At 37.9% G+C, this 265747-nt stretch overlaps 1 protein-coding gene, 2 long non-coding RNA genes and 1 pseudogene across 4 annotated transcripts; 2 read left to right on the top strand and 2 right to left on the bottom strand.

The window, feature by feature from the left end:
* Window positions 1-19728: 19728 nt before the first annotated feature.
* On the top strand, window positions 19729-22935 carry LOC122142230. 2 transcript variants are annotated; one of them, XR_006158460.1, is made up of 3 exons: window positions 19729-19879; window positions 20669-20733; window positions 21720-22935. It is a non-coding gene; the product is annotated as an uncharacterized LOC122142230 (long non-coding RNA). The 2 variants fall into 2 exon arrangements; XR_006158461.1 differs by having other exon boundaries at window positions 20672-20733.
* A 141-nt stretch (window positions 22936-23076) lies between these two features.
* LOC109092630 lies at window positions 23077-26663 on the bottom strand. The gene is made up of 3 exons (XR_006158467.1): window positions 26278-26663; window positions 25857-26114; window positions 23077-23631 (listed from the first exon to the last, which is right to left on the bottom strand). It is a non-coding gene; the product is annotated as an uncharacterized LOC109092630 (long non-coding RNA).
* A 14459-nt stretch (window positions 26664-41122) lies between these two features.
* On the top strand, window positions 41123-44911 carry LOC109092629 (annotated as a pseudogene).
* A 74-nt stretch (window positions 44912-44985) lies between these two features.
* LOC109049688 (dipeptidyl aminopeptidase-like protein 6) lies at window positions 44986-234885 on the bottom strand (the record flags this gene model as incomplete). The annotated part of the gene is given in 29 exon segments (XM_042752330.1): window positions 44986-47505; window positions 50229-50302; window positions 50387-50459; window positions 50537-50595; window positions 53537-53636; window positions 54227-54281; window positions 54507-54701; window positions 58518-58587; window positions 58681-58779; window positions 65294-65341; window positions 67349-67467; window positions 67575-67622; window positions 76145-76229; window positions 77226-77232; window positions 78914-79021; window positions 79601-79639; window positions 86436-86559; window positions 90525-90622; window positions 90704-90858; window positions 104337-104467; window positions 115358-115416; window positions 115418-115439; window positions 116567-116583; window positions 116585-116657; window positions 119403-119443; window positions 122021-122115; window positions 157307-157405; window positions 169581-169695; window positions 234817-234885. Coding segments are annotated over 29 exon segments (2427 nt in total), but the record flags the coding sequence as incomplete, so codon positions are not given.
* Between the last annotated feature and the right edge of the window lie 30862 nt (window positions 234886-265747).

The following is a 265747-nucleotide window of genomic DNA, read 5'->3' on the forward strand; positions in this document are numbered from 1 at the left end:
TGGACAGAGTATTTGTGCTGCATTAGCACATATTGATTTTCACTGCATATGGTAATGTACTGTGCTGTATAGTGTCAATATGAATAAAAGCATCAGGACTAACTAATTGTACAGACACTTCAATACAGAAAACATGATTTGCATGTTGCCCAGTCCATGTATTGTTAGTTACAGTAAGCACTCAAACTGCAACAAGTTTTTCTACTTGTAACAGATCGTTTTTTTTGTTGTTGTTTGTTTGTTGTTGTTGTTTTTTTTTCACTTAAATGCAAGATTTTTAGCCGATACACCGATTAGATACTACTCATTCGCATAAAGTTAAACTCAACTGCTCAACTTTGTTTTTCTAACAGTGAATGAGGCTTATTTTGCCACAAATCTCATTGAAACTAAATGACATGCAGACTGCCCCCCCCCCCAGTAGAACAAAACAGCATCTCTAATCATGTTTAATAAAAAAAAAAAAACGGTTTCCACAGTTTTACTTATTTGTATATTACGGGTTGTTGAGCAGTTTCTTTACACATATTAAGCACACACCTGCTCAACTGCTGCATTAGAAACCAGCTGCACTGCACATAACTTTAGTTCTTTGAACCCGATTCAGAAAGGAAATGACACATAAAGCGGGCCTGCAAAAATCAGTCATATGTGAAGTGACCTCTATACAGTGTCAAATACTGGCAACCAAACTAAAGTGTCTTAGCCAAAAGCTCTACTGCAGCTGATCTGGAGGCTTTAGGATACATTTTCATGTCAATGGATGCAATTGTGTGGTTCTGAATTCCTCTTTATCACAGCAGCAGAGGCGCTTCTATCACTATCACTCTTCCCAGGAATCAGGGTGAAATAAACGGATAGAGAATTCTCTCCTGGGAGTGGGTGGAGTGAAATTATGTCAGAAAATGTTAGTTATCTATGGACAATCTGCCTTTGATACGTTAATCTCTCTCATGTCTCTTCCTCAAACAGATTTCTATCAGTTGTTGCTGAGTGGACACTTCTAGAAGGCTTTCCGGTTTTCCCATCACAGATCAAGTTAAAGTTGCAGCTGCTCCACAATAACTTTGAAATCAAAGAATATTAGGTGTCTCAAACAAAACTGAGAGAAACTTTCAAAGATTGAGTGCTATGAACCTACAAAGCTGCAAACTTTACTTAATCCAGTGACTAACTCTTCTTTGGAAATGCCCATGGGTAGCAGCCTGAAAATGTATAGTTAGATAAGCACCAATACCCATTATACCAGTCTCATAGGCTGCATTTACACTGCAGGTCTTGATACCCAAATCCGATTTTTCTGACTATATCCGATTTTTTTTTGACGACCTGCTTACATCATCTTTTAAAAGTGACCCGTATCCGATTTTTGCATTTACACTATACACTGCTGAAACTACCAAATGTAGATGTTCTGACCCGGAAAAGGAAGTAAAACAGCACGTAATTCAATAGATGCAGATGCAAATAAAATTATACAGTGTTTTGCTTTCCACAATATTTTGAAAAGTCAACAAAAAAAAAAAAAAAAAAAAAAAAAAAAAAAATCAACAAAACATCTCGTACGGCGGAGAAAAAAGCGCTTAAACCGTGCCTCCCCATATCTCGTGAAATGTCTTCAAACACGGATTTATTTCTGTAACAACCCTGCATTTTTGCCTGCACTGTCTCTTCGCCCCAAAGACTTAAAAGACATGAAACCTCCGCATTGCTCCACTGTATCCTTCTTCCTCCATCGCGCCTATAATAAGTCATGTGATCTCAGTTGGTGGTCTCCACCTGAGTTAACGTCACTTTTTTAATGACGTACGACTCGCATTTACTGGGGAATATCCGATTTGTCTGCTTACATGGCACACGCAAATGCACGTATCCGATTCATATCCGATTTATTACCACGTATGAATGAGGCCTGAATCCGATCTGAGAAAATCGGAATCCATGCGGTTTTTTCCTGCTTACACGGTCACCGGTCATATCCGATCTGTGCCACATGAGCGGGTAAAATAGTAGTTGTTGGGCTTGTTGAATGATGTGTTGTATGTGGGGATATTGCACTCATAAAATGCACCGATACTAAACTGATACTGGGCAGCATGAGCCAATTCACTGCAAAAACAAATCATACAAAATATATTGAAAGCATGCAACCTTACAACAGAAGGTACAAAGTACACTAGGCCTCATTCATGTTTCAATTTCTGTTTAAATTATACGTAAAACCATTCTTTTTTAACTGTTATATTTTATTGAATTCATCATTTTACCTAAACATAGTCTTCAATTATACTAACATAATTTTAACAGATTTTTTTTATGCTTAATTTAATATTATGTAAAATTACTGTAAAAATTGAACCACTATAAAAATTACCAATCTAAATTACAATCTGAATGAATCAATTCATTAAAATTAATCTAATTTCCAATGCATTGTTTAAGTGAGTGAGCAATTTAAATTTGCATCCACAACTGCATACTGATGAGGAACAAACTTTCCAATTATATAATATGAATATTTGTAAAATGAATTTAATCAAGATGTATTACATCTGCCATGTTGTCACTGTCATGTGACACACAGGAGTCAGTTGTGTCCCTTCACTGCCATTCACAAATCTCTACAATAGCCTCATGGGATAGCAAAGTGTCATCAGATGTGCTCTTCAGAAACTCGCCAGAAGTAGTAGGTCATTTGGGTACTTTCTGTCTATTTTTTTATTTTTTTATTTTTTTATGAATAATATTAATTTGGACATACTACTCATTTCATGAACTGTTTTACTATATAGTAGGGAAGTAGGCATATTCAGATGCAGCATAGCTAAGTGTGTTTGATTATAACCTCAGTCCACTCTGCTAAAAAAAACTGAGTGCAATACAGTATTATAAAAACAGCAGCGTACAGTCTACAGTCACACTACTGTGAAATGCAGTTAAGTTAGTAGCATTGCTATTCTTAGTTAGTTACTCCCTAGTACCACATGCAATGTGTATCAGACAGTCTGTGAATGGGAGAGAAGCCAGAAGCAAGACTGATCTCAAAAGTACAAAAGGTGAAGCCCACAGGCAGTATCATTAGTACAGACATACAGCCCCAGTGAAAGTAAACTAGCTCAGTCTGGAGTCTTTCTCTAATGCTTTAATTCCCTTCAGATCCTCTTCACATGCTCTATACATTTCTCCAGGGTGTATTATCAGGGCGGGTGTGATGTGAGCGTGAGCTGGGGCCACAGTCACACAAAGAGCCGGAGCCCCTCACCCTCAGCGGAGCAGGTGGGCCAATTAGAATCCCCTGGGTGTCCACAGATGCTCCCAAAGACCAATATAATTGGGATCTTCTCTGCTGGGCGGCTATGAATTATTAATACGCTTTATGAGGGATACGATCGGTCGTCGTAATGATGAGACTAGCAGACATGCTCATTTAACCACGATGAACTGAGTTAAGACAAAAACAACACAATGGGACAATCTTCTAACAGATTTTGGCCCTTCTGGAAGGTTAAGGATTTACCCAGCGTGGGACGGTCATTTTTCCACCAGATGACCAGGTGCTGGAGTGTGAATACTGAATATCATACCACAGGCTATAGCACAAAGACTGTGTTCACGGCTCCAAACAGAGGCCCGTCAGTCCTGCATGCTTGCAAACCGTTTCAGCAGAGCTAAAATTAAATTAGTTCAAGGGGCAAAGCAAGAAGGCACTGCTGAGTAAGAGCCGACACAGCATGACCCCCGTCTCAGATCACACAAAAAGACAGAGCTGGACAATGATTACAGTCTCTCACTTGTCTGTCTATGAGTTGCGTGCCAAATGAACTTTGAAAAGAAGCCAGAGATATATGCACACACACACACACACACACACACACACACACACACACACACACACACACACACACACACACACACACACAAGAAAGCTGCACCAGCTGTGTGCTAGGGTTTTTCATTTTACTAGTGCCGAAGAAGGGACTGAAGTATAAAATGTGTACTATAACAAGCATTTATGCTATAGGTAAGTAATGAATGATAATGTGCTGCTTTTTTGGAGTGTAAAAAGCATTGCTATCGATTATAATTACTAAGATAATACATTAAGTGTTACATAAACTTACACTTACAGCAGAAAAGTGCATGCAAGGACCGTATAAAATGACACATTTTATATTAAGAAGCTCATACTACTAAGCTATTGTTATATGATGTGCAAATATATTATGCAGGTTTTTATATTAGTCTTCTAGTTTAATATGCATTAAGTCATGCAATGTTAAAACAGTTGTACCCCTTTTATCAACATCAAACTATAAATGTGGTCTTTTTAACTCACTTTATACAAAATATCATTCAATATTATAAACAAACAAAATACAAGAGTCCCAGAGTAGGGCATGTGTTATGCTCTGACTCATTAATGAAAAAAATCTAAAACAGTACGCACTTTATACAGATTGCTGATTTTCTTTTTTTTTAAAGTAACTGAAAAATACACCGATGACAGCCATTTTATCAGCAGTCTTAACATTTCAGTGAAAATATCTGAATTCTGAATTTTTTTATACATTGAGCTAAACCTACCAAGTGCACATGATAAAACATTCACCTGAATGGAAAATTAAAAGAGCAAAAATAAAATGCTTTTTTTTTTTCTATTTTTTTTTTTAATCTACAAAACACCAGGGATCAGTCACGAGTGCTCTGTGAAATCAGACATCCCCATGCAACCAGTTCTGCATTCCCACACTGCAGGAATACACCAAGTTATTCTTGGTATCAGACAAGCATTTCCATGAGATAAGACATAGAGAGGGCTGCCAGGGTCAGAACAAGGAACTATGAATATCTGCAGAACAATATGACTCTTTGACACGAGATACTGGGCATTTTAAAAAGACATGCACGCTAAAATTTATTTCATGCACACTGCAGTAGAGATGGAGAAAAGCTGCACAGACCTGACTATTAAACGCACAGTAAAGGTCACATATCCGACTCCATTTGTGGCTGACCATGCAATCCAGAACTCTTAGATGAGCCATGTCATTAGTCCTGACTCAGACGGTACCCCTGTGTCCACCTGTGCCCCAAGATCTTTTATCACCGGGCTCTCCGGTTGATCCCTTGGAGCCTGCTCCTGGCAAAAAGGTGATGGGGGCGTGAGGAAGTGAGAGCGTCGCGTCTGAGCCCATCTGTGTGCCCAGCAGGCACTCCATCAGCTAACCGCATCCTTTCCACAGCTCATTAGTGCTGGATTAATAATGCATACGAACACCAAAACACAAGAAATCCACCAAGATATCTGCAACTCCAAAGAGAGATCTCCAAATAAGAGGAAGGTGATAACACCAGGAAAGAGGCTTGTTTCCCCTCTGGTGCTAGGTATTTAAGAGTAATCAGTCTCTCTCTCTTCTCCCTCTACGACTCGATCGCTCCATCTGTTCGTCTTCTTGCAGTGCTGAGTCAGGTAGCACTGCTGCAGCAGGCTTAACCCCTGGATGGGAGAGACGGGACTGCAAAAGACAAATCACATCTTGGGGAACTCTAAATTCCCTACTGCTTTAAAGAAACACTGCAATCCTCTAACGCATTGCAGAAACAGAAGAATGGGGTTGAAACAAAACAGGAGATTTGCTTCATGGAACATGTCACGGGATTACGGCAAGTGTGTGAAGATGCTTTCAGGATGGAGTGGGCTGAACTGCGTACAACATGTGCGACTTGAGCAATTTTAATATTGGTGTTTGCGAATGTTTGCTAAAGCAAGCATTACTATAATTAATGTCCAAACAGTACTTGGGGTTAGGGATAAGAACATATCCCAGAAGAAAAAAAAAACTTTTAGATTTAGAAGGAGAGATCCAATTCTTTGCTTGCGGGGAATTTGGTCGGTAAATCTACACATCTACACATCTGACAGATATGCAATGATACTGTAAACATTATATCTGTTATATCTGAAGTACTGGTATAGCAAAGCAGTCCCAAGGTGAATCTGGCTGGATTTTGCAGATCTTGGCTCAGCGATGCACCGACCACAAAAGGAATCCAACTGTCAGCAGATCGGTTCCACACATGCAATTTTAATAATATCCAAATGCCAACTGTCACTCAGACAGAGAGAGTTGGCAGCCAGAACCACATTAGAGTCTGAATCGAAATGAAGAGTGCTGATAAGATGCTGTTTAGAAGGACAGGTTCAGTAGACAGGCACTACCATGGAGAGGGCTTTTTTTTCATAGAAGCTTTGGGATACTAGGTCAAACCTGAGCTAGTTAAACCAGAGCAATGCACCAGAGACCGACAACTGTGTTAGGTTATTCTTGGCTCTGCATAACATTTATGCTGGACTGCAATAAAAGGCTGCAGCAACATGAAATTCAAAGTGTAGATGGGGAAGATTACATGAAGATGTGGAGCAGACTGATGAAGCCACACATGAAGGAACTCAGGGCAGGTCAGGGCTATATACACACTCGTGTTGTGCAGGTCAGTTGGGCCAAACTCCCAATGTGCAGACTTGGAATGCCAGGGCCTCATCCGTAGTGCTGTATAAACACATACTGGAGAAACACATAGTTCTAGTACACTCAAAAACCTCCATCCCTTGGGTACGGTGTTTCCTCTAGGCACTGCGAGAACCAGCACAAACATTGAAACATACCCCAAAGTGTTGCAACCTTCTTGGAGGTGATATAACAGGCAGAGGAACAATCAAGTAACTAAACACAGTCAATTCCAATCTCATTGTATTGCAAATCATTGCCAGATCCTTAAAAAGACCAACTGATCGACCATTGCAGTTCTTTCATTAATAAACTGTGAATATCCCCCTTTACAGTAAATGGATAAGTCCAGGGTCCACAACCTCATATTCTGACCCATTCCAACCAGCCCAGGGGCCAATCAGATGAAATCAATACCAGTAGTGAAGCTCTTGCTCTGTCACTGCACACATCAAAAGAACAAATCAATGGTGGGCTGCTAAATCTCCAGATAAAAAGAACACACATGACGTGCGGGTGGGGCATCCAGGCACTGACTGATGCGACACAAACTTATTACATGACTCTTGAGTTCAAATGGAAAACAATTCAGCTGATGAGATACAGCTATTCATGTGTCCTGAGAAGACATACAAACTGAGGTCCTACAAACACTATGCCACACTGGCTGAACTGGAGTCAGCAGTTCCCAGCATGGAACATTACTTTGGGAAATTCTGGTTATCTGCAGTAGGTGATTGTGACACATTTCTTGATCAAATTCTTTTGTTGGTACTGGCACAATATTTCTGTCAAACAAACAGTACTAAGCTTAACCCCCAAGACTTTTGTTTATATGTTTGGTTCACTTTTTAGCATATTTTTTCCAAATCCAGCCACTTAGAATGGAAAAGATCTGGCAGACTTCAGCAAATCCACTGCCCAATCAAATTTTGGTCCAGCCTAGAATCTTTATACACAGTTTTCCTTTCCAGGTAGACTGCTTCAGCTGACTCACAAAGACTGCGCAGAAACCAGCCAATCAGATTGCAACCATGCAGTGTTTTCAACTAGCTGTTGCCCTTTTGGAAGCATATATGCTCCCAACACTATGTGAACAAACTGTGGGCATGCATTCTGATGCCAAGACTACAGCCAAAGCATTAAAATTAGTTCAAGCCTGACCCCAGCCCTAATTCAAACCAAATCAAATGGTTGAATGTAATCTTGCTCCAGCAACATATACTTCCTGGCAAAATCACAGTCAAATTTCATTAAACCAACAGGAAAGACTGAGATTTCCTACTTCAAATCTGAAAGTGTCCGTGCAGATGTAGATACAAACACAAAAAACTGAGTCATTGAAATAACAAAATAATCTGATAATCATTCTGACAAAAACTGTGTGAACCGTGCACAGGCGAACAATTCTAATGTACGGTGACGGCTGTGGTCAGGACATGAATGCTAAAGCTATGCAGAGCATTCAGATGCTATCACGATTAAATTCAGCTGGCCAAATGAAAACTCATGAAAATGAAAGTGACAGGAAGTGGCAGGAAGTCAGTGCAACAGACAGCATTCCATAGATTTTGTGTAGGGAAAAAAAAATTGCTAACAAGATATTGCTATTCATTCATCGAGTGTTGGTTAAGTTACCTCTACCTACTGAAGAGAAAGAAGATATAATTACTGAATTACACACTTCAAACCTATTTCTTATGCTGATGCATTGTAAAAATTGAATGTACTCAGTAAACACTTTACAGTATACCATAATGATTACTACGGTTATTGTTCCTATTGTAAAACAATAAAATTTAAAAAAAAGAAGATCTAATACATTAAAATGAGACCTCCTTCAAACAGTATAAAATGCTGTTTATTAATAAATTAATTTAGTTAGTTATTTAATACTTTTAACAATATCTATACTAAATAGTTTGACTTTTTTTTTTTTTTTTTTTACTGTAAGAGTCACAGTTTGTGTGACAGTGTGAGCGCCTTCCATGTGTTTGACCCACTGCAGATAGAGCAGGTGGCAGCATCTTAACACAGATGTGCTCTGGGCATGTGTAACATAGATCAACACTACCTCAAGAACACTATTCCCACTGAGAAACATGCTCACTCTGCCCATCCACCCAGTGTTAATGAGAAAGAGGGGCGATTTAGACTGGAGTAATTTATACCAGATTATCAGTCTCCTTTCTCAAAGAAAGGCTGGAGCTCTGAGAGCTTTATAGAGAGAAATGTCCATCTCTAGAGTGGTTTCAGGTCAGGAACTGGAACACTTGGTTTACGGAAATCTATTGGATTAGAGATTTCAGATCTTACTGCACTTTCCCTAAATCCCTGCTAAATGAACCAGACTGGACCAGCAAGACATTTCCATACTGGTCCAGGATGCAGACGTGAAGCCAGTTGACCAATGAAGCCTTTGCAGAGAAACCAGTATCCAAACTACAATGGCAGAAAAGACTCTGCTCTGTGCATACTGTGCTCTGCAGTGATTTTATGGGTGTTTATGGCATTGCCTAATTTGCATAATTCCTTCAACCAGGATCTAAAACAAAAAGTAAGGCAAATCAATTAGTCAATCCATATATCAGTGTCAAACCATTTTGTGCAGAGCATCGAACAGTGCATTTCCCGAATATGTTAGAATGGAGGGCAAGCCAAAGGCAAGCACATAGACAGAAACACATTCACATGAGAGGGAGAGACTATAGAGTGAAAACAGGGGTGAATCCACAAACATGCACAAAATGAGAGCCAGCATCTAAGGCTCTGTCCGCCTGTTTTTCTGATCAGACAACAGAAATCAATACATATGGAAACTGAATGAGCGGGTGGAGGGCTGAAGATGCTCTGGTCCGAGATGGCACACAGAAACAGCCCTGTCAACACTGGATTATGGTTTGGTCCATTGGATTCAATGAGACAACGGTCAGATCTAAAAGGAGAGTTTGTTAAGGGCGTCTCCACAACATCTACAAAAGCATGAACCTCAATCGCTTAATGATTTGAGCAAACAATTCACAGATAAACATTAAAGGCAAGTCTATAATAGGATGTACTGTATTTCTGAATGAAACAGGATATTGAAAATGTAGAAAATGTAGGGCGGAGATTGGTTTTATTCATTAGAAACTGATTGAATCATGAAACACGAGTGATACAGTAAATTGGTGACTTTAGCCGAGAAGAAAAAAAAAAAAATTACAAATTAATATATATATATATATATATATATATATATATATATATATATATATATATATATATATATATATATATATACACTGTATATATTACAGATGGTGCAAGTTATTCCACTGTACAGTGGTCGATTGATATGTAATTTTTGTAGTGGCCAATGCCGGGTAGATGATGGCCAACATACTGCTGATACTATATAAGCTACTGAAACATTGAAATTAATCAAGTGCTACAGTTATTAGCTAATGAAGATAATCACAATATGACCAAATAATGATCAATTTATTTGGCTTCTGATTAAATACTGCTCAAAAGTTTGGGGTCAGTAAGATTTTTTTGTTGTTGCTGCAAGAAATTATAGGGGCCATATGATGCAATTTAAATTTTTCCTTTCTCTTTGGAGTGTTACACGCTCTTGGTGCATAAAGAAGATCTGTAAAGTTGCAAAGACTAAAGTCTTAAATCCAAAGAGAAATTCTTTATAAAAGATAAGTCAACAACACCCCCCTAAAACGGCTCGTTCTAACACGCCCCCACATCTCTACGTCACTATGTGGGAAGATTTGCATAACGCCGCCCAAATGTTCACGCAAAGAAAGAAGGCGTAACTTTTATTCTCTCTGTTGCTGCCATGTTGTGGAGTTGCTGTGTGTTTCGTTGTGAAAGCGAAACTACTTTGTTTGGCCTTCCAAAAGAGGACACGGTTAGAAATCAGTGGTTAAGTTGTATTTACATCACTGTTCCAGAACATTTCAACCAAAATAGTCAGATGTGTGCAGCGCATTTTATGGAGGATGAAGACTGTTTCCTGAACCAGTAGCCTGCAAAGCGTCTGTGGCACAACGCTTCTGACTCACAGCCTGTAAGTACGTTTTTTTATATTTAAGAATTTGTCAATGATGATTCAAATGCGAGTTTTGAGCAGTGCAGAGTAGCACTTGTTGTTTATTGTTTCTCAGATCACAAATGCAGACATGGCTTTATGTTTACGCAGCGCGATACGCAACACGTAAAAAGACAGTATAAGTCATTATAATCAGTAATTATGTCAAATGCAATCAACAAATGCCTTGTTTTATGTTACAATAATGTTGTATTAATTAAATTAAGTTCTTTTAAACTTTCTATTCATCAAAGAGACACAGAATTCAAAGCTTCCAAAAGGTGACCTCATCTGGGGAACACCAGAATATATGTGTGTGAGTGAGAGAGTGGAGGTGTAAAAGCAAAGAGCAGCAGGGAGTTAATTACCCTACATGGCACTGGCGTCCTCACAGGGGGCAGGGTGACAGAGGAAGGGAGACACAAAGAGAGAGAGAGAGACAGGGAGAGACGCCCTCATTAGACATGGAGACCTAGATGGAACAGAATAACAGGCCCACCTGAGACCACCGAGCACAATAAACCCCTGGGGGCATCTAATAAGTGTCAAGAGAGACCGGAGCAGGTACAGTCCTGCACCTGTTCATGCTCTACAAAGAAGGACTTTGAAGAACTGATGCATATTACTATACATACCCTATATCTTTATGTGTCTTGGGAGTGATGTTATTGAAGTAGAACACTGGTTTCACTCATGTTAAACAGCAAGCGGAGGACTCCAGGGTGATAATGATTTAAACAAGCTTCATCACAGGCGTGAACACAATTGGACCCCACAATTAATCATGAGGGACACCAAATGTGTGGATAATGGATCACATCGCTCTTTCATGCATATAAACAATGCAATTACACACTGTAATGTTTAGGTTTGCCAGTGGCACTATATAGAATGACTAGACAGACATAATGCCACTGCATTTCATTTTCTCCTAGTAGGTTGCCTACCAAGACCGAATTTAAAAAAAACATGTTGCCAATGGGAAGCTGAAAAGGTATGAAACATAATTTTGCTTCCTTTTAAGACAAAATATTACTCATTCACAATTAGTTTTTCATATCTAGTTTTTCCATGCAAGATGGTTAGGAAGTTGACACAGAAGAAAGATGGCTATGTAGGCAGCTCACCAGGTTTTGATGCAGAGCTACTGTCTGTATAACACATTAATATAACAAATATTACTGTACTGAACTATAAAAGTAAATCACAGTGTTTAAACTGTAATCTTAAAACTATAAAGTGTACTGATAGTAGTGCAATGAAGCTTTCTGGAGCTCAAACGCTGTTAACTCAAGAAGGCATTATTTAATGGTGTGGATAAAAGCTTTTTTATGAGTCTGCTGGGGACTTTTCACGCAGCTGCTGAGAACTTCAGTTACTGTTTAACTTTATAACTAGGGAGCAGTAAGGCGCACTGGACTGAGACAACCAAGGCCCCAAAACTGTACCACAGCATCACGATTAGTGATTCTGAGGGAAGTGTTTTCTGCATTTAAAAACATGACCCACAAGGCAGTGGAATGAAAAACACAAGGTATAGAAATGCAAATAAATAATTGTAACTTAAGCACCACGTTTCTTGAATACCAAGAAAGCACAATGGTCAAACGCCTCCATCTAGCATACCCTGTATCCTTATACAAAAATAATAGAAATGCATCACAGTTGAATGCAAGAACACGTTCTGTGTGAACATCACCTTAATGTTGTTAAGAGTTTCAGAAGACATTATTCAAACGAGCCTATTGCTTTAAACTTCAGACCTTATCAGTGATGTTTTTATCAAACAGCTGAATCCACACAAAATCTAACATGCAAAAAAAAGCACTGTTCTTTTAAAGTAATGCACATTCCTTCAAAACAATGCACTGTTACTTCCAAATAATGCATTGCACTTTTGAAGAAATGCACTGATCCTTCAAAGTAACGTTCTGTTCCTTCACAGTAAACAATTTCTTTCGAGAACTGGCTACGTTCAAGAAATAAACATAGAATTGCAATACTGAATCCCTCTGGACGCATAATAAGTGATCTGTTGATGTGTTTGCAACTGCTGTGCCCACCAACCATTTGCACCCACAGACCCTGAGCCTACTATGGAGATTACACACACACACACAAACAAACTGGTATTGCCATTACTGATAGGTTAGTCCAAGCATGCGTTATGTTCTCAGCGATGATGTAACACCACATGTCAAAGTGAACACACACAATCCAATGCTGCTCTAGTATTCTGAAGAGTGACATTATGCACTGGCAGCCTTACAACATTACTGAGATTAGATAAGTAAGGGCTGTACTTGCCAAATAAAATAAATAGGCTACTTCATTTAATGATTGCTGTCTCAGTGTAAACAGTCACCAGCTGCTTCTAGCAAGATAATACTATGCCATGTGTTCTCCATCTCTAATATTATATATATATATATATATATATATATATATATATATATATATATTATATATATATATATATATATATATATATCAGTTCCAACCCTGCTCCAGCACACCTGTCTGTAATTATCAAGTAGCCCTGAACACCCTGATTAGCTGCTTCAGGTGGGTTTGATTGGGGTTGGAGCTGAAATCTGCAGGACAGTAGCTCTCCAGGAGCAGGGTTGGAGACCCCTGAAATAGACCAATCGAAACAATATCAACATGCACAAAAATAGAAAAAATAAAAATCAGTACAAGTTCTAATCATCCTGTTGAGTTAATTGACATCCTGCCTGCACTACAAGAGTGTCTGACTGAAGCACTTGTCCTGTCATGAGCTGTAGATGGTGCAGGCCTTAATGTCCTTTTAATTGCGCTTTCACAGTTCTCTTAAAGAAACTAAATGATTTACCTCGAAAACTGATGTCCCGGCTGGATTTTTCTTCTCATCTTGGTGCTTTGATGCAGCCCAATGCGTTGCCATTATTTCATTTCAGAGCACAAAGGCAAAGGTCCTCTGGAGCCCAACATTGAGATGAGAGAAATTGAAGCGATATATTCCCAATGATCTAATCCACACCATCCAATCTCTTCATGCCCGTCCACTGTAAGATCCTGCAACCAAAGAAAGGTTACTGAAGAGGGCACAATGTAGGACAGAAATAAAGATAAGTGACACTGTCCCCTGTGAGAGAGGAGATCTACCCCAGTCAATCGTTACCAACAGGCCCATTAGTAAAGTATGGAACTGTAGAATAGAGTTCAACACTTTTTTATTATTATTCAGAATAATGGCATAACAATGAATTTTTAGAGTAGAGAGTAGAGAACGATAGAACAGAGTAAGAGATTTGAATGTTTACTTTTATTCCTTTAGCAAACACTCTTCAAAGCTTTTCCCATGTTTACTAATAAGTAAAATACAGATAAATATAGACTGGAGTTTAGAATAAGGTAAACTATAGAGTAGAATAGTACAACAAAATATGAAAATGTACAGTAAAGAATGGTAACGTATACTACAGCATAGTAAAACAGCAGGATAGGAAACAAAACTTAGGTTAAACTTACGCAATATTCGGATATTCAGGTAATGCCAGACTATATTATTGAGATAATTAATCAGAATTATTATTTGATCTGCTTAAAACGCCTCAGTGTACCGACGCAAGCTTGTGATCTGACATGCTGCACTACCATTTTTCATTTCGAGTCCAGTTCTCTGCACACCATGTGTTTCTATGGCGCGATCTGTGGTATTTGAGAGACATTTCTAAACCAGTGGAGAGCCAGTCCCGATTTAACATCATGCGCTGTCATGAGCTGAAAATCTGCCCTTTGAATACATGCAGGATGTTTAATAACAAGGAGTGTTTACTAGCAGTGTTTATTACTGAGGAGGGTAAACAATCATAAAAGCATCATCTCGATCTGAATGTCCTCCGCTCATCTAACCATCATCTTCACTTCCCTGTATGTTTCTCCTTTATTTCTGACATGGCAACAATATCTAACAATAGTATGACAGAGAGGGTCAGTAAAACACCTACCTGATCCAGTTATTAAATGACCATGAATTATAATGCATCGTTTCTCTGCCAAACACCCGATTAATATCCAAATATCCGATGCGTTGCAATCGATTTTCAATCTATCGACCAAAGATAATTTACAGTATTCCATAGCCAAATGAGCAGCTTCATAATGAAAGAAAACCCCACAGAAATCACAGATTCTAGCTCATACTGACTCGAAGAATGACTAGCGTTTAAAACGCAGCGCACGTACGTATCAACGATTTGTACGCGAACAGTTTGATCTCGGTTACTTCCAGTTGGCGGCGCGACAGATACTAGTGTTGTCCGATTCGCGAACGAGTCATTATTTTGAATCGGTTCTTTCATTTGATTCATTTGAACCGATTTTTAAAGCGTTCAGAAATAACTTCACAATTCACTTCACTGTAGAATCTTGGAAAGAAGCTGAAGATAGGTACCTGGCTCTCACAAAACTTTACCATGGTAACCATAGTCTCCGCCAAAATAGTTAAATATCAACAATAAAAAAAAATAAATAAACATCCTGTTTGAGGATGTCATATATTGTGATTTTACAGCAGTAGCCTAACAATGAATGTAACAATTGATGAAATCTATATTTTCCAAAGTAAATCTTCCAGGGGTTGACATGAACAACACAGTAGCCTACACAACCTTAACCTTGTAAATAGCATAGTGACAATCACTAGTATTACCTAACTAAAAGTCTACTTAATACAGAAGCAATAATAAAAAATAAATAAATAAATAAATAAAAAGAATAATTTAAAAAAGTCTCTCGGAGACGTTGGTAAATTGGTGAATCGGTTCCTTTGAATTAGCTCACGAATCATTCAAACGAACCGACTCGCTTAAAGACTCGGATTTCCCAAAGCAAAATACGTTTGCTACATTGACTGGCGTTCGGTCACTCTGAAGCCCCTCCCCTTCTGACTGCCCGCCGGCCTGTTGTCCAATAGGATGCGAGAATCTGATATGCTTGTCGACTTCAACCAACAAGATTTCTTCTTACATAAGAGGCACATGCGTATGTATTCTCTGCTCAATTACTTACTGTCACTGTGTATTAATGCGGATCGTGAGTGCTTGTGTAATTCACTAGTGGCTCAGAAACCTGCTTTTAAAGCCTGATTTTACACTCTGTTGATGTTCTACCGCCAGCAGTAAATGTTTTAGAGATATTATCAAGATCATGCTGTAAACATTTTGTTCTCTTGAAAACTTTTTTTGGAAGTAATTGACATTTCCGATCAGTCAATTTATCTTTTTTTCTGTTGGGTTTAATTAAAATAATCAGATCGTCTTCCAAGAGTTTATTCCAAATGCTAGTTCTTGGCAGTATTTTATGTAATCATGATTAAACAAATCCAGTACTTCAAAGCAGCGGCGGTAGTATTACCAGCTAGAATGTTTTCAGAAGTCACAAGTTGAGCACATTTGAAAACCTGACGTTATAATACCTGAATTTACCTGAAATTAAACTATTATGCAGTTTTAGTAATATTCTAAGCTTTGTATGCTCATAGTGTACACACTTCCTTCCAAAATAAATCTCACATGTTTGCCATAACCAGCTGGACATGCATCTTTTCAGAGAAAATGTCAGCTCACGATACCACAACAATATTTCTAACATCCCAATGTAATCTTTTTGGGTTTAAAGAACATTTCCAGTCTCAAACTCCATTATAGTGACACAGAGCATGGATGCAGCGTGAAGCTTTAGGACAAAAGCAATGGAAGGCAGTGTTTTGTTTGCCTCTTTCCACCACAATGCATCAGGAACAATAGGACAACTCTTGTGACCCATTCTGAAATAAAAGGCTGCTGAATCTCAAAGAGCAGCTTTTCTCCTATTGTTTTGAAGGCCTGGTGCACTATTGACCAACACAATATAAGGTTTACTAGCATTTGGTTAGATATCCTAGTTGATAAAACAACAACAGCAACAATACTATTACTCTTATATTAATAATGTGAATAATAAAAATGTTCATTTGTTGCTCTCCACGCTTGACCGGCAGTAATTCGATTAGCTGCATTCAGCATGTTACTTGCCAGTTTTTCATTTCTTTCAGCATACATTTAATGCTGAGATCAATTAAAAAGGATATTTTTAATGAGAGGACTAAGAAAGATGTTTTTTTTTGTTGTTGTTGTTGTTGTTGTTTTAAATTTAATAAAATTTAACATAAATAAAATTAAAACAAACCTTTTGCAACCACGTGCAAACAACTGCCCACAACACCAGATCATTGCAGCACAAGCTCACTAAATATATATATATATATATATATATATATATATATATATATATATATACACACATACACACACACACACTACTGTGCAAAAGTCTTAGGCACGTTAGTATTTTCACCCCAAAAAATGGTGTTCGGCCAGTTATTTCTATCTTTTGCTGCATTGTGTCTGTAGAAAATATCAGTTTACACTTCCAAACATTCATTTTGCCATTCATTTTAATAATAATCTATTGAGATTTTTGAATGCAAAAGCAGTCTGACAACAGCCGGTGCTCCACATGGAGATCTGATCTCACCATCATCGAATCTGTCTGTGATTACATGAAGAAACAGATGAAACTGAGACAAACTAAATCCAGAAGAACTGTGGTCGTATCTCCAAGACACTTGAAGAAACCTTCCTGCAAAGCTACCTGAAAAACAATGTGCAGGTGTACCTGGAAAAAAAAATGTTTTAAATGCAAAGGTTGGTCACACCAAATATTGATTTGATTTAGTTAATAGAAGTTAATTGATAAATAAAATCCATTTATGACAATATTTTTGAAAGCATCCTTATTTTACAGCATATTTACACAAGTGCCTAAAACTTCTCACAGTAGCTTTGGAGGCAGGTTTCTTAAAATGTCTTGAAGACGTTGCTACAGTTCTTCTGGATTTAGTTTGTCTCAGTTCCTTCATGTAATCACAGACAGATTTGATGATGGTGAGATCAGATCTACATTTGGAGCACCGACTGTTGCATTCAAAAATCTCACTACTTGTTGATTATTATTAAAATTAATGGCAAAATTAATGTTTGGAAGTGTAAACTGATATTTTCTACTGAAGCAAAATATATAAATAACTGGATAAAACCACTGATCTATAATAACAAGTGTTTATTCCTGCCTTGCAAATGCATTTATATTTATAATTTTTTTAATAACGACATCTCTTAATCTTCGGCAGAAAAGTGAATTGCACTGACTCTCTCAAGAAGTGAATCCAAATTATGCTTTGCTGATGCTTATCACACGTTCCCTGTGATTGGCTGTTTGCTGCACATGTCACACGTTCAGGAGCACGCGCTCCAGAGTTAATCACAAAATCTGGTTTAAACTCTGAGTTGGGAGAGAAGGTTTATATCGAGCTTTTTGAGCTCAGTGAACCTGATCTTAACCAGGTTGGCTTTATAGGGTTTTGTCAGCTCAAAACTTACTTTGCAACTCTGAGTTTGTTCATCTCGCTTCGTGCTACAGACCACTGGTGACAATTTCAAGTCAACAGTACCTTTAGAAATAAATTTACTCAGAAAAATGGTGACGTGTTCAATACTTATTTTACCCGCTGTATATATACAGTGTGTGTGTATATATATTTGTATGTATATGTTTATATATATATATATATATATATATATATATATATATATATATATATGTACAGTACAGGTCAAAAGTTTGGAAACATTACTATTTTTAATGTTTTTGAAAAAAGTTTCTTCTGCTCATCAAGCCTGCATTTATTTGATCAAAAATACAGAAAAAACAGTAATATTGTGAAATATTATTACAACTTAAAATAATAGATTTCTATTTGAATATACTTAAAAAAAAAAAATAAATTATTAAACATATATAATTTTGAATTTTCAGCATCATTACTCCAGCCTTCAGTGTCACATGTAACATCCAGTCTATCACATGATCATTTAGAAATCATTCTAATATTCTGATTTATTATGAGTGTTGGAAACAGTTCTGCTGTCTAATATATTTGATGAATAAAAGGTTAAAAAGAACTGCATTTATTCAAAATAAAAAATATTTTTTTTTTATAATATATATTCTAATAATATATTTTCTTTACTATCACTTTTTATCAATTTAACACATCCTTGCTGAATAAAAGTATTGATTTTATTTAAAAGAAGAAAGAAAAAAATTACTGACCCCAAATTACTGTCCAGTAGTGTATATTGTTATTACAAAATATTTATATTTTAAAAACATAGCTTCTTTTTTTTTTTTTTTTTTTTTTTTTTTTACTTTTTATTCATCCAAAGTATCCTAAAAAAAGTATCACATGTTCTGAAAAAAATATAAGCAGCAGAACTGTTTCCAACTTTGATAATGAATCATCATATTAGAATGATTTCTAAAGGATCATGTGATAATGATCCTGGAAAAAAATTCAGCTTTGCATCACAGAAATAAATGATAATTTAAAGTATAATAAATTTAAAAACAATTATTTTAAATTGTAATAAAATATCACAATATAAAAAAAATTTTCTGCATTTTTGATCAAATAAATGCAGGCTTGATGAGCAGAAGAAACTTCTTTCAAAAACATTAAAAATAGTAATGTTTCCAAACTTTTGACCTGTACTGTATATATAAATATATATATATAGATTTTGTGTGTGTGTGTGTGTGTATGTGTGTGTGTGTGTGTGTGTGTGTGTGTGTGTGTGTGTGTGTGTGTGTATATATAAATGGCACAGTCTGATAGATCTAACTCAATCTGATCTATATATATTTTTTTTTTTCCCAACATTTTATGTAACAGCTTCATTCCAAAATGGATTAAATTAATTATTTTCCTCAAACAATAACAAACAATAACCCATAATGACAATGTGAAAGAAGTTTGTTTGAAATCTTTGCAAATGAAAAAAAAAAAAAAAAAAAAAAAAACGATTCACATGTACATAAGTATTCACAGCCTTTACCATGACACTCAAAATTGAGCTCAGGTGCATCCTGTTTCCACTGATCATCCTTGAGATGTGTCTACAACTTTACCTGTGGTAAATTCAGTTGATTGGACATGATTTATAAAGGCACACACCTGTCTATATAAGGTCCCACAGTTAACAGTGCATGTCAGAGCAAAAATCCAAGCCATGAGGTTCAAGGAATTGTCTGTAGACCACCATTACAGGATTGTATCGAGGCACAGATCTGGGGAAGGAAGTGAATACTTTCCGGATGCACTGTATAGTCACTGTAGTCAAATTATCATTCAAACTAAATGGTGAAGCGATGATTTTCTTTTAGTTCACTGATAGAAAGTTTTGCTTAATGGGATAGTTCACCCAAAAATGAAAATTCTGTCATTACTTACTCAAATTACTCACCCTCATGTTATTTCAAAACTGTAAGACCTTTATTCATCTTTGTAACACAAATTAAGATATTTTTGATGAAATCCAAGAGCTTTCTCACCCTCCATAAACAGCAAGAATCCTACCATGTTCAAGGTACCAAGAATATTGACAAATTAGTGCATGTGACTTTAGTGGTTCAACCGTACTTATAGGAAGCTACAAGAATAGATTTTGTGTGGGGGAAAAAAAAAACTAAAATAACAACTTTACTCAACTAATAATGAGCAAAGGTGTTACAGGTTTTGAATGACATGAGGTTGAATAATTAATGACAGAATTTTCATTTTTAGGTGAACTATCCCTTTAATGACATTTCAGTAGTTAAATTAATTGTATAGTTCAAATGACAAAACTGTGATATGTATTCATCAATAATTGTTTATTCCCCCAATTACTGACTTTCACAAAAAGTTAGAATGTAAGTTTATGAAATATAGCCTCAACACAAATCATTTAGTTCAACCCACAAATCCAGGCCATTGGCACCTACTGAGAAGTGAAATTGTATCCTCTGTCCCATAGCATACATGTGAAGGTGCAGTGTTTCATTATTGTGTCTTTTGTATGTAGTCTTTTTCTTACCATGCTCCTCTGGTGATGTTGTACCTCAGAGACCCAGCATGAGACACTCACCCATCTCTTTGTCTGTCATTCAGCAGATCTTGTTTTAGGCTGCTGGGAGAGAGGTTCCCACAGAGGTGTGTAGCGTTTTATCAGCTAGGTAAGTTAACCAACCGTTCCTAAGTGCTGATGTTTGATAAGAGCAAGCGAGTCACAGCCAAGCCAACAAAGAGTGACTTTGTCAGTTCTGTCACATAGACCCAAAATGCCATTTTATTCAGGGGGACAAGAGGTGGATTTTCCTCCTCTGTAATCTGTAGCCATACATCGGATACTCGAGCTGGAACTAAGAGTGCTCTGTTAGTCCTTCACTTACATAAGGGGCATTAAGCCCATAACACCTATACTGAGGCCTGTAATGTTACTGTATAGAAAAGCAACATGATACATTGTACATTGTGAACTTGAGATTTGACTTTGCCTTTTCCTTCTATCTTTTGTAGCTGCACAAAGCTGCATGTTAAACCTTTTGAAAATTACAAACCAGTCGCAGCTTACTGTGTCTATGAGGGAACTCATACAGCACTTTTCTCTGGACTGCTTTTTCATGTTTTCCTACAGACTTAGCTTTCAGCCCATATAGAAAATGGAAAATATATCTAGAAAAAGAAAATATATTCCTTATATATTAATGATCAATATATTAAATTATTTAATGTATATTAAATATACAGAATAATATATTGTGCTAATAATATATTACAATATATTGAGTAATACATGGGGAATTTGCTGCTTTTCAGATCTTGAAAAATATGCAAGTAATATATTTACTTATATTCAATAATGCACTTTTTATATAGATGTTCATGTGATAAAATATAGTACTGTGTTTTGTTGTATGTGCAATATGTGCACAGTTGTGAGGAAACGATAGATAGATAGATAGATAGATAGATAGATAGATAGATAGATAGATAGATAGATAGATAGATAGATAGATAGATAGATAGATAGATAGATAGTCAGACCATTTAATCTTTAAACAGAAATAAGCCTCACAGTCTGTAAGATAATAATGCACTTATCTACATGCATTATGTCCCACTAACTGATCTAATGAAATAAAACCTTTTGTGTCTCCAGTGCAGCACTGCATTCTCTAGTCATGAGGTGCAGTAACTGATGGCAGATGGTGGCTGTTGGCATTTGTACCCGGCTGGCGCACAGACTGAGTAACGGAAAGCTCGGTGTGAGGCACAAACAGCTCTCACTCGACACTTTAAACCAACCATGTAGGACAATATCATAACCAGACTCAAAAAATTATTTTTTGACAGTGGATTAGTCCATATAGTTTCAGATATAATGTCACATATAAGAAGAATCATTGTAAGATCACCTTGGGTTGTGTTATCTAATGCCCTTGAAGGTGTTAGCATCCGTTTTGCTTACTTACTGAATTCAAGAGCCAGACTTTTCAAGCGGATTTCCTGTAGGACAGAAGATCTAAAGCAGATGAGCAGAAATTATTTTTTTCAGGGTTCTCAGGGAACATCAGCTTTGAGTTCTGCATTAGCGCAGTAAATTTCCAGTGAATTCATTGAGACGTGAGATAACCACAGCAGGTTGTAAAGTAAATCAAACCCTGATGTTGGTTTTGTCTGGTTGTACATTGACAGAGGTCAAACACCAGGCAAAACACTGGGAAAACAGCACCATCCAAAGTTTCAACAGAAATTTCTAATAAATCATCTTTATTCAGGGCTTTTCAGATGTTCTTTATTTAACGCCAGTTTGTAGTGTGCAAATACATCTTTCTGGAACCCAACAAAAAAGCTGAAGGCATGTGTTATTTATTTTGTTTGTCGTCATATTGTTTTGAACATAAGATATACATGATTTTTAGTGTCCTTTGTAGAAGACATAAGTACTCAGTTACAAAGAAAATAAGGCATTGTTTTCTTAATTAATATTCTTCAATAGCATTACCTGTAACACTCCTCTGTTTCTTTCTTTTTTTTCCTTCTTTTTTTGCAAAGATAAGGTTTAATCAATTTTATCCACTGACCAGCTACAACATTAAAACCACTTATATTGTGTAAGTTTCTTTCGTGCTTCTAAAACAACTTTGATGTGTCAAGGCATGGACTCCACAAGACCTCCGAATTTGTCCTGTTTCTAGCACCATTAGCAGCAGATCCTTTAAATTCTGTAAGTTGTGAGTTAAATCTTTTGTAGCCTCTAAAAGGTGGTTCAAAAAAAAATATTATAGATATTTTGGCAAAATAAGAAATAATAAGAAAAATGTACACATCTCCATTCTGTTCAAAAGTTTTCACCCCCCAGCTCTTAATGCATGGTTTTTCCTTCTGGAGCATCAATGAGCATTTGGACATTCTGTAATAGTTGCATATGAGTCCCTCAGTGTGAAAAGATGGATCTCAAAATCATACAGTCATTGTTGGAAGGGTTCAAATACACAAAAATGCTGGAAAACCAAATAATTTTCGGGACCTGAAGGATTTTTCTGAAGAACAGCAGGCAGTTTAACTGTTCAGGACAAACAAGGGACTTATGAACAACTATCACATTCAGGTAAGAACACATTAATAAGAATCAAGGAGATGTCAACTTTTGAACGGAGTCATTTTTATAAATTCAGCTATTATTGTCTCTTGTACTACATGTAAACATCTTTTATGTGAAATAGTGCCATGGATGGTCTGTCAAACAAATATCTTCTAAATAGGACAAAAATGAACAGCTTGGCTTTTATACAGCATATAAAATGGCACACAGTAAGTCTGTTTTCCACATCATATCACGTTAGTACTGCGATGTGTGACTTTACCCAATTCATGCAAAATATATTACATTTCAAACATAATTCGGCATGTCAGTTACAGATATCAGATTTGAGAGATCAGATTTATCTCTGATTTGAGATCACAGTAATCTTGCAAAACGAGTTTTTCATCTGTTATGGTAATGTAAATGTCCATTCCTCTTGAAAGAGGAGCTTCTGTTTCCCCATCTCACTGATGACACAGATGTGCTGTGAAGGGGAAGAAATCGCTTACGTGAGTCGAGCAATAAATATAGCAGAAAATAAAACTGTAGAAATAACGCAACAAAATGTTTTTTTCTTCTTGTTTTCTGCTTTTTGTGAGAGATGTTTTTTATATCATTTTTAGATGTGGGGGGGGGTTTTTTTCATGTTGTGTGAGGCTGATTAGAGTTTTCTAGGAAAGATGAATGCTGTGCTGCATGCCAGATTTCATTTGGATGTTCACCAAGTCCTGCTCAACACTCAGCAATGACATTCAGGCTACAGGTTTAGATGACTGTGAGATTCATGTCTTATATAATGTTGTAAGCTTTGATGTTGGTAGGCCTTTTTATGCAGCCTTAAACCTTTCCTTTTTTTACTGGCAATAATTTCAGATTTTTGGTTGTGCTGTGCTTTGATGTATTTGAAATAAGACAACTTTAAAAGGTGATTTTTCTCAATATTTAGATTTTTTTGCACCCTCAGATTCCAGATTTTCAAATAGTTGTATCTCAGACAAATATTGTCCAAAACATACATCAAAGGAAAGCTTATTTATTCAGCTTTCAGATGATGTATAAATCTCAGTTTCGAAAAATTTACACTTAAGACTGGTTTTGTGGTCCAGGGTCATATTTTACGAGGAAGCGATATTGTACAAATTCATACAATCTGATGGTACTGAAATGATTTGTACAAAGGAGTGTCTATTTACACTATTTAACTTGTTGGCAGAGGCTGTTTAAACTAACTCCACCCACCAACTTGTGGTGTAACAAATGTAACAACATTACAAAAAAGGCCTGCTGATGGAACAGTTCCAGTGGTACGTGGTAAATCACTGAGCAGTGACTTTTTGACGCGATCAACCTGAGTTAAAATCTGCCTTTTACTCCTCGTCCTCCCTTTTCACAACACATATCAAACTGGAAAGGCATTTATTTTCAATAAAATGAATGAAGAAAACAAAGTGCCTCATGGGTGTTTATCAGTTAGGGCTTGGGGTTAGGTGTAGGGATGGCTTTATTGTCCCAAGAAGAGACAATAAAAATGTAATAATTTTAATAAAAATTATTATTTAGACTCAATACATTGTTATTGCATTATATTGTTTTATAATGTACTACAATACTGAGATGAAAATATCTGCGAGTTGCACTAAGTAGTATAAATAGCATCTAACTAATTTTATTGCAAAGAAAATGCTACAAGTTTTTTTTTTTTTTTTTTTTTTTTTTTTTTTTTTGACACTTAGTGTAAATAGTGTCTATTGCCACTGCTTTTGTACAAAAAGTAAGCATCAAGTTCCATGCCTTAACCTATAATGGGGCTTAAGATGATGATAGTATGAAATAAATGACACTAATTCATACAAATTAGCCATCAATTTGCCAAACTGTAAAATAATTACGAATTGCTAAGTGAGTGAGTTGCATTTTCCTGTGGCTCCAGATATAAGTGTCATGTTATACTGTACCTGTTTAAAGGTCTGTCCACACCAAGAATAAATATAAAGATACATATAACAAAAATTATGTTAGCATCCACACCAACGCCAATATTGTTCTGTTTAATATAAGTGTGCACTGCCGTTTTGACTCCTGCTGCTTTAAGTTTTAAAGCGTTTCAAAGTTGTGTGGATTCTGATTGCTGTCAGTGTTTTTATTTTTATTTTTGAAATTTTTTTTGTGATTGATTTGGTTTATTTCATTTGTTTGTTTATTTAGTTCTGTTATGTGGACTTCCCTATCCTTACAGAACTGGAACAATAATTACAACTTTATAGTTGTTGTTGTTAAAGCTACTGTCCTTGGTAAAAATGGGTCTTGAGACTTTTATTTTGAAAGATATTTATGTTTCATTGTTTCTGTTCTCTCTGCCTGTGTTTTCTTCCCGTGTTTGAGTTAGCTTCCATAGTTACTATTATATTTTCATGATTTCTGATTATGTTCACCTGTGTCTTGTTTAGTTCCTCATTTACTTCTGAAAATATCTAGCCTTGTGTTTCTCTTCAGTTTTCTGGTTATTGTCTTAGTTTTGTAAAACTGTTTGGTTGCTGTTTTCATATTGAATTATCTTCTTGATTTAAATAAAATACTGCAGTATAAATCTTCAAACTCCTTCCTACAATGTTACAAACAGAGTTCTGGATTTAAAAAATTAGGTACCACGATACCCTGTCCAAAAAACAACAACTGTACTGTTTTGGTACTTCATAGACATGAACTTACATTGAGGTCTCTCATTGTAGTCCAGAGCATAACCCACCATGACACGATTAGGAATAACAAAACCATCATCTGCAGAGAAACATAAATAACCAGATCACAGTAATCGCAGTCATGTTCAGATAATCTCTCTATCCCCTGCGTGATATTGTGATTCATTATGGCCCATTTCTGCAGGCCAGAAGTAGTGTTTGAGCACCCTCGATCACTCACAGTCTGGGAGCTCCACTGCCCCGTGAGGAACCCTCTTAAACCAGCAGCCTGAGTGAGGAGACAGCAACACATTAACATCACTAACGAAACCCTCAACCTCCATTAGATCTCATTCAGAATGATGAAAATGTCACAATCTGCCTCTCTAGATTTGTTCTCAGGCTGTGCATCCTCTTACAGTGTTTTAAAGTAATTCCCCCTCTGATCTCACCCTTCAGCTTTCACCATTTGGGCTGGAAAGTCTCCATGTGCTGTAGAAGGGCTCTCATGGTCTTTCCTGTGTCCACTATTGCCTGTGAGGAAATGAATACATATACAGTTACACTGGAATGGATATATGGTGATACATGAGACAAAAGCTCTGTTCTAATAAACTGGCTATTTGATTTCTGTCTTCCTGTGGAGTTCTGCAGGTGCAGATTCCATGTGGGTTTGCTCATACTGTAAGTGATTACTTGTACTCCACATAAAGAGCAATTTTGCAAGCCATAAAAAATATCATTCTTCACATGAAGCACACAAGAAAAATTCACAATTGACCTCAAAAGAGTTTGACGTTTTGAAGCTAACAATGCATGCATTCTGACAGCTTCATGTCTTTAGTGCAGCTATAATATGATGCTTTTTATAACAGAGCTATTTTTTCAGAGTAAGAGAAAACAAGTGTTTAACTTATAAATGAACCACACAGTAAATAAAATAAGAATGGAAATTGGCACACAACTCATAATGACAGTTTATAACAATTAACAAAACAGACCCAAAGCTTACGGGAAAAAAGATCAACAGCACTGTTTGCCTTTAATGCAACAGCTCATGTGATAGAGTGATCTACACGGGTGATTTCAGACTGGTAAATGTCTGATATGAAATCAGATCTGAAAGGAAAATACCTTTCTACTCTATTGTTTTCCAGACACAAGACAGACTCCCCTGCACATGTGCAATTTTTCATTCATTATTCATAACAACCTCTGTTTGCTTCTCTCTTGTACTTACATTTCAGCTGGCTTATCATGTGTTTTTATGATTGTTTTCAGTTTTTTTCACCTTAAATATAATTACAATTCATGATAACAATTAATAACATATCTGCATACTTTTTAAACATGCAATAATTAAACATGCAATTACCATCTCAAACTCACATAAATTATGACATTCTCAATGGCATGTGGAGAGAGAGAGAGAGAAGAGGAGAGAGACGAGAGAGAGAGAGAGAACATGTCAGAATTTATGAAAGAAGCAAACCACATTGTAAACAACATCAAAAAAAGAAATACGGATATCATCAGGAAATTACCTAGAAGACGTCTACATTTCATGATTAATATATATGCCATGTTTTAAATTGAGGACTTTTTGGTTAAATTGATTCATATTTTAATCCCTTTTTTTTTTTGTTGTCATATCATAAAGAAGATTGCCAGGGTCCCATCTTGCTCTTGTTTTTATCCTTTTTTCATATCATAAGAACTTCATGGGTCACATATTGTCTTGTGATCATTATTGTATCTGTTTAAGGTATGTTTTGTATAACACTCTTTGTTTGATATGTTATGATATCACTGTTGCTGTGGTGGTGATGAAGAGTATTTTTTTTTGTTATTGTATGTTATAATTATGTATTGCTTATTATTACACAGAGGCAGATTTGTAATAATTAAGCAATTTATAATAATTAAATGTTTTTCTTTTAACTGTTTGACAGTCTATGATGTCATGATTATGCTACAATATGTGTTCTACACAGGTTAGAACTACTCTTGAACAGAAACCCTTTTTTTCCTGGTCATTTTATGATTATCAGTTTACAGCAAATATTGGATCTAAAGATCCTGTCCACTTCAGATTCTTACAGTATGTCTTTGTAGTAATATTGTGAAATAGCATTAAAATTTACCACTTATGAATACTGTAAATGTAATAAATGTATTCCTGTGATCATTACTCCAGAATCTTCAGTGGCATATGATCCTTCAGAAATCATTCTAATATGCTGATTTACTGCTTATGAAACATTTACATTTACACATTTAGCAGACGCTTTTATCCAAAGCGACTTACAGTGCATTCGGGCTATACATCTTTTTTTTTTTTTACCAGTACATGTGTTCCCTGGGAATCAAACCCAAAACCTTTTGCGCTGCTAATGCAATGCTCTACCACTGAGCCACAGGAACAAACACTTATTATTATAAATGTTTAGAACAACTGTGGTTTTAATATTGCTGTGGATACTATGATAAGTTTTTATTCCTGGGTAGTTCAGAAATGTATCAACTTTACAAGGTCTCAGAATTCTTCTGAAGGGAAAAATGATGTGGTTTTGTTGTTGAAAAAAAAAAAAATTTCAGCCTACTTTAGAAGCTGTAACTTTCTCACTAAACACACCACTAACCACGTTTTTAACAGTCTGCTGTTCTAAGACAACCCCTGATCCACTGTGATCTGCTCCATACAGATTCAATAACACAACACAATCTATTCATCAGATCCCCCCTTGGCCCTGATACAGTGTAATCATGAAAAATCACACACCAAACTGCTACAGGGAAAAATTATTACACAACTAGGTTTGAATGGTCCTAGGTGTGTGTGTGTGTTGTTTGTTCTGGAAATTTTATAACATTGAACTTGTTGCAACAGATTAAGGCTGGCTTCACACTTTGTACTGAGAGCTGGTGTACTATTAAAACAAAACAATTTAATTTCTTTGCATTTATAGATAAGTTGAATGGAATCTTAACAAGGAATGTACAGTTTTTCAGTGTATGCAAAGGAAGTTGCTAGGGCATTCTGAGTAGTAGGATGTTGCTTGGTGATATGGATATTAGAGTGTTCTAATTGGTTGTTTACTGGACATGGTAAAGGGTCCATCTCTAAGTCCTCTCTGTCTCTGATATTTTAAGGGGCTTTTGCTCTGGGGGTGGTTATAGGTAACTCAGTTACAGGAACTAGCCACCAGCGCAAAGTTCCCCAGGTACTAATTTGGTTGCATGTTGCACCAGCAGTAGGTGACTCTGACTGTCATAAGCCGGGGCAACAGCAATGCATTTATGTGTGGCAATTCAGTATCGTCAACAAATGGAGGAAGGAGGACGGACGGAAAGTGACTGGACATTGGTGTCTCAGTCCATCTATTTTAATTTATGATTGTAAGGTGTTTGTATTGAAATTAAATTGATTTTATTGCCAAACAATGAAGTACCTTTACATTTAAGAAAAGACCTGAGGCAAACCAAGCAACTTTCTGTCTGAAAGCAGGAGTTTGCAAAATATGTTCTGAATTAGTTTGCGATTCAGTTTGATTCATTCTGCAGTTCAATTATTGAATTGAATATGTTTGACAGGTGGTTTTTTTACATGCACAAAGGAAACACAATTTGACAATGACAATTTAGAAATGCCCAAAGTGATATCGCCAACTACTGGCTTGTCTGTGCAGTAGTGTTTTTTTTTTTTGAAGGCTGAGTCCATTCAGTAGGTTGTTTAATTGGAGGCCGAGTCTGCGCAGTAATGGTTCATTTGGAAGCCGAGTTTGTTCAGTAGTGTGTCAATTTGAGCCAGGGTTTGCACAGTAGTGATTCATTGGGATGCTGAGATTCTGTTCAGAGTGGTTTCATTTGGAGGCTGAGTCTGTGCAGTAGTGGGATTCATTTTGAAGCCATGGGTCTGCACAGTAGTGATTCAATTGGAGGGCCGAGTCTGCTACAGTTTAATGGTTCATTTGGAGACAGGAGTCTGTGCAGTAGTGTGGTCACATTTGGAGCCAGAACTGACCACGTAAATGGTCATTTGGAAGCCGAGTCTGGTTCAGCTAGTGGTTCATTTTGGCCACCATGGTCTGCACAGTATTGGTTCATTTGGGACACTGATCCTGTCGTCAGTAGTCGTTCATTTGGAGCCAGAGTATCTGCAGTAAGTGATTTCATTTGGAGCCGAGAGTCTGTTCGTAGTGGTTTCCAGTTTGGAGGCCAGAATCTGCACAGTAAGGTGGTTCAACTGGAGGGGTAGTTCTGCCACCAGTAATGGTTCATTTGGAGGCTGGAGTCTGTTTCAGTAGTGGTTTTCATTTGGAGCCAGAGTCTGCCACAGTATTGGTGCATTTGGGACGCTGAGTCTGTTTCAGTAGTGATTTATTTGGAGCCAGAGTCTTCCACAGTAATTGAGTCCATATTTGGTAGCCAGAGTCCTGCCCACAGTAGTGGTTCATTTGGAGTCCAGAGGCTGACACAAGTTAATGGTTCATTGGAGGATAAGTCTTTGCAGTAATGTGTTCATTTGGAGCCAGGGTCTGTTCAGTAGCTGGCTTCATTTTGAGCCAGGGTCCTGCACAGTAGTTGGTTCATTTGGACGCTGAGTCTGGTCAGTATGATTCATTTTGAGCCAGAGTCTGCCAACAGTAGTGGTTCATTTTGAAGCTGAGTCTGTTCAGTAGTGGGGGGGGGGGGGTGTTTTCATTTGAAGCCAGAGGTCTGAGACAGTAATGGTTTCATTTGAAGCCAGAGTCTGCCGCAGTACTTGTTTCATTTTGCGGGCCAAGTCTGTTCAGTAGTGGTTCATTTGTGAGCCAAAGGTCTGCACCAGTAATGATTAATCTTGGACACGGAGTTGCTGACGCAGTAGTGATTCATTTTGGAGCCAGGAGTCTGTACAAGTAGTGGTCCATTGGAGGCCGAGTCTGTTCAGTAGTGGTTAAATTGGAGGCAAAGAGTCCTGTTCAGTAGTGGTTCAGTGGAGCCAGAGTTCGCACAGGTAGTGGTTCATTTGGAGGCCGAGTATTGAGCAGTAGTGAGTGCATTTGGAGGGCCGAGTCTGTGCAGTAGTTGTTCATTTGGAGCCAGAGTTCTGCGCCAGTAGTGAATTCATTTGGACCCATATAGTATGTTGCAGTAGTATTCATTTGGAGCCAGAGGTCTATGTGCAGTAGTGATCATTTGCGACCCAGAGTATGGTGGCAGTAGTGATTCTTTGGAGCTCGAGTATGTCGCAGTAGTGAATTTCTTTGGAGGCCAGAAACTGCACAGTATTGATTCATTTTGGAGCCAAGTATTGCCACAGTTAGGGATGTCATTTGGAGGCCTGAGTCTGTGCAGTAGTTGTTCATGTGGAAGCCAGAGTCTGCGCCAAGTAGTGATTCATTGGACCCATGAGTATGTGCAGTAAGTGATTCATTGTGGAGCCAGAGTATGTGCAGTAGTGATTTTCATTTGTGGACCCAGGTATGTGCAGTAGTGATTCTTTGGAGCTCGAGTATGCGCAGTATTGATTCATTTGGAAGCCCAGGAAAACTGCACAGTAGGTGATTCATTTGGAGTTCAGGTCTGCACAAAAAAGGGTTGTGATTCATGAAGATGTAGCCGCTGTGTCATAAGGTTCCTCCCAAACTCACGCAGACAAATCGTAAGTTAAATCAGGACACCAGACCCTGTTCTATTAGCATCAACAAAAAGTAAACATTTTCCAAACATACGCAACTTTAACTATCATCAGCATGATAGAATACCTAAAAAAATGTGTGAAAAATAATATTTGATATTTGAAACGGGTTAAAAGGGTCATTTTTTCTTTGGCTACATTCCATGGATGATTTAAATGGAGAGGGTGGAGTTTTGGACCTGTACTGGGGTTTTGTACTGCCTGGGTTTCGTGTTTTCGTGCACAGGGATCAATTTGACAAGCGTTGTCATCTAATCTCTGAAACTTTTCACAAAGGCAAAATGAAGAACTTTTACCATTACATTTTAAGTACAATTTATTTATTTATGTAAAAGTACCTACCCTAAGAGAAAGTAATCCAAACTCTGTATTCAAAAACCCACAATCCTGATTTGAAGGTATCATTCCTGGCACATATCATTGGTTACGTTGAATAGAGGGTTGTTCAATAGCGCTATCTCTAAATGCTGCATGAGAGCAATGGTTGCATTAATCACTGGTAATAAAGCTCATTTTTATTGCTTTCTTAGTACCCAAAAACCCAACTACATTCTATCAAACCAAACCACATGCTGGTACACAATTTACTTCCCTGTTCAGCATGGAAGAGGTCATCTCTGGTCCAATACATGGCATAGTCTCACTGGACGATCTCTGGTCCTCGAGTGCGTGTCAGCGTTGAGTGTGATGTCAAAACACCAGGATGGAAAAATACAGAGATGGACGTTAAAACGGTCCTACGTGGACTCCTGTCAGCACATAGAGATCTCTACCAGTCTCATATAGACATGAGCACCGCGGACACAAATCGACCTTAGCCTGTATGCGACAGCAGAAGCGCTTTTGAGTGTTGAGATGGGACAATTGGGTGCGTCCTCTGCTCAGGGGCAAGTTGATCCTTCTGTGAAGGGGAAGTGGCTCTTCTGTGCTGAGATGAATGTTTCCTGGGTCGGTTGGGTCAGACAGGAAGTGGAGCAACTGGTGATGGGACTGGAGGCTCATCGGGGGACCATGAGTACTCACCACGACTTTGAAGACCAACCCAGCCCAGAGAAGAAACAAAATTTGACCTTACTGTATCCTCAGATGGGATTCTCTGTGTATTTCCAGTTGTAGATCGACACTGCCTTTGATAATATGTACTAAAAGACAAGTTTGATTATATATGGTGTTATTTGCCTTTAAAGACACACACCCGCAACAGCAGTTCATCATCAGTGCAGTTAGCTGGGATGAAAAACTATTTAAAAGAATGGTTTCTAATAATTAATGTGAAACTATGAGCAAGGGTTTGGAAATGTGAGGAATATTGGGCGCAAACGTTGTGACGGGGCGGGAAATTAGATGCAAAAAACATTCAATATTAATAACCTTATAGAAATATGTGATAAAAACAGTAGCAGTTTAATAAAAAATTGTACTACAAAATGACATTTGAATGGGTGAGTCAGTTCGTTTTGACCCAGTTCATTATACGGGATCAATTTATAACAGTTCAGATGAAAGATTTTATTCACAATGGTTTATTAGAAGGAATGTTTCTAGTTTTATCTTTTATATTGGTGTGGCGGTGCTTTTTTTACGGATTCTGATTTTAATGTTAAGCATAACAATATGTAACTTTTTCTGTGTTCAAAATTTGCAAAACTATATATAAATTGTGCGAGTTACATCATAAATCATCTACCAAACCACGCCTTTTTGTTCTTCATCCCAATCACTATGGGGGGTGCATTTTCATAATTCAATCAAAAGTGATTCTTTGGAACATTAGCCTATTCGGGTTCATGTGGGACTGTAAGCGTAAAGTAACACATACCTGCGTGAATCGACCATAGACATAAAACTTGGGAGAAGGTAGCTCCGGTTGAATGTTCTTTCCGCGGGATGCGTGCAGTTCTGTTTATTAACCGCTAGGAAGCGACCAAATTGTTACATAGACATAGTGTTGCTTTAACGTTTTAAAACTATTTTGTGTTGTGTTTGTTTTGCCATTTTTTATTAGTTTTTAATTGTTTTTAAATGATTTTTTTTTTTTTATCTATTATTATGAGACTTTAGTTTCAGTCTTAGTTATTTAAGTAATAGCTTCATCAAATTAAACTGCATGAATATTAGACAATACTGTATCGGAACTATAAAAAAAAAATTTTTTTTTTTTTTTTTTTTTTTTTTTTTTTTTCAAACCCGACCTTATATTGGGCACAGAGCATCATTCTCAATTTCAATTTGCATGAATATTAGCTCACAGCATACTAATTTTTTACATTTAATCAAATTATGTGTAAATGTTACCCTTCAAGTTACCAATGCTTTACTTTGTCTTTCTGATGGCGATGTTACTGACTTGACTCCTCACACACTGTAATGAATGACTGGACCGAATCAGGAATACATCATAGTCTATAGTTCTAAAGTAGAGTTTTGGCAAATGTAGAAATGTAGTACATTGGTGTATATTTGGGCATTTTTCATCTTGGGCAAACGTTCCACTCCTGTGCACAAATATAAATCTTGCAGTACAGCAGAATAATACAGTAGCATAGCTAGAAATACTGTATTCTTAGCACAATACTTTTCTTGATAACATGCAACGCAGGAGCGCCATTCTGCTGATTTCCAGACAATGATGGCCCACTTTAACTCTGAGACATTTACAAAATGGGTTAGTTTGCAGTGTATTAGTATTAGTTAATAATCATTAGTACTTAAATTTATTTTTCCAGTTTGGGTTCATTTCTGGGGACTTTTGAGGGGTGTGTTTTTTTTTTATCTGAAAACTAAACTATCTGAACAACGTTTAATACTGATGGGTTGTAGTAAACATTAGAAACAAGACTCTTGCTATCAAACAGAAATAAGGTTGCTATTATGCTTATGATTTCATTCGGTGTTTACCCTCACCAGATAGCTATTGAAGCAGATGAAACTCTACTCTGGTGGTCATAGTCTTCTGTTGGACGCTGGTGCTGCTGAGCTTTAATTGACCGACACCAGGTCAGAACACACAGAATACCATCAGATCATGATGTCCGAATGTCCTTCAAGGATGTCTCTGGCCAGACACTCAATCCTACAAATCACATTAGATCACAATGTCACCAAACTGTGTGAGGATGGTTCATGTGATTGCAGAAATTAGATTTAAGGGTCACATGAAATCTAATACGGGCGGAGTTGTAAATCAACCCAACTTTCTTTGGAATGTGATTGTGGAGCTTGGAAAGGCACAAGGACCCTAAACAATGATGATTCCAATGAATAGTTTCAGAATATTAAACTTTCTTTTTTTTTGTTTCCGTACAAAGGAAAGCACAACAACATTTAATGGCCATTGTAGTAATTTTTTTTTATAGGTTTTCAATACCAAAATGACTTAGAGTAACATAAGATATTTAGTAGTTAGAAAAATCACAATGAGATCTTATTAATATCGTAACTGTTTTCTCAAAACATTTTGCTTAGTACTCTGCTCCTCAGATTTCTCTCCTATAAGAAAGATCCCTTTAAAAACTCTATTCGTAGAACTGGAAAATAACTACATTGGAATGAACAAATCAATAAGCATGAGGGCGAATGTATGTGCCAGTTTATAATCCTTGCCTTCTATTTTTGATGTACAGCGAGTGTTGGTGGAGGAGGTATCTGGTCTATCAGTGTGCTTACCTGTTCTAATGACTCCATGAGGGAACTGTACACACAACTCCATATCACCTGCGGGACAATGCTCGATATTAAACGCTCCAAACGTGTAACCTGCCCAGCGGTCTCGATCTAAACCCAACAACCAAAGACAGAATAGAAAATTAAACAGTTCATAGTAGGGTGTAGTCTAAGTAAGACAAAATGCAAAAAGAAAATCACCAAGTTAGAATGCAATTTAGCATGCTTTTAGGTGCAATTGTAATGAACAAAATCTAACATGTTAGGCATATTTACCACAATGCCTGGCGCGTTTCCTCTGGTCCAGCTGTACATGTCGGTGCTCAATGTGTGAGAGTGAACTAAACTGTGATACTTACTGAGAGAGGACCAGACGTTTTGTGCACCCCCCAGTTTTACTCATAACAAGTGGGAGTGTTTAGAATGTTTTCTTATCAAAATACTTCCTTTTATAGGAAAATTTTTTTTTTTTTTTTTTTTTTTTTTTAATGGCTTTATAAATACTGTTTTGTTCTTTCACATTAAGATATGTAACTGAAGTCATACGGCTCATTACTGAGTACAGATTCTAAGATCTCTTCATGAAGACGCGCTTATGCTCGGAGTTTTTCTGAATACTCGTGAATTTGAATGCAAACACAGTAATCTAGTGTTATAATGTTTGTCCGCACAAGAGTATAACATAGATTGTATAAAAACCACTACTAATAACAACCAATCTCTTTCCTGACAATTACAATATCAGCGAGAGAGAGGGAAGAGAGAGATAGAGAGTGCAAAGTAATTCAACAAACAAGTTACACTCTGACAACTTTGTAGATTTTATTTTGTTTATTATTAAATTCATGATAAATAAATGCAGCCTTGGTGATAAATGGAATAAAACATACACATATATATATATATATATATATAATATATATATATAATATATATATCTGTGTGTGTGTGTGTGTGTGTGTGTGTGTGTGTGTGTGTGTGTGTGTGGTGTGCGTGCTGTGTGTGTGTTCTAAACTCACTGATGAATCATGAACAAGACCAAAACAGTGAAACATGGTTCATTTTGAATTTCATGTTAGTATAAATCGGATGAAATCGCTCAGAGACTATTGTGAATTGAATCTAAAGCGTTTCTTTATTTGCACTCAGAATCTTTTTGGCCCTCCTATTGATGCCTATGTGTTGTGTAGTTTTAAATCTAGTTAGGTGAGGGTAAGTAGGGTAACAGTGGACTTAACTTGCCGCCACATCTTGGTTAGATAGTCAACCGATACTAGTGAAAATGAGTAGATTGAGGTTGTCATAGTCGTTAATGTGCCCCCAGGCAACGTGTATTGTGACACCCACGTCAATTCAGATGCAAGTGGTAAAATGAACAATCAGTAACATGTCCATATAGACTTACAGATCCCAGCATGATGAAGACCTGCATGAATTAAAGAGAGTGCAAAATTTAAATACTTTCATTTCCTACAGGAAACTTATATAATGTTTTCTTTTTTAACATATAAAGAAGACATTTTAAACGTCCTAAGGGGGAAAATTTGAAGAATATTTGAATGTAAAGAAAACTGTACTATATAAAAATTGGAGTACAGATACTTAAGAATCTCAGTTCATGAAGACTGACCCCCTCGCTTATTGCTCTGAGTTTTCTGAAATACTCTGAAATTACAAATGCAAAGATGCAGTAAATCTAAGTGTTTATAATGTTTTGTCCTCACAAGAGTTAACCATTACATTGTAATAAAACCACTACCTAATCACACCAATCATATTTTCCTGACAATTTACAATAATCAAACGAGAGAGAGGAGAAGAGGAGAGAGAGAGCGAGAGAGAGAGGGGAGAGAGAGAGAGAGAGATGAAAAGTAGGTTCAACAAACCATTTTTACCACTTCTGATCAAAACTTTGTCCAGATTTTTATTTGTTTATTGTATATTCAGTTCATGATCAACTAAATGTAGCCTTGGTGATAAATGTAATAAAACATTAAGACACACACATATATATATATATATATACAAACTTGCTATTACTTGCACTACTGTCTGTTCATCCAGGAACACTGAATACAATCATTGCAGCACTGAATAGTTTTCTATGCACTTTACTTTCCCATTGGCAATATTTGTAATTGTTCATATGTTCCATAGTTCTGCCTATAGAGTAACATAGCTACTTCACATATCAAGCTGTATAATATGTTCCTAGTACACCTATTCTGTATATCCTGCCTGATCAGTATTTAAAATCTGTAATTTTGTCCCAATAATACGTATCTGTATAGTTATTGTACATATTGTAGACCTTGTATATATTTCTGTACTTTTATACTTGCTTATGCACTTCTGGTTAGATTGCTAACTGCATTTTCGCTGCCTTGTTACCTTACATGTGCATTGACAATACAGTGAATCTAATCTAATCCTACTATCTAATATGTGTGTGGGTTTGTGTGTGTGTGTGTGTGTGTGTGTGTGTGTGTTTGTGTTTGTGTGGTGTGTGTGGTGTGTGTGTGTGTGTGTGTGTTGTGTGTATGTGTGTATAATATTCACAATGATGAATCATTAACAAGACCAGAAACATTGAAACATGGTTCATTTGGATTTTCATGTTAAGTTTAATGGATGAAATCACTCAGAGACTACTGAATTGATCTAAAGCGTTCTTTATTGCACTCCAGACGTACTGTTGTAAAGTACCATAAGAGAGGACAAGCAAAGACACTGTGACAATTTTGCCGGTTCTCAAATGTTGTTCTTGGATGTTTGCTGAATTCAGGGGCCGACTAGCTAACATCATGCTCAGTTACTAGCCATGTAGATGGGTTTTGTGGCGCGTCTCAATCAGGCTCCATATCTTTCTCCAGCTGCTTTCATTTTCCTGCTACCAGACACGCTCCTTCCTATATTTTTTTTGGAGCTGTGTCGGGACAACAGAGAGGCCTTGGTACTTGGTGATGAAGCTCGTCCCAGTTCTTCTTCAGAAGCCTGACCAAAATCAAGTCATCAGACACTGCTTGTAAATAAAAAAGTAGGCTATTGATAGATTCTTATACACTACCATTCAAAAGTTTTGAGGTCAAGTGAGATTTATTTATTTGGTGTTTTTAATTCAGCAAGAATTGCATTAAATTGTTTGAAATGGGGTGTTAACACATAAAGATTTATTTTCATTCTTTCTTCTTTTTTTAATGCTTCTCTTTCTATTTTGATAAAAAGGTAAACAGTTTCCACAGAAATATTATGCAGCAGCTGTTTCTTGAACATCAAATCAGCATTTAGAATGATTTCTGAAGCATCATGTGACTCTGAAGACTCACTGGAAATCCAGAAGATTTCCATCACAAGAATAAATGACATTTTAAAATATCACTTAAAGCTCTGAAAAAGTAAAATTTTTTATTGTAATGCCATTTTTTTTTTTTTTCACAATATTAATGTTTTTGAAAAACTGTATTTTTTTAATAAATGCCGCCTTTGTGAGTATAAATTACATACAGTATTCGATATAAAAAAAAACCATTATTATTATCAGAGTGTTTTATACAAGAAATACTGTTTTCAGGAGACTCGCATCTACTTTTGTACTATTCAAATTTCACAGTTACTTGGCCATTTTCTTTGAAACTGTTTGGGAAATTGGCTAGCATTCTAAGTTATATTTAGTGTATACAAGTTTCTTCTTTATTTTATTTTTAACATCAAATTTTTTAAAACAAAGGTCAGTGCCCCATATTTATTTCATACTTAACATTGATTCATTACATTTATCGAAGGAACAAACTACAAAGACAAGCAATTTCTCATCAGGAGATTAATGCCTTGCAAGATCCCTGCAATAACACAAGCCTCTAGAGAACACAGGCTAAACACAGTTTAGAAAAACTGTTCGTCATAGTTTATTTGGTATTTGATTTACCCTGCAGGATATTGTGTGCGTTCTTCAACCTGAAAGCTGTTTTCATGGCCCCGTTCTCCTCATATCGCTCCTTGACATAGTTGTCCAGAGTCTTCTTGTGCTTTCGCTCACTTCCTCTCTGCGCTGGAGCAGGTACTCTGGAGGTTTGGCCATAGTCGCTGAGAACATGCATGAAAAAAAAAAAACTCGCACCAATTGTTTATTCCTTAACTCATTTTTGCTCTATTAAGTTATGGTTTGTATGCATGGAATACGAGAGCATCTGAAACCATAAAGCGCCAACATTCACCTCTCTCTTCTCCACCTTTCTTCTTTATATGTATTTGGGGATGAGACCCGAGTTCTCCCAACAGTTAGTTTGTCTCCCTTCTTGGTATATCATACACAGCTGCGGTTTCCTCCTGGACTGCCATGACTTTCTCCACAAGCGTTGGTCCTTAATAAAGTCCTTGTATTGCTGTGGAGACCCCATGAGCGGCTTTGCGTCTGTTCTGGCCGGTATTGGTGGGTTATACTCATGGCAGGCTCATCGTCTTCAATATTTAAATGTTTCTGTTTCTCTGAAAAATTAAATGATACAAGCAAAATTAGGATAAGTAAAGGGCATATCTTCATTGTCTCAACACCTCGCACGTGAACCTGGCATGTAAGATTGCAATGAAACGGTATTCATCTGTATTAAAAAGGTCAATATTATTATATTAAATTATTAAGAATGGTTCAACACACCAAATGCAGGACCATGTACTCTCAGGGAGTTTGGGCTCCTTGGAGCGTGTTTCCGTATATTTATCTGTGGCGCTGGCACATCCACTTTGCTGGTCCCCCTATGTTTTACCAGGGGGGGGGGGGGACTGTGTCTTATTGTCACCACCTCTTTCCGCCATCCAGTCTTCACCCTGCTCTCGGAACTTTGACATGTACCTGAAAAATATATAATATAATATAATATAATATAATATCATATAATATAATATAATATAATACAACACTTTATGGGAATTAAACAACGTCAAATGCATTGTTCTGGACAAATCTACTTCCCAATTTGTAAAACATATTCAATGTAACTATCATTTTTTGCATTATGTTAATGAGAACTGTAGAATTGCACTTAATTGTAAAACAGCACATTATGTTTTCTCACGTTTCAAAACTGATAAAATAGTGTTACCATGACTAAAACCAAATAAATAAAACTGAATACTAAATACCAACAGAACTGTTGATATTTTATAGTATAAATCATCATTTCTAACGCAGTTTGGAACTGGACCTTGGGTGCTTTCATGGCTTTCCCTCTTCCTCTCTGGGAATAATGTTATAGATGCTCTCTGGAGGATAGCATCGTGTCGCTCATGATGGCTGATAGAGACAAAAATGTCCAGAAAACAAGAGAAAACCTCCCGCGCTTGCAGACAGAAGTGGGGTATTTTTTTTTTTTTCGCAATGGCCGATGGAATCGGTGTTGTTGAACAACTGTCTCTAGGGCAACCACTACCAAGCAACATTAACGACTTTTCCTCTTGTTTTATTTCGTCCGCATTAGTTTTTATGATTTCAGTACTATTTCATTTTAAGTTTGAATGGCTAGCATTAAACAAAAAAAAAACAAAAAAAAAACTAGCATATTTCCTCACGCAATTCTAAATATTTATTTTATTTATATTATTTGAAGGTGACCGTATTGGCCAATGAGAGCCGGATACTGCTCAGTACGTAAAACGGGAAATGTCCGTTTCGGCGGTTCGCGGTTCCCGTACTGACGGCGGTTTTGTTTAACATGGCACTACACACGCCAACGCATGACATGAGCGCATGCGAGAGTGAAGTTTTCTAAGTAGTCAGATAAACGCAGGCGTGTTTTTGGTAACCGCACTTTTGAAACTCTACAATGTTTGCTAAATATTGTGTTCATCTAGCTTATTAACTAAAATCCTGGTCCGAAAAACATTAACGTTCAACCTGTTATTCTGATGTTCTCCCTGGTGATTAGACAGACTGTTAGATCGCCAGAACTGTAGGTCAATAATTGGAATCATTTTTCTTCTTTGCATTTTAAGGTAAATGTCATTTTCGAATATATAGTCTAATTGTTTAATTGACATACAGCTAAATGAAACATTTTATTCAAAATTCCCTTGTTTTATTCTGGTGAATACATGGCATTCAATTTACATTACGATTTGAAAACTGACAAAAACTAGCTCTTGGTAAATGCTAATTTTAACTTTTTTCGAAAAAGCATATTTTTTATTTGCCCAATGAATTCATCCATGCATATGTTTTCCTGCATCTCCAGAATTCAATGAGTGGAACCAACTCTCTGTCCTACAGTTTCCATAATTTGTTACACTCTAAATGTACATCACAATGCTGAAAAAAAGACTCAGAATGGCCTTTCATGCACATGTCAGTAAAGCCCACAAGGCCGCAAGGCAGGGGGTCTCCACCCTGCTCCTGGAGATCTACCCTTCTGCAGACATTAGTTCCAACCCTGCTTCAACATACCTGTCTAAAATACTAAGTAACCATATGGACCTTGATAAACTGGTTCAGGTGTTTGATTGGGGTTGGAGACTCCTGTTGTCATTTTAGGGTTGAGAAATGGCTCTCGAGCGCAGCACCATTTGCGGCTTCAGTGCACACCTTTGTGGCACTCCCACAGCCTCCCCAACATTCAAAACAGCATGAATAAATAAAATCACAAATTTGTGGACTTGGAGGAAGACTGTGAAAGCTCAGTGTGCTAATTGTTGTAGGGCCTAAGTGTTTTTTTAAAACAAATCAGTCATACTAAATAGATTAATCAACAGAATACAGAAATAGATCTGTACTTTTTTTTTATTGTAGCAAATGCTTTATAATCTAACTATTAGATCTACTGGCATGTTTTAATTCTGCGACATATTTCTGCCTCACAGATCATATGATCTTTTTTCCAAGATGATCCGTGCAACTTTCGGCCAGCTGTTTGCTAAAGTGAGAAAGCTGAGGACCCAACCTGTTATTTTCTCAGTTTGGTTCTTCATACTTCACTTCAGCATGGCTATCAAAATCAAATCTCTAAACCTCGTGTGAGAGAAACATCCTCTTGATGGGTCCTCCAGGAGCAGGGAAAAACTGTGTTTGGACGGATTGTGGGAACAGAGACTAGGGATGCCTGTTATTGATATAGATGACGATGTTCTCGGAAGGACATGGGGAATGATGTGTGGCAGAACAAGCTATCTGAGATCGGTGGAGATGGTTTCATTGAAGAAGAAGGTAAAGCGGTATGTAACTTCACTGCTACAGGAAGTGTTATCTCACTAACCGGCTCCAATCCACTGCATCCAGATTCCATGCAGCATTTGAAGCGATCTGGACTGGTCTTGTTTCTGGATGTGGACACAGAAGATATCATTCAGAGACTCTCACGAATGAAGGTGAATAGGATTGTAGGTCAGGATGCTGGTGTTTCTATGAGAGAGATATTACAGTACAGGAAACAGTTTTATGAGAAATGGCTGGATGCACGAGTCCTTTGTGGGACGGGAGACTCCGTGGAGGATGTGGCTGATAAAGTCCTGAGGACTCTTGGTAGATATGAGGGTTCCGAATCAGAGATGTTCATTTCAACAAGGAGCCAGATGTCAAGTGACCCCAAGTTCTTCAGTGATGTTGTCATAGAGGGTCTTGCACCAGATGGAGGGCTTTATGTACCGAAGAAAGGATTCCCCAAACTGAACCTTCTGAATGGTTGAGAATATCCAGCATGCCATATGCAATGAGAGCTGTGGCCATACTGGAAAACTGTATCCATCCTATGGATGTGTCTCCTGTAGAATTGGCCACAATGGTGCATCGCGCTTATGGCCAGAACTTTGCTAATCAATTGGTTGTACCTCTAAAAGCCCCTTACTGATCACCAGTACATTCTAGAACTCTTTCACGGCCCCACTGCATCTTTTAAAGACCTACTGCAGTTAATGCCTCAGCTGTTTGCCCACTGCCTTCCACAGATGTGCAACTACCTGATTCTAGTGGCCACATCTGGAGATACAGGAAGCGCGGTGCTAAACGGTTTCTCCAGTCTTAAAGACAGTGACCGTAGGAGGATTGGCGTGCTTATATTCTTCCCTGAGAAAGGAGTGAGTCAGATTCAGAAGCTACAAATGACAGGATTTTCAGAGGGAATGCCAAGTCCATTAGTGTCCTGTCTGACTTTGACTTCTGCCCAAAAAGCATTAAACAAATGTTTGGGGACCCAAGCTTGATGGGACATTTAGCTGTGGAATATGCCACAGTTCTCAGCACCGCAAACTCGATAAACTGGGCTCGACTGCTTCCTCAGGTTGTCTATCACTGCTCAGCATACTTGGACCTGCTTAGAAATCGCACGTTGACATTTGGAGACCCCATTGATGTGTGCATCCCTACTGGAAACTTTGGCAACGCCATGTCAGCCCTGTATGCCAAACAAATGGGAATCCCCATACGGAAGGTGATCTGTGCGTCTAATCATAACTGCGTCATATCCGACTTTATCGCTAGTGGAGCATATGATCTCCGCAAAAGGAAGCTGCTGGTTTCAAACTCTCCTGCCATTGATATCTTGAAATCCTCTAACCTTGAGAGGTTCATCCATCATGCATCCGGCGGGGATGGGAGTCTGGTCAGAGATCTGTTTTTGAATCTAGAAAGAGATTGTTTTTTTAAAGTATCAGAGACTTTACGTCAGAAGATAAATCTGGAAGTTCAAGCTGGTTGGTGCTCAGAAGATGATTGTTTGAGGGCCATACATGAGGTGCACGTGACAAGAGGCTACATAATGGACACTCACACAGCGGTTGGTAAAGTAGTCGCCGATCGTATACATGACAAAACCTGCCCGCTTGTTATATGCTCCACTGCACACCATGGCAAGTTTGCTCCGGCTGTTTTAAAAGCCCTACAGTGTCCAAAATATCCCACAAGACCCTGTTGACCAACTGGATAAACTCTGCCCATTGGAGGCAGAGAGCAGATGCATGAAGCTCTGATGAAGTGCATGAAAGACAGTGGAGATGATCCATATGTAGTATGTGAGGCTGACTTCAGCAAGCTTGTAGATGAAGTAGAAACTATGATACAAGACTCATTCCTGAGAGTGCAGTGACCTGAAATAGCTGATAATGTCCAGTAGATGGTGACATCTGTCAAGAAACCCCAAACATTATGACTCATGAATCATATTTTTGTCAATTTGAACACAAGGTGGCAGTAATGTAATGTAATATAGTTTCAATCCATTTCATGTTAGGAACTAGCCTTATGTTTTACGTTTTCCCAGTCTTTGAAACGTTTTATCACAAAATGTTTTATTTTATACTGATTATATACAAAATTACAAAACAGTCTACAGTTACACAGTGAAATATTACTCGGTAGAATAATTATTTTGAATATTACTAATAAATATTGCAATTTATTGATTATTGCTCTTATATAGTGTTTGCTGTTGTTGCTAAGTATGACTTATTTAAACATTTAAATCCAAATTAATAAAACCCACAAGGAAAAATTTTTTAAATCCTCTTAAAGGTACAGTTCATATTTGAGTAATAATTCTGTCATTATTTACTCACCTTAATGTAATTCAAACGTGTACGACATTTCCTCTGTCAAACATAAATCTCTTTTTTCTTCAATAAAATGGAGTCAACTGTTTGCTTAACATTCTTCACAATATTTTATGTTGAACTAAAGAAAGTAAGCCATAAAGGTTTGAAATGACATAAGGATGAGTAAATGATGATAGAATTTTCTTTTCTTTTTTTAGGTGAACTATCCTTTTAATTTGTAAAACATATATATGTACACTGAAGAAGCTGACAGATACAGTGATGAATCGAGAACAGGCAAAAATGTAGATATGCTGATTGGGTTTTATTTAAACCATTTATGACCTTTCCCAGATAGAACAAAACACCTTCTAAGATGTTTACAGAACCTTAGAGGTTGTCGTCTTAAGGTCATGCATGTAAATGCAATCATTTACTTAATTCACAAGAAAGCGGCACATCAACACTGAAGGCTTTCAGTTTATTTTGGTTACTTACATATTCATCTTTTTTTCTACAAGTGAGGAAAACAAATCATATCAAAGGTGAAGATAAAATAGTTTGTATTCTGAGGGTGTCAAAATATGCCCTGTTCTTGCTGAGTCAGTAAAACAGCAATCCCATCATTCTCTTGGTCCCATGTGATTTTTCATTGCTCATTTCAGAATCGTAGTAGCCATGACTTCCGGAGCTCTGCTCGACACGGGAGAACAAAATACCTTCAAATGCTTTATGTACAAGAAACACTCACATATTCAGAGACTTAAATGAGATTTGAGTAACATTTATACATCAAGCAGACAAGACTGAGATCTCACTCACAAAACTACCGGAAATGAAATGCAGCTCAGAACATTCAAGCTGTCAAAAATACTATGCAGATATTTGACTGTTTTTAAAAAATAGCTTTTGAGTTGCAAATGGTTTTTTGACATGCACTATGAATGCATCAAGATCAAACGTGAACATTTCATTCAAACAAAATAAAAGTTAATCTTTAAGAGCTTTTATAGGCAAAAGTTACAACCAATAACTGTTAATATACAGCACTGTGCAAGCATACATACATAGCATATGTGAATTAAATAATGAAAATGCCACCGCTGTAATTTTAAACATTTGCACAGTACTGTATTTAATGAGCATTAAAGGGACCGTATTCTGCCAACATATACTCAAACCTCACTGCAAACCTGGAAAAACCTACTGTACGTTCTTCAATGAAACACTTAGGAATTGTTTCCATTCAACGACTCCATTGACGTTCTTTGTATTGAAAGAACAGCATGAGCATTCTGCTAAACATCTCTTTCTTCTTCTCCAAAACAAAAAAGAAGAAAAGTCGGTCATACAGGTTTGGAATGCCACAAGGGTTGAGTCAATGTCAGAGTTGTTGTTTTTGTGTGAACTATCCCTTTAACACAGAAGTGTTTCCTACCCTACTTAATATACTTTTTATGTACAGATTTGTTTTGGGCATGAATTAACAAATGTTCTACAAAGTGTCTGTAAAGCCTCAGAGGGGCTTTAGTTTAATACTGAGGTAATGTTGAAATCATACATTTTAATTTCATGCTCCATTACTCGATCCTTAAAGTGGATGGAAAACCGCTATTAGCAAAATGCGAGCAAGTTTGTTTTTGTTGATGCTAAAACAACACTGGCTCACACGCGTGCAAACGAAAATAACAGCGTTTTCGCAATGCTATTACAGTCAATAATGTATACAGTGATGTCATTGACAATGTAACAAGAGCGTTTTAGATACAGGATTTTAGTCAATCCAACGTAAGCCTTGAATGTGTGATGATATTCACAAGGAGGCTCCTCGAAAACGATAGTTCGCTCCGTAATAAGGCACAGTGACTAAATCAACATAGAGTGCTTTCTTCAGCACTGACAGACCATCACTTCAAGGAAACGCACGCTGAGAAGTGGGATCAACAGTCTTGTACAACTGTCATGGTCTGTGAGAATAATGAGGATCGTTTTTTGCTCCCCTTCTGCTTGATGAAGTTTCTGCAATGAATAAACACCATCTAAATACACACTTTGAGGCTACAAGATTTCCAAGACTCGGACACGCTTGAACACTGAAAACAAGTTTTAATCGATATCCAAGTGAATGGTTTTCATGTGCGACTTTACATTTCAACACCAGACACGAGCACAATTGGACATGATGAAGACCTTTTGAACCACAAATGACACATTTTTGCCGACAACAACCCCTTTTTTCCAAAACACCAAATACCTATTTGAATCAAACATCGAATGACCCCTCAGTCTAGCTGCTGTCTCACAGCTCTTAGGGATTCAAAGGCCTTCGCGCTTGGCGGTCATTTAATATCACAGCATCTCATTCGTCAACGTGATGGACAGACCAGAGACTCCTAACACCTTCAGAAGCTCATAACTGGCCTGCAGGGGAGAGCGAGACGATGTGGCGCCAGCCAGATGCCACGCCACGCTGCACAGTTGCAGTCTGTCGAGGGTTGATGGATAGTAAGGAGCACCTGAAGGGGAGCTGAGGCAGGAACACGAGGCAGGGCAGTCTCAGAGTCAGCATGCGACACTGGGAGGGAACTGAAAACTGGAATGTTCAAATCTATGGGTTGCATATCAGGTGGCAAAAGGAGCTGGCTTTGTGGTTGGACATCATGGAACGGGTGAACTAACCCTCCTCTTCGCTCTCCTCCTCTAGCGCCTCCTCGAACACTCGGTCCGGGAGCCGGAAACACTCCTCGAAGAAGTTGACCAGCGATTGACTGAGGTGCTGCCGCGTTCCCTCATTGTGAATGAAGTGTCCTTCGTCTGGGTAGATCTAATGAAGGACACAAGACATGGTATTGAGCCCAAAATCACAGAACTCTAGAACAGCCAGATTCCACTTTTGCCCTGCTTCTTCTGGGGTGAACAAAAGTCAGTTTGACATCAAAGGTTGGTGAAATCATCAGTATCTATGATTTGTTTACCATTTTTAGAGGTTTATCTATTATATGTAAGAAATGTATCAGTGCTTTCATTGCAGGATAGTTCCAGGGGTCTCAGTGGTTGATTTTATTAAAACAAACATTTAAATTTTTCCTTTCTTCTTCTATTTCTTCTCATCCTTATTTTGTTTTGGAAACTGTTTTCCCCCATGCCTTCATGTTTTATTTTTACTACTTTTTTTTCCAAGTATTTTAATACTGAAACTTAATAACTTAATACTTAAAACAGTTTATTACTTTTGCTAAATTTCTTTTAATACTTTTTAGATTACCTTGTTTTACCCTGAACTACAATAAGACTTTAAAAAATATTGATGGAAATCCACTAAAATATGAACATTTGTATGCTTAATCTAAACAAAGTGAGTCACACACACACACACACACACACACACACACACACACACACACACACACACACACACACACACACACACACACACACACACACACACACACACACAATAAAAGTATGAATATATCCAACACTTCACTGCTAAAATTATGTAAAATTACACAAAATGTGTGAAAATACTATCTAATTGTATTTTTTTTTTTTTGATATATAAAATGTTAATTGTGAAATTAGCCTTATTTTATTCCAAAAAGCTTTTTAAATATAATTTATACCACAGAAAATGACTGTTGAATGACAAAGAGGTAAAACATGTTCATCACCTTAAAAAAATATGTATAAATAAAGAACTAAATAAAATAAAAACAGAAGAATTTTCCTGTAATGCATGCATGTCCACTTTTAGACACTGTTAGTAAACAAATGAAATTGGTGAGAAAGTGAAATTGTGTTTAAAATCCATATAGGACCAGCATTAGTAAATAATTAATTTGTTACTGACATACTTTCTGGACATCTCAGTTCATCTCAGTGAATATTTATATTTTCAGAAGTGTTGTTAGATATGAGATGAGCTGTGGTGCAAATGTGTACTGAACCATGGGTTTGAACCAAACGATCAAACCAAGTGTGTAAACATCTACTGCAATGATACAAACTTTCCTTGTGTGCATGGCAGCCCTGACACTTCCTAATAGATCATAATTTGAGAAGAACAGCTTGACACAGTGATGATCACACACATCCTGATGAATATCTGTCCTAATTAATTCCTCAGTCATTCAACAGCCAGTAATTAATAGCAAATCTATAAGGGAGCAGAAAGCAAAGAGCAAATCTCGTAGTGAGGGAATATAATGGGATGATTCAGCGTGTGGCTCATGAGAGTGTCCTGTATAATCTGTTTTAAATGAGCTGCATGCATTGAGTGTGTCTAATCCCACTGCTGGCAGCAGCCGCTCAGAGGCTCAGTATCCAGTCACCCCAGACCTCACACACATTTGACAAATCTTGTCACGCTCACAGATGGATGCAGGTTGTACAGTTAAACCCCCATTCATTGACTCCATAGAGAAAGTCCAATTAGAGAAGTCAGTGTTACCATGGAATGTTATTCATAGCAAAAGTGCACATGGAGCACTGTGAGTAATATAATTTGATTGACTGATTGATTGATTGATTGATTGATTGATTGATTGATTGATTGATTGATTGATTGACTGATTGATTGATTGATTGATGATTCTCTGTACATTTTACAAAAAATCAAAACATTCTTCATTATTCTAAACTTTCCGAATTATAATAGTTGTTGATTACATCATCATACAAATTCATTATATACTAAATATAGTTATTTTTTAACATGTTGTTTTGAATACATTGTAGAATTCTTTAAATGATGATGATTTTTTTATGTTTGTTAAAAATAAACTAATCTTTGACTGAAACGCCATGCTTGCCTCATCTTGAATATCTCTTATATTCATGTATTAGGCCTTCTTTTAATGGTGGCACACTCTGGCCTACACTGATAAAAAAAAGCTGTTTCAAGAGATGCAAATTCAAAAATATCGGAAACAAATATGTAAAACTTAGCATGTTTCCTAAATATTATGGTCTTAATATGCTTTAGCACAGTCAAAAAATGCATATAGCACCTAAAACAAAAACCATGAAACATGTTATTATAAATTATTAATTATAAATGTGTATTTTATATAATTAAATAAAAACCTACATTTTAGTTTGGTTTAACTTGATGTACAAAAATACTTAAAACTAAAATAAAAATGTATAAAACTTTAAATGAAAGATTATTAGAAATGGAATATTTTTTTTTTGATTTATTAAAAATAAAAAAAGTAATGCATTAATAAAAACTATAATAGTCTCTCGATGATATTAAAATAACACTGTGGCCTAAAAACATAATAAAATAGTGTAAAATAGTGTATGCTGAGAACAAACTGCTTAACCAGGAGCTGGTTCAACCGACTGTATGCAAATAAAACTTAATCGTAGTTTAAATTTACCTTTTAAGTACACAATTTATTATATTTTTAAAAATGAATGGAAATTTAGATAAAATAAAGATGCATGCATCTCACATTTTAAACACAAAAACACGTTCTGTGTGAATGGCCTCTAAAATGAACGAAACTAAGAAATTCTCTTAAACTTCTCAAGATCTCTTACCTGCAGAGTGTAATTTGCTCTCTCGCTGATTAGCCTGGAGATGAATTTGGCTGTGTGCTGAAAATGAACTTGTTCTAAAAGGTAAATGAGACGCATGTTAGTTGACAGTGTTCTTTCTTTTTTATAAAGACATTTTAAGAATTGGAAAGGAAATGTACCATCTGCTGTTGGATGAATGATTAAAAACTTCTTATCCATGAACTGAGACGCTCTGTATGCAAGGTTGGCTATCTGTGGAGATATTATGAGTACACCATAAGTGTTGTACGGTGACTACAAAATACAGATTATGAAACAGGAAAATGTACCTCGTATGCCCTTCGATCTGGCTTGGGAGGGCCTAGATATCTCTCTGAGAAAGCTGAAGCTGAAAGCAGGAAAGAAGAATAGTATCAGTCAACGGTGACATTTGTCACAGGCAGAGTTAATTTCCGAGCATTTCCTTTGATAAAAATCACTGCATGGCCATTTCACAATACACGCTGATGCACCGGCTGACTTATGAGCAGATTTCTGTGCTGTTGCTGCTGTGAGAGGTGAAGTATTGTTTATGATGAACACACACATGCTTCATTTTTCATCCCTCTGTTCCTTTGGAGTGCTTCGGTCCTCCTGCCTGCTCTCAGAATACTGATGGGATCCACTGCCATACACAGACAGGAAGCCACAGAAATGGATGATGAATCGGACTCTCCTCCTCCTCCTCTGAGACATTCGCACAGGATTCATTATTGCGCCTGTACTGTTTTTTTAATTGTCGGTTCAGTTGTTGGTGACATCTTGCATCACATCTCACTGTTTTTTCAGCATCTAGCACTATTTCCAAGATATTGCATCAAGTTTAAAATAGAGCATCTGTCACCTCAGTGCATAAATGCCAGTTTTACAGCAACGTAGAAGTAATCAGAAGAAGCTGGGGGTGGAAAATTTGATGATATCACACATATGCATGAATTTTGCAAGGTGAAATATTTTGTAGGGTACTTTATCTTCCACAAAACATTTGTGAATCGTTCCCTGCTGATGTTAAAAGGACATTCAGCAGATGTTTTGATTTAGAATGCATGAGAATCTGCTCTTTTTTATAGTCGTTTGTACATAATAATAAGCTCAAATCCTTTCAACAGATGTCTTGTGCTTACTGAGATATTCATACCATATCTACATCTGAGGATCAGATGCACCCAAACTGATCTCTGTTCTCCTCTCTCTGGAGCTGTAGTCCACTCTAATATTTAACATTGATGCTGCTCTGTTTGTTGTCAGGAAGACAAAAAGTTTTAAAAGTTGCTCCACCTCAGCGGTCTAACAGCTCAAGAAGGTGGGCTGTTAACAGACTGTTAACTGTGGACTGTTAACCAGCACATCGCTTCAGTTTTTAACAGTGCAAGAGCGTGAGGTAAGATGCAAGTAGCTAAATACAGTATTTAATATTTGACATGTTTTATGCAAGGAATATCAAACAACCAATTATTATATCCTGTGATGTAAACTCTTATAATAATTTCCAATATTTCAACCCAGAATTGTTTTAAAGGACCATTTTTTTTACATATGTAAGAGCAAATTTTAGAATTACGTTATTGATTGTATTTGTCTTTAATGTCAAATGCATAAATGTAACATTTTTTTCAATCAATCAGAATACTTTGTAATTGCAAAAAATAAAAACAATTAAATAAAAAAAATTAAAATAAATAAGAAAATAAAATAAGTGAATAAAAAAAATAACAGGTGAGTATAGCTGCAATATCACAACAAAAATGTTTTTGTTTGTGGGGAAATGTCACATTATATTATAAACAAACTTGTCAGTCAGTTAGTAATCACTGAAGTTGTGAAATGAATCTCTTATTTACATTGTATCTGCAATTTGTTGTTTATGATTAGAGAATTCGCAAGCGTGCAGAATTCACTCAGTGAGAACGCAATCAAAACTTGCTGACTAATCATAACACCTGTGATGAGCCATATCTAGAGAAACGTGTTTGAATGTTTATAAAGCTCAATGCTGCTGCTGCAAAAAACAAAAACATCAGCAATCTGATTCAGTAATTCCACGAATTGACACTTTTCATTAATTTTCACATTTTATTTTAATCATGACGGCCATAATAGATTTAGTTTAATTGTGCAGGGCCAATTTTTGCCTCTTTATTTTGAATTTGTGGGGCATTTTTGTTTATTTAGGTGGCATTTTGGTTAAAAACAGTTCACGAGACATGTCAATCATGAAAACAAATCACTTCGCAACCGCAAAAAGAGTACATTTCATATAGTATGAATGTGTGTAGTATGAATTTAATCTGAATGCATTAAATTTGCCATGCTGTTATTGTCATGTGATCTACCAATGACAGTTGCATTGAGTCTCTGCTATTCATAAATCCTCTCATCTGGAATCATGGGACAGTGAAGTGTCCATCGTATGCATACGTCAGAATCACGCTGGAAGTACCTGTAGTAGGTCATCCGGGTACTTTTTGCCTATTCTTTAATGAGTACTTGAGTGTCTAATCCTGTTCCTGAAGGGCAACCAGACTTTAGGTCTAGCTCTAATTAAACAACTCAAACAGCTAATCAAGGGTCAAGCCAATCACTAGAAACTTCCAGACATGTGTTGGAGCCAGTGATGAGGAGTAACTAATTACATGTAACGGAATCACATAATTTAATTACAAAATAGATTTAATTGATTTTTTTTCTTCGTTTCTTTTTTTTTTTTTACAGATATGATTACCTTTTTTTTTTTTTTTTTTTTCAAAGTCATTGTTAGATACCAGTGTTTCCTGTCATAGCTATGCAAAGATTTGATTTCAAAAACAGTATAGCTATTAAACGGTTTCTTGTTATGATTTTTAAAACTGTATTTAACCTCAGAATGATCTCAAAGTAAAAAGAGGTGCTGAAGTCATGAAGTCTAAAGATTCTGGGGTGACTGTGCTTTAAAATGAAATTATTATAAAGTTAATTCAAGTGAAGAAGTATTTTGAAAGTCTGACAGTAATCAGTGTTGAGTCCTACTGTAAGGATAACTCCACCTGCTTTAAATGTTTCAGTTGACAGTTGAAAACATTCATTAGAAATGTAGAAAAGTAATTAAAAAGCAATCTAATGTAATCAGTTACATTACTTTAATAAAGTAACTGAAATAGCTAAACTACTTATTACATTTTAAATGAGGTAACTTGTAATCTGTAACCTAGTACATTTCTAAAGTAACCTTCCCAACACTGTTCGTAGGTAAAGTCTGCAGGACAGTGACCCTCCATTTGTCTTAATAAGAGAAACACGCACACAAAACATACCATATAGTGCAAAGTCTGTGATGGGTGAGAGCACTGCTGCACACTTGAGTATGGAGTCCTCCGAGCTGAGCAGAAGGCTGGTGATGTAACCTCCATACACCTGAAACACAACATACTCAACTCAAGACCTCTGAGATAGCACAGCTCTCATTACTAGTTACTGAAGTTTCTGATACGGTCTGTGCTCATTAAAGTGAGGCAGGAATTCAGCCTTTGAACATGCATTCATTAATCCTTTGAAAAATCTTTCGAGGAAAAAAATAGGCATGGGCAAAAACGAACATGTAGCCAGAAATGTAGATGGTCTCAATTAAGTTTTTCTTACTGCATGAAACCAATTTGTTCAGGACTGAAGTTAGCGAGAGAGGAAGAGTTTAACTGACGTGCCAAAAATACATACTCTCTCATCATCAGAAATGCTGCTGGATGGGTCTCACTGACAGTGTAGCAGAGTAGCGTTATTTTATAGCATTTCCGAAGCGTTATTTTTTGTATATATCGTTCAAATCAGTCACAAATCAGTCAAGTTTCATTTCGGTTACAATGCAATTTACAAGGATTTGGAACAGATCTTTAATGCACTTTCTGTGTTCCTGTGAATATGAGAGAGGCAAAGAAACATCTGTGTACATTAATTACAAGCTATCTTGTCTGGACAAGTAATAACAGTAAAATACAACAAGTATTTACCTGCCCAAAAGCTCCAATTCTAGTCTTGTCAATATATGGCTCCTGCATCAAAATACTGCAAGACACAAAGACAAAATGTTAAATGGTCTGACACTTGCTGGACCTTCTCACATGCAGAATAATCAGTGTCGGTCATATCACTGAGTTTCAATAAAGTCAGGTGTATCTAAATCTGCCATGCTGTTAAGGAGATGCAGCACATATGTGTCTGTGCGTGCAGCTGTGTGTTGGCACTGATGGATGTTCACTGTGTGTTGGACGCAGATGGCTCCTCAACTACCTGAGGGCATCCAGCTGGTCTTTCTCCTCGAACATTCCCAGCCTGCGCTGCACCTTATGGAGTAAGTTAGTCCCCTGGAAGCCACTTCCACGGCCGTCAAAGCGCACTGCAATCACCCCAAAACTGCTGACCAGCACTGACGCCCAGTCAATGTGGAACTGCTCTGAGACCGACTGACTGCCTGGAGTCCCATCTCTGAGAGAAAGAGTACGAGAGAGAGTTTTCTTTAGAAAACAAGCATTTAAATTTAAGACTGTCTTGAAATTTAGTAAGCTGCTGCCTAAACATTTCTGGCAACATTTCTCTGAGATATCATGTTCCAAGTCAGACTAGCTGAATTTAACGTGTCTGCGATGTCCAAAAATGCTGTCTACCCTTGTGAAAAAGAAGTCTGCTTAACTGTATTAAGTATTGGTAGTGTACTATGATGTCTTGTTAAGTGAAAAGCTGAGTTTGTAATAAACTTATCTGTCATTAAGGTATTTTAACTGGTCAAAATACAAATCCATAACCCATAATAATACTTTCTCTGGTGAAAAATTCCATCTTCTATTGTCCTCTCACATCAAAATCAAGCAATATATTCGTTTAAAGCTGTTTTGGGCTGTTTTCACTTTTAAAGGGTGCTTGATCCGTGCATATTTCTCTCTTGATTCAGATTAGCTGACTCTTTAGAGGACCCATATTTAAAGGTGCTGTATGTAGGATAGAAACCAAGTGGTTGAACTAGGCATTGCAATCCGAATTCAAAATACTGGAGAGGGTTTTTTCACCCAGCCCCTCCTCCTCATAGAGTGACGCACACACAGGTTGCCAGATTGACGAAACCAACAGGAACGAGCGCACTTGATGATGAATGAAATGAAATACACTGTGTTTTCCGCCAGCTGGCAACCCAGGGTGCAAGAATTACAATTGGGTAAACTGGCAGTGGGATGGTTTCACAAACCAAAACAGAGACCAACATTCCGGAACGCACATTGTAGCATTGTTTTTCAGATAAACAAGTATGTTAACTTAGCATGTTTCTTAAATGTGACCCTGGACCACAAAACCAGTCATAAGTAGCACAGGTATATTTGTAGCAATAGCCAAAAATACATTGCATGGGTCAAAATTATAGATGTTTCTTTTATTTCAAAAATCATTAGGATATTGAGTAAAGATCATGTTCCATGAAGATATTTTGTAAATATCCTACCGTAAATATATCAAAACTTTATTTTTGATTAGCAGTGTTGGGCAAGTTACTGTGAAAATGTAATCAAATTACTGATTACTCCTTTTAAAAGTAATCATGTTACTAGTTATGTTACTTTTTTTCTCCATTAAATTTTATGAAATCCCAGCATACACACTACCGATAAGTATTTGTTATTAAACAACAACATTCACAGAACACTGTTATTTTTAACTAAAGCAAGCGGCTGCTGCGTGCATGGTTTGGCAGAATGCCAGCAAAGAGCGCTGCATTTATAATCTCTAAAAGACATCTTAGTTCATTGCAATCTCACAAATCTCTGTTATAACACAATATATATATGCATAAAGAATCATAATGTCTACAATTTGTGTGTTTTAATGAGAGGATTCGTGAGCACACAAATTTCAGCACTGCATTGCGCAACGCTGCAAACATGTTATAGCCTAAAATTAGAAACTCTGCATACGGTTGCACTTGTTAATCGTATATTTTTTATATTAGTTCATGTTGCTTTTGGGCAATAGATCAATAACAATTTATTTGTTTTAGATATTTTATGTTTAGATATTTCTGTTTTGCAGGAGTCGCATAATCATTTTATTCTCTCACCTCCCACACGTACACGAGTGTCTACCCGCTCGCACCAGCATCTTGTCCAGAGCCGCACTCTGTTGCGTCGGGTCTCGCGGGAGTAGGTCTCTAATCCACTGCCACTTTACTCTACAGTGTGTATGCTACATCTTTTTTACAATCTCTAGATTATAAAACACTGCATTCTGTCAGCAATGCAACGCGGCAGTAACGTATAGAGACCTTGGCTCTCTAATTACTATTTTTGAAAATTATAACGTTTTAGATTACTCCGATACTAAAAAAGTCATCAAATTACTGTAACGCGTTACTAAGTAATGCGTTACTGCCCAACACTGTTGATTAGTAATATGCATTGCCAAGAACTTCAATTGGACAACTTTAAAGGTGATTTTCTCAATATTAAGATTTTTTGCACCCTCAGAATCCAATATTTTCAAATATGCTAACTTAGCAAGTTTTTTTTTTAAATATCTGCAAACATAGTATGGTATTTTTATGCTTTAGTGGAGTCAAAAACTTACATACAGCACCTTTAAGCCAAAAACAAAAAAAAAAGTAGTAAAACAAAAGTAAAAAAAAAAAAAAAAAAAAAAAGCAACATTTAAAAACATAAGCTTTTCACTTCACAAGATGTTAGTTGAATAGAAAATGGAATTTTGTGGATTACTTGTGGATTATTGTGATGTTTTTATCAGCTGTTGGACTCTCAGTCTCACGGCACCCATTCACTGCAGATGATCCATTGGTGAGCAAGTGATGTAATGCTAAGTTTCTCCAAATCTGTTCTGATGAAGAAACAAACTCATCTACATTCTGAATAGCCTGATATTGCGTACATTTTTAGCTAATTTTTATTATTTGTTGAACTATTCTTTTAAATTTTAAATTCATACAGTATTTATTTCACACTTAACTGTATTATTTTATACTATATTAAAGTATATATTGCTTTAAAGTATTTTTAATGTATATTATTTATAAATAGCAATAGTATTATTTTCATAAGGTATGCTAACGTGTACTTCTTTTTTACAGAGGTCGGTATGCAGCTCACTGGGTTTTGAGACAGCCCCTATATATTCCTAACACACACAATATAGACTCATTGTGCTGCCAGCTCTATAGAGAACACAGGTGATTGTCTGCTGCGGTGTGTATGATGTCTTCAGTGGGTTAATTGAAGGCGGGCTGCAGGTGAACTCATTTGTGGTGTAATTACAGTGGCTGAGAGTGTATGGCAGAAGAGAGAAGATTAATAGCACTGACTAAAAGTCCATTTCAGAGTTACACTCTTACTCTTGATGAGACCTGAAGTGCAGCGCAGGAACAGACAGTAGGAAAGGAACTGCTGCTTGTGTGTTAATAGGATGACCTGCAGCACTCGCTTTAAAGGGCCTATATCATGGAAAACAGGATTTGCTCTTTGATATAATAGAGCTCAATGTTCTACAGGCAAACTCTAAAGTTCGTGATTCAAAGCTTCCTCCCTGGACCATTTATTCAAAGTTAATTGCAAAAATGACTAGAAATTGTCTCAACGATGAGCATGATAACATCTGACTGCCCCTATTTAAATATTAATGCCACCTATTTGGTATTCAGCAGCTTGGCACTACATTGCCCATTATGGGTTTTATTGGCCTGTTCAGATATAATACATAATTTGTTAATTATTGTTTTCTTAAAACGTGAACTTAAACATTTTAATTAAACAAACAAACAAACAACAACAACAAAAAATTTACTTTTATATTTATATCGCATTGATTTAATTAATATTTACAACAAAAAAGGACTAATCTTAATTTATCAATCTGGCACAGTTCTATTCTAAAAATAGCCAAATACTGGTGTATATATTGGCAATCATGCAAGATTAATTTGCTTGTATAAATCTATCAGCAGCAAAAAATGTGAGAAAGTGGAAAAAAGAGTAAATTAACAACTAAATTAGGTTTTGGGTTCAAGAAACCTTGACTAACATTATAAGTAGGACTTAATAATAACATGCAAGAGAAGTGTAGATTATTCCACTTTTTAATGAGTGATCCAACTCAGATGGTGATTCTTGAGGGAATTCTGAGAAACTATTTGGAACACTGACATATTTTTGCATAAAAAGGTTTGTTGGTGGTTGTATGTGTTGTTGTGTAGAAAAGCAAAGGGCCTGTAAGGAAATGAAGAAAATGTTGCAGAAATTGATATGTACTCACACGAGGAGCAGAAGTGGGTAGTGTAAGGTGTCTATGAAGCCTGCAGGTTTCAGTATCTGCATGCTGAGGCCTGTGTATGACAATCAAAGACATTCATCTGCAACTCTATTATATTAATATCCTTCTTAAACACCAACACTTAAACACAATTTAGATAACATACTGTAATCCTCTATGTTTATCTCTCTGTATTCCACTTTCGGCATCTGCATTGAGTTCACCGTTCTCCTCAAGTTCAGATTCAACTCAATGTCACGCACCTCTGCCGAAAGAAAGAAACCAGTCAATGTGTGATTAAAAAACAGTTCCTCAAATTAACAGTTTACCCCAAAAATGAAAAGTTCCAAGCCACAAAGAAAAGTTGTCTAGCTTAATGTTCATGCTGCTCACACTCCAAAATCTTGCCCTCCATTATAGCTCTTAAATCTCTTTTTAAACATTGCACCAACATTTGGAGTCACTGATATGGCCTGTGTCTATATACTGTATGTATGCAACACTTGTGATATAATGGTGATTATGTGATTGTGCATGCAATAATCTGTTTTACAGTGAGGCACTTACCATGGTAGTAAATAAGGCATATTTATATACCAGTAATTTATAAAATACTTACTGTTACAACAGCATTGTTATGACTATTTTTGTTCTAAGACTTTTATTCTGATAATAATTTCATTCCATTGTTTCTTTGTTAGCAGCGTAATTGTCAAATATATATCTATGTTGCCATGACATTACACCTAAAATCTAAAAACGGATGTAAATGACAAGAACAAATTTACAGCTGATGTTTTTAACATAAGAATGAATGTAAATGCTTTTATAAAATTATAAGCTTCAAGTTTATTTCTCAATCACTTCTTTTAAAGAAAAGGAGATGCAAGCCACACATATTGTTGATTGAGCTTAACTTGTATTAAATATGAAATATTCCTTTAGGTTTAATTTTTTTTTTTAGGTGGGATATCCAAGGTTAGTGTATGTTTTAAAAAGAAAGAGCAGCGTGAACATTCTGCTAAACATTTCCTTATAGAAGAACCTTACAGAAACTTACACAGATGTGGAAGGAGGGTGAATAATTATTGAATTATTGACTAAATCATGTCACAAATGTTATTTTTGGGAGCTATTCCCAAGCTATTAACCAAGTCAATGCAAAATGCATTGTTTATCTCAAACTAAGCATCTGCAAGCACTCACAAAACCTTCTCAATGAGTAGCTAATTGCTCTGGGACATAAATGAGAAACAGGAATTGCAGGAATTACAGTTGTTCAGATGTTCAGAGGTTGTGAGAGACCAGTGAGCAGCTGGCTTTCCTGATAGAGAGTGACTAAATAGAGCAGATATCACGTCTGCTGCTGTAAACATGGAGACCTTCCATTCTGAGCAGCAGCGATAGAGTCTTGGAAGTGCACGTAACAATTAAGAGCACAGTGCGGTTGAGGGTTTCGTTTTAAGACAGGCTTATCAGTGCCTGCTCAGACTCAAGCCTCACAAAGCACACTTGCTCCCATTGCACCAATGCTATAGACATATCCGCACATTTGAAAAACAGCAACAATTTTTTTGTCAATATAGAGAAGGATCCGTATGAACATCGTGTAAGTCATCTGAATTTGACCTTGGTGGCACATTTAGCATTTACTTAATGGACCTGGCAGAGAAGGGAATGGATGGGAAAAACATCTAAAATGACAGGCTAAGAACTCTAGATTAAATTGTAAACAAACAATTGATAAACATTCTACACACACACAGAGATGTGAGCTCTGTGAGATGACTTCTGTGACAGACCGTCGCACTAAATCACTCTCTCGTTGTGATATCATTGGGCTTACAGGATATTATATACATAACACAATTACCAGCCTCTTACACAGAGAGGTCACATTTCTATGGATGTCATGGCACGTCTGGCAATAATCCAATCATCTGTAAGTGCTCTCACTGTGCAAGCAGGCATGTGTAGGTCTATTCAATCACACAGTCTATGGTAGGCCTGGAAGCAGCTCTAATCGTCAATTGACATGCTGTGGGTATATAATGCAATGAAATAAGTATGCGAGTGTGTGTGAGTGTCTGTGAGAGAGAGAGTCTGTGTGTGCCTGTGTGTGTGACTGTGACTGTGTGTAACGTGGAGGTTGGTAATGAGAGCATCCTCCTAAATTTGTCACTATTCATTTGAGTGCTTAATTCTAAGCAGTTTGGTTATTAATGTGACTGACAACCAAGGATGTTATGATATCCAACAAAATGTTAAATTTAAAGACCCCCTGTGGTGAAAATCAAGTTTTTAATGTTGTTTACATATCTGCCTGGTTTCTTAATATGCTACACACATGCCACAAGACAAACCACATGCAAATTCATCAGTTAACAATATTGCTGAGCATTTTCTCCTAAAAACTGCAGTGCACTAAAGATGTGGTCCTGTTTCCTACCATCACAAGCATGTAATCAGTGCTTTTTATAATTCTGTCTTCACATAGGTTCCTATTTGCAATGTATTTTTGCAGCATTTAACAATGTAGCCAATCACAGGCATATCTGCTGATTTCATGAAATGCAATTGGTGTTTAAGTTAGAATTAGGGTGGCCATATGCACCGTTCATACGGGACACGTCCCAGCCAGAATTTTAATATTGCCTAAAACATCCAAAGCAGTTAGACCAATAACATGCAGGTATTGTACATAATCCACCAATCATGGGGCTGCACGTGAGAAGGTGAGATCTACAGGGAATGATCAAAGCGATTCAAATACACGCCCATGGTTGTTCGTTCATTTGACTTGAAGCGTCGCTGCACACCGATTAAAAATTTCACACAACGATCGACCTGCACAGTGCAAACAGCCAAATCCTGGATATTTTAGGCAATACTGAAATCTTGGCCAGGACGTGTCCCGTATAAACGGTGCATATGGCCACCCTAGTTAGAATCCACTCACCAGTCAAAACACCAGAGTTTGTGCAGTCAGTGCAGAACTTCACTGATTATAACAAAACTTTGTGAGATTGTGTTGAACTAAGATAAGTGACTTTTTAGTGATTATAAGAGGAGCACGCTTTGCATGCTTTGTAGGCTATAATCTATTCAGTATTTGAATAGATTTACTCACAGATTCACTATCTGATAACCATTTATTCAGTATTGCCACTTGATATTGTGTAGCATTTGCTACTTCAGTCTGAGTTGGTGTTATTGAGTGGAGGCAGGGGCTAGTTATCATGGATCCATGTATACTAAATGAGGTAAAGGTGTAAGCCATATTCAAGACACATAGAGATTATTTTTATGGGGTGGAAAAATGTCATTATGGTAATCAAAGATGAGTTTTAAGGGATTAAATTATTGACTGCAGGGGGACTTCAACCAAACTAACTGTTATCTTTATTTAAAATCAGGGTCATTCCTACAGTTTAGTGAATTTTGGACTGAGCAGGTTTGCTGAAAAAAAAAAAAAAAAAAAAACTATTTATCTGAAAAACACACTAGTCAAGCTCAGGGTAGTATAACACAATCCTAATCAAATATTTTGCATGTGGTCTAGGATATTTATTACTTTGCAATGTGTAACGGTGGATATTTGAAGGGAAGTTTACATGACAACAATGTAGTAAAAACAAAAACAGTATTTCCTTTGTACTTTTTAAAAGTTTCTTATACAGACAAAAACATTGTCATAACAATCCACATTCACACTGATCTGTGAAAATGACTAAAAACACTATATAATGCATCAGGGCTCCAGACTAACATTTGAGAGCAGTGGCACCAGTGCCACTAAGTTCTACCGATTGTAGCGCTAGGAGGAGATTTGGTAGAGCTGGGGGTGGTGTGTGGGGGTATTCAAAATAAAGATCATTTAATCATAAAATTACTATTGTTTTGCATTAATAAGCACTGTTACTAATAATATTTAATGTTCATTTCAAAATATAGAGAAAAAGTAGAAATGAATGACTTTTAAGCCAATAAGTGCTCCTCTGCTGCTAGCTACTGGTTATAATTGTGATTTGATGTATTTTTTTTTTTAAATTTTACATAAGTGATTTTGTTTACCACAAAGTATATTTTGTTCATCCCATTAAAAATAACATTCAAACTGGATCATTTTAGAGCATTAAAGTGCTGGAAACAGTGAAATGCTTGAAAGTCACTGAAAAGTGCTTGAATTTCTCTCTCAAACGGTTGTACAAACCCTGAAATGAATGATGTAATGCATTCGACTATTTCTATCACAACACCATGGTTACAGTTAGCGTTACAGCTTCTGGTTTCCTGACGTATGTCAGCGCTGTTTATAACAGAGATTTCTGTGCAGAATTTGAATGATTCTCAGTAAATCTTGCAGCAACCTTATTGTGCGGCAAATTCAAATTCTTCTCACTGGATCTCGCAGCTCTGTTGCATCTGTGAAGTAACAGTATCGCGAAATCAACTTCCCAGTAAAGCTGTTCTGAGCTTGGACAAGTTTGTTGAGTCGAGATCCGAGCTGATAAACAATCCAGGATGCGCAGATTGAAATGTAGCGCGGTTTAGTTTCACTTTCGTTTCGTCTGCCGTTTGATGTTTCTCAAATGTAACAGAAATGTCAGAGTTTATGATTTGGGTAACGCGGTGGTCGCACCAGTCGCAACGGCAGAAAAAATGGTTGCAAAATGTGACCATTTGGTCGCAGTCTGGAGCCCTGTGCATGCCAGGCCAGTAATTGGCCGTGTCATAAAAATAAAAAATAAAAATAATATTTACACACTCACAACACACACTGGCCCAGCTAACCAATCACAGCACATCTCGTATTCCAGAAGGCGGGCCTTAATTTGATACAGGAATTATTCGAGCTTTTCATGCCAGACTGGGGAGAGAGGTGTTGTAATAATGTCAAATATGTGAAAAATAATGTGCTTTCGAACAACCTAGTATGAGAGCCTGTTCTAGTACACCCCCGAAACAAAATACAAACTTTGTAAAAGAGCATAATAGGACCCCTTTAATACACATGTGCATTATATTAATTTTTTTCACAATTTGGTAGTTTGCACAAAGACAATAACGGCAATAAAGACAATAACACACTTGCAATGTGAAACCTGTTTTCTGCTGTAGTGTAAATGAACGGCAAAAACGCAAACAAAGTTTTCTGTTTTTAGTTAAAAAGGGTGTCATATAACCCCCCCCCCCCATTCAAGTCATGCAATTTAGGGCATGAGCTTAATATTTTAAATGGCACTAATGTAACAGAGTAAACTGGAGTTTGAGGGACATAAAGTAATTAAATGGTTTTACTCATTAAAATATTACAATAAATTGTACTTTGTCAAGTAAATTTATACACTCAAAACTGCTAATTTAAGTATATATAATTAAGTATATATAAAAGTATATATGTAAGTATAAAAAAAGTATATATGTAACTATATATATAACCTTTATTTCAATGTGAACTTGAGAAAACGGCTGGGACATGGGAATTTGTCTATACAAATTATTCTAAGGTACTAATCAATTTGTGTCAACACCTACTGTATGCATGGAAAATCATGTGGCATGAAAACTAATTAACATTTTATGTAAAAAATGCAGTATTGCTTCATGGAGTCCAAATTCACTAAACTGTAGAAATGACCCAGCAATGAAATATGACTCTATTACTGTATAAAATGAATGAATTTTGATAATTAAACAGCTTTGAGGAGTAGGCAATCGAGGCAGTTGCCCGGGGCAGTGTTCTCTGCACCAGGTGCTCACTCCATATTCTGGCAGTTTCGCAGAATTGCGCCCACTCGTTCTCACTGACAATGAATTGTGGCCTTGTGGGACACCTTTTCGAGCAGTTCCCTACACTCTGAAACCTTCCTTTTCACGTTTGGATGCACCACAAATATAGGATAAATGATAAAATCACATACAAAGTAGGGTGGCCATATGTGCCGTTCATACGGGACACGTCCCAGCCAGAATTTTAATACTGCCTAAAATATCCAGGTTTTGGCTGTTTGCTCTGCAGGTCGATCGTTGTGTGACATTCACGAGAGCTATAGAGAGCAGAGCAGACGGCTCCTTATGCTTTCGAATCGCTCTCGCACCTACTTTGGTGTCTTTTTTTGATCGGTGTGATGCTTCGATTTGATTGTTCCCTGTAGATCTCACCTTCTCACGTGCAGCTCCATCATTGGTCGATTATGAACAATACCTGCATGTTATTGGTCAAACTGCTTTGGATGATTTAGGCAATATTAAAATCCTGGCCCGGGACGTGTCCTGTATGAGGGGCGCATATGGCCACCCTAATACAAAGAGTCTCTTTGTATGGGGGGTGGGGGGTTGGATGGGGGGTAATGTCACAGATGAGATTGAGGTTAATTAAGTTACAAAATAAAATGTGCCCTGCATCTATTACACATCCACTTACTTACTCTACAATGCTATTTTACTTTCTTTCTATTGATAGCCTATAATTTACATTTACAATTACATTTTTGGATAAGTCTCTTATGCTCATCAAAGCTGCATTTATTTTAGTTAGTCAGTTTAAAAACAGAAGCTTCAAAAAAAAAAAAAAAGGTGGGGTGGGTGAGTGATGTGAAACTTTTAAATCTTTGACCTCTTTGTGAGTGTATTGTAAGTGTGTGTGAGTTTGTGTGTGCATGCTACTCAGTCGTAAGCAGTCAGATGACGGGAGTAAGACCCAGCAGATCATCCAGAACTCAAACACACACACACACAATCACACAATATAGAGAGGAAGAAAGCTGGATACTCACTCTGTCTGTCATGAGTGCTGTAAACGGTCACATACGGAACATCAGGACCTGACAATATACCAACATAATCATCAATAATTAATGACATAAGACATTCATTGGTTTTCATAGTTTGAACAAATGCTTTGCAAAATGATGACAGAATGCATGTTATTTTTGTTTGCTAATCAGTAATTCTCACAGCTAGCAATTGTGTCTCACAGAATGCATATTTCCTGTCCTAATCTTTTATATAAATTCTTCATGCATGATACTGATGAAATAAAATTTCACATACTCACATGACCTGTTGCAGCAACTGAATCAAATAAATTTTTGCACTTGAACTTTGATGACCAATTTGGAATTATTATCAGTGTTTACTAAGTCACTACTACAATAACTAATACATAAGGTTAAAGGGATAGTTCACCCAAAAATAAAAATTTGCTGACCCTCAGGCTATTAATTAATTTTAGCTTTTAATGGTCCTTGGTGATTCATAAAAGTCCACAGCTTTCACTTTGAGAGTCAAAAAAGCATATACAGGCAACACAACAATAATACTGTGACCCTTTATGATATATTGAGGCCTTATGAAGCGAAATGATCAGTCTGTGCAAGAAACTAAACATTATTACCTGTAATCCATAGCCTCAGGCAAACAGCCCTGAACACCTTCATATGATTCAGAAGTGCAAGATTTCTGTTCTGTTGCACAGACTTATCATTTTGCTTCATAAAACTTCAATAAATTGTCAGGAGGCAAGGGTATTCATTTTGTGTTGCCTATATATGTTTTTGGCTCTCAAAGTGACAGTAAAAAAACAGACTTGCAGTTTATGAATCACCAAGGACCATGGTGTCAAATCTTTACTGTTCCACTGAAGAAAAAACCCACCTACTGTACATCTCAGATGGCCTGAAATTTGCTAAACAACTGTAAATATCAAAGAACCTTTACACTTCTGTATGTAACACAGCCTGCATCATTTGTGCTACATGATACTTCAAATCAACATTCTTCTTACATTCCTCTACCCACATTTTCTTGTTAAAAATCTAGTTTGGATCATCACACAGTCTCTCATATAGTGTTTGAACAATTTGCAGTGTTATGCTAAAAGCAAGATATGATAATTAAGAAAAATAATGTAATAGCTATTTATGTCAGATCAAATCTATTCGAAAATAACTTAAAAACAAACATACAAACAACTATTTTTATAACTACATTTATGCATTAAGCAGATGCTTTTATCCAAAGTTAATAACCACAGTATAAATAAAGGTATGTAATTGTTATAAGTGTTATAAATTATAAGTAATAGTTTATGTTTCAGCTGTACACGTCAGCAACACTCAAGAGCAGTTTATCCAGTCATTTTACAAGTTCTCTAAAGTTTATTTTATAAACAGCCTGCCACTAAACTGAAAAAGGTGCTTAAAAGCTTTTGTTAATGAGCGTCTGCAGTGAAACTTTAACGAGTGGCACAACAGCGCTGATCGTAAACACAACAGTCATTTCTCCAGGGGTTCTGTCACAACGGTTCAGTGAATACAAGCATTAAAGCCTTTAGAACACATCAGCTGCTGTAGAAACAACCCCTACAAATAATCAGTGCACTTTGCAGAATGAAAACTTCACTGTTGAACAATAACAACATGCTCTTTGACAATGCGTCTGCTCATGCTGTCTCCATCCCTTTCTCTATACTTCTAGCTTAACACTAAACTCATCATTTACATATAAAGCTTGTCAGGAGACAATATAAAAGTAAAGGTTCATGGGCTCTAAATCGACATTCACCGCAGTGTCAACTCCCAAGCGTTTATTAAAAATGTGTCAGGGTTATGGGTGAGTTCAGAGACTCATTTTAATTCTCAGCTTTACAGCCAAACCAAGACTTTACGCAAGTATTTCTTGACCTTTCATTTCTTTAGTTTTTAACAAAAAAGTAAAATTCTAATTACTTCTACAAATCATACAGTGTATGTTCATATATTATGTTATCTTGTTCGCACATATACCCGTGGTAGTAAGAACAAGCAGAATAGAAACAAAGAGATGTCTACCTTTACAAATGAGCAGAAAATAGTCCATGCTGGGACAGAAGAAGCCACTGACGTACCCGCAGCTGTCAGTGAAATCGCAGGATAGACAGCGGCGGTTGAAGGTGCCCACTGTGTCTGCGCTGGAACAACCACAGATACATTAACACTGTCAGCGAGAACAAGCCTGTGACAGCACAAGCCAAACTTCACATGGCACAAAACATGAATATGTATGTGCTTTATGTACCTGTAGAGATGTCTTCTTTTAGGGTCATCCTCAGTGCTGAGGAAATATCTGTTCATACAAAAAATACAATACTCCATACAAACATACTCCATATAACAATAGCTATACAAAGGTGAAAAAGAAGTACACTTCAGCATAAGTTTAGTTATTACATAATTTATATGCTTCAAAAATGTACTTAAGTCAGAACTGAACATTGTCAGACACTAAGTGCCTGTCAATTCAAACTAAATGAAAATGTATTAAAGTTTAAATTTAAACAATCTACATCTTTTATGCCATTTCATAACCAATATTGGTTTAAAATACAGTTAACGTGTACTGACATGCATTTATGATAAACTACAATACACTTTAAAGCAATAGTTCACCCAAAAATTAAAATTTGAAATTTATCTGCTTACCCCCAGGGCATCCAAGATGTAGGTGACTTTGTTTCTTCAGTAGAACACAAATTATGATTTTTAGCTTCAGGTGTTGCAGTCTCTCAGCAGTACAGTGCTTGGCAATGGTCACAGTATCTATGAGAGAAACAAAAAAACATGCACAGAAAAATCCAAATTAAACCCTGCGGCTCGTGACGATACAATGACGTGTAAAGACACAAAACGATCGGTCTGTGCAAGAAACTGAACAGTATTTATATCATTTTTTTTTTTTTTTACCTCTGATTCAGGCAATGTCCGAACTGTTAGAACTCTTGTGAACGCGCTTCACTGCAGCTTAAGTTCTAACAGTTCAGACATTGCGTGAATCCTAGGCAAAAAAACTATATAAATACTGTTCAGTTTCTTGACCAATCATTTTGTGTCTTTACACATTAAAGTATCGTCACAAGCCGCAGGGTTTAATTTGGATTTTTCTGTGCATTTTTTTTTTTTCTCTCTCATAGATACTGTGACCATTGCCAAGCACTGTACTGCTGAGAGACTGCAACACCTGAAGCTAAAAATCATAATTTGTGTTCTACTGAAGAAACAAAGTCACCTACATCCTGGATGCCCTGGGGGTAAGCAGATAAACATCAAATTTTTCTTTTTTGGGTGAACTATCCCCTTTAATGTAATTTCTATTAAAACCTGTATGCCATGAATTATATATATATATATATATATATATATATATATATATATATATATATATATATATATATATATATATATACATACAGTGCCCTCCATAAGTATTGGAACAGTAAAGGCAAAAGTGCTCTGTTTGCTGTGGAAATCTGTAAATATGATTAAAAGATGAATATGAGACAAAAATACAGAATGTCACATTTTATTATTGGGTTGTTTCAACACATAAATGTTTTAACAGCTAAGAAGATCAGCACTTGTAGAGTTTCATCCCACCATCTGATAGGGCTGAACGATTAATTGCATTTGCGATAATATCGCAATATGAAAAAATTAAAAAAATTATATCGCAGAGGCTGCGATTACACTCTGTCATGTGACACACAAGAGTAAAGAGGTGTGTTCGACTGGACTTGAAGATCGATCGATGTATGACATCAAAGTACGGCGAGAGAGAGCATAAGGAGACGTCCGCTCTCTTATAGCTCTCACAGTACTTAGATGACACACACAGATCGGTCTAATCAGCGCTGCTTAAAGTTGTACACATCTAAGCACAGTCTTCAGAGGAAGCATCAAGTCTGAACGCTACAGTGTTGCCAAGTCCATGGTTTGGGGAACCCCTCCATAAAACGTGTAATTTAACCCCTTGAATACCGGTGGACCCCCCTCGAAACGCGATTAGGCTAGTTTTGAGTAGCAATTGGGTGGGTTTTGTTGTGAAAAATGGCAACCCTGGCACGCTATACCGGAAATGTTTGAAAGCGCATATAATATGAACGTACTTTAAAATGGCATATTGAAATTACTCAAGCAGTAACAGTGTTATGGTGCATTTCATTACTGAAGACTTTGAACTTAAAATAATATATATATATATATATATATATATATTCTTATTTATTTATTTAAAGTCTTTCTAAAGCAGTGGTTCTCAAAGTGTGGGGTGTACTGGCCATCAGCAGAAAAGGAAAATAAATAAAACAGTAAACATCCAAAGGACGTAACTTAGAATGGGAGATGGATCGGTTTGTGAAAAGGAAGAGAAAAGCCATAGATGATGTCGCACAGACCCAGGCAGGTGCTGGTCATTCAAAAGCTAAATGCAGAAAATATGATGAGGCATGTCTTGCTCTCGGCTTCACTCACTGTGTCTATACTGGACGCTAGAGTTGTCGTGTCGTGCCGCAATAGCTCTACTGTACAGGTGCATCTCAATAAATTAGAATGTTGTGGAAAAGTACATTTATTTCAGTAATTCAACTCAAATTGTGAAACTTGTGTATTAAATAAATTCAATGCACACAGATTGAAGTAGTCTTTGGATCTTTTAATTATGATGATTTTGGCTCACATTTAACAAAAACCCACCAATTCACTATCTCAACAAATTAGAATATGGTAACATGCCAATCAGCTAATCAACTCAAAACACCTGCAAAGGTTTCCTGAGCCTTCAAAATGGTCTCTCAGTTTGGTTCACTAGGCTACACAATCATGGGGAAGACTGCTGATCTGACATTTGTCCAGAAAGACAATCATTGACACCCTCCACAAGGAGGGTAAGCCACAAACATTCATTGCCAAAGAAGCTGGCTGTTCAAAGAGTGCTGTATCCAGCATGTTAACAGAAAGTTGAGTGGAAGGAAAAAGTGTGGAAGAAAAAGATGCACAACCAACGAGAGAACCGCAGCCTTATGAGGATTGTCAAGCAAAATAGATTAAAAAATTTGAGTGAACTTCACAAGGAATGGACTGAGAGAGCCACCACACACAGACGTGTCAAGGTATTTGGCTACAGTTGTCGTATTCCTCTTGTTAAGCCACTCCTGAACCACAGACAACATCAGAGGCGTCTTACCTGGGCTAAGGAGAAGAAGAACTGGACTGTTGTCCAGTGGTCCAAAGTCCTGTTTTCAGATGAGATCAAGTTTTGTATTTCATTTGGAAACCAAGGTCCTAGATTCTGCAGGAAGGGTGGAGAAGCTCATAGCCCAATTTGCTTGAACTCCAGTGTTAAGTTTCCACAGTCTGTGATGATTTGGGGTACAATGTCATCTGCTGGTGTTGTTCCATTGTGTTTTTTGAAAACCAAAGTCACTGCACCCGTTTACCAAGAATTTTTGGAGCATGAAACCTGGGCTTCCATACCACCTTAGCAATGCCACAAACTGATCACCTCCATGCCACGCCGAATTGAGGCAGTAATTAAAGCAAAAGGAGCCCCTACCAAGTATTGAGTACATGTACAGTAAATGAACATACTTTCCAGAAGGACAACAATTAAAAAAAAATGTTTTTTTTTTTTTTTTGGTCTTATGAAGCATTCTAATTTGTTGAGATAGTGAATTGGTGGGTTTTTGTTAAATGTGAGCCAAAGTCATCACAATTAAAAGAACCAAAGACTTAAACTACTTCAGTCTGTGTGCACTGAATTTATTTTAATACACGAGTTTCACAATTTGAGTTGAATTACTGAAATAAAGGAACTTTTCCACGACATTCAAATTTATTGAGATGCACCTGTACACTGGATGCAACCGCATCATTTTAACTTTGTGCCAGTCCATCATAAATAGAAGAAGGCTTCAGTTTAATGTCGGGTTTTGTCGCGCCACATCCAGTGTAGACAGCATCACTGGGTTCTACTGTATTTTGCTGCGGCTCGTGTCCGGTGTAGACACGTTGTTTAATGTCGTTGATGAGGAGGAAAGCCTGCGTGTGTCCTATGCCTTAGCGGACAGCATGAAACCCAAAATAAGTAAATAACAGACAGAATAATAACAAATAATAACAGTTTTTCTCTCTATGCTATTTTTCAATGTTTCAAGTGATGCAGGTGTTTTTTTTCCCTGTAGGGTTTTTTAAATAAATAAATGAAAAAAAAAACTTTTATTTTTCTAAATGTTTAGTGAAATTATTTGGCGCGACCACTGAGAACCACTGGTCTAAAGTTAACATGCAGTGTTTAAAAAGTGCAGTCCACAAGTTTACATATCTTTATTACAGTGACTTTGAATTACCTAAAGTAGTGTGGTATAGCTACAGATTTTTTTTTTATATTTCTGCAATCTACTTTAGTTTGTGTGATTTGTATATTAATGTTTACACCAGGCTTATTTGTCAGTGATTTATGTTGTCATAATTATTACATGCTTACAAGGTTGGAAGTTCAACAAATAAGTCAATATACTACTGTGATTGTAGTTGTTTAATAAAAATGTTATTCATATCAATTCATGCATCACCTAATTTCATTGTAGCACAGGCCTGGCCTACAGAAAAGAACATTTCTGTTTAATCTATATAATATTGTGTTGGTCATACTATACAATGATTTTAAGCTTGTCTTTGTTGAATAATAGAACATAAAGAGCTTTAAAAATTAATCGCATATTAATCACAATCGTAATATTGTAAAAAATAAATAAATAAATAAAATTTGCAATTACATTATTTCCAAAATTGTTCAGCCCTACCATCTGATGTGAGCATAAGTATTGGAACAGTTGGCTCACAGGTCTTTCTAAGTGATTAGCTGTATTCTTCAGATATTAAAAGCAGGGAATGTGTCGTATCAGTTATATCCATTGCTTCTGCATTCTGAGTCTTGCATTCGATGACGACACACAAAAACCAGAATGAAGACGAGTGGGCTGACTTAAAGATAAAAGCAAGCAATTTGGTTGATAAAAGAAAAGAGGTCAATTAGAACTATAGCAAAAAACAAAGGCCATGAAGAAATCAAGAGTTTGGAAACCATCGGCGACATCAGCAACCAACAAAAACCTGATCAGTTGAGAAAAACAACAGCAGTTGATGACAGGCAAATAATAAAAGCTTTGAAAATTAACCCTAAAATATTGGTCTGTAAAATCACCAACAACCTCTAAAAGCTAGGGGGATGCTCTGACAATCTACTGTCTGCAGGACACATTGACACAGTATTACAGAAGCTACACAGCAAGATGCAAACCTCTGACAAGCACCAAAAAATAGAAAGGCAAGATTTAGAGTATGCAAAAGCCAGTAGAGTTTATGGACAGATGAGACAAAGATTAACCTTTATCTAAGTGATTGGAAAGCAAAAGTGTGGAGAAAAAAGGGAACTCCAAATGATCCTAAGCATACAGCCTTATCTGTAAAGCATGGTGGAGTTGGTGTCATGGCATGGGCATGCATGGCTGTCTCTGGAACAGCCCCCGCTCAATTTTAATGATGACTTAATATTTCATGACAGTAGCAGGATGAATTTGGAAGGGTACAAAACCATCTTGGCTACCAATATTCAAGAAAATGCCACCAGACTCATCAGAAAGCACTACATATTGCATCAGGACAATGACCCAAAACACCCTGCCAGTTCAGTCAAGGACTTTAATAAAAGGGCAAAAAAAGTAAAGTCTTAGACTGAACATGAATTTCACCAGCTAAAGAGAAAACAAAATGCAGTTACACACCAAAACAAGCAACAGTTGTTATTGGCTGCATTAAAGGCTGGGAAAAGCATTTAAAGGATAATACCAAGAGTCTGGTGATGTCTATGGGTTGCAGACTCACTGCTCTGATTGCACGCAAGGGATCTAATCTTTTACATCTGCTTTAAGTTCAACTGTTCCAATACTTATGCTCACACCAGATGATGGGATGAACTCTAAAAGTGCTGTCGTTTTTAATTGGTAAAACATCTATGTGTTGAAACAGCTAATAAAAAATGTGACATTCTGTAGATTTGACTCATATTCATATTTTAATCCTATTTACAAATGTCTTGAATCCACAGCAAACAGAGCAATTTTGTCTTTATTTTATTTTTTTTAAGATAGACATTTGTAATAATGAATTTGCAATTTAGTACATTTAAAATAAATTAAGGTTACACTTTCTTTTAAGGTGTCCTTGTTACAGTGTAATAATACATTTAAGTACTGAGTAAGTAAGGTATAATCAATGGTTTACCGTGCATTAAAGGATTTTAAATGCACAACGTGGAGGCAAAGAATCGCCCGGCGCGAAGTGCATTTAAAATCCTTTAATGCATGGCAAACCGTTGATTATCCCATTTATTACATGGTTATTTGCCAAGATTTAGACAAGTTAAAACTAGTATTGCTCTTTGCTGCGCAATATTTGACCGAATGGGTAAAAATTATGTTATTTTTATCAATTACAGCTCATTAGCTCGAGCATTATACCTCCTTCAAATCAGACACAGAGATGAAATAGTGCGTTAAGATCACATTTATTTGAATGAATTATAGTATTTATTTCAATTAATTATAGATCGAGAGAGAGAGAGAGAGAGAGAGAGAGAAATGACCCGTTGTGTGTGCTGCGCCTGCGTGTCTCTCTCTACAAACAATTACATTAATTAGGCTACTTCAAAAACAGCGATTTTACACCTCATTGCTGAGTAATATAAAGTAGCGATCCAGTATCTAGGCTATTTTATTAATACAAATCGCGGAAAATCATTGACAAGTTATGTGCGATCTGCGATCTTCGACTCTCTCTCTCTGTGTGTGTGCGAGTGATGTGTGTGGGTTTGTGTGCAACAATTAAAGCAGCGCATTAATATAGAATTGTGATTAAACTGACCCTAGAACTACCTGCGCATTAAGTAAGGAATAAATGATCCCAAATGGAACACTTCACGTGCACTTGCAGTCTTACAGACTTACAATGTTTGCGTGTCCGTTAAGTCCACGAGACTGTAGGTTGTCCCATTTGTCATTTTAGCATTCAGAAGACTGCTTGCGAGCACCCCCTTTGCGGCCATTATGCGCCCTTGATCTGCACTTCTGCTGAGCCCACAATGGGGCGAGCTCTGCAGCAGACTTCTACTTGACAGTTAAAGCGGCATTACATCACGAAAGTGCGGACTCTGAGGTTTAGGGTGCCATTTGGGACAGGGCCATTGACGATGGGCCATTGAATTATTAGAAAAATAATGGAGTGAAGTGAAGTAGCCATTACACCTCGGGTGTGTGCATTATTTTTCTAATAATTCAACGGCCTGGAGTCAATTATTCCGCTTATACTACCACACCTCAAGACATTGATCAGATGATATATTTAAAAGGATTCGTCCAGTTTTTGTACTTCAATCGCTATTGTGAGTAAGATTATTTCTTCCGCATCTCATCTAACTCCCTCTTTTGCTAGTTCCAAAACGTCGTTTTAAAGCTGGTAATGGAGGCTTGAGCCGTTGATGGCATTCTAATGCAGTTATTAATGAAGTTATTAGAAAGAAAGCGAGAGAGACAGAGACACACAGAGAAAGAGAAAGAAAGAGAGAGAGCGAGAGCTTGTGTGAATTAGGCTACCTCTGTGCGTCCCTCAACAGAGTTCTGTGGCAGCGTCTCTAAACAGCACTGTTATTACCTTGCTAGTGAGAAAGGTCATGTGTATTTACTTTTAGAAAATCATCTGTCATGTTGTTGTTTTTGTTAGTCCTTTGTACTCTATAGGTACTGTATGCTAATTTCCGTTATTACAGTTAACTATGCGAAGTGATATGGAACTGTAATGCGGTCAAGAGAGCTGCCTGGGACCTATGTTTGCAGTGCGTTACCCTGAAAATAATTGCACACCTCAGAACGTTTGTCAGCATATCAGATTCAAGCATTCAACGGCCCGTAGAATAAACTGTTTTACTACATACCTGCCAGCCAATCAGAATCCAGTATTCAGACAGACCATGGAATAATACTAATTAACTACAAATACTTACTATATGGTTAGGGTTAGGATAAGGGTTTGTCTTAGGGTTACTTGCATTTAATTATGCATAATTAATTTGTTACTATAATAGTAAGTACATGTAATGTGTAACAAGGACACCTTTGGACAAAGTGTTACCTATTTTAACTTTATATGCATTAAAATAAACAGTACAAGATAAAATTATATTGAAGTACTTTACATCTTTTTCTAGTATGCTACTATTAAATGTGCTATAAGTGTGGTATAAGTGTCATAAAAGTGTACGTTCTTTAAGTACACTTAAGTGGCCTTTTATTTAATTAATATTTCCATTATCTGAATAAACTTTATTTTTTCTTTTTTTTAAATATACTTTAAAGATTTTAAGTATAAATGTTTCTTTCTGAAGACACAAGAAGATATTTTGAAGACTATTGGTAACTAAACAGTCGAACGGTACATTTACTTACACACTATTGAAAAAAATACTAAGTTAATGGCTACCGTAAAACTGTTTGGTTACCAACATATACCATGGCACTGAAAGATCAAGAGAACAAAAGCAGGTGGGTTGTAGTGGTAAGGGTCAAAAAATAAGAGACCTTGATAACACAGGCGAAAACTATTTGGGATAATGTGCACCAAAGATATATTAAGATTAAGGCTGACAATAATGTGAATTGACAAAGTAATTTTGGTCAGCTGTGATTTCATACTATCTTTAAAAAAAGGCAATTTTTAATGAATCATTGAAGTTCAGTTGGAGGTGTTTGGTGGATGGCTCACATTAACTGACTGTCCTCATCATACGCAAGAACCTGCGTGACGTCCCAGTCTCCTGATGTGATGGACTGCAGAGTATCTGTGCTGGCTGTTGGGCTTTATGAAGAAAACATTAAACAGACATCAGTCATAATGAATGGAACACAGTGTTGTGAATAATAGAATAGTATGCTCATCAATACAAATATTTAAAAACAAATATAAAAGAATGTGTGTCATTTTACAAATAGAGAAGGTAGAGCATGTCACAGTCTTCAGCTGATATTCCCAGGATGGCCACCAGAGGACACTGTTTGGTTGTAAGCACATGGCTTCTGTTTTGTTTGTTTGGTGCCATGTGCTTTCTCCTGTCTATTGTCTGTCCCCTCCCATCTTGTCACTTTGTTATTGTTTCAGTGGGTGCACCTGTGTCTCCCTCATTACCCTCATTTGCTCCCTATTTATTCTACTTGTGTTTGCAGTCCTGTGCTTCTTTGTTTTCGTATGTGGTCTAATGTGTATGTTTGCTCCTTGTTTAAGTATGTACTGCCTGTTCCTGTGTGGCCTTCCCTCGCCTTGCCAAGCTGTACCCTGTTCAGGCCTTTCTGTTGGTTTTTCCCACTTGGGGTAGCTTTTGTTAGTTTTATTTATTTTCATTATTAATAAAGAGCTTGATTACTGCATCCTCGATTCCTCTCCTCATCTCGCCACATAGACCATGACAGAACAAAGAAGCCAAGATGAGGACTCAGCAGAAGAGAGGCTCATACCATCCACCAGCCTCTAATGTCTACAGCCCTCTTTACCAACGTATGCTCCAGCTCGAAGCCTTAATCTCCCTCCGTCAACAAGGAACTGATCTTGGAGGTGATTTTGGAGTGGTTTAGGGGTGCTTGGGTGGGGTTTGTCTGCTATGAATGAGTTATTTAAGTATTATTTTGATATGCCCTTTATTCACTGGAGGATGTTAGGTTCTGAACATTTGTCTTTTGACGGGTTTGTGGAGTACCTCGTCTGTAGTGGGAGGCAGTCAGCACTGCAAAGAGAGCAGCCTTCTCATGGGGAGCCTCTTCATGAGATGGCCACCAGCCCAGAGCCTCTCCACAAAATGGCTGCCAGTCCGGAACCTCTTCAACGGGTGGGCCCAAGGCTTTTGAATCTGGCTTCCACTTTGGCGGATCAACCGTTGATCTCAGCCAGAGCAGCTGGCATTTCTCCGGTGGTCCCAAGTCCAGTGGTCCTGGAGGACCTGACTCTGGTGGTCCCAAGTCTGGTGGCTCTGGAGGACCGGACTCTGGTGGTCTCAAGTCCGGTGGTCCTGGAGGACCTGACTCCGGTGGTCTCAGAGGTCACCACAGAGCTGCCCGATTTCACTGCTGCTGCCATAATCAAGAAGGCCGTCTTTGCCTTTCACCTCATGGCTGATCTGCTGGCATGGGTTGCTTCAAAGTCCGTCTGGGAGCCTTCAGAGTCCACTCATGAACCCACTCCCTTCTGGGAACCTTCAGAGTCCACTCCAGAGCCCACTCCAGTTCCTCCTGAGGCGGCGGCGGCATCTGCTTCAGTTCCTCTTAGGGTGGTGTGCCCACTTCTGAACTCTTTGTTTGACCTGTAACAACCAAGGATGCTGTCTCTGAACTGTTTGCCTGTCCTGTTTGGACTGCAACGACCCCCTGTGAATACTGGCCTGTCTTGTTCCAGCCACAAAGTTGTTTACCTCTCTGTGCTCTCTATTACAGTACTGCCTGATTCACAGTGGTGGTTCTCTTCTCCATCTGCTCTGCTGTGTGGTGGTCTTCTGCTCTGACATTGTGGTCTTCAGCTTCGCCAGCTCTGCCTTGGCCCCCCGCTCTACAGGCCCCACCTTGGCTTCCTGCTCTGCCGGCTCTGCCCTGGTCACTTGCTCTGCTACAGTCTCCAGGCCCTCCTCCACTCCACGGGCCTGGCCCACAGACCGTGACAGAGCATGTTTGAAGAAATGACTAAAGTGAAGGCTTAAAACTAATCAATTAAATGCTGTTCAACTGTAGACACGTGATTAGTTATCAAAAAATAAATTGGCTTTGGAAAATGAAGGAACTTGTTTGAATTAATCATATTTGTTAGTAAAATTAATCTATTTGCTTTGGAGTATTTGGAGATGTGCTACATCTAAATATTGCCATTTAAATAATGTTACTGATAGAAAATCTTTCACTATGAACTAGTGTTATATGAAAAAGCTACAAAATTCTCAATTCGTATTTTACCAAAAAATGACAACATACTGGTTAAAAGCAACATGCAGGTAACCATATTCATGAAATAAAATTTATTTTATTCTGGCAGACATAGTTTTAATTTCTCTTAAGGTTTATACATCTAAAATATTGTAATGTAATGGTGGGTAGTAAAAAAAACAATATTTTGAAGATTTTTTTTTTTGTATGTTTTGACTGGGTTATTTCTGTTATCTCTGACTTTTATTTTGATGTTTGTTTTTTTTCCATTTTGTTTCTGTGTTCATTTTTCCTGTTTAAATTTATGTTTTTGTTTCCAAGGATGTTCTCATTAGTTTCACATTAGTTAATCATTTATTCAACCATTTCTAGTCTAGTTCTAGTTCTCAAGACCTGTGTTTAACAGTAGTTCAGTGTTTGTCCTTTCTTGTCTTGTTTTTTGGAATTGTGCAATAAAGATACTGCTCAAACTCACCTGTCATGAACCCCATCCATGACAATTCAATATATATAAAAATACATATTTGCCTTCTATCAAAAAGTTTAAAAAACACCCAATTGCTGAAGCTTGTACCTGTGAGATGGACATGGAGATGTGGAAGAACTTTCCTCTTCCTCCCTGTGGGATTGCTCTGGTGAAGAACAGCCTCAGACCGTCTTTAGAGAACAGCGGCTCTTCATTCTGTTTGAAAAATGTAACTCCTAACGATCATTACGCCACACCAGCAACATCATTACTATCAACATCGTGAGGTTCTCCTTCCATGGCAGTGTTTCATCATTTGGTTTGCTCTGCAGAGTTTTATAATTACTGAATTATAAGACCTGCGGGAGCACTAGAGAATGTGTTCGCACCACAGAGCGGTCGTATTTCTCCAAGCAACACCAAAAATATTAAAACCATAACAACACATATATTAGAATGTGAATATTATGATAATGCAACGCATATGTAATAGTGAGTCTGAGCCCTGAGGCTTATTTCTGCAGGAGCTGTACGATCCTTTATTCATGTTATTGCAAAACATTTCATACGGCCACTTCCTCCCTCTGGCAAAAAAACAGACATGAAAAACTAATCAGGAAAAACAATATCAGCTCAAGCACAGTACTGTGGGGAATGTGATAAGACAAACAACATCAAACGTCCTCGATTATTCAAAGCTGTTACTGTTGACAAACACTGACATGGCACATCTCATCATTTTTTTTTTTTTTTGGTATTTTTGCCCTTGCCTGGGCAGAGAAAGTTAATGCTCACCTGTCTGTGCAGCCACCCCTCACTTTCATCCTCATGTTTCTGAAAAAAAAAGAGAGTGCAAAATCAATTTTTTGGCTCATTTTAGTCCAATTTACTGAAAACTGAGAGCGGCTTCTACTCTCTGCACACACCTAGGCAATATATGATTTCACAAAATCAGCTTATCTTGAAAATGGCACAGCTTTTTACTAAGATACATTCATATGTGATATGATCTGAAAGCAAGAAAATTACACTTACAATTAGCATTTTTATTTATTGTAGAACCTTAGTAATTAGAACTAAAATGTGGTAACTATGTATATGAAAAAAAAATGAATGACTGCATATTTGGCATACTGACAAAACTTAGGGCTGGTCTTAGTGCTTAATACATTGTTGGTCATTTAGTGTTTCTGTTTAAAAAATACTCAAAAATAAAAAAATTAAAGGGGTGGTTAATTGGGATTTCACTTTTTTACTGTTATTTAGTGTGTAATGTTGCTGTTTGAGCATAAACAATATTTGCAAATGTACAATGCTGAAAGTTCAATGGAAACGGAGATACCGTCTTTTAAAATTATGGCAGTTAATGCCTATAAAAACGGTTCGTAGAGACTACAATGAGTTACTTCCCGGGTTTGTGACGTTACAAACCCAGATAAACCCCACCCCCGGGAACATGCAGCAAAGTGGGTGAGGCCATGTTGTGTTGCTTTAGAGAAGAGGAAAACTAGGGGTGCACATAAAAATCTACTCATATATAAATCGCGATTCTGTCTTCTAACAATTCTAATGGATTCACAAGTTTCAAAATCAATGTTCTAAAGCAGCGGTTCTCAATCCTGTTCCTCACATCGCCCTGCTCTGCACACGCTCTGCATCTCTCTCTCTCTCTCTCATTCAGAACTGTTCCATTTATACACTTATTTTCACATAGCTATGAGAAGCGTTAAACAGCATGTGGTTGCCATACTGTATTAAATCTTCAACTCTTTCCCCGCCAGCATTTCTGAAAAAAAATTCCCAGCCACCGCCAGCGATTTTGATGATTTTCATTAAAATTTGATGGCCTACAGTATATTTTTTCTGTATAATTATTTTAATATGCAATACACCAAATTAAAGATCAAAGCTTCAAATTTTCTAGCTTAAAACATTCTTTTTTTTTTTTCAATCAACACTTGGATATAGGTAGGTTTCATAAAAAGTTAACACTTTATTTTAGGGTCTCTTAACTAGCTGCTTATTAGCATGCATATTACTAGAATATTAGCCATTTATTAGTACTTATTAAGCACATATTAATGCCTTATTCTGCATGGCCTTATTATACATCCCTAATCCTACCCATTACCTAAACTTAACTACTACCTTACTAACTATTAATAAGCAGCAAATTAGGAATTTATTGAGGGAAAAGTCGTAAGTGTTCCCTATTCTAAAGTGTTACCCATAAAAATTTATAATTTTGAGCAAAAAGGTGAGAAAATCCTCTTTTTATCAAAAACTACATCTGGATAACATTCAGTAAGATTATCAAAGCATGAATCTAGTAAATCGCTTCCATCAACAACTCTAAAGCTTGCACAGCCATATACCACTTCCTGGCTCATCATTTTACTCCATAACATTATGCAGTTTTCATTTATATGCTGTCTATTGCTGATGATCGCATTATTTATCATATGCATCTGTTTACATAAGAGATTGCTAAATTTTCAATCCTGTGCACGTGTGTTTTTTGTTTGGGAGGTTTTGTACTCATTCAGAAGATATGTAATAGTGCCCCCGAGTGTATAACAGTGAAAACATGAAAAGCCATAAAAACTTGCCAATGGCGGGTAAGTCTAAAAGTATGAGACAACAACAAACAAAAAATATACCATTAAGAGCCATTCTTTGCACAGGTTCTGCGCGATCCTCTTCACTAATATTCTTTGGGTCTCAAACTGATAAGCAACCATAGACAATGCCATTGTTTACAATACAACCGGAGCGCATGTGCTGGGCTGAGGGGGAAAAATGCACTAGAGGCGGGTTTAGCCAATCACAACACACTGGACCAGCTAACCAATCTGAGCCCATTGCGTATTTCTGTGGGAGGGGCTTCATAAAAGCAGGAAATGATCAGCACATTAGTGTGAGAAGGGACAGAGCAGTGTGGAATAAAGGTAAAATTATGTGAAAAAAATAATTAACACATGTAAGACTGCACCCCATAAACACAATCAAGCCTAAAAAAAACACCCCATTAATATACTGATAAGACAGTACTACTACTAATTCTACAACTAATAAAATATTAAAATCTGATGAGCTGCTGAGTAATGAATATTTAATTATGCTTTCTTCATTCACTCTAACTTATATGGTGAAATCAAAGGGTAATAGGTGGGCGATAGCCAATAAGATCGCTGCTTGTGCATTAGCTCCGCCACTACTGAAGGAACTAGCAAAGGAACATCTCTAGGTTACACATGTTACCCTGGTTCACTGAGGGAACAAGACATGCATAACCTAGAGACATTCCCCTTCAGGAACCCGATATTAGAAAGTCTAGTTTTAAAAGTGGGATTTCTTGACATAGAGAACTCACGTAAAATGAAATCTAAATGTATAAACTGACTGGATATTGTGATTGGTATATAGTTGTGATGCTTAATATTTTTTAATTACACACACACACACACACACACATCCATGCAGGCATATCATTATGACCACTGACAGGTGAATGAATAACACTGATTATCTCTTCATCACGGCACCTGTTAGTGGGTGGGATATATTAGGCAGCGAGTGAACATTTTGACCTCAAAGTTGATGTGTTAGAAGCAGGAAAAATGGACAAGTGTAAGCATTTGAGCGAGTCTATCAAGGGCCAAATTGTGATGGCTAGACAACTGGGTCAGAGCATCTCCAAAACTACAGCTCCTGTGGTCTTCCCGGTCTGCAGTGGTCAGTATCTATCAAAAGTGGTACAAGGAAGGCACAGTGGTGAACCGGCGATAGGGTCATGGCTGGCCAAGACTCACTGATGTACGTGGGGAGAGAAGGCTGGCCCATGTGGTCTGATCCAACAGATGAGCTATGGGAATGATTCTACCCACGCCGCCAGACTTACAAATCCCTGCCTAGTGTAGAAGAGCACAGCTAGGGCAAGAGAACAGGAGAGACCAGAGTGGCTCGCATATCGAGGCCATAGAACCTGACGAACGCTAGGGGCGTGGACCAACCAACCGCATTGCAGATGTCGTGCATAGAGACACCTGACAGAAAGGCCTTGGAGATCGAGACACTTCTAGTAGAGTGAGCCTTGACCCCAAGGGCGAGAGGAAATCAGAGGATTCATAAGCAATGCAAATGGCATCCACAGTCCAACGACTGAGGGTCTGTTTAGTAGCAGGAAAACCTCTCTTAGGGGGACTATAGCACACACTGGACATATACAGTTTAAGCTTCTGCTGGTCAGGCTCCTGAAAGGGAGGAGGTCAGAAGGACTGGGGTACGACAGGCAATGGTGTAGAGGAGGGAACTTTAGGTACATAGCCCGCTCGCGGGTAGAGAAATGCTTTGGCCAGATCGGGCGCAAAGTCTAGGTAAGAAGGGGCCACTGAGAGGGCCTGCAAATCCCCAACTCTCTTTCCGGGCAGGGATGAACTATGGTGGCCCCCGCTTGAGAGAGGAGGTCCCTCCTGACGGGAATCTTCCACAGAGAGCCATTCGAGAAGGGACACCAGGTCCAAGAACCATATTCAGCCCGGCCAGAACAGGATCACTAGCAGTAGACGGGACCCCGTCCCAGTGTACTCTCTCCAGAATTCCCAGAAGCAGAGCGTTTCCCAGTGGAACTGGGAAAGAACCAGAGGGGAGAGTGTGATGTCTCCTGAGTTGCAAACAGGTTCACCTGAGCCTGGCCAAAAACTCTCCATATCTGCTTCACCACCTCGGGGTGAAGCCTCCATTCCCCGGGTCTTGGCCCCTGCTTCAACAGAATGTCTGCTCCCATATTGAGATGCCCAAGGATGTTAACTGCTCTCAGCGAGAGGAGTTTCCCCTGGGACCACGCAATGATCTGGTGCGCCAGTCTGTAAAGGAGGCACAAACATAGACCTCCCTGGTGGTTGATGTAAGAGACCACTGCTGTGTTGTCGGTGCGCACCAATACATGGTGATCTCTTAGGTCTGGGAGGAAGTGTTTCAATGCTAGAAACACGGCCGTCATCTCCGGGCAGTGCCACTTGAGATGGTGACCACTCCACAGACCACGGGCCAAGCGGCCACTCATGACCGTTCCCCAACCAGTGTAGGAATTGGTGTGTCACTGAGTTGGGGAGCGATAAGTATATCGCAGCACCAGGCCCTGAGACAAGAACCAAGGTTTCCTCCACATGTCTAAGGCACGAAGGTATCACTGCGTGACCTTAAGCATGCGGAGCAGGTTTCACCTTGGGGAAAACCCCTTGGTCTTGAGCCACCACTGTAGGGGTCTCATGTACAGCAGGCCAAAAGGTATCACGTTGGACGCAGCTGCCATCAGACCCAGCAGTTTTTGAAACTTCTTGACAGTGAGTGTCAACCAGCCTTCTCAATCTGCCTTCTCTCACTCTCGTGACTGCAGTGAGGATCGATTCGATCCGAACAGGAGACAGATGGCCTGCATCGTGGTCAAATCCCACAAAACACCCAGATAAGTGGTTCTCTGTAGTGGAGAAAGCACAATTTTCTTGGCGTTTAGCCTTAATTCCAGCTCTTTCATGTGAGCAAGAATGATATCTCGATGCCGAACCAGCATCTGCTCTGATTGAGCTAATATCAACCAATCGTCGATGTAGTTGAGTATGCGGAGGCCCTGGAGAAGAAGCCAGAGCAGCATCCACACACTTGGTGAAAATGTGGGGTGAGAGTGCAAGGCCGAAGGAAAGAACTCGATACTGGTAAGCTTTGCCCCCAAAAGCAAACCTCAGGAATTTCCTGTGTTGGGGAAGGATGGAGATATGAAAGTATGTGTCTTTTAGATCAATAGTGACATAGTGACAAAAGTCCTCTGACCTGATCTGAGACACAACTTGCTTGATTGTGAGCATCCTAAACTTAAGTCGCATGACTGAACGGTTCAATTGACGCAGATCTAAAATAGGACGCAATCCTCCATCCTTCTTTGGAATGATGAAGTACCGTCTGTAGAACCCAGACTCTCTTTAAAGAGCAGGGACCACCTCGATGGCCTCCTTCCTCAGGAAAGTGTTTACTTCTTGTTTCGTTACCAGAGCCTGCTCTGGGCCCACCTGTCAGTGGGAATGATCCTGTTGAAACGAGGCGAAGGAGAACCAAACTGAATGCGGTAGCCTCTTTCTACAGTGTGCATGACCCATTGAGACACATTTGGGCAGAAGTTTCCATCCAACGCCGCCAAATAGTCTACTAAGGGAATCAGTCTCTCAAGACTGATCTCTGCTGTAATTAGAGCGGCTAGCTCAGTGCTCTGAAGTGGCAGACCGGCGGGGGACAGTCGAACCAGCTGCTCTAGAGACCTCCGAAGAGGTAGCGAGCCTCCCAGTACCGCTACATTTCCGGGCAGAGACTAAGAGAAGCGCTCGCCGGAGACCGCTACACCCTGAAGCACCGTGGGTGGCAGGGTTGGCAGACCAATCTCTGAGGGCACTGTAGAGAGGTGTACACCGCTTTTCCCCAGAGGGGCCTGCCCTCAGAAGTCCTGAGCCACAAGCGTCAGGACTTCTTGGCCGAGGTCTTCTTAGATGTAAGAACGTTCCGCAGATCCGGTTTCGTCTTAGAAGACCTGACCTAAAGCGTCGCTGGGGCTCAGAATTGATGGCGTCGCCGAACAGACCAGAAGGTGCAAGGGGGGCGTCCATGAGGTGCCATAGACTGGCCGATGGCACGGGCAGTCTCTTTGGTGGCACGGAGAGACAGATCAGCGGTTCGTCTGAGATCTGTGATATCCTCAGAATTAATCTCCTCGCCCCCATCCAGCTTCTTCAGCAGATTGGCTTGGTAGGCCTGCAACACTGCCATGGTGTGCAAACAAGCGCCAACCTGACCTGCTGTGGTGTACCCCCTGCTCACCAGCACTGAGGTGGTCCGCAGCAGCTTGGATGGTAATGCCGGCAACTTCAAGGATGATGACGCACCAGGGCACAGATAGCATGCAAGCATCTGCTCAACCTGGGGCATCGCCCTGTAACCGTGATCACTCAGCCCCGCCATGTTGGCATAATGACTGGATGCAGGACTGAAGAGGGTCTAGCCCATGACCTCGACACCTCAGTATGGAGGTCGGGGAAGAAAGACAGGCTCATGCGTGGAGGTGGTGGCTTACTCTGAAGAAAGCGTTCATCTAGCTTGCTTGGAGGAAGACAAGCGGAGCATAACAATGATGAGTCAAGTGCCTAAACACTAGAGTTTGGAGTGTGTCGGAATATGCTGCGCATCCACACTTTAAAGACAGAGAAAAAATTAAAAAACACTCTGTCAGAGTGTTCAAGTGATCTGTAAAACTTTTAAATCTAACAATTTATTGGCAAATGGTTAATGATAGTGATTTACTTGTTTATGTGATTGAATTGCATTTTAGGGTGTTGGTCTTTTTTAATTAAACAAAACAGTAACACCACAGTGGAGTAAGCAATCAACAATACTGTGACCTGGCAACCTCCATCGATTAAAGCACTGTTCATGTGAATGCACATCATTGGTTTTTTAAAAAAGGAAAATAATAAACCTATGCTGGAAAATGGTCGCTTCATTGTATCACACATTTCCACCTTCCTTGTGGTGTGTAAAATGCCCTTTACAGTGCACTATGGAATATTCTTCTCAAATCCAGGCATACCTTAGTGCAGACACCCGTTGTGGCCACACAGAGGGTCAGGATGGAGATATTCTGGGCTCGGTTCAACCAGTTTACAGCCAGTTTCGTGCTTGTGGCCCACTTCACCATCGTCACATAGTACTCACTGTAATATAGAGAAGAAATTAGCAGAAATGTCTTCTGGCAGAATCATTATATCCAATCACTAGGTTTGGAATGAATCTTTAAAATGTCTTTGAAAACTTTAAATGCCCATGTGACAAATTAGGTATATATTTATAATATTTTCTGGCAGATTTGATGTTATGTTCAGGTAGGGATACGTAATATATCAGTACCATATAAGTTACAGGCTGATATTTTTGTCATATCGGGTGATAATGGATATTCAACTGTACACTCTAGTATACTTCAATTTCTAAACTTAAATTACCTTTGTTGTATCTTGCAGCTTATGTTTTAAAGACACAATTTAAAAATATGTATAAACTATTATAAATAAATTATTTAAAATATAATAATAATAATACATTATTTACTTAATTTTCAGCAAATCTCTAAATTAATATAAATTCCCGCCAAAAAAATCACTGCCCCTAAGAGGATATGGTGATCCAAAAAAAGTTTCATTCCCATAAGAAACTTTAAAAGACTAAAAAGAGACGATGATGAGATGACAAGGTCAATAAACAATAACTGTAAACATATCAACATGCAATATCGTTGGTAATAAAAGACATGTCTAAAATGTATTTTAAAAAATAAAAACTATACCAAAATCTCTTATTTTCATCAAAAGAAAGGAGACAAAATATTATTGCAGACTGCTGTACAAGCCTCTACTACACAAGCTTTGATGAGTGCAGTTGCCAGATTTGTTACCAAAACCATGTGTATGAGTTGACATTCTATTGATTTGTGTTTATTGGTGAAAGTGCAATCCCTGTGAATCCCTAAAAATAAATTTCTCACATGAAAAAAAAAAACAAAAAAAAAAAGGCATCATAATTTTGAGCAAAAAAAAAAAAGTTTTTTCTCACCAAGGTTGATCAAAAATACAATAATATTTATATATATGTATGTATATATATATATATATATATATATATAACAATCACTTTAGCCATTCTACAGCATGATGTAAATGTGACTGTTTTCATTAAAACTAGACAAAAATGCTCAGATATTTATGGCCAGATTTATTAACAGCTTGAGCTAGTACAAACTGTCTTTTGCCAATTAAATATTATTGTCAGGCCTTGTGCTAGATTTTATTAGACAGAGACATGGTCGTAACAGGCATGGGTCAAACACTGGCAAACAGGTATATAGAGGGCAAAAGACAAAGAATATTCCTAGGGCAAGCGTGGGTCTTTGAGCAAACAATATCCAGAGAACTAAGCAAGAAAGGTAATCCAGTATCCAGAGGAAAAGGGTCAAAACACGAGTAACATGGCAAGGTAAGGAAAAGACTAAACTAAGAAAACTAGAAACAGAGACAAGACTAAGAAAACTAGAAACCGAGACAAGAATATGAAGAAAAGGAACTGAAACAAGACTATGAAAACTAGAAACTAACACAGAAAGGCTTACATATCGCAGCTATCACTAGGAGAGGAATATGTACAGAACAATACTCAGCAATTTGAAAGTGATCTAAGTGAGTGTTATATAGTGAATGTGTGATGGGTTACAGCTGTGTGCAATCAGTGCATGCAGCTGTGTGTGTGTAATCAGTGCCTTCAGCTGTATGTGTGTAATTAGTGAAATGGATGATGGGAACTGTAGTCCGGGGTGACGTGCAACAGTTAGTGTGGTGCAAGAGTCCATGTAGTGAGCAGGTGACCTCTGGTGGTGAGTAAATGGACGTTCATAGACCAGATCATGACAGCTTGTCAAATTACTGGTATTTGCGCCATTATTTAACACCCAAAAAAAGCATACTTAAAGCAGGCTGTAATTTGTGCTGCTCTTTGTATTTTGCGATGGTCATTTTGGAAAATATCTGGCTGTGTCTGTTTTCTTTAATATGAGCATTGTAAGTAAATCACCCACATAATTTTCCCCTCCCCTTGGCGCTTTCATGGAATTACACTCTAACGCTAATTTGCCCTGTTTAGTAAATCGGGCCCCTGAGTCGACTAAAACTAAGCTGAACAAAAACAGGACAAGGTTGACTAACAAAAAAGTACATTTGACACAGGACTAAGACTAGGGACCCTATTTTAACGATCTAAGCGCATGGTCTGAAGTGCAAGGCACAGGTGAACTTAGTCTGAATCAACTTAGTTTAACGACGGGAAAAACAGTCAGCACGCCTGGCACTGGATCTAAATGGGTTGTCCCTATTCTGTTAAACCTCTAATGAACACATTGTGATAGACCTATAGAAAAAAAAAATATTTGACTCTTTTCCTTTTTAAGAATGGCTTAACTTGAAGTGCTGTTAAAAAAATATATTATTTTAAGTTACTTTATGATATGTTGCCATACGGCAACAGCATACAATAGTGGATCTGACTTAGAATAAGTGTAAGTTTACTTATAGTTAATATTTTTCCTAAGAAATGTTGTTTGTGTTGATTCAACTGGTGCTATTATAAGCTTTAACACAGTACTTATAATTAACACCTTATACATACTTTCCAACAACTTTTTTGTTGAATAATGAATTTTTTAAATTTCATAAAATTTTTCATGAATAATATTATTAAAATTGCAAATGTATATAGTTAAAACAAATATAATACTGTATATCATGTATCATAAAACATGAAAACCAAAAACATCGCAGTTCATGAAAATTCAGCATTACATAAATCTTATGAGAGGAAGACTATGAACATGAGCCCCCCAAAAATTTGATCATATCCATAATACAAATTCCATTAACATACGACTAATCAACATTATATCACTAGTGTTAATGTTGTTATTGTTACAGCTTAACAGATTGCAGCTGACCTTGCTAGCTAGCTAAACTATTGGAATAATGTCAGTCCACTATTGCACAGTGTTGCCGCTTGGCAACACATACATTTGAACAATTTACCAAAAACGTATTTTATAAAAACTTTTTTGAGAGGTGAATATGTTATCATAACATCATAACAGTGATGTTTCAGATTTTTTTTTGTGGAAGTGACATGGACTGGTCCTTGTTTGTTACTGGCGTTTTACTTTGCTTTCAGCAACTACCGTCAAGAGACTGCAGGCTGTCAGAAATCTCGTCACAGAAAAAAACTTTATATCATGTGACTTAACCAAAGAACATCATTGGCTAAACTAAGGTCTTCTCTTTCCAAAAAAAAAAAAAAAAAAAAAAAAAACGAGAATTGTTGAATGTTGCCATGTGACCACACCATGCAGTAGAGGGCTTTAATGAATAATGGGTATATTTTGGGCATAACGTGCAATAAACCATCTCCCATTCCTTTTAAGAAGCGCAAGCGCAACTGGCAGATTCGCTATTTACACGGTGGAATTTGCAAGTGCAAAGAATGAACGTGTCTCCAGAGAGGAAACGGAGCTGCTCGTGCGCAAGCTAATAACTGATACATGCAATAGCTATCCATTATGACATGTACACAATAATAATCTTTTAAATTGTAATCCTTTAAATTTTAATATTTGGCATGTTTGTTTGCTGCTGTGTGTCCCTGTGTGTGTAATACATGTACACGTGTTGTGGACCAGCCTATAGGTGCATATTACTAACGCGCTCTTTAAATAACAAAAAAATATTGCACCATTGACTTTAGACGAGGTTTTAGCTGGTCAATGATGCAGTCTATTTAAGTTGCCTCAATATAGCACCGTGCCAACAATGCGCCTGAACACACCTCGTTTTCAGGCCAGCACACCCATGAGTGCACAAATGGGCGCAAATGCTATATTGCTATTTAAACAACGTGGCGCAGGACGTGAAAATGATGAAAATGAACTGTGTCTGGCTGAAAATAGAAAAAAACAGTTGCACCGTGCATGGCACTGCATTGCGCCGGATGTATGATAGGGCCCTATGACTAATTTAAAAGACTAAAACTAAATTAATAATGGCTGACAAAAAAAAATAAATTAAATAAAATAACACTGGTACAGTCAGCCCACCCTATTCTTTGGTCCTCCGGTCTTCTCATCTCAACGGTGTGCAGAGGGCCATTGAGATTCACCACATAAAGAGAGATGATGGGGTTTTCCTCTCCTGCCTGGAAGAAAAACGTTCAAGCATAACATATTATCATCTTCAGCACTATATCCTCATGTTTACAGCTGTGCATAATCTTTACCTTGGGGTAATGGTATTGTCTTGCTGTAGGGTAGACGGAGCCGGTGAACATGGGGATCTCCATTTTGGGTACCAGCGTGTCATTGATGGTCGCATATGCCAGCCTGGCCCCATCCGGAGACCACCAGTGTGCGATGTGGGACTTAAAGATCTCCGCTGTGCAAGAAAGATTCAGGAGTTTCTCTCAGTCATATTTCACAGTGGTTCAATCACTCGAATAATTGCAGGAATAGTAAAAAGTAATCATCCATAACACAGGGTCTCTCAGGTCTCATTCCAGCTACATCCACACACACACACACACACACTCCCACACACACACACTCTCAGATTCCCATCTTCATTCGGATACAGCCGATGCACCTGGCCGCAGTTAAGAGCATTTCTCCGTAACCACCTGTTTCTGTATGAATCTTTGCTTCTCTCACACAGAGGCAGCGTGGAAGGTTCTGGCCCATAAATCACAGAGTGGACTGTAATCTCAGCGGGACCGGCGAGAGTGAGTGCCGGCCCTCTCTATCAAGTTCCCCTTCTCTTCTCAGGGAAAAAAAGCAATTTCTGGATGCCACCAAAGTCTGCGGAAATAGGCTCTGACCTCTCTTCCTGTGCTCAACTGGGCAGGAAGTCGCATGTTCAGCAGAGTTCTGCTCACTTCATCACAGAGAGAGTGAGTGAACGAATGTGCTCAGAGAACTTATTTTGACATTTATTAATAGTTGTTAGACAATGTTTATATAAACTATATTTCACAATATCACTGTTTTTTTTTATCAAAAAAATGCAGCCTTTGTGAGCATAAAACTTCCTTCAAAAATATTATAAAATCTTAAGGAGGCTAGTAGTGTTTATTAATTAACACAAATTAATATAAAATAATGTATCTTATATTGATATATAATGCAATAACACTGATAATTTCAAATTTGTGGTTGTGAATAACACTGTTTTCTACATGTTTGCCAATTTGAATGAAAATTAAAGATGAAAATGTTAACCTGAAATGAGTGTATACACTTTAGTATAGGGACCAGTTCTCACTCTGTTAACCAGTTGCTTATTAGCATGCCTATTATTAACATATCGGCTGTTTATTAATACTTTAGCACAAATTCTGCATGACCATAATCTACATCCTTAATTCTTCCCAATATCTAAACTTAAAGGGATACTCCACCCCAAAATGAAAATTTGGTCATTAATCACTTAACCCCATGTCGTTCCAAACCCCTAAAAAGCTTAGTTCATCTTTGGAACTCAATTTAAGATTTTTTGGATGAAAACAGGGAGGCTTGTGACTGTCCCATAGACTGCCAAATAAATTACGCTGTCAAGGTCCAGAAAAGTATGAAAGACATCTCCAGAATAGTCCATCTGCCATCAGTGGTTCAATCTGTTCAATAATTCTCGTTGCTTCATAAAATTCAGACTGAACCACTGATGGCAGATGGCCTATTCTGGAGATGTCTTTCATACTTTTCTGGACCTTGACAGTGTAATTTACTAGGCAGTCAATAGGACAGTAACCAGCCTCCCGGTTTTCATCCAAAATATCTTAAATTGTGTTCCAAAGACGAACGAAGCTTTTACAGGTTTGAAACGATATGGGGGTAAGTGATTGACAAATTTTTCATTTCGGGGTGGAGTAATCCTTTAACAACTACCTTACTATCTATTAATAAGCAGCAAATTAGGAGTATATTGAGACAAAAAAGTCATAGTCAATGGTTTGTTAATGGTGAGAATTGGACCTTAAAATAAAGTGTGACCACTTTTAAGTCAGTAAGAAGGCTTTTTAGAAGTAACAAGACATAACAACACAAAACTGGATCTTTGTTTGCTTAACATCTTGCCTAAAGAGATGCCTGCATTTGGTTAACATCTAGATGTATACCTCACTGCCAATGTTATCCAACAATCCTGTTATTGGTCCATATACTGTAGCTTTGAAAACATTTTTGAGTGCGCTAGTCATTTAATGTCACTGAGGACAATAACTGCATCAGAATGCAGCACAGATGTATCCTTCACTGCCAATGATTTCCCACAGTCCTGAGCATTTTGAGTCACAGGTCCATATGCAAAAGCTTTAAAAACATTTGGTTCATATTTTTTAGTTGAACTAGCTCCTTAATACCATTGAGGACAATCACTGCATCAGCAGCTGAGAGTTTCAATAATGTATTTTAATGCCTAGAGAGCATGATGTGGATATTTTAGAGAAAATGCTTGTGACTATCATGGGAGCTTTTCAGTGAATCTGATCATTACAGAGATGCTGACTCGTGGATGAACCAAACCAAGCCTGTCGCTGACATCTCTGTTATAAACAGCAAAAATGGCTCTCATTAGGCGCAAGATGTCAGAAACCCTGCAAACACATGTCTCTCTCATTGCTGTTTTCTGTGTCTTTCTGTGCCCTTTCTTCTGCCAAACACACACTCACACTCAGTAGTGAGCCAGGAAGCTTGTTGGGCTGTTGATTGCTCACACAGGGCAGAGCTGAATGACGGATGAAACAGGAGTGTGCGTTTTGAGAGCTGGGGGACAGCAAAGCTGTGTCTAGCACACAAACAGTCCTCTCACACTTGTCCTTCTTTAATCAGAGGACAGAGCTGTAGAATAGGGGAAAATGAGCTGATAGTTTAAGCCATAAAAATTTACTGTTTAGACCGAGCATTTCTATCATCCATTTTGCCTCCCATTATCCAAAACAAAAACATCTACCTAACCTTGTAAACGTTTTAGGACTGCAGTGAATGTGAATGCAGTAACACATTTTGACTTTATTTCTTGAAATTTTTTTCTAAGAATTGCATGTTTATAACATAGAATTCAGTCACACTTTATTTTAAGGTGCAATTCTTGCTATCAACAAACCATTAACTATGACTTTGCCTCATTAAACTCCTAACTTGCTGCTTATTAATAGTTAGCAAGGTAGTTGTTAAGTTTAGGTATTTTTTAGGATTAAGGATGTAGAATACAGTATGGTCATGCAGAATATGTGCTTTATAAGCACTAGTAAACAGCCAATATGTTAATAAGAGGCATGCTAATAAGCAACTCGGTAATAGTGAGAATTGGTCCCTATAATAAAGTGTTAGAATTCTGATGGTATTTCTCACAATTACAAATCTTGCAAAAGTTAGCATCCTACAATTCCAACTATATTTTCTCAAAATTGCAAATTTACATCTCACAATTCATCTTTCTCAAAATTGTGTGCTTATATCTAACTATTTTGAGTTAACTTCTCACAATTCTGATTACTTTATATACAAGTTTACATCTCACAATTTGGACTTTCTCAGAATTGTGAGTTTATAAAGAGTTTCTATGCACTTCTGAGTTCTAAAGTTTTCTGTGTTCTTGCACTTCTGTGAACATCAAGTATATAAAACACAGTTCTGACAATTTTTCCTGGTGCCATATTGGAGAGGATCCACTGAACATAAACAGCGTATGCTGATTTGGTGCCAGGATGACGCGGAGGAGACGAATTGTTGAATAAAGTCATTATTTATGTTTTCTTTGCACACAAAAAGTATTCTCCTAAGCTTTGAAAAATTACGGTTGAACCACTGATGTCACATGGATTATTTTAATGATGCCCTTACTACATTTCTGGACCTTGATCGTGGTAGGCTCCGTGATGTTTATGGTAGGGTCAGAGAGCTCTCGGATTTCATCAAAAAAAAAATTGTGTTCTGAAGAGGAACAAAGGTCCTACAGGTTTGGAACGACATGAGGGTGAGTCGTGGCCTAGTGGTTAGAGAGTTTGACTCCTAACCCTAAGGTTGTGGGTCCCAGTCTCGGGCCAGCAATACCACAACTGAGGTGCCCTTGAGTATGGGTCACCATACTTGGCTGTATGTTACGTCACGTCACTATTTTTATTTTTTTTCACTTTAAAAATTAATGACAGAATTTTCAATTTTGGGTGAACTATCCCTTTAAATATTCACTTATTCATAATACACCAATTCACTTTTCTTTCTCTTTTTTTCCTCCCTGGGTGTGAATGTCTCTTAGATTGCAAAAGCTATTGTATTGCCCTTTTCCCCTGGACACACGCTTCAGTTAAATATACTCAGACAATCTACAGACAGAGTACATATGTCCTCTTTAGAGTCTGCTGAGTTCTGCTTTACATTGATCATACTGCACCAATGAGAGATCAGTCAAACAGGTCCATTGTTCACGTTCCACACGTCAGCACACGTCTTTCTATGTCTGTAAGCAGCACATTTCCAAGATTCTCATTTAAATTCAAAAGAGTCCTAACAAACATGACTTTAGCGTTGTTCATCACCTTCATTGGATTCATCAGGGTAATAACAGGCTTCTAACAAACCATTAGCAACTTAATTAGCTGGAGTTCATTGAGAAGATAATTCAATGAGGGTGAAGGCCTGTGGAGGTCTGAGCAGCTCCACTAGCGCATGTGAACACAATCACTCAACTAAAGCCATTTGTCATTTCAAACGCAACTACATGTTAGTGCAGCATTTCTGGTTTGGCTTAAAAAAGAAATAACCAATGTTGTTACTATTTTTTTTTGTAGAGCTCCAGCTGTGTTACACTTCAGAACCGCTGCCAGTGAGAAATCTCAAAGCGCTCCTGCTGCTGCAATCACACAGGAGAAATTATACTGTGAACCAGACGACTAGTCGACCGTCCTGACCATCCCTATAGTGGGATGAGAGCACACTGTTCAATTTTAGCTTGAGAACAGCATTAATTAACACTTCTTTTGGGAGGTGTGCAGGATATGAATATAGTATATCTGCAAAGTGGAGGGTGTTGAAAGAGGGCTAGTCATTTTTGTGGACTGCTAAAACTATGCGATTATTCTCTCCTGTGATACAGAGGTGTGTAAAAAACATTGACCTCATTAGCAGCTAATCTAAAGGACTGTTTTACACTCTGTATGACACAGAGACAGTGCATTTCTCTAACAGGTCTGTTTGCAGCAGTGAGAGGAGTGACTTAATCAAAGTTGCAATGATAATACCATTGCTACAATTATTTATTTATTTATTTATTTATTTATTTATTGTACTATGACAGCAGAACTGTTTTCAAATTAGTGCACATTTTCCAGTAACAAGACTAATTTTAGGATTAGTACATATCATGGCAATAACTGATTTTAATACATTTTGCGACTAAATATTTAGTTAAATCCTGCTGTTAATCATTAGGGTAAATTAAAGTGTTTTATAGTTTTATCAGTGGTAATATTAATATTTAGTATTATATTTACTGTTAATAAATGCGATTCATGCTGTGATCATGATTCACAAGAAATAAATATAATCTGATACTTGTACTTTAGAGTTGTAAAGTTTAAGGTTTATATATATATATATATATATATATATTATTATTATTATTATTTTTAAGAAGCCTATGTTCACCAAAGCAGCGTTTATTTGATATAAAAATTATATAATATGATAATAAAAAAAAAAGTTTGATCAATACAGTAACACACTTATATTGCAAACTATTATTACAATTTAAAATAAATGTTTATTATTTGAATATATCTTTAAATGTGATGGCAAAGCTGAAATTTCAGCAGCTACTATCTAGTTTTTAGCGTCACATGGTCCTTCCTGAAATCATTTTATAATTTGAATATATCTTTAAATGTGATGGCAAAGCTGAAATTTCAGCAGGTTTTTTCTTGATGAAACTAGTAAGTATTATTAACTTCTGCAACATTATAAAATGTCTTATTACTGTCACATTTGATCAATAACTATCACTATTGATAAAAAAAAACCACACATTTCTTTTTTAAAACCAACAAACAAACAAATGATCACTATTGATCAATAACTATCACTACTGATAAATAAAACCACACATTTAAACCACAAAGTGTGGTGTATATTTAAAAGGTAATTCAGTTTGGGTATAGTAGAGAGCCTTAGTAAGAGATTGCATTCTAAACGCTGTATTGACACCTCAGGATATGACTGCACACAAACCAAACACACGCTTTAATCAGATTAATGATATCCAGTTATCAGAAAAAACAAGAAGCTGTCCGCATATGATCGTGTGTTCTCAAAACCAGCCTCTGAGATTACTGAATAATGGGATGCAAGTCAGATGACAAAAGAGAGATGATATTAAAGTTAATGTATCTTTAATAAAAATTGCTTAATTTTAGCTACAGGGATCGCAGACAGTTCCAACCAAAACATAAGGACATATGAAGACAGCCAACTGCAACGAGTACTGAGAGCGAAACCATTTAGTGGATGGTGAAGTTTGGCTTTCTTAACATACATGTTCACTGCCACAGAATGGGAGCTGAATGGCAGGCTTGTACGAGGGATTGTGGGATTGACAGTAGTGCAAAGCAAGTTGTGAGAGAGTCAAAACATCGGAAACTGCTGAACTTTATGCAAATGAAAGGCGAGATATGCTGGGCAGCACCATACTGCTGTGAGGTGAAGGGAGGTCTGTCATAAACGTTTCAAAATCTGTCTGGAGTGCTAGAGGTTCTGCTAGATTTAGTGCTTAAAGGAATGGTTCACCCAAAAAGGAAAATTTGCTGAAAATGTACTCACCCTCAGGCTATGCAAGGTGAATTTAAGTTTATTTTGTTTATTTTTTTTGTTTTTGTGAAAATTATTTGTTGAATCTTTTGATTGCATTTGTTTCTTTTCGATTTGATTGTTTGCTAGTGAGTGTGATGATTTCAGAATGTGATGAAAAACATCATAATAATCCACAAGTAACCCATACCGCTCCAATCCATCATTTAAGTGTGAAGTGAAAAGCTGCTTGTTTGTATGAAACAAATACATTATTAAGTCATTTTTAACTTTACGTTGTTTGTGGCTACAAGTGCTATCTATTATTTTCTCTAGTTGTCTTATCTGAATCAGGAGAGAAATATGCACAGATCAAGCACTGTTTACAAGGGAAAACAGTCCTAAACAAATATGTTGGTGGATTTTAATGTGAGAGGGCATCAGGGAATGGCCTTCTTCACTAGAGGAAGCGTTATTATGCATTATAGCCAGAAACAATGGTTTAAAAATAAAATGCCTTGATGGATTTGTTTCTTACAAATGCACAGCTTTCACTTCACAAGACATTGATGGATTGGAGTCATGTGAATTACTTGTGGATTATTGTGAAGTTTTTATCAGCTGTTTGGACTCTCATTCTGATGGCACCCATTCACTGCAGAGGATCCATTGGTGAGCAAGTGATGTATTACTAGATTTCTCCAAATCTGTTCCAACGAAAAAACAAACTCATCTACATATTGTAAATTTTCAGGATTTTTTTTTTTTGTTGTTGTTGTTGTTTTTTTTTTTTTTGTTGGTTCGTTTAATTTTAATTAATTATTTATAAGTAACCCTAAGCCCACCTATAAATTTTACATGTTTCTGCTAGATATCTGAAAAGTTCTCCTATAAGATACATATTAAGGAGCTAAATCTACTAAACACTCCGGTTCATAAACTGACAAAATTAGGAGGTTCATGTATACTTAGTTTAGTGGGCATATTAGAGACTGCTTTGTTCCTTAAAAATTCACTTGAGAAATACATTTTCTGGATTATAATTACAAACAGAAGTTTAGCTATAGTTTTGTCTTAATTGCTTTTATTTAATGTGGTTGGCGACCATAGTGTCATGCACTAGCTGCAAAAACATACAATATCCATCCTTTCAAATACAGGACAATTAAAATAAGAACAAGTCATATTAATTTTGCATTTGATTTATTAATCTTCTTACTGTAAAAATTATATTAAAAATAAAAACTCCACCAGCTCATCACTGGATTCTTGAAAAATAGTTCTAGGGGAGTGTCTTTTTGATTGCGAATAACTCTAGAATTAAATATCTGAATAGGCTCCAAAACATTCTTAGTATTTTTTATATTTCAATTTGAATTGGATCAGAAACATTCTTAATATTTTATGAATAGGCTCCAAAACATTCTTAATATTTTTTATATTTCATGTGAACAAATTTCAGAATCATGAAATGGCAAACGGGACATCCTATGATCTTGCAAACACACAGAAGCGGATGCTGCAAGGATGCAAGAAGTGCGCCTTACTGCGAGCTTCTTGCAGTTCATTTCATGATCTTCATTAGAGCAGACGTGCTCTGCCACAGCAAGAACTACATGCGGTTCACTGATTATCCAGGGGTAATTAAAACTCAGCATTGATTATGGAGACTGATTGAGGTAATTAATATCCTCTTGGCAAAGTGATGAACTATTCTAAGAAAGCATACTCACAACAATGCAACAATCTACATTCTTGATCTCCAAATTACAGAGAGGGGAATGTGTAGGAGTGAAGTTGATTAGAACACTTTCCTTATAATAACTTTCAGCCACTTTCAAATCACAATAAGTAAATGAACACTGTGGATCATTCGCCTTTAATGCAACTCCATACAGCTGGAGGAATTAAACTGCTCTTATAATGATGGATAGCTAGTTGTTTTAGCTTTTTTGGTTGGCATGGGTAATCTGAATTAACATACATTAACCTTTCCCAAAGCACAACAGGGAACTCCATATCCAGAAGGGTCCAGCAGGCATAAACTCCATCGTCAATGAATGCATGGCCACCTGTTCTCCTCCAAACACAGAACAGACTCTGGATTTGTATTCAACAGCCTCAGACTGCACAAAGCTTGACGATTCAGTAATCATTCAGAGGATCTGCGGGTGAACTCAATGGCTGTGAGCCATTCACATGAACAATGACTGACCTTAACACCCATGAACAGGAAGTCAAGGACAGTTCAGAGAGGCTTCATGGGGCACATGTATACTTGAACCAACAGGTTGGATGACTATGTGGGCAGCACAGACTGGAAAAAGAGATCTGAGATTTGGAGTCCTGGGGCTGTATTACAGAAACTAACTCAGTATCCTATCCTATCTTTTTAATAACCATAGTAGCTTCAGTTATTCAAATCTTAAATCCAGAATCAAGATAGCAAGTTTCTAACTTCAGTTATTCAAATCTTAAATCCAGAATCAAGATAGCAACAGAAAAAAAAGAAAACATATTTTAAAGGGGTCCTTTTATGCTTTTTTACAAAGTCTTGATTTTGTTTTGGGGGTGTACTAGAACATGGTCTCATGCTTGGTTGTTTCGAAAAATGCATTATATTTCACATAATTTTGATGAAGGCCTGCCTTCCGAAAAATGAAATGTGTTGTGATTGGTAAGCTGTCCCAGTGCATTGTGATTGACAAACAGATTAGACAGTGTTTCAGTACTGCCAAGCCCCTTGCTCCGTAAAGTACCATAAAAGCTTGATTTTGTTCTAGTACACCCCCAAAACAAAATCAAGCTTTTTGGTGAAACCGGCACTGTACTCCCTCATGTTGTAGAAGCTGTCCTCAGTAAAGCCTGTGTTATACTCTCCGTGTGCGCGAGTCCGCTAGTGTCCGCTATGGTATGCGTGATGTAAAAATCGTCATCAGAGAGTGTGCGTGGAGGCTCTGCATGGACATCCTCATGCCTCCCATTTTTTGTAACCACGTGGACAAGTAAGCACAATCAGTAGGCTTCAAAAGCACCAATTGTACATGCGCAAGCTGCGTGAAGAAGCTCGTTGCTACTCAAACCTGTACAATCCGTCAATAAAACTATATAAAGACAGCCAGATGTGCATTAATTCTGGGCAATTATTTGTACACATTTGTTGCGGAGCGGACTATCAGCGTACGCTTTTGGTAGTGTAAATACAAGTAGTCCGCGTCTGCGATGTCCAGTGTACGCATCCGTAATGCTCATGCGGAAAGTATAACACAGGCTTAAAATGCGCAGCACACAATAACAAATTGGGGTTATAATGCTCAGGAACAGAGTTAAAAATAAATTGCAACCACTGTTTCCTGACATCATCTGCTTTTAGAACCCCAAACAAAGACGTTTGGGCATGGGGGTGAAAAAAAAAACAGTGTTTCTTAAGGCGGTCACACACTGGATGAGAAGTGCAGCATCGCATCGCGCCATGTCTTTAAAATTCAAACACATTATTTTCTATGAGTGTACGCACACCGGTGGTACCGTTCGGCATCTGTCCGTGGCACCCAGCTACATCGTGTTGTACTTGTTGGAAGAATTGATCTAAACGCAGCACTGTGCCTCTCGTCCGGTGTGCGACCGACTTTACACATGCCGAAAACTTGATGCTACAGCAGCTCTTCTTCTTCTTTGTTTTCTCTGATGCACTAACTCTGCAGCAGCATTTCTTCTTCATCGTCGTCTTGTCTGATGCACTCAACCAAGTGTTCTAACCATGACCTCGCCCCTCCCCGCCCACCAACCATTCAAATTTCTGTAGGTGGGAATTATTTTCATGATATTCTAATGGGCCACTTTGTGACATAACAATACCCCGGAAAACAACACTGTAGTCAAAACGAGCCAATCGTTGTAGTTATTGAAATGGGATTTTTAAAAAAACAAAATATCTCCCTTTGGAGTGGACTTTGAGATTTGTAACTTTGTAGATCTTTTTTAGGCCCATACATACAAACCCAATTCCAAAAAAGTTGGGACACTGTACAAATTGTGAATAAAAACAGAATGCAATGATGTGGAAGTCTCAAAATCAATATTTTGTTCAGAATACAACATAGATGACATATCAAATGTTTTTTAAACTGAGAAAATGTATAATTTTAAGGGAAAAATAAGTTGATTTTCAATTTCATGGCATCAGCACATCTCAAAAAAGTTGGGATAAGGCCATGTTTACCACTGTGTGGCATCCCCTCTTCTTTTTATAACAGTCTGCAAACGTCTGGGGACTGAGGAGACAAGTTGCTCAAGTTTAGGAATACGAATGTGGTCCCATTCTTGTCTAATACAGGCCTTTTAGTTGCTCAACTGTCTTAGGTCTTCTTTGTCGCATCTTCCTCTTTATGATGCGCCAAGTGTTTTCTATGGGTGAAAGATCTGGACTGCAGGCTGGCCATTTCCGTACCCAGATCCTTCTTCTATGCAGCCATGATGTTGTAATTGATGCAGTATGTGGTCTGGCATTGTCATGTTGGAAAATGCAAGGTCTTCCCTGAAAGAGACGACATCTAGATAGGAGCATATGTTGTTCTAGAACTTAAAATATACCTTTCAGCTGCCCGTGCCACATGCACTCATGCAACCCCATACCATCAGAGATGCAGGTTTCTGAACGGAGCACTGATAACAACTTGGGTTGTTCTTGTCCTCTTTAGTCTGGATGACATTGCATCCCAGTTTTCCAAAAAGAACTTCAAATTTTGATTCGTCTGACCACAGAACAGTTTTCCACTTTGCCACAGTCCATTTTAAATGAGCATTGGCCCAGAGAAAATGCCTGCGCTTCTGGATCATGTTTAGATTTGCCTTTTTTTTTTGACCTATAGAGTTTTAGCTGGCAATGGCGAATGGCACGGTGGATTGTGTTCAGCGAAAATGTTTTCTGGAAGTATTTCTGAGCCCATGTTGTGATTTCCATTAGAGTAGCATTCCTGTATGTGATGCAGTGCCGTCTAAGGGCCCAAAGATCACGGGCATCCAGTATGGTTTTCCGGCCTTGACCCTTACGCACAGAGATTGTTCCAGATTCTCTGAATCTTTGGATGATATTATGCACTGTAGATGACGATAACTTCATACTCTTTGCAATTTTTCTCTAAGAAACTCCTTTCTGATATTGCTCCACTATTTTTCGCCGCAGCATTGGGGGAATTGGTGATCCTCTGCCCATCTTGACTTCTGAGAGACACTGCCACTCTGAAAGGCTCTTTTTATACCCAATCATGTTGCCAATTGACCTAATAAGTTGCAGATTGGTCCTCCAGCTGTTCCTTATATGTACATTTAACTCTTATTGCTACCTGTCCCAACTTTTTTGGAATGTGTAGCTCTCATGAAAACCAAAATGAGCCAATATTTGGCATGACATTTCAAAATGCCTCATTTTTTTACACAGGGCCATGTAGTTTTGGATTTTGTTGTCCTTTAATAATAAAAACCTTCATTTAAAAAAATGCATGTTGTGTTCACTTGTGTTATTTTTCACTAATACTTAAATTTGTTTGAAGATCTGAAACATTAAAGTTTGACAAACATGCAAAAAATAAGAAATCAGGAAGTGGGCCAACACTTTTTCACACCACTGTATATTCTATTGTGAATAAAATATAAGTTTATGAGATTTGTAAATTATTCCATTCCTTTTTTACTCACAATTTGTACAGTGTCCCAATTTTTTTTTGAATCGGGTTTGTACACTGACTAAAATTAAAAAAGTGAAAAAGCAAAATAGGACCCCTTTAAGGTTACTTAAAGTAAATTAGTACTTTACTTAGTAAATTGGCTGAGTAAACCTGAATACTTGGATATATTGAGCAACTTTTAAAAAAAATTTCTGAGGCAATAAGATTTTTTTAGTAAAATTACATATCATATAATAAGATTTTATATCTATATATATAGTAACATATACATATATATATATATATATATATATATATATATATATATATATTATAGTCTCTTCCGGCCCTGGATTTCACTTGCTCTGGATTACCCCCGTCAGCATGTCCTGTTTTGATTATGTATGCTTCTCGCCTGGATTCTAGCCTGTTTTGGATTACCCCTTTGCTCTGCCCTTTGGATAACGTTTGCCGATGTTTTGACCCACGTCTGTGTTAAGAATACTCTTTTGTCTAGCCCTGTTCAACCTTGTTTGCCAGTGTCAATCTTAGCCTGTTATGACCATGTCTCTGTTTAATGAAAGCTTGCATAGTGATCCACACGCTTCCTCTGTTTTTCCGTAACATGGTCTGTTTAAGGTTACCAAGAAACTTGGCGCATTAATATATAATTCTAATGACATCACAGGTGTGTGATTAATAGCTGTTTTACAGTGGCTTTGAATGTGGGTCATCCAATCAGAATCGCTGAGCCAAAACTACCCCAATCAATATGAAAAAAACAAAACAAAACAAAGAATGCAAATATGGCGTATGACTAATAGAAAGATAAATCATACATACTGAAAACTGAAGCAAAGAGACTGAGATCAGGAGCATCAGAAATAGGTCAGGATGAGTCTCTGCTCTCTTTAATACATTCATCCCCTTCAATAAATAATAAGTGTCAAATTTGAGACCTTCGGCGCCTCATAAACTCATGCCAAGGGTCAGTCTCCTCAATATGAGCCCAGATTAAAGTTTAAATGGGAGACTCACAGCACACTAAGCTAAAATCCACAACCGCTGAGTCTTGTCAAAGGCAGTGGTGCATTCTGGGAGATGCTGGGATATTGATTTTTCTTGCTTTGATTCTTTGACAATGCACAAAATCTATCACCATCATATCTGCCTCTTTAACAATATCTATCACCATCAAAATCTGCCTCTTCTACATCAGAAGCAACTTGTTTCATGTAGATTACAGTACATTGTACTCTTTAAAGATGCATACTTGCTTTTGATTTGTTGAATGTTCACCTTAGCTCTCAGGTCTCGATAAAGACTTTTTTCTGGCCAATACTTGTCTTGACAAAACCTCATTTAACTTTGCAAGGCATTAAAACAAATGTCCATGTTTTTAAATCTTTCATACCTTCATAGAGCCAGTCGCTCAGACCGTTGAATATCACACCTTCCTTCCCAGTGGAAACAAGACGGATGGATCTGTTGTCCACAGTAGCCCGATAGTAGATGTTATTCTCAAAGTGAAAGTGAAGTGACGTGACATTCAGCCAAGTATGGTGACCCATACTCAGAATTAGTGCTCTGCATTTAACCCATCCGAAGTGCACACACACAGAGCAGTGAACACACACACACACTTTGAAAACACACACCCGGAGCCAGTGGGCAGCCATTTATGCTGCGGCGCCCGGGAGCAGTTGGGTGTTCGGTGCCTTGCTCAAGGGCACCAGTCATGGTATTGAAGGTGGAGAGAGAACTGACATGCCAATTCCTTCCGGCTCGAGACTCGAACTCATTGGTCCTTCGATTTGTTTCCGACTTCAACCATTAGGCCACGACTTCCCCGTAATATTCCTCAAATATAAAAATCTCAAATATAAAAATCTAGAGAAATGGATAGAAACACAAACATGCTGCAATCAAACTTTGATGGATAGGCCAGGAGGGGTTTACTGGGGAAGACATTTACAGTGTGCATGGAAAACTTTAAAGAAGACATATCATACAGTTTTTATTATCAGATTTTTTTTTTCACCCTGAGGTCCATTTAAAATATTAGTAAGTTGTTTTTGTTTTCACTCTCTCTCCGACCCTTAGAAACATTCAGGGTTTTTGCTGCTGTGGCTTTAAGAAATGCCCCTTTGCAGGTGTAACAGTTCTTTGGTCCATGGTTTCTGTCAAATATAGTTGTTAAAGCAACAGTTCACCCAAAAATGAAAATTTGTTCAAAAATTTAAAGATTTGGAGAAATTTAGCATCACATCAATTGCTCACTAATGGATTCTCTGCAGTGAATGGGTGCCGTCAGAATGAGAGTTCCAAACAGCTGATTACAAAACATCACAACAATCAATCCAAACAACTCTTGGATTGTGAAGTGAAAAGCTGCATGTTTGTAAGAAACAAGTCCATCATTAACTGATGTAATGATGTCTAATGTAACTGATGCTTCTGGCCAAGATACAAATCCATAATCTATAATAACGCTTAGTGAAAAAGTCAACCCCGCAGTTGTCCTCTCACATCAAAATCCACTGATATATTGGTTTAGAAATGATTTGGACTGTATTCGCTTAAAAACAGTATTTCATCTGTGCATATTTATCTCCTGATTAAGACAAGACAACTTAGAAAGCAATATTTTGGATATAGGGTTTGTCTGAAGTTTAAAAACACTGTTATGATGAGTTTGTTTATTAGTAACATGTAGTTTTTGCATAGAAGACATTAATTGATGAACTGGAGTCATGTGGATTACTTGTGAATTATTGTGATGTTTTTGTCAACTGTTAGGACTCTGACGGCACCCATTCACTTATCCATTGGTGAGCAAGTGATGTAGTACTACTGTACATTTCTCCAAATCTGTTCCAATAAACAAACAAGCTCTAAATCTTGGATAGCCTGTACATTTTCAGCATTTTTTTTTTAATTTTGGGTGATTCAGTTGAGGTCAGACAGAAATAATCAGGCATCTTGTTTGAAATGAACTTCACCCTTTAGTTTATAACATCAAGATTCTTCACAAGGATCTAAAGGCAGCCGCTGATACACAAAAACAGCACAAGGTTTGGTTAACCTTTACACATTTAAATGTAAGTTCTTTTGCTTTTTGGGATTAATCATATTTATCTTGCTTTCACCTTGAGTTGACAAGTCTATTTTCTGATTTATGTTTGTCAGAAAGTTTTGTGAGTCATTTTTGCATTTTAGTTTAAATAAATGGTATTTATTTATTTGTTTGTTTGTATGTTTGTTTGTTTAGGACTGGGTAGGTTGTCAGTTCTGAAAGTTTCTTAGTACGTCAAGGACAGTTTGGCTAAAAGAGCTCATACAGATTTAAAGATGTCTTTTCATTTAACTCAGGCCTTTACACAAACTGTCCTTTTTTATTTATGTGTTTATTTATTTATTTATTTTTGCTGAAGTGAGTGTCAGTATTCAAGCCAAGATCACCTCTAAACATTCCGAAGAGTCACCTGGTGGCTTCATTTATAAAACAACTTACGTAGCACCATATTTAAAAGAACCTCTGCACTCAGAAACGAAAGGGAACACTCTCTATGCTTAAGATCACAGAAAAAGGTCCTGCATGGGGAAGATTACAGGAAATTTTCATTTTTAAAAGGAAAACTTTCTAAAAGAGAACTTGATCAGACCAAAACCAAGAGCCGTAAAACAAGTTTAAAAATGTATGCCAACAGCTAGAATGATTACAATTATTTATTCAGTTTAAAGTTTCAAATATTTACAACATTGGAACATGATTCAATATTTTTTAACCAAAAAATCTGAATAAATGAATAATGCTCCTGACGAAAGCTCATTTTACTTTTTTTTTTATTTTTACTTTTTTTTTTTTGTTTTTTTTTTACTTCAATTGATTGATAGACAGATAGATTGATCTCTTTAAATTTCAAACAGGATCAGTTTTCCCTAAAGGGGTCAGGTAAATTTGTCATTCAGACATACTAACCTTGTCTGAATCAAACATGTCAGTGTTCTGCTTGCACAACCTCTGTAAAAATTAAAGAGCGAATTGCCCAATGTTTTTCAGCTATCCAGGCAGTCCTCTGAGAAATCTATTTTCCCAGATAGGAATGTCTGTGTTTGCAGTATTGTATTTTCCCCCATTGCTTCTCATTTACTTTGACCTTCGTTAAATACTGTAGTTAAAGCTCATTTTTTGTTGTGCTTCCTGTTGCAACTTCATTACATATTTAAAGATATTTGCCAACATTGCAAGTAAAATAACCCCTTAATGATATAAATATACACTATCTGTCAAAAGTCTGGAAAAATAATGATCTAATGTTTGTAAAAATAGTCTCTTATTTATTTGACTAAAAACACAGTTAAACAGTAATATTGTGAAACATTACTACAATTTAAAGGAACTTGTTTATTTATTTATTGGGGGGGGGGTATATTAAAATTTAATTTAGGGAACACTTTAGGGATCAATTCTTACTATAAACTAGTTGCTTATTATTAACATGCATATTACTAGTATATTGGCTAGTTATAACTCAACCAATATATTTCAATTATTCATATATTATTGTGCACAACCATATTCTAGATCTATTAATCCTACCCCATACCTAAACTTAACAATTACCTTATTTACTATTAATAAGCAGCTAATTTTTATTAAGGCAAAAAACATAGCTAATAGTTAATTAATAGTAAGAATTGGTCCCCAAACTAAAGTGTGACCATAATTTATTCCTGTAATAGAAAAGGTGAATTTTTTAACAACAATTATTCCAGTCTTCAGGGTCACATGATCCTTCAGAAATCATGTTTCAATATAAACTGATCAAAAGTGACCATATAGAAGTTTTTTATGTTGTTAGATACTTTTTATTTTTGTTGTTCTTTTTTGAACTTTATTTTTATAATATTTCTTTATGTATTTATTAAGAAAAAAAATGTTTTTTAAATTTTTATTATTAATAACAGTTATTAATAACTGAGCATCAATCAGTATATTAGAATGATTGTGTGACACTAAATTTAGCTTTGCCATCACCTGAATAAATTACATTTTAAGTTATTTTAAAATATAAAACAGTTATTTTAAATTGTAATAATATATGTACAATATTATTGGCAAGCATGTTGTTACAAGTGAGGCCCCCGTATTGCCTCTCTTGCACCAGCAGAGGGAACCTTCACTTGAGTTTTGATTCGGACTTAAATTTCCATCAGCCTTCATTCCTAGGACTGATTGCACTATACCTGCATCCAATCATTCACTCACTCATACATGCATTTAAGCACTGCTCACTCTCACTCTCATTGCGAAGTCTTGATTTGCTATGGTGGTCATTTCTGACCTTCTCTGTGTTTGAACCTGGACTGTATTCTAATGTTTGACCCTTGCCGCCTGCCTCGACCCTCTGCCTGTTACCTGGACTGTGATTGTTTATCTGCCTGTCTCAACCTCACGCCCGTTCTCTGGTTTGTGAATGTTAATCTGCCTGTCCCGATCTCTCGCCTTTTATCTGGACTGTGAATTCTCTGCCTCTTCTGAGCTGTTGCCTCTGTAATATATTTATCATTGTGATAATAAAGCTGCAGATGGATCTTCACTCCTCTGTCTCGTCATTACAGATGTGTTCTTTCAAAAAACTTTACAAAATCTTTATTATGTTTCATACTTTTTTGACCGGTATCATAGTTACATACCAACAGTATTTGGTTACCAGTTTTTTTTTGTTGTGTTGTTTTTTTTTTTGTGTACAACAGAAGAAAGAAATTAATACAGGTTTGGAAGAACATGAGGGTGAGTAAATGATGACAGAACTTACATTTTATGGTAAACTGTCCTTTTAATGTTTGGTTTATTTCAATGTGTTTAATTATGAATCACTGACACAAAAGTTTTAGGTATTTTGGGGTTACAACTGCTAAGAGACTACAAAGAAAGTGTAATGTGCGATTTGAGAAGCAGTTCCACTATTATTATAAACCTAATAAAAGTTTTTATTTAGGGCTCATGAAGTAATCTGAAAAGAGAAGATGGCTGGAGTGGCCAGAAAATCTGGCCCCTGGACCAGCTAGTCAGTACTTCTGAGTTTATTCCACTGTCATCAGTATGTGTGGTTGTGCTTGTAAACACACCGTTGGCTGTAGAAAGGGGTCTATAAAATTTTTAAATGTTATGAATCTATTTTTTTTTACATTCCTGTTTGTGAAAATATATACTGTTGCAAGCTGACCCCTTTCAAATCAAGGGAAACACACAGGCCTTATGGTCCAATTTCATCATGAACATCTTGATGCTGTTGTTATGTGATGTTTTTCTTGGAGCTCATGCTCTGCACTGAATGTGAGGTGTGTCCAATAACATATTAAAAAGACTATTGACAGTGGACTGGCTCAGGAGAAGCACTGATTTGAAATCTCTCTTAAACACACCACAGCCACTTCACAGCACACTGGATGACACACACTGATTTATTCAGCCATGGCTGAGGAACGGTAAATAAAGCAAATTCACAGTATCTGCATAAGGGAACAAAAAATTAAGGCGTTTTTAAGTTTTTTTTTTTTTATTATTAATTTTTTTTAAACATACTCTAAAACCAAATACCAGTAACTGATTATTGACTTTCATACACAAATTATGAAAGACAAAGCCGACTGACCCGAATTGACCCTGTGAAAAAAAAGTGTGCTTAATTGTATTGAATGTGTGCTTGAAATATACTTTATATAAACAAACCTGTGCTAGCAGATAATATAATATTAATGAGAAAAAAAACAAAAAAAAAATTAATGTAATTTAAGAGAATACATTTCAAAACTGCTTCTGTTAATAAAGTGCACTTTGTAAAAGTTTTATTTTCAAGTTATTTTTTTTTTTTTTTTTTTTTCTTTGTTGTGCTTTAAAGTAGTACACTGATGTGTAGCTAATATTACCCTACAGCACATGTAAAGTTCTGATTGCAAGTTTAACTGTAAGGTAAAGTTAATATATTTCATATGTACTAAATTGCAACTTCATCATTATAAATTGGTGTAATTACAAATATATTTAAATACATTACTTTTTATGAATAGAAATTCTCATTGAAGTACATTTTTGTTTACCATGAAGTGGTCGTCAGCACATTCTGCAGTGCACTTTATTCATATTTCAAAGACAATGAAAATAATAATGAATTGAATATCAAAAGATTAGTACAAAAACTCTAAAAGTCATCTAAATGCAGTTGTGTTCAAAAACATTACATTCAGCTCGCACTTAAGTATTTTCTTTTAAAGTATTCTATTTCTGTAATAAGTACTCTTTTTAAATGCATGCTAATGTGTACTTTTCACAAGGGGAACAGCACCGTTTGACAACAACCCCTTAAAAGAAGCATCTTCAAATGACATTTAAGACTTTTATCCATTCTGTTTGTTTAGAAAAAAATAAATGTGACAGTTTTGATGATTAAATGAATTAAGGTGAGATGAAAAACATGATCTATCTCTTAGCATTTTCAATTATCCCAACGGTGGTTCTGCAGATGGCACACGACCAAGATACATGGCTAAACTTTAATGGCTGTCAATAAAAAAAATATGCTTTTTCAGGGCCAGATGGTGTAGTTACAGCATATGGAGGAGGTCAAGCTACACAAGCACAGCTCATTTATACGGCTGAAACATGTATGAATATAAACAATGGGTTTTTAATGCTGTGTTCAAAACCCTAAAGTGGAGTTGTATGCGAGTTGTAAAAAGTCGCAACACTAACTTTAAAAAGTATGTTGCTTTGTTATGTATTCTAAAAGCAAGCAATCTCCAGAAACATCTGATTACTTTAAATTACTTTTGTTCTGTATTTTTCTCCATGAAATGTTTCTGCCGTCAAATCGGAGAGAATGGCTGTTCGAGATATCGACTATAAAAAAACAGAATAAAAACATCTGAAGAAATTTCTGAAATACCTTTCTTCCAGGCCAATAAAATAGTAAAGCCCATGAATATATGAATGAGCTGAATTATTCTGAAATTCCATTTCAGTTCAAGCTGTTCTGAACTTGACAGCGCTCATCTTGTACTTGAAAAAAGTTGAGATTCTTGTATCTGAGGGGAGAGTTTTATGCCTGCGTACATTTAAATATGCATGTTGAGATGTGTGCAATACCATGTTTGGCATAGACACATCTAGGACACATGACAGGATGTGTCCTGGTCGACAGGATGTCCTTATTACTAATATCACACACTAATAAAGTCTCTGAGATGAGTTGTGCTGGTTGAGCTAGTTGAGCTTCCTACAATGTGAAATCATAAATTCAGTCCGGAGTCTTTTGTGTGCCTGTGCCACAAACCACTGTGATTATTTCCAGGAACAGAAGGAGAGAGGAGGAGGCACAGTCGTGTGATTCAAATCTGCAATTGGATTTTTTTTATTTTTACATCTTTTCGGGGATATAAAGTGGTTAAAGTGGCTGGCAGATTGCGGGTTGTGTCACATACCAAGATTTTAATAGTTGATACTAATATCAGAGCAATTTCACATTACTCAGTATCAATTTAAATACCACAACGATATCTAAGCACTTAAAGTTGGGCCATAAACTGCTTTCATTTGGTCAGGCTATATTTCCTAAGACAGTGGCATATTTATGATCTTTACTTACTTGCAAATTGTACAATTAGCTGATCCAATTACGTGAATGTATCATTTTTCAATGTGTGATTTTTTTTTTCAATTTGTATTAACTCTTTCCCTGCCAGCATTTTTGAAAAAAGTTGCCAGCCACTGCCAACGATTTTGATGATTTTCACTCAAGATTGGAGATTTGCCACAGTTAGTTTGTGGTCGTATGAATCATTGAATATGCATAGTATATATAGATAGATATATATCATATATTATATATATATATAGAATATAATATAATATATATATATATATATATATATAAAATATTTTAAACACAACTAATAATAAATGAGGCTCAATCATCTATTAACAAATGTGCTTGTTTATTTTAGCACTTCCGTCAGATGAAATACGCAGCCTGCAAAAACACTAAACTAAATATCAAATAAATAATACAGTTGAAACAAGAAGGATAGCCTAGAATAAGAAATTTAAATACACACCCGTGAGCATATGAGCGCACAAGCCACAAAATACTATAGAATTCATTATAATCAGTCCGATCGTGATGCTACACTGATTTGCAGCACTACACAGACATGGACAAATCTCTGACAGTAAACTACCTCGTCCTATTTATGAGGTACTGACACAGAGTTCAAATGCCCTGGGTAGACATTAGACAAACCTGTTGTGACGCGGTGTCACGTCCGGTGTAGACACGGTTCACTGAAAAAAGCCTTGTCCGATTGGGAAGGTGCGTGCACAGTCAGTGGAGGCTCGTGAAGCGGAGACAGGCGAAAGTATAAATCCCGTGGGCGCATTAATAACTCCTCGTCCGTGCATGCACTCTTCTTTGACAAAGGAATCGTGCCACACTTTCTTGTTAACATCTTTCTTTTTATCACCATCTCAGGAAACGCTGTATATGGTGATTTGAGGTCATTTGTAAATTATCATAGACTTAAAGTCTAAATAAAACAATTTGCAACTAGTTACTGTTATTACACTTGTATACCAAACAAGTTGTGTGTAGTGCGTGACAGTCACGTGCACTACCGCCGGATGTCAGTAGACAACCGTGGTGGTGTTGTGGTTGTCACGGCCACACGTCACAAGCCCTAATATTTCAGTTATGATTATCAAAGCATAATTCCAGTAAATCGCTTTCCATCAACACCTCCCAAAGCTTTGCACAGACATATATACCACTTCCTGGATCATTATTTTACTCCGTAACGTTATGCAGTTTTCATTTATATGCTGTGTATTGGCTGATGATCGATTATTTATCAATATGCATCTGTTTACATAAGAGAATCGACGCTAGTTTTTCGTCCTGTTCATGTTGTGGATTTTTGTTCGGGATGTGTAATAGTGCCCCCGAGTGTATAAACAGTGAAAACATGAAAAGCTGTAAAAACTCGACTTTGCGGGGGAAGCACTGTCTTCTAATGAGGAAATACTCGTCAATGGCGGGGAAAGAGTTAAAATGTTATTTACAACAAATACACAACGGCTCAAATGTTTGGGGTCGGTTAAGATTTTTTATTTAAAAAATCTATTTATCAAGGATGTGAGTAAGTGACAGTAAGACAATCAGCATTTTTAAATGATTTTCTAAAATCATTCTGAAATAGAATCATGCTAAAAATTCCAGCTTGCCATAACAGGAATAAATTATATTTTAAAATGTGTTCAAAGCGATAACAAATTATTTGAAATTTTAATAATATTTCACAATTGGTGTTTCTTGCTGTGATGTTTGTCACAACTTTGTGAACATACTAAATTTATTTTAAAAATCATTAAAAATTCTTAACTGTCACAAAACTTTTGAGAGCTTGTGTATAAGATGGTAAATATTGCCTGTGGCATTATTGTCCCTGTTTTGTTCTAATTGTGTCACGCAAAGGAAAAATGACCTAAATATCGTTTTTCCTTGATTTTTGGTGAGAACCGTGGAAAACATTCACATGAAAAGTTTTAACCTAGATGCTGGTAAAATGCTTTGATTCTTTAAAGATGAAACATTTTTTATCCACTTGGCAGTAACTGTTTGATTGAATATGGTTTCACTATATTAATCAAAAACAAATCAAATATATTTTTGCTATATCCCTCATCCTTAAAAATCAACAAATAAAAAAATGTAATTAAAACAATGACATGAACATTCAAGAATTTATTGACAAAGTAAACAAATAATTATTCAAATACATAAACAGTTGAACATGGAATTTCATGCAGAGCAGTGAGTGATTTTCTCTTTTTGTTTGGTCAAATATTGTTGGTTTGTTATTAGAGTTCACACCATAACAGACAGCAGGGTTAGGTCTATCAGGCTGCATTGATACAGTGTTACCAATCTGATCAATTTTGACCACAACACTGACTTACCATGTTTCATACCGCAATGTTTTCACCGATTCACTGAAGACAACCTGACCTGTGTTTACCACCAGTACCCTTGCCAAGATGAGAAAATTAACAAAGAAGTGCATCGAACAGCTTACAGTGCAGTGTGCATTACCGTGAGGCGCAGCGCTTCTTTACAGAGGCACACATGAAAATACACATGTGAGCGCTCACCTGCAGCTGCCTGTCAGTGCAACGCATCAAAAATTGAGTCGACACTTGTAGATATTTTTGTTTTTTTTTTTTTTTTTTTTACTTACCTTGGTACATAAATATGAGTGACTTTTGGCAATCCGTCCCTACTGATCATGTAGTCGGTCGCCATACACCTATGATAATGGCCATATTTGCTCATGGCTGGTTTGTGTATATTACTTTCAAGGATCACAATGCAAATACCCTAGATGTACCTCACTTGTTTTACTTGCTTGGTCAATGTCAAATAATCTACTGCTAATGGTTAGCTTAACCCCCTGTATAGTCTTGTGTCACATGAAAATCATGATTTCTATGATGTTAATTTGTGCATTATACACATATATCATTCTACCTTTTCCTGGCCAATCATCAAAATACCCAAAATGGGGTGCATTTCCACCAGCCGAGAATACATGGAAAAGCAATGAATCAAAAGCGTTTTGCTAAGGCTGCGTGAAATATTAAAACCATTATTACATAATTATAATATAAAGCATAGTGCTATTGTGAATTCACAAAGGACTGGCAAATTTAATTAAATAAATATATATGCGTTGCCAGGCTTAATATGCACTGTATTTAATAGTTGTATGTAACGTGCATCTCAGAGCACTTCCGTGTTACAGCAACTGCTGCTCCACACAAACAGGTATCATGTACATGCGTGGCACCCATCTCAAACCCATATTTTTGCATATGCGGTGAGTCTGAATTGCTATCAACGTTCATGGCTGGGAATTTCATAACGGTAAATCATTTATAAACCTACACCAACACAGGAAAATTGATCACTCTATTTTTTTAAGATCCTAACTGTTCATTGTGGACCTTCAAAATGAAAAGTTGAAAACCCGTCGGCTCTTAGTTTGTATGTCCACATGTCCTTTGTTCATGAAATGACAGTGGGCTGTAGCATTTCTATCATAAGTTTATTATAGATTAAATGGACATTTGAATTTAATGTTGTTATAACTCAATATTAAACAAGCATTAGATCACATTGTGTAAGAATGTAAAAACAATTGTCAGGCCTGTTGACTTTTCATTTGCTATAATACATAATGTATTAATACATAAAGTGGGTAGGTTGTGAATATTAACATTACACTGTACAACGTTAATAAAATATACTGTAAATTTAGGTTTTTTACTGCAATTTTTGTTTACAGTGTGGGAAATGTTGTCTTTACCAGCTGCTGGCCCTCGCAGGTCCCCCCATCAAATTGCCTGCATACTGTAGATGAGCGTTTCGAACTTCTGGAAGGGTTCAGAATCATGTTTTCCCTGTAAAAGAGAAGCAAAGACATCACTACTCAACCTAGTTGGATACTGCATTGACAAGTAGACTATTGAACGCAAGTCGTGGGGCAAGTTCGTTGGCCCTAATGGTTAGAGATAGCCAATTCCGCCGGTTCACGTTCACCCGAAGAGTCGATTACACGGGTGTGTGGAGTTGTCTGAGCTTTGAGGCCTGCAGGAAAGTGTGGGTGTGCGGGGAGTGCATGTCCAGTTTTCTCGCTCCCACCTTCAATACCGATCGCTTAGGTTGCCCTTTGAGCAAAGGGCACGAACCTCGCTCCAACTGCTTCTCCTCGGCGCCGCACATAAAAATGGGCTGCCCACTGCCTCCGGGGTGTGTGTTCACAGTTGTGGAGTGGTGTGGGTCACTGCTCTGGGTGTGCCTACCGTACAGCGCGATGGGTCTAAAGTATGTGCAAGCACAAATGCTAGTATGTGCGTCACCTAGATACCTTGGCTGAATGTCACGTCACTTTCACTTTCACCCATCCTGACCCAGACAGACAGACAGACAATGCAAGCAGTCAAACAGTCAGTGGTCTTCAAAGGGCCTAACAGCAACACACTTCCTCTATGTATGGTGCGAGTGGATCGCGGATTCCCACAGATATTGAATTCCGGCACGGTGCTACAACACAACCCCAACACCAACAGCACGGTGAATAAACCACCTGCTTAGGAATTTCTTTGCGGACAGGAAATCTTAACAGTTGGATAGTATAAGCCCAGTGCACATGTTAAATCCGCCGTTGCTAGTGGGCCCAGCGCTGGTGTTGTCATCCTCTTTCCCCCTGTGCCTGTGTCCGTCTGGCAGAGCTCATAAATATAGATGCTTATTTCTGCTGCCGTGTACAATGGGGCATGTGCACTGCAGAAAATTTACAGGTGACCACAAGCTCTACATCTCTGTGCTAATCATTGGACAGTACAGGCTGCGGAATTCACCTGGTAGGACCACATGATATCAGCATGGAAAGATTTCAGTCTCTGAATGGCTTTGACCATGCGACCGGGAGTCAGTGAAATGCTGCATCAATGTTTCCTTGGTTTATAATTACAAATGGACTTTGGTAAAACTTAATGCGACTGTGTAGACGAGCTCAGTGACTTACGGAGTTTCCAGACTGTCAAATGATGTAGTCCGCAGTGAAGGAGTGCTCGTAAACAACCTGAGAGTTTGAACAACACAGAGACAAACATAGACAGAGAGAGAAATTAAATGTGGAAGAAGCACAGCAGTTACTGCCAATACAAGGCACCCACAAAAGCTCTATTAGCAATAACGTTTGAGAGGCTATTGCATTACAGTGACCGACGTAGAGTTTTTTTAGCCACAATGTGAAAAGGGCGATTTTTGCCATGGTAAAATAATACAGTACGCACCCCATCTTAAATGGCTTTTTTTGGATTTTGTTTCATACCAAAAAGTAAATGTAAAAGACAACCATGTTTAATAATTACCACAAAATTCAGTATAATTACAGTAAAAAAACAGTGGGCATCAATCCATTCACACTTAGTCAGATTATTTTAAATTTATTAAATTTAAATTTAAATTTTAAATTATAAATATCAAAAGTGACTTCCAACAGTGAAGTAAAATGAATTTGTCAGGAGCCAACAATTTTGTAATAATACACTGACAGGTTTCATTAGACAAGTAGATTACGAAGCTAAACTAGATTGAAAGGATCCCCACAAAGAAAGTGTTTTATTCATTGTTTTGTGTATATTATACCTGAATACACCCCCCATAGAATATTTTAATTAATAGTTTACACTCATTTGTAATAAAGTAGTATTTTTGAAATTTATGTATATTAATAATTAAATTTTGTTTAAACAAAATCTCACCTTGAAACATAGATTTTATGATATTTTTAGCATTCATCTGGTTTATTTTACATACAGTATTTGAAAATAAGATTAAGTCATTAATAATGAATATTTATTTTTTACATGATTGTTACACACTATGACCATACTAATCATTTAAGTTAGCAAAACCTTAATTAAATTTAGTTTATGTATTTATGTTTAACGTGTACTATAAAACATGATGTATATTTGTATATTTTTCCCACATTTATTTATTTTTAAATAACAAATATAAAGGTTAGATTTTGTAATTATTTTTCCAAAGATTTAAAAAAATCAATAAATACAATTAGCCTTTCGTAGTAGGCTGCCTCTTAATATAGAATTCAACTAATGTGTGGTCACATGTGTGCTCTTCCAAATATGACATGTACAATCAGATTTTGGAGGCAGAACTAACTCATTTTAGAAAATCCTAATCCCAGCGACTGCGATGCAGAAGGCAGGAGTGCTGTTGTATCACTCTGAGGCACGAGTGTCAAAGCTGTCCATGGGCAGAGGGCTGACCGCAGCAATAATGCTAACAGCTGACATGCTTGACAACTTGTGCTGTCTATGTGCCCAGAGCTGTTAATACTGTCAAAGATTTACCAGCTCAGACACCTGTACTTTTCACCACCATCCTTTGTCTACAGATGCAGAGAGATTGGAGAGCTCCGTTTGGTGAAGGGACAAGCAGCACCATGACAGAGTTTGAGAAGAGGGGCATTATGAGATTGGGTGTGTGTGTTGTTTGGTGTGTGTGTTTGTGCGCTTGCGCCGAGCATAGGCAATGACAGCTGGGGACTAGGAGGGTGTCATCCATCAGGTGTGTTGGTCGTGGCACTGAATACCAACTATAGTCAGTGCTCACAGTCTCTTCTTATGGCTCACTCCTTTGCTTGTCATGTGTGTGTGAAATGCTCTGGTGTCACGGTCCCCAGCGCTTATGACCCCTTCTCATGACAGCTTGGCCTGATCAGAACAACTCGTCACCTGTGGTGTCCACTCTATAGCGTCAGTCAGAGCAGGTTGCGGTTCCAACAAGTAAAAGACAAGAAAAGACAAAGAAAAGAAAGAAAAGAAAAGAAAAGAAAATAAAAGAAAAGCAAAAAGACAAAGATAAATGATTTCTGTCAGTTACTACTTCAGATGTTCAGTAACATCTTTGACACGATAATGTAAAGTTCATATCCATAAGTATTCACAGCGCATTCACTTTTTCCACATTTTGTTATGATTTCAACCTTATCCAAAATGTGAATAAATTAATTATTTTCCCCTCCTCAAAATTCTATACAAATAATACCCCATAAGGACCACGATTAAAGAAGTTTGTTTTGAAATCGTTGCAAGTACAAAACCGAATAAAAACAATAAACAAATAAAAATAAAAAAAATAAATTATAAACAAAAATCATCACATGCACCTAGTATTTCACATCGTTGCTCATGTTTTCAACTGTGAATTTTTCATCTGAATTGGATAACGGATCATTTAGTTTCCTACACACTAGTTGAAATACAACGGATTAACTACTTTAAACTGAAGATTTTCCTGTACATCTTTAAAACTTTACAGTTTCAATTTCAAGTCTGGACAATCACACTTTAAAATTCCCCTGTTATTCCAGGCTTTCTATTCCTGTGAACTCTGGTTTAGTTGGGTGTGTGTACTTACCGGTATGGTCCTGCGGACTATGTAATTTGGTACGGAGCTAGCAACACCTGCGCTATTCTTACAATCATGCAGACACCCTGTGGTTCGAGCCATACTGTATAACACAATAGGCAAGAAGATGGTGGTTAGGTGGGAATACGAAGCGTTTCAGACCAACCAATCAAACCAAATGTTGACAACAGCCTTTCATCCTCTCTCTGGACGGCATGGTGTGTGTGGTGTGATTTCTGGGTTTCTGTCACTCCAGGGGTGTATTTTTGTTCTGGTAAGGCAGTGGAGTGACAGCCCTTTCACATTGTGCCATGATTAACTTTCATCTCAACACACACATAACAACACCTGGGCCAAACACAGGCCTCAATTAGGCTGCACAAGGTTGTAGGCCAGCAGAACGTGAGTTTTACTCATATTCTGGGGAGACCCGGCACATTTGTTGGCTTTTGTACATTTCCTGAAAAAACAAAACAAAAAACAAAAAAAACAGAGAAAAGGTAAATGAGACTTATATATAAAGCATGGTTTCCATTACTGTATTCCTTAAAACAGCTAGTTGGAGATCAGTGGAGGAGCCGTTGAGCATTAATCAGGAGCTTGCCATCTTTGTTCTCACAAACACCATGTTTTGTGTCCTTGCCTCCACTGTTTTGCATCCCACGAGGCCCGCTACAACGATCTGAAGTCTACTAAGACGTTACTATGTCAGAAATTGCCAAATGTATGCGTTTCAGCTCTATTAATAAACCAATAGACCTCTGACGGTCCTGGTGATGTGCTGTTCATACGGTGAGTAAGTTAATACGTACGGCATGCGGATTGGAGAAGGCACACATTACTGCTTGCATGTGCTGAAGGCAAACTGAGACATTCCAATGCATTTATCCTTCATAATTTGACAAATTCATGAGGAAAATAATACAGGTAGGAAGAGTGAGTTTATCCATCGCATTTGAGTGGTACTATTGTGTCTTGCGGCGTGTTGTTTGATGAACTTCTTCTGATCACGATGCAATTGTATATTGGTACATTCGATGTGGGTACGGGGAAGTTTAGTTGCGATGTGTTCATCGAAATCACAGCATATGAAAAAATTTAACCCATATTACACCATAATGCTTTACAAGGACTTTAAAGTGAAACCATAACTTGACATATTATTAAAAAGACACATTCCTAGAAACAGCCCTGACAATGTTACTCTTAAAGCACAGTACATTTGTCATAAATATTATATTATTTGCAGTTTCAGTTACCGTTTTTGTTTATTTATATATACTTTTGGAGATTTTGAAGGCACACTACAAGCGCACATTTAATACGAGTAGTGCACGTCTTGTTCACAAGACCGGCCCTCAATAGCAGGGACGATTGTTATAAATACAATTGGGGAAGTCTACTATCAGTGGCTATATGTGTAAATGCCTCTAATGAAGGAAGACATTGACTTACACCTTAAACGTTAAATGTTATGATCTTATACTGTTTACTAATATTTCCCCCGCATGCGGGTGCCTTGATTATGACAAAAGTTATTTAAGGTACATTTGTGAAGATTAAGATGTGTGTGTACCTAACCATGGTGACTCTTAAAAATATCTTAACTTAAAAATGGTATAAACAAACATATTCAAAACAAGTGTCATTTATTCTAAAGAATAAAGCACAAATACATTTCCAGACAAATTCTTTCACAAAAATAAAGTATTAAATAAGAGAAACAAAGATTCCCCGACATTTTAAAGGCATGGCACTTTCTAGTGTCAGATGTGTGGATCATGGTTGATAGTTAATGAGGATTTTCTACACCTGTGAGTCTCTGCTAGGACCCCTTAAAATCATCAAAACACCAGAGGATTAGAAGAGTAATGACCAAAAATGATGGAAGGAAATTAGCTAGTGAAAGAGAAAATACATTTTAAGTGTGACTTAATACTTTTTGGAATCACTTTTTGGAACAGATAAATACATTCACAAAATAGTAGCAATTTTATTTTGCTTATGTCCTTCATAGGAATATTCCCAGGTGAAAAAAGTGCACTCCATAATGTACTTAAAGTTCTCTATTTTCATACATAATTTTTGTGTTTAATATACTAAAAATTATTCTTTAGTTACTTTAGGTCATGTAAAGAATATCAAGTGTACTCAACTGAGCCTCATTTGACTGTTCGCGTTGAGACACCATGATATGAAAAAAAAATGTGCTTTACGATACTATCGTCTGTATTAAAAAGTTTATTTACCACGTGTAGTACATTGAGTGTTCTAGTGTATAAAAGATGGGTACTTAAAGTGGTAAAATACAGTTTTTCATAAAAATTGCATGATGTAAATGAGTTTGCTTCTTCATCAAAACAGAACTGGAGAAATTTAGCATTACATAACTTGCTAATCCACAAGTAATCCACATGACTATAGTCCATCAATTAATGTCTTGTAAAGTGAAAAGCTGCATGTTTGCAAGAAACAAATCCATCATTAAGACTTTTTAACTCTGAAACAGTTGCACCATTCTGGACCAAAATAGGCGTTTAGAAGTTTTCACTTTAAAACAGTTTCATGATCAGTGCGTTTCTCTCCTGATTCAGATGACGACTACTTGTTATTTCACTGGCCGAGCAAAGTTAGATTATGGATAGAGGATTCATATTTTAGTAGGCGGTTTGAAGATGAAAAAACATCTTGATGGATTATATTATATAACATGCGATGTTTTTGTTTCACACAGTGTTGATTGATGGACTGGCATTGCGGGTATACTATTACTTGTGGATTATTGCCATGTTTTTATCAGCTGTTGGAACTCGTATTCTGACGGCACCATTCACTGCAGAGGATCCAGTGTGTGAGCAAGTGATGTAATGCTAAATTTCTCCAAATCTCTGCTGAGGAAAAAACTAACTCATCATCTACATCTTACATGACCTGTGGGTGAGTAAATGCTCAGCACATTTTCATTTTGGGGTGAACTTTCCTTTAAAGGGGTTTCACAATTTTATGTGGAAGAAAGAGTTGGAGCAAAAACACTTACAAACTTCCTGTTTGTGACCAGGATTGTACTCTCAGTGGTCTCCATGTTAAAGCGGACCACATCACCTTCACGGGTACGATAGAGGAGCTCATTACCTAAAAAGAGAGGATCAGAGGATGAGAGTTAGTGGAATAAAAAGTCAAGGAGAAATTAGTGAGTGACTGTCTCCCACTTGCTCTCTGTCAATAATCTAGTCATGAATGTGCCCTCAACGCTCTCTAGCTGTACCAGGGGGGATGACAGTTGAAAAGGAATGATAAAACTTTTCATTTTTTGGTTTTCCACATGTGACGATGACTTTGGCAAGGACATCAGTAAAAAAGCTCTTGAGAGATCTGGAATGCAGCACAGGCAGCCCTTGGTGAGAAGAACGCAAAAGACCCCCCATTGCTGCTTTTTTTAATTGCGGATTAATCGGGGACGATGGTATGCAAAGGCCTTTTTATCTTGCTTGCAGATAACTAATCGGTGATAAGAGGTGACACAATTACCATCACAATCACATTAAAGCTAAAGTGGAAGGCACTGAAAGCGCTTGCAGTTCTAATGGGTCAGATCGCTGAGGTCATACGGAATGCAATTAGTATTTTTTTGCTGTAAGATACAATAAATGTATGTAACTATGAAGTAAATAATCTGAGATGGATATAAAACATGAGTGTTTAATGCACTGCATGATGAATAATAATGGCATAAAGTGTGTTTTTTTCCTTTAATGGTTGTTGTAATGCTCTGAATGTTAAATGTGCTCATTTATGCTGATTGTTGGAAGAAAGGTGCCCTTCACTCTGGTATTTCCATGGCTGAAACTGAGTGGCGAGCTGATAAGATGCCAGAACCATCATCATTGTCGACTTGACAAATTCCTCCTTTCTTGCTCTTCCTCTGACCTTATGTCGGGCCGTACGTTTCAGATCAGAACCTCATCAAGCGTCTTCTTCCCCTCTGCTCTCATTCATCTCTCACACTCTATCCATCACACATTAAGGCAGGTGTGTTCTAAACACACTTCTCCACATATCATTCATTCTCCGGGACTCCTCTGAGCTCATCCAAGGCTTCTAACTGTCCTCTGTTTGAAATGCCCTCTCAGTCCTGCCACTAGCTCACGTTTTGTCATGTGATTATGCTCCAGATGTGATCTTCTCAATGTACTTCCTTTGGTTCATGTGTCATTTTTATTTTATTTTATTTTTTGGTTGTTGTATTGTCAGGTGCGGACCTCAGTTCTGTCTCGTCATTGGTTCACTGTCTGATTACGTTTCTGGTTTATCTTAGCTTATTAGTTCATGTGAATATTTAAAGTTTAAAGGTAAATTGCATTACACTACATTTTAGTGTATAGATGCTTGTCAGTGGGTTACATTAAGTCGTGGCCTAATGGTTAGAGGAGGGAAGTCGTGTGGCCTAATGGTTAGAGAGTCGGACTCCCAAATCGAAGGGCTGTGAGTTCGAGTCTCGGGCCGGCAGGAATTGTGGGTGGGGGGGGAGTGCATGTACAGTTCTCTCTCCACCTTCAATACCATGACTTAGGTGCCCTTGAGCAAGGCATCGAACCCCAACTGCTCTCCCGGGCGCCGCCGCAGCATTAAAATGGCGGCCCACTGCTCCGGGTTGTGTGTTCACAGTGTGTGTGTGTGTTCACTGCTCTGAGTGTGTGCACTTCGGATGGGTTAAATGCAGAGCACGAATTCTGAGTATGGGTCACCATACTTGGCTGAATGTCATGTCACTTAAGCAGGGTTTTAAAAAAATAATAATTATGAAATTGCATACAAACGTGTACTTAAGTCATATTAAAGTGGGTCACAAAACCACTAATGTTTAACTAACTGAATTTAATAACAAATTAAACTATTATACATTTTAATTTAATCATGCAATTAACATGCACTTTAAGTATTCAAAACATTCATTTTGCTAAAATGTGTATTATTTTACATACTGTATTATATATTTTAAAAGTATATTATTTCTCTTTATCAAAAGAATGACAAAGTCAAATTCACTTTTCAGAAAAAAAAATAAAGCTTTAATTACAAATAAGTATTAATAAGTCTTAATTACACTGAGTGTATTTAGAGTGTATTATACATGTATTAAAGTAAAAAAAGTAGTTTTTTACATTTTAAAAGTTTCATTTTGATTACAGCAAACTAGATTCAAATATTATATTATGATATATAATTCAAACTATGTATATATATATATGTGTGTGTGTGTGTGTGTTAATATATACTGTATATGTGTGTTAACTCCAATAACCGCTGTAGCTCATGCACCACACATAAGGAACTGTACAAGAGACTTGAGTAATGACTCAAATACTCTAAGCATGAGAACACATAAAATACAAATATTACATGAAGTGGTGTATTTTTAACTAGAATCATTGCTAGAAGTTTTGGCACCTTGCTGAATCTAAAGACTGGAATAGTGCTACACACACACACACACACACAAAAAAAAATCAAATATATATATATATATATATATATATATATATATATATTATATATATATGTATATATATATATATAAAACTGACCATAATTTAAAACACTGGGCATCCGACATATGCTTCCTGACCTGTAAATGGTTATAAAGGAAAAACTGGGTATCATGCAATAAACAACTGAATATCATATACAGATCATCATTCCAAATCATTCCAAACACAACAAACATGTGCCTCATTGCCAGAAGATGCCAGATGAAAACAAACATGTATAGGAGCCTGCATTAGCTGGCTCTGTCAAACAAAGCCAGTTATGGGTGGGTAGACATGGTCACGTGCCTGTACAGATTGCAGTAGGGTATATGTTCTAAAAGTGGCTCAAAAATATTAAAACATGTTTGTTTTCAGCCTAGGTCGTTTGCAATCTTCAGATTTGATGATATCATAATCTGAAGCTAGAAACATAGGAGTCTGTGCTCATCATGCACTATGCTGTCCACTGCCCAAGATCTGTACACTGTCTCTGATTTTCAGTAACTAGCATTGACTTGTCCCAGACTAACAAATCATGGGCAAAAATCAAAGTGTATCCTTAACCTACAGTAATGTAACATGTCATGACATAGTAATGAAATTGTAATAACATGGTAATAATGTAATAACTAACTTTTGCATACTGAATTGTGATCAGTGCTCTTTCTTGCATTTGTTTGCACACTGAATTGTTACTGATCATTGCTTACAATTTTTTTCTAGTGCTGCAACCAGGCCACACACATGCCAATGGCCAGTTACTTCCTAAAATTGATTATTTTTTTTTTTATTATTTTTTTTACTGGCCATGAAACCATATGTGCAGTATTCATGAAAAAAAAACAAACAAAAAAAAACAACAACAACTGGGGAACCACATCTAATTGCATAATAATAATAATAATAATAATGATAATAATAATAATATTTTTTTTTTTTTGTTAGATATATATATTAATTAATTAATTATTTAATATTATTGTATTGCAAAGTATTTAATAAATAAATAAATAAATAAATAAATAAATAAATAAATAAAATAAATAAATAAATAAAATAGAACAATATTTCACATATCTTATATTTTTGTTTATATAACAAAAGTTACCAACCAATGGCAAGTAAAATGGTTCTATATATTCGCTAAGGTTGGTTTTTACTTGCATTTTATCACTTGGCGAGTGTAAATTTTAAGCCCTAGCTGCAACAGTCAACTTTTTTTTAGCCCTAAATCTCACCTAAAACTTCAACAATATTATTTTGCTACCTTGCTAACACTGATATTTTCCTTTGGGAAAATGTAAATCAAGTTGAAACTGATATTTCTTGTGACTTTGTCTTGTCATAGATGAAACTTTTCACTGATCTTTTTTTCAGATTTTGCCTTATACATAAAATGATACAAGCAACACTGCCTTCAATTTTGGGTAAAAAAACAAAGTAACTCTTATTATAAGGCAGCATTATTTGGTTCCTGCTGTTTGGAACAGCTGTCACGAGTGCATACCTAAACACGTTGCCTAGGTGGGTGGTTTTCATGTCATTTCATATGCTCTCTGTTTCCTCTGGTTTTTGCTATAAAGAACTTTCTCTTCACCTCATTCCTGTCAGTAAAAATTGTGATCTCTGAGTCTCATGGCCCCTGCAAACCCAGCATCTCTCCTGTGCTCTCTCCGTATTTTGATGGAGCAGAGCAGCAGGAACTGGCACGCAGCACTTCCTGCAGTGGAGCCCGGGGTCACTCACTCAAACACAACACTCACCTTCTCTCTGCTTCTTTGTTCTTCGGGGCATAACTCACTCACCTTGACTTTCTTCCTATCTTTCGTTTCCCCTCTTGTCCTCTTTTACACTCCCCTAAGCATGATTCTTTTCATCCTTCTTTACCCCTGCTCTTTCTCTATCAGTCCTTTCTGTCTCAATTTGTTCTAGGACAAGCTTCTTTCTCTGATCTTATTCTTCCGCATTGTCTCCATCTGACAGCAGGTCTTTATTTCTGTCCTCTGTGCCTGAGCATGTTGTTCATGTACACTCCTAGGAAAGTATTAGGAGTGACAACCGCATTTTTTTGTGGATGTGAATCCCCCTAATTTATCATTCTGTGAGTACAAGATAAAAAAGTCACTCCTTTTGGCCGCAAACATCTGTATAAGCCCACATTCATACATTTCAAATACATACACCTGCATTTTGGTTAAATTAATTAACAAATTGGACAACCCTGTGACAAGAAGTGTTTAACTGTAATGAATGGAAATTTGTAATGTACTTAAAATCATATTTTTAACATAAACTGTATTGCAGATAGTATAATATAAATGAAATAAAAGGCTACTTAAGTGTACTGAAAGAGAGTATAATTTTAAGAACTACTACTACTGTTTTAGAGCTATGCTACTGTTTAACACACTTATGTACACTTAAAATGTTAAATTTTTTATAATGTCAATTTAACAGTTTTTATTTTATTTTTCAAATTTAACATAAAATTAACATGACAATCTTTTGTCATGCTTTATAGAGGTACTCTTATTTTGATGTTTTGATAAAATTATTTAATGCACTTGATCATAATTTTAACTGTTATTATTTGATATTACATATAAATTTGATATATTTTTAATATACTAAATTGCAACTTCATTACAAATGTGCAATTACAATAGAAATCAAATTGAAGTTAAAAACATGTCATACACTAAACTTAACTTTGCGATTAAGTGTCCCAGAATATAACTACCCATTCAGTTTGCGCTTAAGTATATTCTTTAGTACTATTTTAAATAGCTGTCACTATTTGATATGGTACGGGAACATGGAGCGAGGAACGAGGGAGACCAGGAGTACTCTAACACCAAGGAACTCTGGAGTTCCCTCAGGACAGACATAGGACAATGGCCTTCAGAGCGGAACCCGTTTCGGGGCGCCATGGCGGGGGCTGAAACTTGGGGCCTGGAGCCCTCCTTGGGCTCAACGGGGAATCAGGGAGCCCTCCATGGGTTTTTAACGGGGAATCAGGAGCCCTAACAGGAAACTAACTAAATATGGGCAAAGGAAACACTTGGGGAGCAAAAACATACACAAAACATGGAAAACAGAGTCTGACAATAGCATGCTACAGCATATTTTTGTGTTTTTCACAGAGTAGATTATAATTACAGTAAGTAATAACCAGTCAAAGTCCAATGTAACATTTATTTATTTATGTGCAATGTGCAAATTAATTTAATAAGATACAATGTTTACATACCACATGAGCTATAAATGTAATACAAATTTAAATGACAATAAATGTGCATTTGCTGTGGAACCAATAATTTACCTTATCTTTTCTGTATATTTTATAATTCAAATTAAAATGGTTTAGGACACTGCACAGTTTGGTTTTGTGCATATGTGAAATTCAGGAAAAATCACTTTTGATTTATTTAGATGTAAATTTGATTGTTAAAATGAGATAAAACTCCTGGTATATAAACTGGAAATGTTTAGGAAAGCTCAGAAGAGCACTGTATTTAGCTGCAGTGCACAAGGGTGTTCTGACGTCACTGAATAAAGATGCTAGTGAGAGAATTCTACAGAGCTTGTTGAAGCCCATGATGTCACACTTCAGCTTGTGGATTGTTGATTCCTTCTTAGCCTCATACAATGCTCATCACAAACTCGTCGTCTGAATCACAGTTAATTATTTCCCTTTGCTCGCTCTCTCTAAACAAGTTTTATTTTCAAAGGGCAGGAGAGCAGCAGTGCTATTGAAGTGCTGCTTCTATAAATAATGAAGGCATATTAATGATTATAACCTCTAAGTACATATGTACTTTACTCAGACAGGTCAAAATAATAAATCAAAAATTGAACAGGGTTTTAAAAACAAGAACTCAGTTCAATTTTAGTAGTGAACATGTTTCAGTCCACTTTCCATTCACACCATGTGACCAAACCGTCTATATGTAAGGGATAATGCACGGCCAAGAACCAACCAACGCGAAGAGTAAAAATGGAGGATATTTTCATCATTTACGTCTCATTAGCGCTAGCATTCTGCCCACTTCAAATCAGACACAGAGATGAAATAATGTGGTAAGATCACATTTATTTAAATTAATTATAGCATTTTTTTAAATTAGTTATTGAATGTTCGCAAGAGAGACAGAGAGAAATAGAGAGAGAGAGAGAGAGAGAGAGAGAGAGAGAGAGAGAGAGAGAGAGAGAGAGATTATGGGATTTAGCTGTAGGTAATCACAGTGTGTGTGTGTTCATGGAGTGTGTGTGCACTTGGATGGGTTAAATGCAGAGCACCAATTCCGAGTATGGGTTACCATACTCGGAATTTTTCACTTTTTTTTTCACTTTCACTTTCATAACAGTTCGATGGCATGAGTGTGTATATAATTAATAAGAAACAATGATGTGTCTTTATTTAAAATTTTTTTTTTTCTTCTGTGGTTGATAAAATAAGTTTGGTTTGATTTTTTAGCTGATGAGAAGAATCTGTTTTTGTTAAAAAATGTCACTTTGTTTAGTTTTGGTATAGTAGGGAAGTTGAATTGATTTATTTATATTTTATTTTATTGCTGTATTAAAAGCTCACTCTTCAGCACAGCATCATTCTTCATCTCAATCTCATATTCACAATAAAACATTTGTTTGAATGTCCACTGAGGAAAATGATATCTTTGTTATGGGCTATTATATTTTTTTATCTTTTAGGGTTGTTTTGATGTGATTAATTGTTTGTTCATTTTTTTTCTGCTTCTTTTAAAGGGTGGTTTGTTTTAAATTATAAATTTCTTTTTTTTTTACATTGTTTGTTTCATTTTTTTTATTATTGATTTTTTTGCTGAATCAGTATGACTAAGAAAAGTAGTTTATTGATTTAATTAATGGAAGAATGTTGTTAATATAACCATCATGAACACACACCGTTTCCCAATACTAAGTACTATAATTAAAGGGGTCATATGATGCTGCTAAAAAAACATTATTTTGTGTATTTGGTGTAATGAAATGTGTTTATGTGGTTTAAGGTTGAAAAAAACACATTATTTTCCACATACTGTACATTATTGCTTCTCCTCTATTGAGATTGGAGAGTTGTGATTGGCCGAATGCCTTAAGCGTGTGACGGAAATGTTACGCCTCTTAACATATTGTGATGCCCTGTCCGGCCGGAGCGACGAGACATAAACATAAAACCCATTATAAACGTGATATAAACATGATTTGTAGTTGTGTTTTCTTTTGGAAGGCAAAAACAAAGTAGTTTCGCTTTCTCAACGAAACAGCGTAACACACCGCAGCCTTGAGTGAGCAGAGGCCGGAGGCCTAGAGTGAGCTGAGGTCTCGGTGTGGGGTGAGGCGGGGTTGGGTTGGGATGAGGAGGGGGGGTTGGGTTGGGTTATATTCTATGAAGGAGCGTACCTTGTGCGCGTGGCAACCACATGTGACGACCCCGGGCTGGACTCCGCTTCGTCCACGGTGAAAGCCCATTCTGCAATCCACAGTGCAAAGTTCATGTATTTCCTCAGCGACCAGCACGGATCAGCCCCTGGCATGACGACGCGGATATCTTCCTCTTTTGGAAGGCCAAACAAAGTAGTTTAGCTTTCACAGTGAAACACACAGTGTCTATACGACATGGCGGGGGCGGCAACAACAATACTACCATGGGAATAAAAGGTACGCCTTCTTTCTTTGCGTGAACATCTGGGCGACGTTAAGCAAAATTGTCCCACATAATGATGTAGATATGTGGGGGTGTGTTAGAACGAGCCATTTCAGGGGGGCGTAGACGAGTCTCAACTTTTATAAAGAATATCTCTTTGGATTTGAGACTTTAGTCTTTGCAACTTTACATATATTCTTTATTCACCTAGAGCTTGTAACACTGCAAAGAGAAAGGAAAATTTGAAATCGCATCATATGACCTTTAACCTACCGGAGTCGATTCACGCGTATATGCGTGTTGAGGCATCTTCTCCTGATAAACCCGAAAAGAACTTAAATTACACTTTCAGTTTTGATCGTACAGATAAGAGCAATATATCAATCGAATCTGTAAAGGGTCTACTTTTATTTGTATACACACATAATAACAACAAAATTTTGTGCATTTACAAAATAAAGAAAACAAACAAGGTGCGCTGTCTGCAGCCTTGGTTATAATGTTCCACGTGAAGTCAAGGTCAAGGTCAAGGCCGGAAAACCATACTGGATGCCCATGATCTTCGGGCCCTTAGACGGCACTGGATCACATACAGGAATGCTACTGTAATGGAAATCACAACATGGGCTCAGGAATACTTCCAGAAAACATTGTTGGTGAACACAATCGACTGTGCCATTCACCGTTGCCGGCTAAAACTCTATAGGTCAAAAAAGAAGCCATATCTAAACATGATCCAGAAGCGCAGGCGTTTTCTCTGAGCCAAGGCTCATTTAAAATGGACTGTGGCAAAGTGGAAACCTGTTCTGTGGTCAGACGAATCAAAATTTGACGTTCTTTTTGGAAAACTGGGACACCATGTCATCCCGACTAAAGAGGACAAGGACAACCCAAGTTGTTATCAGCACTCAGTTCAGAAGCCTGCATCTCTGATGGTATGGGGTTGCATGAGTGCGTGTGGCATGGGCAGCTAACACATCTGGAAAGGCACCATCAATGCTGAAAGGTATATCCAAGTTCAAGAACAACATATGCTCCCATACAGACGTCATCTCTTTCAGGGAAGACCTTGCATTTTCCAACATGGCAATGCCAGACCACATACTGCATAAATAACAACATCATGGCTGCGTAGAAGAAGGTTCCGGGTACTGAAAAGGCCAGCCTGCAGTCCAGATCTTTTACCCATAGAAAACATTTGGCGCATCGTAAAGAGGAAGATGCGACAAAGAAGACCTAAGACTAGAAGCCTGTATTAGACGAGAATGGGACAACATTCCTATTCCCAAACTTGTCAACTTGCAACTTGTCTCCTCAGTCCCCAGACGTTTGCAGACTGTCATAAAAAGAAGAGGGGATGCCACACAGTGGTAAACATGGCCTTTTTTTGAGATGTGAAATTTAAAATCACCTTATTTTTCCCTTAAAATGATAAATTTTCTCAGTTTAAACATTTGATATGTCATCTATGTTGTATTCTGAATAAAATATTGCTTTTTGTGATTTATTCATGATTGCATTCTGTTTTTATTCACAATTTGTACAGTGTCCCAACTTTTTTGGAATCAGGTTTGTATATATAAAATATTCTCACTGTTCACTAACTATTAACTATATGACTTTTGCCTCTATAAACTCCCAATTTTCCAGTCAGTAATGTAGTTGGGGATCTAAAATATGGAAATGCAGAATAAGGCATCAATATGTGCTTTATAAGTATTAAAAACAGCCAATATACTAGTTATTTGCATGCTAATAGTGAGAAATGATCTTTTATAAAGTGTTAAGGGAAAATTGTATTTTACAATTCATTGGTTCGGCATGGATTTTTCTGGACCATGAGTTATGCTATAAAACCTGCCAACCATTCTCAGACCCCTGAAATTAACAAAGTTGGACCCATGTTCAACATTAAACTGACAGCATCTTTGTGGAAAAATGACTGCTTGTCAAAGTTGTGCAGACTTTGCAGCACCTAGTAATTTTCCTGAAACACATTGGTAGGAGATTTCTTACACAAATCAGTTCCGACATAGAATGCATGTGAGCGTCAGTACATACTTGGTACTCTTACCATCTGTGCTGTGCTAAAAGACACTTCACGCAGAGCAGGGAACAAATTCAGATGATTACGTAACGTGACTTTTTCTTTCGGCTCCAGCTCCTACTTAATTGCTCCTGATTAAATTGATTTCTTCTTCTTGTACAGGTAATTTGCTGCAAGAGGTGTCTGCTAGGGCTGAAGAAACAAAGTGAGCCACAGAGGAATGGAAATTTGCTGTACTGTAAATCCACCTTAAACCACAGCTACCCTCCGGCTCAGGACAGACATAAAAAGAAATGCAGTTATAAATTATTCAGAATGCTTTCAATTTAAAGTTGATCCACCTATCCTAGTGTCGGATAACACAGAATTGAGATTGATGTCAATTTCAGCCAATAGCATTTTCATTGCTTTTTGAACATATACCATGGTAAAACAAAAGTAGTAAATAGTAAGCAATAGTAGCTATTTGCTTTTGGTTTCAGTTAGTACAATAGCATGACTCTGCATCCTTAATAGTTTCTTGTCACTTTTAACTGTTTTGTCTAATAATAAAAAAGCAACTAGTGAGAAAATGTCCTTTGTCAATATGCAGACATGCAGACAAACTGACTGTGCACTGTATGTGGAAGAAGCTTGATCTGGTTTTGTGAGAAAACACGATTGTTAATAGATACATATTATGGTTAATAAACAATTGTGTGTTCTATTGTTGTTTACTTGTCCAATTTATTAATAATGCTTTTCATGTAATAATTTGGACGACTAAACAAAAGCATGGGAAAGTTACCATCTACTGTCTAAAATTTACTTTTTTAGACAATTGAGGTCAAAACTGATTATATATGTTAAATGTTAATAAATATTTTTATCAATTTTATAAACATGGCATTTAGAATCATCATATAGGTTCTGGTTCGGCATCATCCCTGAAAGCCACAGCACAGCCCTCCAAGTCGCTGTTTATGACATCTTGCTTGGTGGGCAAAGGGTACATGGCAGCGGGTCGGGCTGGTGCGTGTTTGCACACTATGGCAGTGTTACAAGCGCACCAAGCCGACCTGCTGAAGGACCCTAGACGAGGTTGAGAAGATTAAGTCGGAGGATATCACCGAACTCCGCTGAACCACTGATTTGTGTATCTGCGCCACCAAAGAGACTGTCCACACCATCAGCAGATCTATGGTAACCACAGTGGCCGCGGAGAGGCATTTGTGGTTGAAATCCTGTCCGAGATCACAGAGAAGGACAGGGTCTTCCTCATGGACACCTTACTGTGCCTTCTGGTCTGTTCAGTGACACCGTCAAAGTCTTCGAAAGGTTCCAGGAGGCCCGTAAACAAGTGGTGGCATTCCAGCAGTTCCTCCTTCACTGCTCTCTAGCTTCTGGGGCTGCTGGGCAGGAGCAGCCCCACTTGTGTACCGGCCCCTCATACAGGGAACAACAAAAACAGAGCGTCACCTCTCGTGCTCCTTCGCAGCAGGACCGAGAGCAGTGGCACTCTAGTACTTTGAAGTCTAAGTCGAGCAGGCTTTGGTAATGGAGCAAAAAGTAAATTCTCTCTTGGGGGAGGAGGCCATTGACGTGGTCCCTTCTCTCGACAGAGAGTCCGGGTTCTACAGCCAGTTCTTCATCTGTTCCAAAGAAGGATGGAGGGTTGCATCCCATTTTAGATCTGTGTCAATTGAACTGCTCAGTCATGCGAATGAAGTCAGGATGCCACAATCAAACAAGTCTTGTCTCAGATCAGGTACGATGACTGCTTTGTCACGATTGATCTAAAAGGCGCATACTTCTATGTCTCCATCCTTCCCCAACACTAGGGCTGGGGCGATATGGGCCTAAAAAAAAAAATCCACGATTTTTTTAACAAAAAATCTGATTTACGATTTAAACCGATTTTTTTTTCCCCCTACTTAAAATCAATATTCAGATGACAAAAAGAAATTGTTCAAAACAAGTTTTAACTTTATTTTGTTTTGATTTTACCTTCTGGGATTTGATCTGGATTCCCCCTTCAGGTTAAATTGCAATCAGAAACAACAAGCCAAAAAGACAAGATGGCAGGTCCTGCCATTGTAAACCGTGAAAACGTTACATAAAATAAAATGTAACATAACATTCTTATCATACTGGTTACAGTCTGGAAGACTGTCAAAGGTCTTTACTATTTATTTATTTTTTTCATGGGAGCTGCACTGATAGGGGCAGAGTCAATCAGAGAGCCACTTTTACCGCAAAGTATCAAAAGCTAAATCTAGTCAGAAAAAGCATGTCTTTTATCAATCTGTCATCCCTGATATGCAATGCAATGCGATACAAAGGGGCTATCATTCTTTATCATTTACCAGTTTAAATTTGTAACTGAGACAAGATGATTTAAAAAAAAAAAAAAAAAAAAAAAAAAAAAAAAAAAAAAAACACCTTAATGCTGGAAAGATTATACTAGCCCATCATGCATCTAACCATCCATGTGCACACTCGGTGTTAAGAGCTGTTAAGATTAAAACTGCCAACTCCGCAGTGAGTCAGTGTCATGGACGTAGGACCTTAGGACAGAGCAAGTGTAAATATATTTTCTAGTCTATATCTCCATCTTGTTGTAAATAGAGCAGACAGTGTCTAACTGTGTCTACACCGTTAGATAACAAGAATAACAACGGCAGCTAATTTCATGAAAATCAAATACACTTCTTCAGTTTTTGAATTTTAGGTAGGCTATGTTTACTAAGTTTAGATTAATATATTAAATACATTTTAATTAGCCTAATACAGTTAATAAAATTAAGAAGAATGTAAGAATTTCGTTTTGAAAAATTGCCATTTATATGCATGCATAATTTTAGACAATTATCCAAGAATTTCGGTACAAACAGTAAACATTAGGCCTGCTAGAGACATTTTATGTCGGAGCGGGATCTGAGCGGGAATTGGTTTATGGCGAAGGTTAGCGGAATATTAACGGGGCGCTTGCTTGGTGCGGCTGAGCGACTGAGTGGAGCGCACGTCCATACAGCGGGAAACGTGGCGGAGCTTCATACCATGGGCGGAGCGGGGGGTGGCTAATTGGGCTTAAGCCCCGAATGTTTTGTCAAAAGCCCCGAATCTTTTTTTAAAATAACTTTGTTTAATTTCCTCTCAATCTTTCAGGACTGGGGCGGCAAAAAAGCTCTATTACCGTGCGTGGTGGCGAACGGTAATGCATCGCGCATCACTCAGCTTGTATGCCAACTGCCCAATAAAAACTAACGAAGAAGAATATAAATCTTCTTCTTCGTCGTTGTCATCAGGGGCTGGCAGGCTTTTTTAATTTCACCAGCGTCATAGCGAGCTCACTGGCTAACCGGCTGAAATGAACATTATGGACATAACAACATTTTTTAAAAGGATCACTAACAGTAAACCTCACCGGCCGGACAGAGATTCAGAAGCAGCGTCAGAGGAACCGTGGACAAGTGTTACAAATGTAAACCCCCCCTCCCCCCCACAAAAACCTAAACACACAGCTTGTATCAAATGCTTAAGCCCATTCTGAACTACGGGAGCCCTGAGTGGAGCGCCGGCGGATGTTAAAAAGAAAACCGATTTTCATTCAAACAAATCGATGTAAACTACACATTCGAGTTAATCGATAAAATCGATTTATCGCCCAGCCCTACCCAACACAGGAAGTTCCTAAGGTTTGCTTTTGGGCCATTATCTGGTTCTTCCGTTCGGCCTTGCACTCTCACCCTGCACTTCCACAAAGTGTGTGGATGCTGCTCTGGTTCTACTGCAACTCCAGGGCATCCGCATACTGAATAATATTGACGCTTGGTTGATATTAGCTCAATCGGAGCTGATGGCGGTTTGGCATCAAGATTTTCTCGCTCACATGAAAGAGCCGAGGTTAAGACTAAATGGCAAAAAAAGTGTGCTTTCTCCACTACAGAGGACCACTTATCTGGGCATGGTGTGGGATTTGACCACGATGTAGGCATGTCTGTCTCATGCTCAGAACGAGTCGATCCTCACTGCAGTTGCAAGAGTAAGAGAAGGCCAGTGACTCACTGTCAAGTAGTTTCAAAGACTGCAGGGTCTGATGGCAGCTGCATCCAACATGATAACTTTTGGTCTACTGTACATGAGACCCCTACAGTGGTGGCTCAAGACCAAGGAGTTTTCACCAAAGGGGAATCTGCTTTGCATGCTCAAGGTCATGCAGCGATGCCTACATGCCTTAGACATGTGGAGAAAACCTTGGTTCTTCTCTCAGGGCACGGTGCTGGGAGCTACTTGTCGTTGAGTAAGGCTAACGGGGGACACGTCCCCCACTGGTTAGGGTGAGGTTATGTGTGGCCACCCTGTCCGCGGTCTGTGGAGCGGTCACCATCTTTTGTGGCACATCAACTGCCTGGAGATGTTTGCCAGGTTTCGAACACTGAAACACTTCCTCCAGGGCCTAAGAGGCCACCATGTGTTGGTGTGAACCGACAACACAGCGGTGGTCTCTTACATCAACCACCAGGGAGGTCTGAGTTCGTGCCCACTTTACAGGCTGGTGCACCAGATCCTTGTGTGGGCCCAATGGAAACTCCTCTCGCTGAGAGCAGTACACATCCCCCTCTCAATCAGGGAGTAGACATCCGAGGCTCAGGGAATGTAGACTCCACCCAGACGTAGTGGATCAGATTTGAATACTGTTTGGCCAAGCAGAGGTGGACCTGTTTGCGACTCAGGAGACATCGCACTGTCCCCTCTGGGTCTCTCTGACTCATCCAGCTCCTCTAGGACTGGATGTAATGGTACAGAATTGGCCAAGGATTCATCTGTATGCCTTTCCCCTGATTGCTCTGCTCCCGGAAGTTCTGGATAGAGTGCGCCGGGACAGGGTCCATCTATTCCTAGTTGCCCCGTTCTGGCCGGTCCGAGTATGGTTCTCTGACCAGATTTCCCTTCTTGATGGCTCTCCATGGGAGATTCCCATCAGGAGAGATCTCCTCTCACCTCTCTCCGGAGTTGTGGAAGCTGTGGGTGTGGCCCCTAAGGGGGCACAGCTCATAGCTTCCGGTCTCTCAACTTAGGTTGTTGAGACCATTTTCCAGTCCAGAGCTCCCTCTACGAGGAAACTGTACACCTTGAAGTGGAAGCTTCAGTTAACTGCCTGGTTGGTTCAGTGCTGGAGTTCCTGCAGGCCAGATTCTCCACAGGGTTGACCCACCCCACCTTGAAGGTCTATGTGGCGGACATAGCGGCCTACCCCGCCCCTCTCTGTGGTCAGTCTGTGGGAAAGAACCCCCTATTTACAAGTTTCCTCCATGGTGCGCTGAAGCTGAGGCCTCCGGTACAATCACATGTCCCCCCATGGGTCCTGGCTGTGGTGCTAGAAGCTCTCTGTAAGCCTCCTTTTGAGCCCATTGAAGAGATTTCTGATTGTTTCCTCTCTATAAAGACTACCTTCCTTCTTGCTATCTCTTCTATCAAGAGAGTTGGTGACCTTCAGTCCCTTTCCGTGGCCCCCTCTTTTCTAGACTTTGTGCCCGGATTGGCAGTGCATCAGTGCCGGGGTACGTCTCTAAGGTCATACTCCAGGCCTTCTGTCCTCCTCGCTTTCAGGAGCCTGACCAGTAGAAGTTTCATTGTATGAAAAATGCAGCAAACATATGTGCATGTAAAATATTATATAAATATGAAACATTACTCTTTATTAAATATTTTATCAGTTAAAATGACATAAAACTACTGTTTTTTGTTGTTGTTGTTTTTTCTACATAAATATATACATATAGAGTCAGTGGATTCATGAACCTCTGTTCCATTGATTTAGATATCTGTTCCACTGGAGCAAAAACTGATCCTCATTGGAAAACAACCTTAAAACACATAATTTTGGGTCCCGTCCAGATGCCATGCTTCACTGGCCTGGTTCCTCACTATCATCAGCATCATTGATGCTCTTTGCAAAGGAAAAATTATGGGCAGCATTTAATTTAATTGCTACATTTAATTTAGGATTTAGGTAATCTTGTTATTGCCTTCTGAAATGAGTAAATATTACAAAAATACAGACCCAAGTCTGTATTATTATTATCATCATCATTATTATTAAATGTTATTGTTGTCTGAGGTTTTTCTTTGAAAAAACATGCACTGATGAATGATGAATTAAAATAAGATAAGAAAATATTTAAGAATGTGTCAATTTTGATTTCATGTCAACATTCGGCTTCATTTTTTCCCCCTTTATTTATTTATTTTTTTGGTCATTTATCAAATGTTCAAGTGAAAAACCAGCAATGAGGTGATTGAAATGAACCAAAACTGACTCCAACATCTGACCTCACTAAGGCATTACCCCATGCATAACTGAATCAGTGTAAATTATATCCTGAGCCTCTTAATCGAAACAATGTCTCTTCACATATCCTGATCAGTGATGTGTATCCTTCGGGAAGACCTGCCACGTTCCCTTCCTTCTCTAAAGTAGACACGCTGTAATATGACAGAACAACCCAATGCCTCCTGCCTGCTTTGAGTGGCTGTTTTCTCTGTGATTTATAGTTATCAGCAATGCTGATCAAGGTCGACCGTGTGGCTCATTTTTCACCACCTGCTGTCAGAACCCAGAGCGTGAGTCGGCTAGCCACAGGAAAGCCTGCCCCAAGCAGCCACATTAAAGAACATGATGCTTTATTATACAGCCATGGCTGTCCATCATAAAGCTGAAAACACACATATTGTATACACACTGTTCAGATACACAAGATCTTCCACACGGACACTTACAAAGTCAGAGTAAATTTTGACTGAATCTATCTATCTATCTATCTATCTATCTATCTATCTATCTATCTATCTATCTATCTATCTATCTATCTATCTATCTATCTATCACAAGTTATTTCTATTCATTATTTAAAAAGAAAAAAGAAAAAAAACCTTAGTCTACCGAGTTAGGACTTGTCATAGCACTAACATATTTTTGCTCTTTTGTTGGATTGATTATTTCTATTGTACTCATTTGTAAGTTGCTTTGCATAAAAGGATCTGCTAAATGATTAAATGTAAACGTAAACTCAAGTACAACTTAAAATGAGAAATACATTTTCCTACTGACCATGAAAACATATTTTGCATTGTATTTATGTATCTATTACAAGTATTACATTAAAAAAAGCAATCTTTTCTTGGAAATCTGAATTCAGAAATTACAATTCTGAGAAGAACCAATTGTAAATATTTTTGATTCAAACTGATAAGCAATGTTCATATAATGATTACATTATAATAAAAGCATATTATGCTGCAGTTTTGTGGTTGCAGGACAACTGGCAAGTATTTTTATATCCTCATCAAATTCTTTTTTTTTTTAACATTGATTATGTTAATTTTGGACTGTCAAAAAATACTGTCAAAGAGCAACAATGTTCAGATATCTTATAGAATGCACTGAAAATGATTACACACATTAACTCTCTGTTAATCAGTCCCAAGTCACACACGCATATTTCCCTTCAGTCTTCAAGGCACTCAACCATGGTTCACTGGATGCATAAACCTCATAGGTATTTGAGCAGGGCTTCTTTCTCAACCTACCGATACAATTAACAACCCCCATAATTCTCATCCAGCCAATACAGTGAAACTCCATGTTTTACAAGTCAATCACTCTGCGCAGTCTCGTAAAGCTGTTCAAATATTAGGCAGGTGCCTACTGAATTAATCTTTTACAGAAGTCTAGCTTGTCTTTTGAAACAGGATAATTGTTGCACAGAAGAATAAACAAATCCCATGTTTATTGATGTGCATGCATCAACTGCATGTGATATGGCTGAAACAGAGGGTGCAAGAGTTAATCTAATTAAGAGCTGATTGAGAGCAGAGGTCACCTCCCACAGACAACACACAAGGAGAAAAAGAGAGTTATTATGAAAATACATGCTGGCAGCTGCATCACACACTACAGATGAATATAACCCTACATCTTACCACATCATCTCTTTGCTATCTGTTTTTCTGTTTATCTGTCACCCTGCCCACACGGGGCGCATCCGTTGATGTGACACCAATGGTCATGTTTACATGCTATCTTTTTGTTGTTTTAGACTCTTTTTTTTTTTTTTTTTTACATTATTCTTCAAATTGTCAATAATTGTCATATTTATTTATTTATTTATTTTAAATTTTGCTTAAACTAAAATGACATCTAAATCAGTCAACAAAAATTGTCATTTTAATTGACAAGAACGTTCAAAATTAAATAAATATTTAGGGATGTAACGATTCAGTCAACTCACGATTCGGTTCGATTCACGATTTTGATTTCGTGATTTTGAATTGAACAAAATAATATTTAAGACAAATTATGAATTAAATATGTCCTTTTATTATTGCTTGTACAAAATGCTGTGCATTTCTTTGTGAAATTGAAATTTAACTATAATAATATACTAATATAGCACTTGCGTATTATTGCTCTTTTGTTGGTTTTGATTGCTTCTATTGTCCTCATCTGTAAGTCGCTTTGGATAAAAGCGTCTGCTGAATGCCAAAATTTAAATAGAATGTAAATGTAAATAACAAAACTAAATTGAAATGTTAAAACAAGCCCCAAATCAAATAAATAAGTAACACAAACAAAATAAATCTCTTCACATAAACAAAATAAGGCTTTGTCTGTGCTCTTTCCATTTAAAATGAGAGGCAATCACTGCATTTATTCATGATCCAAACAAAGATGTTGCATATATGCAACATGAGCAGTTTTTAATTTAAATTAGATTGTTTAATTTAGACATTTTGAAGCAGAAACAGAATGGTTTGACTTCAGTTTTGTGAAACTATACATAAAAATATCTGCATATAACATGAGCTGAATGAGATTCAGATTCACTTTTTGCCAGCAGGTGGCACTTAAAGCCTTTCCTTGGTTTCTGCTGTAAACGAAGCAGTGCTGCACTTATGAATTTTAATGCATTTATACAGAGGCAAAAACTTCAGTTTTGTGAACTATACTAAAATAATTCTGCATATAAACGATGCTGAATGAGAGATTCACTTTTTGCCAGCAGGTGGCACTTAAAGCCTTTCCTTGGTTTCTGCTGTAAACGAAGCAGTGCTGCACTTATGAATTTTAATATGCATTATACAGAGGCAAGATGAAAAAAAAAAAAAAAACTTCTACATTTTTCTAACTACAGTAAGTTCCCCTCAGACATACATTCATATAAACTCCTACCTCTAAATGAATCGCGATTTGGTTAGCATCTCAACGGATTTGAATCGTCACATATTTGAATTGATTTTTAACCGGCTCGCGGTTAATCATTACATCCCTATAAATATTCCAACATTTTATACATTATTTAACACAAACATGGTTTGAAATAACATAATTGGCACACTATAGCAATACAATATTATAAATTATTTATGCTTTAGATAGTCATTGTCTGTGTTTTAGTGAAACATATAGGAATTTTCTGTATTGATTTTCACTGGTGTTTTACCTGTATTTTTAATTACATATTTGGATTACATTTACATTTGTGCATTTTGCAGATGCTTTTATCCTAAACGACTTGCATTGCAAGTTATACATTTGATCAGTTCATGCATTCCCTAGGAATTGAACCCATGGTCTTAGTGTTGCTAGCACCATACTCTACTGTTTGAGCTACAGGAATGCATTGTTTTGTGAACACATTGAATTGTTTTGTTTTTAAGGGCTAAAAGAAAGTGTTTCTAAACTTAATGGATAATGTGCTGGCAGAAAATTACCAGTATATTTTCCATACAGGTTTGCGACATTTTGAGTAGAAAGTTGTAATATTACATTTATGTTGTGTATTTATGTAAATGAAGTCAATGAGTCAATGAGTCAGTGAAGCCACTAACAAAATGCTTCAGTTTTATGAGTGTTCATTCATTGTTTGACTTCAGCTCAGGCAGCTCAAATAGGTCATTTAACAATTCAGTCACACTTTAGTTTGGGGATCAGTTCTTACTATTAACTAACTATTATCTGAGACTTTTGCCTCAATAAACTCCTAATTTGCTGCTTATAATTAGTTAGTAAGGTAGTTGTTAAGTTTAAGTATGGGGTGGATTAAAAGATCTAAAATAAGGCCATGCAGAATAAGGCATTAATATGTGCTTTACAAGTACTAATAAACAGCCAACATGCTAGTAACACACATTCTAATAAGCTACACTAGTTAATAGTGAGAATTGGACCTGAAATTAAAATATTAGTAACAGTTCAAATAGCCATTGACATTAACATGATGCTAACCTCAAATAGGCATTGACATTAACATGATGCTACCCAATAAAAAAACAATTTTTAATTGAATACTAATTAAAACAAGAAGAAGCATAAAAACACCCATAAAACCCAATAAATATTGGGTAAATTCAGAAATAGCAGGATTGTATTGCATTTTTCCAGTGAAAATAACACCTTTTGGAACAGTATTTATGACAGTAGTGTACCCATGAAAATACTGTCAATGTAGGCAGCTCACTAGGTTTTGGAACAGCTTATATATGCACTCTCTTATCTTAATAACAGATAAAATAAATATTTTTGCTCTCTAGTCAGGTCTTTGGTGGGTTTATTCATGCTGATAAATATGTTTGTAATCAGGGATTAGAATACAACTGTAATGCAAATTACAGTTATTACAATGCAAATGATTAAACCTATAGCATCATTAGAATTCTGTACACACCCCTCAGCACATGGCGGTTGTTTTTGCTCAATGAACTCTGATGGCACTGAGAGTTTTGACACTGAGGGGTGCTGGTCTGCTTGAGCTTGCTGCTAACTTTGATGACTCCCATCAAGGTTAAAAGACATATACTGCACCAATCATCCTCTTGTTTGCTTAACAGCATTCAGTTTGTACACACTCACCGACGTCAGGCTCCGCGTGGCTGCTTAGGCTAAGGACACAGGGGTGGGCCATTAAAATGGAACCAGATGGTTTAGGCCACAGCAGGCATTAGCTCAGTTTAATTTCTTGTTGCGAGTGTTGAGTAATGTCGATGATGTATCTGTTTGATTTAGACTCCTAGCTAGAGAGGCAGATCAATGGGCTCCACTAATTATGCAATTATATAGCTGTTTTAGTACAATCATAATGGGGGCAGGCAGACAGAATCAAAATGAGAGAGTCTATTACAGCCAAAGGGAGATAGAGGACAGAACAGTGGGATGAGGACAGCCGCTAAATGACAGCCGCTTACAGCAAGATGACTTGGCAAAAGATGATTCATGATGGTAAAGATGATTCAAGGCAGTTATTAAAGGGTTAGTTCACACAAAAATGAAAATTCTGTCATCATTTGCTCACCCTTGTGTCACTTCAAACCCATAAGATTTCTGTTCTCAGAACACAATATTCAGAACACAAATGACAGTATTTTTTAATATTTCCCCACCATTTGTGTCCATTCATTTTCAAAAAGTATAATTATTGCTGTATAATATTATAATCATAGCTGTTAATAGTGTTCATCGTCTGTTTGATTACATCATTAACTGAATTTTCCGGTACATTTCTGCCATCTGTACAACAATTTGACAGTCACCACTGACAAGCTACTACTAAATATACTGTATAAACATAATTTTCTGTAAAGCTGCTTTGCAGCGATTTGTATCATGAAAAGCGCTATACAAATAAAGGTGAACTGAATTGAAAAGACATCATAAAAATAATCCATATGATATTAAAGTAATCGAGCAGTTTAATCTAAGTCTTCTTCAGAGAAATTATCACTTTATATGATGAACAGATTTAATTTAGGCTTTTATTCGCATAATTGATCAACGCACATACATAGCGAATATCAAATATGGTCAATGGAAGCTCAAACTTGATGCTTGCTTGATGCACTGGAACATGTCAAGCATGTACGTTTAAGCTTCCTTTGATCATTTTCAATGGATGGACAAAAAATTAGGAGAGAATATTAAACATAATTTCATTTGCATTCTGAAGATGAATGAATGGGTTTGGAACAACATAAGGGTGAGTAAATGGTAAGAGAATTCTCATTTTTAGAAAAACTAACCCTATCAGAGGGACGTCACAAGCTTTTATTTCCTGGATTAAATTTGATCTTATTTCTTCATAATAGTCTATGTTTCCTTGAAGGCAATGAAGAAATCCAAGTGTTCTATTTGTTTTCCTTTGTCAGAGTTTTACTACCAGAGCACTTCTGAAAACACTAGATTTCTGTGATGGAAGCAAGTGGTCGATGGACGGAGAAGCCCGAGGGAGAGAAAGGCTTTGCCTGTGTAAATAAATCACCTGTATCATTGATTCATTTATAGATTAATTCAATATGAGCTGCATCAGCTGTGACGGTCTGACTTTGATTGATGAGTTGTGGAAAGTTCTTTTGGGAAAAAAAATAAACCAACTCAGTATTAAAAAATTCTATTTCTGGCCTGTCTTTGGAAATCAAGTAATAGCTAATGTTCCAAATAGGAACTATGGGCCCTGCTTTCTGTGGATCTGCCCAACTAAGTGCTTCTGACACTTTAACAAAGATCAAATAATCAGCCAATGATGGCCAGAGCAGTGCTCTTTCCTTTCTCTAATTGACTGTGGCAGGGCCAAAGTCTTTACATACATTTATGATTTCACCACAGGTGAGTCATGGGGGAGCCACATAATCATATTAAAATGGTGACAAACTGTGTCATATACCATATTTCCTACTGTTCAGGTTTCTCTTCATAAGGTTTTTAATCCCATGGCACATGATCAAAAAAAAATATGGATTGCCTCATTTATTTTTGTAAGTTGCCAAAAATATATGATCAGTCTACCCAAAATGGACATGGAAATTACAAAATTGAAAATGTATATTCTTGCCCAGTTGAAGAAATTTGTCTAAATATATTTCAATATATTATTTATTATTACATAAATATATAATGCACATTTATTTTTGCTCTAAGGACTACTATACAGTATTTAGTTATTATATAGAGGAACGTGTTAGGCTACTTCTTTTTCCCCCTCTGTTAGCTGGTTGAGACTCTTTCTCTTTCAGAATGAGAAATGAGAACTTCTGAAGTGTTTGTTTGCTTGACACAGTCTGCATTCGATGAATAAACCCCTGTGTAGATATCACACAGTTTGCAGCATGAACAGCTTCATTTATTGATAGGAAGTATGTAGTTTTTCCACACTCCATCACTGTAACTCGCTGTCTACATGCCTATTTTATGAGCAGAGAAAGGTTTTCAATTGTATTTGTGCACCCACTTTATATTAGGTTTATTTATTTAATTCATTATACAATGAAAAGTGCTGATTATCGCATTATTATGGGGAAGTCATGGCCTAATGGTTAGAGAGTTTGCCTCCTAACCCTAAGGTTGTGGTTTCAAGTCTCGGGCCGGCAATACCACGACTGAGGTGCCCTTGAGCAAGGCACCGAACCCCCAACTGCTCCCCGGGCGCCGCAGCATAAATGGCTGCCCACTGCCCCGGGTGTGTGTTCGCGGTGTGTGTATGTTCACTGCTGTGTGTGTGCACTTTGGATGGGTTAAATGCAGAGCACAAATTCTGAGTATGGGTCACCATACTTGGCTGTATGTCACGTCACTCACTTCACTCACTAACTTATTATATTTAGAACTACTCTCTTGGCATTGTAGCGAAGATCTCACGAAAACTTTCATCATAACTAACAGTGAAATCAAAATGTTAATAAGAGACTTGTTTAGCAGTGTAAAGTGTGTAATTGATTATAATGGGAGTTTTTACGAAAATTCAAAAATCAGATCACCGAAGGACAGATCAATGGTGATGATTTTGAAAAAGGTACTATTCTTCATTGTTAGCTTATAATGTGAATAAATAAGGTTAACATTCTTTACATTAAATACTTATTATCATTGTTTTTGCCTTTAATTTGATAGGACAGTGTAGAGAGGACAGGAAGTGAAATGAGACTGGGAAAGATCAGCAAGCCAGGACTCGATCTCAGGATGACCGAAGCGTGACCAAAACGCAACCGCGCCGCATGTTGCCACAAGGCTATTGGCAGCAATAACATTCCTTATATCAATACCTTTTTAACTTAAATGTTTAAAGTAATGTATTACAGGGCTCCAAACTGCGACTAAAACAGTCGCATTTGCGAGCATAAATATTAATTTGCGACTGACGTTTTTATCAATACCTTTTTAACTTAAATGTTTAAACGACTCCCCGCCGAAAGCTCCTCAGGATTTAACCGCTAAAAAGTTATGATTTGCTTCATTCTAGCAGCGCCCCGTCTGTGATAAAACGAACTCGGGCCGAAGGTTAATACACACAACTACACCGAGTGATCGGCCCATAGAGAAAAAGCCGTCTTTCAGCCAGAAGTGTTTTGTAGAGTCGGTGCGGCTCTGGTCCATTATCTTCTCACCGATGCCGAGACTGAACTGACAGAGAAGCATTTCAGCCAGAATCAGCCCGAGTGTTATTGCTATCTGGGTATATATTTACATGTTATAACTTAAAAATTTGAATGTAATGCCTTTTTTCCTAATTGTTTTGCGATCAAATCTTTTGTTATGTTCACATATTAAACTGAGACGATGCGCATCAAAGTTTTAGTGGAAAAAGAGAGTTTCAGACAGTCCTCTTCTCTGCCGCACATTAATGCTGACGCACACAGCCTGATAAACGCAGCTCCGCTGTGCAGCGAGAGAGAAATGACGGAGACGTAAGAAGGGAAAGTGCAGAAAATACAGCGTCTGTTTCGTGCACAACTTGAACAAACTAGAACAGGTAAAGCTGTCAGCTGTGTGAATATTGGCAATATCGTTAACAATTCTCGTTTATAATAATTACTCACAGTTATCACAAAAAAAACTCTGTGCTTTGTAACTTTTTAATAAAAAGTACCAGCTTTAAAATTATTCCGAATTTATAACGAAATTCAAACAATGCAGTTTTGGCGCTCCTTAATGGGGCGGCGCGGTCGCTTTAGCGCCTCAGTTCAAAGGGCAAGTGAACCCATTTAATCTTTCTCTTTACTAATATAGTATATAATGAACATGAATTAACATCAAAAGGTAGGCTATTTTATAAGAGAGCCTACAGTACAACTTACTGAAATGTCTCATGTGTGTGGAGCCCAAGCTACACTCAGTGGCCAAGTGATTCTTTTATGCTCCATGATACGGGTACAGACTCTGTGTAATGAACAATTCTTTGTGACTGTAGATTTCAAGCTGGAAAAGACATTTAGTTCCCACTTTAGTGAACCTTAGTTCCCCAGGTCATCTACAAGATGGATTTAAATGCTGATAAAGTCAAGAAAAGATGAGACCTAAACACATGACAGTATGATTGAAAATGTTGAAATGTAAATAAATAAATAATAATAATAATCGTAAATAAATAAAACACGTTTATTTCTGTGGCACCTAAAAAAAATTATTTGGCTCCTAAGTTTTTTTCTTATAGGAGCCAATGGCTCCTTACTCGATTTTTTTGTTTGGAGCCCTGTATTAGTATACATAGAAAGAAACATTTCACAAGATTAATAAATGCTGTAAAAGTATTGCTATTTTTAATTTATGTTAACTATTTTGTCAGATTTTTTTATATTACCAGTTGAATAAAAAAAAGTAAAGAAAACAGTTAAATAAAATGGTGTAAACTCAAAAAGTACATTACTCATAGTGATTCTAAAAACAACACAACAAACATTTAATACAAAAAGGCAAATGTGGAAATTAAAATAAATAAAAAAAAAAAACAGTATTTGAAATGGTAAAACTCATTATTGAAGCAGAGAGGCAGAGGTTTCTCATCACCTTTCAGTTCATTACTTTCCGACAGATCTGTTTACCTTTGCTGGACTGACGTGAACGATAACGAGCTAAAATGATGTTGTGAAAAATGGGCAGAGCATCAATCAATACGAGAGCAGAGACATTGTGCCATAATTTCCAGCTAAATTACTCCACCCGCTTGGTAGGCGGTGAACTGCGCTTTGTTATGCTATGAATCAAAGCCAGATGAGATGAATGACTGTGAGCACTGAGTTAATGTTCCTGTGTGAGAGTGATGAGGGTCTGCTGATGCCTCCATATAGCTGCAATGCAGGAACATGAACAAAATTGTAATAAGCTAAATGATCATCACTGTGCTTTAAATGCGTCACAACATCTACAAACTGAGTGACATAGATTTTGTTGACTTGCAGGTCAGATATAGTCTCAAGTCTCAATTTATTTATAAAGCACAATTAAAAACAACTACAGTTGACCAATGTACTGTACAATGTTGTAAAAGACTTATAAAAACATGTATACAAACCAAGCAAACATCAGACAACAAACAACATCACAAGTCATAGGCTATAGTGAAGAGATACGTTTTTAACTTTGATTTAAAAATATGCAATGTTGGTGCAGTTCTAATATAGATCAGTAACATGTTCCAAAGTTTAGGTGCGCCTATGGCAAAAGCTCGATCACTCCTGACTTTGGAGCAGTTAACAAACTCTGGATGGCAGACCTAAGAGTTCTTTCTGGATGATATTCACACAACAGGTCAGAAAGGTAAAGGGGAGCAAGGCCATTTAAACATTTAAAAAGGCAAAAGCACTTTAAAATCAAATCTAATGTGTACTGGGAGCCACTGTAAAGACATTAGCACAGGAGTAATATGTTCATATTTACGAACACCAGTTAAAAGACGTGCAGCCGCATTTTGGGACATTTGTTATCTAGATATTGAAGAACTGTTTATTCTCAGATACAGGGAATTACAGTAATCAATTCTAAAAGAAATAAAAGCATGAATTGCAGTTTCAAAGTGCTTAAAAGAAAGGAAGGTCTTCACTTTAGCCAATGTTCTTAACTGGTAAAAACTTGATTTGACAAATACATTTATTTGCCTATCAAATTTAAGTGCAATTTCGAAAAAGACGCCTAAGTTTTTTACACATGATTTAACTGAAGAAGATAAAATACCCGTATTTACATGACAAATGTTTGGGACTTTAGAAGAGCCCAACAAAATTATATCTGCTTTACTCTCATTTATATTTAAAAAAATCAAAGACATCCAGCAGTGATAGTTACAAGCCATGCTTTTCAAAAATAGAGGGTAAAGGAAGCATATATAAAGAAAACAATAAAGGGGCCAAAATAGAGCCTTGGGGGACACCACAAGTCAGGGGGACCGCCCCAGAAAAATATCATCCAATATTGATTGAGAAGGTTCTATTTGATATATTCTATAAAAAATACAAATAAAAATTCTATTTGGTTCTACATAATTTCTATATAACTGCTGTCTTGGTTGGCTTGCATACAATGATTATACTGTAGCCAAAGTAATGTTTGAAAAGGATTGTGACATCATTAACATTCCCAAATCCAAGATTTTTTTTTTTTTTTATAATTCTTCTCCCTGATCGCCGGTGGTCGCTTCCTGTTTCTCACACAAAGCTACTGCATAACATCAGACTTGGAATGTAGTACACAAAATGTATAGATCACTTGAAACTTTAATGGTGCTTTTGTGTTAATTTTTGGGGTAAAACTATCCCTTTACAAGCAAGAAGTTTATCATTTCATCAGACATTTGATTAAAAATCACAATTGTTTAGGTAAAAAAAAAAAAAAAAAATCTATATGCATACATGAAATTCATGAATTCACAGTAAGATCAATAACGCATTTAGAAACAGCTAAATGTGAATTTTCATTTCATGCTGACTTTAAAAGGTAAGTAAATCTGAAATTGATGCTACCACAACAATTGGCAATAATTAAGCGACATAAATAAATAAACAACTTTAGTGAGTTTTTGCCATTTTTGTGTGCAATATGTGTTTAATTGTCTCTGAAGCGTTTGTGGCTGAGACTAGAGCATGAAGAGAGCTTCCATATCTGCACAGCCTTAAGCAGCTGATTAGAGGAGACAGCTCAATGAAGCTCAAACCAAATCAGACTGCTTGATTAATCTATCCGCTGATAAACGCCTCCCTCCGTTCACATCAAGTCAACCGTCTGCATGAGTAAAAGACATCACAATCCAGACACATGTCCACAAAGAATTAATCGCCCTCATTCTGTCTTAATTCAGTATTGTAGAGTTGCCCCAAAAACAATTTGGAAACCTTCAGACCCACTTAAACAAGTCTGAAGTCTGAAGTCTGGTTATTTCATAAGAAATCATATCAAAGCAGGTCATCTGCACTTTTGCATAACTTTTCTGAGCAGTTTTTGCAAAGGATTAACATGTTTTTGAGATTTTTTTTTTTTCACTAGATTTATTTATTTATTTATTTATTTTACTTAATTGCAATGAATGTGACTTGTATAATGACTTGTATAAATTTTCAGTATAATGACATTAAATGATTAAATGATACCATTGTGCTTTTTTCAGTTGCTTATAAATATGTTCATGGCTAAAGTCTGAAAACACTGTATTCAGTACAAACTGGGCTACAATAATATATAAATAGCATGCATGTACATGATTTTTTTTTTGAGAAAACAACGTTTATGCGTGGTTAGTGAAAAACTAAAATTTTGAAGTCACTGAAATAAGGTCATAAAACACATACAGAACATTTGTTTACAAGAATGTCAAACCTGGAGCTTGTAGCCTAGAATTTTTACTTCAAAGTGATGTGAAAATCATCTTGTTTACTCACTCACAGAAAACAATAGATTTAAATTTTCTAAGACACTTTTTGTTTGTAAAAGTCATATGCGAGTAGGCGTCAACTATCATGATATTATTGTGATTCACACCTAAGAAGAAAAAGACCCGCATAATGAGCTGCATAATGAGCCTTTCAGTCAGGTGTGTGACTGAGAGGGAAGACTTACAAAAAAGAATGTGAGGACAAAATGTATATAATTTTATGTTTGTAGTTTATTTTGAATATATTTAATTAACCCACAAAATAATTTGAGATTCACTTTCGAGTGCAGTTAAACAGTTTATTAGGAACAATCAAAGCTGACTTTCAAAGCTGAATTTTCTACTCAAAAAAAAAGTTTCCGTTTTTTTTTTTTTTTTTTTTTTTTGATAAATTGAAAGAACAACAATGTAACATTTATCGTATTAATTGTTTTTATTTATCATCATGTGTGTGCTAAATAAAAGTTTTAATTTCTATATATACTGACTCCCAGCTTTTGAATGGTATAGTGTATATTGTTAAACTTGGAGTAAGAGTGGAGTAATGATGCTGAAAATTTAGCTTTGATCACAGGAATAAGTTAAACTGTAAAATATATTCAAATAGAAAGCAGTTATTAAAATAGTAAAAATACTTTATTGCTTAAAGTTAAAAATAAAATACTGCTTTAGCAAACTGGTATTGACTGGTATTGTGTAATGTTGAAATATATAAATGAACATCACATAACTAGCATTTCCAAAGTGTATAATTGTTTATGTGCTCTCAAATAAACTAAATAATAAACTACATTATTAACATTATTGTGATGGTCACTGATACTAGTAGTACAGTAGAACATTTAGGTTATGTGAATGAAACTTCATAATGTTTCACTTGATTATACATTTAGTCAGGAATTATAGTTTGGAAAAAGTCCAACTAGTTAAATGTGTACTCGTTATGTGAAACTAAGCGCTTCATTCTTTTTTCTGAGGAAATCCAAAACTCATATCCTGAGGTAATCCTCAGCGTATCTTCTTGGGGTGAATTATGTCTTATTCCTCTCTTACTCTTACAACTTGAACAGTCTCGCTGCTTTGTTTTCTGTGGTATGGGCATATACAAGACGCAAGCTTCAAGTGAAACATTATAATCTCAATACCATGTTTAGCGCGTGGGCATGGTCGCATTAGATATAATGAAGGGAGACGTGAAAGACGGACATCGTGTTGTTTTCATATGGATTACTTTATCACAGAATATTTGTTTTCGGTAGCACTTGCTTGGTTTAAAAGTAGACATGTCAAGCTTTCTATAGATATACAGTACAGACCAAAATTTGGAAACATTACTATTTTTAATGTTTTTGAAAGAAGTTTCTTCTGCTCATCAAGCCTGCATTTATTTGATCAAAAATACAGAAAAAACAGTAATATTGTGAAATATTATTACAACTTAAAATAATAGTTTTCTATTTGAATATACTTTAAAAAAATAATTTATTCCTGTGATGCAAGGCTGAATTTTCAGCATCATTACTCCAGCCTTCAGTGTCACATGTAACATCCAGTCTATCACATGATCATTTAGAAATCATTCTAATATTCTGATTTATTATGAGTGTTGGAAACAGTTCTGCTGTCTAATATATTTGATGAATAAAAGGTTAAAAAGAACTGCATTTATTCAAAATAAAAAAAATTCTAATAATATATATTCAAATAATATATTTTCTTTACTATCACTTTTTATCAATTTAACACATCCTTGCTGAATAAAAGTATTGATTTTATTAAAAAAAAAAGAATGGAAAAAAAAATTACTGACCCCAAATTACTGACCAGTAGTGTATATTGTTATTACAAAATATTTATATTTTAAAAACATAGCTTCTTTAATTTTTTTTTTTTTTTTTTAACTTTTTTATTCATCAAAGTATCCTAAAAAAAAGTATCACATGTTCTGAAAAAATATTAAGCAGCAGAACTGTTTCCAACTTTGATAATGAATCATCATATTAGAATGATTTCTAAAGGATCATGTGATAATGATCCTAAAAATTCAGCTTTGCATCACAGAAATAAATGATAATTTAAAGTATAATAAATGTAAAAACAATTATTTTAAATTGTACTAATATATCACAATATTAAATTTTTTTCTGTATTTTTGATCAAATAAATGCAGGCTTGATGAGCAGAAGAAACTTCTTTCAAAACATTAAAAATAGTAATGTTTCCAAACTTTTGATCTGTACTGTATTTCTCATGTCTCTTCATTGAGTATTCACTGAGTTACAGTTCATTTTAATGACGTGTTTCTAAATGAAGATCACCGCAGACCAAGGCTGCAGACAGCGCACCTTGTTTGTTTTCTTTATTTTATAAATGCACAAAGTTTTGTTGTTATTATGTGTGGATACAAATAAAAGTAGACCCTTTACAGATTTGATTGATGTATTGCTCTTATCTGTACGTTCAAAACTGAAAGTGTAATTTAAGTTCTTTTCGGGTTTATCAGGAGAAAATGCCTCATAACGCGTATACGTGGGATTGACTCCAGAGGGTTAAAGAACAAATAAAATGATTATTTAAAAGTAATTATGAAATGACATATGAAGACGCAAGCAAGTCCTACTTAAAGCGATAGACTCATAAGTGCATTACCGCTAGGGATGGGCGATATGGGCTTAAAAATGTATCACGATAATTTCTGATATTTACTGCGATAACGATATCAATGACGATAATTTAGGGAATCCTGTTTTTTTTTAGAGAAAAGTATTATCTTTCCTAGTTTTACCCAAAATAGGGTGTTTGTGAGCAGTACACACGACTATTTATTTCATACTGGAAGCCGGAGGGCGCCCTTGCGCAGAAACTCCACATATGCACAGTAGAAGTAATGCTCCAGGAAATCACTAACATGGACAGAGGTATCCAGTGATCGCTGTAGCTGAATAAAACACAGATAGAGAAATATTGACTGAGGAAACCTGAAGACAATAAACACGGGATTGCACAAAATACATGGTCTGTGTTCTTCAAGCAATCTTGGGTATTTTCATAAGAATAAAGTATATATTTATCATGCAATGGTATCGACATAGCCTTTATCACTGTATATAATGCTATAAAATAGTATGATTTCTGCACTTATTCTGTGATTACGAAACCACATCTGATCTCAAAAATAAGTTTATTGAAACCTGTTATGAAGTTTTAAATATGGAGAAAAAGCACGTCAATAAATAATATCTTTGTTGGACAACAGGTTTGTAAACGACTCATACACATGTAAAACTGTATTGCACACGTGCTACTGTAGTACATTTACTCAAGGCTCAGACCGATTTTTGTCGCACCTGTACAGTGTTATCCAAACCTTGTTCCAGATTGTAGGAGGAGCTGCTCAATTTCACGTCCGCATTCCTTCACATCACTCCACACAGTCCGCACACAGAAATGTGTCATCAACTGAACTTTATCGTTATTATCGTGGGAAGACTAATTTTTACCGTGGGGAGAATTTTTACCGGTATATCGCAAACGATAAGATATCGCCCATCCCTAATTACCGCCACCTATCTCTCAAATAGAACATTAACACTCTATCTAAAATCTCAATCAGGAGTGTCAATGGTCCACTTGAGAGATAGGTGGCGGTAATGCACTTATAAGTCTGCGATCGACCATAAAGCAAGCAAGAAGAAGATGATGCAGGCTGCTGTGAAGCGCGTTCACACGAGTTCTAAGAGTTCGGACATTGCGTGAATCAGAGGTAAAAAAAAAAGCTATATAAATACTGTTCAGTTTCTTGCACAGACCGATCGTTTTGTGTCTTTACACATCAATGTATCGTCACGAGCCGCAGGGTTTAATTTGGATTTTTCTGTGCATGTTTTTTTGTTTTTTTTTCTCATAGATTCTAGATAGGATTTCGCCTTGTTTTCATTTCGGCTTGTCAGCATTCAAAAAAAAAAAAAAAAAAAACAAAACCTTTCCAGATAAATCGCACCATCCGGATGAAGTGAATTTGATTGTGGTTGGATGAGAAGTATAAACATAAACCATTCCGACACCCTGTTGGTTTGTACGCGATCCATCGCACCTGCACATGACATAAATCACATCACACTCCAGCAAGGACATAGCCAATTGGGTTCGTTTATCAAAAAATATATTTCTTAAAAGTTATTATTTCACACTACTGGCTCATATATCAAATGGGTGCTTTCTCTTCTTCCTGCGAAAATTAAGCTACTGTAGGTAGTTCGGTAGCGAGACGTTTGAATAAATTAGCGTTTGCGATTGACAATGTTGTGATAGTAGGCTATACCAACTTTGTAACTCGTTACCCCACTAACACTGGACATAGTAGACCTATGTATCGAATACAGAAAGCTATCAATCCATAAGGTATTAGGATTATGAGTTATTTTTCTTTATTTTATTTTATTTTTTATTTTTTTTATTAATCACTTGGATTAATCATTCATTTTGACAGCACTAATGTTTATTGTATATATAGAAAACCATACAAGGGTAATTGTTACTAAGCCTGCCCTGGGTACACCAATTTTCTTGTCCATTGCCCTCGCAGATTCCTGCAGCTAAGCTTGGATTTACATTTACATTCCATTAAAGGTTATTGATGACATTTCTCTTAAGTTTGACTTTTTGCACCATTACAATACTTAGTGGCAACTAGTCATCATATCTCTAGTTCTTTAATGCATTTGCATTGTACTAAAGTGCGTTCATTTTCAATGGGCATATATGCGGCTGAAACAGGTAGCCTAGTGCATCCCAAATTTTTCAACATGAATATTTTAATATAACATTATAGTCATTATGGCCTATGGCTTTTAGAAAAATGTTTTTTGAGGAGGTGGGGTAGTGCACAATATAGGCCCCTGTGGCGCGACCTAAGCTTTTGTTCTTAATGGCATTTTTTCTCCTTACATTACTTTTACTTTTATACTTTAAGTAGTTTTGAAACCAGTACTTTTACACTTTTACTTGAGTAAAAAGCTTGAGTTGATACTTCAACTTCTACAAAAGTCTTTTTAAACCCTAGTATCTATACTTCTACTTGAGTAATGAATGTGAATCCTTTTGACACCAGTGTTTTTAGGTGAACTATCCCTTTAACTCCCTGGGGTCGAAGGTGGTCTGTCTCGTATTTTCTTATGACCGCAAAAATAACTAAATATACTTTAATTGTACAGGTAAGAATAAGGTATCGTTTGAAACTGCAAAGGCTCTACTTTTATTTGTGTATAGTTATAATAACAACAAAACAATGTGTTTTTGTAAAATAAAGAAAATAAACAGGTGCGTTCTCTGCCGTCTCGGTCTCTGTCACCTCTTTTCACAGACACGTAAATAAAACAACCTGAATCTCCACGAATACTTGTCTCAAAACATGAGAAATAGTATCTGTAAAGAAAGCTTGAAATTTCCAAAACAAATTTTCTCTGTTAAAGTAATCCATATAAAACCAACGTAATGTCCAGTTTTTCCCGTCTCAACTCATTAACTCTAATGCGGTCACGCCCATCAAATTCTAAACATCATGTAAACGCCCACATCATCTGTAAACAGACGTGAAGAGTTCATCCCGGCTACTTTTTGTTTCTGGAACTTGGGTCGACAAATCAACTCATATTAAGCAAACTGAATAAAATATAAATTTAAATCTTATAAATTTTAATTTAATTGCAATTAACTGTCTGAGCAGTAAATTAAGTGAATTAAGTATATATTTTTTCAAATATATTATTTTTGTAACAAGTACTCATTTTAAAAGTATACACAAGTGTACTTCTTTTTAACAAGGGTGAGTGGATGTATGATATAATTTCTCAAGTTCACACAGGTGTCCTTGCAGATGATCAAACCACACATTTCACAACCACAAAGTGTCACAATATTTTTTGTCTCATTTTTAACACTACATCTATAATTTCAAACCTATTTTTTAATGTTTTGTTTGAAAAGTATGCTGATGCTTTCTTCAAAATAAAGTCCACTTGTTACGATTATGTCATCTAAAGTTGTTACATGCAATCAGACAAGACAAGACATTACTATACGTTCAGATAATGTTTGCAGTCACTGTACTTGGAAACTACTACCTCTTTAAACCTAAACCTCTTTATTTGGGTTTCAGGAAGATCTTGATTCTCAATGTTTGAAATTCAAGACTTTAAATTAAATAATCAATACTTTAGTTTTACCTTGAAGAGGAAATTAGTAATGCACAAGCCTGTATTTCACTGCCTCTCAGAATTGATTATGTGCACAATGAGAATTATAGTACGTTTGTGACTCAATGCTAAGATAATCTCTGCAATCGTATCAGATACTGGGCTGATAATGAAAGAAACGCAATAGAGGAAATCAAATGTCTGCTGATGAGAGCACTTACTGCTGATCCACTTGGCATTCGGGTCATGAACTTTGAAGTCTTTCTTGAAGATTTCTTCCACAGTAACTTTCCCCTTAAAGGCCAGGCTATCGTCCTCACCTATAGGGAGAAATACAGGACAGAAAAGACTTTTAGCTAGTGATGGGAGAAACAAAGCTTTCGAAACTTTGAAAATAGTGTAAATGTAAGTTAAACTCAGCTCAAACATGCATCAAAAACCAAACAACAGATCACAAACCAACTGGAAATGTTTTTTTTTTTTTTACTTCAGTCTATTATATATAATTACAAATAACCAAATACTATTAAATACGAAGTGTCTGTGTTTGTGTATTAAATTGTAGGACTTGTTTGTTTTATGGAGAGTTATTGGTAATTTGGCCAATAAGAGACAATTAACCATAACTCTTCCTTTTTATTATACAATTGTGTCACTAAAATGTCTATAAATTTATTAAACTGATCAAACACTGTGCCCATATATATGCTTACTTACATACTATATAGTATTATGTGAGCTAAGTAGTATGTCCAAATTCATAGTATTCATAAAACAGATGAAAAATACACAGATGACCAACTACTTCCGGAAGGATTCTGAAGTGTGCATCTGATGGACACTTTACTATTCGATGAGGCCACAGGAGAGGATTTGTGAATGGAAATGAAGCAACGCAGCTGACACATTACAAGAGCAACATTTTAGATGTTCAAAATATGTCCGATTTTAATTCATACTATATAGACCTAATTTTTGAATGGTTGTTTTTGATTTTGTATGCAGTGACAGATGGTGGTTCATGGGTTTACAGACAGCGCTGCCTAGTGGCGAATCTGCAAAACAAAAAAAAAACGTACCTATACGTATGAAACGCTGAGGCAGTAAAACTCTGACAACTTTTATTCCTTTTCAAACAAAGTATGATTTACAGGGCCAGAGTTTTGATTAACAAAGCATAATTTTCACACAATTACGTCAGTTAGCATCACATATACAGCTTCATATGTATGGGTTTTCTAATTCAGTAGGTTTGCTCGGTAGCTCACCCGATACGGCGTTGCACTTGTGAGATGAAGTGCTCCAATAAAAATCCCATGAAACTACAGTTCTACAGCTCAAACCCACATATAAGGAATCTTAAATAGCTTGATTGCATCAGTGAATGCATATTTGCATTATCAGTAAGGTTTAGGGTTGGGTTTAGTGTAGGGAATATTTCCAACACAGTTGAACATTAGCCTTTTAGCGACACCCCCCAGACATTTGAATTCTGAACCGCCCCAAAACGTACCTTAAGCAATGTAATAAAAAAAAAAACACAGCAATACATGCCTGTACCAATCAGTGATGTGCAGGTCAATGTATAAAAAACCCGCACCCGACCGACGTTTTCAACTAACCTGCCGGCAAGTCGGACCGCAAAAAAATAAAAATAAAATATTGTACCCGACCCGCTTCCTGACCCGCATTTTTTAAAAGTAGTAAATGCTCATCGTAGCGCAGGGGCGTAGAATTAGAAGGGGACGCCAGAGACGTGTCCCTACCAATGTCCAGTGACTGCCAAACAATTAAATATATGTATATGTTTTGTAATTTCGCATCTGATGATGCATCTGAAACATCATACCATTGACATTATTACCTAAGAAGTTAAAGTAAATAGGCTACATTAGAAAACAGCGCGCTTTCAAGGACGCACATTTATTATTTTTAATAAACAGCTGATGATACTGAACTGCAGCGTGCCGGTTAGAGCGGTTCTCGTTCTCGAGTCAAGAACCGGTTGCATCGGTTTTCAGATCACCAGTACACTGAACCAAGAACCGTTTCTGTCGGATGCGTCCGATTTGAGAACCAATGAGCTGATGATACTGCGCATGCGTGATTCAGCGTGAAGCAGACTGACACACAGCGCGTCTGAACCGAACTGTTTCTTTTGGTGATTGATTCTGAACTGATTCTGTGCTAATGTTATGAGCACGAGTAAAACGAAGGCTTGAATGAAGGGCAATCAGGCGAAACGTAAGTTTATTTAATAACAAATACATCGAAATGGATTGTGTATAGTAAGTGGATCATGGTTTCTGCGCTGATGACACCTAATTTATTTACTTTATAGGCTATCTTCAAGACTTAAATCCTCGTATGCACATTATTGCTGTTACTGTATTTGGGTGCGTTGTTGAAAAACTTAATTGTAAACTTTTCATGATTATGAGGTTTTTAACTGACTAAAGTTATGATTACTGACTTTATATATTTGAATGTTTGATAGACTTGACACCATTACGTCATCGCCAATGACGTCACTACGTCGAGCGTAAAAGAACCGGTGAACCGTTTTTTTCAACCAGTTTATTGAATCGAACTGTCCGAAAGAACCGGTTCGCGGAAAAAAACGAACTTCCTATCACTAGACTGAGCTCATGCGTCATCTTCGCGCCAGTTATTCAGCCAATAAAGTGTAGGCCTATGTATTTCAAAATTGTGTCTAGTACTATATAAATTACAAAGGTTTAATTGGCATCTTTATTTTCTAACGACCCGACCGACCGCGACCCGAATATCATTAAAAATATTTTTGGATGACTCGTAACCGTGGGTAACCGCGGGTGACCGCAGGCACCCACTCATTTTGGATCAACCCGCGCATCACTGGTACCAATGTAATAAAAACATGGCTACGGTCACATATTGAATGCGCATTTTAGCGCCACTCACTGAATATTTCACATTGAAACTGCTGCGAAACATGCAGTAAGGTTTGTAATATTGGTGTTGAAGAACCATCACCACAAGCACATATCTTCAATGAGCCTGGGTTGAATAAGAAACATACCTTTCATGGTATAATATGTGCTCTGAATCACTGACTTAAATGATTCGCAAAGGTTTTGAAAGTTCACATCAAGTGTTTGGAAAATGCCCATCACAGCACCAAGACTCCAAGTTTATTTGGTGCAACCCACAATCTTCATGCCTCCATCCTCTGCTCAGTGCATGTCAAAAACTCTAAGCTTTTCAGGTTCATGGGAGGCAAACTATATCTGCATTGGGCTGAATTGGCTGACAGGCTTTTCTTAGAGGGCAGCCTGGTGATTTTTCCTCTAAAAGATACGAGTCTCTTCAGTAATGGCAACTGCAGCTCCTGGGCTTGATGTGAAAACCACAGTGCTCTCTTAACGCTGCACTGGAAAGTTCTGACTGTTCCAGCTTCCAGCAGTGCCTGGGCTCATTATCTCAGCCATACTGCTGGGCTCAGGGCCCAAAGATCGCCTCCTTCAGGCAACCTCTGTTTGACATTACCACTCATTCGTTCAGCATGTGGCGCGAGTGCACCAACTCACCGTCACATCAATACCTAGAGACCGAACATGCGACGTAGTGGAAAACCATTTTAAATTGCACGCATTCAAGAAGGAATGTGGCGGCAGAGCTTTGCATTAAATGACAGCCCCATAAGCTGAGAATGAACACTAGAATGTATTCAGTGTGTTTGACAGAGAAAGCGGGGAAGAATCTATCAACTCGCATGCACTTCATCTCGCTCCAACTAATATTACGCTGTCACTTTGACTCGTGTGTGCGTGCGGGTTCACGCGTGGGCCGGGTACAATTCTCCAGTGCTGCATAGAAAAAAAAAATGGTATTACATGGGAGTAAACACAATCAGGCGTCCCTCCAGGCTCTGCTTTAGACCAACTGAATGTTTTATTATTAAAATAGGCTTTGTGCATTTACAGCTGATGCCAGCACTAACCTCATTTATTTAGTCATAATTCTGCATATCAGATATATGATCACAGAGTGCTTTCGTCTAGCATATGACCCATTTCATATGCATTGAAAGATGCAGAAAAGGCAATATCTGATTTGTTTCACTTTGCGGTCAGGACGAGCAGTTTTGTACATCCTAAATGTGAAGAGTGCAGAAGACCATACATCAGAACCCCACAGAAATATACTATTTGAGAATAACTAAAAAAGCATGTAGTTTTACATTGCCTAGTGGACTATGGTTTGGTCATTTCTGCAGCTTATTTTGGCCAAGAGCTGCCCATTTAAACAGGAAAGGGCTGTCTGACTGATGTTAAATGACCAACCGCAGTATATTTTTCTGTATGATATATAGGGGCGGATAAATGTGCATTTGGACATAACAAAGAGCAGAATACACACTTGTGCCCAAGAATATCTCATTTATTTGTTACTAATAGAGTTCCACACGACCAATAATACGACAGATGAATTTCCAGAAAAAAATATTGATATGTCCAGGTTTTTTCATGGCAATGGTAACCTAATAGACTCAACAAAGACTTGAATCCATAAACTTTGCATATTCCAGTACTATTCAAAAATGCATACAAATCTATTTAAATATACAATAAATGGAATAAACCTCTTCTGTGATAAGCATGTTTTTTCCCTTATTTTATATTTATTTATTTTTCTTAATGGTCAAATCTAAGATATAGGCAAAATGTCAGGGTGATACCACTGATGATAAAAAAGCCTAATTAAAATAGACACATTATTGATAATTATATGTGCCATTTGGCATAAAACAATATAAGAATGAATAAATGCATTATTATTTCTTTATTTACTTTAATGTGTCAGGTTATTTTTTTATTTTTTATGACAAGGCAAGGTTTTAAAATGTCATTTGTAAAAACACATTGATATTTATGAGTTAATAGTTTATGATATTGTCAGCTATCATAGTAAATTGTGTAGACGTTTTTCAAAACCATATGAAATCAGCAGGATTACAAAGAGTATTTCAAAGAACTCAGATAATAAAAAATATCAGAAGTGCTCACTGTAGCAGAATTTGTAAACACAACTTTTTTGTTTCCTGGTGGGCTGTTAAAAACTGCATCAGACACTCCATACAATCCAGGCAATCTGATAGGAGCTTTTAATGTCAGCCACCATTTTTGTGTGCAATATGCACTGGGCGGCCCATGAGCAGTCTGTTGGAATGCTGCCTGAGGCTGATACTAGGAAACATTTAAACGTGAGCAGAAAAATAACTCAGCTGGTAAACCGACACATTACAGAAACATTCAGCTATTAGGCAAACCAGATATAATAATCCTTGCCAATGAGTTCAGTCAAGTGAATTTCAAAGAATGACAACAAAAGAAATGTCCTGGACTCATATTCAAGTCTTATGCCCACTGCTGTGTCTATGTTAGAGCTGACAGCTGAGGGCTGATTTTCTTGCATTGTGCACAGAGGAGAAATGAGCCCAGCTGGTAGCTTCTCTGCCTGGCTGCCTGCTATAGACAGAGCTGAGCTGCCCACCATTGCAGCTAGAGAAATATTCATCACTGTAAATGCCCATTTACGAAGTGCATTGCCATAAGCAGCCATTTAGTGCATAAACCTCAGTAATAGGCCTTTATTATTAGCGAAAAACAGTCCAGCACTCCAGCAAGTGAATGAAGAAGATCTTTGGAGAATTACAAAAAACCGTTGTTCACATGTTGTGGCAGTTTTGGCTCTGCATTTTGCCGGAAACTCCTCCCTTTTCCGTAATGGGTTTTGGGTAATAGCAGCCTAAAAAGCCTGCATGGATGCACACTTACATCTGCCAGAAACAGTTTACCATTCAAGCATTTCTGGCAATCTGTATTTGTCACACTCTGATTTTGTAGGCAATCACATGAACCGCACTTGCTATATAGTATGGAGAGTGCAAACTGGTATGCAGATTGTTGACTGGGTATATTACACTTTAAAGAGCAGAATGTTTCTGTTTACCCAAAAAACATAGTACACATTACCTTTAAAGAGTTTGGGTTCAACTTCAAATTAGAATAATATTTCACACCATTGGTGTTTTTACTGTATTATGACCAAATGAAAGCAGTTTTGGTGAGTGTAAGAAACTTATTTCAAAAACATTTTAAAAAAGCAAGCCAACCCCAAAATGGTACTATACGTATTTAAATTAATTTTACACTATGCACAAGTTTATATAAATTTAGCATTTTAAATCAAAATGTTTACCAACTTTCTGGCAGCCTGATCAAATATGAGTATTCATCCATTAATTCATTCAATCCCCAAAACCAAAGAGATATTACTTAAATCAGTGCTATGCTGCACGTATGTGGTATGTAGTGCAGAAACAGCATGATGTGTATAATATGCAATTTTGCACATACCCTGATTCTTTGAAGATATGTTGTTAGGTTTCTGTGTAAGGAGTTGGTAATTGTAAAATTCATGCATGAATGTCTTTGCATAATATTAGAGTGGTAAAGAAACTCTCCCAGAAATCCACTACCAAGAAAACGGTGAAAATAAGGACCCAGTAGCTGAACACATTAAAATGAGGACAATCACAGGCATTAATGAAAGAACAGCAAGAGCTTTCATAAGAAGCAGAAAATGGGAGATGTTCTCCACTTCAAAGAGTTGGAATGGCTGAATGAAAGGAACTTTTGTTGGTTAAGAAGATCACAGTGTTATCTGTAAGACTGTGCGGATTTCATATGCACTGTTCTTTGTTTGACAGACATGTGGATCCTACTTGTCAGCCCTTCGGCCCAAAGTTAATGAAACGATTAAAAGGAAATGAAGACCTTCCATTTCAGCACGATTCATTATTTTTCTTAATAAATGGTGCTTCGTTGATGTGGAGCAGAAGAACAGAGCATTATTTTCATCATTTGCCAATGTGAAAATGCAACGTGAATGCTGAGGGAGGACAATTATTAAAGGCCATCTGTATTTTTGATGCACTGTCAATGTTTTCATTGAATCTTGCGCTTTAAAAGATGTACACACAGGATTGTCTATGTACTCTGACATTGTTAGTATTCATGAGAGAAGCTGGTGTAACTGATCCAATTCACTGCTGTCAGCTTAGATATCAGCAAAATATTTAAAAGGCGTTTAAAATAACTTTTTTTTTTTTTCTCGGGTGAAAATTCCTCTGGCAGTCGCATTGAAAAATACCTGGAGAGTCAGAAGGTGACTTGGCTCTGCTCTACGCACAAGGAAAGTGCAATTTCTCTAACCACAGGACAGAAGCCGGAAATAACTGTGGGAAGGATATCTGACAGACCCCCCGCTATGGTGCCGCCATGTGCAACAGTTCCTGAGAGATTTGTGAAATCGGAGAAAAAGCAGATTCAATCACAAACCCTCAGAGAAACAAGCTCCTCTGGCATGTCCAATTAGCTGTCATTGTGTCAGTCAAGTGTCAGTCTTCAGTGAGATATGTTTAGTCTAAAAACTTAATAATAAAGCTGGGATAAAAGAAGACCTGACCCAGTTTTCCAGTCAAAGCACTGATCGAGCCCCATCATATCAACCTATCCGTTACATGAAAGAGAGGACGTGTCACAGCAAGACAACAGCGGAGATTGAGAAAAAACACTTGGGCAGGAGGAAATCCAGAGTAACATCAATGGAGTGTGGTAGGGTGTCAGGAGCATTTTGTATCTGGCAGTGTGGATAATGCTGAACTGTTCATCAGCGGGGCAGCGGGGAGGATGGTGAACTGACAGGGGTTCTATTACTATAACCTCCTCCTGGGAGTCGTGGTATAGGCAATGTTTTTAAAGTTGAAATTATTTTAAGAAAAAGAGATTCTTTAAATTTTAAGAAGATTTTATCACAACATGAATACATATAATAAATGCAAAAATAAATCAAATAAATTAAATATAAATATTTAAATAAACATAGCAGACAACAAATGAAAAAATCGAAAATGAAACCAAATAAAAATAAATGATATATTTGATAAGTTTACCTCAACTAAATATTCAAGATTTCTGACCAGAAAACTCCCACAATTTTACTAGTCATTATTAGTTTGGAGCAAAAGACATAAATACATACATTTTTATTTGTTGTTGTTGACTGTTGTTGAATATGATTTTTTTTTTTCAAAGCAACACTAAATCCATATGAACAAAAGTCTATACATTTACTCATTAGAAGCTGAATCTATCTATCTATCTATCTATCTATCTATCTATCTATCTATCTATCTATCTGTCTGTCTGTCTGTCTGTCTGTATGTCTAACTGACCTGCTAATGCTCAAAGGGAACATTTATGGAACTGTAAGGGAAACAGGTCAGTTTAGCTCAAAGGGAATCATTTAAGATTTTAAAGGGAATTTGAACAGAATCACTGTTTCACAGCTGATCACTGAAACGGCCAGCGATTCACTGAACGAGCCGTTTAACATCAAATCTGCGCTGGATATTAATATCCAAAGTATAGTGAAAACACTTAATTAGCACAGTAACAAGATCGGCAGTTTAAGACATTAACTTGTAAACACAAAACACAAGATACTTCTCTTTTCAATATGAATAAGGCTTTATTAGACAAATCTAAGACATATAAACTAATCTAACACATAAGCACACACACCTCACACATTCACACAAGTTGCAGGAAGATAGAAAGTTAGGAAAGAAGGAGTTTAAGAGGATGAAAATGTGAAATCCCAAGTTTACAGCAATACATGAAATTGCATAGACATGAACAACCATTAATCACTTAATTTACCCTCGCACTGAGTTTCTCAATGAGGTTAAAATTATATTAGATAACACCAGTACAGATCAGAGTCTGGAGGTTACTTGCGTTGCCTGTTTAACGGGGTTCCCTTTGTTGTCCTGAAAAGGGGGTTTCCCGAAGTTGCTGATTGGCTGGAAGTTCAGTAGTCGTTGAAGTGACGTCTTGGGAAGCCTGTGGTTGGGCATTGGCTGACGATGCAGAGTTGTGGGCTGGCTGAAGTTTCAGACGGGCACGCGAGGTCAGACTCGGAGACACGGCGTTACAAAACTTAACTCAGAACATGAACTCTCAAACGGAAAAGAAAAGAAACTAAAGTAAAAGAACAGAAGTAAAGTTTGACGAGACTAGGTGGTGTTTCTTCTCATCGTGGCTAAGTATCAGCAGGCGTTCAGGCCGAAGCACGCTGGAACGGCGCTCGAAGAACGCTAAAAGTGATGACAAAGCATGACTAAAAGCAGCAGCTAAAAAGCAGGCTAAAAGCTAAAAGCTAAAAACCGGCATGACTGATAGCAAAAGCTAAACGAAAGCTAAAAGCTAAAAGCAAAATTTGATGGTGTCCTGAGTATTTAAACTGGCCTTTTGGCCACACCTCAAATGTTGTTCTTGACCAATTAGATATTGTCTTTTCTCGGGGTGTTGCATTGTTTGTCCCACCCATTCATAAATCATATGTTATCTTATCAAGCACGAGGTCCGAATTTTCCCGCTCTCGCAGGGTATAATTTGGACATGATTCCTATAACAAGAATATAATACATTTGACAAATAACTGATGGTCAGAAACGTTTCAAGCAAGAAGATTCGAACACACACATACTAAACATGAATATGATCCCTTAAGCTATTCAAGAGTTATTTAAAAAAGACATACACAATAAGTGATTAGAAACATTAAAGTCAAATGTGTGGGTTACATAAATGATATGAAGTTAAGCAATGGACTGATATCCATTTAGAAGTCTTTTTTGAGTTCATTTTGGTGCATATATGCATTGGAAGGCATTCTCTGTGCCATTCTGGGGAGTAAGGATATGTCCTGTGAAGTCCAGAGGGGTTAACAGGTCTCCTTAGGAATTTCAGTCTGGTTCTGCTAGGTGGGGGGAAGTCAATCCAACGATCTTGTTTACTCTCATGGCTTTACATGTGAGGGTCAGACTGTCCATCTCTTCGATTACTTGCCCCAAATTAGACAATCTCTTCTTCGAATTGAAATTGTCAATAATTGTTCTAATGGTGTTAATGTTGAAAGCTGTTCTCTGAAAGAGTTGGTTGGTTATCAGACTGTGGTGCTAGGAGTTGATTTACAGCCTCCTGTTGCCTTTCCGAGGAATTTGGCTTCTCTTGTTTCAACCATGCTCACGATCGAATCTTTAATTTGTCTGGTTCAGGCCTCATACGCTACAGAACCATTAAGACAAACATTTTTATTCTATGGCATCATGAAGCACCTTTATTTTTAACAGTGTATTACAATCATTAGTCGAAAATGGTTGTGCTGCTATTTTTTTGTACTCTTTGATGAACAGAAATTTTGATAAAACTGCTTTTATCGCTTTTATAACATTATTAACATCTTTACTGTATTGATCAATTTAATGTGTCCGTTTATATTATATCTGACTATATCTTAATACAGGTTTCTGGTCTTCTGTATGATTTATTGTGCCTATTAATTCAAGGACACACACACACACACACAAACAAAAAAAAAAGAAAAAAAGAAAACCTCTGAACCATTTGAAGCGTATTCCCTCTTATTTTTAACCCCTTCCTCCTGTGCACCTGTCATATAGAGACCACTTACCATGATCCAATCAATTCCTAAAGAATAAAATCCCACCCTACATGTTTTTATCATTAAACATCCTGTTTCACTCTGAGATGCCACACTGCAGAAGTAAAATGTGTTACGAATTATGCTGACCTCAAGAACAGGATTATTTGCAATGTGCCTTTCCTGGATAAATCAGGTGCACTTATGTAAGTGACCTGGTTTACAGACATGCAGCAGTCTGTAGAGATCTTTGAGACACTGTCCTATGTCCCGCAGTTTTGGAGAGGTGTCAGAACTCAAGCTAGAGATGCCACCTGCTCGGTCTCTACGGCCTGTGCTCATTCTCTCTTCCTCTATTAGCCTGACTGCCTGAACCATCCCCTGCTCCAGTTTAGATAGAGAGCAGACATGAAGTAAAAGACTGCAGCCAGACAAGGTGTCCAAATGGACAGAAGAGGAGTTGACAACACACACACACATAAGCACAATCTGTGCCTCCCATTAAAAGACTTTACACTGAGCTTATTATCAGAGAAAAATGTAAGTGTGTGGGAACAGACAAAACTTCTCAATTAGTTTCTCAGAGACTAAACCTTCTAGCTTAATGTAGGCAAACCAGCATTCACAGCACACTAATTAAAGCACGGCTGGGAGATTTTAATGGCTTTTAGAGAGCAAGGGAACACAGAGATTTATATTGCCCAGTAACAGGCTTCACTGGCCACGTACACACTGCTGTTATATGGTAGTTAATATGGTAGTTCCTCTTCTAGTGAGAGCTTAATCCCATTCTGTACAGATTCGCTGCTTCTTTTGATAGTATTTTGATGGCAGAGAACAACACTGAAACCTAACTATTCTAAAGTTGATTTCTGTCTGTGGAAGAAGAATATATACGCAAGTTTGGTAACACTTTACAGTGTCTTGGTTGTACTTGTTACATGAATGTACTTTTATAATAAACAGTAAATTATGCATAATTACAAGTAACTTGTTGCCTTTTACTTATATTATACATTAATTAATTGTGAAATTACACTATAGCAAGGACACAAACTCTGAGTCTGACTGGAATTTTACTAACACTCAATTCTTAGCCAAAAAGATTTGATATACCTTGCTGTGATGGTTTTTCTGTATTGGTTTTTCTGTGGTTACAACTAACCTCTAAAAGTTGGAACATTTAGTAACCAAATGTTAAGTAAAAAAATTAAAAACAACAACCATTATGCAGAAGCGTTTCAGGTCAATAAGGACATAAGTTGGTTCTTCACCTTTAAACATGTCACTGCTGTGTGCTATGTGGAAAGATGTTTAGTATAATAATGTAAGTAAAATAATTATCTGGTTTGGGATTCAAACATGCCTCCTCAAAAAAGTTAAAACAGTCTAACAATTGGACCTCATTTGCCAAGTAAAAATAACATGTTTTTGTAACAGTTTTCCTGCCTTTGGCCACAAGAGACTATATTTTAAATTACTGTGGGATATATTTTATTTTTTGGTGCATTTACAGCCAATTTAGTTGCAGTATGAAGCCTGATGTTACACTTCACATTTGTGTTGTTTGGCCACACTGGATGTGTCCAGAACCCTTGTAAGTGTTCATTTTGTTTGCATGGTTGTGTCACATCTGCAAAAACTTGTCCCAATTGAAATTTCTAAGTACAAGCCAAGATGTTTTGGAAAACATTCAAGGTGTTCTGGCAGGATGTGGTGACATGAGAGGCTGCGTCTGTAATAAGATTGTGCACCTGTATGTAGACACTTGAAATGTGCTGGTTTGTTAACAGCATCATAAGTGTGTGTGTGTGTGTGTACGTGTATATGTGTGTGTGTGTGTGTGTGTGTGTGTGTGTGTGTGTGTGTGTGTGTGTGTGTTTGTGTGTAGCGTGGTCCAGAGGCTCATGGCCCCAGGCCCTTTGCTCCCAGGCTGCATACCTGGAGTCAGCAGAATGACAGAGGTGACGATCAGAGAGCAGATGACCAGAATAACAAGCAGTGCAATCGCTATTCCCTTCCAGTTCCTCTGCGGAGGGTTACTTCCCACCAGCTCCTACAGAAAGAGACCGACAAAGAAAGAGAAAGCATGTGAGTCGATGAATGCAAATGGGAGGTTAGTCAAGGACAGTTGTGTGTCAGTGAGCAGTGCCTCCTGGGAAACTGCTGTTGGCCTAAAACAATTTCTGCCACCATCTCTGTACAAAAAAATAAAAATGTAATTTAGTGTGACATACTGTACAGTACTGTTCAAAAGTTTAGGGATGGTGAGATCTTATGCTCAACAGGGATGCATTTATTTGATAAGAAATAGTCAAATGAGTAATTATGTGAAATATTTTTACAAAAACTAACTAAATAAATATGTAATTTATTCCTGTGATGGGAAAGTTCAGCATCACTACTCAAGACTTCAGTGTCACATGATCCTTCAGAAATCATTTTAATATGCTGATTTGCTGCTACTATCAATGATAAAAAGTGTTTATTTGCTTATTTGTGTGTGTGTGTGTGTGTGTGTGTGTGTGTGTGTGTGTGTGTGTGTGTGTGTGTGTGTGTGTGTGTGTGTGTGTGTGTGAATGTATTTGCAAAAACAGATAACTGCATTTTCAATTTTTTAAATTTAAACTAAGATTTTCAAAAATCATGTTTTTTATTGTTATATATATATGTATATATTATTGTGTTTTATTGTTAGTTGTATTTTTGTTGTTGTTGTTATTTTTACTTAATCAAAATAACCCAACTGCAGTTTGAATAAGATTAATTGGAATGTACAATGAAAAAAACATGTTTTAACATGAAGATTGTTAAAAACTGAGTTATCTGTTTTTGCAAACTATCTATCTATCTATCTATCTATCTATCTATCTATCTATCTATCTATCTATCTATCTATCTATCTATCTACTGTACATATTTTGTAACTGTCATGCCCCTGGACTGTCTGTGTGTGTTTTCCTCCCCATGTGCTCTCTGTGACCTAGTATTTGTACCCCAGTCTGTGCAGTCTGTCTTTGTCGGGTTTTAATCGTCATGATCGTGTGTCAAAGCCATTCCTTGTGTGGATTACCCCTTGTGTTTGGATTGCATTAAAGACTGTCATTTTGATACACATCTCCGTGTCGTCCGTCTGACACAGTTCCTGACAGTAAAATTATAAAAGTCTTTACTGTCGCTTGTTGATGTTACTGAGTAATTTAATGCATCCTTGCTGAATAAACATAGTAATTTCTTTCAATATAATAAAACAATTTCAAAACAATTCAACAAATTTACTAATGACCCTAAATTCTAAATGGTAGTGTATGTTGAATTTATTTATTTATTTATATATATATATTTTTTTTTTTCAGCAATGCTGCAAGATTTATTTGTTAAATAAAGTATAAAGCTCTGAAAAGCTTGAGGGTGTTTTAATTTCTAAAGGCCAGAAAATGCATGTACATGATTTGTATTTGCTTCATGTGTTGTGTGTAAGAACTATGTAGAGCAAAAAATAACTATTTTCCAAATGTAAGGGAACTTCACAGATGTTAAACCTAAAACAGATTTTCTTACTTAATATTTGGCAGTAGCTATAAATTAAACAAATTTGATAAATTAATGGTATCTCCGCATGAAAACATCAAAGCATCAGCGTGACAGGAGCTATTTCAAACTAACAATGAATGGGATGTGAATAACACACTAAACTCAATAAATCAAACCTGTTTGTTTATTAAAGCAGAGAACATTACATCTCTCGGTCATACAGATGCTGCCAAAATATAGGAATTACAATAAGCAGACGGTCAGTAGACACAAAGCATTTGAACTTTAAGCAGAATGCATGCAAATAGAGCTGAAAGTAGCATGCAGCTGTGGTCTGTGTTCTCACAGCTAACGTTTTTATTGGACTCAACACAGACTAATGGAGTGGAAGTCTAGTGGCGAGGGCGGCATTAAACTCTTTAAGGCCTGCGCTGTTAGTGACCTTGTTCCTGTCCTAATTGAATAGCGCGGCAGACATCATTAGCCTGGAGATAACAGTAGCCAGAGCCTGTTTACCCGGACACCCATTACAAGGACTCATTAAAGTCCCTTTCTCTGTCTCTCTCTCTCTGTTTCTGTTCTTCAACACTATTTCTCTCTTCCTCTCCAGGGTCACACAGGCGGACTCTTCCTATGCAGATGGAACTGCTGAACTTGACTTGGCATTACAGCGCTAACCACCCTGCTTCTCAAATATATGAGACACAAGAATGTATTAGTAAGGAGCCTGATTAATGCTTAAATGTGCACACACATAAATGGCAAAGTGCTTACCAGAAACTTAGGCCAAATAGGGGCTGATTATTTAAGTTTTTCTTCTTTTTTTTCTATTTTATTATCTTTTCTAGTGTGTTGTTTCATTTGAATAGTTAAATAAATAAATGTGATGTATTGCATTAGTACTATGTAATCTACATCACAACTATTTATGCTTAAATATGATGCATTACAGAAATGCTTGAAACATACGATTTTAAGCTAATGTGGAAAAAAATTGTGGGAAAATATATATTTTTTTAATATTGGTTTTATTAAATAAATTTTAACAGATTAACATTTTTTACTGTTTTTGTTGTACTTGGATCAAATAAATACAGGCTTGGTGAGCAGAACAGACTTCTATAAAAAACATAAAAAAATCTTACTGTTAAATACAGTTTAAAGATCAGTAATCTGTAATATTACACCCCTGGACTGTTTTTGTTGTGTTTTCTTTCCCCATGTGCTCTGTGTGACCTAGATTCTGTCTCCCATCGATTATGACATTTAGTTCACCTGTGTCCTCATTTGTTGTCCTCATTATCTTCCTTACCTGTCTGAACCTTTTTAGCACCCATATTTTAGTTGTGTTTATTTCACTGTTTGGGGTCCGGTCTACTACGTCCCTACGTGTGCTCCTGCCTGTTCTGTCCTGGATTTACCCTTGTGTGGATTTATTAAATACTATTTGAAAATGAAAGTGAAGTGAACGTGACATACAGCCAAGTATGTGACCCATACTCAGAATCCGTGCTCTCCATTTAACCCATCCAAAGTGCACACACACAGCAGTGAACACACACCCGGAGCAGTGGGCAGTTATTTATGCTGCGGCGCCCGGGGAGCAGTTGGGGGTTTGGTGCCTTGCTCATGGACACCTCAGTCGTGGTATTGCCGAACTGAGAATCGAACCAACAACCTAAGGGTTAGGAGTCAAACTCTCTAACCATTAGGCCACGACTTCCCAAAAGCATCACGCTGCCCCGTGTGAAGCTCAAACTCATGGCATTCAGATTATGAGACTGACGCGCTGCCTAACTGTGCCAAAAAGTCCTGTAACTGCGCTAACAAGGCCTGTAATCTTCATCATCTCCATGCGTTTTTCACAATGGCGTGACAGAAGACCGGACCAAAAAGTAAAGTGCGTGGCATGTATTCCTGCATTTTGTTTTTCTTTTTGCCAGTTTTTCTTTTGTTTTTATTATTTTCGACCCTGAGCTCAGCCAGCCATCACCCCGCTTCGTGGAGCAGTTAGAGCCCACTGCTGACGAAGAGCCAGAGCCCACCTTGACTGATGAGCCATCGCTTAGGAGTACGACAGAGGTAAGGATCCCCCCGGAGCCAGAGCCCTGAACGTCAGTCCAGGTGCACAGAGGATAGCCCTGATCACCACACCACCATGAGGGGTGAGCTGAGGTTGCACTCAGAGGACTATAATGTGGATTTATATATGCGGATATGCCTTGTATTCTCCCACCATCATCATCTGCCTGTCCCATCACGACCATGGAGGTCATATTTGAACTGTCTGTTTGTCTTGAACTGTCTGTCTACCTGGAATTATCTGTCTGCCTAGAACTGTATGCCTATATTATAACGACCACGGAGGTCGTTCCCCTGTCGCAGGTGCTCACAGTGCTGGAAGTGGCCTTATGGTGTGTATGGGCAGCAAACACTGTCCCTAATCACCCTGAGCATCCTGAACTCCCGCCCAGCCTCCCTCTCCCACTACCTCTGTACCAGTCCTCACCATCATCATCATTGTCTCCTGGCAGCCCCTCTGCTCACCCTTAGCCCACCATCTGTGCAGTGGGATCGCCGCGGGTCTGCCGGTCTCCATCAGCGTCATGGCTGGAGCATCCGTTGTCTCTGCCTCCAGCCTCTGAGTCCCGGACTCCAACTCAGCCCTTAGACCCAGCAACCCCACCATGGCTCCTAGCTCCCTCCTCTCCACTGTGGCCCGTCAGTCCACCTGCTCCGCCGCGCTCCGTCGCCCCTCCGGCTCCGCCTTGGTCTGTCATCGACCATTTGCCACCATGGGACTCCACTCTTCCGGCTCTTTCAGGCCCCTCCTTCCTTCCGGCTCCATCTTGGTCCTCCAGATCCCCGCCTCTGCCTTGGTTGCCAGAAACAACTGCTGCACCTTGGCCCTCCGGATCCTCCCCATTGCCCTGGCTCATTGGCTCTCCGTCTCCACCTCGGGCTCCACCACCACCACCTGCTCCGCCACTGTCGGTCAGCCCCCTGGAGCCGTCAGTCCTTCCTCCACCATGGCTCCTCCCTCCGTCAGCTCCACCGTGGGCCGCCATCATATCTGTGGCCTGGGTCCCGTCTGGCTTCTCCATCTCCCACCTGTCTTCACCCTGGCTCCTCCCTCCATCTGATCCGCCTTGGTTCTCCCTGTTTCTTCTCTGGCTCCTCCCTCCATCGTCTCCTCCCTGGACTCTGTCCTCCTCACGGGAGTCCGTTCTCTGCCCAAACCTCCAGTCAGCCGTTTGCCATCTCCTGTCATCATCCCACATCTGCTCTTTTGCCCTCCTTCTAAGTCCCTCCCTTTGTTGTTTCTGTGGCACAAGGTTGCGCCTTACAGGGAGGCGGCGAACTATCACACACCTGGACTGTTTTTTTTTTGTGTGTTTTCTTTCCACTTGTGCTCAGTGTGACTTAGTTTCTGTCTCCCGTCGATTGTCATGTAGTTTACCTGTGTCCTCATGAGTTGATAATCCACACCTGTCTGTCCCTTGTTAGCACCCCTATTTTAGTTGTGTTCATTTCCCTGTTTGGGGTTGCATCAGTATCATAATTGGTTAAAAATAAACAACAAAAACAACAACAACAATTAATAATAATAATAATAATAATAATAATAATAATAATAAATTTTTTGTCCTCTGGGGACTGGGATAATAATAATAAGAAGAAATGAAACACCAGCATATTAGAATGATTTCGGAAAAAAATATGTGACACTGAAGATTGGACTAATGGCTTTCCCATTGCATGAATAAATTACATTTTGGTCACATTTACTTGATTAGACGGTATTTTTTGAGGGCTTTTTCAGAAAAAAAAAAAAAAAAAACAGCAAAACAGAACACTTTGCTATTTCAATTTCATTGAATGCTGTGTGTGGCCCTGGTTCTATGATACTACACCTACAGCAACGTCCTGCAATACAGTCCAGTAATGGCCCACACCTGCCCTCTCATAAGACAAACACATGGGGATGGGACAACCCAGATCTATGACATCCATCCTGGGCCATTATCATAATGACCGTGCCATTACAGCAGCTGCTTAGTGAACACAACACACACCTGTTTATGACAAGCCCTCTGCCTTCCATTAAACCACCACAACACTTTCCTACCAGGAGAGCTATTATACTTTATAATGGCTGCAGTCCAGAGCACCATCATATTTGTTTTATATTTTTACCAGCAACTCAAAACAATACAAAAACCCACGCTGACCACTAACTACAGCGTGCTTTCATACGTACAACACAAAAACACACACACACACTCACATTCAGATAATAATCTACTGCCATGTTGTGTGCACAAAGAGAAAGGATACAGAAAATAAATAAATAAAAGAGAAAGTGTTTTGGCAGGTGTGAAATGAATACAGATCTATTGATAACAACAGAGAGAGCACAGTACTCCATCTTTCATTCCCTGATTGGAGGAGAATACAGCTTACAAAGCCAACGTAAAAAAAAAAAAAAAAAAAAAAAAAAAAACAACACTTGAAAAGACACACTACAGCCTGAGTGCAGCTCAGAAAACCAATGGGAACAGACAGACAGGAGGGAGGATGTGAGGTGAATGTACAACATGTATGTCTGGCTTTGACATATAGAGCTAATTAATTACAAGTTCTGTGTGCACTTTACAGATACATGTGGCCTGAATTACACATGTGAAAACTGCACCACTGCTTAACAGCTGGATGTAGAAATGAATGGAAAAATATTTGCATCTATAAATGAACACATGGCACTGGTGCATAAAACATGACAACAACTTGACATTATCGTCGGCACAAGGGATTGGTGACACCCTGCATAAAAACACAGGACTTGAATGATTTGAATGTACAACACTGAAATTGTTTACTTACTAGTGGCATGCACAAAACAAAAAATATTTACAAGTCCACGTAGCATGCTTAAATCAATGGTGAGCTATCATTTGCTTTCATTGAAATTCAGGGCAGAGTAAAGAGAAGTGTTTTGAATAGAGTACATTTGCATTGCCAATCTTCATTGTCTGAAGTGACCTCCAAAGACTTTCAATTTTTGTTGCATCTTAGGTCAAGATTTACCCATGTTTTATCTCTCTTGACTGGTGATTTCAGTGATAAACATCTTTATTTCAAATATGCAGACAGTTTTCAAAAAGTCTTTGTCTGAGGTGTTCACAAACTGTCCACTGGCTGTTTACAGAGCACCTATTGCATATTGCAGATTTAAAAAAAGGCTAGAGGTTTCTCAAAACAGCACGCTCTGAATTTGATCATCTGATTTCTTAATTTCCGAAAATTCAATTCAAATTTAAATCAGGCAAATCAGGTTTTTAATCAGTCTCCTGGGAAACAAAGTCCCCATGCTGCAACAATGAGCATGTCCATGGACGAGATAAGAGCTGAATTTGCCAAAGTATAATAGTCATAATATTGAATTTTGGAAAGATATTCAAAGTTTGAATGAGATATGAGATATGATTGATCTAATTTGCATATTCTGGGTTACATATTATTGCAGATTAAGGTCCAATCCCAATTCTATTTTATACCCCTCCGTCTACCCCTTTCCCTTCCCCTTGTCCCTTGAAACAGAGTGTCATGGGGTAGGGGTGAAAATAGCTCCTACAAAACACACACCTAAACTGGTGTGCCCTTGTGCATTAGAGCCTTACCGTTCTATATTAATGCGCTGCTTACTGACACACACACACACACACACACACACACACACACACACACACACACACACACACACACACACATATTGGAGATCGCGCAGCTCACACATTCAAGAGCAAAGAAACTTGTCAACGTTGCCCCACGACTTTTATTAATAACAGTTCAAATACTGAATCGCTACATTATATTTCACAGCAATGAGAGGATAAAATCACTGTTTTTAAAGTAAACTCAGTAATTTTAAAGGGAGATGCACAGACGTGCATACACGCAGCTTTAATTTCTCTCTCTCTCTCGATTTGGCAATATTTGAGAAAAGGGTTTAGCGATTTCTAATTATTGGGGGAATGGCCCCCCTCAATGTCTACGGTGGTTATACTGGTGTGTGACCCTGATCAGACATGAAAATATGTTGTGGCACTATCTGTAATGATATGACTTTAGCAACTTTAGCAATTTTTTGCAAACATTTCTTTGAATAACATGACCGTGAATATGAACTAACGATTGAATGTAACATAAAACAAATGGTTACTTTTCATTAAAATCTTTATTAATGCCAAAAATGCTTACATTTATGTGTCTTTTTGTTTGTTCGAGCAGCCATGTTGCCGCTGCAGCCACTTTATGTGTATGATGTATGATTCTTTTTGTTGGACAGGTAAGAGAATTAATTACTGAGTTAACATAAATGCCATTGCAGTATCAGTACCTAAAGTTCACAAAGAATATCAATGCTAATAATACCTAAAGAACAACTGAAGGCACTTTAGTGATATTGCTAAAGAATTGTTTATTGCAAGTTTTATAGTTCATTGACCTAACTGTCAAAAGTTGCCAAGTCACAACAATCAAAGCAACTTGGCACATTTAAATAGAATTCAACTGAAGTGAGTTTACAGTTATATAGTCTTTTGACATGACCAACTAGATTTTAGAGCTGAAATTATCCAGTTAATAAGGCTTGCTTTGACATTGCAAAATTGGCAGTGACGTTTGTGAAACATCTAAATAACAGAAGAAAGAGTTCCTTTCATTGAAGCAGTTAATGCCATCACATTATACACAAAACATGGCATGGCACGGAGCGATAATACACCGGTAATAGAATATTATCACTCCTGAAGTATGACACCTGCTGAGCACTTGTATCTTTAATACACACAAAAGCTCTACATTACCTGCTTCTACAAGAGCAGAGCGCGCAGCACAGTTTTAAGTGTTCTTCCATCACACTGAGTGAAAGGACGGTGTAAATGCGATACTGCCCATGTTTCCCTACCTTAACTCGACTTGGAAACTTCTCATCAGCATGACTAACTCTGAGTCTAACACTTCCTGCGGTTACCTGCTCTGAAAGACAAATTACTTTGATAGTACTGCAGTATCAGGCTTTTCTACACCCTGTGTCAACACTAACTCACAGCAGAAAAATCATTGGCAAATCTGTAAGTGTAGGAGATTACTTGAGTGAGAGTAGATAATAGGGTTTAAATGAAGTCTCTCTTACATTAAGAATAACAGCTCAAGTAGTAGAGCAGGGTGTCTCTCTTCGAGACACCAGGTAGGATGATTCCTAGTCCTAAGGTATTAGCAGGGCCAAATCAGCTTTACAAATATTGTTATATTATCCCTATTATAAAAGGGATTTGATTATTACTTAACTTTGCTTTTATGAAGACAATAACAACCATTCCAGAAGGACAAATTTATGTGACGACTGACATTTACATGCCAGATGATAAGTCCTTCTGGATATGAGAACAATGGGATTTTACACTGGCTGTTGCTTGCATCAAACAAAACAAGCTTCGATCGTCTATGTACGTGAAACACAATACTGAAATTTCACACTTCACAGAGGTTGATTTGGAATTCATCATCGACCGGCATCAGAGAGCAAGTAATAAAAATAAAGAGAAATAAAGAAAAATAGGAGGAGAGAAGAAGCCCCCAATTCCCCAGCCTGCACAGCTCTAAATGCATTCCTGCTGTGCTCTCTTAGCTCTCAAAGCATTGTTCTGAGATGTCTGGCAGGTTGCAATTGCCTGGCAATACCCTATGGAGGAGCCTGGGAGGGCATCAGGAGGCATTTGCTAAAAATCACTGCGGCGTCTGACTCAAAGAACACAAATTTATTCATTTAAACTGGAAAATAAGATCCCAGTTTCATTTTTTTTTTTTGCCATTAAAGAAGGAATACATGCTCTATGATGCCTCTCAAAAATAAAGAATGGGAATTTCAACCCAGCCGCTCTCAGCTCTCACTGGTCTAAGTGCTCTCCCTGTTATTTCTCTCTTAGCCAGCTGAAAGACAGTTTTATGGTTCTCAAATGACTTTAAGTGTAGATGGCAGGATCTAGTGACTTGTTGTGAATCTGGGGAGCTGGTCTAAAAGGAAGATTAGCAGTAAACAGGGGAAACCCTGTGATGGCATGTAATATGAAACGCACAATCAAAACCGGTCTGTCAAACACAGAATGAATTCAGGTTACTGCCAATTCTGATTCTGACATTGACCCCACATCTGGATATGTTGTGTGCTATATAAGGTTGGTTATCACAAGTTACCTAAGTACTGCTTTCTCTGATGTTGGCTAATGGTCACATGACAAGCAGTTAAACAAATAAAATATTTCATCTTTTTTTTTCAGCAAGTGTATTATTTTGTTATTTAAAATTTACTTTAATGTAACATTTTAATTGAAATTTTTTTTTCTCATTAAACTCAACAGCCCCCCCCCACCCCCACCCCCCGCAGTCCCTTTACAAACCCCAATTTAGGAAACCCTGATGTAATGTAAAGTTTAACACATCTAATTGTCAGACACAGACGAGGACACAGAGGATTCAGTGCAATAGTGATTTAATGTGAATCAGAGGTTTCAGACACAGGTGAATCTTGACACGCAGATAACACAGTGGTAATACAACTTTCCTTTGGGGTGATGGTGATACAGATGGTGACTCAGACGAAGACGATGGGAACAGGAATGCAGAGGAGGATGAAGAGGGTTCAGGCAGATCAGGTAGGTTCGACGAAGGGCGTTCAGGTAAGTTAGGAGATCGGTGCAAGACCAGACAATGGGTGATGGTGACGGAGGGCTTTATATGTGGCACTGGTGATGATGCACAGGTGTTCAGAATTCTGGTGATTGGGAGTGAGTGGGCGTGGCGTAAGTGTCCGATTCAGGGAGTGTAGATGGTGTGGCTGTGACAGTGGCGTATGTGTAAGGTTCAGGGAGTGTAGATGGTGTGGCTGTGACAGGAACAAATTCCATTTAGGAATATTTGAGAGGGGAGGTCTTTTTTTTTTATGTGAAAGTCGGTGAGAAGGCTGGGGTCCAGGATGTCGTTACGATTAACCCAGCAACGCTCCTCCGGGCCGTAGTTCTCCCAGTCCACAAGGTACTCAAGTTGAGGACCCCGTCGTCGAGAGTCGAGGATAGCTCTCACCCGGAAGATGTTGTTGTCTTCTTCGATGGCGGGAGGAGGAGGTACGGCATCATCACCAGGCTCTGTGGATGGAGGAGACAAAGGTTCAGTGAATGGTTTGAGGAGTGAAACATGGAATGAAGGTGAGATACGGTACTGTGCAGGCAGCTGGAGTCTATAGGTCACTTCGTTCAGTTTGCCGTTCAATCTTGAATGGTCCGATGTATCGGGGACTCAGCTTACGGCAGGGCAGCCGGAGGCGGATGTCCCTCGTCGAGAGCCAGACCAGCTGTCCAGGTTTGTATTGCGGCGTAGGTCTTCGACGAGCGTCTGCTTGCTCCTTATGCCTCCGAACTGCCCGCTGGAGATGCACGTGGGCCGAGTCCCAGACCCTCTCGCTCTGTCGGAACCAGTGATCTACCGCTGGGACCTCCGAGGGCTCACCCGACCATGGGAAGAGTGGAGGCTGGTATCCAAGGACACATTGGAAGGGGGTGAGCCCGGTGGTAGATTGCTGGAGGGAGTTCTGTGTGTATTCTGCCCAGGGTAGGTACTGGCTCCAACAGTCCTGATTACGGTGGCAGTAGACCCTCAGGAACCTCCCAATCTCTTGTATCTTTCGTTCAGTCTGGCCGTTGGTCTGTGGATGGTATCCTGAAGAGAGGCTGACGGATACTCCTAGGAGGCGGAAGAAAGCTGACCAGACCCTGGAGATGAATTGGGGACCCCTGTCGGAGATGATGTCTTCTGGAATGCCAAAGTGACGGAACACATTGTGGAATAGTGCCTCTGCCGCTTCAAACGCTGTGGGAAGTCCTTTGAGAGGTATGAGTTTGCATGATTTCGAAAAACCTGTCGACTACTACCAGCACACAAGTATTGCCTTGAGAAAGGGGGGAGGTCAGTCATGAAATCCACACCTATATGGGTCCATGGACGTTCTGGAATGGGCAGAGGCACCAGTTTACCTTCCGGGAGTCTCCTAGGGGTGTTCGCTATGGCGCAGACTGAGCATCCTTTGAGGTAACGGGAGGTATCCTGATTCATCGAGGGCCACCAGTAACGTTGTTGCAGGAGCGAGAGGGTCCGCCTCCTGCCTGGATGTCCAGATCCCGGAGAGGTATGAGCTAATTCCAGAAGGGTAATCCGATGTTGAGGAGGGACGAAGAGTTTCCCTTCTGGACCTCCCGGCGGAGCAGGGTGTTGAAGGTTTTCTTGTTCAATCAGACGATTAATATCCCATTGAATGGGACTTACAATCATGGCTGGAGGGAGGATTGGTTCAGGAGATTCTGGTTCTGGGTCTGCCTGATGAAGGCGGGAGAGAGCATCAGCTCTATTGTTCTGGGAGCCAGGGCGATACGTGACTTTAAAGTCGAATCTCGTGAAGAATAAGGCCCATCTAGCTTGGCGATGATTCAGTCTCTTAGCTTCACGGAGGTATTCCAGGTTCCGGTGGTCAGTGATTACCTCGAAAGGGACCTTGGCTCCCTCCAGCCAATGACGCCATTCTTCCAGAGCCAGCTTGATAGCCAGTAGTTCACGGTTACCAATGTCGTAATTCTGCTCCGCCGGGGATAGCTTCTTCGAGAAGAAGGCACATGGATGGAGTCGTGGAGGATCCCCCTGCCGCTGGGAGAGTACAGCTCCGACACCGGTTGAAGAGGCGTCCACTTCCACGATGAACTGTCGGTTGGGATCAGGATGAGCTAGGATCGGAGCGGTCTTGAAGGCTTGTTTGAGATGGTGGAAAGCTTCAGTGGCCATGGGGTTCCAGGACAGAGACTTGGGCCAGTTCCGGAGGAGTGAGGTTAGAGGTGAGCTGAGTAAACTGTAGTTCTTGATGAATCTCCTATAAAAGTTGGCAAAGCCTAGGAAGCGTTGGAGTTCTTTAATGGAACCAGGTTGGGGCCAGTGTGTGATGGCTTCCACCTTCCCCTGGTCCATCTTCACGCCACGTGGGTCGATGATGTATCCCAGGAACTGGACTGAGGGCGTGTGGAACTCACATTTTTCTAACTTGAGGTACAGATGGTGTTCCCGGAGTTTTCGGAGTACGAGTATGACGTGTTGGATGTGTTCTTCCTTGGATGTGGAGTAAATGAGGATATCGTCGATGTAGACAATTACGAACTGGTTAAGGTATTCTCTGAAGACTTCGTTCATGTAGTTTTGAAAGGCGGAAGGACTGTTGGATAACCCATACGGCATGACCCTGTATTCATAGTGCCCGGAAGGAGTGATGAAAGCAGTCTTCCACTCGTCCCCCTTCCGGATGCGGATTAGGTTATAGGCGCTCCTCAAGTCCAGTTTTGTGAAGATTTTGGCTCCGCGTAGTTGTTCTAACGCAGCTGGGACCAGGGGAAGAGGATAACTGAATTTGACGGTTTGAGAGTTGAGATGGCGATAATACACGGCCTCAAGCCTCCGTCCTTCTTGGCCACGAAGAAAAAGCTGGAAGCGGCAGGGGGAGTAGATGGTCGGATGAATCCTTGAGCGAGAGCTTCCTGTACGTACTCCTCCATGGCCTTCTGCTCCGGAATGGACAGAGGATAGACTCGTCCCTTGGGAAGGGTTGCTCCAGGCAGGAGGTCGATAGCGCAGTCCCATGGCCGATGAGGTGGAAGTTTCGTTGCCAACCGCTTGCTGAACACATCCTGGAACGCCCGATATTCTGGAGGGATGGTATGTTCCACCTTAGTTTCGGGGCTTTCCACTGATGTGGACTGGACCGGTAGGGATGACTTCTTGATGGAAGGAATGACCTTGGGAATTTTATGTTGTGGATTGGTTTAGGTGGAATGACAGGATTTTCCCCATTTCAGGATCTCACCTGTGGGCCAGTGGATGTGTGGTTGATGTTGGTTAAGCCATGGGCATCCCAGGATGATGTCTGCGGTGGATTCCTCCAGCACCATGAACGTGATGTCTTCCTCATGCAGGGAACCCACGCGGAGGATGACTGTGGGGGAGAAATAGCGGACATGACCTCTGCCCAGCGGCTTTCCTTGTATGGTTGTTATTTTGAGTTCGACGGGGCTTCGATGACGCTTGACACTTAGACGATTTAATGTTTGCTGGTTGATGAAGTTCCCCGCCGAACCGGAGTCGATGAGGGCTTTTACTGAAATAGAAGAGTGGAGATGTCTTAGAGTAACCCAGGTTTGAGTCAAATGAGCAGTTTGAGGTGGTATATGGATGGTACTCACCGCTGGGCGTGGAGGTCGTACGGGACATGATGGTAATAGGTGTCCTTCTCCCCCACAGTAGAGACACAGCCCGGTGTTAATCCTCCACTGACGTTCCGATGTAGATAGGTGGTGTGAATCTACTTGCATGGGTTCAGGTGCTGGAGGAGCGACATATGGTAGAGCGGGCGGAGGAAGTACAGCGGGAGTGAGTTGACATGCAGTGAGTCTCTGGGCGACTCTGATGGATTTCTGGATAAGACACTCAAGTCCCAGTGAATCTTCATATACAACAATCAAACTTTGTATCTTTTCACATAAACTGTGGCGATATGCGGTAATTAAGGCCATTTCATTCCAACCGCTGATGTAAGCGAGGGTACGGAAGCGAACAGCATAATCACTCACGGACTCATTTCTCTGTTGGCGAATTGTAAACAGTTGATCATGGACAGATAATTCAGAAGCTTGCTGACCAAAGACAGATTTTAACTGGGAACAGAAATCAGTAACAGATCCAGTAGCAGATGAATTCGACTCCCAGAGAGATTGAGCCCATTGGAGAGCTTTACCTGTGAGCAGATTGATGATAAATGCAACTCGGCTGCGTTCGGTGGTGAATAAGTGAGCGTTGGACTCCAGGTAGAGTGAACACTGTAGCAGAAACCCGCTGCAATCCTCCGCCGCGCCGCTGTATGTTGCTGGTGTGGCCATGGGACTCGCAGGGGCAACTGAAGAAGTGACCGGAGTTGTAGCGGTATTTGATGGCGGTGAGCTGTTGATAGCAGGTGAGGGAAGTTGCATGAGTGAGGACCGTACAGCGTGAACCAGTTCAGTGAAGGGATCCGCGGTGCGGTCCTCGCCTGTATCTGAAGAGCTCTGCATTGGGTCTGGTCTTCTGTCAGACACAGACGAGGACACAGAGGATTCAGTGCAATAGTGATTTAATGTGAATCAGAGGTTTCAGACACAGGTGAATCTTGACACGCAGATAACACAGTGGTAACACAACTTTCCTTTGGGGTGATGGTGATACAGATGGTGACTCAGACGAAGACGATGGGAACAGGAATGCAGAGGAGGATGAAGAGGGTTCAGGCAGATCAGGTAGGTTCGACGAAGGGCGTTCAGGTAAGTTAGGAGATCGGTGCAAGACCAGACAATGGGTGATGGTGACGGAGGGCTTTATATGTGGCACTGGTGATGATGCACAGGTGTTCAGAATTCTGGTGATTGGGAACGAGTGGGTGTGGCGTAAGTGTCCGATTCAGGGAGTGTAGATGGTGTGGCTGTGACACTAATGTTGTTAATAACAACAAGCTGAGTATATCTTCTTTATCTTTGTATTTTTATGTCAGTATGTCAATACGGGACATGATTTCCTATTTAAATTGATGCGATAAACAAGTTAGGTCAAAAGTAATCGAAAAGTATTCAGAAAGTAGTCTGATTATATTACCTAAAATTTGTATTGTAGTGGATTATGTTACTAACTGCAACTGATTTAATGTAATTTTGAATCAGTAACAATTCCATATAAAACAAGATTTTAGTTAAATCTCTCACCCCTAATACAGAGATTAAACATTCTGGTCAGTCCATCTCTGTTACCAGTTGTTGTCAATGGTGCAAACTGCAATAAAGTCATGTTCTTCAGCAGACCAGGGCTTTGAAATTACAGCTTTTTGTTCGATTGGGGAGAGTGTGACAATCCATAAGTGAGGCTCATTACCTGCAGCGCAGCCACCTCGTCAGTGAGTATTGAACATAAACGAGCTGAGCAACGCTTGTGTAACATGCCATTATTGATCAATGCACAGCAGGGAGCCAGTTCATCAAGCCATTCTCACTTTTCTCCAGCCGACTGAGACCCAGCAGTGGACAAGACATTTGAAGAGTTCAATCTAACATATCTTATCATTCATCTCCACCCATCAATAAGAGTAGAGAGAACTGGAGTTGTGGTGCAGAACCTTTGGTTCCCTATGAACTGCAATCATGATCATGGCAAGGAGAATTTCCTGAGCTCCAGGGTCAATGAATGCACACAAATATAATGCACAGAGCATGAGTAAAGGGTGGTAAGTTTCATCAAGGCAAAAATTCCAAAGAATGGAATGAGTAACACAGATTGATTTCTAACAAGGAATCCATATAAAGCTGCAGAAGAAGAAGAATGATCAAAAACAGATCAGGATATTGAATTAAGAATGAGGGAATGGTGATCTCTGATTAGCAGAGAAAAGGACAAGGACAAAAATGGTTCAAAGCAACCATGTAAACATGCTTCCATCCACCTTTGGTAATTTAAGTTATAAATAAACTCATTTGGAACTTTTTCATATATTCTACACTAATTGTGGGGGATAATATGTATCATGAAAAGTGCTGCTCTTACAGTAGGGTTTGGAAGTGTCCGTCTTAAGTATTATACCATTTCACAGGACATATCTGCTGACATTTCACATCATGCTTTGCTGCAGAGCAAGAGCTTTCAATCTTGCAAGAATGTTCCAAATCCATTTGTCCTGTTGCTTAAAGTAACAAAAGTACACATAGTACATCAGAAATAGAACGGGGCATTCAATTACTGTTGGCGGCTCGCAGTGCCACTCTGCATTTGGTGTTGTATTATTATTATAATAGGTTCATGTCCAATATAGACAGGGAACTCATTACTACTTTGATAGTAAGCAATTTCACATAGTGGAGGCTGTTATTGTCAGGATTTGTATGTAACAGCCAAAAAAGTCATACTTGGCTTTGAAAGTCCAGAAACAAAGGAGCAGCATATCCTGATATGTGTCTTTGTGAATAAGTCATGAGGCTAAACCCTACAGTCCTTACATGGCCCTGAGGGTTATAGGGCTTCAGTGCTCAGTTGAAAGACCAAGCTAGAGCCCCAGGCAAGCGCTGGGTGCTTGGGGTGACAACCAAATTTTGAGCCCTGGGGCAAAGAGATCACAGCAGAGGTCTAAGAGAACATCCCGCCTGCAGCCATGCAGGGACAGTCCACCTCCACTTGGAAACCACTGAACCTGTGACCCACATCACAAACATACTGTAGTGACCTCAACATCTATGGCTGAAGCTAAATTAAGAAAGGCAGCTACCTGAAATACAGAGATATGCAGATCACAGAATATTGCATGGAGGGGCTGGGGACATGTCATATGAATAGTTCAGGCAAACAAAGTAATATTTCATCACTGTCTCACCCTCATGTCATTACAAACCTATATGACTTTCTTCCATGGAGCATAAAACTAGTCAGAATGGGCAGAATGATTAAGTTGTTCGTTTTAGTACAATGAACACATACAATGTTGAGACCAGCTTATTTTAGTTCAAGTCCAGGTCGTGAACTGAGTTGAAACTGAAACCAGAAGAGATTCTTAACAATTCAGATAGCATAAATGTGATTTCAACCAAAACCAACACCATCAACACAGATTGAGAGAACAAAAGCATAGTGGACCTTCTGACATTTCTTTTTTAATGTGGGATAGACAGATGAAGCATTAAAGGGGTCACCGGATGCCCATTTTCCACAAATTTATATGATTCTTTAGGGTCTTAATGAAAAGTCTATAACATACTTTGGTTAAAATTTCTCAATGGTAGTGTAAAAAACACCCTTTTTACCTTGTCAAAATCAGCTCTGTTTTCAGCACGTCATTCTAGTCCATGCTGCTTTAAATGCTAATGAACTCTGCTGACACCGCCCCTCTCTTCTGTGGGGTGATGAGCAGACTGTAAACTTCAGCCGCGAAACTTGCTAACTAGTACATTAGGAAAGGTGATTTGCAAAGATTCATTAAAAAAAACAACCTTATACCAATTTCTACTGTAGATGAAGCTGGATCATGAATGATTCGCACGAACTAAAACGCATTTAGGCAGATTGGGGATCGCGCATTCCTTTCAAAAATTAAAGTATCGTTAATCCTATGCGACTTCAGTGACTCAGATGTTGGGCGTAAATGACGACTGCTAAGTTCATTGTTACATCCAGCAACAGAACACCTCAATCGCTTAATCTGAGACATTCTTGTCTTCCCCTGCACCAGAGTCAACACAATGGTGGACAGCTCACAGCTCACTCAGGGCGGGTCAAAGGTAAGACGGCCTTGTCAATCAATCGTGGGAGTGGCCTGTGCAGAACTACATCATTCTGACAGGAATCTCGGAACAGCCGGATTTGAGAAAGGGGATTTTAAAAAAAACACTGCGGGGATTTTTATTATAGGGTGGTACTTCCAACACACATTTATGTTCAAACAACAACAAAAGTGAATTTTGCATCCGATGACCCCTTTAAATGGAGGTGGTGTGGATAATGTGTGCGCAAGTCTGTCTCTGGAGATAATGAAGAGTTTTATGAGACCCTACAGATGTTGCAGTCAGCTGCACTCTAAGCCAGATCTTAGATCTTGGAGACTGCTAACCACGGCATGGTGGCTCAATATATTGCATTGTCACCTCACAGCAAGAAGGTCCTTGGTCCGAGTCTCTGTTCTAAGCCAGGAAGCGCAGAAAAGCGGAGTTTGCATGTACTCCACACAGAAAAGTGTGGAAGATGGATAGAAGTATCATTTTTAAGTTGATGGATATGGCTGCGGTATTAAGCAGGTCTCTTGAATTCAGTGTCACATTTTTTGGACTCAGTGGGTTGCACTGTCTACTCACAGCAAGAAGGACTCTGGTTCGAGTCCCAGCTGACCCATGAGGCCTTTTTGTCTGAAGTTTGCATGTTCTCCTAGTGTCTGTGTGGGTCATCCCTGGGTGATCTGGTTTCATCCACAATTCGCAGATACGTAAGACTATAAATTGCAGGTGAAAGTGTGAGATCTCACGATAGGCTTCATCATCCCTAAACTCTTTAGGACACACAGTTTGGCGATTGGATGAATGGATTTTTTGGACTGCAGGTGTTTGATGGGGGGTTCAGTTTTAGATATGGCACTTGATATAGAGATCTGATTTGCAGACCGGGTGCATGCTCATGTTTCACTGAGATGGATAAGAGACTAATCTGCAAATTCTCACTCATTCTTCTCTTAATATTCCTGCCATGTCTCCAGTGTTTTCCAGCTAATGTGAAATCGAGTAGGGTTTTACTGCTAAACAAACATGTTCTGCATCTGTGATGGATGCAGAAGTAGAAGGGAAAAAAGCCTCTAAACAGACAGTCTGTTCTCAAAGATGAAGAAGAAAATGAAAAAAAAAGCATAAAAGAATATCCCTATGACGCACACACTAAATCATTCCTGGCATACTTTTATTCTGCATGGATTGGCTGAACTGTTACAGAATTGATTCTGCATCAATAGAGAAGACAGACTATAGCAGCTTGAACTCTGTCTGAATTAGGGTAAATAATGCCAATGACAGGGTGACCTCCAGACACCCACAAACATCTCTCATTCATTACACATGGGAAGAATGGAAGAAATTACTCTACACTAAGCGAAGTTTCCTTGGCTACTGTTGATAGCTTTCACAAGCTTTCTTATTACAACGCATTTTGCCATCAGCAACCATGAGAATTGATCACATTAAATGAATCACCTCAGAAATTCTTAAATAAGACATGGGTTAAAGGTGCATTCAGGAGTTCTTTAGCTGGCATTAGTATTGCAGTAATTTGTGTACTTTAAATACTGATATCACAATGACTGCATCTATTAATTTGGATCACCTTAATCACACTGATACGTAGTGGTTAGGGAGTTTACAAAAAAAATTACACTCTTACCCGTCCCCCCCAAAAAAATAAATAAAAAAATAAAGAGATAACAAACCAGAATTGTGTCACACTCACTGTGAACTTGTGAACACTATAATCTGAATCAATATGGACACTACTTAATATTGATTAAATACCATGAATGTACCTTGCAGAAAAAGTTTTTTTTTTTTTTTTAGAAAATCTCAAATTTCAAACACAGGACTTACATTGAACAAAACCTTGTCAGACAGAATTGTGGATGGCAATATTTGTCAAGGTCGGAAAGGTCATTAATGTTTCAAGAACTTGTTTAGCCCAAAAGATTATGATTTTTGTAAAGGTCATGAATATGAACAGGATTTCTTAAGTCGCAAGGTTACTTAAAGTTACATAAAGTTACAAATTTACTTATATTTATAGTTACTTATCAAACGTACTGTTACAGATTTAGAGTTACAGCATTATTAAAATTAAGTGCTACCTTAATCACCTTGGCAGACTCAACATGGCAAGAGCATAATATTCATAAGAAACATTTAAATATGCATAAACACCATTAAAGTGGTCTAAATTATATTTTATACTAACAGTATCTTTTTTTGTAAGAAACATTTTTTTAGAGAACCAAGGGTAACACTATACTCAAGTTAAAGTGTTGCAATAAGAACTTTCTACAAAATCAAGTGAGGTGCAGATCAAACATTAGCATGCTATTGCTGTTTATGCTGGGCTGCTTATTCTCCAAGGAACATTAAAAATTGAAAAGCCACTTTTCTGTTGTTGTTATCTATCATCCTTCATTTCCAACTGCATGCTTGCCAGGGCCTATGAGAAATAAATGGCTACCATGGAAACAATACAATCAAGGCAGCATGGTCCACTTTAGAAATAGAAAAGCTCATAGTCTGCAGTTTAGAAGTCAAGGTGGCAATAATTGCAAAAAAGTTCATAAAGTAAAAGTTTGTTCAAACACGTAAATTCTGTTATTATTTATTGCCCTGCCATTCCAAACCTATACTTCAGCAAAATGTTTTCCATGCAATGAAAGGAAATGGGCAATGGGACAGTTCAGCTTCAGAAAGAACAAAAAAGGACCATTGAATTATCAAAATGTGGTTCACAGAATAAAGAATATCCAACAGGTTTTGAACAACATAATTAATGACAGATTTGGGTGAGCTATTACTTTAATACTTGCTCTTGGGCCTTATTAAAAACACAAGGAGGTTATGAGTGCTGTAATGTCACCCAACTAAGTGATGGTGACCTTGCAGAGGATATGTTTTTAAGTGTTATAATTTAACAATAGCTTGAGTCTTTTATTAAAATACCCCATAAAACCACTCAGACACAAGAAACAAACAACTCAAAGCACAGGCTCCAAACAGCAGTAAGGGACTATGGCACTTATGATGTTTTATCGATCCCCTGCACTTTCTGGGGATGATGCTCATGGCCATGATAAATTTCAAGATCTCTTTCTTAAAAGCAATCTTGTTGCTGTTCTGCGCTTCAAGGGAGAGGACAAAACAGTCTTACACACAAAAGCAACTTTTCTTCATTTCATGTATCCTTTTTAGGTCATTAGTTTTGTTTGCTTCATTTCCATTGCAACCAGGCTGGGGCCAAACTAAATTAACATGGGCTCCTCTACTCTCTGCTACCTGCTTTATCCATATGCATTAATTATGTGATGTATCCTTTCAGGACCACAACACTTCTCGCTAATGTACATTATGAAATCACAATCTACACACATGAACCAGCGGCTGATTTGTCAACAAATCATTCAACACAAACACCACAGAATCTACACATCAGCAGAACACAGCTGTCAGCCCTTTTTGGAGTGATTACATATCTAGTTCAGTCATTCTAAATGATGCAGAATGATAGTTCCTTTACATACAATCTGCTAGCATTCACATCATTTACATGGCACAAGCTGATTGGTGTCTGCTGATTCTGCAGCCAATGAGATTGCTTACACCTGCAGATACTCTGAAACCCAACATCTCCCCCAGCTCCAACTGTCTAGATCTGCTACAGGATTTATTTATGCTGATGCATGCAGGACATAAAGGCCAGAACATACCTAGTCTCGTGTAGCCAGACCTTCAGACTGACGACAGAAGGTCTGGGGACTTCGGGTCGCTTTGAATGGCCAAGGCCTATCCAAGTGGCATATGAATGACTGGTAAAGCAACCAATCACATTTTGTTTTGTGCTGCGTCATGTTTATGGGCATGAAAATGTCCATCGGGCTAGTTTTTTTTTTAAGTGTTCCACATGTCAGATTCAAGTCAGCAGCAATGCTCCCTAACATGCTGTGAATATGATGAATATATTGGTATGAAACAAAGTCTCAGCTTTTTTTTTAAGAATTTCAAACAATAAATACTGTTTTGTGGATCTTTAATGTGTTGTGATATCGCTGCAGCGCTTCAGTTCAAGCGTGTGAACCGGTCATCTCTTCCTCTTTACTAGTTATAACATAAAATAATTATGAATGGACATCAAAAGCTATCCTATTTCACCTGCAGTTAGGCGTCAATAAATACCATTTTTCAAGTTCAGGTTAGGGCTGGGCGATATGGCTGAAAACTGTATCACGATATAAGTGTTTCATATCGGTCAATATCGATAATTATTGATATTTTTATGACCTATTTAAAATAAGGACCAGAAGAAAAATATATTACAGTTAAACATTTTTATTTTACACTTAAAGGATTAGTTCACCTCAAAATGAAAATTTCCTAATAATTTACTCACTCCAATGCCATCCAAGATATCCATGTCTTTCTTTCTTCAGTGGAAAAGAAATTAAGTTTTTTTGAGGAAACTGAGTTGGTTGCCATTAAGGATTAGTTCACTGGAGAAAAAATGGCATGAACTCAGTTTTCCTCAAAAAACTTAATTTCTTTTCCACTGAAGAAAGAAAGACATGGATATCTTGGATGGCATTGGGGGTGAGTAAATGATTAGGAAATTTTCGTTTGGGGTGAACTAAGGCTATGTCTACATTAATCCGGATACATTTGAAAATGGCGTTTTCGTTTTAAAACACTCTCGGCCCACACTAGCATTTTCAAGCATTTTCCAAAAGTGTCTCATCCACACAGAAACATCAGAAAAAGTTAAATTCACTTTCTGCGCATGCGTAAAGCCTCAAAAAAGCTCACTGCAGATTATACACATGGAAGAGACATGAAATGTTTTCATGCAGTTTTTCTGACAGGAAATTTTATATATTTTATTTACGAAAATAACTCACCATTCACTGACGCGTCCAGGTCGCACACACTCACGATTGTACATCTGATCTATAACACAACTTGCAATCGCGAGTAAATTTGCTTTCATCTTTGCAGGACTGTGATATGAAGAGTGTACAAAGTAACACATCTACAGCAGTAGTGTGAAAGTGCATAGCACATAACGTGCACAATACCAGTATAAACACGGATATCTATTGGTATAATGTGCGTCACATGACTAAACTTGGATCATCGTTTTCAAAAGCCTCCGTTTTCACAGTCCACACTACAAATCAAAAACGGCATTTTCAAATTTATCCACTTTGGAGAGCGTTTTTAAAAAGCTCAGTTTTCCTTGATAAAAACGCAGTCTCAGTGTGGACGGAAGGCCAAAACGGAGAGAAAAAGATGCGGAGAGAGAAAGTTTTCAAACGAAAACGTATTAGTGTGGACATGGCCTAATCCTTTAATCTTCCTCTGATTCATAGGTGTGATTGGCAAAGGACAAAAAAGCAGGAAAATGTAAGGCGCACATATCATGACGCGGCGACAGCACATGTGATTATCCCGCTAGTTAGGACATCGCACAAGATTTGTGTCAACACAGAAAACATTTCGTCACTGAATAGGTTTTGTTCGTTTATTTAAAGTGTGGTTTATGTCAGCTGAATGTGCTGAATGCTTTTCAGAGAAGATACGGCAACGTTATTTTAGTACAATTCACACCCAGCGGTAATTCAGGGAAAAAAATCTCCGAATGCTTCATGTGAAACTTCGGTCTCGATATCGTTTTATCGTTCAGGTCCACCAACATCTGCTCTCCTGTCTGGTTTGTTTCTCGGCTAATACACCCTCTATATTGCAAGTAAATCACTCGCATATGCAACTAAATCTTCACTCTGGGTGACTGAATGATGTCTAATATGAGCAACTGGCTAATAAATTCTTATATTTTACTTGCCAGTGTGTGAGTTGGATACTAAGTATAAGTTTATCACAGATATATTTTTACTCATCAAACACACTGACTGAGCACTTCACATTTTCATTCTCTGTCAAGTGCAGCACACCTGTATATAACGTACCGTGAACTCTAGTGTAAAGGCGCACACCTTGCCGTCACTTTGTCTCACACAAACAAAGAGAGAGAGATTGAGAGATATCTTGCATACCATGCAGAAGTGATGCACTACATGTAAACTAAATACTGTGTTGTATTCTCCTGTCAAAATAACAGAGTTCCTTTGGAATTCTTCAGGTTGACTTAATTGGTTTAAGGGGAAAAATGGCTACAACATGCTTGATATAAGTGCTTTAAAACTGTTTAGCCAAACATAAATTAAGACACATTTGAAACCAAACCAAATCAAACACCAACTCTCTGTACACATGCTGTTGATTTTTGGTTCCAGAAAGCTATTTCAAAATCAGGCAAGCTGCAAACCAACAGGCTGGATGATTGGATGCATGGGAGAGAATGGAACCGAGCGCCAAGATTGAGGCAAATAAAAATAAACAAAGCCTTAAAAATGGGTGTGTGAGTCACGGACAGCACTAGGAGGCATTAGTCACAGTAATGGCACAGTCTCCTCCAAAAACAGCCCTGCTGATGACAGACGGCCACTGTGAGAATCTACCCACCATCTACAAATCCCCATTCGCACGGTTTCTCTGACACACGTAAAGGTTGAATCCACTTTATGAGAATTTAGTGAGCTGCAGGATAAGAAAAAAAAATATATTCACAGAGCAGAGAAACGCAATCCTGCTTGCTTATTTTTAGACAATTGTAGAGAAAAGAAAAATGTATGCTGTGGAAATTGTGTCGACTTGGGTTGGTATTTATATGGAATGGAATTGGGTAGAGTGGTGGCTGCGTGCCGCTGTGATGGAGGGAGAGGTAGGCCAGCACACATGATGGATAAGACAGGGAAAAGAGCTAATGAGCTCTGGCCAGAAGACAGAGAAAGAGAAACTCTCGCTGGGAGCTTTGGACATCTGTGAGGAAGAAACCATATCTTTCAGACTGTTTGAAGTGAAATTTAGGACAAGACCTCAAGGCCTCTGTCTTCTCAAACACACGCGCAGATAAGCCCTTGTTTAGACCCTGAAGCAATGCTGTCAACTCAGCGAGACACAGAGACCTGCAAAGCTAAAGGTTATCAGAGAGACAGTATGGCGGATTTCCACAAAACATCTCACTACATCCCTTGCCCACCTTAGCTACTAATAAACACAAATGAAAGAGAGAGATGTGCATTTGTGCTGCCTGTAATTTTTTTACATTAAAATGTATAAAATAACCTGATCTAACCCAAACAAACAAACAATAACCAAATAAATAACTTAATTTGATGTAGCCTAAGTTACCACAAGAACCATGTCAATACAAAGTATGCAAATTTCAGACTTGCATCCTCGGTAGTTCGGACATTGTGAGTTCAACTCGGGAGTGTGATCTCCCGCGGACGGGACGGCGGAAGTCAAGTAATTCTGCAAACAGCAGCGTTAAACACCAGTCAGCGTGCCTTGGCTACTGCAAGTTTCCTCACTGTATATTTACAATAAGACGAAATAGGATATGAAATACCACTGCCTCCTTTCGTTTTCATTTAAACATAATAATAACAGCAGAAACGTACTTACTTCATGGAAATGTGTATATAAACAGCCTACATTACAATGAAACAAAATATTATATCAATTGCCTCTTTTTATTTTCATTTTAACATATAGATTAATTGAACAAAGACCAAAGATTACCTGTTAGATTTACCCAAAAATAATTATATTTCATGTTTAACCACTAAAGAGACATCAGAGCCAGCAGCAAATGTCAGAAGGACTAGCCGAGTTGAGACTGCTCTAGGCATATACATGAGCTCTGAGCTCCCGCTGATCGCGTGGAGCTGACCGTCTCCAAAATCTGCAAAACACATTTTTAAATAGGCACTGTCTTTATAAATAAACCACAGATTTGAGTTTTAAACAACAACATTCTCACCTGAAATACTTTTAAAACTACATTTCATGACACAATAACAGTAATATTTTGAAAATGATCCGAATAAATGGTGGTTGAAATCACAATGCTGCGTGAACTCAACCAATCAGCATGTTCAGCACTCAAGTCACACCCCCGAAAGTTCCGGAACTTTGAAAAAGTACTACCTTGCCAGCAGGGCCTTTCTGAGGGGCAATCTTTTACCCGGAACTTTATTTAGATCCTGGTTCCTGTGGTGGAAACACACAGAGTAACAGCCCAAAGTCCCTAGTTCCTGGGTAAAGTTTCAGCAGTGGAAACACGGCTATAAGGGTAAATTTTTCGAAATTGAGATTTATACATCATCTGAAAGCTGAATAAATAAGTTTTACATAGATCTTTCCATTGGAATCTGAGGGTGCAAAAAAATCTAAATATTCAGAAAATCGCCTTTAAAGTTGTCCAAATGAAATCCTCAGCAATCCATATTACTAATCAAAAATTAAGTTTTGGAACATGATTTTAAAATCCTAATGATTTTTGGCAAAAAAAAAAAAAAAAAAAAAAAAAATTGATAATTTTGACCCATACAATATATTTTTGGCTTTTACTACAAAGTAGGGCTGGGCAAAAAATCGAATGCGATTTTCATGCGCATCTCGTCAGTAAAGCCGCTCCTGTGATAAGTAGGTAATCTCCTGCATGTGCGTTCAGATCAGAGTATGTGAGCAGAGTGGAGCGGCAACAATTTCCCCTCTGCGCTCTGAGCATTTAATAATCACTCCGCTCCCAGTAAATGTAAATGCCGCTCCGGGAGTATTAACTACTAATCACAGGAGCGGTTTTAATGACGAGATGCACATGAAAATCACATTCGATTTTTTGACCGGCCCTACTACAAATATACTTGTGCTACTTAAGACTTGTTTTCATGGTCCAGGGTCACATATATATCTAAAGCTAATAAATGTTTGCATTAAGTACAGATAATTTTATTGTGATGTAAGTGTAACCATTCTAGAACAAAGAGAAAAACAATCACCCTTACCTCATTTAAAAATAAAACTGATTATATTTAACAAAAAGTATAATATTTTCTATTCAGAGTCACTTTGCTTGTTGTTATTTAACAACTCACTGCAGTTACACAATTGCTATTTGTTGTTGAATTTTGATAAATAAGAATAAGAAATGTATGTATGTTTTTTAAGCCATATGGAGTGTCCTCATAAACCATGTTCATGTTGTAACACCCATGTCATTATACACTTTGTATATAATGACATGTCCCCATAAACCATGAACCTGCACACACACACACACACACACACACACACACACACACACACAAAACTGTTAAGAGCACATATTTATGTCTCTTAAACAAAAGGCTGGAAACTAAAACAACCCATTCAAACGAAACAATCTGCTTTGCAAGTGAATCTGTTTTCCCAGAACTGGAATGGACAGGATTTTCCAGGACTGTGTGTTTGATCGGTTACTTAGACTGCTGTCTTGTATAGCTGCATGTATGTAATTTGTCAAAAAAAAAAAAAAAAAAAACTTGCTCTCTCAGAAATACACTACCACTTTGGGAACTCATGCTGCATCAGAAAACACTTTGGGAATGCCCCTGTGTGCCCACACTCTGAATCACATGTGAAATCAGTCTAACAGAATGGCGAAACGTCAGAGAGACCAGAGAGCTTAAAAGCGCATCCGAAACAAGCAAAGTAAGCTGTATTTTCAGCAAGCCCTCTGTGTGAAATGTGTTAGTCTTATTTACTTCTGTTTGTATTAACAGTGCACAATCACCTCTATACGGTGAGCAACAGACAGCACTTTCGACCATGTGTTCTTCTCTGCCCACGTTAAACTTTACAGGTGTGAATACAGAGGGTTGTTGTTTGTTGGGGAGCAGAGCACGCACAGTCAGCTCTGCAGGGAGCTGATTGTGTATCGTGCTCCTGTCGCGAATGCTCCGCTCCCGCTGGGCACACTTCGAGGAGTGTGTCCGTGTTTGCTGTCTTTGCGGTTCCTGTCCCGCTGTTGCTGAGGCACGGTGGCGACTGGAATCGCGGAGATCGCAATTGAAACTAGCACTCTTTTGAGGTTCAGAAGCCCGCACTGCGGACTCTTCCCCCTTTGAGTGAGTCTATGCTGCAGCTGTCTTCCTCTGAGAAGGTTGATGTTGTTAGCATTATTGTGATGAGATTGAGCAATTGCCATCTCAATCTTTTGCATATGAAAAACATACTGCATTTTAGATTGCTCGTTTCTCCCTGCCCTCAATATAATAAGGGGTGAGGATGCACGTGATTTATGTGTGGTTTGTTTTGGAGAGGAGCACGCACAGTCAGCTCTCAAGGGACAAGCTGTGTTCCTTCATAAACTAACCCTAAGTGTACAAGTGAAAATGCATTACCTTAGATGTTTAGCTCTGCTCCCGCTGGCGTTTCTTCTCCAGGGAAGAAAGTTGTATGCAATGTAGAATCGAGTGGCTTGCACTTTATGGGTCTGCAGCAAAATAATAATAAAGACTGGAGGTTCCTTTTTCTCTCTCTTTCCCCCAAACGCATGCAAAATGTATAAATGCATTGCAGGCTGTTATTCACGATTATTTTATATTGTATCTTATATTATAATTAGACCGTGTTGACTTGTCATGACTTGTATATTCTTCTGGCTTTGAGAAGTATATATATAATATATATATATATATATATATATATATACACACACACACATACATCTTATTCAGCACAGGGATCAGAGACGGGCTCCCCTTTCTCTTCCCTCACTCTCTAATACAGCGCTCTCTTGGGATTTAAAATTCTGGATTGAGAGCACGGTGTTTACCTCTCTTCCTCTCAAGGAGGTTGATATGGTCAGCATGTCATTACTAGACTTTTGAGGAGTTGGTGGAGATTTTAACTAAAAGTGTGCCATAGCATTCTATCACAACCTCCTTGTTGGGACCTACCGGTTTCCCCTGTCTTCACACCGAGGTGTTGAGAGCATAGGTTTAACCATTTTTCATTCCAGCTCTTCTGCCCCTTATTTGTTAATTTTTCTAATTAGGGGGGCTGAATGAATAGGTTTTTTGGGTGATGTCTAAGTGGGACAGACACTTGCGGGCTATCTTTTCCCAGCGCAGCATCACCCCTAAGGCCCTGACATTTTCCAATGCTGGACACAGGTCTCAGGGGCTGTTGGGCGGGAGCAGCACCAGCCTTGTTTTCCAGCTCCTCATTCTGGGATTGTCGCTTCTCGTACTTCCCCAGAAAATATCTAGAGTCAGAGTGGTGCTCCCAGCTGAAGGCTTCTAAGCAGAAGGCGGATCTGCGGACCATCATTCTCGCTAGAAAGTCTTAGATTAAAAGGTCCTGATGCCTATAGGCCAGGACTTCTGAGGGTGGGCCCCCTCTGGGGAAGAGTGGTGTACACCTTCATCATACGGTGCCCATCTTTCCTCAGTGCCCTCAGGAAATCAGTCTGTCAACCCTGCCACCCTTGTTGTTTCACGGCACAGCGGTCTTCAGCGGAGCACATCTCTCAGCAACTGCCCGGAAATGTAGCGGTCTTGACAAGCTCACTACCTCCATGAAGGTCTTTAGAGCAGCTAGATTGGCTGTCTCCTGCCGGTCCCTCCACTTCAGGGCACCAAGTTAGCCGCTCAAAATACACCAGAGGCAAGTCGTAAGAGAGACTGGTTCCCTAAGTAGATCATCTGGCAGGGTGGAAGCTTCTGCCAAATGTGTCTCATTGGGTCCTGCACACTGTAGAAAGAGGCTACAAGATTCAGTTCGGGTCTCGTTCGCCTCTATTTAACGGGTGTTTCCCACTGGTGGGCCCTGAGTAGGCTCTGGTCATGGAAAAAGAAGTAGACACTTTCTCGAGGAAGGAGGCCATCGACAGAGAGTCCAGGCTCTACAGCCAGTACATCATCGTTCCGAAGAAGGATGGAGGGTTACGCCCAATTCTAGATCTGTGTTTGTCGAACCACTGAGTCATGCGACTCAAGTTCAAAATGCTCACGTTCATACAGGTTGTGTCTCAAATCAGGTCCGAGGACTGGTTTGTGACAATAGATCTGAAAGACTCAAACTTCCACACATCCATCCTTCCTCAACACAGGAAGTTCCTGGGGTTTGCTTTCATGGGGCACAGTGTACCAATATCGTGTTCTTACGTTCTGTCTAGCACTCTCACCCCGCACTTTGTGTGTGGATGCTGCTCTGGCTCCCCTGCGACTCCAGGGCATCTGTAAACTGAATGACATCGACGATTGGTTGATACTAGCTCAATCAGAGCAGATGATGATTCGGCATCAAGATGTTGTTCTCGCTCAAATGAAAGAGTTGGATCAGATCAAGTCGATCCTCACAGTAGTCAAGAGACTGAAAGAAGGCCAGTCGCTCACTGTGAAGCAGTTCTAGAAACTGTTGGGTCTGATGGCTGTGTCCAACATGATACAATTTGGCCTGCTGTATATGAGACCCTTGCAGACCTCCACCCAAGGTCTTTGGGGAGGCCACCATCTCATGTGGCACATAATTTGCCTGGAGATCCTGGCCATGTTTCAGGCTCTGAAACACTTTCTCCCAGAACTAAAAAGTGTTGCACTCTCACCCCGCCCCACACTTTCACCAAGTGTGTGGATGCTGATCTCGCTGTGATTCCAGGGCATCTGCTTAATCAACTACATCGACAATTGGTTAAGACTAGCTCTTCGAAGCATATCGCGGTTCGGCATTGTAATGTCATCCTCGCCCATATGAAAGAGCTGTGGTTAAGGCAAAGCACCAGGGAAAGTGTGCTTTCTCCGCTACAGAGAAACACTTATCTGTGTGTTGTGGGATTTGACCACGATTCAGGTGTGTCTGTCTCCTGCTCGGATCGAGTCGATCCTCACAGCCGTGAAGAGAGAGTGAGAGAATGCTAGTCATTCACTGTCAGACAGTTTCAGAGACTGTTTGGGTGTGATGGCAGCTGCGTCCAACATGATACCTTTCGGCCTGCTGTACTTGAGACTCTTGCAGTGGTGGCCCTGGACCAGAGGGTTCTTCCAGAGGGGCAACACATCTAAGCGATGCAGCGATGCTTAAATACCTTAGATATGTGGAAGAACGAAACCTTGGTCCTGTCACAAGGCCCGTGCTGGGGGGCTCCTTGTCGTTGATACACTAATGACGGATGCCTCCCTCACAGGCTGGGGGAGCGGTCATGAGTGGCTGCTCATGGGTGGTACCCCATAGACCCCTCTCAGGCAGTGGTACCAGTTTTTTTTACCCCATCTGGAGTTGTGGACACTGTGGGTGTGGCCCCTGAGGGGACACAACTCGTAGCTTCCGGTCTCTCAATTGAGGTTGTGAGACCATACTCCAGTCCAGAGCTCCCTGGATTGTGTTCACTTCATGGTGCGGAAATCATTAAATGGTCCCAGTTAACTGCACAGTTTGTTCAGTTCTGGAGTCCTGCGGGAATGATTCTACGCACGTTGACCCCCCCTTTCACCTTTAGAGAGTTTAATGGCGGCCATAGCTGCTTACCATGTCCCTTTGAGTGGTCAGTTTTTGGGGCAAAACGGCGTTCGGTACATGTTTCTTTCATTCTGTGAGGCCAGGATAAGTATGGTACTGAATCTCAGGTGTATCTGTCTTAGCTGTGCTCTATCTCTCTAGGGAGCGATACTTGCTTCCGTTTATCAGAAGCTAACATTGCTTGTTTCAGATGTGCTTTTAAGCCCTCTGATCGGTCTGCATCACCCACCCCGTGACGTCTTGCCATTCCTGTTGGACTGATTTCACATGTGATTCAGAGTGTGGGCACACAGGGGCATTCCCAAAGCATTTTCCAACACACCGTCTCATTACCTCAGGGAACCGTGGTTACATAAGTAACCTGGGACGTTCCTCTTGATAAAACAGTAGCTTGTGTTTCTGGAAAAGTGCCTGTCATGCTCTAAAACAGGCGAATTAATTTAGTTACTTCGTTTAGCTGGTTACTCTCCAACACTGGGTTAGACCACTACTGAGGAGGCAGGAAAAACTACAGGTTCTGTGCATGAGAGAGTGTATGCGTCAGCACTGCAGTGAGTATGTGTGAAAAACACTCGCTGACAAGGGTTTCCAAAATAAGAGTCTGCTGACATGGGTCCCGTGAGCAGCATGACGCGAAAACACTATCTCATTAAAGCCACAAAAAATAGACCTGCGTGAAAACACAATTACACATTCAGCACCGAGAGTGGATGCTCACCAGAATATCTCAATTAAGCTTTTTTCTCTCTCGCTCTCTCAGACGCTGTTTAATCCAACCATTCTTCTTCACTATGGGAAAAATAAATAAATACCATAAAGAGTTCCAGGGAACCGATTAAAGACAAAGTTGTGGATTTTGTAAATTGTGCTGAAGAGACTGTTGACTCCTAACTCTCACAAAGATTCCTGTATCAAGCTTGTTGAACGGATATAATACTACTTATATATAGGAAAAGACTATAACGAAACCTTTACTAATAAATACAGTTGAGGTTTGGTTTCTAATGTTTCACAATTTGAGGGCTAACGTATGTCTCCATTGTTCGTAATTAAAGTTACATTACAGTGGCCACCAATGTTGTTGGCCATTTGTCTCACCGAAGCTGCCTCACTAGACCTATCAGACGTCTAAGAATAGACTGGTCTTGACCTCTCAAGAACCTGTTGGGGGATTTTCTTGTCTTTTGCTGAACATAACAGAAGAAGCGTTGTGATCGAAGAATGTGGGTTAACCAAACAGTAGCTCGATTATGGTGATTGGAATCGTAAGTCGCACTTATCAACGAAGCCATACATACGAGAGCTAGAGGTGAATAAAGAGTGAGTAGGTGTGGGACTCGACGATTAACCTAACGATGATGCAAGCGCGAGTGGAGAAAGTCCAAGTCCACCGAAATATGAAACCAACCTTGTTCATTGTTAAGCAAGAGTTGGTTAACAAGTGGTGGTCCGTACTTTTAGAAGGTGCTGTCGGTGGCGTATAAAACAAACGAGATATTTCATTAAATCCGGTGTGTTTAATTTATATACGTGGGTATACATGTTCTCACATGATGAACAGGACCGTCATGTGACAATTAAAAAAAATGCCTATATTGTTATCCAGTTATAAAATTTCGATAATTCTTCATGAATAGCAGATTTATTAAATTAGTAAACGTGTTTAGAAACTATCTGTTCATTAGACAGTATTTTTGCTGATGAATTTTATATTAACACAAATCAAAATAGAAAAAATGCTGAAAAAAGAGAGAAAAAATACTGTTTCCAATGGATTTCAATGGGCTATAAAATAAGGTAAAATTGTACGCTTTTTGTCTGCTGGGTTTTACTTTTAAACCAAAACATGTTTACCTTTATTCTCAAGTTCTAAACATGTGGACAGTTCATTTCTCCCTTCCCCAATAATAGAGTATAATAACTACGTTATAAATATTAATGTCAAATGATATGGAAAACAAAATATTTGTAATAATATTGTTGGGCCAATTTTTGTTTATTGCTGCCTGTCTATAAGTGTATACTAGCCATCCACCATTCATATTGTAGATTGAGAGGTCCGCATATCCTGTTTGACATAAAACAAAGATATAGAATAAGAATAAAAAAAACAATTCTTACATCCCAGTTATGTGTATTTTGTCATCTCATTCAAAATAGATTGCAAAATTTATGGTAGAGAGTATTTAAGTAGATGAAAGGCCTAACTCTCAAAGAGCTTTTTAATTATCGCTGCGATTTAGAAGATTTTGCTATGCGATCCATTTGGGGGGAGTGCTCAGTTGTTGCGAGGCTGCTGCTCACACTAATAATGTGAGCCTCTGAGGCGAAAACTTCCAAACTGGAGCAGACATGCTTTTAGCAACCAGTCCTTTCCCTCAATAAAAGATGACTTTCGTCCTTTCATTTGGCTGAGTAATTCATATTAAACTGGAGAGCGGAGGCTGAGAATGAATGCTTACAGGCCATCCAATTTAATGTCTGGAGTGACGCCATCAATCAAAATTCCTGAGTTTCACAGAGGCAATAGCTGCCCGACGGCAATCGGTCTGCTTTATAACAAGAGAGGATGTGTCGTCGAAGAAACTTAGGCAGAAGGTACGATGGTGATATGTCGACAAAGTGTTATATAACGTCGCTATTAGAGAAAGGGGCACCAAAATAGCAGAAAATTTACTTTGGATATGGAATTCCTCATCTAGTGCCCCTCGTATCTACTATCTGACCGTCAGCCCTGTCAGCATCTGTGGGGATGACAGCCACCAGGCAGTAATTAATGTGATTTCCCCCTCGCTTGCGGTTAATTTTAACATTGATGAATTTCTTTTGAGAAGGCAGTAATAGTTTTTGGTGGAGTTACCAGCTTGTTGCCTACAAGCGAGATTCCATCAGCATATAAACATTTACAGCTATGTAAGTGCGAAACACTGCGAAGTACCGATTGTATGGGTGTCTCCGGAGTGTGTCCAGCCAGTATGTGCGGCGCTGCCATGCTGAGAACAGTTGGCCAGCACTTTCAGAGTTCATACCTGAAAGGCGGTCAAACGTCTCTTAGGCGTAGTTTCACTTTCCCTCTCGTCTCCCTGACTCAGCGGCTGTATGCTGGAAGCTGATTGGGTTATAGCAGCGCCAGATGAATATTGGATTAAGGTCCTCTTCAAACTCTCTCTCACAAACTCTGCTGACCGCCGACTTCCTCAATTACGGTTGGCAGAGGGATAAATCAAGGGCCAGTGGGTGGACAGGGGAAATGTTTAACAATGACACATTATTTTCACAGGCTGTCCTCGCAGTTTTTTCTACCATGTTTGTTGCTTTATGGCGATTTTAAAATGTGGAATGTTTGTAACCTCTTCATATTGATCTTATCAAACACAACATAGGGCAGAGACCCTGTGAAATTTGAAGCGATTTTGGCTGTATTTTATTTATTTTTTATTATATTTTTAAGGTTTTTATTACACTCTGTTTATAAAGGTGTCTTCTGGACCAAAAGTGTTCAGATTGCCCCCTGAATGTATTTCATAATTTTACAATAATGTGACCTCGCGCGTGTTTCACTAAATATAAGAGAGAATCCTCACACTCATTTGGTTAACGTGGTCTATAGATATGCTAGGAGTTTAGTGTTGCTTGGTGGTGTAAAGAGATCCCCTCCCAAGACCTCACAAGCCCAGACAGCCATCAGGACAAGACCATGGGAACCAGATGAGTCCTCTGCACACGTCTTGACTAGATTTAAACTACTGGTTTTGTCTGGCCAGAGGAGAATGACACACTATTTCGACACACTATTTTCCCATTTAATACTGACAAGTTGCTTTGACACAATTTGCATTGTAAAAAAAGCACTATATAAATAATGGTAACTTGACTTGACTTGACTAAAGATTGAAAATTTAGACAATGGAACACTTATTATTGTGCTTTACCAGCTGAGACAAAGAGAAAAGCAGTACATGTATGGATGAAGAACCAGGAAAGGTCTGGAAGACAGAAGAGAGAAAGAGATGGCTAAACTCAAAAAAATGCAAAGCATTGGTATGACATTGAGAAGGTAGAATTGATGACAGAGAAAATTGTGAGTAGCGATCCCCAAGATGCTTCTTTATTTTGGACAGGTAAGGGAATTAATTATTGTGTAAAGCATTCTAATATTAGTGTCATTTACATTTACATGAACACTTCAACATAATAACCCCATAAACCCTGCCTGTAATCCAGGCTTTACGATATTAATCTAGGGTTAAGAAAAGTGTGAAAGGCCTTTAAGAGACATGTAACAAAACACCAAAAAGCACATCTTCTAAATCATGCAAATGCTTTTTCCAGGCACTAGAAAGAAACAGGTACTGGAGCAAACAGTCTGGTCCAAAGTCCCTTTACCCAGTCATTACTGCAAACGAATGCACGCTTGCTTTTTAACCTTCGGGATTTATGGCACTGCACGATCAAAACTCCATCCGAAAGTGAATCCCGAAGTAATAAAAAGACTTGATGGACGCTGCTTCATAAACCGCTAGAGACTTCAATGGGCCAAAAGCTTTCCACAGCCCATTGAAGCCTATATTCCATATTCCGTCCTCCCGAGAGGTGGTGAAAAAATACAAATCCCTTAAAAAAAGACTGTAATGTGCGTCATCGCATTTTTACCAACTGCAGTGGTCAACGCACCTGCTCATTTATTATACTGTAATACTGAATTTGTACTGTATACACTGCATATTTTTGCCTGTCCAATGTAGGAAAGATTGTATCACTGTCTCTGACTATTTAAATTGTAAACATGCAACTGCAAACATGCAAACATGCAAATCTGTTATTTGAGACACCTGGGAAGAGACTAAATGGTGCGTTCTCATATGTGGCCCAGCATCAAACGTGGTTATAAGCAATGGGACTAGTTGCCAATTTGTATAAAACTTTCACAGGAAATCACTGCTGTCCTGGCTATGGCAAACTTGATCTAGTGGAAACAATTGAATTATGACCTTGCAGATGTCCTTGAGGACTTGGTTCCACATCCAAGTGTATGTTTGCACAGCAGTACAACTGGGGTGTCCCTTCCTTAATCGCGAGGCTGGTGCTGTTTGTTTTGGCAGTTCACAAATGGATCACTTTGCTGGTACAAAGTGTGAATGACTAGCAATCACCAATGAACTGAGGCGCAGCATTTTTCACTCTTACTTGAGGACGCCGCAAGCCAGCTGACTTATCCCAATGACTCACATAGGCGCCAAAGGCATGAGACCTGGCTACAATGGACGTGAGGAAGTGGGGAACACTACATCGACAGCGTGCAAGTAAAAAAGCAAGGAGGGAATTGTGACGTCTCTATTGTGTCATGAGAGAGTGGTTCTAAGTCTCGGATTCCTTACCGCTGGCCACAGTTATGACTTTGCACTGCAAAAATCTGTACCAGCCACCGAAGTATCGGCCTATAATCCTCTGCCCGACGCAACCAAACTCGATCCAGCACCGCGTGTACTCCTTGCCACGATCTGTAGGTTAGACACTTTCCCTGCCTTGATAAGCAACAGGCCTCGAGTTATTCCAATCGACTGAACAAATGGTGGTCGAGCGTTGGGATGGTGTCTATCGATGGAGCAGTGCTGCTCTGAGTGAGGAACATAGGAGGGGTCATTTATTATTCAATTTGTTAAATTGATCCCTACGTAAGGCACTCTCTCATTAAAAATCCACCGAGGGAACAAGGAGTGGTCTCCAAATACGATCTTCAAATAATGCACCAAATAGTATCTGGCTTTACTGTCCAAATATAGGCCAGCCATCGTGGAATCCCCTGCCTGTGTTATGTAGTCTAATGGGGCGGGTTTATTGATTGTCCCTCCTTCGTCATGGCTGAAGGGCCTTTTGGTCTGAAAATAATTGCTCTGTTAGTCTTAGAGAGGCTGCTGTTGGGGGCCTCACACTATTATCGACATAAGAATAACGGGCAGATAGGAGCTTGACCCTCTTTAATTGACAGAGCTGCTATATTCTTCCCAGCATTGAATCAGTTTGTGCAAAGAGAGAGAGAAAGATGGAAAATGAAAAGGAAGGGCGGCAGAGTGAAAAGAACTTCTACTGATAGCTTGGATGTTAAGTCCCCACTAGCGTAGCACAGGAAATGTGTGCTTTGCAATTTATGGGGGTCATTGAAAGTATTGCAAAGTACAGTATGTTAGTGGATTACGGATAAATTGGGGGGGGGGGTCACCTGAGTGCATGTGTGTGTATGTAATCAAATGGCCATTTAGACTAAGCCGCTTAGAATTGAAACCGGGCAGAATGAGAGGGCTTTAGGGGCTTCTGTCCCAGCCGCAGTGTTCCTTAAATAATATTCAGCTTTGGCTTCCTCTACTGTGGTGGCTCTTTTTTTATCTCAACTGCACAGGTTGGCACACATTAACCCACGCCTTTTGAGGAAAAACAACAAGGCATATTATAGAGAATTTCTCATTGGTCAGATTCTAATCCTCTTAGAATTTGACAGATGTTATTAATAGATGTTGTAACATTTTAAATTGTTATTTTGTACATAACCAATTTCATTTGCATATAGAAGTTGTCACATGAAGAGATCTGCATTTGGACTGACCAATAGCCTACTGGTATACTTCTTGCTTTGTGTGGCACAAATTGATATTCAGCATTTTTACCACATGTACCAAGTGCAGATACAATTACTCCAAACCCAGACAACACATAAAGGCTGGGTGATCCAGAAGTGTGCACCCATTGTAGTTCTCTACATTTATTTCAGAAGGAAAATAGCTTCATTCCAATTTATTTTAATTTGCATAGAGCAAAACCTAAACAGATTTTTTTTTTTTTAATATAAATTGCCTATTCATCTATTTTCAGTCAAATTTACTAAATATAAAGTCTTTGTGTGCCTGCCACTGAGCATTTAACTTAAATCATGCCCAACAGATGTCTGTTTGAAGCAGTGGGTGAGTAATGTTCACTCTTTGATTTGCTTAGCCTGCTTTAAGATTGTGTTGAAAAACATGTTTTCTAGTGCATTATTTCCACCATGTTTATTTTGCTAAGGGTAGAACACCAAAACAAGATGTAGTGCAGCCCTTACGAGTAATTTGCATACAATGTATCCGGTTGCCATGATCACTAAACACACTTGTTGCTTATGTATACAATCGATAGTGTAAAAAGTTAGTAACAATAGTAAAATTACTTGAATGGTACAGAAGGTGTGAATTTGTAGGTTTATCAAATTCACCCTCCCTCCCTCCCCCTCAAGTCTAAAATGTCAAGGCGCCACCACCTTGCTCTACAGTGTACTTGAGACCCCCCTTGAGAGAAAAAAAAAAGTACTGAGTAATTTTAGGTAACTACATAAAACTTAATATGGGTTAAGATTAGTAAGTACACAATCTACACTACCCTTTAAGAGGTGTATTATGCTCGTGATGGTTGCATTTGTTTGAAATAAATAAATTAATAAAAACATATTAAACTGTATTGAATACATTTTAAAATGCAGTTTATCACTGTGATGGCAAAGCTTGAATTTTCAGCAGCTTTAGTGTCAGAAGACCTCTTTAGAAATCATTCTAATATGCTGATTTGGTGTTAAGAGATTCTCAGAGATTCAAAGATTCTATGATAATTCAAAAGCCTTGTTTTAAATAGAATGGTTTATCTGAATTATATAAATGTCTGTACTGTCACCGGTAACAGTGTATCCTTACACTGTGTCTAACTACACGTGTTCGCATGAATAAAAAGGTAGATTTTTCCATGTTAATCAGAGTTTTTACCTCCAAATAGCAGTTGATGGCGACAGCCAACATTTCATTTTAGAAACAGTTTCTATTTCCGCGATGTCTAGGCTGGAACAACATACAAACTATATGACAGTAGAATATCTCAGATGATTATATGCTTTATGTTAAATTAAGCAATGTATGAACTGAGTTTGAATATCCTTGTATATATAGCCATACTGAAAGCACAACAATAGATATTTTACCTTCCAGTAGCTTGGAAATACATGTAAGCAAATATGTACGGTTAAAACAGAACTCAAGTGCGAACCAACAAGCGTCTTCCATAACAAAGATGGTATCAATCCACTCAGTATGGTACATTTAATAATGGTAAAAAGGTTTAAATATTTATGGAATTAAAGTTTAAACCGTTTTTTTTTTTTTTTTGGTTTGTTTCTTTTGCGGATGGGCAGTTTGTTGCCTTCAGGACTGGCGTGCCAGTGCCCCACTAACGCGTCTGATTGGCCTGTGACATTTGTTGTATTATGTCGCGTGCCATTGGTGTGGGCGTGGACACCCAAATGGCTTGTTGCTGGAACTACTTATCCGCGTGGTAGAGAGGACATGGTGTTAGACTAAATACATTTTTCATAAAAAAAACTAAATAAATAAATAAAAAACTCACGTGACCCCAAACTTTCGAACGTTATTTGTGCAGGTCACAACAGAATTGTAAAATAACGTGTTACCATACTACATACAACCATTCAAAATTATTTTCATATAATACAACTGTAAAAAAGATTTAAACAAATCCTTATCTATCTTGTCTATTATCTATACATGCCTATCTATCAGCCCCTTTCTTTGTCACCATCACAATAGACCTGGTGGAACTGAAGAGGCTTTTCGCACACAGTCAACCTCCATGCAAGACTCCCCAAACCAGGTTACAAAGAATCTATGGTTTGAATAATTATAACACAAAGATAAAACATTATTTCGTCCCACTATCACCTCAAGTCATCTTATTTGGTCTAAAGCATATTTCAAAACAAAGGCACAACCAGTTGGAAAATACCGGAAAAATACTGACTGCCTCACCTGAGATTTGTGTTCACTCGTGGCAATTAGGACAGCAACAAGGTACCATTTTAATCAGTTATAACAAACTTCCATGGGCATTCCAAAAGGCCCACAAACAAAAAAATTTCACAGTGCTGTGAATCTCCACCAATCACATGCTCTGTATTCTGAAACTCATTTGAACCTTGGTGTCCCCCTCACTGGAGGCGATCCTGTTATAGGTTGAACATTCCAACCCTTCACTGGATATATAAAATCGTAATGGTAACATATCTAAATTCAAGAACTCACCAAAAAGAAGGCTGTATAATTGGCGTGTGACTGTGACACCCAGCTCCACCCTCGTCCTCAGAGATAGCGGTTGGTGTGGTAGTTTGACGTCTCGTCCCAGAATATGCATTTCTTGGTCCTTTAAAAATTCTCGCGTCTTCACGACTCAGATGTGGCATGCTAGTCAAATCCAAGAGCAAACGGCGACTCCACTAGCCAGGATATTTTTTTCACATCTTAATGGCTGTCTTGGGGCGCGGTGTGATGACAGTGAGATATCCGATAGGTCTGCGGAATGAGCTCAATATTCTGTAAAGAAGAAGAGGATGAGGAAAGATGAAAAAAAAACACTTCAGCTCACATCTGCGATGCCAAGGCTAAAGGATCCAGAGCTCCAGAGACAGGCAGTGGCTTCAAAAAGATCATTTCCTGTATTGGTTTATCATTTAAAAACCTATCAAGGCCGTCGTGGAAATATTTTACATGCAAAGTTTGCCCCCTGCTATCTTTCTTTAAAAATACCGACTTACAGTACTTTAAAACTTTTCTTTCCATCTTTCAAAGAAACAGAAGGTTAGATTATAAGTTTTTTTTTTTCTTCTGTTCCAACATATACCAACTGACAAAAATATTAATAATAATATGGCATATTAACCCCCCTATTATTATTAGGATTATTATTATTATTAATTTGTTATTGTCGGGGTCACATACGTTTTTCAGCTCTGCGTTCTCATAAGCGCACCTGGAAATTTGGTTTGGTCCTCACACTGCAAATGTGCAAGTGTAAACGATTAAATATAACAATAAAAGAATAATTTTATTTTGATGGCAAGTTTATTTATTTTTTTTTTTTTTGTTTTTTTAATATATTAAAAGTGATTGTATTATTTTTGTTTTATTATAAAAAGTGAGTATTAAATAAAAATACAGTGATATTATAGAAACTTTCAAATAAAATTTAGTATAATTTTAAAAATGTAATATGAGTTTTCATTATTATCAGACTTAAAATCAGCAAGCTTTTATTTTGGTGGGTCGCTGGCAGGTAAGGTCAGTATTATGTGCTGGCTGGGTTTAGCGTATTCCGATTGAAGAAGCGTTCCGTTACTGAAATGTCATTACATAGCTTTTGTGTTTTGGCTTTGAAAACAGATGCTGATAACATACTTTATTTTTAGAAATAAAATAATTACAGTTTTGATTCTCAACATGTCAATGTCCATTAACCGCTGTCACCGGAGTACACAAATGCCAGTAAAGCAATCTTACAATGACAGAATATTAGCCTTTTCAGGACATTCTAGGAGAAAAGTGTATTTCATATTTTTTTTTTTCCACATGGAACATGAACTTTTACCATACTCTATTATATATTTTCAAGTCCATGTGTTATGCCAATGTACAGAACAAATATTGCCAGAAACATTGTTTACCAGCAAGCCAGCTGTCTTCTAATCCAAAACAACCACGTACTGTAACTCCCGTCATTCCAATTCCTTTGTTTCACCACCTCGAAAGAACCTATTTAGTTGAGAAAATAGAACATAAGTAGTGAATTTTTCACCCACACCCCTCCAACGTGCAGGAAACACTGCTTTCAATACTTGGCTTGTTCCGTGTGTATATGAAAGAGTGAAAATAAGTGGGTGGAAGTATTCCATGTTTCCGTTTAGAAAAAACGGAATTTTATTTTTGACAACGCTGGTGTTTCGAAGCCGCTCTGAGCAAAAATCATACTGGCTCTTCCTTGGTGTGTTAAGTCCTCCATATGCACGTACGGGGCTGTTGAAGAAAGATGCTGTCTTGGACTAACAACCCATCTATATCTACAAAGCTCAATCATAATGCTGGAGTTTCTAAACATTGCCATAGTGAAAAATTTACAAAAACATAACGATCTCTTTACATACTGTCACAGAATATGAAATACATGCAGGTATGATTACTCATATGACTGCCTACAGTATCAAAAATGAGGTCAACCGATTCATACGGTTTTTGCAGAGTAATCGGCACACCGATAGTTGATTGCCGGAAACTATCGTTTTAGTGGCAACAAATCCCATGCCGATAGTTTTCCGTGTTGCGTCAGGTGCTGAAAATGGCTGAGAAGGGGTTTGTTGGCATTATACAGTACAAGAGCGGCCCCTAGAGACTGAAATCACTGGACTACCGTGTTTGTATTTTGACACCACAGAGCCAGAACCCCAGATGGGCATTTAAATGGCTGCCGAGCCTGACAGAACAATCCTGCCGCAAGACAGGGCGCCATTCACCATAGGTTTTCTGATAAATTGCATTATATTTGTCCCAAATCGTGTGAATCTACATAATGATTCACCACTAGGCTATAAAATTATGTATTGTGCATTTTTCAGCAAAAATGTTTGTGCCTTTCTCTGGTTCTAATAAAGTCTGTATGCTGTAATATGATTGCGCATTTCTGTTCCCCCTCTTTCCGCTTACCCTTTTGTATAACAACGAACTTTAAACTCATTTATGCAACATTGTTCAGTATTGAAGAAAAACTTATGTCCGCATTGTTGATTAAATAAACTGTTTTAGGGACCGCCCGCCCTCTTGAACTGAACGTGGATGTGTCTGGTGTGGTGTGCGAGTGATACCTCTGCGTCTGCGGTGTGTGAACAATATTATTTTTTTATTTTTTATTTTTTTTTTATGTTTTGTGTGTGACTATATATATTTTTTATTTTTTTTATTAGATTAGTCACCAAGTGTTCTAAAATAGAAATCCAATAAAGTGTGTGAGTACAACATACAATAATTTTCCCCCCATATGTATGTAATTTTTTTTAAAGCTATGGCCCTTGTGTAGATATTTAAAGATGGTCATCTTTAAGCATGACTGTTGATAATGAAATGGCTAATACTTAACAATAAAAGTTCATTTGTAGCATTAATGAAAACTGTAGAAGTATTGTTCTTTGTTAGAGTGTGTTCATTTCAAACATTCACATTTCACAACATTACTAATAGGCTACATTTTAAATTAAATAATAAAAAGTTATTTTTAACTTACGCAAACTAGGAAATAACTTTAAAGATCAATATAGATAAATACTATTAATAGTATTTAATTTTCATTACAAAGTATGGTTCCGTACTGTTACTACTGCTTTTTTTAATAAAGTTAAAGCACTATTTTAGTTTTCTTGTCATTATCAATTTTAAACAAATATCGGTTTGATATAAATTGGTATTCGGCCAGTGTGGTCCAACCATAGCTATCGTTATCGGTAGACTCCACTAATGGTCGACCTCTAATTTTCAGTCTAACATTCCGGAATGCACCTTGCCTCTGTACATCATGCATTCTGGATGCTTCCGCAAACCCAATTACAAACTCAAGAGTTCATTACTGTGCAGCCCGGGGGAAATTATAGGAAAGAGAAAGACATAGGACGACCCCTGTCCGGCCAAGACAGACCAAGCTCAATTAGACTTCATTATTAGTCATAATGATGCAGCCAAATGCACACTGGAGACAACCGTCTGGATCAACCACTTCACACCAATGAGTTGCTGATCATGTCCACGATAAGCAAGGCATTTCCAAATGACATTTTTTGTCATTGTACACTGTTTGATTGCTGGGCTATGGCTCATATGCATTTCATATTTCTTTTCCTTCTAACTGTAACCAGTGTCAGTCTTGTAGTGCTCAAAGAAAGGAGAACTCTGAAGTGACAAGAACACAATCACAGGACTCAACACATTTGAATGTTAAAGAAAGTTAACATGAAACACTTGTAGCATCCATTTTGTATGCACAACCCCAAAAATTGGATGAGTATGTAAAAGATGAAAAAAATATATATTTATAGTGTTTCAACATACACAATTGTGTGGAGGCATTTCATTTGAGAGCCTTAGGTTTCAACTTTATTTCGCCATGTATTACAGATAACTGTTAGGAATTTATTTGGTCTCTTCTCCAGCCAGGCAAACACAGTTAAAAGCGAAAAAAAAAAAAAAAAAAACACAATACAAGACACATAGAGAACATTATAAGCGATACGTTAATATGAATGTAAAAAGTAATGAGTTAAATAATAAAGAAGTGCCATGAATCTCCAAGATTTAAGAGTCATTTAGGGAGGGCTATTGCTTGGGGGAGGGAAAAACTGTGGCACGTGGCGGCGTGATGTTTTGGGCAAAAAGGCCCTATAACGCTTTCCCAGAGGGAGAGAAGATTAAACAGACTATTGGCAGATAGAGGGGTCAGCCGCAATCTTCACCAGCTCTGTTAATGGACCTGGAGCTGTACAGGTCCATAATTGTTGGCAGGGGGGGAGCCGATGATTCCGCTCTGCCTGCCCGACGACGAGCTCTTGTAGCCTGGCCTTTGCGCGTGGGATGGACGCAGAATTCAAACCAACCGTGAGGGAGGGATGTTTAGCACACTCTCAATGACCGCTCTGTAGAAAATTGTACCATGAATGAGGGACTGAGTACTTACTCCTTTCAGGCTGCGAAGGAAGAACAGTCGCTGCTGGCCTTTCTCTCAACTAGTTGGGAGGATGTTAGTGTCCTTTTGAGTGTGTTAGTGATGGTTGTTCCAGGAACTTGAATGCGTCTACCACAGACCAGATGCATTCTTGATGACCAGAGAGAAGTATCCGGGGCTTTTTTGCGGAAAATCCACTATCATCTCACTGTTTTTTTTGATTTAGCTCCATTACTGACTGCACACCAGGCCAACAGGAGACTGACCTCTTTGCCGGTAAGCTGACTCGTGTGTGGGAGATGAGGCCTATTGGTGGTGTCTCCGCATATTATGGTTTGACCGAAGGGCCTCCAAGGTGCAGTTCGTTGGTGTATAGCAGTGGAATCAAGGGGACAGCCACAACCTTGGGGAGCACCAGTGTTTGCTGTGCGGGCTGTGAGAGATTGTGGGCCCACCTACTACTGATCCTGTTGGTGAGAAAGTCTGTATCCATGATCAAGTAGAGGGGGTGAATATTCATATGGTTCAGTTTGCTGTGGAGTAGGTCCCGGGATGATGGTATAAAGGCAGAGCTTTAATCCACAAACGGAGTCTTTCGTTATTGTTCCGATTGTCCAGGTGTTTGAATGAATGAAGTGCAATGGTTGATTGCATCATCACTGAGTCGGTTGATCTATTGCCAAATTGGAAGAGGGTCCATGAGGTTTCAAAGTGGATGCTTTGAGGATAAGAGAGAACAAAGCGATTTCAAATACTCATGACTACAGAGGTGGAGCAAACCGGTCTGTAGTCATTTTAAAGCAGGTGACTGGGCTTTTTCCGGCACCGGATGATGACCAGCAGATTTTAATCAGCAGTGTATCCATAGTCTCTAATGACTGATTAAAAATGCCGTAAATACTGTGGTCCAGCTCACTGCACAGTGCCTAAGGTAAGCAGTGACCACCATGTTCTGGCCACACGCTTTCGCTGATGTTCTGACCTTTAAAAAAAGCCTCCGAACCTCATGCCGTGATGCGAATGGTGCAATGGGTTGGGGTGGCGGTGGTGGGCAGTGTAGAGGGGGGCAGGGGGAGTCGAGTGGGGGGAACCCCAGCGGACTTCAACCTAGTGCAAACACATTGAACTTATCTGGTAGATTGGGGTCGTGGAGGCTGGTGGGGGGGGCGTTTGGTAGCCGCGTGGCGATTGTAGGCCCTTCCAGACAGCTCTGATGTTCTTATCTCCGACCTGTTTTTGTAATCCTGGCCTTATTAACAGCGCTTAGCCGTGCTGATGGCGTTTCTGAGTGTGTAATTTGGCCTTGGTGTAGGCACCTTGTCTCTGCTCCTGTGGGCCGCCTCCTTCTCTCTCCTCCGTAGCCCTTACTTCCTTATTGAACCCTGTCTTACTATTCCCAATAAATGAAAATAGATGTCCTGGGAATGCATAGTTCCTCACAGAAAGTAGATGTAGCCGAGCATGGTTCTACATACTCATCAAAGTTATTGCATGCCAATTTAATAGTTTCCCCATCCTGTATTGTCAAAACAGGCTTGCATTGTTTTTCAATTCAGCGGGTGTCCATTTCCGTCAACCCTCTTAATCGGTTTTTTGTCTTTTGAGTAGAGACCGGTATGTGGTTATGATTTTAATCACAGCATGATCCCCCATTGCCTAGAGGCGCACGCGTCCCAAGCACATATGCCTCTTTGATGGAAGAATAGATGAGCAAGAGTCCGTTCTTCCCCCCTGGTGGCACAGCGCCCTACCTGAGGGATTTGGGAAGTTCGACTCAGATCAGTGTGGTTGAAAATCACCCCTGACCATTACAGTGGAGTTGGGGAACTTATTCTCCCACTTCTGTAATATGATCAGCTACACGCTGCTGGCTGCGCTGTTTCGGCATGAGCCTGTGGCTGAACGTAACACATGCAAGAATAATGGATGATATTTTCCCTAGGTGAGTAAAAGGTTGCAGTGTATGGCCAGCAATTCCGATCAGGGGAACATAATTCAGCAATGACTGTTAAATCGCTACACCATCGCTACACAACATAAAAGCAGACACACTCCGCCTTTTGGTGTTTCCCGGTGGCTGTTGCGCTTCGCGGTCCGCTCTAAAGAGCCGATAACCGGGTAGGTTTCAACCGCCGAATCAGGAATAGTTGGAGTGAAGCCAGGTTTTTCCGTCATAGCAGAACGCAGCAATATCGAATAAATCCTTGTCCGTCTCCAACCGAAGTTGGAGCTCATCCAGCTTGTTGCTGAGTGATCTTCACTTAGGGCCAGTGCTAGCCCAGTAAAGTGGCACGGAAACCCTTTCTTTCTTTCTTCCCCAAAACGTCCGACGCAGCCGCTCGATTGTTCCCCCTCGCTCTGCTGCGGGGGAGTGCCTCCATTGGACGAGCTTCTCGAGTTTTTCTATGGGCTACAATCCGTTGTTGAGATTCCTGATGGATATCCGCATAAATAACCAGCAATGTTAGGGCGGACTAAGGGATGATGTTCCGGCACTGATGTTTAGAAAATATTTCACTCTGGAGTAGGGAATGTTTCATAATCGCACCCACGTAGACATAACACGGACAAACAACGTACAAACTTTCCCTCCTGCACGAATCTCCCTCCGCCACACAAGTCGCACTGCACCAACAGATTTAGAAGGCAGACCAGATATTTACCATTTTGATGAAAGGTTATGAAACCATTCTTTTGTATGTGCACATGATTCTGGCCAAATAGGACAAAGGGCCTGTAAGTAAATAAATGCATTCCATTTTGATTTTAATATAAAATTAAGTGGAGCAAGAATCAATGAGATTAAAGGCTGTCAACCCTTTTACATCTACATGTACCGTCTTTTCATAACTTGTCCATTTCTAATCATTTTTATGCACTCATTTCACTATTTTATTTGACAAATTCTCAGTTAACACCAAAAACCTAATGGCCTTTGTTAGCCAGACCATTATTATGCCTGACATCCCAAATGGTTTCATGACTTTGGTATGCCAGCTTAACCGGTTAAAAAAGAGTCTGAACCAGGTTTACCTCATTATTTTCACCAAGGGCTGAATTTCTGCCAACAATATTGGCTGTGTGTGTGCCTTATATGGTTTAAGATGCAGAGCACCAATTCCGTTATGGGTGACCATCTTGGCTAAATGTCAGGACTTTCACTTCATTCCAAGCCAGGCCACTACATTACATTAATAAGACTAATAATAATAATAATAATAATATAATTATATAATATTAGATATATATATATTATAGTTATTATATATATATATATATATAATATATATATCTATTATTATTATTATAGTATTATACTAATTATATTATTGTTGCTTAATAGTTAAAATAATCACAAATGGTCCACAAATAAATATTTCAGACTTTTTTCCCACAGTAGTCTGTTTTATTCAACCATTCTGAAAATTTTTTGCATTAGATACAGGGGAATTTGCCTGTTGAATATTAAAGTGTCATATGATTCTGCTAAAAAGAACCTTATTTTGTGTATTTTATGTAATGTGTTTATGCGTTAATGTAAAAACCACATTATTTCCACATCCTGTACATTATTGTTTTCTCCTCTACACCCGCCTCGAACCGTCAATTTTCCAAGGCTCACTCTCTGAAAAGCGAGGTGTGCTGTGTTGGCCGCTATCCAGCATTGTTGTGATTGGCCGAATGCCTCAAGAGTGGATGGAAATGGTTACCGCCTCTTACATATTGTGATGCCTTGTCCACGGAGCGATGAGACATAAACATAAAACCCATGATAAACATAAATAAACATTGATTGTGGAGGCAAACACCAAGTAGTTTTGCTTCTCAATTAAACGCATCAACACTGATTCCTTATGTGAGCAGGACCGGAGGCCTGGAGTGGGGCGCCTTTTCTGGGTGAGCCATGGCCGGCTTTGAAATGAGCAGAGTCGGGCGCTTGAGAACAGTGTGGCAGGACGGATCATGAAGAGCGTACCTTGGTCTTGCAGCAACCCACATGTGATACCCCGTTGCTAGACACCCGCGTCATCCTGTTGAAGCCGGTCGGTGATCCCAGTGCAAGTTTTATGTATTCCTCACGACAGCAGGATCAGCTCCATGCATGATGAAGCGGATAGCGTCTCTTTTGGAGCCAACAAAGTGTTTCGCTTTCAAATAAACACACAGCGTCTACACGAAATGGGGCGGCAGCAACAACAATACAACCAATGTGAATAATGGTAACACTTCTTCTTCTTTGCGTGGACATCTAGTCGGCCTTATGCAAATCTTCCCACATACTGACTTACATTATATGTGGGGCGTGTTAGAACGCACTGTTTGGGGGGGGGGGGGGGTTTGGATGGGTTAGTGGACAAGTATCAACTGTTATAAAGAATATCTCTTTGATTTGAGACTTTAGTCTTTTGCAACTTTACAGATCTTCTTTATTCCACCTAAGCTTTAACCTCCAAAGCGAAAGTAAATTTTGAAATCGGCATCAGCTGACCCCTTTAAAAGCACCTGTCAAATCACTGTGCCTGCTCAATCTCCAGACTGATCTCTTCTCTCTTTTCCTAATGGCAGATTCGTATATTGATTTCGTCATTGTCAGCATTAATAGTTTTATACATAGATTTTTTGGGGGGAAAAAACCGTAACACCATGTGCCCAACCAGATGCAAACGCATGTAATAAAAAAATAATCTTTTACTGTTTTTTGTCCTAACCACCCACAACAGCGACAGGTGACAATAAGTGACACAGATTCTATTTCAGAATTTTTTTTTTTTTTTTTTTCTGCATGGCGTTGGCAGGAACACATGACAGTGATAATCTCAGGTAATGAGAATGTGCTTTATTCAATGTTAAAAATATCTAATGTGAGTTTTGAATATTATTTTGCATGCTCATTATAGCCATAGTGAAGCAACCATAGATATTTTAACCCCAGATCTTGAAAATAATTAAGCAAACTTGTACATTGAAACCGTGAACCACTGGCGAACCAACACGTGTATTCCATACAAAGATGGGATCAGTCACTCACTCACAATCAAAACTGTCCAGTTCCATTCACATTTGAAGCTATATTTTCCGTGCCACTTTCTTTCTTACACTTGCCTGTTTTTTTTGCTGCACAACCACAGTCGTACTACACGGGACATGAACAAAGCAGTGCAAATCATTTGAACTTGTGTCAGAAGTAATAGAAACGAGTCAGCAGTTTGGCTGTCGGGGATTTTTAGAGAGTTGCCCGAGCCCGACGTATCCATTGTAGACAGCATCACCTTTATGATAATGGCATCCTATTGTATTTTTGTTGCACACCATCGGCGCCATGCTGCGTCGCGCGGTGTAGACAAGATAGTTAAAGGATTAGTTCACCAAAATAAAATTCGTCATTAATTACTCACCCTCATGTCTTCTATGAAACCCGGAAGACCTCTATTCATCTTTGCAACACAATTAAGTGTGCTTTTTTATGGAATCTGACAGCTCTCTGACCCTCCCAATACAGCAAGGGACTACCACGTCACTGTTCAGAAACGCAGCAAGGAGATCTCTAACATACATGTGACATCCTCTCCAAAATGGCGCTATGTGACAGGGCTGAGACAATTGTTGAATAAAGTCGTTTTTTTTTTTCTTCTTTTGCGCACAAAAGTATTCTCCGTAGCTTCATAATTTAGGTTGAACCCCTGATGTCACATGGATTGTTTTACCGATCTCCTTGCTACTTTCTGGACCGTTGATCGTGTCCTAGGGAGGTCAGAGAGCTTCAGAATGCATCAAAAATATCTAATTTGCGTTCCGAAGATTAACGAAGGTCCCTTACGGTTTGGAACGACATGAGGATGCTAATTACTGACATGAATTTTCTAACCCTTTAATCTCCCTTTCTGATGCTGCATTGAATTTTCATGCCCCATTATTTGAAATTAGCGCGGGCCAAACCTTTTCTCTCACGGCAAGAGGTGCCTGCGGCTGCCTATTGAGGAACCGCCCCTGGGTCTAAACACTTGGTTACTGAATTTCTGAAACTGAACTGAAATGACTGAAAGAGGATCAAACTCTTACAGTACAGTACAGTTATCCTTTGTAACGATATATTATTTATATATTGACCCTGATAGGGTCTAATAGGGGTTTTAAACACTTAACACAACTTAAAAATCTAAAGATTATTTCTACACTATTTTAACAATTACCCACTGTTTTATCCTGCTTTAATTTGGTATCCTGTTGCAAATCAGTACAAACACATATGTTGAATGAAAACTGCAGTGACCATAAATGTTAGTCGACCCATAATCCAGTTTACAGCTGATGCCCCACTATGAGATAGGACTAAAAAGATAGGACATATTCTGCGATTGAAATTGGCGTGCAGGTCATACTGCGTGAAAGGATGTGGATGATCATCGGACCCTCATGCTGTTTCAAAACACAAAGCACTAGCACGGCATGACTCTTTAAACACAGCCCCAAGAGACAAGCTGTCCTTTTATCCTGTATCTGAAATCTGCTACAAACAACCACTCTTAGAAAAAATCTATAGGAACACACTTATTCGGGCCAAAAGTTTGTGGGATTGCTACTAATTTCCCCATTATAGATGAACATTCATATCAATATTTGCTAATTTCCTTCTAGTCTGCTGGAAAAATATTTACCGTAAAATTGCTCTGTTTTATATATAGGTTGATAATCGTTTTAACAGGCTTTCCAAAGCTCAACATCACTACATTTTAAAGACTGGATCCCAATTTGTATTCCAGTTGTACATTATATTGATCCACTGCAGAGTGAATATATTAATGGTAGGGATGTAATGATTAACTGCGCGCCGTTAAAAAACTTTCAATTATGGGTAGGAGGTTTATATGAATGTTATGTCGAGGAACATCTGTCTTTAGAAAAGTTTAGATGTTTTTTTTTTTTTTTTTTTTTTTTTTCATCTTGCTGCTGTATGATCCTATTAAAGTTCTAAGCAGCAGCACCTGCTTTGTTTACAGCGGAACCAAGGAAACGCTTTAATGCACCTCGGAAGAAGTAATATGCGTCTTTTCAGCTCCGTCTGCTGTTTCTGTTTCATGCAGGATATTTTTTTATGTAAGTTTTCACAAACTGAAGTCAAATCATTCTGTTTTTTTTGCTTCAAAGTTCAATTATACATCTTTTATATTAAAAACTGCTCATGTTGCATGTATGCAGCATCTTTTTGGATAATGAAAAAATGCAAGTGATTGCCTGACTATTTAAATGACAAAGCCTGATTTTTGTTTAGATGAAGGATTCTAATTATTTGTGTTAACTTATTTATTTTAGTTGGGCCTTTTTTTTTAAGATTTAAATTGAGTTGTTGTTGTTATTTACATTCACATTATATTTGAATTGTGTTATTGTAGTACACCTTTGTTCCAAAGCAACTTACAAAGAGACAACGAAGTCAATCAAAACCAACAAAAGAGCAATAATATGCAAGTGCTTCAATTTTGTTTAAAATTTGTTTCAATTTCAATTTGACACAGAAAGCAGCATTTTGTCCAAGTCAATAATAAAAGGAACATTTAATTTATAATTGCGTACTTAAATCTCATTTGTACAAAAAAAAAAAAAAAAAACATGAATTGAATCGAATCGTGAAATCAAAATTGTGAATCAAATAAAATCGTGACTTGAGCAAATCATTACATCCCTATTAAACGGATAGTTCAAGGTGTAAAATTCGGTAGGATAATCCATGTTCAAACCCTTAGCACACCCTCAGCCCCAACCTAATCAATTTCTAGCGTGTATTAATATTCACAGTTTCTTTGAGCTCCATACCCGCGATGATTGATATCCACAGACACAAACGTAATCAAAGAGGCATGTGTGTAGCAAACAGATTTCATAAGGGGCAGAACATGCATAAGAGGTTTTCACTGCTCTCCTCCCACCAGTTAATTCTGTCCCCAAAGGTCCACATTTAATAACACATTTTCTCTTTTCTACCAATTCATCTATCTTTGTGTAATGGATTGGCAATTACATAAATGAATAGACAGACCTGTTGAACACATCCCTCCAGCACGCTCTTGATTGATGGCCCGCATTTATTTACAGAAAAAAATAACACTTTTTCTATAATAATTTTCAAAGAGTGAAAAATACCTAAGGGACCATCATATCTTTTTAAAGCTTCTGTATATTCAGAAAATTGTCTCAAACCTTTCAGACAAATACTGTTAAATAATGATCACATCAACAGTGGTCACTAGTTTGCCTGCTTGATCTGAAACTTTACAAATGCGGCTCATGTAACTCTAAGAAAAGCAGAATAATATCATTATTTGGCCATTAATTACCATTTGTTTGCACTTTTCAAACACAAATTATGAACAAAATGGTCATTATTAACAGATTATCAATCCACGTACATTAAAAAAATATGAAAATGTGGGGAAAAAGTTGTTTCTAGAGTTTGTAGAGGTTGAGTGAGTTATTCTACTATTTAGTGCATAAAGTTCCATTCATAGACAGTAGCTATATCACTTAACATGCACACTATCTTTAAAAAGCAACACTCTGCCAGGCACACTGCAACAACTGGACAAGAAAACAAGGATTACGAAACCCTCTTATATCCTCTGCTCTTGATTGCTCCTCTTTTTAAAATATTCTGGCTAATTTAATAATGCATTCAGATAGGAATAAGAACGTAGCACCTCCTCAAATCAGTTACGTCTTTTACTATGTCAAAACTCCTTCACAGAGTTCCCCTAAGACATTGCAAGAGTCTAACCAGCCCTAATTAAAATATGAATCAGTTTTCATTCAATTAGTAAATATTCATGAGTATTAAATAGTTTGCATAACTAGTTGAGTAGCGACTACTTCAACCACTATCGGCAGTGGCCGGGTGTGGTAAAAATTTGAAAAAAGCTATTGAGTAGCCTACTCAAGTGTGGTACAGTGGGCATGTAATTGAACACCAATTTTCCAGGCCTGGTTTTTAGGGGGTGCTAGTGTAACCCCTCTACCCGACCTGCTCGGACTGGGACTCGATTAAGCGGTTTTCATCATGGGAGGCAGCACACTACACAAACAAGGACCACTAAAGGACTGCAGCCTCTAGCGTCAGTCACTAGTTCGTCCTCTTTGAGATCCAGGGGAGTGAGGTTTACCCTGAACAGTTTTTTTTTTTTTTCTTACAAGCTGGCCTTTTTACAGTCACGGGGTCATGGCACCAATACACTCGACCCATCCAGTGGAATTTAAACCTGCCATTTCTGGGCACCGGGACCATGCCACGACCAAGGGACAAGAGGTGTCAGGGAGGACAAGGCGAATAGCAAATTAAGGACTATTTACATTTTGTGTTATTGTTGAGTGAAGTGTGTGAGATACAAAACTTTTGTATTGGCATGCATAGATTCATTCAATCAATTCAATCAAAGAGGTGGCATGTTTATGGTTACAATTTTGCAAACCAACACCTCAAAAAAAAACAAAAATTCCAGGGCACGGCCCATCATTATGATCCATTTGCACAAAACTTTCATATTTTTGTTGTATGACTACTAGGAGATCATTGAAAAGAAATAAGCCAAGTTCTGTCAAACCTCAACAATCAATTAAAACATCAATACTAATAAATGTTTAAGCCACTACATCATGTATAATGCTATAATAAAACCATCATAACCCCACCCCCTCAAAAAAAAAGAAAAAGAAAAGAAGTTCTTTTAAGCTATTCTTCAAAAATTATTACTGTGATGAGTGTGATCAAATACTCTTACCCTTCCAATAACACACTCTCTTCTTCTTCGCCCACAATCTGACGACTACGACTCAACACATGCTGCTATTAGCAATGTAATAACAACTAAAGCCATTTTGAGTTGGCAGCCAGCAAAGACAATTTTTTTGTTGTGTGTGGTTTTTTTGGTTGTTTTGTTTGTTTTTGTTTTATCCAATCTAAGCTTTTACCAGAATCTCTGCCTGTCTGGTAAAAAAGTAGCTTGTTGTTTGGGCAGAGGCAATGCCCCATGATGCATTGCACTGATGGCCAGATTCCACTCTATTGTCTACATCAAGGTGTTAGAACCCAAAGCGGCTCTTTGGGATCATAACTGCAGCATTTCCCTCAAAAACCGAGTGTGCTAAAGAAGCTTTAACAATCCCTCCTCTTATCCTTGATCCGTGGGACACTGCAGAGCTAAAAAAAAAAAAAAAAAAATCCCCTGATAATTTTCACAACAACTGTCCCTCGAAATTGCTGTAATTATCTCCATACTGTAACCATTTCAGAAGCTGTTTTTCAAATTGAGGCCAGAAACATACAGGAAAATGAATCTGAAGAAGCTTTTGGTTATGCCACAATTGCATGCACAATTGAATTATTAAATCCAGTCATCTAAAAGTAAAAGTCCCAGGTTAATAATCAATAAACACCTTCTGTGCGCATTCTGCTGATTATCCACAAAGAAGGAGTTCATGAGGGTATTACACAGGAATGTGCAGGTAGTATATTTGCTAAAGCCCCCCACTTGTTGGGTTGTGTTGCAGTGGACCTGCACTGTGAAAAAGCCCCCCGAACTTCATCAAAAACTATATTCAACAACCTTTATAACCGGCAAATTTTTGTGTAAATTATTTTATGTGCAGTGAACTTCATATTAACTGAGATTCAAATAGTATGTGTTACTTTGTAACAAGATCCATTTGTTAGAATCACAGGGCTGCAGGGAGACTGCCAAAAATTTTGAAAAAAAATAAATAAATAGGGCCGATTTGTGCCAGAGCAAATCATCTTTTGGCATTAAAATAGCAACTTGAAAAGGGCTATGGACCACGTTATTTTTGCATCTGACCTATTGAAATAGGCATTTGTAGGAGTTTCCCGTTACAGACGCTAAAATTTATGGGAGGAGAAGTATTAAAATAAATCGCGCAACACGATTTTACTTGACATTTGGTTTGTCAAATTACTGGTAGTATATTAACACCATTATTTAATGCCCAAAAAAGTAGTGTCTTTAAAGTCCAGGCGTAATTTGCCCCCTGCTTCTTGGTAGATTGCACTGGTCATTATGAAAATGATCTGGCGGTTCTTTTTCTTTTGCGCAACACATTTTCCATGCACATTTTTTTCCCTCCCAATGGCGCTTTTATAGAATTGTGCTCTAAAGCTAATATAAATCTGGCCCTTAATGTTGAAAAAATTCACAGTAAACGTGTCAACTATCTTTGCATGCAAATATTTAAACTGAGTACATAAATTTGCTCAATATAAGTACTATACTTAATAACATCAATATCAATAAACCCATTTTATTTCATCACAGTTGTTAAACAGGTATATTGTTTAGGACTTGTAGTACTCTCAAAATAGTGTGTAATTGTAAAAGTCTATTCCAGTTTCATTGTCTTGCCCCAAATGTCCAGTGTTGTTATTGTTAACTCAATACAAAAATTGTATAATATTTTTATTATTAATTGCAATAAAGCTGAAAAAATATTTGATGAGAAGCTTAGACCTTAAAAAACTTAAAAAATAGAACATGTTTCCTTGGAAATGCTAAACTAAAAAAAAAGCTGTAATACTAAAATTACTGAAAACAAACAAACATTAAATTAAAAATAGATACATAATCACAGTTTCAACAGAGCTGAGCTTGAACTAAACACATGAAAACACATATGAGATAATTTTCTATACAACAAGCCTAAACACACTCTACAAGTGGACAGATACAGAGGGTTTGTGTAAATAAAATCAGGCTAGGCCTCTCTGAAGATAGTGGTATCAGTCTTGAGTCAACATATGGGCTCTAATCCCAAGCCTCGCTCTGAAGGGTAGGAGCTGCCCCAGGAGAGAGGGCACACGCACCCCGCCAAAACACACCACGTCCCACTGTCTGCTCCTTCTGTTCAATTACAGAAACAGCCAGACAGTAAACAGGAGCTTGCAAGAAAACCCTGAGTAATGCATGCAATCTTCTATACACATCAACCCCAGTTTACACTGACAAAGCAAAAAGTAGTACAACAAAACCAGTGATGAAGCTATTGTGGCCTCGACATCCCACATCCCAAAAAGACCTTATTAAAAATATAAGAACTGGAAAATATCTGCAAACAAAAAACAAAAACAGAGGTCTGTCATGCAAAATTTGCAGCTCTCTTGATTTTATGAAATCCAATTATCCATTATACGCCCTGTTGAAGGGAAACTGGCATTTCGTCAATAAATGCCATCTAAATGAATCCACAGCTCCTGGATAACTAAACAGCCTGATTGATGTGTCATTAGGTTAAACACGCATTCAAAACATTCTGGTGACATTTTTGCAGCAGTACAATTGAGACGGACGTGCTACCATAATTGCTAGGGAGGCACCAATCAGGATTTTAAAGGGTCGTGAAACCCCAAGTGCGACTACTTTTTCGGACATTTTATCAGAATTGTTTGTGTTGCACATCATAGAAACGGACGAATAAGCCTTAAAACAAAAGTTATCACATGAGGTGCCAACAGCACATTCATATATATGTTTTCCACGATGCACCAGTTCAAATGGGCTGTGCAAATTTTAATATTTAGTTTTAACTCGAATGGAGCGAAATGAAACTGTCTGAACCCGAAGTTTGTCTATTATGTTTCCTCCCCACCCCCACCCCATCCCCCAGTCAACCCAGTTACTCAGCACACCACCTTTTTAGAATTTTTTTAAACTGTGGTGAGAACTAACCAGTGCTAAAACAGGGGGTTTCATTACCCTTTAACAGCTAATACAGATCATTTTATTTATTAATTTATTGTTTGTTTGTTTGCTTGCTTGCGATTACCCGCTATCAACTTATATTTAAGCTCTCCGCTTATGGTCAACTGTTAACTGCTAATACGAAGGCTGTCCCTCTGTTTTGTTTGATAAAAACTACTTTAGGCTGGTTACATGATAATCATAATGAGCTAAATAAAAAGACCAATAACAAAATAAAATAATCTTATTAAAAAAAGAAGAAAAAAATCATACCATATGTGCTTCAGGACAATGAGGAAAACAAACATACCAGAGGTTAATGTCAAAGTGATATTATATTAATAATACTACAGTAGGTGTAAATAAATGTCGATTTTTTTTTAATTGGTCAGATTTTATTATTATTATTATTGATCATACTATATATAGTTTCATTATTTGTTTATTATACAGTAAAACTTGTATATGCAATTATGGCTTATTAACAAAATACACCCCGGCCTTTTTCATTTAGTTCCTCTTTTTTTTTATGTGTTGTTTCAATGATTAGAAACACTCTCTGTGTGGGAGAGGCATGTGTGAGAACTGAACAGCTTGCTGAGTTAATGCCATTTGCTATAATAATCACATTGGTGATGACGTGAATCGTAATATTGAAAGTCTTAAAAAAAGGCTTGTGTCTTCATGGATGTATCTGTAATTGGTTTATGTGATTGGTCAAGGTTAGGCCACAGAACTGAGTACATAATTCCAAATCAAGACAGCCCAATCAATAAGAACATCCGTATAATTTACCTACTACCTATTCTTTTAGGTTAAATGGATAGTTTCACCCAAAAAGAAAAGTCTGTCATTAATTACTCACCAAATCTGAAAAGACATTCATTCATCTCCAGAACCAAATTAAGATATTTTTTGATGAAATCCGCAGGCTTTTTTTGACCATACATTAAGACAGCAAACGCAACTATCCAAGGCCCAGAAGTTAAAAAAAAAAGTCCATGTGCCATCAGTGGTTCAAACAAAAAAAGTATTCTCGTAGTTTTCATAAAATTAAGGATGAACCACTGATGTCCACATAGTGTTAACAATGTCCTTGCTACCCTTTGCTGGGCCTTGAACATTGCGATTTTAATTTAATTCAAAATATCGTTAATTTGTGTTCCGAAGATGAACCTTCTGGTCTTATGGGTTTGGAACAACATGAGGGTGAGTAATACAATGACAGCCATTTTCATTTTTGGGCCAAACAATGCCTTGAAGGTACGGTCACATTAAAAAAAAATGTTTTTGGTCAAAAAAGTTTCATTATAAACAGGGTAGTCATGTATGAAGAATAGCTCACATGAAAGTCCACTTTCAAACCAAGCAGCTTTCTGTTGGGACAATGCAGCAAAATCCATTGTGGAATCTGTGTGAGGAAATCTTTCCCCTCTCACACAAAATTCACAAAATTATAGGGATTCTTGTTGAAATGACTGGATTTTGTAGACAAAAAAAAAAGGAGGGAAAAAAAGCAGAACAGTAAAATATGACCACACCTTTAGCTTTTTTAAAAAATTTATATTTATCACAATAATTAAATAAATTATATGGAAAACACATGATAACATCAGATTCTAAACATCAAATCCAAATTAAGATAAAAAATATTCCAGTGTGTATAAAATATTGCTTTAAAGGAAACAGTAACCCAAAAATAAAAAATTATGTCATTTTACTCACACTCAAGTTGGCTTTCAAACCTGTATGAATTTCTTTTTCTTTTCTTCTTCTGAACACAAAAGAAAATATTTTTAAGAATCTGGGCAACCAAACAGCACTTTCTGGTCCCCACTGAATTCCACAGATTATTACCTCATACTATGGAAGTCTTCAGGGACCAACAATAGGGCTGTCTCGATAACCCCAGGATCGCAATACCGCAGTATTGACAAAAACAAACTGCAGAGGAATGCAAGAACACACAGTAACCGTGATTTTTGCATTTTCTTTTTTTCATTCATTATGCCCTTCTCGTTAACACTTTGTGCATGTGTACTGAAAGTATTAAATAAGTTAGTAAGTAAATATCATAATGTGTACCATTCTGATTTGTACAGAGGCTCTATAGATTTGCACTTAACAAGGCTAAACACACAGCGATTGAGAGAGAGATCAACTGAGCATGTGCGATTACTTGCCGGTCATGTATATTTGTGAAAATAGGTTGTCATGTCCGAGGAAAGCCAAATCTCTGTCTTAGCATCAACGCATTGCCTCTGGGCAGCTAATCCTTCTAACTAGGGCTGTGCGATTAATCGAACAATCGTAATAAAATCATGATTTGAGGCATGCGCGAAATCTAAATCGCTTTATAGCACGATTTTTCCGCGGTCCCGACCTCCCGCAGTATGCTATCTGATCCAATCAGAATGCAGCGAACCTAAGTGGAGCGCGAGAACAGGACTGGGCATATGCCTAACTCCAAGTTCACACCACTCTGTCTGTGATGCGTATTTTTTCCATGTTAATGGATCAGAACGTTCAAACTGCACACGGTAAAAGATGTGAACAGAAAAGGTTAGGAAATCGAAAGGTGCGAAAAGAATGAATATCTAGCGCATGAGGATAGATGAGAGAGTTGTGATGCTTGAGTGACGTGAGTGAGTGAGAGGAGATCATGTTTTAAGTGCACGTACTCTCTCGGACGAGAGGCAGCGTGTATCTGAGCACGCGGTGTCTGGTTTTGTGACAAAGCAAAGGAAATGATTGCGTGCAAGCGGAGAGATTCGCGTGCCCGAGGCATTATCGGTTAATCGCGGGGTGAGCTTTCGCGTTTACAATCAGACTCGCTAGGGGGGTCTCGCTGCTGCTTCTGAACCGCTCGCACACATATACTGTACCTACGCACTGGCGCAAGACACGGCGACGTACGCGGTGAACCTTTGGCAATAAATATATTTCAGCAACCTGGAGGCACCGATACAACCGTAGCTCACTCTATGAACAATGAACATGCATGGCATAAAAAAAAAAAAAAAAAGCCCTGGGGACACGTAAGGTGGTTTTATTTTATTTTATTTTATTATCTTTTTTTTACCCATATGTCTAGACATTTTGGTTGTGCATCTTTTAACTTAGTGATATATTTTGACTGTATGTCTGTTGTAGAGGCATGTTACAACGTTGTTTTGATAAAGCGCTTTAATTGCTTTTTGTTTGGTTTTGTTTGGAAATATGTTTCGTACGTTTTATACTGGAATGCATTTATTGGACTTTTAAAGCATGTCTGTGTGTGTTATAATCCAATCGTGATTATAAAATCGCAAACAAATGCAAAATTGATCCAAAAAATCCGTGATAGGTTTTTTTTTGGTCATATTGCACAGCCCCCCTTTTTGTACCCCTTGTTCAACGTGGCCCTCAAAGGTAAAAATGATTCAACAGCATGTTCATTACGTCTGCGTCTCCTTGAATGAATCAGCATTTTTTGAACGTGGTAGTTGACTGGACACTCGGGACCGTCTAGAACGCACGTAGGTGGACAAATATCAATAGAAAGTCTCTTGTCCAGGTCAGATTTGAGGATCAGTAAGGGCACCAAACTTGTCTATACATATCGTGAGCTAACCAACAGCTAAACGATACTTATTGTCAGGTTATGTTCTGTAAGTGGATAGTTAATTTCGCTGTCCTGCTTTTCTGTTTACGTTACTTTCCTGGTTTCAATTGCTACTGTTGGTTTCGGTTTTCAGTGGTTTCTGAAGGATGACCTTGTTATAACACACAACACACACCACACACACACCACACACACACACACACACGACACGACATCTATATATAACATATTATATATATAATATATATATCGTAGATAGATAGCTAGATATACAGCGATATTACAGCCCATTACGTCGCAATTGTTGAGCCACTCAAAATTACTACAGCCAAGGGAAATGATTCCTTCACCGCAGCAGCCCTACGCCAAACAACTTGGTGGTGTACCCACACTTTCTTCAAAATATCTTCTTTGTTCTGGGTTCAACAGAAGAGAGAGTCATACAGAATCAGTGATGGAGTAAATGATGACAACGATTTTCATTCTTGGGTGAACTCATACCTTTTAGAGTTTTTCTTGAGAGACCCGAGTTTGCCTTATAAATTAAATTATCCAAGACTATAAAGAAATTTGCGCATTTCACACAAAACATAGCAAAAAAATGGTTTGTACACACCACTCACTCTGGACACCAGCACCACTTGGCTGTATGCTCATAAAACCTCATAAAGATATTTTGCTGAGATTTAGAAAATCCGTCTGTCAACTCAAAGGGACGCACTATATTATAATCTTATTTCGTCCTGCCATTTGCACCACCGCCCCACTGGCAGCTGGCATTTGTCTTGTGAATGATGGTGATTTTGCGGGTTTATGAATTTAAGGACAGAACAAATGGTCACTCACAACCAAGGCTCGAGCGGGTAAGGGGCTGCTTGTGTGTGTGTGAGTATGAGCTGTTGGATAAATACACCCATGAGGGTGGTATTATGGTATTGTGTGTGTGATTATAGGATTGAACTGCCCGTGGCCTTGCTCCGCAAGCAGTTGCCAGGAAGCCGCACCCTCAAAGGTTCGGTCTCGGCCTATACATCAGTGCGTAATCTGCAAACACATTACTAGATAATTGGATCCATCTTTTGGCCACAGACAATCATCGTGGGGCAAAATATATGATGTGTATATGATTATGTTGTTTTTAAAATATCTTATATAGCCTCTGGGTCTGTCTACTATTCTTTAAATCCTCACAATAACAATATTAGTGTAGTCCGATACATGGCCTGGCCAGCTGTGCACATTTTCCTGCGGTTGCTACAAAAGCGATAAACAGTAAGTTCTCTTCCATGTCTTGTTCACGTTTTATGTCCTATGCAGCAAGCCACAACATGACAATGGCATTTTGTCAGATATCTTGGTTTCTATATTGCTGCATTGCCTCAGCCTGGTCCAATTTACTGGACCAATGTAGTCCATTCTACAGAAACATCAAACATGGACATGAGAATTTGCACTGTCTGCGCGCGAGAGTGTAAGAATCAAGACCACAAGGCTCCTAGAACAAATAACTAAAAATTAGCATGAAGCATCATGAAATCATGAAAATTTATTTTCTTAGTTTTATGGTCAATCAGTTGCAGTGCCATGCATTTAAGTTAATGAGAGACCCAACACATTTCCAAATACATCCTTAAAAAACCAAACTATGGTTGCAATTTTTTTATCATTCAGTGCACTCTGTGTTTCTTAAGACCATCGTTCCAGAGAGCATTTCACAAAATGCATGCAAAACGGTGTTGGACAGAACCACAGCTCTCGACCCGTGAGTAAAAAGCTTATAGTTTTTTGATGTGAACCTTAGGTACATTTCAGCACAATCTTACTCTTTTTATTGCATAAATAATACAAATTATATATTATATAATTTCTAGTAAAATGTAAAAAAGAATGAAAGCAGCGTTTCCTGAAGGGTTGCGCAGATGTGAATGCTCGCTCTAGCACCCGCCGGGGACTCCACGGAGTATGGCATGTAAGAGGGAACCTCCTTTTTAATTAAACAACATTTGAAAAAAGCAAAACAGTGGAGAAACATAAATATTATGCCCCTCATAAAACAGTATTTATTTTACAGCAATTAGTCGGACAATAATTTTATTTTTCAAACCAATTAATTAGCCGAAGTTATTACTCTCCACCACCTAAGCGCAATATCCTTAATAATGACAGCTTCAACATTATTCAATCCAACATGGTTCGAATGGGACTGATGTGTGAAAAAGTCACGTATGGGTTTAGGGAAACAGTTGTGACTCTAGCATATTTTTTCTCAAATGCGAAGCATTGTACTATAGTAGTTAATCAGCAGGCTACGTTTGCTGTATGGGTAACATGCCCCTAATTGGCTCTGTTTTGTGACACATTTTTTTGGGATTCACTGTGGACAGACAAAATTACTTGACACTGGGAATCTTCTTGTATCTTGAATAAATATGACTCTGTCAGCATGTTTCAGATCTGTATGTCAAAACAGTGCCTTAAGCAAGGCATCCATTGATAAATGGCCTCTCGTGTTCACCTTTGGGCTGTTTAATATTGTGTTTTATCATTATCAGCATCTAGGCGACATGAGTTACAGACATTGTCAACTAAAAATTAGTTTAGCTTGCAATCCAGCTAGCTGTTTTTGAACACAAGAATATCTGACAGTAGATTCACACAAAACACGACAAGGTTGTTGTACTTCAAGCTTGAACTCCTCTAATGACGGGAAAATCTATTATATAATCTACCTACAGGTATATGGGACATGATTACATGCTGTTGTTTTATTGCATTCTGTTTACTGAACTGCCACTATGTTAAAAAGACAGGCCTACATTATTACGGTTATGTTTTCAACTTTATGCATGCTTGCATGACTTTTTAATGTAAATCTCACTTTGCTCTTGGGTGATTATTGCCTTTAGGAAAACATGTGCTAGAACAGAAGATCTACCTTTCCTTTGGTCAAAGTTTTCCTGCCCTGACCGTGTTCACCTGCCCTCGCGTCTCTGCTGTCCCTAGTGGGGCTCCCACCTTTCACACTGCTTTTACCTGCACTGCTCTTTGTTCGCTGTCAGTATTGCGACTGTGGCTGTTTTCTGTACTGCTTCCACTCGTTCTCTCTTTGAAATCAGCCCGACATTCACTGTTGGGGCAGTCAAGCATAAATCTTTTGAAAAAAAAAAAGAGGGAAGTAAATGTGATTCCAAAAGTTCACACGGCTGGAAAGAAGAAATATTATATTTTTAAAAACTACATTGTGGCAAATATGAGTATCTCTGTCATCATCATTAGGTATATATTTGTTTTATTACTAATGAGGAGTTCTGCTTTCTTTTTTATGACAGGAAACAAACAATATGTGAGGTTACACAGGGGGAAAACATAGTAATAGTAATAATAAATAAAAATAATTTTAAAAGAATTCTAACCAATATGATATCATTAACGGTCCTTTAATTAATAGTGTATCAGCTATCTTGGTCAATGTTTGGAAATGAAATTTACTTTAAGATCTTTCCAATTAAAGTATTGTGAAAACAGAATAAACATCTTATCAGACTTAGGTGTGCCCCATATGAACCTCCAGCTGACTGGAAGCTAACAACTTTAAACCGGTATAGGCTACTATATAAACTCTGCAGTTAGTAATCGCCACGTTCTCCTTGAAGAATTATATGGTGAGAAATCTTCTGTCAATAATTTCGCTGGAGCTTACATAAAACATTTATGACAATTCAAGCATATAGACACTGATACTTTTTTCTGACAGATTTACAAATCACCTCACGTCCGCAAAAGCAATTTTACCTCTTGAAACGAATTATTAAGTAATTAAGTATCTATATCTCCCTCCAGTAAAAAATAAAAAAAAAATAAAAAAAAGAATAATAGTAAATAATAAAATAATAATAAATAAACTCACATTCAGTAACCTGATCTTGCTGTTGAGCTTCGCTTTGGTCGATATATTTGACTCCTTTGCTGTGGTCATTATACCAAATTACCACAGATCACAAGAGACTTCCCGTTTTGTGGAGGAGACAGCCTGCTGACCGGTTACACAGAGGAGAGAAAGATGCTGGGGGAAAACGGTTAGAAAATGCAGCAAAATCACAGTGACGACGTGAGAATTTGAGTTTCTAGAGTCCGTTCTTCAGAGGAACTGTGTCGCTCACTGTTGCTACATTACACAGAAACGAGCGGACGAGAGAAGGGAAAGAAAAAAACGGACACAAGAGAACACCGATCACAGCCTGGAAACCGACCACCGGTAGACTACGAGTGCAGCGCACGCGAGCTTCTCTCATCCCCCTTCACGCGCTTGCCGCCTTTTCACTCCCGCCGTCCAGGCACCAAGTGCGCACACACACGCGCGTGACTGCCCGCCTTTTTTGCACCTTCTGCGCTGGAAGCTCTAGCAAACGAAAAAAAAAAAAAAACGTAAACAATGTTTAGAGGATAAATGTCCAAGGGAATTAAAACTGAGAGGATTTCACACTTGTTCCTTGACATTCAATACACATATAGTAGCCTACAAAACAGCAGTTTCAAACAACTTACAAGTAGAAACTTTGAAAGTAGCCTCAACTGCTTTCATCATGACAATTGTGTAGCTTTATTAAACAAGCTACTTTTTTCAACGATTAGGTAGAGCGGTTATAGTACAACGATTTTTTTTTTTATGTCCAAATGTTTTATTACCCTTAAGTGCCGAGCACAAGAGGAGGTAAACAAATACAATGTCAGCTCTCTTTAGCATGTGCTGAATCTTGTTATCCTAAACATTCCTCTTTGCCCCTCACATCTGAGGCCATTTCTCAAACAGAAGGCATCCTACGGAGTGTCGCATTTGCAGGCTGCAATATGTCATCAAGTCTGGTTTATCGTCAGTTAAACTGAGCATTATATTCGCGAGGCAATAAAGTTTACACTTAACTAAGAATAATGGCCAAATTTTTGTAAACTGTTAATATTCCTCAAATTAAGATCTTCTTTATGAACCGTGCCATGCACCCCCCAATGGACTCCAGAGGACTGCAGCCTTCCGTTTGGGAAAAAAAAGGGGGGTTTTTTTTTTTTTTTTGTTCCTTTTTTCAATAAAATAGTTTTTTAAAAAGTGTGATTTATGATAATGAATTTTGATTCATGAATTTGAGTTCCAATTCTTATGTATCAGATATTTACTACTGATCATTGGAACTGTGGCTTCACTCACTGACACGCTGTGCTTTAACTGCAATAACCCTTTGTTAGCTTTATTATGGAATTCATTGTATAATTAATTATGTGAAGGGACGAAGTGTTTTAGGTTTTACATTTTGAGTACTCCAGTTTCTGTATTGTTTCTTACTTAAATGCTACTGGTAAATTATATACTAATTGTAAGCATGGCCTCAAATTTAAAGCACTGTTGTTGTTTTTTTTGTTTGTTTGCCTTGTTTGTTTGTTTTCACTTTGTATCTCTGTTTTCGTTGTTTTTGTCAAAATTACTATTAACATTTTGTTTTCCTTAGTTATTTTATGTGAATGCTAAAACTGGTCACATTCAGAAGTTGTAGTAATGGGTTCTGATTGCCAGAAAAATGTCAAACATATACATTGGTTAGAGAATAGTTAGTTCTTAAACTATTTTTAAAATATACTGTAATTTAAATTGTTTCACACACTGTAAAGCAATATGTTATTGCACTATTAAATATCACATTATTTAACAAGGTAGTGGGGGCATATCACATTTTTCTGTCAATATCACACAGCCCCAGTAGTTATGATCAAAAGTTAGATAATAGTATTTCAATGGTTTGTCCAGATCTTCACTTGTCCCTATTGGCCTGGCCAGCCATATTAGCCAGCAAAATGTTGAAATCCCTTATAAGCAAACCGGTTTGTTCTAAACTATTCTTCAGCCTTATTATGTGATATTTTAGACTTTTTATTATAACTCAGCCAAATTTCAGGTCACAAAATCAGTCTGAAAGTATTCAACCTGTCCTGAATTCAAATGATATTTTAATATTCTTATCTCAAATGACTGGAAAAGGTAATCAAAAAGTTTTGCAAGTGGTCATAAATTGTGTAAACCTGAAGCAGAAATCAAGACCATTCGCGATCGTCTGGTCAATCAAGAATGGCAGATAGATGCATGTCCTAAAGCGGATCGCCCTGCATACTAAATGATGTCTTGCTTATCTGGTGATTCTGACTTCAAGCACATCATGCCAATACCTTGTTCAATTTTCAATTTGTTCATAAAACTAATACGATCCATTTTCAGGGATAAAGAAAAACTGGACCACACAACTGTTTGCAGGTCGAAACTTATATTGTTTAATTCAGAACAATCCAGTTGGTACACCATCTAAATATTAATTCCTAATTCTTCTTCTTTATTTCTATCAAGGGTCTCTGCTGTTCTGGCCTGTTGAACATGCTTTGACCTTCGCCTGTTAATTAAGGGCAAAGCAAAGTGTGTTCTTTTCACCAGGCGTGGAAATAGTCTGGACCGCGCCCAAGGGCATACTGATCATCAGAGGTCATGCATTCCAAAACCAAAATTCTCACCGCCATCGGATTGTGGATCATGTCGCCTTCAAGAGTGGAGCTGTGGGGGGGGCTCAGGAACGTGCAGCCAAATGGTAGTGCCATTGGGCGCTGTCCTCTTAATCGAAGATGCATAAGGTGCTTATCATATCCCCCGCCAGTGAAAAATAAGAGAGAAGCCTATATGTGCCCCCCGCATGCTGAGCAACACAAACTCCCGTACATCTGCCATCAGCATTTAGAAGGGGCTTGTACACTCGACACGTATTGTGATTTCAATAGCAGGAGTTCAATGTCAACACACCCTGTCCTTCTTAACAAATGTTATTTCAAATGTTGCTCAAGAGGAAAGGACACTAATGTTGTCCATTTGAGATGAGTGGCTTGCAGTGTGTGTAAGCAGAGCAGGCTGTGAGTCACAACCACACCATGAGGATCACATTCCCTGTGCCAAAATTCACCGTTTCTTTGCCATCCAAGTTCTGCTGCTACTTGTCCTTCAAATCAACTTCTTATTTTTCATCAGCCCTGTGATGGGTGAAAGGGAAACGATCTCTTCGCGCAAAATCAATCACCTCCAAGCTAATTGGCATTCGTTTTTGGTCACAGTTGCCAGCAGCATGCACTTGCTGAAGGATACCGCCACTCTGCTAGCCACATCATAGATGTTATTATGCTGTGGTAGGGCACTGGGGAGTGCTATACACAGCCTTATTGGTAATACTGACAAAATAACTATCAAAATTGATAGATAACCTTGGTTGGCAGGTCTTTTAATACACATTTTGCAGCGTACTACAGATGGAACTGGCTGACAAACGGCAGACAGGATAAAGTATTTCCCTATCTAATTACTAAAACTCCAGTGCCACCTCAATGGGCTTTGCACAGTCATTAATTAACCCTTTCATGCAAAAAAAAAAAAAAAAAAATCGGGATCCACCACAGTGGACAGTGACCATTAAAAAAAAGGGGGGGCCTTTTTTTTTTTCAGGTTTGTGATGATTCCGATCTTCCAAACTGCCATGGGATATATTCAATTTTTGTTCCTGCTCATAATCTTACATGAATAAAAGTAGTTATCCGATTACAAACTTGCACTATGTATATAAGAGGACTCTTGGGCCACTGAGCAAACGGTTTTAGTTCTCTTCTCCTAGCCCAGGTAAGATGCTTCTGACCTTGTTTCTGTGTTGCAGAAGTCGGCTTGGGTAGCGCCTTTTCGTGAAGACTCTGAATGTGTTGACCTCAGTCCACCTCAGTGGGTGAAGCTCTCCGCGCCTCCCAAGTGTTTGAATCACGCTTTGCTTGACAGTATTTTTCAAGCTTGCGGTCATTACCCAGTTGCTTGTGCACGCTTTTGTCCTACACATTTTTTTTTCCTTCCAGTCCAACTTTGCATTTAATATGCTGCTTGATACAGCACTCTGTGAACAGCCACTCCTTTCAGTAATTACCTTCTGTGTCTTACCCTCTGTGTGGAGGGTGTTAATGATTGTCCTTCTGACCATTGTAAGTTTCCCCATATTGTAGGTTCCAAGACCAAGAAGAAACCCAGGATTTATACTGTAGGGATGTCATTTAATGAAACTCCAAATGTAAATATTCTAATATTTTGACTTTTTTTCTAATAGTTTATAAATTGTTTGACTGTTCATGAGCTGCTAAGCTCTACTTCATCAAAAATAAATAAATACAAAAGAAAAACTTTTTGAAATTTAGCAACGAAATTTTTAACTTTACATGTAATATGGTAGCAAGTTCACTGGAGGCGATGTTGAAAAGAATTGCTCATGTACCTTAGTTCCCCGAGGGAATTGAGATGCTGTGGTCGAGTCTCTCCAGCAAAGATGAACATACAGCCATTATAAATTCCTCAGAAATAAATGCCAATCAAAACTAAACTTCCACTGTAATGTCACTTGCTTTCAATACAGTAAGGTATTTTAAGCATGAACACAGCCAGCTCCCTGTGTGTGCTCTGCTCCAAAACAAACCACACATAAATACGCATCATTCCCCACCCCTAATTTTAGCGAGGGCAGGGAGAACGAGCAATCTAAAAATGCAGTCTATCAAATGCAAACCACTATTACCCCTCTGGTTCGACAAACGCGGATGAACGCAATTTTTGTAGGCAATCTTTTCCTGATAACACCGACATAACTTAAATTACATTTTCAGGTTTGATCATAGAGAATAAGAAGCCCAAATTAAAACATGCAATCGAATCTGTAAAGGGTTCTACTTTTTTGTGTATATACTCAAAATAACATCAAACTTTTGAAAATAAAGACAAATAAACATGGTGCGCTGTCTGCCGACCGTTGGTCTGAGGTGACTTTCATTTTAGAAAATCTGCGTCATTAAAAAATGAACTGTAACTCAAAAAATACCTCAACACCAGGGAGGACATGCTGAGATATATCTATAGAAAGCTTTGACATGTCTACTTTTAAACTAATTCAAGTAAGATACTTAGTGCTGAAAATGAGAGCAAAGATAGTTCTTTGATAAATGTAATCCTATAAAACTGCATACGACCACAACGCAATGTCCAGGTGGGTAACTCGGCCAGTCCCAATCCCCTCACTTATATCTAATGTTACCATGCTCACGCACTAAGCTCCGCTATTGACTGAACAGTAATGCAGACCACGTTAAGCTTGCGTGCGCCGTAACTGCTCACATCAGATCAAAACAAAGCAGGCAAGTGGTTTTAAATTTTACTTTTCCGCCATTCAACAGCGTGAGAGGGAATAATAGACAGAATTCCGCCTCAGAAAAGACTGGGCTGTGACAAATACAGACCGAATTTCCCCTCCGGGAAGCGGTTGTACTCAACGTACCTTTGGATTAATGTGATGAGCCAGCCTCGGCATACCTGACCAGACAGAGATCATAAATCAGTGAGTAAAGTATTTATGGTTTTTTTTTATTAACACTAGTCTGTAGCCAGCACCCCCACATTATGGGACTCACAGCCGTATGCAACGAGTGCCCTAGCGACCTAACTTAAAATTGTAACAGTTCCTTAGCTTCAGTGTGTTACAAACAGTCTGTATATTTTGGTGATGTTTTGGAAAGAAGACATCTTTGGGCTGTACCTTTTATCAACCCAGAGCTTCGATACTGCCTCAAAAATATTAAAACGTTTATATATATATGTTTTTGCTTCTCTCCTTTTTGATATACACATCACTTGACATATCGCCCTGGAGCAATCTAAGAAAGATAATGGTTTATACCATAAGATGCAAGATGTCTCATGAGATTCTAATTCAAATCTGAAGACGATACCAGTGAAAAATGAGATTCCTGCAACCATTTTTCTGAGCACTAGTCCGCCCCCTACCCCCCAAATATAACCAATTATTTACCAACCGTATTGCAGGGTCCTACGACACTATTTATGTGCTTAAACCTACCACTGCATATAGATATAGAGATATATAATATAGTCTATATTAGTATATATCTATATTTAGTATTATAGGTATATAGCTGTCAATATCAAAACAATAAGCCGAAACTTAGACATCCCTCTCAGTGGTTTATTTGAGCACGCTAGAAAGATACAATCATGAATAACTTTGAGTACGTAGAACATAAATAAGAAAAATAAACAAAGATTTAGACTTTGTAATGACCAATTACAGAACATCCTGAGATTGCTAGAAATGCAGCATGTGTACCCTTAATTTCGGTCCTATAAGTCAATTACATCACGTGCTGATGTGGCTGATGGCCAGGTTCTAGAGCTTGTCCAATCCAAATACTGAAATGTGCCATATAAGTCAATAATCACGCTCCTATATATCACTATAGACGCCGTTCACATGGATAGCTATGTGATTACACAGTAATAGCGTGCTGATTTTGCACTCAAACAGATGGTAATCATACAGATACCGGCAACATTCACATAAATCCACACCACACATATATATATAAAAATGTTGAACAATAAAACAAATAAAGAAAAAGGCGATCGCTAAAGTTCCGCCTCCATCAGATGACAGATGCGTCAGAGTTGTGCGTCACGAGCCGTCACGTGAGAAGAGCGCCAGCATTTCAAATAAAACAATCTTCCGCTTTCACTTTTTTTTTGGTGGATCGTCTCATTCTGTTTGTGACACTGTACTCTACAAAACCATGCCGTTTTTTACTACCAAGACGCAGTTTCTGAGCGTGTTTCTAGTTATTCCATAACGGACACAAACAATACTGTCCCTGAAGAGCTGCCACAAAAACGTAAACAAAGGAATTATCATCCATATTACAACGTTATTGCTTTGGTTGGACCAAACGTGCTCCATGAATTTCGTTGAGTGGACCTTTACCTTCCTAACTAAACCGGGATTTACAGCTGTGGATGCATTTATGACTCGTTATTACGTCGAATCTGGTATGTACTGCATTTTCATTCTTCATGTTTTGATGTGTACTGCTTACACAAATTTACCAAATACATTTTTTATAAGCTTTCCATTGAAAAACAACGATCTGTCGTCGATGCTTGGGGCTTAGATCTTTATAACGATATATAGTTTGTCAAGATTTAATTTTGTCCTATTACATTTAATCTATTTGTAAATATTGACACATGCAAACAAGGGGTGTTCAGGACGCCCGCGTCGGGGTGCAGGTTAAGAAGTTTTAACCTACTTGTATTAGTTTTCACTTAACTTGTACACGTTACTAGTTAGACTTTTTTCCAAACTGTAATTCCTGACTAAATGTATAATCAAGTGAAACATTATAAAGTCTCATTCACAGCAACTAAATGTCTCACGATGCCAGGATTTTTTTTTTTAAATGTTCCATAACATACACAGCAATATGATATAAAAAAAAAAGTTATAATGTTACTAGCCTAATGTTTGTAAGAATGTTTTAGACAAAACTTTACTGTGATAAGCTATTCTCTGTTCACGAATATAGCCATATACAGTATGTTTATAACTATATATATATTGCATAGTCCTACATACAAAGCATGCTTGTGTTTATAAATGAAACTAAGCTTCTGTTCATGAATATCTGCTCTGTTGTAAATATTTTGAATGTGTTATACCCTGGATCCTATGAGGTGTAAATGTATCAAGTAAGCTGTAAATATCACTGATAATATGTGTGCTATGTGGTAATTGTGTTCTTTTTTTCTATAAATTAGTACTAGTATCAGTGACCATAACAATAATGTTAATAATGTAGTTTATTTGTGTGAACAGCATGCTTACTTTTTTATTTTTAGATGTGAAGATAACAGTGCAAAAGAACCTGTTGCAAAACGAGCCAATGCAAATAAGAGCCCATATCAGGAACCTGGAACACCGCTAAGACCAAGTGAGGCACACACTCCAATGAGTCTCATCAAAAAAAAATGTATGTCCTTCAGAGACCATAAACAATATACACTTTGGAAATGCTAGGTATGTGATGTTCATTTATATATTTCAACATGACACAATACCAGTCAAAAGCTTTTGAACAGTACGGTTTTTCATGTTTTTGTAAAGAACTGAACTTCTGCTCACCAAGCCTGCATTTATTTGATCCAAAATACATAAAGTTGCATTTGCTAAAGCAGTAATATTATGAAATATTTTTTACTATTTAAAATAACTGCTTTCTATTTGAATATATTTTACAATTTAATTTATTCCCGTAATCAAAGCTACATTTTCAGCATCATTACTCCAGTCTTACTCCAAGTGCAATGATATACACTGTATCATTCAAAAGCTTGGAGTCAGTATAAATAGAAATTAAAACTTTTATTTAGCACACATGTGATGATAAATACAATAATCATGTTACAAACGATACTGTTTCTTTCAATTCATCAAATAAACCTTAAAAAATATTCTCAGCTCTTTTCAACATTAGTAATAATAATACTAATAGTAATAATGATAATAATAAATAAATGTTTTTTTTTGAGTAGCAAATCAGAATATTAGAATGATTTCTGAAGGATCGTGTGACTGGAGTAATGATGCTAAAAATTCAGCTTTGAAAGTCAGCTTTGATTGTTCCTAGTAAAATGTTTAACTGCACTTGCAAGTGAATCTAAAGTAATTTTTGGGACAACTAAATATATTCTAAATAAACTACAAACCTAAAAATATATACATTTATTTTGTCCTCACATTCTTTCTTTAACTCTTCCCTCTCCGTCACACATCTGACTGAAAGGCTCATTATACAGCTCATTATGCAGGCCTTTGTCTTCTCAAGTGTGAATATTACACTAATATTCATGGTCAATCATGCCTACTCAAATATACCCTTTCGAAACAAAAAGTGTCTAAGAAAATTTAAATCAATCTATTGTTTTCTGTGTGAGCGAGCAACAAGAGGGATATTCACATCATTTTGAAGCAAAAATTCTAGGCTACAAGATCCATGTTTGACATTCTTATGAACAAATGTTCTGTTTGTGTTTTATGACCTTATTTCAGTGACTTTCAAATTGTAGTTTTTCACTTACCACGCATAACGTTGTTTTCTCAAAAACACAATCATGTACATACATGCTATTTACACATCATTGTAGCCCAGTTTGTACTGAATACAGTGTTTTCAGACTTTAGCCATGTATATGTTTATAAGCAACTGAAAAAAAGCACAAAGTTAAGGGGCATGTCAACACTTCTCGAGGCCCCCCCAAACCCCCTTAGACCCCAGAGGGTTAAGTGCAGGCTTCCAAACCCAGGGAGAGAGCGCTAGATCTCGGGAAAAAAGGTGGAGAAAAGGTGAGCCCGTCTCCAACCTGTCCACTAGATCCATGTGTGATCCCCGCAATCTCAGTCGCCACTGTACCTCAGCAGCAGCATGACCAAGACCGCAAGATCACAAACTCGCTCGCATGCCCAGCGGGAAACAAAACAAACAACACATAAACTGTGTGTAACCCCGCATGTAACGTAGTGCAGGCAGGGAGGAACACACAGTCTAAATGTTGTCTGCTCTCGCCCTTATATGCTTGTTTTTCGCCTTTGACATGGTTTATGCTTTTACTGGGACAGACAACAATAAATAGAACTGACACACACAGAGTGCTTCACTGAATGACAGAAGCTGCCACTGTATCCACCGCACATGCTTTTAAGCTCTCTGGTCTCTACATCACCCCCGCCTGTGACATCTCAACCCATCCATTGGACTGATTACACATGTGATTCAGAGTGTGGTCACCCTGAAGGCGTTCCCAAAGCATCTCTACGCAGCTTGAGTTCCTGAAGGGGAACCCCAAGTGTAGCTTTTATTTAGCAAAGTGAAATCCCAAATAAATACTAGACTCAAACAGACTTGACTTGGTATAAACAAAACTAGGCTCACCGACAGCAGGTCACAACTAGTGATGGCCGCTTTTTAAAAAGATAAGCCATAGCCTGTTTAAACTCTCCATAAAACAAACCAAACAAGCCCTGCAAATTAATAATAATTATTTTAAAAACACGTTTTACAAACACTTCATATTTAATGGTATTTCATTATTTTGATTGCATTTAATATATTATACTTTCAAGAAAGCATTTGCATTGGGTTTGTAAAAAGCCATACATTTGTTGCATTTACACAGTTTTGACCAGCAGGTGTCACTAGTGTGTGGTGTTTTGAGCTCTCTGAAACAGTGAATCATTTTTGCGAAGCAATTGGTTCAGTTGATTCGAAGCTTTGAAAAGGTTGTTTCTGCCCATCACTAGTTACAACATCAATGCTCGACAAGAGACAAAGGCTACATGAGGGCTATTTATAAGCGACTTGAACCATGGCTACAGACGGCAGTCAACGAGAGTAGCTGCTTGCAGTCGGGGGTAGAGTTGAAAGTGAAGCCATAAAGCCGGACACTTTCTGCTCCCGTTAGTGATAATCGCAATGTGTTTGCATACTCTATCACAGATAAAGTAAACCAAATGCAATATTTGTCAAATACACAGACATTTCAGAAATGTTTCATACAACAGATATATACTTATTATATACTGCTTAATACATCGCCATCTGTTTAAGAATAAAGTTCAATGTAAATATATTATATTTAAATACTAATAAAGTGGGGGCTATTATATATATGAAGAGTAGTTTGTTTGTTAAAAGAGGTGATTGATTATTAGGTTATTTATTTATATGTATATTTTGGTTTTGGTTCGAGAACGCGATAAATGCTTACGCGATTAAAAAAATGTGTTATTCGCAGAGTTATTAGGTCATGTTTTTTTCTCCCTTTTTTTTCCAAACTGCGACAAACACCAGTCTCCCTTCTCTGCAGAGATGCGATATATCCACTCAACCAAATCACAGCACTCTAGACCGTACCGTACCAGTAAATCTCCATCACATGTTTTCAGATGAAAATTATTCAGATTCATTTATTACACAGAGCCGTAGATCACTGACACGTAACCAGTGACGTGGCGTCGATGCCGTCTCAAGTCGGACACAAAAAAGCATGCACTGCTTCAAGTCAGATTGCGATCGATCTGCGCAATGCTGCATTAAGTTGAACACACCTTATATCATGCATACAGGTCACATGACAAGAACCAACCAATGAGAGACAGGACACATGACTAAGACAACCAATGAGAACTTTTTATAAGAGATAACATGAGTGCAAGGGAATCACATGACTAGACATGAACCATGACAAGGCAGAACATCAAAATAAAAGACAAGAAAACAATGAACAAGGAACAAAACCCAAACCGGTTTGGAAAGATAGGGAGAAAACATGACAGAATGACACGGCGGATATCACATTTTGCATACAATAAAAATTGTAGTTTTCAATACCGACCAGATACAATACTGATTTTGGCGGGAACTCATTTTTATCAAATTACATTTATCGGATTTTGAAACCAAACTCTTCATATATATATATATTATATATATATATATATATATATATGATATGAATATATATATATAATATATATATATATATATATACATATACACACACATATATTGATATTATATCCTTACAATTTAAGGAGTTTTTAAAATAAAAATCTTCCTTCCTGCTGAAGAATTTAATTTCTGTCTCTCTCCCCGATATCATAAATTTAGCATATCATTGTTATTATTATCCCCATTTAAAAGTTATTCAAAAAACTTTCTGGTAACACTTTAGAATAGGGAACACGTATTCACTATTAACTAGGGCTGTCAAATGATTAATCACGATTAATCACATTCCCCAAATAAAAGTTTTGTTTACATAATATATGTGTGCATAATGTGTATATTTATTATGTATATTTAAATACACACACATGCATGTATATATTTAAGAACAATGTGTTATGTTTATATATTAAGTAATTTATATATAATATAAATATATAAGAATATAAATATATAAATGTATATACATGTGAAATATTTTCTAAATATATAATTTATGTGTGTGTATTTATATATACATAATAAATATACCCTGTACACATACATACACATACTTTTATTTTGGATGTGATTAATCGTGATTAATCATTTGACAGCCCTACTATTAACTAAGACTTTTCTCTCAATAAATTCCTAATTTTCAGCTTATTAATAGTTAGTAAGATAGTTTGTTTAAGTTTAGGTATTGGGTAGAATTAGGGATGTAGAATAAGGTCATGTAAAATAAGGCATTAATATGTGCTTAATTAGTACCAATAAATGGCTAATATTCTAGTAATATGAATGCTAATAAGCAACTAAAAAAAAACTAAAATAAAGTGTTACCGACTTTCTTTTTGTTTTACAGAAAGAGTACCAGCATACAGCTTGGCAATGACATAAGGATGAGTAATTAATGACTACATTTCCATTTTTTGAGGTGAACTTTAATAACGACATCAACTGTTTTAAGCTTGCTGATTTATTGTGTGCCTGATTTGTATGAGCACTTTAAGGTCAGGGAGGACAAGCACCAGAAACTAAGAGATTTCAGTTAAAGAACAGGAAGCGTTGGGTTGAGTTAAGTTCAGTAAAACGTGTAAAAGCATTTTGAGTGAGCCCTGATTAATTCCCCCAGCAACACAGTCTAGCATGAACTCATATTTCAGGAGATTGAAAGCCTGCTCTCTTTATTGCGTATGTTCACCAAGACTTTCATCAAGCTAAAGGCTGTGAAACAACAGTAAGGCCGTGGCCAAACAGGCAATTACATTACACCCTCGGGAAAACAGCTCCTAGCTATAATTGTTATCTCTTTAAAGAAAACTTTCGATGCCAACGGCTGCACTAAGTGTAAAATTCAGCAATAGTTTAAACAGATAAACTTTTGGCCTTTTTTCTTCTTTGCAGCTGTGGAAGAGCAGCAGACTGAGTGGTAATCCAGGCTTTGAGCTTAGATAGTACTGTCATTCCTTTGTTGGCTTTTAAACGTAAGATTTTAATTGCGATTTTTAAAGATCTAGCCTTTCGAAATCCTACCCCTAAATCCACGCAACACCCCAGAGCTTTCGAGATAAAGGCAAATCTGCTGTTGATTTCAAAGTCTGAGGTTTCCTCTTCCTCACAGTAAACTATCATCCTCAGCACCTCATAAAGTCAAAGAACAAAGCAAAAGTTAGAAATAGAGCTAAATTTATTCAGGAGAAGCCTCAAAACCTTGATCCAGGATATAGAGTTTTCTGTCAAACAGGTCATACTGCATGTGGAGATCCAGCTTTTGGATTTAATTAAATATATAGACTGAAAGAACTCTTGAAGTTTATCTCAATAGGATTCAATGCGTCAGAAAGTGATTGTGTGTCTGCTGTAAAAGGCATTCACTATGTGCTTAATCTTAGATTTAGCAATGTTTTCACATGTAATTTTTGAGAGTTACTGTAGAATCAGTTTTAACCCTGGGTTATGAAAAGCTTCTTCTCTGCTAATATCAAATTGTAGTGCAAAAAAACTGAAATGATGCAGTGCAAGAACGCTGCATTCATCCAATCAATGTTACTAACCTAATAAATATGCAAGTAAGGATGTTAACATCTTAAAAACTTTAAATCTGGTAAGTATGAATAGAATGAAACATGAGATAAAATAACCATATAATACAATCACCTAGGGTTTTAGAATGATACTGACTCAAATGTGAAAGCTCATAGGCTATATATCAAATATTTATACAACAGTTAGTTCTAGTCCTCGGATTTGATTGATTGATGAGCATTCCAAGAAAGCTGATATAACAGTCCAACAGCACTGGGACTTTTCACTTTTTGTTTTACTCCGCTTGTCTGTGTTTGGTTGTTTCAAACAGTCTGTTCATTCTGTGCATTTATTGGTGGGGATGCTAAAATAGCTAAAATTGAATTATTAGTATTTCTCAAAATGTCCTCTTTCTCCAATTTTCTGGAGAAGGATATACGTACAAAAGCCCCCTGAAACATTCATTCAACTAATTTGTTTAAAATCTTGGATTCATTCACAAATGCCACTACTGTGTGTTGCTCATAGACATGCAGTTGATCCTGCTGTGAGCTTGTTTGGAACAATAACTTGCAATGTTTTGACAAAAGTTACCCAGTATTATTATAATTTATTTATTTGTATTTTTTTTCTCCTTTGGATCATTTTTCATTTTGGCTCTTTTTTTTTAACAATCTTAACATTTTCTAAACTAAGTGCAATGTGTCAAAACTGTTTTTATGGGACATTGCAACTCTATCGGATGTCTTTGAAATATAGTAACTTATTCAAAACAGTAGCTAACAGAAAACTGCAACAAAGTTACTTCCATGCAAGTTCTATATATGTTTCCAAACTTGACAAAATGTGATTCCATGTAAATTAATTACTATGGTAGGCCATTTGCCAATTTAGCAGACATCACAAACCATTCCATATCATAGATATTTATGGAATATATAAATGTTTGACAGATTTTGATAAATGAATGGATAATTGTGCATGTGATAATGAAATAATGTTTTAGAAAGAGTGTGACAAATTTCATTGAGAATCAGCCAGGCATGCATGTGCATTTAGTTAATGTGCAAATTGTACACTTTTGAGCACACACGTGCCAAAAACACACACCATTTTCTTGAATAAATAAGAAATTCAAATCTGGTTTGAGCAAGAAAGTAACTGTTCAGAGAACAATTAGTGTTCTCTGGACAATTAGTCTTTTTTTATTATTATTTATTTATTTTATTTTTTTGAAAAAAAAAAAAAAAAATCTCATTTGAGAATTGAACCAAACCAATTAAGAAAAACTGTGACTTCTGGTTTAATAAAATGTATAAAAGTAAAAACACATGCTCAACCTTATTGTTTCTGCAGTCATGTGTGAATATTGGAATTGCTGTTATCTGTTTTGCCAGGGTCATGGTTTTCCTGCGCAGTTTCAGGAAAAATTATACCACCTGGGCTATTTTTATAATGTACCACATTGTGATTTATGTGTAGAGAAAGAAAGAAAAAAGAAAACACAGATCCCGTTTTCCAATGTGTATTGATATATAATAAATACCTGGTGACCTAAGAACCACTGAAAGAGTGAGTGAAGGAGAGATGGTATTGGAGGCAGGTTCTATATCGCTTCATAAACTAGAGATTACGTGAGCTTCATGCACATCAGGAATTTTTTGCAGCTTAATGCAGTTAACCTATCACATCACATTGTGTATCACATTGTGACAATGTTATTCATATTAATAGCTCACATGTGAAATAGATCATGCAAAGTGCTGAAAATTAAAACGCAAAGGCAAAGAACTAAAAGAATAAAAAAAGATGTTTAAATGTTTAAAATAAATAAATAAATATGCACATACTACAGATAAACAAGTCTAGCTAAATTCATCCAAGTAAGATTTAAATCAAATCAAAGTATTCATCATAGTGTGAATATCCCTTTATTCACTCACAGTGTTACGAAGACAGAGTGGAGGTAGGGTGTTTACTGACACACACGTCTGTGGGGAAAATGAAGTTTAAAATGGCTTTCCAAATCATATTTCTTGCTGGTCTTACAAAAAGCTCCACACCGTTTCGAGGTGCCAAAGCAATCGCTCACTGTTACATGAGCTCTAATTTCAAAGTCTTCAGCTCGGCAAACCACCGGCACTGAGATTACCCAAGAGACCAGAATGCTGTGCACTGACTCAGAAACACAGACCTGATCGCTTCAGCCGGTAACTACACAGAAAAACGCAGCACCGCTCCTTTTTAAAACCATTAACACCACACAACAAACAGAATGTGTTGCTTGCACCGAAATGCACGCAGCACTGCAGGGTTAGCATTAGAATAGATAAACACCTTTCTCTTCCAAAAAGGTTCTAGCTGGGGTTGTTTTGTGGATGGGATGTACAGAACATCAGTATTGCTCATTGCCACTGCTTTATTTTTCAACTGGGGTAAACAAACTATACCAACTGCTACAATTGTATAGAAGACAAACCCATACCACATTTAATCCTGTGTGCACAAAACTCCACATTATGTAAAACTAAACTAATAAATAAAAATGAATAAAAACGATATAAACATATTTAATATGAAAACTAATAAAATGATAAACAACAACAAAAAAAAAAGACATTTGATTCCAAATAAAATAAAATAAAATAAAATAATAATAGTATATCGATTATATATATATATACGCCTGTCTATGGTGACCCAGCAGTGCACAACACAACAAAATCTTGACAACATACTCATTTCACTGTGTTGTGCTAATTTCACTGTGTTGTTGCTTGTTTCAGTAGTGTTGTGCTGATTTTGTTGTGCTGCGTCTTGTTTCCATTTTTTGTGCTAATTTCAATGTGTTGTGTGCTACTGGGCCACTGTACCTGCCCTTTTCATATTTAGGCTATTCATTAAATATTTTGGTTGATTTCATTATGCTTTCAGGTACCAATGAACACTCTGCTCTCTTTAAAGGTAACATATCTCATTTCTTTCTTTCTTTTTTATTCTTTCTTTCTTTCTTCTTTTTCTTTTTCTTTTCTTTCTTTCTTTTCTTTCTTTCTTTCTTTTTCTTTCTTTCTTTCTCTATTAACTGATTGATTGATCAACTGAGGGATTTTAAAAGCATAAAATGTATTATTTTTTACTTGTCTGCTTTATTAGATGTCACAAATACAAATGTATAGCATTTACAAAAAAAAAAAAAAAAAAAAACTATTTAAAACTACAAAGATTTTCGGGAAGTGAAAGGACAATACATGTTTAAAGGCTAAAGTGGGCATTTCATTCCTTTTAGGTTTTTTTTTATTTATTATTATTTTTATTTTTTTCCAATTGGCTTTGGGCTGGAAATTTGTCTAGGACCTGGCAACCCTGGCTGTGGAAAAATAAATAAATAATAATAATAATGTTCAAATCCATTTTTGCCGATTTTTCCCACAAATCAGCACAAAATATACAGGAAAATCTGCAGATTCTGTCTTGGACTTCCCATCAGTGACACACTAGGAATTTCATTTATCCAGAGATCTTTTAGTTGTTGCTGTTTTAGTTTTTCTGTTAATCATCACATTGATCTGTACAGTATGATGATTCTACAGACCAACCAGATTTATGCATAATTGATGACAGAACCATCACTTCCCACCATTTATCACAGACAGACAGTTTAGAAATGTATCTGTGCATAAGCACCAGTTTTCCAGGTGCATTTACACACAAAAATGCCACATTGTTTATGTGTGTGAGAGATAGTGCTGGGGCTGATCCGTCACAGTGCAAAACACTGCTCCACACTCCAGTGCTGCAGAAAATACCAGGCAAATGGGCATATCAGTCCTGTGTGCGCCAAGCCGTGAAATCTGCCGAATGGGAGTTCCTATGAAAGAAGCAGTGTTACGCACACACAATCAGAAAAGAGACTGTGTTAAGACAGGGGTCCCCAACCTTTCTCAGGCCAGAGACTTGTTTTTGGACAAAGAATCGGTGCAGAGATTACTGTCACATGACTCAATACAAATTTGACTATAGTTTTAAGGTTAGCTAATAATGTGTGCATTACTACATTCATGTATTTGCATACTATGGTTTTATGCTATGCAAAACCATTATAATAATCAATAAAAAGTCATATAATTGTAAATTTTCATTTTTAGAACAATTAATAATTTAGCTAGACTTTAGATTTTTAACTTTAGCCCAGTGGTGGGCAAAGTACATAAATCAGCTACGTGAGTTAAAGTACAGATACCCCAATAAAATATTATTCCAGTAACAGTACTAATTTTTACAGTACAATTATACAGTAATAAAAATACAAAGTACTTTTTTTTTTTATCCACTTATATGTGTTTGTTTAAAGTACAGCTTTTTGGCAGGCTTCATGTTCACATTTTCACATCAGAATGACCTTCCTACTAATAATTAGTCCCCCATAATGAGCGTTCTAAATGACCCCAACTAGTGAAACCACAACAAGTGCCCATCTCTCCATTCAAATCAGTCACTCCATGAAAAGGAATTAGGTTAGACATGATTTCTCCCTACTCAGGATAGTCATTAAAGTATTGTTGTCATGACAACTAAGTGCATATGCACCAGTGCTTGCTCTGAGTGAGAAAAAGCATTTGTCTGTAAGCATATTGTGCATTTCATTTCTGGTTTGGCTGGTTGTGGTTTAGGGTCCATTTAACATCATCACAAACACCCAGAGCTCTGACTAAAACATATCAATATCTTAATGAATCCAGGTATAACAAAATGTCAAAACTGCTTAGACATGTACAAGTTAGCCATCTGATGTTTTCCTTTAATTTTTTGAAATTAGTTATTGGTCTCTTTTTTTTTATATATATATATATATGTATATATATATATATATATATATATATATATATAGATATATATATATATATATATATATATATATATATAATCGCTAAGACCCATGTCTCAATACTTGGGTCACTTTTTCAAAGCTCTTCACACAGTGAGCACAACAGCACATACACATGGGTTAAACTGTAGATAATTTATAACTGCATTGGCACAAAATGCATTCAATAACTACATCTTTCAAACTGCACAAATTTCTTCTTCCATTCAGACACAACTACCACCCATACTGTATGCATCTAAAGGCCAATTATTTTTACATTTGCATGCTCTCATCAAAACAAACTTAAGTTCAAAACTTAACATTATACAAAACTGAATAACTTTGCTACATTTATATGGTAATACTATATTGAAATATATACTAAATCTAAAAACTCAATGCTATGCTTAAAGTTGTGTAGGAAAACTGTGAAGAATTTTGAAAAAGTGACCTTTGAATTATGAGTATTGAGAAATGTGCCCTTGTGCCTTAAAATAAATAAATAAATAAAAAATCTGTAAGCAAGTGGTTGGGTTATTGCCGAGAGGGTTGGGTTAAACATTTAACCCAACTGTTGTTTGAAAACAACCCAATCTCTGGGTTTGTCCATATTTAACCCAGCATTTTTAGAGTGTGGATAGATGGATAGATAGATAGATAGATAGATAGATAGATAGATAGATAGATAGATAGATAGACAGATAGATAGATAGATAGATAGATGACTCAGATCAGAAAAGAGCAGATGATCAGAGACAGGAGGACACCTTATTTGTGTCCATGCACAAGCACTCATTATCCTCCTTTGCCAGCCTAGCCATCAAACGTGATTCGTTCTGCTGTCTTCATTCAACACGCCGGCCTATTATTCCTGCTCAGAGGCGAGGAAGGACACAAATGAGCTTATTATTACAGCATTGCTAATCTCTTCCCTCAATGTAGAAAGCAAAGCCCTTCTCATTCGCAGTTAATGTTTAAAGGTGGGTGACTATTTGTGCCAGCAAATTCTATATTTATAATATAGCTCGGATATAGCTTGCTGGCGCCGATACAGGATGGCTGCCTCCGTGACGTGCTCTGCAGTTGTTTTTGTGTTTTTGTTAGTTTGTCCTGTCTTTAGTTATATTCCTGCAATCAGTTTCACCAGAGACAAATTACTGGACATTCGGCACCACACATCTCCCGATATATTAACGGTTTTCGACTATTCTGATGTTTTGCTGGACATTTTTGTCGTTGGAGCAGCTGCGCTGATCACACACTTCAAGAGGACGCGCAGACGGGGAAAAAGAGCTGGCGCGCTCGTGAGACTCAGAAAACGTGGATTTCGAATGCCGTTGCCTAGCATTCATCTGGCAAATCTCCGCTCTCTACCCAACAAAACGGACGAACTCCTTCTGCTCTCTCGGACAAATAAGGATTTCTCACACTCTGCTGCTCTGTGTTTCACGGAAACTTGGCTGCATGATGCTATTCCGGACAGCGCGCTCCATCTGCCGGGCTTTGAGCTGTTCAGAGCAGACCGCAACACAGAATCAACGGGGAAATTGCACGGCGGCGGGACGTGCTTTTACATCAATGAACGGTGGTGTACAGATGTAACTGTGTTAAAAAAGATGTGCTGCTCAGATCTCGAAACACTCTTCATTAACTGCAAGCCGTTCTATTCGCCGCGGGAGTTTCACTCGTTCATTCTGGTGAGTGTTTACATTCCTCTGCAAGCGCACGTAAGCCTGGCTTTACAGAAACTCACTGATCAGATCACAGAGACAGAACAACAACACCCCGGACTCCTTTTTAATCATTCTTGGGGACTTTAATAAAGCCAATCTCTCCCATGAACCAAAATACAGACAGCATGTTACATGTCCCACAAGAGACAGTAATATATTGGATCACTGTTACACCACAATAAAGGATGCATATCACTCTGTTCCACAAGCAGCTTTGGGACGTTCTGATCACTGTCTGGTTCATCTTATACCGACCTACAGGCAGGAACTAAAATCAGCTAAACCTGTAGTAAGGACTGTAAAAAGATGGACCAACGAAACAGAGCAGGATTTACAAGCTTGTTTTGACTCTCACTGATTGGAGTGTTTTTGAAGCTGCTGCCACCGATCTGGACGAACTCACAGACACTGTAACATCTTATATCAGTTTCTGTGAGGATATGTGTATTCCTCCCAGGACTCAACTAAATTACAACAATGACAAACCGTGGTTCACAGCAAAACTCAGTCAGCTCCGTCAGGCCAAAGAAGATGCTTACAGGAAGGGGGACAATGTCTTGTATAAACAGGCTAAATACACACTGGAAAAGGAGATCAAAGTGGCAAAGAGGAATTATTCTGATAAAATAATGACTCAGTTCACTTCCAACGACTCAGCATCAGTGTGGAAAAGTCTGAAAGAGATCACCAATTACAAGACACCACCCCCCCAGCACTGTGGAGAATCAACGACTGGCAGACGATCTGAACGAGTTGTACTGCAGGTTTTGAAAAGAAGAACACCAATCACCTGCCCTGAACGCCTCTCCACACAACCGTTCACACCATTCACAACTCCTGCAACCCACCTTGAATGGCTCTCCAAACAACCGTTCTCACCATTCACAACTCTTGCAACCCGTCCTGAACACCGTTCCAAACAACCGCCCTCACCATTCACACCTCCTGCATCCCCCCTCTCCCCCACACCTGCAATACAGATAAGTGAGGATGCAGTGCGGCAGGTCTTCCGGAAGCAGAAAAGGAAAAAAGCACCAGGCCCAGACTGTGTTACACCAGCTTGTCTGAAATCCTGTGCTGACCAGCTGGCCCCATCTTCACACAGATCTTCAACAGATCACTGGAGCTGTGTGAAGTCCCTTCATGCTTCAAACGCTCCACCATCATCCCCATCCCAAAGAAATCCAAAAATGACTATTGACCTGTGGCTTTAACGTCTGTGGTCATGTAGTCATTTGAAAAACCTTTAGGTGCTGGCCCACCTAAAGGACATTACTGGACCCTTACTGGATCCTCTTCAGTTTGCCTACAGAACAAACAGGTGTAAACATTGGACTGCATTATGTTCTGCAACACCTAGACAGACCAGGGACTTATGTGAGGATCCTGTTTGTGGACTTCAGCTCGGCCTTTAACACGATCATCCCAAACCTCCTCCTGCCCAAATTAACTCAGCTCTCTGTGCCCACCTCCGTCTATCAGTGGATCAACAGCTTCCTGACAGACAGGCAACAGCTAGTGATGCTGGGAAAATACACATCCAGCACCCGTACAATCAGCACTGGAGCTCCTCAGGGTTGTGTTCTCTCCCCACTGCTCTTCTCCCTGTACACTAACGATTGCACATCTAAGGACCCCTCTGTCAAGCTCCTGAAGTTTGCAGACAACACTACAGTCATCGGCCTCATTCAGGATGGTGACGAGTCTGCTTACAGACAGGAGGTTAAAGAGCTGGCTGTCTGGTGTACTCTCAACAACCTGGAGCTTAACACGCTCAAAACAGTGGAGATGATCGTGGACTTCAGGAGAAACCCCCCTGCTCTCCCCCCACTAACCATCATGAATAGGCACTGTGACTGCAGTGGAGTCATTCAGGTTCCTGGGCACCACTATCTCTCAGGACCTGAAGTGGGACATTCACATTGACTCCATAGTGAAAAAGGCCCAGCAGAGGTTGTACTTCCTTTGCCAGCTGAGGAAGTTTAACCTGCCACAGGAGCTGCTGAAACAGTTATACTCCGCCATCACTGAATCCGTCCTCTGCACTTCAGTAACTGTCTGGTTCAGCTCAGCTTCTAAATCTGACCTCAGAAGACTACAGAGGGTAGTCCAGACTGCTGAGAGAATCATCGGTACAACCCTCTGTACTTATCCAGAGTGAGCAAAAGGGCTGGCAAAATCACTCTGGACCCCTCAAATCCAGCACACTCCCTGTTTGAACTGTTGCCATCTGGTCGACGCTACAGAGCCCTGAGCACCAGAACGGCCAGACACAGGAACAGTTTCTTCCCCCAGGCAATCCATCTCATGAACACTTGATAATAACTGTGGAACACATTACACTATTTATATTTACAGACACATACACTTATTATCTAACACACATACTTAGTGTACACTTAATTATTATTTTTTTGCACATAATATACCTGTGCATACATAACTGCTCATTGTAATATATCTGCCATACAATTGTCAATTTGTATATTGTCATTGCCTTACCTACTTATTTGTATTTTTTTGTATTTTTTATTCTTTTATTGTGTGTTTTTTGTTCTGTCGCTGTCATTCTGTTGCACTGCAGAGCTTCTGTCACGAAAAACAAATTCCTCGTATGTGTAAACATACCTGGCAATAAAGCTCATTCTGATTCTGATTCTGATTCTGATAAGTTCTTAACAACTGTACCAGTCATTAAGCTATACAGAGTCAGCAGTTTACAGTTGTGGTGCATCTCAAACTTCTCACCACACTTGTTATGATCATTTAAGATCTTCATACATCTCTGTGGGTGGTTGACAAAACAACCAAATCAAGTCTTGACATCTTAAAATATATTCTGGGTGTTTTATTTCTGTAAATACTGAAGGTATTTAAGTACTGAAGGTAAGGTTGTTTCGTTACAGTATATAAAAAAAATGGAGCTGTGCATTATTTAAATGCAATCATGTGCTGGAGGAAGAGCATGTTTAATTTTATTTTTAGTCTTTCAGTCTTTTGTTATTTTCATATCTCAACATGACATTTTGTATCTGTGTTTGGTTGGAACAGAAAAAGCAGTCTGAATCTGTTTTGCAGTAACAGAAAATATTTAAGCACAGAGCACGTGCAGTTGACATTTAACAAGAGAATGTTGTAAACGTATCAAGTAAACAAGACAAGAAATTGTATAATTGCATATATTTTACATTTTATTACTTACAGTAAAATTAAAACACTTTATATTGTATTATAATATCTTCATCTCATCCTACAGGTGTTCTAGGAAGGTCTGGGTCAGGGGACTTTCCTCAGTCCATTCTGTGGGTAGTGAAGCAAGTGATTTTGAGGTGTGTTTGAATCATTTTCCTATTGGAAGATCCATTTTAAGTTTCTTGACAGAGTCAGTCAGGTATTGATGTACAGTATCTGCTGGTACCTGTTGGAGTTTGCGATACTAACAAGTTGTCCAGGGCCTTTCGAAGAGAAATAGCCACAAAGCATTACAGATCCACCACCATATGTCACAGCATGGATGAGGTACTTTTCTACATGGCTTTTTGTCTATGTCAAACCCCCTCCATTGATATTTATTTCCAAAAATCTCTGAAAACCAAGGCTCACTGAAAATTACAGTAATGCCTGACAAACTGTAGGTGTGTGATTATTGATTCCCAAAAAGTTGTTAATATTAAATATTAAATTTTTTTTTTTTGGAGACTTTCTGACCTTAAGACCCAAGTAGTGTTCAAAAAACACACACGCAAATAATTTCTTGTCTTGTTTGCTAGACACTTTTACAAGCCTCTCTTTTTAAATGTCAACTGCACATGCTTTGTGCTTAAATCTTTTCTGTCACTGCAAAACAGATTCATCTGCTATTATTCTGTTCAAACCATGTTGTGTTTTGATTTAAAAAAAAAAAAATAAATAAATAAATAAAAAAAAAACTACATAGAAAACCAAATGTGCTCTTCATCCAGCAAGTGTTTGCATTCGATGAATTGCATGGATCTGTTTTATAAGGCACTTAACAGAATTTGCCTCAGTAGAACTCCAAATTACAAGTTACAAAACCTGGACAGGATTTCACTGCTTTGCAAAATACAACTGGACAAGCATTTAGATAGAAGGACTTTGGTATACTTGAGCAAAGCATGTGGACAATTCAAATTGAATGTTCCTTATTTGAATGAAATAAAAGTCAACTTCTAATCCACTTTAATGTAGTATACATATCTGACAAAACATCTGCGAACTGAGTTCTTACAATTTGTTTAAAAGTGTTACTGAAACACAAATATTGCCTTTGGAAGAGACAACATCATGCAACACTCTTAAAAGATTCTTTTGTTATAAGCTGTCATTTAGAAACAGAGCATAAAAAACTCTAGAATGGTGACAACTGACAAATCATTTTTAGATATACTTTAAACCTCACAGAACAAACTGCTTTTTTCTGCTTTTGACAGCAAAAACAGCACAGGCATAACCCTCAAGTAATATAAAAAAGCACCAGTGTACAATTTATCCATGCTGCAATTCATGCTTAATGCCATCTGTAGAAATACAACCTGTAATAACCAATGGTGAGTAGAGATGTCTTTAAACAGGGTATGCTATCAATATTATTAATTTATCAAAGATCCAAGGGAAGAAAAAACATGGCAGATGTTTTTGTAAAATATTGTCTCAGTGTCTTCCAAATGCTTAAACACAAATATATATGTACAAATGCCACACGCAAGATTTGTCAAGCATTGGAAAACAAATGGAAATCCTCAGAAATGTTTACTTTTATTAATTTGCTCAAGAATGTTGAGAAATGACGTGTACCTTCAACATACTTTGTCTATGGGCCAACAAAAAAATGTCTCTGTTTTAATTGACATTCAAAAACTTGCTTTGTTTGAAAAAACATGAAAATGTAGTAGTTACCACACTTCCCCCCAATTAGATTTTCAGTAATCGAAAAGTGGCAGCAATAGCACATTTTTCCCGCTTGGCGCACAATTTGCGGACAGCTTACTTGACGCTTGAAATAACCCACGTGCCAACATACCATTGAGAATGTGCATCAGTAATGATGATTCATAACAATAGGGTCCAGGCGCCAAAGCTGCCAAGGGTCCACTCAAACGAATCTTGCAGAAATTGACCATTGTTTAGTGAATAAATAAGTTATATACTGTTATATATCTATTCCAAACATTTTATTTTTTTAAGCTTTATACCTCAAAAGGTAATATATAGTAATGTTAATTAAGGTATTCGCAGAGGAAACTTGCATCGTTTATCCTGCGATAACAGGCAGCTGGATGTACATTATCCAGCTTATTACATGGCTCCTTACCACATAAGTAAATATTTACCCACAAAGTATTTATTTGATTTGAAATATTTAAATTCAAAGCTTCTGCTGCAAAGAAAAACTGTCCTCCTAACAAATTCAATTTAGACTTTGTAATGACAAAGTTCAGACAAGACAGATATTTAAAGGCATAATGTACAGTCATATCACTAATTATATAGCTTTTCCACCACATAAATAAAGACAAGGACACTACAATGTTATTCTAACCCAAATTATGATCTTAAATCCATTACAGTGTATAAAACAATTTTCTAGCAACACTGTTAGCAACAAGATGAATGTATTTAACAATACTTTTTGCAAGTCCTCCTGTTTCATGTCACTGTAAATACAGTCAATAACTGAGGAAAATAAGGATGGAAAGCAATTGTGTTTAAATGAAACGAGAGAGATAGAGAGAGAGAGAGAGAGAGAGAGAGAGAGACAGAGAGAGAGGGCACTGCAAGTGTGATATTAGAGATGTGAAAGAAAGCGCCAGTCTCAAATACCTATATGACCTACTGATTGCTAATGACGACCATATGTTATCAGAGAATAACATGGATTATAAACTCTAAATTTCATGATAAATTTTTGTGCAGTGTGGTCAGTTCCTTGAAACTTTTCCTTTTCTGATTTCAGAGTGGAGTTGTTGCTTGAAACACAGATAAAACTAATTCCTTATGACTTTTTGTGTCATATCTATTCATGTCCCCCAAAGCACTGATGTAATGTATGAGAGTTCATGCCTCTGCTCATCTGTGATTGAGCTGAGCACCAGCTGGACATCACATTCCTTCCGCAGAGAGTTTTCTGTCTTCCTCTGTCATACTGAATCTGTCTGTAAATCTTCTCTCTTGTTCTGCTGGAGTTTGTACATTATGCAAAGTCCTTGCTCTTAACCTCAAACACACACACACACCATGAATATTTATATTCCTTTATTATATACATTTAGTGATATGAACAACTGTCTAAAATGAAGCTTACATACACAGCAAATGAATAACACTTAAGATGCACTGTAGTTTTGGCTTTGCTGCTTCACTCGCATCAAAAGGGCCCTTTTCCAACAAATAATGCAGTCCCCTGTGAAACCCCTCCACTTCCTCCAGCACCACCTGTCTAGATCTTTTATAGGGAATATTATGTGTGTCTATTTGTGTCTATTTGTAAGCCCACCCCCACACAAAAATAAATAAACAAATTAATAAACGAATAAACAAACACAGAATCATCCAAATCTGAAGACTTATTATCCTTTTTGTTTTATTTGTGTAACTTTTTTCCTCACAGCTGTTGATAACATAATATAAGACAAATACATATTATAATAATAATAATAAAAAGGTTTTATCGAGCATCAGAAAAAGACACCAATAATAGCCTAAATACATTATAAGTTTTACACATCACTTCGGCAACAACAACAACTCAACTGAACATGCTGAACTGACTTTTTGTTTGATGTCCCCACTGACTTGGACCCCTTAATTAGTCAGTCAGCACATCCTCATTCGTAAACAATTATTACCCACAACAATAGTGCAAGTAAAATCAAATAGGACATTTATTTTGGAATTTTTTGCATTTATATTCTGCACACTTGAGTGCATGAGCGTTAAGAGTGTTAATGCAGAATGCAGGCACACCAGAATCGCAGAGCTGAAAACACAGAGGTGACTGCACAAAGTCAGTGAGGGGAGTCTGTATGGAAAACAATAAAATATCATCAGAGGACGATGAAGCAAGCATGTGACAGGGAAAATGGGTCAGCCCAGCAGTAACAAGCAAGAAAATAGCTGTCAGTTCAGCAGTACACCAATAACTCACACCATCAGCTCTAACAAGCAGTGAGAGGTGAGCGCTAAACAGTCCACTGGCTGGCAGCAAGGTTCTAGATGGCCACCATTAAACAATGGCATCAAGCACACATATGCAATCACGGAAAGAGCCCGACACTATCATGACATCTGGTCAAAAATGTCCTGGACTCAGTTCCTTTTCGGGTTCACCAATGCAACCATATTGGATGTATTTCGAATATACTATTATTTAACTAAAAGCCAGACCAAAACTTGACTGATTCCTTGTTAAAAGATTGTTTGCAGTTTGTAGATGTTCCCACGTAATAGTTCTAGTCCTCTTTTTTTTTTTTTTTTTTTGTTGGGATTCAATATGGATATGAAGAAATTCATAGAAGTTTAAGGGTGAAGATACATTGATGATAGGATTTTCATTTTTGTATGGAACTATTCCCCTTCAAAGTTGCCCAAAGTTCCCTAAGTGTCCTATTTTATACCCATGGTGCACAAAACCTTTTGTGCTTAGTTACCGCATTTTATCTATCAATAATTTGCACTGCAAATAGCCTTTGTCAGAAAGTTCTGGAAGTCTAAATTCTCTTTTTAGAAGCTTCTAGGCAGATGAACACTTTGTTCTAGATTCATAACTTTCTAAAGCATTACAGAAGAAAATTCCCATGGATTGTATTAATACTCGATGTAAATAGTTAATTTTATGGTTAGTTACATCACTTTCCTGGCATCCTTGTGCATGTCATGGAAATGTTTCCATGTTTAAAAATGTTTTATATATTACAATTATTTTTTAATTCAGTTTGATTCACATTGCCTCCCTACGTCCAGTTTAAAGTGAAAAATATGAATCTTAATTACCCACACTTAGGTAACGAGTGACCTCTCTCTGCAGGCAGGGATCATCCTTCACAAGCTGAAAGCATGAAAACCAAGCTGGAATCCTTTCAGAATATTTGAAGCACTTAAGCAGCTAGAAAGTACCTTCAGTAACATATTAAATAACACACATCATACTCATACCGTCACCTTCGTACTGCCCAACCCCAATAAAGACTCTGAAAGTTGACAGAGAGACGATTCCACCCCCCGTATTTAATTGTACATGCATTTTAAATTCCAGATAAGCGTCTGCCTGGGTATATTCTTTTGTAGGCAGAGAAGCCGGGATTATTAAAAGGTGAGGATTGCCAGCGGGGAAAGACTCTGAAGAGAAGTACATCAGAATAACTCATTACAGTTTCGTCTCGTATGGGTTTAGGGAAGATAAGGCGAGACAGGATACAAGCAGGCACAGAATTTTCACAGAGAAAAATCAAAAGAACACACCTCTGCCATTCAAATGTAGCTCTGCCGTTTCGCCCCCATTATCAGAAAAAACCGTACGAATCTGAGAGCAAGATTTTTAATTGAGCATCTGGTTTAATGCCACTAACACCTGCTAAATCAGGAGGCCAAAAACCATTGGAGGATGGCCGACATGAGGCTTTCTGTTGCATATTCTAACGTCCTGCCGCTTCCGTCTCTGCAAGACTGGTGCATGCCCGACTATTTCAGGCTCACCAAAGTTCCATTGTGACCAAATTCGAACCGTTTCTTCCAATAATAGCTGACATAATGCCTTATGCCCAATGATGAAACACCTCAAGACAAGCAGCCCAAAAACAAAACCCATCTGCAAAAGTGCCCACTTAACTCATTGAAAAGCCCAATACAGGCCAGCACTTCCCACGAATCAAGTTTGCACAGCGTAATTGCAGCTGAAGCAGGTAGCTGAGAGGGAAAATAGGGTAGAGGGAGACAGAATGGATTTGAAGGATAAAAATGATGCGAGAGGGAGGTACGTGTGAGCAGAGTGGCGACGTAGACAGGATGGTAGATTTGGGGCGCGCGATGTTGTGTGCAGGTAAAATTTGTGCTGATGAGTAAGTGACCCATACTTGCTGTAGTGATGTTAGCCCTGATGAAAATTGGCCTGCCGCTGTTCCCGCATCAGGAAAGGGCGGTGCGCAGCGTGTGAAGCTAGTAATTGGAAGAGCGGTCTGTTTTGTCTGATTGCATTCGTGGAGCGGTCAGTACCTGGGGCCGTCACACAAGGAGCAGGTAAGCCCGGCCAGGATTGCCCCACAAAAACGCTTGAAACTTCATGAAACTTCCGCAGAAAACTCGCAGAAGATGCTCAGCTGGGAACCAGGATTCAATACCTGGATGACACTGAAATGTATTCGAATTTGGTAGTTAATAGGACTACAATTAAAAGTTATGCTGGCAAGTCTAGTAGAAGACTGCAAAGGCATTAATATTAGATGGATTTGAAATGGCAGTGCACCACACAAACCTAACCTGCTCATAACACACAAGCTCTCGAATACAACCTAAGCATGCAGTGATTCCCAAGCACCACGTTCCTAGGAGGCCCCCCCCAACACTGACAATGTTTTCCATGTTCTTTTCTTTGTTCTCTAATCGGTTAAACAAACACGACCTAAATTAAGATTCATCAGCTCATTAGTAGAGACTCCAGACCTGAATTGGGGGCCATCGTGTGTCAGAGAACGGAGAGAGATACAAAAATGTTCAGTGTTGGGGGTTCTTCCAGGAACCACTGCCCTGGATGAACCTGCCTAGTTTTCAATATAAAATCAGGGATCCTGTTTCCACTTTCTTAGTAATTAACGAAAAAAAAAAAAGTAAAAAAAATTCAGAGCACAAAACTATACCAAACAAAATAAAGGCGGGGGGGGGCTTGTCTTTGTTATCCTTTCGAGGGGATGATTCCCCCCTTCTATGCCTAAAGCGATTTGAGTGCTCCAGAAAAGCGCTATATAAAATGTAAGGCAATTATTAGCGTTCAAAAATCATCAAAATGTATAACCTACAGGTCTCGCTGATATACTCATAAACTGTTCTTTTCTTTTATGGCTGACTGTCCCAATCGCTGCTCCTGGAGGCCAATGTTCTTCAGAGTTTAGCTTCCAACAACACACCCCAGCCCCACCAGCCGCACCCCCACCAACACACCAACAAAACACAAAACACACAACACAAACACAACACAAAACACAACAACAAAACACACACAAATATTAACTATTTAATCAAGGTTTCAGGGTCGATATGAATCTTCCGGCATATGTATGGTATGGGCCAAGTCCGGGCGCTAATCTTTGGAAGATGTTGGCCGTCCAGGGTACGCAGGATTGGACACCATACGCCCTGGACGAAACACTGGCAACAAATGACTGCCGAAAAAAAAATGCTGCCAATGTTTCACGATGAGGAGTGCACTGGTCCCACAATACTTGCATTCAGGTCAGATTCCATTCTGAGTAGGGAAACCCCCACTTTTCACAATCCAGTCAATCCCAATCCAGTGTAGTTCCTTGTTTTTCCTATTGTTAACACCTTGATAATGTTCACAATGAGCAAAGTTGAAAATGCGGGCACCACAGGCATCACACTCCGAGACAAAGGTTACTTCCGACAAGGTTCAGGCCAGCAAAAATGATACTTCTTAAAATATGAGAGCCCCTGCGTTAGAACAAAGTAAGGTAACACTTTGCCAGTACTTGGGAAAATTAACTTTCCTTTATCTCTGAGGCCCAGAAGTTAGCGATGGAAGATCCTTTAATCGCTTGGCGG

Source organism: Cyprinus carpio, chromosome B24, assembly GCF_018340385.1.
Source record: "Cyprinus carpio isolate SPL01 chromosome B24, ASM1834038v1, whole genome shotgun sequence".
NCBI classification, from domain to species: domain Eukaryota; kingdom Metazoa; phylum Chordata; class Actinopteri; order Cypriniformes; family Cyprinidae; genus Cyprinus; species Cyprinus carpio.